Source organism: Dermacentor albipictus, chromosome 3 (genome assembly GCF_038994185.2).
Source record: "Dermacentor albipictus isolate Rhodes 1998 colony chromosome 3, USDA_Dalb.pri_finalv2, whole genome shotgun sequence".
In the NCBI taxonomy this organism is placed as follows: domain Eukaryota; kingdom Metazoa; phylum Arthropoda; class Arachnida; order Ixodida; family Ixodidae; genus Dermacentor; species Dermacentor albipictus.
The window spans coordinates 9,029,435-9,317,792 of record NC_091823.1 but is presented as its reverse complement, the minus strand read 5'-3'; the positions used below and the strand labels follow the sequence as shown (position 1 = coordinate 9,317,792).

Below are 288,358 nucleotides of genomic sequence, written 5' to 3'. Positions count from 1 at the left end.
AAGCATTGCATGAGCAGAGGTTCGTCTGCCGCAGCTGCTGTGAAAAGCACCCATGCATCACCCAAGCACTGCCTCTGGCGATCTCCCAATTAGCGAAGCAGTTGCCCCACACTTCGTTTCATTAGCAGCGTGCCGTATGAGAGAGATTGTCCACGCCAACCAATATATTGCGAAACAAAAACGTGTAGAGGTGCGCTCAAATTTCACATTATTGAATATTGTGATCGTCGCTGAATTCTTTTTTCTTTCAAATTTCCTCAATTGCCCGATAAGTTGGAAAAAGTTGTGGCTCCTTCCGTGTAAGAAAAATACATTAGTGACTCTACTGTTTTGCATAAAAGGTCAAATTTAGATATAACGAAGTGAATTGCTGATTTTATTGTCTTCATTATATATTGAGGTTTAACTGTAATATTGTTAACCAAGTCACTTTGCAGAACAGAGGGCCTTTTGATAATAAATGTTTGTTTTGTTTGACAACCATAATGGAGAAATGGCTGCATTAGGGAAGCTCAACTAACATGGTTCGTGATATTGTTTTCTTCGTAGAGTCATCAAGAAGAAGAGCAAATCAAACGACTTCAAGCTGTAAGTCTCGTTTTCCAGTTCCACAGGTAACCCTAAGATTGAAATAGCGAACTAAGAACATGTTTCTTTTTTTTTTCTCCTACATCGGTTCACAGACCTCCAAACAAGTATCTCCGGTTGTCACACGATGAGTTCTTTTCCAACGAGCTCCACGTGCTGACCAACGTCAGTGCTTTGGCTGAAAAGACCTGCCGCTACGACTTGGACTCCTTAGATCAGCAGTGGTTGCGAGTCTTCAATGAGGAGCGCAAATCTCTTGGTCAGTAATCTTGCTTCATTCGGGGATTAAACCACAGTAGTTATGTTTCATTACTGTGCTTCATTATGGTACACTTGGTCTCTGGTGCACTGTTCCTTATCAGGTGTGCAGCTGTACAGTGCAGAGTTGTTAGTTTAAAGTGAAATTATGTTGAAATTGCATGGAAATAAATGTCAATTTGAACAAAAGGATGCATGTGACTGTTATATTGTGGTGCATGTTGCTGTGTGCTGGTGTGCTGGTCAACCACTGTTGAACCGCGCGATGTGGCCAGTATTCGGCAGCATTCAAGCTTTTGCTGGCCCAGTGTCTTTTGACAAAGGCTGCATACTTGCTCCCTAATTTGGAAATGAGAACAAACTGAAAAAGCCCTGATCTTTCATAAGTAGGGGAGTGCAAATACTCTAATATCACCGAATCAAATCAAATGTTGGAACATTCGAATGATTCAATTCGTGAAACAAATATCTACTATTCGATTTTTCGACTATTCAGTATGTTTGGTGTAAAGACCAGCGTATTGCAACATGTTGCATGGGCCGTGGAGCCCCTCATGCTCCATGCCATAAACACCGTGCAAACTTGCTGTGACCATCCACATTTCAGAATGTTTGACTGGTGGCAAATCATGCAGAACCTGACAATGTAACGGCCCCGATGCCGTTTGCTCTTTACCGTTGGCGCCAGCTAACCACGGAATGGTGATTGAGTCATGTCATGTGCGGCTCTTTCGTCTGTTTCACAGATTGGCCTCGTGATAACCCAACTGCCGTAAAGTTGGCTTAGCCCTTCTGTATTTTAAAAACTGGAAAGAAAACCTTTCTGTGCAATAAGTAAAAGATTGCTGCAATACACAGGTCCACTATTAAACTGATAACCTCGTTGGTATTCAGTTCAAGGTAATGTCACTAATTAATTAGCTTAGGGAAAAAAAAGGACTTGATTATATTCAACAGAAATTTTATTGATGAAAATATATTTTCTAGACCTTCATATGCAGAACTGAGCTGTAATCAGTGCTGGCTTACTAATTTGGTGTTCCGTTCAATAAGAGTAGTCCATACTGTATATCTTAGTTTCTATGTACTACCTAAGTGTCTGATAGCCATAGAGTTAGTACATTTACTGTAGAAGAAAAGCTGGGGTGAAAAAAATTTACTGACTGTTACGATACTTCTTAATGAGAAATTTGAGCGCAGCTCTATACATGTTTTCATTCCGCGATATATTGAGGCAAAGAATTTGAGAAAGACAGGTAGCAGAGCTGGAAATCGTTGAAAATCTGATCTGCTGTTCAAGCGCATCAGCTTTTATACATGACTTGTGAAACATTCCAGTGTAATTGCTGGTTCCGCATGGCTTCCTGAAAGTACTACTCAATTTGCGTTGCGCATACAATCAGATTAGAATATAATCGCGAAATGAGCGCACATGAGACAAGACCAGACAAAGCAAACAAGTGCAAGCGAGTACTGACGCGAGCAGATGATAGTACAATACGAGCAGTCTGGCTGAAACCAAATATGAGTACACATTGAGCAGTCAGGCGGGTCCGCGTAAAACTAGTTTCCACGGGAATGTCACTGCAGGGGCCGCTCTCATCGGTCTCCGTTGTTCACGGCTTGCGTCTTTCATCTGCTGCGCCATGTTCGCTCTTTCATCTTTCGTTGTGCTCGTTCGCTCGGTTACGCCTCTGCAGAAATGGGTCTTTAAGAGCTGCGCTCTAAAAGTGGCAACCGCAAGAGCACTGCCATATTGCTATCCCTCATTTTTCTAGTACTAGACATATTCAAAATATGATGCAAAAAGAAGCATTTAGAGCGTATGTATAGATGTGTGTGTGTGTGTGTGTGTGTGTGAGAGTGAGTGAGTGAGTGACTACGAAAGCATCTCCATGCACATGCCAAGTTTTGTTTCTCTTTGGAGCTCAATGTTCAGCAGAAGCCTTTTGATGGCCTGCTTGTAGTACACACACCTGACGCTGTTTATTATTCCCCGGTCGAGTTGTATCAGGGAGGTGCAGTTTGATGGGAAGCATTTCAGCTCAACGTTGCAGAGCACACAATCCTGAACAGGGTGAGCTGAGTAATTGTCCAAAAGGAGGCAGATATTTTGTTCCACCGTGCGCATCTCAGCATCCAGGTCCTTCAGCCAGTTGCTGAACAAATTTGGTGTCATCCTCGCCTTCTTGTGTGACGAGCATTTCACTGGCATGCTCTTGTTCCCGCTGAAACAACACGACTTCTCACTTGTTTCAATAACAAATGGCACATGTTTATCACTGCCGTCCATGTTCACGCACAACAAAACAGTTAGATGCTGCTTACTATGTTTCCCACCACGGCACTTTACATTTTTCAAAGCCAACGTCTTCCTTGGCAAAGACACAAAGAAACAAATCCCACAGACAAGCACTGAACCCGCTTGTCTGTGGTATTTGTTTCTACGTGTTCTTGTTTAATTTGCGCTGTTCAACCTCAGTACAATATATGAACCAGCTAGTCCACATCAAAGTCTTACAAATGTGTTGGAGACGTCTTAATGTGCCAAAATGTTGGGGACACGATCACGCAGCCAGTCTTCTGCTCCAATTGCATTCGCCTCTGCCGACTCGCCGCTGACCACCTTGCCTACAATACCATACCGTTCCTTAAATCGTTGCAGCCAACCGCTGCTGGCCTTGAGGTCATTGCACCCAAGAATGTTTGCGAAGTTAAGGGCCTTTTGCTGGAGAATGGCTCCCCCCAATGGCATGTTTTTTGCTCGCATGTCGAGTAACCACGAGTACAGGGTTTTTTCTGCATTGACGTAAGCCATTTCCTTTAGTTTTTTTCTTTTTTGGCCTGAACCACCAGGACTGACGGAACTTGTGATGCTGTCTTTCAAATTCAAAATGGTTGAAAGTGAGCTCAATGAAATCTCGTACCTTTCAGTAACAGTTGCCTTCCTTTCGCCACTCATAACTTTGGCAGTGATTTTGCCATTTACATCATGGCACTTTTTTCTTGCGAGGTGCACCGCTCATTGTGAACAGAAAAAAAAAAAAAAGCCTACACATGAGATCAGACCACTACTGGTCAAAGAAAACGTGCTCAGCGAACCAGCCTATCCACAATGAAATCAAACCACCAACTGTGTTTCATACGTATGCTACAGATGGTGCAGCGGTACATTCTGCTTCATGGATTGAAGGCCGCTGGTAAAATTTGTCTATTAAAGGACGCATGTAAAGTGCTGTTTGCCCTGCCTAGAAGGCTCTGATAGGCCTGTCAAGGAGGCTCTGATAGGTGCATACGACGCACGAGAACTTCGCTAAATCGGGGTTGCATTATAAAATGACCTCGTTAAATTGTGAAAAATAAATAAATGAATAAATAAAAGGATTTCTATGGGACAGAGATTGGGAAATTTTTAAAAATTGTTACTTCGATAATTTTTTTAAATTGAGGTTCGTTATTTCCAGGTTCGACTGTATTCAGTATTTGCACACTCCTGATGAGATGGTTTGCGTGCACATATTGGCTCCATAGCTTATATGGTCACCCTGTTTGCATGTACGCTCTTGTATGTAGCATGTCGATTCCTATGGTTTTGTCATCCTGTCAGTTTCTTTCAAATTTTCGGAAGCGAATGACGTTGGCCAAATGAAGTACATGTTTCAGCACAACATATGGTAACGTTTATTGACGAAGTTTGTGATGATGAGAAAAAGAACAAAGGATAGATGCATACAATATGCAAGCATATTAATTCATATTTTCTTTTGTGGTGGGCTGCAGTTGGTCAAGTATTTCGATGTGGAAACATTGTCTGCTTTGTTAAAGATGTCTTTTTCTTTTTTGAAAAAATGTCCTTCTGTCATACAGGCCTGGAACCCTTGCCTGAGCTGACCATGGAGATGATCTTGGAAGACTTTGAGACTCAGGTGAGGCATGTATCTTTGTTATTGGTGCAAATATGTGCTGTGAGTGTCTACTCTCACCTCTGGGTGTTTGTGCTCAAGTTCTGCCCAATCTTGTAGCTACTGTTGTAGCTTAGAAGACAACTGAGATAAATGGTTTAAAGGCTGTAGTAGGTGGTGCCCAAATCCTGCCTCTGTGACCACTGCTTTGCAGTAACAGAAACCGACCTCAAAGGCGATGCTTTTGCCTGCTGTATACATACTGAAAGAAATTGCAGGGCAGGAAACATGTCATAGCTGCCATGTTTTGTTCATTTAAATGTCTGTAGAGTGTCCCCCCAGAGGAGGGTAGCCAACCAGATGCATTTCTGATTAACATCCCTGCCTTCTCTTTTTATTTTCTCCTCCTCCTCCTCGTGGAGAGAGTGTACTGTCTGATTAGGTCTGGTATCATAATCAGGTCTCATTAGGTCTGGCCTGCCTTGGTATCAGGTCTGACATGTGCATACATGAAGGAAAAAAACCAGCCAAAAACACAGGACAAGAGGAGGGGTTCACACCACGACGACAAAAACGACTGTTTTTGACTGTTTTTTTCCTTCAAGTATGTACCAACTGGCCCAGATTTCAACCCTTCTGCAAAGCATGTGCATACAGTTTTGTCTTAGTCTTTGTCTCCTGATGTTTTTTCTTTCTTTATTGTTGAAAGTTGATGTCACCTTGCATGGTTTTGCTATTACAATTTCATGCAGTCATCCCATTCTCTGTGTGTTGATTTCCTAATTTTGTATTACAGTGTTATGAAAAGCTTCAGAGAGAGATCCGGACTGAGCAAGGGTTGGGCATTGAGTATGATGAGGACGTGGTCTGTGATGTCTGCCGTTCAGTAAGTAGTTTTCCTGCTTTTGTGTCCACTGCAGCACCTAGATGCTGGTGCAAAACAAGCTTTTGCTTCCCACGAATTAAGTTTCACACATAGGGTTAATTAAAAAGTTTTGTGCATTGTAGTTGTGCATGGTACAAATTCCTAAGCATTCATCAACAATGTTTCATTGCATTATTTCCTATTGGGACCTAGTTTTAAAGGGACACTAAAGTTAAAAATTGTTTGAGCTGTGTGGGCAGTGCTGCCACTCCTGCACTATATTGCACCAATCGAGATTTCCTGCGAAATCCTGGTAAAAGACAACAACACGATTTTGTGCTGAAGCGTGCCTGTGTGGCCGCAGTGGCTTGCCGGTGTGCGCGCATGACTAAAGTAGCTTGATAAATCAAACTTCCCGATAACTGTGCATCGCTGGCTCAATGGGGACCGCCTAAAAGTCCAAATAATCAGGAGTTCGAAATATCCCAATTCGTTGGAAAACGAGTGACTTTATTCCATGTGGCTAAAAAAATGTGCTGTATCCTTGAATGGACACTTTTAGGGATACTTTCACTTCCACGGGATTTTGGGTGACTAGCGTCAGACACCTCAGCATGTACGATCGATGGCATTCTTTGCACTATGCCAGGTCTGATGATGTGTCCGGTGCTAGTCACGCGAAATGTCAGGAAAGTCAAAATATTCCCAAAAGGTATCATCCAAAATAAGGCTGAAGTTTGTCAATGCATGGTTTGTGCACATATGTTGCTTACCTACAATCTGGTCAGTCTGTATCTCTACCGTTGTCATGCTGTCACCACAGATGGACGAAAGTACAGTCAAGGGGTGCGTCAAACTACCGCAATTTCTAGGGATGACTTTTCGAGTGCCACTCTTTTCCACACTTCATCAGTGGTAATAGCAGCGCTCTGCCTAGGTTATCGGTGGTTATCAATGGCATGAGCCGGCCGTGAGCCATGGATGATAAGGGCGGCATGTAGGATCGAGCGGAATGCATTGCTGTAATATCGCAACCCTGAAGTCTACTGCACTACAATAGCTGAATGATGCCCCCTCCCCCTTTTTTTAGCAATAGTTATTGTTTTCATTGGTGCGGACATCGAAGGTGCAGTTGGCACTGCTTAAACAACTTGGTCGCCGGGACCGTGTCACTAACACGTGAATGAACAAAACATTGGACAAGCCACACCAACACGGTGGGACTCGCACAGGAATGCAGCTTTAGAGTGGCTTGCCGGGGTTCGCTTGTCCTACCACATTCGTGGGGTTTGGGCGCGGTCAGTTCTGGTTTAACTAGGCTCTGCTAGTTTTAGTTGCGAGGTGTCGGCCACATTGCCGACACCCGTTCTGCGGGGATGCCAGTGACGTATCAAAGGCAAATATCACTACAGTCAAATCTCAATATAATGAATCACACAGGATCGCCAAAAATTGTTCGTTATTCTGAAAGGTCGTTATGGTGAAAGCCCCAAAACTAATCATTCCACCCATCAACCCATCAGTTCATAAGTTGTCACCATTTGAGCTACCCACAAAAACATTGCTGTTGGCTCTCGGCCGGTGCTGTTGCTATATTCCATAGGTTCCGCTGCCATGCACCGCCGAAGCACCGTATAGTAAGAGTGATGCGCGCAAAGCAGAAGCGGGGGCGCTGAGAAAATACTGACAAAAGGGAAGCTCCATGTCGCTTCTAAAGTGCAATGTTTCTTGTTTGTTTGTTTTCACATTTATTGCTGTGGACACGGCAACTGTCTCACTCGAGGTGGATACCTGAACTATTCCAAAGTGCAAGTGCATGTAAACCACACTGTCGGAAAGTGCTAAGTGGGACTGTGTGAACTCCCCATGAATACGGAGGTTACGTTTGCCAGCACGCATTGCTATTACGGCTGCAGAAAGAAGGGTGAAAGAAGGAAGAGACGAGCCTTCATTGCTGAGCCATGCTTGCTTGGGCGAAGCAAGTGCTCGCGAAACCCGATGCGTCGTCGAGTTTGGAATATCTAAAATTTTCTCTTTTTTTTTTCGCGGTTCTTTGAACTGGTGCGTTGTGGTGTCCGCTTTCTGAGTCTGGGCATCTGCTAGCCTACTGTTTCGGCTGCCGTGAAAGATACACAGAAGTCTAAGAATCTCCAGATTTCAGAATATTAGTTCGTAGTACTGCGGTGTTGTTAATATGACATGGAAACTGAGTGCCAGTCGTTATTCTGAAAAGTTCAGTATTAGGAAGTTTTTAATACTGAAATATTTTTGCATTGCTACTTACATTACATTTTTACATTACTACTACCCACTGAACATCGCAGCCCCAACGCTGTAGCAGAAATCTTCCTTGCGGCAGTGCTTGCTTCACACCTAAGTTGTAGCCGACGGCTGCTTGCCAGTTCTATGTTTCATGGTCCAAGCTTCATGCAGCTTCTTGTCATGTGTGTAGGTGTGAAGGCTGACACCGAGTTTTTTTGCGTGTGGCCGGCACTGTGGCACCAAGCGGTAACCTACCATGTTGGACTCCTTCATAGGCAGCCACTACCTATTATAGTGCTTTCAAGTGTTGACCAGCAGACACCCGAAGCGAGAAAACCTCCCCAGTTAGACCTGCAGTGCAGGTGGGACTTCAAACTTTCGTTTTCAGCTTGCTTCGGCGCTTCCGAAGCAGCCAACGCGGCTGCTGTGCCCATGCGATCCGTCATACCATGTCACGCCAACGGCAGTGCCAGCATTTCTAGTGGTGGAGCTCGCTCCCAGTATAGCCACCTGCAGCGGCAGCTTCACCACAATACTTGCCCGCCCGTCATATGTGAAAATGCTGGTGGTACTCTGCTTGTTATTCTGTTACCAGCAAATGTTCTCTGGTGTCATCGCACACTGCATGCATATTCACCTGTCTTTGCCTATTACAGTGCGCGTGGTGTAGTGCAGTTTGTAGCGTACTGGGCACATTTAGTAGGCGATAATCAAAACGCGTCATATTTCGCTTTGGTGCCATCCAGTGTCGCCCACCAGCTCATATTCGTTTCGGTTTCCCGTTCGTTATCTTAGAACGCTACGCGATAGCAAAACAACAAAACATGCCTTGGGCCGCTGAAGCCCCACCAGCTAGACGTGCATTGGCATCTCATGCCTTGTGCTCAGTGATTCACGCAACGCTTCACATCTAGTAGATGTCAACTACAGTTGAGTTTCGAGTCACTTTGGATTGTATGTTTTCTCGATTACTACAATTTTTCTTGTATTTTTTTCCAAGACGTATGAACAAGGCTCTACTGTATCTTGTCGCAAAAGTCTAGAAATCTAACTTTGACCTTCATTTTATTCTTTAATAATCGGCCTTTTACCATAAATTAACATAAGTGTAATTGTGAATCTACACCTACTAGTCTAGAGTGATTTAGTGTTTATATTTAGTGTCTACAGGCACCGCCTTGCCGGCCTCTTGAGGTCAGGCCAGTGAGCGCTGTTCCTGTCCTGAACTGCTTGCGTATTGCTCTCTTCCAGCCGGACTCGGAGGAAGGCAACGAAATGGTTTTCTGCGACCAGTGTGACCTGTGTGTGCACCAAGCCTGCTATGGCATCCAGCGGATCCCGGAAGGTTCGTGGGTGTGCCGGACCTGTGCCCTGGGCATACGGCCACCCTGCGTGCTGTGCCCCACCAGAGGTGGTGCCATGAAGAGCACACGGTCAGTGAAGTGGGGCTAAGTGTGCCATAAATGTGCATGCTTTTAAATGATTACTATTTAACCTCGCCAGCAGGTTCTTTGTGAATGGCTTTTCTTGGTTGTGAGTGATTTGTGAATGATCACCACCACTTTTCGTATCTACTCCTACACAGTTATGATAATAAACAAAAGCAGCCATTGGCTATATTTCTCTGAACATCACGACTAAGCAGTGCCTCCGCCTAGAAGCGAATATTGAAGAATCTCATCGCTGATGGGGCAGTCGGGCCATCTAATGGCAGAAAAACTATACTAATGCTCTGTATTAACCCTTTCAGGTGTTACTTTATCCTGTTGATTGAAAACTTACTCTTACTGCATTTCTTGCATATTCAGTATCATGGAAAGTGTACAACTGTAGAAAAGATGAAGAATTTTCAATTCTTTAGTGAGTTTTGTCAAGTGTGCAGAATGTGGACTCCCCATGAAAACTCACTACAGGAATATCAAATCAGGAATCACATCAAAAGGAATCAAAACAGGAGTCAAATCAAAGCTGGAAAAGCACTTATTCAGACACTTGAAGATTATGCCTGGGGCATGACGGGAAAATGAATGAAAGAAGTGAACCTGCTACATATGTCATAATGACACAGTAAAATAACACCCAACCATCTACCTTCCCAGTCATTTTGCTAAAACATTTTGCACGTTATTTAAAATTGCATCACAATTCCAATCATAATTGTTTCAAGATGTATGCAACACATTTTAAATATTGTTACTTTTATCAATGCTTTTGCTGTTGATGCACTATCTTGGTTACAGTTGCACGTTGGGCTTGTTGGTATATCATGATGGAGGCAAAAGGCATAGCATGTCAGAAACAGGACAAAAGAAGAACACAGGCAACACATAGGTTTGACACTGCAGTCAAATCTCGATACAACGAATCTTAAGGGACCGCTAAAGATCTTTTATTTTGAAAAATCATAATATTGAAATAATCTGATTCTCATGCAAAATTGTAAATGCAACAAAAGCAGTCGCCTACTTTTGCTGAGAACACATCTACCAACGCGTTAATGTGTAAAAGCACGGAAAAGAGCACTGAGTATTCGGAAATGAATGCATGTTTATTTGAAGAAATGTTTCAATCCCCCACACCTTTGCAATGTCGATTGGCTTTCTTCCAGCGTCCACTTGAGAAAGAATATCCACCTTTTCTTGCAAAGAGAATTGCCTCCGCTTTTTTTTTTTTCGTGCTGCTTCCAGAGCTCATCGCAAAAGTAGAAACGAATGTGTAATGTTTAAAGCGAGCCAAACAGCCCTCTGACAAACCGGCCGAGCTACCCGGTAGGCGGAACAAAGACAGCGAGGGCCGGCGAGGCGCAGGCAATGCCAATAGGGCAAACGCGGGTTTAAACAAGGGCAGAAGCATAGAGAAATATAGGCAAGCATACTGATGATGATGGTAGTGGCACATACGGAGCATTTGTTATCGTTTGTGGCATTGCGAACAGATTCTTGCCTTCGAAATTTGTTATTGTGAAGTGTTATTAAGGTACGATGACGATGAAATTCAGTGCGTTATTCTGAAAAACTTGGTATTCTGAAATTCGTTGTAGTGGAAGATTTTTTCATTCAACCAATGGGCAATTAGGGGGGGGGGGGGTGATTTTCGAAAAGTTCGTTAATTTTAAAAAATCGTTAATCTGAGATTCGCTCTACTGGGATTTCACTGTATTCACACGTTCTGACACGAGAGACGCTATCAGGTTGCTCGGAGCACATGTTCTTTTGCAGGAGTGAGAAGGGTGTATATGTATGCTGTGGTCCCAAATTAAATACTTGTTGAAAGTAGCACCAAACATATGTGTCGTCTGTGTTCTTCTTTTGTCCTGTTTCTGAAAGTGTTAAAACAGCTGTTGCTACCGCATTCTTCCCAATCATTGTGTTTTTGATTTTGTGAACTACGGGTCACTGCATCAGATTCATTTCAGATTTTATCCTTGTCATTCTCATGAGAAAGAGATGGGTTGACAGAGAAGAGTAGAAATTGGGCCTTATTGATATGACGTAGCTGCAAGTGAAGCACAAAAACGTGGATGGAAGGGAGGGGTATGTGTTGTACCTTCCTTCTGTCCTTGTTTCTTGCACTTCACTTACAGTTCAGTAACGTCTGCTGCCAGGGTAGTTGGTACATGGCTTTTAGAAATGGTTTTTACGAATGGCTTTGATACATTGTTTTTTAGAAATACTTGCAATATTGAGTGACAGATAAGCGGAAAGCCTGCTGCACTTACTGTAATTGTCTAGCCCTTGACGCCTGAATATTGATCAGCAGCATAAGGAAGGAGGAGAAGGGACGGAAAGATGACGGCGATAGGGAGGAAGAGAGTGTTCAGACCTGATAGCTTTGTTGACGTAAGCTACTGTGTCAACTGTAAACACACTAAGCAGGAACATTCATTCCCCTCAGGAGTGGCCAGAAGTGGGCTCATGTGAGCTGTGCATTGTGGATTCCTGAAGTTAGTATCGGGTGTGTTGAGAAGATGGAGCCCATTATGAAAATCTCTCAGATCCCGGTGAGTCTTAGCCGACATTTGCTTACTTGTTTATTTTGTTTGTTTATTTAAATTTGTCTTACATCTGTTCTGCTGTTCACAATCATGTTTTCCAGCCTAGTCGTTGGGCCCTGACCTGTTGCCTTTGTCGAGAGCGGATTGGCGCCTGCATTCAGTGTTCCGTAAGTGAGGCTTTCTTTGTTCTCTTTTCCTTCTATTTTTTTTTCTCTCATCAATTAGAGAGTTTGATAGCTCTAAACTTCGTGCACGTTGTGCCTTCGAGGGACACTTAAGTCAAACACTAAATCATTTTGAACTGATAAAGCATTCTTTCAAGTCTATTTTCATAAATTTCCTACTTAGAGGTTGATTACCATAAGTGAACGTGAAGGCTAATCTAATCTTTTGAATTTTATGCTGAAACTCAAGCTTAGGCTCTCAGCATAAGTGCTGCTTTTTTCTCAGCAGGTTGCAATTGCCTTCTGCGTCTTTTGTCCTGCTTGTGCCATCACACTTGCAAAAATGACCAGTTCTTTAACTGTTTTCTCAGCTGCAGTGGTACGCTGCATGTGAAAAGCATCTCTTGAGGGGGGACACTCCTATTGAAGTAATGTTCATCATTTCTTTCGTCAATATTAATGAAACTTTACAGCCTTATTGAGATTTCTGTGCCGATTTCAAATGTCTGATTCTTTGTCCAATAGGACATTTAGTTCTGAAAAGAAATGAAATTCATTGTTCATCATTAGCAGAAACAGTAGAAAAATAACCGCATTATAAAATTCATATGGGCACGTGCCTAAGTACTAGAAAACATAAACACAATGGTAGGAATACGTTTTTTGTATGACAAGTTTTAGTATTTCTATAACAATTCAATCTTTACTGTTCCAAATGCGGGTGCCCGACTGTCTGATCTAAAACAGAACTGAAAAATTTTAAAGCACAAATTCTGAAACCTGTTCTAACCATTGTGTGCTTTGCACACTCAGCTACGAGCCACAACAAAAATTATGGCTCTGCCTGCCTCTAAGGCAAAGATATCGTGCCTGCAAATCAGCAAAAGGTCTTTAAAAATCGGGTGTCCTGAGAAAAAAAAAAAAATTCACTTTTAATCAAAAATGCAAAAAAAATTTCGATATTTTGCAGTGAAAGCTAAAAGCCACCAGGAATGTAGTCACTGTGACTATGGCCACCCAAATGTGGCAAAAACAATAGTTTAATGCCATTCGTCGATACCCGATGGCTCGCATCACATGCGTTGCAAGATCGTTCACAACGAACGGTTTGCACTTCTGGTTGCCCCTTCACGGGGAGTGAGCTCCATGCCGACACGACATCACCGCAGCATGCTCACATGATATTGATCTTTATGACGAGGCCACATTCTCGTTAGCTTTTGCCTACCGTGACGCTACCGCCGTACACCTTGCACTTGACAAACGACATCAGTGCGTTCACGGAGTCCAAACTGACGATAGCAAAGCTTGCCTCGCTGTCGACTGGTGCGGCCGCAGCGTCGTCGGTGTGAGAGGAAATCCAACTTTTGCTTTGTTGCTCTCGTTGAAGCAAGAACTTGAAGCTTTTTTGGGGCATTCATCTCCCTCTGCAGCAAATGTGCATGCCGCAGCACCGCAGTGTCGCGCTGAACGCAGCCACTGTCTGGAACACTTTTACTCGTTGGTAAGCTGTCTAGGCCTACTTCAGCCTGTCTGGGACTTTGGCATCACTTGCGACTGGCGGCGGACTATTATTGATGTCTTCCTGAAGGAATGGAACGCTTTTAAATGTTATAAGCTGATCACTTCTCTTTGCCGAACTTGTGCCTCTTGGCAAACTTCTCTGGTGGATCGGACATTGTTGCGCACTTGTCACAAACCTACGAAACGCGCCATCACATCGCCTGCAGAGTAGAGCAGATGACAGGAACCTCGCGCAGCCAATCACAGCACGCGTCTCTGGTCACGTGTGCTAGTCGATGAATGGGATTACACATTTGGACTTTTTTTTTTCCCCCCGGGATTTCAACGTCACTGGCGAGCCGGCAGAGCCACTTTTGACGGGAAATCCAAGTATGAAAGCTCCTATTTCCAACAAGAACAAGGTAGCTGCGATCACGTGCGTAGAAAAAGACCAACGCGCCGCGGTAAAAAGAGTTGTCTTTGCGCGGAATGCAGCTCACAGTGATCTTATCATTTGATATTGTGGGCAAATTGCTCTTCTGTGACACGGGAAACATGGCGAAGTAAAGGAATAGTAGCTGTAGGTATTGAAAATGTCATTTTCAAAAAACTTTTTTTTTTCGAGATTTTTTTTCACCTCAAAGAGCTGTATCCCTCCTTAACTATTCTTGCAGGTGAAGGCTTGCAAGCGGGCTTACCACGTCACTTGTGCATTTGAGAACGGCCTTGAAATGAAAGCCATCATTGATGACAACCCTGATGATGAGGTTAAGCTCAAGGTAAGTTTTCTCTTTGTGAAACTATGCACTTGTGACCCTAACTAAAGGGAGAAGTTATGGTGCTTGTCTCTTACTGGGAAAAGGAGGAGGGCACCAAACACTTTCTTTCAGTGGCAGGATTTCTATAGCACCCTTTCTCTCATGTAACCAACACGAAAAATTAAGATGTCTATGTGCAAAGTAAAAGCGCAGGGGAAAGCAGAGGTCCTGTCAAACTGGCACATGAACAACTTTTTATCGCGGGTGCCTGCTTGTTTTTAATTCTGTAAAAAATTCTAATAAATATACCGTATTTACCTGATTCTAACGCTCCCCTGAACCTAATGCGCACCCAATATTTATGGGTTTAAAGTAAGAAAATAAAAGTGCACCTGGAAGGCACCCTTGAACCACCCCTCGGGCTTCCTGAAAAAACACAGGCCGCAGATAGCACACGCTGCTGTGAACATCTTGGCCAAATCTTGCAATCGTGCGTAACGTGTGAATCTCGCAAGTGAATCTCGCAAGTGAATCTCGCAAGTGAAGCGCGAAGTCACCTTTTCTCAAGCTGCTCTTTTCAATAGAAGCCTGCTCCTCACTCTTTCCTGGATGCTTTATTTCATAATACAGTTAAACCCACTTATAACAATCTATCGGTTATAATGACCGCATTTCAGTGCATTTACGATTTTTCAACCCTACCTGCGGAACCTGCTTTTAGATATAACAAACATTTTTTTAAATCGCCACACCGCTACAACGAACGCTTCCTACCCTGTCACGGTAAAAAGAGGGCACATACGAAGAAGTGCCAAAAGACGGAAATGCAACAAAACTGGGTTCACAGCAGCGCATGCACAGTCCAACCGCAATGACGATATGGCCTTCGAGATAAGCGAGCGACTGTCTCGTGCGGTTTTAAAAAGCAGCGTAGATGGTCACTCGTGTTTACCCATTTTCAAGGCACGCTTCCAGGGCGGATACGTGCCGCGTATGTACAGCATAAACAGCATGGTGTGGGGCGAGCGCCGGTGTGATATTGGGTGCCACATTGGGTGCCACGACTGAAATACTGAATGGAATACTGAAATGAAATAAGTAAATAAATAAATAAAGGAAAGAAGAAGAAAGAAAGAAAAAAAAACTCTAAGAAACCAAACTAAGTGTTGTTGCCTATAGCTTGAAATTTAGCATAGGGAATATATTCCAGAGCTCTCTTTGAAACGTTTATGCCTATTGGTTGCAACGTCTTGAAATTATGGATAAGGTATAATTCTCTGTATTTTCTTTCTCGTTCAGAATGGAAATTTGACTGTAAGATGCAGAGTTTAAGTTCATCAAAATTATGACTTGGTTGGTTGAAATGCTTGGCGATGGCTTTGGGAAGCTTTTTAGCGAGTCTAAAGTCTAACGAGTCGTCTAGATGTTGTGTTATTACAGTCGACTCCCGATAATTCGAAGCGGCTTAATTGGAATTTTCAGTTAATTAGAAGTGAAGTGCTGGTCCCGTCAGTTTTGCGTGTAATCCTATAGAAGAAATCGCTTGATAATTCGAAGTCCTCATCCAGTAATATTGCTTAATTGGAAGTTAATTTTCAGCCGGTATCCTCGAGGTGACCGTCATTCTTTGGTAGAATGTGCAATTTTTCAAGTGTTGCAACAGTTCCGTGCTCCGCGTTGGTGTCATCGCCACCGCAGCCGCCCGCAACGCCATCTTTCTTGGAGCGGCGCGATTATTCATTGCTACGGTTGCCGTGGCCTCCGCGATCAACTCCGGCGGGAGGCAAAGCCGCGCGTAGCCGGAGCTGATCGCGGAGTCCGCGTGGGTGCCATAGGTGCACGCAGCACTGCATACTGGCAGTGGCGAGATTGTGCGAGATTAGTCTTGCAGCATGCGCAGCGTATGTCGAGGCGTGTGTTGGTCGAGCGCCTTTGTGCGGGTAGCTCGTAGGCTAGGTTGTTCCACTGGTGATTCGGAATTGACTGTACCTAGTCGCGCAGTTTATAGCCATGGCAAACCGTGGCTCTTATCGCATGCTCGACCTGGCAACGAAAGTCGAGGTTTTGAAGGAAGTTGAGAAGGGAGGTGCCGCCAAACAAGACATAGCGCGGAAGTATGGGATCAAGCCGAACACGCTCTCAAACTACATCAAGAACAAGCGCACAATAATGGATGCATTTGAGAACGACAAGTTCAAGACTTCTCGGAAGCGAATGCGCACCGGCGCTTACCCAGAGTTGGAGAAGGCTCTGCTGGTTTGGATTAGGGAGGCCAGCAGCAACAAACTTCCTCTCACCGGAGACATCGTTGCGATGAAAGCCTGAACGCTTGCAGCAATGTTGGGGATCGATGACTTCGTTTCGTCAGATGGATGGCTGACGCGCTTTAAAGATCGCCATGACCTGGTTTTCAAGAGCGTGTGTGGTGAAAAGGCGTCTGTTAACCAGGAAACATGTGCCACGTGGAAGGACGGAAAGCTGCGTGAATATCTCGCCAAATACAGACCGGAAGACATCTTCAATGCAGATGAGACTGCACTCTTCTATCGGCTTCTACCAAAGAAGACCCTGACATTCAAGGACGACGACTGTGCTGGGGGCAAATGCAGCAAGGAGAGAGTGTCGGTGCTGATCGCGGCAAACATGACTGGCACGGAACGATGTCGGTTACCGTGTTTACACGATTGTAAGTCGACCCCTTTTTTTAAATTTGAAAGTCTGAAGTTGGGGGGTCGACTTACAATCGAAACCAAAACATGGCCCCGCCAATAAAGGCGATACTAACGGGAGCTACAATGTAGTTACAATTTTATGTTTGCTCTATGGCCCTACCCGTATCTTTTCGCTATCCTGCGTGTTTGTTTGCTTTTCGGAAGGGTTTTTCAACATTTTTGAGAGTTTTACAGTGCATGCAACAATCATGGGGGAGGGGGTGTCGATAGTTGATGGAAGCGCCGCTGTTCCCATTTGCAGCGGCACCCTCAGAACGGCGGCGCTTGCGGGGAGTATCAGTAGCTCATGGAAGAGCAGACACCGCTCGCGGGTTTCTCTTTCTCTGTTTAAAGGCTAGACGCATTCCACTTGACTGCCGGCTGCGTGCTACTTCTATGCTTCCCCAATAATCATGAGTGCTCCAGGCCCACGAATCGTTCGGGACTCGTTCACAGCAGCGTTCAAGAGGGCTGCCATCCTTTACGCCGAAGAAACAAATCGCTGCGCAGCGGGCCGCAATTTCAATGTTTCTAAACGGGTGGTGCGAGAGTGGCGACTGCAGCGAAGCGAAATTTTCACCTGTGACGGCAAGTGAGAAATTTCCCACGTGCCGAAGTCTGGACGCTTTCCGGAGCTGTAGGCTAAGCTTGCGGCGTACGTCGCTGAAATGCGTGATCGGTCCCTGCCAGTGAAGTGCGACGTGGTCATGAAACAAGCCCGGACCTTCGCCTTAATTTTAAGGTTTTGCTCCGCCGTGAGTACAACGAGTGGCTGGCGGCAGAAGACTGCGAAATTACGTCAACCGGACCTGTCAATAAAGCCTCCCTGACGGCTGCCTGTGGTTGGGTGCATTTGGCGTGGGCTGCTGTTCTGCAAAATGTTTGCCAAATTTGAAATTTCGCTGGACCACGACGCGCTGTGGGACCGCAGCAACGATGACGATGGCAGCACTAGTGAAGACGAGTAGTCCAGTGACCATGTCAGCTACTAATAAATTTTCGTTATCGAATGCGCCCTCGGGTATGCTCTCTCATTTCCCTTTTTTTTTTCGGTCACGCGATATGGGGGGGGTCGACTTACATTCGAGTCGACTTACAATCGTGTAAATACGGTACTTGCGATCAGGAAAGCCGCGAAGCCGAGATGTTTTAAAGGCGTGAAAATGCTGCCTGTGGACTATGAGGCGAACAAAAAAGCGTGGATGACGGCCGAAATCTTCAAGAGCTGGATAAGCAAATTGGACCGCAAGTTTGCTGCTTCGAACCGCAAGGTGTTTTTCCTTGTCGACCTTGTCGAAGAAGCAAAGCAAGATGACCGACTATTTTTCTTAGAGAAAATACTCGATTTCGCCACATATAAAGTGCTGTTTTTGTGTTTTGTGCTTAATTGGAAGTTCGTTTAATTCGAAGTTTTTTGCGGCCCCCTTGAACTTCGTATTAACGGGAGTCGACTGTACAATAATGTGCATGACACTGCCAGCCAGAAACAATACCAGCCTTAAATACACGCATGGTTAAATTCAGCAGTGCGACCAGCTATTACGGGCAGCAAATTCTGAGATCGTGATACAAATGCCAACAAAAGTTATGTTATTTCGAATGTATGCAGTTTGCGATTATGTTGGCACTTGGGGTTATGCAAACAAAATGCCAACAGCACACATACTAAACTTTGTGACACTTATCACTACGAGCGCGTGAAAGAAATGGGCAACTGAGGAAAGGTTTCACTGTTACATACTAAAAAATACAACCACATTGCGAACAAGCAAGTCGGCACAAACATTTTGTTCGTCACAAACAGCTGAGGAGTAAACTTCCCTTGATGTCACCACCATACTCGCATCCGATCACGTGTAAGTAAGCAGAAGTCTAACAAGTCATCCAAAAGTTTCGTTGTCCCAAGAAACGTGCGTGGCACTATTTGGCAAGAACAATGTAGCAGCACTAAAGACAGGCATGTTAACATTCAGCAGCATTGCCACCCATAATGTGCGTTAAGTGTCCCGACCGTGATACAAATGCGTACAAAATTTCAGCTAGTTCAACCTTGCGCAGTTGTACGATTGCTCTTGCAATTACGGTTTTGCGATGAAAACGCAAAGGAAGCTTAAGCAAGGCTATTTCGGACAGTGTGTATCAGAATGGTTCATTTTTATTGTTAATTTTGTCATTATTCACCACTGTTCAGGAAAAGACAAAAAATAACTCTCGCAGAACCATTCTGTGGGCTACATGGGAGGAGTTAAACGAGAAGAAAAGGTGTTAACAGAGGGTCCTGATTTTTATTAGTCATATCATAAAACACCAACACACACTGACACCATGGACAACATAGGGGAAATTCCTTGTGCCTAATAAATGAAATAAAGAAACAATAAATTAATGGAAATGGAAGTGGATGAAAAAACAACTTGCCGCTGGTGGGGACCGAACCCACAATCTTTGCATTTCGTGTGATGCTCTAGAGCATCCCACGCGAATGCGTTGTCATTGTTTGTAGGGCTGTAATCAGTACGTATGGTGCGTGAGTTATAGAAACTTATGCATGTACCCAGCCTGTCATTTGCCAATGCTGTTGTTTGTCTAACCACCAGCATCCGTCCTTGGCTTGAGCGGCGGCAAGGGTAGGTGGGACTAAAGACCCTTAAACTTCGTGAAGTAGCTACACTCTCCTCCACTTTCACTCCTCCTCGTTTTTCCTCTCTTTCACGCTCCCTCCTCGACCGTAGCACCGCCTACACCGCTCAAACGTAGCAGCGGCGCCAACATGCACTCCTCACCACTCCGTAGACGCTTCTCGAGCGAAAATGGCGCTGAAGCGCGGCACGAGGGCCCAAATGATGCTATTAGGCCAATAGTGGCGCGACGTCGGCCTCGGCCAGACCGTGCAAGGGGGGAGGCGGCAGTCTTCAAAGCGTGGCGCTACTTTACGAAGTTTAAAGGGCTTTAGGTGGGACGTGTTGGGCTTGGCTGTCATGGGAAAGTGGCTAATGAAGCAGTGCACAATGGCACGGGGTGGTCGAGCTTTGAAGCGCGGGAGGCGACGAGTAAGCTGGACATTTTGCGGGTGCCTGCTCTTCATGAACTGAGATCGATGGGCACAATATGTGTTTGAATATCTGATGGTCACTTGCCTTCGTACAGCGTCGGTGAGGTGTGTCTACCAATTGGAGAAGCTGTTTGGTTTTTTCACAGAACCGCTGAATGCGGAGGGCGGACAGGCTTATGCACACGAGGTGTGCCGACAAGTGACTGAATAGGAGGGATGCATGTGGCAACTATGACAAGATGACAGGTCAACACAAACGCAAAATCACCGCCATGCGTTTGTACGACTACAGCTTGGGAAGCGTGCTGCTGTTCGAAGCGAGGGCGGGAGCCCTTCAGACACTTGTGCACATAAAAATGTATGACAGTGCTGCGACCAGTGCATGGTTCTGCGCATGCAGAAGTGCAGACTAAATGATTGAACACGTGGTGTTGAACTGCAACCAACTAGGCGGTCCTGTAATATTGAACACAAGCCTCGAAGTTGCATTGGGTTTCGGGGACACAAATGGGGCAGTCGACACCAGTGCTGCAATGCTGACCAAGTGGTGCCTTGAGTGTTGGCGAAGAGCAACGCTCAAGTGTTCGTGGTTGTGTGCACCACTGTGGCCCTTCGTTTCCTTCCCCCCATACTTGCGGGTCATGTACGTTTACTGTCCTGTTTATTTAGGTTTTGTTTAATTATTTAATTTTAAAAAATTTAATTCTTTTCATGGCTAGGGTGTGCAATTGACATGCCTGTCAGTTGCTAAGGGTGAAGCCGCATTACATTATCATCATCATCACCCACAATCGATATACGCATGAGGAGAGGGGGAAAATGCGAGGAGCAAAGCGCCACTTGCCATTTGCCCCTTCTCAGCAAGTGCGGAAATGCACCGCGGAAGAAGCAGAGGATAGCCAAATTGATAGAAGACAGCACTGACAAAACTCAGTGTTGTATCGCTTGAGATGAAGCTGCCAATTTTACGGGCTCGCGCAGGGGTGTTGCAATCATGACAGCTAGAACCAGGGGTCATGCTGATCAATGGAAAAGGCGGGCTTTGTGTGTTGGAACGTAACCCCCTCTCCCCCGCTCCCCGTGACAGTGAAACCAATACGGTGGAAGCAGCTGACATTACTGAGCTCTGGGAGCACTGCTGACGATGGAAGAGTTCCTCAGTGCAGATAGTGCTGCCTCATTATGTAAAGAGATCTCCAATGGAGCGATCATTGTTGCTACAGATAGCAGCATTGTGCGACGCTGGCGATGAGATTGACAATGACCAGTTTTTGGTACCGACCCTGATGTTAACGTGAAGTGCACTGTCACTCATTGATTTTATGCATGCTAAATTATTGCTGCTAGTGTCCGCGCAGCATCTGGACACCGCAGTTGTGAATCTGAAACTCCCACGAAAGCAAGTCTGGATTTCCGACTATTTCAGTGCATCTAACGCTTGATGTGCTGTTTAGAGGTATAAATAAACTTTTTATTTTTCACAGCCTACTTTATACACTGTCTATCTTTTAGCTCAAGTGCCAAATTTAGTTTCGGAGCTACAAAGGTATGTTCAGCTGCTTTCCTTATGGCAATCCAGATATAGCGATGATCGGCTATAACGATCAGATTTTTCGTTCTTCTTGATATCATTATAAGTGGACTGCACTGTAGTACGTATATTTGTAATGACTTGTTTGTACCTTATTTTGGATAATAAAAAATAGGGGCGAAGACTTTCTGATTTACCCTAATAAGTTATTCAGATGATGCCTATCATTTTAAAATTTAGATTATGATTGAATAATAATCAAAACCCGCTAGTATTTGTAAGAAAACATTTTTTATGCAACTATCATTAGAATCCAGACGCCGCTAGTGTTGCCTACGAAAACTGGCCCCATTGTCTCTATGGAAATCTCACCGACTTGGCAAGTTCCTCAGTTATGTGCCCCTCTTGTTCTGCCGCAGTCGTACTGCCCCAAGCACAGCAAGAAGAAAGAGGTGCACCGAAAGGAGGCGTCGTCGGATGACTCGGACAAGAAGGCAAGCCCCGTTTCCCGGGAAGGCCACCACCAACGTGATGCTGAGGTCAGCAACGAGGAGAAGGAGAGCGCCCGACTGGCCAAGTATGACTTCCTGCATCTATGTGCTTACAGAGCTGAGAGAAATCTGCAGTGAAAAGTAGGGCAAGGTGTCTTCAATTAAAATTTTGAGCCGAATGACTAGATGTTCATTAAATATTTATTTCTTGGTCTGTTATTGAGGTATTCATTTCTTGTAGGCGTACATTATTGAACTAGAAAGAGATAAATATTGTCTACATCAAATAAATAGAAATGTCTCGGTACCCTCAGTTTCTCGTTATTTCTGTGTGAACGGGCACTCCACCAGCTGTATTGTTCTAAGCAGTGTTCTTGCACTGCGCTGCCAGATTCTGTTAAAGCAAACAATGGGATGTCCAACACCCATAGTGTTTATTTCGCATTGTCTTCCATCTTTAGTGCTGCATATATGCTATGTAATTCAAGCAGTTGACTAGCACACAGCTTCTACTGTTCCTTTAGTGGCTAATCTGTAAGCATCTCTGGCTGTGCAGCAGAACTGCAGCTGCTGGCGCTACTATCTCGAGACCCCCCTTACTCACTATTGTTTCCGTTGGAAACCACAGATGGAGCACTTTTAATGCACAAGCCACACAGCCACACATTTGTTTCAAAAGTGGACTGTCTAAACAGTACAATAGCCAGGAACAGAAACCAAGCAGAGTAAGTCTTTTATTAGGCTGTCAGAAGCTTGTGGCAAAGGTAGGATTTATCCCACAGCTGTTGGGTATGTCTTTTTGTGCTATCACATCAAGCTCGGTGCTTTCTGCACTGCATTTTGAATGCAAGAACTAAAGTCATGCTGACAAATTCTTACTTGCCTCATTTGTACTGTTTCTACTAATCAACTTGAAACTTCATAACACATATTGTTGGTTAAGCTGGATAAATGTCTATCGATTGCCCAGGCCTAGGGGAAGCCATTACTGTTTCATTAAAGGTTGCCAATGACCCTGACAGTACACAGTCTTCAAATGCTGCAATGAGCAATGATCGCTTCATGAACACACAATACTTGCACGAATATACGTCGAACACGAATATCGGTTGACCCCTACATATATTGAACTCATGAGAAACAAAAAATAATGATTTGAATATAGGAGGACCCATACCTTCTCAGAAAAGTGGAAAACTTTGAACATGACACCACCTATACTTGCTGTAATCTCTGCTGATAAACCTCGATAGCCGATGCAACAAGCTGTATCCTTGTTAGATGCTTCGCGGGCATCCTCGGCAGCCGAAACAACGTCATCCCTTGGTGCCGTTGAGTGTGTTGCATATGCAGCATTTCTTAAAGCCAGTCTCAATAATCTCCTGACTGGCTTTATGGCGTGTGCAACAAAGGAACTCTCTTAGTTCGGTACTATTACCAGCTTTGTTCAAGAATATAGGTTGATTCTCTAGTCAAGAATATAGGTTCATAGCTCATTTTGGGTAACGTTTCTGAAAAAAAGATAGGTCGACTTATATTTGAATAAATATGGTAGTGCAATTTCCTCAGTGCTTCAACCACATGGTGTATAATAATGTCTTCACTGCTCCTGTTTCTTCTTTTCAGGATTCAGGCTATTGAGGCTGAGTTCTACAAGCATGTGAGCCTGAAGGAGACTGCCGAAGCCATGTCCACTGACCCTGTAGTTGTCGACTTCGTCTTCAATTTCTGGAAGCTGAAGCGCAAAGTATGTCTCCTTTCCTCTCTTTGATTCTTCTTGGTGCTCTTTATGAGTGCCCTGCTATGAACAGCTGGCATGCTTTCGATTGAATTGATGGCCACTTACCTTTTTCGGCGCTGTTTTTGACAGCTGTCTTGTTCCATGTGGTGTGCCGCACATGGTTTACTCTGTCTTTACATTATGCACTGTGGGACAAGACTACCTTATTAACAGCGAAACCTCGTTACTACGAACATCACATTAACAAACTTTTCAGATTAATGAACTTTCCAGAAATCCCCTGCTGGCTTATGGTTTCAACGTACAAATATTTCAGTACCACGAACTTCACAATAATGTTTGTTATTCAGTTTCTCTGTCATGTTAACAACGCCTCAGTACTACTAATATTGTGAAATCTGGGGATTCTTAGATTTCCGTGTATCCTTAACAGCAGTCAAAACAGTAGGCTAGCAGATGACAAGGCACAGAAGGTGGATGCCACAGTATACGGGTTTGGAAAACCTGAGATGGCACTCAATAAAAAACACGGGAGATAATTTTTTTCATCTATTGTTGAGGCAACGAAAATTGGGTTTTGCGAGCGTCTGCTCCGCACAGGCAAGTTTCACCTAGCAACGGAGATGCATTTCTTCCATTTTTCGCCCTTCTTGCTGTGCATGCCTTTTTCTTTCGCGCTTCTTACTGTGGCCCTACCAGCTACGTGCGTGGAGAAATGTAACCTTTGTACTCGCGGGGATGCCACACGGTTGCACCCTCCAGATGGTGCTGTTTATGCACGCTTGCGCTTTGGAATAGTTCAAGTGTCCGCCTCGAGTGAGACAATTGGGGTGTCCATGGTAAGGACTGTGAAAAACAAACAAACAAGAAACATTGCACTTTGGAGGTGTCATGGAACTTCCTTTTTGTCAGTAGTTTTCTCAGCGTCAGCTTCTACTTTGTGTACATCATTCTTACTATACGGTGCTTTGGTAGTGCGTGGTGGCGGAATCTATGAAAAGTAGCAACAGTGCGGGCCGAGAGCCAACAGCGATGTTTTCGTGGATAGCTCAAATGGTGACAACTTATGAACTGATGGGTTGATGGGCGGAATAGTTAATTTTGGGTCTTTCACTATGATGACCCTCTAGAATAACATGATTTTTGGTGGTCCTGTGTGATTCTATATATCGAGATTTGACTGCACTTGATATTAACACAAGTTTTATTCATGAATTTCGTTGCTTGAATTCTACCCTCATGTCACATTCGAATAAGGGCAAAATTGACCACTTTAGAACTGATATTCTAAATCCTGTGGTTTTTAGCATTAGATTGGCAACCTGTACCTTTACGTCTTCATTTAATCCATAAATAAATTGACCGAAGTCAAAACTGGTTTTTTTGTTCGAATCTGTCATATTTTCCATGCTTGGGACGGCTCTTACGGTTACGGCACTGCAGTACCCTGCTGCCTTTCACACTTTGACTCCATTATCATTCACGACGTTATGGCAATGCAGTGCATTCAATATGACACTCGCTTTAACCCTTTGAATGTTTTTGCCATACGGGTACGGTTTCGACCCTCCGTTTGAAATTTCACGCCCTAATGACGATGCGTGCTAACTGCGAGGTGCTGCCACCTCTTAGGACTTACAAGAAGCATTTGAAATTTGTGCTACCTTCTTGGGGAGATAAGCAAAACTGATTTATAGCTTCAGCGCGTCGCGCAGACTGCGGCAACACCCCTTTTGCGGTTTCGGTTTCGCCGCGTGGTCGCAACAGAGGTGCCCGAAACGTCATTTTTCTCTTTGTCGGCACTCTCTTGCAGGGCGGTGGAAGTTGATTTCTATCTTGATTGGCGCTGCTATTAGCTTGTTTATCGCCGCCGCTCGCAAGGTATTCTTGCTCTCAGCGGCAACGCGGTTTCGGTCCCGCCGTGTGATCGCAACAGAGGCACGTGAAACGTGATTTTTCTCTTTGTCGGCATGTTCTCGCAGGGGCGGCGGAAGTTGACTTATATCTTAATTGGCGCTGCTCTTAGCTTGTTTATCACCACCGCTCACGCGGTATTCTCGCTCTCTGCGGCAACGCGCTTACGCGAGAGGGTGCCTCGGACCTGTGCCCAAGGCAGCCGCACGCAGAGAAGGTGCCATGTGTGCACCAACACAACTCTTCGCTCCAAGAGGAGAACAGGCACGCATTTTAGGTGTGCAGGCTGCGATAAGGCGCTGTGCGTAGACCCGTGTTTCAAAAGTGTGCGTAGACCCGTGCTCTGAAATACTATTGAACATATTGCAGTTCTGAGTGATGCCGACATCAAAATACTGTTCCTAATTTTTTTTTTACTATTTATTCCCGACTTTATACATTTTGTACATTCAAGATCGGCAATAAAGTAATTTGACCACCTGGGAAAGTTTTTTTCAAAATAAATCGACCCTCAAGGGGTTAAGCAAGTTCCACGTTTTCCCAGTGTGCATCTGGCTGTCGGCGGCGTTGCAAATCTCGTTCCACTGTTGCACGCATAGTGCATAGCATAGCACGCATAGTTGGCTGTAAGCGCGGCTGAGTGCATATGCAGCCGCGCATCCTGCTTTAGAGGTTATCTGCCACGTGTGCAAAGAGTGGGCATGCTAAGACGGCGTGGCGTCATGCAAGCTGTCTTCCCGTGCGTTTAGTATTGAAGGTTGTATAATCTCGACTTTCAGTGACCCGATGGAACGAGAGGCAGACAAAAAATTTGTTCCCCGCTGCCAGAGCTTTTCATGATAGCATCACGCATTGCGGGCGACGCTATCAGCTGTGGGGGCAGAGTGCACGCCAAAGCGTGGCTGGCTTCGCTTAATTCGTACCACCTATGTTAAGGTATCATCGACGTGGCATAAAACCGTATCATTCGTCGCCAATTCCCAAATTCATCAAAATTACTTGTTTTCTCATTCAAATTTGCTTTTTTCGATTGCCCGATGATTCGAAAATTCTGCGACACTTTTCCGTGCAAGAAAAATTGATCAGTGACTGTACTTATTTGCATAAAAGGTTGAATTTCAATACAACGAAATTTCAATATAATGAAGCAAATTGCTAATTTTACCTACTTTGTTATACTATCCTGGTTTAACTGTATCACTCTCAGCGCATGCTGCTTTGTCAAGCCATTTATAAGACACCCGTTGTCCCAGTGAAACAGCCTGGAAAGGGATCGACTGAGAATACGAGCCATGCTCTCTCTCACATGCGAGGGTCATTTCGCAGTAACTTGCTCAACTGATTGTGTTTCATTGTACTCCTAACAGGCAAACCATGACAAGCCTTTGCTGATGCCATTGAAGGAAGAGACGGATGGCTTGGATAAGCTAGAAGAGAACAGCCTTTACTCACGTGTCAAAATGTTTGTCCATCTGCGGCAAGATCTGGAAAGGGTACGGTGTCCGTCGTCGAGTCTTCGAAATCTTTTGCATCTTGGCACAACCTCCTGCTCTGTTGCTGCTTCCGCACCTTCGCTTTAGCCTTGTTGCTTGGAATAAATGTTTAGCTTTTGGAGTTGGGTTCTTCCTTCTTTGTTTCTGCTGATTTGTGACTCTTTGGTTGCTGCACTGCCTTCATCCCGCATGGTTTCCCAATTACATTCTCTCTTTATGACCTTGTTGGCTTTGCTCTCTTTGGTAGTAGAATTCGCATGTTGCTGGATCTTTTTTTTCCCTATTAGTTGTCTTTTCGTGGCTCTGATGTAATCGAACACCTTGCTACTTCGTTAGTTGAGTCTGTCCAATGTAAAAGAATCACAGAGGCAATTGAAGTCACGTTGCATATCACTGTGAATGAAGTTGAAATTGTGCAGATTGCTACGACATAGATTAAAGCAGTAGGCAAAGCATTTCTGACATCAGAAATAAGCCCAGTTCAACGGTGTGATTTAGGAAGTCAGCATGTTGCAAATTTGTGTCATTGAGTGTAGCAGGTCATGGCGTCTACAATTGAACCAATGGTCACAAACTAAATTTTGGGTATAGTAAGCATCGTGAAATACATGTAATGTTTAAATAATGGAGCATAATGAAAAATGAAATTTAAGAATGTTGGAGGGATGCTGCCCCCTCTACTATAAAGTTTCATATAAGAACACTGGAAGTTAGGGGGAAGGGTATTGTGGTGCTTGTAGGTAGTTTAAGTATAGTGTAAAATGGTTGCATTAGCATTGGTCGATAATCCAATTATACTATAATGTGCTACAGAGCATGGTACAAACTAGTCTTCTAGAATAGGGAAACTGAATGGAACACTAACGCAAACACAAACAGTTGCGACACCACCTAGATGTAAAAGTTCGCAATGTGCAAGTAAACCAAGTGTACACCAAATACAAACCTAATCCTATGCTGTATCCGTATACATTAAAACCTTGTTCATACAATCCTGCTATGTACAATTTCCCGGTGCCAACGTTCACAGTCAAGAACGCCAAAATGACCCAATAGAGAGACATATTCTGGGACGATCACTTTCGGTGATACTGTTGCCTCGGCCATCATTTGTGCGCTGATTGGCTGGTAGAGCAAAACTGGATGAACTAATTGGCTGGTTGAGCACTATGTCGCGCTAAGGCAATAGTATCTCCGAAAGTAATAGTCCGAGAATACATCCCAGAGTTATGCTTATATTTTACTGATTCATACGTCCCCCCGTCCCCGTCCCCCCCCCCCCCCCGCCCCCCCCAAAAAAATTTTTGTCGCGATTGTATGATATGTTTTCCGACCGCTAGATCCCACATAAACAAGAACAGTAGCTGCCTGCCGCATCAGCATCCACGCAATATTCTCCCATCCATCTCACGTGAAAACGCTGGAGTGCACTCAAGTTTCTTATTCTGGTACCAGCAAATCTCCTCCTGGGTCATCGCACGCGGCGCTCGCAGCTATCACCACCAACCTTATTGCGATAAGCATCTTCACGTATCTGTTTGAGCGCACGTAGTGCCGTTAGAAGTGTTCTGTACGTCTTCAATAGGCGATAACCTAGACACGCTGCTGTTCCCTGCTTATGTCTGAGATCGTATACATTTTCTAGGTGATAGAGGCCACGTAAACAAGAAAAATTTGGAGGATGCTTAAGCTTCACCTTTAACCCTTTCAGGGTCGATTTGTTTTGCCATACGGGTCGATTTCTTGATTGCAGACTCCAATTCTTCTTAGGCACTTATTTCGAAAAACATTTACCGTAATTTTTTTTAAGGTGACCGTAAAGCAAGAAAAAAATATATTGCGTTGGTATATATGTACTCATCATTCATTAATAACAACAATAAAAAAGGAAATAAACTTGTAAGAATAAAAAGTTTGATGCATTGTTATAGTTCAAGGCCTTGAATATGCGCACACGAGAACATTTCGCAAGACTCGAATGTTCCTCTTCTTACACTAATATGTACATCCATAGCCTAATCGAACTGCGTAGGTACGCGCAGTCAAGAAAACTGCGGTTGTGGGCCCGTCATAAAAGCAAAACGTGTGACAAAGTTCCACTAATCTTCATCTTATCGCCAACCAGAGGCAATTAGTTCTTGCGAGTCTAAAAAAAGAAAAGCAACGGAAACTCATGCACAGCGGCATCCTTTCTATGCGCACCTCCATGAGCACTAAGCGAGCGAGAAACATGCGGTCGCCCTTTGAGCGATTAGTAACTAGTAGATTAGTAGATTAAAAAATTCCCTATATTCCCACATAGTGGCATCACATGTCAGAAAAGAAAAAGTTAGGGAATTGGCTTGTGTATTAAACATACAGACGGTGCCGTAAATGTATGGCATGACCATTTTTGGTCTTGTTTGTGGCGCCGTATATTTACTTCATTGACCCTCTAAGGGTTAATAGGCACAATAGCATTCAAAGATCCCTGACTGCTTCTCACTAAAGTCCCTCAATCATTTAAAAGTACCGCCAGGCTTTGATCCAGCCGACAACGCCTGCGATAGGCTGATCGGTGACATGTGACCTTGCTCCGCCCCTTTGCCGCCATGAAAGTTCCTGCGCGCCGGGCGAAAAGTGCGCGTTTAGCCTGTTGTGCTTTGCACATCGCTGCGATAATTTTGTTCCGGGAGGTCTGAAATACGTTGTTGCTGTGCGGTTGGGTGCCGAAACCAGACGAGGGATGGCAAGAAGTTATTTTGCATCGCGCGCGGCAACGAGAACCTAACCAGACGAAAAGTATGGTTACAGAGTACTGCACGGACGGACTTTGAACCGTCGGTAACAGCACGACTATGCGAGGCAAGTAACATACAACGATACAAAGGTGCGATAGAAAGTATACACGTTCGTGTGCCGAGCGGTGATAGTATTTCACTCGCGTGCATGAATGTTGAGGGCCGAGGTTTGTGGATATTATTTATTTTAGTTCGCTGTGAGCCCGCTGAGTAGATCGGTATGACCTAGGATGCGAAGGACCGAAATGCCTCGTTGCTGTGCGGATGGGTGCCAAGATCAGATGGAGGACGACAAGAAGTTATTTTGCAAATCACGCAGCAAACAAAACCTAACCAGAAAGTAATTCTAGTTGCATAGAAATGGACGGAAAGACTGAACCATCGGTAACTGCACGACTATGCGTGGAAAGTAACGTAGAGCGATACGAAGGTGCGAGAGAAAGTATACACCTGTGTGTGCAGAGCTGCAGTATTATTTCATTCGCGCGCATGAATGTTGACGGCCGAAGTTTGTGGAGATACTGATTTTAGTGCATTACGAGCCCTTTGACTTAGCAAGTGCAGTATGACCTAGCATGCAAGTAAATAGTTGGGCAGAAACGCATTAACTCGCTGACAAATATCCGCATTGCGTTACGTGCGATAAAAAATAAAATTCAGCAGCGAATTGTACTTTTACACTTTCCTCTGTTTGTGCGCGCGTTGTTAACTGCGCTTTACAACATGTCCAAAATGTAATTTCCAATATCCTAATCGTATTTTGTGCATTGCATATGTGAATAAATATATCGCGAAGTGCCTGCATTACTCTGTTTTTAAAAACGAATACTGCATAGCCACAGCTACTGGCCGTCAAATAATAAAGCGTAATACAGTATATCAACGTACATTACATACAGCTGCGAGCTCGTTCTTTCCAAGTTTCCCTTACACTCGAAGATGTTTCAGTAATCGGCAATGCCATTTTACTGATGAAAAACAGACAACTGCAAATGAACATAACAAAAACGCCACAAGCGATACGCGGATTGCCAGCAAAACACAGTGCAGTAATAGCTGGGTCAATCCGCGTGCGTTTCGTATAAGGGCCCTCTAATTCTTACGGGGATTTAGCGGTGCACGGAGGCGAAAAGGGATAAACACAACAATGCGCGTCATGATTCGAGTTTACGCGGCGACGTCGCATGGTTCACGAGAACAGTCAACCACATTCACACACGCGCACACACTACGCTCGATGTTGGGGTGCCGCGAGATCAGATCGCGCTGGCAGCCCGAACGCGATCGAGGAGACACGCTGACACGATCCATACCACCTCTTCATCATGTCACGACAGTTGCACTGGCTCGTAGCATTGAACCACAAGACACAGCAGTCGTCATGTAATCGCTACAACACAGACACACTCAGCGACAAGAAGACTGTTGGCGCACTCGTTTCCACAAACACACAGGATGTTGTTTAGTTGCCGTGAGGGTCGCGCGCTTTGAGAATCGCACGTTTGAGCGACGTTATGTCGAAAGTTTTCCGGTCCAAGCGACTGTCAGCCTTCATTTTTACACGACTTCTTCGTTCGATGCAACCGCTATGTGTACGCAGCACACTTACATGCAAAAGATTTCACAGAGCCTACGGGATTAAGCGTAATCAATCACCAAGGCTCGCGCGGTGATTGAGCGCAAACGAACGAAATGTAAACACGCGGAATCGAGGCGATCAAGCCCTCATTACGCTCTCTTGAGCTATTTTCTTGGAGCACTCATTTGAAATTAAAGGACTAAATTTAGCAGTTCGGGACCTTGTTTCGTTTTTCGCCACAGTCAGGCACCAGTAGCTTTTATTTCCGCGCGTATGCAGATATTTTTTCACCTCATGAATGCCGCGGCACCGCGGTTTAGCGTGGGCGCCGTCTGCTACAGGAACTTCCTAGGTGGCGCGCGCGGCAGATGTCGCTACCTTGGAAATTATAGAGGGACCTTACTTCTCACGCTTCCTGGCAACTTCAGCTTATGTAAACGTAATGTTTACCGGGAAACACTGGCGGCGAATGCTATGTATGAAGGCGAGCTTTCCGGTAGAAATGCAGCCTCTTGTGTGGGCTGCGATGCACGGAGGCGAGTGCTATCTGGAGGTGTTGGAAGGAACCAGGCTCGCCACTCATTGAAAGGTAAAAATGCTGGAAAAGGGATTTGCAGGGTTCATGGGGGTCCTTGAAACCCTTGAAAACCCTTGAATTTGAAAAGGTTATTTTCAAGGCCTTGAAAGTCCTGGAATTTTCGCAGATCCTTGAACATCCTTCAATTTCCCAAATTTTTATTTTTAATGAACTTCCAGTGACTGTGTTTGAGAAAATTGCAACCCTCCTGAATTGTTACTGCGATTTTGTTAAAAATATGGTGCAAGTTACGTACAAAGTCAAGTAAGCACGTGCTTAGCGGACGCTCGTGAACGTCTGGCCGCAGTGACACCGGCTTGCCCACCGATTCCTCTCATCCATTTCCTTTGCTACTTTCCACTTGAGTAGAGAAATGGCGGCCACTGTGTGTGCAGTTTGCGCGGTCAGTGCCTCCTTTGGCGTGGTCGAATGGGGACATTTTGTGCGTATTTAGCGCTTGCGTGTGCGTTTGTATCGTCACGTTTTGTGCATGTGTAACACACTTATGCATGCGTGTGCGGTTCCATCATGCCATTTTGTGTGCGTGTAGCGCTCATCAGTGTATGTGCGGTTGTATCATGAGATTTAGTGCACATGTAGCGCTTGGGTGTGCGTGTACAGCGGTATCATGACATTTTGTGCACCTGCAGCGTAGTGTGCGCCAGTAAACGTGCATGCCAACAATGCCCGGAAAATGCAAATTTCAGCGGTCATGGCTGAACAACGACAACTACTGAGAGTGGCTTGCACCGTATATGTAAAATCCACACAAGGCAAAATACAAAGTTTGCTGTAAATGTTTTGACATCACTGCCATGGGCGGGAGTCGGCACTAAAAAGCCACCTAAGATGTGCAAAGCGTAGAGAGCACATGCAAGCAACTGGGAGTAGCTGCATGATAAGGAGCTTCCTGACGATCTCTGAATGTCAAGCGAATTAACCACAGCCAGGGCCATCACAGTCGTCAAACTTTATGGATGCATGCAAGAAGCATGAACTTGTGATTGACGCAGAAATTTTTGTGGACATTGAAGGTTATAACATCGCACTATTCATATCACTCATCATCACAGGTGAATGAATTGTTTCAGAGGATGTTTCGAGACAGTGAGGTGGCACAATCTTTCACATGCGGAGAGCAGAAGTGCTCGTATATCGCATGCCATGGTTTGAGGCCATTCTTTCTTTCCTCTCTGTGGCGGGAGATAGAGAAAAGCGACTACTATAGTGTCTTGTTCGATGAATCTCTGAATGAGAATTGCCAGAAAAAGCAAATGGATGTTCATTAAGGTACTGGGATGCATCACAGTCGGTCACCGTACGCTACTTCACATCTGTGTTTATGGGCCATGCCAGGGCTGAAGATCTGCAAGAAAAACGACTTGGTGGCTTAGAACCACTTCCGTTACATAAAATAGTGCAAGTATCAATGGACTGACCCAATGTGAATTCCAAGGCATTCGAAGGCCTGCAGGAGCACGTACAGAAGAACAATCGGGGGAGGTGCTTAGACTTGGGCAGCTCTAGCTTGCACACTGTGCATAATGCCTACAAGGCAGGTCTAGTAAGCAAATGGAGCTTGGACATCTTGCTGTCAAGTATGAGCAGGCTGTTTTTTAATGCACCTGCCCGGAGAGAAGACTTTGTAGCTGTCACTGGACCAATTCTGTTTCCTCTCAAGTTCTGTGCACATCGGTGGATTGAGAATGTCCCGGTGATAGAGCGGGTTTTGCTTCTCTGGCCTAACGTCAAAGAGTATGCGGAAGTGGCAAGAAGCAAGGAAGTGAACCTTCCCAAGTGTGCTTCTTTTCAGAATGTTTGTGACTTTCACTGTGACCCACTAGTGGTAGCAAACCTCAAGTTTGCACTTCCTATTGCGATGACCTTCCAGCCATTTTTGACACACTTTCTGACAGATAAGCCAGTTATGTTCTTTTTGGCAAAGGACCTTGAGAATATTGTCAGAAAACTGCGAACAAAGTTTCTCAAGTCTTCTGTTCTCTGTTCGTCAGTGGAAATCACTGGCCTCCTGAAGATTGACTTTGAAGATTTAAACAACCATGTGCCACTCAAGAAGATAGATGTTGGTCACACAGCCGAGTAGCTTCTTAAAAGCCGCCCAGTAAGTGTGAAAGCCGCATTAGCATTTCGCATGCAGTGCAAAGAGTTTCTTCTAAGTGTCACAACAAAGATCCTAGAGAAGAGTGCCTTGCGAAATCCCATTGTGAGAGGCCTCTCTTTACTAGACCCCAGGCAGATGTCATTGAAGCCGGATGAGTGTCTGGAAGGCTTAAAGAGAGTTCTGGAAGCACTCATTTCAGCACAGAGAATCCATGAGCATTCGAGGGATACTGTGCTTGCACAGTTAATTGAGCTGCTACAGGAGCGCAAACATGAGTTGCAGCTATTTGAAAGGAGCTTGCATACACTTGACAAAATTTTCTATGAACTTTTAAAGGTTGATTCAGCATATGACAAGCTTTGGAGGGGTTGGAAAACTGCTGCTTGCACTTAGTCATGGCCAAGCAAGTGTAGAGAGAGAATTCAGCGTGAATCGCCAGGTTTCAGTAGAGGACATGAAAGAAGTGTCTCACATTTCACAGCGCATTATCTGTGATGCTGTATGCGTAGCAGGTGGCATTTTCAATGTGTCCATCACCAAGGAATTGAGAGCATCTGTGGCTTCTGTGAGGAACCAATACCAGGCCTTTTTGGAAAAACAGAACAAGCAGGAGCGTGAAGGTGGGAAACAGAGAAAGAAAGGCTGCATTGATGAAGAGATTGAAACTCTCAGAAGGAAGAAAAAAAAACTAGGAGCCTCTGTTGCAGAATTGACAGCTTCAGCAGACTCATGCAGAAAAAGCGGAGACAACCAGTGACCTGACTTGCATAATGAAGTTAAACAGCCTAAGGAAGACTGCCAAGAGAAAGCAGCAGGAGATCTTGGACATTGACGTAAAAATTCTGGAGAAGCAAAATGAGGCCACCTAAGGACTGAGCGAGTGTTTGTTGCTTGGTTGATCTGCTTTAGCAAATAAATGTTTGCATCTTCTAACACACTGGAAGTGGTCATGCGTATAACTCTGATAAACAGTGATGAGTAATGGTAAAAAAAAAATGAAAGTGTCACTGGAGCCATAGTTTTGTCTGAAGACAAGTTTCTTTGTTAAAACGTTGGCTGCAGCGACAATCCCCCTTTTCAGCGAATTCTCATCATTTTGAGCCTCTGTCTAACCCTGAACATCTATTTCGATTTTTAACAGAATGTGGTCCTTGAAAATCCACACACAGGGCCTTGAAAGTCCTTTAAAACCCTTGAATTTTTGTCTATACACCAGCATGAACCCTGGATTTGTGTTTGAGTTTCCGCGTAACTGAACAAGGTTTTCTTGTATATTCAAATTACAATTCGGTGCTATCGTGTCTGTAGGTTGAGTGCCAGTTGTACTTTACTTACGCATTTTACTTTGGGAAATTCAATTAGTTCAGTAACTTCTCTGTGCTACATGGAGGTCCGGCATGGTGGAGTATGCGTGTTTTGGAATGATTTTTCACGAAAAGACTGTTAATGCTGGATGCCGCATTTTCTGTGATATGGGGCCCTTAACACTCTCGTGTTAAAAGATGTGAGGTGCGCATGATTGAAAATAGTAGCCGCATCAGTTTCCATGCAATACTCGCTCACCTGTCTCACGTGAAAACGCCGGCGCGCACTCAGTTTCTTATTCGGTTACCAGCAAATTTCCTCCCGAGTCGTCGGCCGCTGCATTCACAGCTATCGCCGCCAGACCTATTGTAATAAGCATTTTCACCTATCGGTTTTACAGCGCATGAGGCCTAATGCTGTTGGTAGCATACTGCCCTTTTTTAGTTGGTGATCATCCAAATGTGCCGCCGTTCACTGCTGCAGGCAGCGTGATGTGAGCGTCACACATTTTCCTTCGGCAGCATCCGGTGTCACCCACCAGCTCGATTTCAATTTTGTTTCTCATTGCCATCTTGAAGCACTAGGCGATAGGAAAACAACAAGACGTGTGTCGGGCAGCCGAAGCCCCACTAGCTTGACGCACGTCGGCCTCTCTCGTGTCTCATGCGCTACGATTCACGCAGCACTTCATATTACATAGATGTCAACTACATTTGTGTCTGTCGAATTTTTAGTCACTTCAGATAGCATTCTTTTTTTTTTTTTTTGGCTTAGTATGCTTGTCTTGAGTTTTCTTCCAAAGCCTATGAACGAGGTGCTACTGTATTCCACACAGCACCAATGAGGCGAATACTGATCACATCATAAATTTTAAAATTTATGTTGTGCCATCAAAACGGAACTACTTAAAAAATTCATAATATATGGCCTCTGAGATAGAGCAATATGGCGTGCAACAACAAATCTAGGAGGCAATGTACAGCTGGTCCAACTTTTCTCATTAATCCTAGAGCGCTAAAGGATTTAGAAGAAATCTCGGACACAGCACCCAGCTGTTACTAATACTTTGTTCACTAAGCATCATGACAAGAATGTAAAGTTGGAATGAATGAATTAGTTGGAAACAATTTGGCCAAACAGTGCACTTGGTACATCGTGATAGATGGTGACAACTTGATAAATGTGACGCAGGCAATGCCGGCTTTGACGATTGCCACCATGTTATTCAATGCTAGGTTCCGCTTATATACATTAGCATTGAACACTCAATACATAAAATAGCATAAGCTTGAAAGAGCCGCAGTGTCACTTGCATACTAGGCAAGCAGTGTGGATCACACATCTAACGCTAAATTCTTGTGTTTGCCGCTTTGCGCTATACTGAAAGTGTGTGGTGTCCGCGTGCTGCCAGCACTCTGATTCAGCCAGCATATTTACTCAAATCTAGGCCGGCCCCGATTCTAAGCTGACCCCCGAATGTCCAAAGCCAGAAAAAAAATTTTAAAACTTGCCTCAAATGTAGGCCGAACAAAAAAAGTGAGGACAGAGTTCACAAAATGATAACAGCATTTATTTAATATGAACATGCCGAGCTCACTCTACGTCGCCACCACCGTGATACTTGTTATAAGCATACAGAAGCATGTCCACAAAAGATATACAGGGTGTTTCAGTGAAAACTTTCAAAAATCTTTGTAGCAGATATCACAATTCTAGTTCATGAGCTGGTCTACTTGAAGCGGCGAACAAGACTTGCACAAAAAATTGAGATGCAAACTCGACTAATTAATAAAAAATCACTATTTTAGGGTTTAACTAATTACATTACGGCCCATATTTCAATTTACGAATTCTAGCCAGACGGATCCACTTGGAACGAATTTTCAAGATCAGACCAAAGACCAGTCTTGAGATATAAATTCCCGAACTTTGCGGAGAAATGCATTGGCATTCCAGTTAATTTTGTTAACAAAACGTCGTTTCATGAACTGAAGCACACAAGTAACTGGAACGCTAATGCATTTCTCTGCAAAGTTCGGGAATTTATATCTCAAAACTGGTGTCGTCCTGAGAATTCATTCCAAGTGGATCCGCCTTGTGAAGTCCACTGCTAGAATTTGTAAATTGCAATATGGATCATAAGATAATTAGCTGATTTTGCATTTCAGTTTTCTGTGCAAGTAGTGTCCGCTGCTTTGAGTAGACCGGTTCATAAACTAGAACTGTGCTATCTGCCACAGGCAACCTTGAAAAAATTTTGGAAGGTGTTCGCTGAAACACCCTGTGTAGAATTTTAGACTTACAGTGTATACTTGAACCTACTAGGCTGGCCCGCGCGCCCATGCATGTGCAGACAGTGAGGCATCGCACGTGTCGAAACGTGGCACGATTTTTGTGAACAGCTCCTCTCTGTTATTGCGCTCATATCTTATCTCTGTTATCTCCTCGTTGGGGCACACGCAAAGGCGTCTCCCGTTGCCCCTTCCAGTGACAGATGTTTTTCTCATCGATGCTGAAGTCCCACCTGGCTTGCTACGCTTCTGCGGCTAGCACAACTTTTCGTTTGAAAGCGGCACTATAGTGTGCCATTACGATAATGCCACGCCGCATGCTGATACCATAGAACCAACTCCAATACGACACAGGTCAAAGCAGCATTGCTCGTGTACTTCAGCTGGCTACTGGTTTGGCTAGTAGCGGCTGTGATACTGACTTTTCTAGATGGCACTAGCTGTGGACCGTATTTATCATTTTCAGTTACAAACTGCCGCGTTTTTAAAAAAAATCCTCGAATCTAAGCCGATACTAGAGTTTTGTATATGATTATTTGGAAAAAACTATCGGCCTAGATTTGAATAAATACGGTACTTTAATATATCCAGTAGTTCATTATGTCTGTGTTGGTTATATTGAGGATTGAATGTATATGTGAATTTGTCTAAGCTTTGCTACGTTAGCTTCAAACAGCCTTATGGTTTCTTATTTTGTGCTGAATGGGCCCTGAAACACCTTTTAAACATACCAAGAAAACGTTGCTGATCTGTTGTAGAGGCTGCTGTGAACATGTGAACCAAATATTACTGCATTACATGTACCAGGAAATGTACAGCCTACTGTCAAACTCTGCAAAAAATAGCTTGCTCTTGCTTCTGCAATGTCGTCGTGCAGCATACATCGAAAGCAGCTGGCCCACCAACACCATTGGCTCATTTCGTGATCATGAGGGCATTCTCAGAAATACATTATTGCCTTTTTTGAGTTAACTAAATGAAAAATATATACGTCTGTGATCTCAAAAAGACAGAAAAATCTTTGCAATGTGGGCAGCTGCGTCTGCTTCATGCGGCCGCCACGGGTTGCCACGATGAGCCGTTTCGTCACCACGACACTCAATATTTGGCTAGGGTTTTACCCTCTTGGCTTCTGTGTAGCTTCCAGCATACACACCAGTGGAGATGAAAGGAGAGAGAAAGCTTAGCTATCAGTGCTATAGCTTCAGTTATAGTTGAAGGGTTCAAAAAATTTTTGCGACATGACATTTGTCCTTTATTAGTGAGGCCATTCTGTGATTAGTTACAAAGTGCTTCGGGGTCCCCTTAATTGGTCTACCTGTATTGTATAGCTATGATGTATTAGCCTCACTTAGCCTCTGATTTCTACTGAAATACCGTTTTCAGAATGTTTTTGTAACATGCAGCAAGTGTTCTCAGAACATTGCATATAAAAAGAACTCTTTATCAGAAATAGTTATTTATGGTGAGTTAATGCCATAATCCAGGGTAATTGTGTTTTCCCTTTATTATGGTAACAAGGTAAAAGCGAGAGCGAACGTTTTGACAAGTCCACTTGTCGAAACATTGGCTGCCGCTTTTACCTCGTTCTTGTTTTGCTCATCGTCTTACTGCCATAATGTCACATAGATCTAGCAGTATGCATATGAACAGCTGCGGAGACGCTTATGCACTGGAAATTATGTGGTAGAATGGATTATTTGTTGATGTCAAACACTTACCTGCTCTGTATAAACATCTTGCAGCAAGTACGTGAAACATTAGAAAGACAAGAAACAAAGAAAAATATGATGGGATTTAATGTCCCGAAACTGCAAAATGGATTATGAGGGACACTGTACTGTAGGGCTTCGGAATAATTTTGACCACTTGAGGTTCTTTAATGTGCACCCAAAGCACAATACACAAGTGTCTTGCATTACACTCCCATCGGAATGTGGCTGCCGTGGCTGGGAATTGCACCCACGACCTCGTACTCAACACAACACCAGAGCCACAGATCCACCACTGTTGGTAAACGATAAAGGACGAGCCACAGTGTGCCTTCTCAAAGAATCATAGAATATCATAGGAAAATGCACTGCTACCCTATTATTGCAGCACCATATATCGCTCTAGTAATCTTAATGTGAAGCTTTCTACTGTTAGTGGTGGAGCGTTCATGGATGTGGTCTTGCTGAGGCTTCTCCTTCTGTGCATTTCACATTCGCCCGATGCATGGTTCAGTGTACTGTTGTGATGTACGGACATGCAGAGGTTGCATGTGAACCAACAGCACCTAGCAAGGGGACCTGCCTACTGGAGCATTTTTGGAAACGCATGGGCATTTTCTATTCTGTCTTGTCTTACAAATGCACAAATTAACTTCAACATCAGGCACTAAAGCTTGTCCCCTGGTCACCCTCGGAGCAGCACCGCACGAATATGCTAGCTACTGTCACTTAAGCTTGTGTACATAGTCTCCAGGTCAATCACTATTGACTAGCGTCAATCTAACGCGACTTTTTTTTTTTTTCTTTTTGACAAAATAGGTTCGAAAATTGCCTGCATGTTAAAATAGGATATGAAACCAAAACCGCATTCGCGGCATTGGCAATGGCCTACCATTGTAGCTGTCACACGCAGCGTCATCACCATCACAAAATAGTGACCGAGCAAGTAGTAGTAGTAGTAGTAGTAGTAGTAGTATAAACTTTTTTGGTTGTATGGTTTCTGGGCAAGTGGGTGGGCTCATCAGTTCAGGGCTCCACTGGCCTTTGCGGCTCGCTGTGCTTGGTTGATCAGAGCCAGCTGGCTGCCCCGATCCCTGCTAACGAGCCAGGTCTCCCACTGCTATCTTCCAAATGTCCCCAAAAGGGGAGAATTCATTTCCTAGGGCTACGGTTCGTATTCCCATGTAATGTGGGTGAGGGTTGGCTGCTTCCTGCACCACAGAAAAGTGCCTGCGTACTTTAGTAGGACATTCTGGCGGGCTAGTTGGTTTATAGCTTTAGAGTTTTCTAACAACTTACACATTTCTTCAGCGTTAAACGTTTCTTACAAACACACACCACACGACGAGTGCAGACTGCCAATTGAGGTGGCAGTCTGCGTTTGTGGTGTGGTGTGTGTTTGTTTCTTGTGTCCTCGTTTTTTCGCGCACTTATAAGAAACGTCTAAATGTCTACTTACATTGTGGGGTTTATGTGGTGTTTTCTTTGTAGGTTAGTGGACATGTTGGTTTGATTAACGTAGAAAGTTGGGCTAGTTGGTGTTGATGCAGTTGCTGTGACATACTAGTTACTAGCGTGAACAAGACTAACTGAAAAAAAGATGGGACAGGACAGAATGCTAGACTTCAACTGACAAGCTTTATTCCGAAAAACATGCAAAGAGCTCACCACCGTATGCTCAAATAAATGCGCAGACAGAATGTGCCACATAAGAGACTACCAAATGCACAATGAAGGCGATAAGCATCCACAACACGCCATTACGAAGCATTCAGCAGGTTCTTTTCAAGATACACTTCTTTATCAGTGAGTGCCCGTGACGGAGCACTTAAGCATTCATCAGCAGCTTTCGAAATGCAAAACGCCTCAAATATTTCCCTATCTAACTGCCTGGTGAACTGTTCAAGCACTTGCGTGTTATGAAAACACGGAGAATTTACAAGTACATATTCAGCAGTGGTCAGCCAATTGGCCAGTGCCTGCTAGAGCACTTACAGCGTTCCAGTGCTTCCTAAGCTGGTCATTCAGGCACCTGCCTGTTTGTCAAATATAGAACTTTCCTGGAAACTGAGGTGTGGGGGTGGTATACAAGTTTCCACTTCCCTGTGGAAGTGGAGCTTTTTTCCTTCACCAGGTCTGGCCATTTTGAGCTGACAAGTGCAATGCATACAATGCATGCATATGATCGTGTCTGCTAAGAATTGTCGCTATGCGCCATAGAAAGAACTGAAATTTCAAACTAAATGCCGTTTGCCCTTCTCGTGGGCATAATGCTCCAGGACAAAGGGATGACGTATATCAGCAAGTGCGCCTACGTACTACATGTCTATGCTGTGACATCGCTCATAGTGACATGTGACACTTGAGAATTATTCAAGGCAACATTTGTCATTTGTGTAATCTGTTGCTTCAATAGACGAATTAAAACTTAGAGAAATAATAAAACACACAAACCAACCTGCTGGAGAGCTCTGCCTTGCTTCGTTGAATTTAATCTTTCCCTCTGTGATATTAGCATTGCAGACACGAGTTCTTCGTAGCTGTTGTACAGTCCTAGCAGCTCAACTCTTATTTCCTAGCATTGGTGGGTAGTCCAATTGCCACTTTGTACATTGCTTTTATCATTGCGTTGATTTAGACTGTTTTGGTATTCGTTAGTCTTTGGGATGGGAGACTAAATTATTCTGCTGATCACAAAAGCCTGTAGAAGGTGTAGGGTCTCTTCCTCTCTGAAGCTTTGCCTTTTTCGCATGACTCTATGTATCGCACTACTTTCGTGGTCGTCTTTTCGAGTGTTCCAATTGTGAGGTCTACTGTGCTGTTGTTTTGTATCCACAGGCCTAGGATTCTTAACTGTCCCACTTCACTGATGGGTTGGCCATGGAGTTTGAGCACAGTATTGTGACGGTTGCTGTCAGTTCATATTGTGCTCAACTTCGATGTTGAGCAGTGTTTTCGGCTGATATCTTTCGGTTTTACACGACTTGGCACCGGATGCAACAGTATAATCGGCTGCCAGGGTTTCTGGCGCTGTGCCAAACTCGCTATCTGTGCACAGTGCGAGGAATGCTGTCAGACGCATACTTTGACAAGTTTGATGCCGAGTCTTGCGAAAGTGATAGCAGTATTGGTAAAAGTGATCGCTTGAGAGTACAGTTCCTGTATGCTTAGTATCTGTAGCCAGTTCGCAACAGCATAGTTGGCAACAACGACATGCCAATTTCATTTGAAACCTCATTAAAAGAAAGATGTCCTATTCTGTGAAGGCAAATTCTGCATGTCCTGTTTTTTTCTGATCTAGAACATAGGGATATGTTGTATACTTACTTTATAATTGGCCGCGTGTTACATCCAGGTGCGTTTTCAGTTTCTTACTTCAAGGCCATGAAAATTTGGTGTGCATTAGAATTGAGTAAATACCAGAGATAAAGCACTTGTTACTGCCAAGATGATGCTTGAGTTGGTGTACTATGTTATTTTTTTATGGTTGATGTGATCACTGTGGACAAACGGAGCAGTAGAAAGAGGCAAGCGCTTGTTTTGGGCTCCTGTCACTTGCCCACCTTTCCTGTAATTTCTTGCATGTTGTTGATAGAACACCTAAAGCAGTAATATTCAGCTAACTGTTAACTGCTGTAAGTGCCGACAGTCTGGTGCTGCAAGGATTGGCTGCACCTGCGCTCAGGCCCTCAGGATCGACTCAGGTGTAGGCCTGGGAGTGTTGGCAATGCATGCTGCAAACCTAACCGCGGCCAAAAGAAAAACTCATGTCCGAGTGCATCTTTGCATCTTCCTTCCAATTTTTTTTTCCTGATTAGGTTTTGTGCAGCTGTAACTGTAAGATTTTTTGAACTCCCAAAGTGCACTCTTGGGAACCTTTAGCTCGGGGCCAACTTCAGTTTCCCTTTTCAAGTACATGTAAAATGCAGAACAGTTGTTATGAAACAACCACTAGATCTATGTGAATCGTTTGTGGCACTTGAGAGAGAAAGTTAAGTTTTAGCAACTCTGGGAGGCAAAATTTTTGTCTGGGAGCTTGAGTTTTGTAAAAAAAAATTTGTACAAAAAGCATGAAGTTCAGTATTCGTAGCTATGCACCAATAATAGATATCACAGTTCTGTAAAATGTATCTTTAGAGCATCTATAGTGGACAAATTTGAAGTGGGAATTTAAAACTTACATGAAATTGCTACAATGTTTACGAGGGTCTTGCAAAAAGTTTTACTTGCAAATACGTCAAGTTTGTCCTCTTTAGATGTATTATTAGACTCAATTTACAGAATTGTGATAGCGCTTCTTACTGCTTATTGCAACACTGCACCATGCTCCAGTCACCGACACTCGTCTCTCCTTACGAGTACTGCAGTCCTTGTATAAATGCATGCTGGTAGAAGCTTGAACTTCCGTTTATGCCTGTCTGAGAAGCCCACAAAAGGGACACTTAAAAGAAAATTTATTTTAGTTGTTGTAGAAAGGTAAAAGGTAAAAAAGGCTACTGTTAGCTTGAGAAAAAGACAATACAAAAGATATGTTGCAATGCCATTTTGAATTTCCTGCACTTGCTTGACAAGGATTTCGACAGCGCCTACTCTTGCCTAGTTAATTATTTATCAGTTAAACTACATTGTGTTAGGAAAAGCAGCTAATGACGGAACTGAGCAGGCCTCAAGAACCTTTACTCAGCCACAGTGGCCTAAATACTAAAGAAAAGCACTTCGACATTCATGACATCACATAGATGTACCAGCGTTGTGGTATGGGCTCGAAATTCAAGAAATTTCACTTTGATCTTCATTTCTTCTTGTAATAACTAAAAAAGTAACAATGACATTAACAGAAATGAGTTTTAAGAGAAAACTTTAGCTCGGGTGCTCCTATCCAAGTACATGTAAAACGAGAATTCGTTTTTTCGGCAGCCACTACACCAAATTTGATTAGGTTTGTTGCACTTAAAAGAAAAACTTAAAATCTAGTGACTGTTAGTTTCGAATATTTTATTTAGGTCATCAATTTTTTATTAAAAAGTGGCACAAATAAACAAATTTCAGCAAACGAAACTATCAAGTTTACAACTCTGGTAGCCCAGCAAGGAAAAATGATATCACTATTCTGTGAATTGTATGTGATGGTACATCTAAAGTGGACAAAATTGATATCTTACACATGAATCTAAAAAAATCCAATAATACTATGGAAATGCAGCTTTTGCAGAACCCTTCTACACAACGTAACTAATTCATGTAAGATATGAATTCATATATCAAGTTTGTCCGCTTTGAATGTTCTAATAGATGCCGTTTACTGCCGCAATATCTGTTGATGAAGAGCTATTAATTTGTAAACTTCGTGCGTCTATTTTTTCGAACTTTCGAATTCTTTGAAAAAATTTTAACAGAGTTCATGCCTTAAATTTAAATTCCGTTTCCATCAGTCTCTAGAACTTGCCTTTCTTTCTCAGATGCAACAAATTTCATTAAAATCGTCTTATCTCAGAAGAGCGGTTTTGCGTTTTACATGTATTTGAATAGGCCGCATCGAAGTTGGGCCTGAGCTAAAGCTTCCTTTTAAAAGATTCCGTTATCAGTCTAAATTGATTTAGTGTTTCTCTTCAGTGTCCCTTGAAGGGCCTTTGATGGTCGTTTCCAGGGATAGCAGCTTCAGCTATGAGCATGTATTATGAGCAAGCCAGTGGGTGCATGTGCCTGCACTCTGTTATTAAAACTTCAGTACAGGCTAGTGTTGCTTATTATCAACTGCTAGCAGTGTTTTTCAAAACCACAATAAATATATAAACAACCCTTTAACTAGTCTTTAGTTACTCGCCTTGCAGTTTGAGTGAGTGCCGTCAGTCTGGATGAGGTTTTTTGTATGCAGTGGCTCTTAAACTTCACATGCAACAAAAGAACTTCTGTGTTATGCGTGATACCAGATGATGCAAATTTTTACCAGGTGATTGAATGTCTAGCCTACAAATTTTGCTAAGGTACCTAGATTCTTCAGTTATCAATACATTTGTTTCTTAGCTCATGGCAACATGGCTACAATAGTGATGAGAAAAAGAAAGGAAAAAAAAAACACCTGGGAGTGCATTTAAGATCCAAATGGCACTTTGTTTTGCAAAATTGTTTTTTTGAACGTGCAGGCATTGCTGGTCAGTCTTTGCTGCAGATATCAGTCTTGGAAAATTAATTGCAGAATGCTCACTTTGAAGGCACATGGTGACAAAGAGAAATCACAAATGAAAATGTTGTCAAGATTAACATAAAAAACATACCCAATGCACACAAATGCGCATAGTGAAGTAAAAAAAAATGAAAAAAGTGTGAGCAAACACTGATAGCAAAGTAGCACCGTCCAAACAGATAAAATAGCTCATCGCTAAAAGAGTAGTTTCAATGGCACTTATCAATTCACACTTCAAGTGGATCGGACAAATTTTGGATGCACCAACAAGGACAAGTTAAAATAAATTGGTTGTATCAGCTTGTTTGGCTGAACATGTGGGCTTATAATTATGTCAGGGCTTTTGCATTTGGTTACTTTGTGTCAAAGTAATTACTTTTGAGTCCTTTTAGCTGTGAAACATTTGGCTCCACATTGGCTTGTCTACTGTTTGTTACTTTTGAGGTCAACATTGGGTAATGCTGCAGTGGCATTATATTGTAGTTATGGTTGGATATTGCATACTTGGCCAGGTGTTGTGCATGCACTTGCTGAAGTCCTGCTTTTTTATCTTTCGTGTTGTCAAATTGTAGTATTAAGTTTTCATTTAAATGTGTCTCGTATATACCTTTAATGAAGTTCAGTATTGGTACAAAAGGTGGCTATTTAGTTTGTTTGGTTACTGTATTACTTTCTGTTGCCTTGGTTGGCTTGCTTTCTGCTTGTTCTTTTTCTACAGTTCGGAAATTTTTTTTTTTCCTTTTTTAAGTGTGTTGTGAAGAGAGAGTGGCCTGTCGTAATCGTGACAGTGTGTACGAGAGCTGGCAACCCTTGTTTGCAGCCTGCATATGTTAGACAAGCATGTAAGAAGTGGCATTGTACTCATCATTCGACTTACCAGCTGATAAGCCATCTCAGCCAATATGCATAGATGTTCCTTTTTTGATGAAGAGCAGTGCACAAGCACAGGCCAGCCAAATCACCCATGCCTGCAGTGCAGCAGCTGAGCTAGCTGGATAGCCAGTGCTTGATGCGAGTGTGAGGCACTTGGGCTTCTAGCTCCTTGCTCAGCATCACTTTACTGCTGGTTTGCACTGTCTGCCAAATACATCTGTTTGCACTTTGAATTTGTGTCATTGTAAAAGTATAGTAACAAGGGGTTGATGATGCACAGCCTAAAAGGCAGCCAAGATGTGTCAAACTTACTGAGGGAAATGCACAGAATTGTGCTCAGCAGAATTAAGAAGAAGCCTGCAGCACTGATAGTGACAAGCATGTTTAATTTCTATTGTAGGATGTCTGTAGTTCAGGTGAACTGACAGTTATCACGACGGGAACTTATTAAAAACACCAGATTGTATGTTAGTACTGGACTGTATTCTGGATATTGACTGCTGGAGTACTCTCTCAATGCGACTGCAGCTGAGAAGAGATTTCGGAGAGGAAGAGGTGCTATTTTCTGGAGCCGTTTAGGGAGGATGCCTCAACGCATATATTCTAGGAGAATGAGATAGCCAGTGCGTCTTAGCGCAAGAGTGAAAGCAACAGTAAAAACAAAGGTCAGGTACAAAACAAATTAACGCACACTTTGCATTATACTTAGAAGCAGCATGTATCATCCCCACGCAGAGGGATCAGTAGCTTTATTCATGGTGGTCAGATTAACTAGGCCAATAAGTTAGTGTTGTTCTAAAAATTAAGCCCAAATAAGTGGCTCTGCATAAAGGCCCAACCACATGCAGCTAGTTGTACACGCCTGGCTACGTGTCATGCATCTGCAAGGCCGTACACGTTTGTCCTACACGTCTAGAGAGGGGAGAGGTGCAGGCCACGTGTGCATCAGGCACTGCTTCATTTTGAGCGTCATTTTGAGCGTACGCGGTTGAAGTGGTGCGCCATTGTCGTGGTCGGCATGTAAACTTCCGGCGCAGTTTTGGAAACAGGTGGTTATTGTTTCGAAGTCGTTCTGGCACGCAGAGAGTCACCACTGATTCTTTGCCGCACAAAGACGATGGACGCTATCAATAATTAACTGCCGGTTGCCTGCATTTGGGTTCGGCCTTTACTTTGGCTGGCGAAGCACAAGTACCATAAGAATCAGCACGTGATGAGGTGATTGTGGGCCGAGATGGCAAGACATGTTATGCCTAACGCTGCCGTAACAGGCAAGTGATAAAAATTTTATGCAGGTGTTGTATACTGTGATCGAGCCTGATCGAGATCAGATATCTCTATCACAATTGCCTCTTTTGCAAAAGTTATGAATAAACTTTCCCCAAACCCAAGCATTTGCCCAAAAGGTGATCTAGCAGCACTGTGGTATGCGCACTGAAGCGCTCACTTGTGCGAGTATTGTGTGGGTGCTTGCCCTCCCCTTCTTCACACGCGTACAGGATCAGAGACACGTGCACACACACATGCGATTAGTAAGACACATATCCCACGCTCTGTGTGGTTTGGCTTTAATAATGGTGGCGCTGCAAAGCAGCTTGCAAATAAGCCCAAGACAAGAAGTGTATTTCATCTGAAGAATCTCTTTACATTTTGATTAAAGGCACCCATTGTACTAGTGACGTTGGCAAACCAAAAAAAACCTTGCTTGTGAGAGGAGAATATACAAGTTAATTGGTGACGATGCTTGTAATTCGTGTGAATAGTCCACTTATAACAAGCGCGGGATGCTTTCCTTTGCAACACTTCTGATGCTCTTGAGATGACTAACCTTTCGCTGTACTGTGGATCTTGCAGGTGCGGAACCTTTGCTACATGGTGTCAAGGCGAGAAAAGATAGCGAAGTCTCTGCTCAGAATAAGGGAAGAGATCTTTGAGCACCAGGTGGCAATGCTGAAGCCGGGAGGACCCAAGATGAGCGAGCGTGAGCGGGAGGCTGTTATTCTGTCTGGCCAGAGCGAACATGTTTACGACCGGCTGGTGTCTCAAGACCCGTCGAGCCCCAAGCCGTGCCTGCGACTCCTTTTGGATGCACTTGAAGGCCGGGAGGTGCCAAACCTGTATGGCCTTACAAAGAAACCACCTAGCACGCCTACTAGGCTCCCAAACCCTTACGCCAAACAGTACGTCAACGGGCTTCGGTCACGGAGACTGTCCATGATGGGTGGGGCTGGGGAGTCCGAAGGCTGTGTTGCGCAAGACGAAGACAGCCAAGGTACTGCTGACTCTGCAACAACAGTTTCTGGCAGAGGGTACACTGCTGCTGATCAGTTGTCGACAAGGCCAGTGCAGAAAGCAGCTGCGCTGGAAACACTCTCTGAGGAACAGCTTGAGGCTGGTGAAGAGGAATGTGGTCAGTCAGTAGGCGAGGAAAACAATCTGAGCAGAGGGATTGCAGAGGCACAGCTGAAAGCTAATCGAAGTCATAGGCTGGAAAGTGCAGAAGACACCTTGAGTACTTCATCTAGGAATGAAATCAGAAAAGAGGACCTCAGTGACGCTGAAGGCAGGATGTCTACTCGAAACCGAAACCCTGACACTGTGAATGAAATTGGCGACGCCGAAGGCAGGATGTCTACTCGAAGCCGAAATGCTGATTCTGTGAATGAAATCAGCGACACTGAAGGCAGGATGTTTACTCGAAGCCGAAACCCTGACACTATGAATGAAATTAGCAACACTGAAAGCAGGATGTTTACTCGAAGCCGAAACCCTGACACTGTGATTGAAATTAGCGACACTGAAGGCGGGATGTTCGCTCGAAGCCAAAACGCTGACACCGTGACTGAAATTAGTGATACTGAAGGCAGGATGTCCACACGAAGCCAAAATGCTGATACTGTGAATGAAATTAGCGACACTGAAAGCAGGATGTCTACTCGTAGCCGAAACGCTGATACTGTGAATGAAATGAGGAAGGAGGACCTCAATGACACTGAAGCCAGGATGTCCACACGAAGCCGAAATGCTGACACTGTCAGAAACCCCATTAAGGAAGAGATCGGGACAGAAGATCATGCCGAGGTTGAGTGCAAAGCACAAACAAAGAGTCGAAGGCTCGGGTCTGTTGATTATGTGAGAAGTGCATCAAAAGGCGAAACAAGGAAGGATGAAATGGGTCTTGTAAATAACAGGACACCAATGCGAAGCCGAAGGCCCGAAATGGATCAGTTCGCAAGGAGTCCATCTTCAACTGAAAAGAAAGACGACCTCTTTGACATTGGCAACAGAACACCAACGCGTAGTAGAAGGCTGGAAGCTAGTGATGGTATGCTGAAAGGTTCACTCAGAGGTGACACAAAGGAAAATGAACAAGAAGACGCAGGAAGCAAAACTCCAACAAGAAGCCGGCGATGTGAGATTTTAGATAATAGTGTGCGTAGCTTACTTAAAAGTGAAATGCAGCAAAAAGGGCCGATGGAATTGGAATGTAAGGTGCCTTACCGAAGTCGAAGGCATGAGCAGAAAACTGGATTTGATGAGCAGAAAACATGTCTGTTCCGAAATGAAGGCAAGAGAGGAGAGTCAACAGACATAGGGAGCAGAAGTTCAAGTAGAAGTCGAAGATGTGATACAAAACTTGAAGTTGCCCAGGAAGTGATCGGAGCATCTAGGACAGTGGAGGGTCAAGCTGGTGAAATTGGGAAAGTAGAATGCAAGCCTCCTATTCGGAGTCGGAGGCTGGAGGTCAAAAATGAGGTGGCTGATGAAGGGGTAAGAAGTGTGTCCAGACATGAGGCAAAAAGAGGTGAAACTGATGGCAGAGTGAGCATGCGAAGTCGGCGGGCCGAAGCAGTTGAAGCAAGTGATGACCTTTGCAAAGTTGTGCTGAGCAAAGAAGCTAAAAAGGATGACGCCGTAGAGCAGGAAAACAGATCGAACTTTGGTCGCACTACCCGGCTCTCTGAAGCAAAGATTGAGCTAGGGTTGCATGAAGCTAGAGAGGTCTTAGAGAATCGAGATGCAGGAGATGAGATCGGAGCAAAAGACAGCTGCAGAAGTCGGCGGTTGAGGAAACGAGTGACAGCTTGCTCAGAGGAAGGAGAGCACCCACAGTTGGCCACCTTGGCCTCCCTTTGCGAGTTTCCTGAAGAACTCAACGACGTGGGACGCTGCACGCGCAGCAGCACCATGCAGAAGCAGGAGAATGCTCAGAGTCTCGAGGAGGCCAGCTCGCGCGAGCCTGCTGAAGGCAGGCAAGGCGTGGCCACTGCAAACAGCTATGTGAAGCACACATCAGACGAGAACATGCCCAAGAGGCCCGAGCGACGTGATAGACGTGACACTGTCGCATGCAGTGTGCTGCTTCCCGAGGCCCTGTCGCAGCCTCGTGCATCGCTGAGTGGCTACAGGATTCCGAAGAAGGCCAAGGCTCCCAATGGGGTGCTGGAGGACCGACGTGGAAGCTCTCCAGTGTCTCCTCTGCACGAGGTGCCCAGCCACTGCTATGTGGGCAGTGACGGCTACACTAGAGGGCGATCGCATGTGGCCAACGTTAGGCGGCCCGTGTTGGGACACCACTGTGAGGGCAGAGGGGGAGCATACGTTGAACGATGGAAGCATGACTTGGACTACGGTGGTCCCACAGGCAACTCAGCAACGTCCGAGTGGGCAGGAAAGTTGGAGGTGAAGGAGAACGGGAGTCGTTACTCCATGCGCTATCGGCCCAAGTTTGGCGGCAAGGACAGTTAGCCTCTTCTTCGTGTAACCTGCAGATTCCGCATGTATGATAACATTGTCGTATAATGTACATACTCATTGCTCATATGTTCCTTTCCTGCATTCCGCCTCTGACTCCACACCAATATCTTCTTTTTTTCATCTCTGTAGTTAGAGTTCAAAGTGCTGAATAGAGTCCGTGTTCTATTTTGCTTTTAATTTTTGTTCCCACCTTTTCCCAACTACCTTATTCTTTTGTTTTTATCTTATAAAGAAAGAAAAGGCAAATTATCTGAATGCTCTGCCCACCTGTGGTGACATTAATGAAAATGTATTTTTACAGTGACACTTGATTGGTACTGCTCAGATTTGGCAGCAATTTGCACTGTCAAAATATAACGACTGTACAGTTTAAACTGCAGTGAATTTTAGCATTTGTAAATATGCCAAGTGTACAGTGTTTTAGTGTTGTTTAAAAATAAACTGGGCTCTTTTACTCCTTTGCAGGGAGCAAGGAGCTTTGGTTCATGACTTGTCATTTTTGCACTTTTTGTGGCTCATCTTTGACAGTGAACTTCATCTTACTTAGTTATGTATGCATGTGCACACAAAAAATAATTGTGTAAAATTTCCATACTTCAAGTTCCAAGTTCACAACATTGCAATTTCACTTAACTGAAAATTCATGTGAAGCTTTAATTTTTTGCTGCAGCGTGGCAAGGCATCTGCACTCTAAAAGGTGATGAGGCATGCAAGATGCTCATCTTCTGCCATATGTCTAAGAGATGTGAAAAACTGACTACCTTGTTGACACAATGTTTATGATAAGAGAACAATTAAGTCATTGGAGAATGAGGTCAGTCTTGATAGCATTGTTGCTTTTGCCATGATAGTTTGTAGGGTAGTCTGACCTTCAGCTGCAATTTTTCTCAATCAATGAGCACTAATAAAAAGTTCCGAACACACAAGGCTACTATACATACATGCCATTCTTTTGAGGCCATATTCAATAGTCTGTATTGATAAAGCATATTGCCAGTGAAGTTAAACAGTACAGTTTTGTTTCACTATATGAATCAGTACAATAAACTGCATGTACCGAAAGCCACATGCTTGGCTCTGTTTTCAGTTATGCTTAAGTGTGCACTTTTGTGGTCACTCTGTAACCTCATCGCTTTAGCAGCTCATCACAAAGGTAAAGAAGCAACTTTATTGCCAGACACCGTGTGTGGAGAGTCCAAGCATATCTTTTCATGTTCTGGAAATATTGCTCAAGATTTCAACAGAAAAGAAAAAATACTAGAATTCCATAAAATTGCTGAAAATTTTCAGAATTGTGAAGGAAATCGCAGTAATGAAGGTGAAGTCCCAGTTCGTTTTCTTCTTGCTGTGGCTGTGCATTAGAGGACTTTATGTTACTGTTGAGCAGGCAACCAGACTGGTGTTGCCATCTACTAACATGCGATATGCAAAGCAGCTAACATGGAGAGTAACCCACCTAGTGGAGATGCCCTTGTCCGGTTTTATTTCTTTTACTGGTAGCCAGGCACTTCAACGACAGCAACTTTCTTGTATGTGTACTAGGAAAGTACAGAAGCCTTGTTTTACAACACATGAAAACACTATGCGATGTGTAACTGTAAACTTGCAACTCGCATTTTCTAAGGGCAGGCAGCTTGCATGCGAGTTCACCTATCCATGCTTTGTCTGAAACTCTCGCAGGACAGTGTCCAGAAAAAATTGTTAGCCACACAAATATGCTTGCAAGTACGACAAGATGGAAGAATGGCTTTAAGCTGCAAAGTAGTATACTCCTCCCTGGCCTTGTATGTGGTGGGGAACAAAGTGGTCTACAAGAACACACAATTCTATGGGCAGTAACTCGTTAGCAGAGGCATGCCACAGGGTGCTGCACGCTTGACACTAGATAATTCGCTACATTCATGTACTCTAAATCCAGTGCCTGTTCTGCTATATGTCAGACAAACATTCACCTGCCCTCCATGTCAGCTTTGCTACACATTGCTTTCAGTTTCATATGGTAGTTTGGCGACCTGTTTATGCCAGGTGAGTTGGTGACATCACATTACTTAGATGATTCCATCACAATGTATGATAGCTAAAGCATCGACTTGCAATATGAATATGTACGAGCAAAGGCAGAAATGAGGGAAACCACAATGTGCTGCCTAATGTACTGGTGGCATTGTGGAGCACTGCATTGATTTTGAAGGTGTTCTATTGTGTAGGACAGTGTGCCACTTTTAAGGCCTGCTGAAATGAGGCAAAAGTTTCCAATTTTGTTATGTTCTGGCGTTTGGCGACACATTTGAAAGAGACATTCAAAAAGACAACCTTGGGCTTTCATTTTGTGAGTTAATGAACTTTCCTTTTCTGCCAAAGATGCAAAAGATAGCTTTTAATCAATACCAGTTAAAGTGATTTGTTGTTTCTTCTTGTTTGGGAAGGCTTCAGTGAGCTGTTTTACAGCTGAAAGCCTATGTATAGGAATGTCGATAAACAGGTATCGGTGTGCAACGCAATAGTAGTTGGCTGCATAGTGTGGTTAGAAAAATAAAAGCCAAATAAGAGATGGAGGAAGCGGAAATTGAGCTGGACAGCTGGGAGTGCATTAATTGTGATCTGAACATGCTGTGGCCCTTTCCAATGAAAGCTCTGGGCATCACCATAATGCCCTGTGGACTGCAGGGAACCCTTGTGAACCTCATTCAAAAGCTCTACAAATGCGGCAGCACATGCACTTGTGCTTGCGTGGAACAGTCTCCCCTCGATAGGAAGGGAAGAGGTAAGTGCTGTTTCCAAGGCTCCTGACTATAGTGCTTCTGAGAACAGCAGAGCAAGAACTTGCAACATCAGTGGTTAGACTGCTTGCATTCAAGCACTCAAAGCAAACTAGCCAACGACAGGTAGGAAAACGTAATTAGTACGCTAAAATCTTGTAATGAAAAGCAAAGGAATGCTTGCATGCAAATTAGCCAGCTCGTCAAGCACAGCACGAACAAGCACAAACTGTTTCCTGCAATCCAGCACATACCAAGAGAGAGAGAGAGTAAACATTTACTATTGAACAAGCAAAGTGTTCATTGGCCCTGGTGGGCAGTTTCCTCATTTCAGAAAACCGTGGGCCCTGGCCATCTAGGCTTGGTTCACCAGTGCTAGCTGGTCCTCAAGATCTGGACTTAACAGCTGGGCCTCCTACTGCCCTTAGGTGGTTACGTGCTCTGGCTTGGCTCTTGTTGCTCCTCCATATTCCCATACCATGTTGCGTAAGGTGTCGTGGAGATCGCAGAATTTGCAGAAGTACGAAAACTGGCTGGGTGCCAATCCGTGCAGTAAGATTTCGTGGATGCAGGAGTTAGTTTATAGCCTTCCGAGTGTTAGTGCCTACTCCCTGCTTAGCTTGGGGTGTGGTGTACGTTCTTCGGTCTAGTTGGCAGTGTTGTAGGATACTGGTGCATTTCGTGGGGACATCGTCTCTCCTTGGCACGTTTGGCAGGGACGTCTGGCAAGTATGACCTCTGGCTGCAGTGTCTGCCACTGTGTTTCCTGCCAGGCTTTCATGTGCCGGAGTTCAGACGATATGTGTTTCAGGTAGTTTCTTCACACTTTTTGTGATGCATAGAGCTTTCTCAGAGATTATGCCTTTCTAGTAATTTCTGCACAGCACTTGGGAGTCAGTGAGGACTAAGGCATTTTCTTTGCATGTTGTGATGGCCAAGGCTATGGCTACTTCTTTAAATGTGTCCACTTCCCTTGTGAGGGTTGTGGCTGCTGTTCTTTCCATTCCCGTGCTGTTGTTGACACTGACAGCGTGAGCTGGGATTCTCGGGTATTTCGCCACGTCCATGTATCTTGTGTCTGGGTTTCTTATATAGCTCTTGTGTAAGGCTTCAATTCTTGCGTTCCTTCTTTCTCGGTGGTGTACTGGATTCATGTTTCTCAGCATCAGTGCCACTGTGATATTTTGTTCCAGTGGTGTCAGAATTGTTCTCTTCTCGTCCCGTGTTTCTAGCCCTTCCATGACATACGAGGAGTTGAGCTTTTAATCCAAAGCATACCGGGCTCTTTGCAGAAGGTAAGAAGGAAGGTCACAGTTTCTATCTTGCCCCATTTCAGGTTTCATCAAAAATGGGATTTGTGTGTCTGATGGTGGGCGTTGAACTATGGTCTCTCCCAAGAGCACGTGCACAAATGCCAGTTTCTATTGGGCCACAGATGTAGGCATGGAACAGGTGAATCATTGTCAACCTTGCCACTGTCCTTCGTGTCATATAGCAGTAAGTTCCTTATAAAAGCAATAGCTTGCAAGCTTGCCCCAATTCTTGTCTTCTTACCTCAATCCTTGTTTCGTGGCAGCTACAAAGATGCTATGTGACATCACATTGTCTTGATTGGTCTGGGACATAATAGAACAGGTTGTAACATCTCTTCGCCAGAATGCATTAAATCAGTCATGCCGTCACCATCACCTCACTGCTGTCATCACACATAACTGCTTGACTTGCACAAACACAGTCCATTTGGTGACATTGCAAAACGCCAAACGAAGGTGGATAACCAGCTGCTTGCAAAGTACTAAACATAACGTAGGTTCCCACAGTGTGCGGTATCTTCATAATTTTATTTCAATAGAAATTGTACGGACGCTTGAGGTCCATTTGTCAGTATCAACATGTATGCGTGGCACACGCATGAAGGGTTAGATCTCCGTAGACGTGCAGTGTGTTTTGCTGCAAAGGCAACGAAGCCAAGTAGATACACAGTCACACTGCAATCAGTTGGGTCTGATGGAACTAGGGCAGCACTCTAGCTTTCGCAGGGCATGAGCACTGTGCACATACATTAGCGTTCCTGCTGAGTAGCTGTGTGCTTCACCTTCGGGCCATTTTTTAAACTGGCCATTTTTTAAGAAGGAATATTACTGCAAAACAATCATGTTGCAAGCTGTGCTTATTGATTTCATGCTTTAGGGAGCAGCAGCACACTGAATTTATTACTACCAGAATTCACTGGGGCATAAAGGAAATGTCCAAATCCGACTTCACCAGTAATTAACATCGAAACTGCGCATTTGCATGGCGGAAAAGACTGCTTATTGGTTGTGGGATCGTTCCCCACCTGCGGTAAGTTGTTTTTTCATTCGCTTTCATTTCCCTTAATTTATCATTTCTTTATTTCATTTATTAAGCACAAGTAATTTCACCTATGTTATCCTTGGTGTCAGTGTTTGTTGGCTTCTTACTATATAAAAATCGGGCCCGTCAGTTAACCCCCTTTCTTCTCGTTGCATATTAAACAAGAAAGAACTGTGAACATGAACTTTCCATCTGTGAAGTTTCTTGTCTGTGCAACACTTTAGTGTGCGTTAGAGCAATGAAGTAAGAAAAAAAAAACTGCAAATGAACTGTTACAAAGTGCAGCCACTAGCTTTCATAAGACCACCAAAGCTAAGCGGCGTTGTGCTTAGTATTTGGGTAAAAATTTAAAGGGGCCCTGAAACACTTTTCTAAATTATCGTAGAATGGCCTCATTATTAAAGTACACGTCCCACGAATCTCATGCCGCAAAAACATTTTGAATGCTTCAACTATAAGTGGAGTTATTGCACCGATACCCTGCTTTCTCTTGCCTTTCATCTCTGATAATGTGCTGGAAAGTACACAGTGGTGAAGCCAAGAGAACAAAGCCCTGGCCAAAAGTTGTGTTGCGGCGATGAACGGGCTCACTGCGGCACCCTGTGGCGGCTGCCGCTGCCATCTCGGAGGCCATGCACAGTGCAAGGATGACATCATTAAGGTGAAAGCCTTAAGTGCCTCGTGGGTAAAAGAATCTGTTGTCTGGCGTTATTGAAAAATTGACCGTCCAGCGTTATGGCACCAAAATTGATGGTGCCACCATGACCATTGGTGTTAATTAAGGCAAATTTAATTAAGCCACTCGAACTTAAGGCCCTTCGTGGGAGTAAAACCCTCGACCTTTGCTGGAACCAAAATTAAATGGCACCAAAATTGATGGTGCCACCATTGATGGTCAAACCCACGACCACTGGTGAAAGTCGAACCCATCACCGTTGGTGTTAATTAAGGCAAATTGAACTAAGGCACAGTTAACTAAGACTTAGTTACTTAAGGCACTCGAACCCACAACTATTGGTAGGAGTTGAACCCTCGACCTTTGGTGGGAGTCAAACCCTCTTGGAGATGGGGGCAAACCGGCCATATCTCCAAGTCGGATTCCAATTGATATCGTGAAGGTCGAACCCACAACGTTTGGTGGGAGCCGAACCCACGACCTTTGATGTTGATTAAGGTGAAGTTAATTAAGGCACTCAAACCAACGTTCCAACATGGAGATACGGGTGAACTGGCCATATGTCCAAGTTGGATTCCAATAGACATTGTAAAGGTTGAGAGTCTAACGCACTACATTTCGAGTTAATTAAGGCACAGTTAATTAAACAGAGTTAATTAGGGTGCTTGAACCCACGAGCTTTGGTGAGAGGTGAACCGTCGACTTTTGGTTTTAATTGGGGTGAAGTTAATTAAGGCACTCATACTCACGACCTTTAGTGGGAGAAAACAATAGGAGGTAAATGCACTCGAATGTAAATGTCAAGTAATGTAATGAATGTCTCGTGAGCGAGGAGGCTTTCGCCTTCATCCTCTTTAGCATAAGATAGTGTGACTGCCAATTTTTTTCCCTGTCGTTTTGAAATCGCAGAAATATATATTTTTCATTTATTTAACTCAAAATTAGCAATTATGTATTACTGAGAATGCTCTTGTGATTGCCAAATTTCCAATAGCATTGGTGGGCCAGCTGCTTTCGATGATGCTGCATGACGACATAGTGGAAGCGAGAGTGATCAATTTTTCGCTGTGTTTGACAGTAGATTGTGAATTCACTGCTGCATGCTGTGAAGCAATATTTGGCTTACATGTTGACAGCAGCCTCTTCGATGGATCGGCAATGTTGTCTTACTATGTATGTTTAAAAAGGGTTTCAGGGCCCCTTTGCGAATGCCAAGTGTCGATGACATTTCGCATCTGCCATGGTATATCTCCACTGTCCATGTACAGCGGACATTCCATTCGTACCACCATAACATGCAACACCAAATCAGTTTAGAAAGGTATAAGCATTTTGTTGTTTGTTATTAGGATCTCTGCTCTGGCCCATCTGATCTCCAATGTGGCGCCAGCCTCTGCTCCCAAGCAGTTTTGGGGTACATGCTCCTCAGTGAACAAAAATATCATCTTCCTTCTGTGCCTCAGTATGGCTCCCGCCTCTGACTGCGCTCAACACAACAAAGAAGCTTTCACCCTTTCCAGGCCGTCTATGCCTTTTTAGACTACCGCAAGTTACTTGTGCATTTATATGCTAATGACATACATGGACGTAACATATTTAAGTTCATTTTCATTTATTTGGCAGGAATATTTTGATTGCTTGTCCTAAAAATGAAAGCTACACTTCCTTTTGAATTTCACACAAAAATCTCGGCACTCGCACATCACTTTGACATCACAGACCTACAAATATTTTGTCGTATACGGGCCTTTTTGGTGCAAGAAAGGTTCGTGAGATTTGATAGATTCAGTTCTTGGTTACTTTAGCATGCTATGTGGTCATTATAGCGAACGGAAACCTAGCTTAGGAATGCAGTTGGCAAATACCACAACTTATGTTTGCTTATTTCCCCGACGTCACGGTGGAGACTGACTTCTCTCAATATCACTGTCTCTTGAGAACTATGTCTTGAAGTGTGGAGGCACAGAGCATAAATGCAGTGCAGTTTTGTGGGCGATGTTTGTACTAAATGTTTTTGTCGATCGTCATGAAGATGCTGTAAAAATCTATAATGTCACAGCAAGATGGTGTGGGAACTTCCTGGCAGCATCACCACCTGGCATTTCATTTTTGTGTCTTCTCTGGCTTACTAAGCTTGCTCTCGCTGTAAGAACTATTATTTTGTTTTTGCAGAATAGTGTACTAATTCAGCTCAAGTTCTTGTAGAGGCATAATTTACTAATTCAGCTCAACATTTTACTGCTTTTCCTCATCTTACCTGGATTGGTATGCCATGTCTCTTGCTAGGCTAACCTCTCCAGACACCATTAAACTTTTTCTCTCCTTCTCAGAGTTTCCTTAATGAGCTCTGCCTCCACACAGCATGTTGGCCATTTTCACCTTGTAGCTTCTTGCAAGTTGGCTAGAGTGAAACAATAGAGCTCAAAAGTAATATTCATATATCTCTGTGTAGCAAAGCTGCTGAATTACAGTAGAGCCCATGCCACAGGTACATTTGACATTGTGTGTGTTCGACAGAGAGTTTTAGCAGGTCCGATATTTTGGTATTTTCAAGCGGATTAGTGGATGGAGGCGTAAAAATGAGTGGTGGGAGTGATCGCACAGAGCTCATCTCAACAAACAGAGCTAACATTGCACTAACCAAGTGTATTCTTCGCTGCAGGTCAAGTAGAATAGTGGCACATCACTGCTCCAGCCGCTCACATTTATGTCTCTGCTCACCTGGCAATTTGCCTGAACCGGCTGCTTTTGCTGGAATGCCACCAGACATGCTAAAACTCTCTAGTTTTGTGTTTTCACTGTGGATGTGTCTGGAGATAGTTTGGTTTGCATTTATAATTATTTCACCGTTACGCTAAAGTAATGGAGAGCTTTACCATAATAGCATACACGTAAGCTGGAGTGCATAAATGACAGCAGTGTTGCGCCGCTCCTCTTTGAACAGAAAATGTACAAAACTACCTTTGTGATGATGATGTTGGTGCCATTTGTTTAGACCAGTAAATAAGTGGAATACATTTCGTCATTGCAATAAAAATAAATATGAGAATGAAAGAAAAAAATTGCGGCAGGAACCATCTCACAATTACTGTTGACGGTGGTGCGTTGTTAGCAGTGAATCAATATAGCAACACAACATACTGCCACTGTCAAAACGAGGTATATATGAGGCGTTTACTGCAGCGGGATTCCTCTTTCGTGCTTCTCCAAGAGCACTTGGCTCTATCTAGCGCCATCATCGCGAAGACTCTGCATAGCCTCCAAAATGCATGTTGCCTGAGAAATGTGTCATGTAACAATCGGGCTCCTCTACTGCGCTTCTTTCTGGACGTGCTGTGCCATCTAATGGCACTGCCATCAAGTCTGTGCGTGGCCTTCGAGATGAGAAATGTGGTGCGCTGGTGCCTGCGAACGCCAATTGTTCCCTTGCTTTTTAGAAAAAAAGAAGTGCTCCGGGCTATGGAAATGAGGATCACACAGACACTTGTTGCTAAACTCTTGACCTTTTTCTGTTTTTCCTATTCAACGAAGTAAATAAGTTTTGTTCAAGTGCCAGTAAACCTGTTGGTTGTCATTTTCCCAACTTACAAGCTTCTGCCTTCAACCGGAAGCTTCCGCATTACTAATATATGGAGCCGGGTTTGAAATAACCTAGAGCCACAACATTATACACACATACATACATACGTACACACGTACATACATACATACATGCATGCATACATACATACATACATACATACATACATACATACATACATACATACATACATACATACATACATAATCTCTGGAAAGTGTGTGCACTACCCAAAGAATGCTCACACATTAAAAATTATTTCACAGATGTATGCCGCTGTGACAACTGATACATCAGAGAGACAGTAAAGCTCTATAAGCAAGGCCTCATAGCCTTTAGAAGTACTATACATCTGTTTGCTGGTTCACAGCTTCACTTGAACACAGCAGCAGTTGCTGCTTCATTTGGGCGCAGTCATGGCTGGTTGCTCTTATTGACGGCTCCCACAAAGGCTCCATTGCAACACCACGGTGTTGACTTTCATCACTGCAGCTGTACAAACTCCTAGCTGACCTCCACCATGGAGCCAGTATAACACAACACAATGGGAAAAAGATTGTGGATTACTGCTTAATGAAATTGCACATATGAGTGTTGTATTTGAATGACATATGCTAGATAATCTTTATTTATAATCATTGGTCATTAAGTTTAAGAGCAAAGTCGAGTCTTCGGCACACATTGCATTGCATTTACATATGAAATCAACCATGCTGCCGCATGACGACCTTCACCACATAAAAACTGTTGCAGAACTCTAAACAGCTTCACTGTAAAATTCTGCTTAATTTAGTTAAACAGTGAAACAGTGTCACACAGTGTCACCACCTGCACTATTACTTGCATATTCGTTTTTAACAACGCAGCTGTTCTAAGTCGAGCCTTCGCTGTCCGTTGTCAGGTATCATGCAGGGGGGCAGGTTTGGAAGCTCACCACCAGAGGGCACGGCAAGGGTTTTGGAAATGCGGTTGTTTGCTTTAAATCGGGGGTACAATCAGGACTCGATGGGAACCAAAGGTCAGTGGGTCGCCTCGCATTGGGCGCTCACGGGAAGACTACAAATGAAGCTGTGCAGAGTGATATGGGCTGGACTAGTTTTGAAGTGAGGGAAGCTCACAGTAAAATTGAGTATGAAGAACGACTGAGGAATATGGAAGAAAGTAAATGGGCTGGGAGAGTGTTGAGGTATCTGTACAGGAAAAACATTGATTCACAGTGGAGGAAAAGAACTAGGAAGCTTACCAGCAAGTATGCGGCCTGTAGGGTGGGCAACACAGCAACAAAGAAGGTCAAACGGAAAGTCAGAGAGGCTGAAATAATCTCATGGGTGGCGGCAATGGAAAAGAAACCTGCCATGAGTAACTACTTAAAAGGAAAAAACGAAATCAGGAAATAAACAATTTATGATAACTCAAAGGGAAGCTCATTACTTTTCAAAGCGAGATCGGGGTGCCTTAGAACACGCACCTATAAAGCGAGATATAAGAAGGAAGAAGAAGCATGTGCTTGCTGCGGTAAAGCTAGAGAAACGACGGAGCATATTTTATTAGAATGTGAAGACGTCTACCCAGCGGTCGATTTAGGCACCACTGGCCTCCTTGAAGCCCTTGGGTTCAGCGAGAGCAGTGGGAAAGTAAACATGTCTGCAATAGGGATTAGTAAGAGGCGACTGGAGGATTGGTGGAAGAAAAGTAGGGAAACTACAAAAAACGGAGACGTACAAAAGCACAGTTCGCAATAGGGGATTGGAAAATTTGGTTGTGGGAGTTCATAGTGTTTATGTTTTCTTTTTTAACCTAGGTAGAACATTAGTCAGTATAATAGCAAGAGCTTGGTGGTGCAACCCACCGCCTCATTCCAAAGGGGACACCCCATAACATCCATCCATGCTATACAGCAACTCTAAGAAACGGTAAAGCCTCTGGAAAAAAACTAAAGTAGTGCCATTCATGTCAGTGTGCAGGCACCTCCTCTCTCGTGCGTTTTGTAGATTGCAAATCAAGTTAGTTGAGGTGTCTGTCAACGCCTGTCAAGCAAGGCCCTCGGCCAGAGAGATAGATTTGTGCAATTATCCCACTAGGGAACAGCAGGGTGGTGCGGTTCAGAGCAGTGTAGTGGGAGAGGTTCGAAAGAAGTAAAAATGCGAAAAGGCAATGGAATGTATGTAGATGCAAGTGGCGTGATTTTTGTCACATCTGAAAGCATAAAAATGTGCGGTATTCCATCAGTCAGTTTACAGAAGTGCTCGCACTGTGTTTAGATGCACAACATAAATCCTCTAAAAAAGAATCCTATTTTTTTTTTTCAGGGGCTTCAAACTCGCAGGTCTGTGCTGATGGTGCGGTTACCACTTGTTTGCTATTTTAGGTGTGCACTGTGTCATGGAAGTTATGTATAGAAGATTTAAGTCAGCGAAACGCTTGTATTGGAAAATACCACCCCCGCAAGCAAGCAGGGTCAGGCGCGAGTGCGTTTGCACGCAGACGTGCTCAGCGTTGGCGCTCGTGAATGCAGCGCCAAGCGCTCGAAATGAACATCTGGGTAAGCTCAGCGGTGACACTGAGAAATTGCACGGTTTCAAGTGTTACGCACTATGCTTTTAGAAGGTCAAGCAAGTGCCATCTTGAATTTCCACTGACAACACAGCACACACGCTGAGGTAACGACAGCGAAGCCCTGGGTCGAGGGACGCCAAAGACACAGCTCCCGCGCTAGCGAGTGCATGCCAGTTGAGCCCGGCCGTGCTTGTGGCTCTCGCATCCGTAGCTTCCTCGTGGACACCATTGAGGCGCTGCTGAAGCTCCTAGGAAAGGAGGCAGAGGCAAAGGGGTGCAGTTGACGCTACTTTAGTTTTTTTCCAGGAGCTTTAAGGCGCAGGGTCCCACCTGGATGGGAGCAGACCAATCAGAGCATGCACTGGGGGAGGGGTATAGGAGCAGGTGTTTTGCTGGCGCGCTCCCTTTTGCCCCATGGATTTCACTCGGTACGAGCGGCAGCGCTGACGTTGTGCAAATCCTGAGCTTTGAGAGCAAGGAAAGCGCCAGCAGAGGGAAGCTACCGCCGCCAAGGATCAAGAATGGGGAAGCAGAAGCCAAGTGCTGGTGGAGGCAAGCCGACCCCCAGTTATCAGTTTGGCCACAGACAATGGCATCGAGAATGTCAATGTTTGCAGTGATGATGTAAGGCTTCCCTATCACCTAGTTCTTTGGATTTTTCTTGGAAACTGAAGCCTAAATCTAGCAAAATACCGAGACAAAAGACTTTCATGAAAATCGCGATAAATACGAGTTCCAACTTAAGAAAACGACCACCAGCTTTGCTGTTTTGACAGCTGTCACTGCGTGGAACTGGCATTACCTTTTTTTTGGTATAGATTTACAACAGCACATGTTCGTTGTTAGGGCTATCTAAAGGTGCCCAATTATATCCCAGTTTTCAGCATTAAAAATATAATAAGCGAAGGCCCATGGCCTAAGCTCTCGAGCATGTCTTTACTAGGCAAGAGCTAGCTCCTTTTACGACATCCTGAAAGAAACATTTTTATGAACTTTACAAAGCACTAACCCCACTTCATCCCTCCCTGATCCTAGCCAAAAACATACTTGTATCTCCAGACAATATTTTTATGTTTCTAGAAAAAACAGGTTTCTTAAACAAACTCTAACATAATAATTTTTGTTGCTTGCAGCTCTTTCATCAAATTATATATTCTCATTTTGTGCATGGCACACCATAGCTGTAGTTGCTTTTGCGCCATAAAATCCTACATACTAGCTACTTCATCCTCTTCCGTCTTGCACTTCCCCCAAACCTGTGGACCATTTCTTTATTTTCAACATTCATAATGCAAAGCTATTATCAACCTTGTGCTTAGCTAGAAAAGCTTTTTTTCGCTGTATTTTGACACTGTGGCTTCCGCTATATATACGTGCCTTCCACAAACTTTTAATCTCGTACCTTTAACAGTTATCATTTTAGTGATAATGAATGCGCTAAAGACACGGCATGCATGCAAAGTTTGTAGCTGTTCTCTCATCCAAGATGAAAAGAAAATGGCGATAATTAAAAAGGCACACAAGTATGCAATGTCTTCTGTGAAGATAAGGCAGGCTTCACTTTTATTTTGAAAATTGCATAATTGACTGCAAGGCTGCGTAGCTCTCACAGGATTTGGCAACAACTTTTGTTTCTGATGTATAAAAACAAGAACACAAGTATATATATATATAATATATATAGATGTACATATATATAATTATACTACAGTAGAAACCCATTATTTACAGGCAGTAATGCGGTGCATAAAAGAGACACCAGTGGAATAAAACCAAGGGTGCAGCTTATGCCCTTGTTGAAAAAACAGCTCACTCTTGCTCAATGTTGTGTAAACGAATGCCTTCAGTTAACACAATGTGCTGTTATTCATACAATGTTGAGAATATGTGGAATAAGTAATATCATTTGAGTTGTTTACAAAGTCATGCAAAATGTGCAGTGTACACTGTATGTATAAAAAACAAAGAAAATGAGTCAATGTCCACGGAACTCGCACACGCTTTTCACTTGCCTCCAAGCACATCATCGAGTATTCCAAAGTTTGAGTTGACAGGGTCGAAGTTCAGCAGATCCGAATCACTATTCTCGATGCTCTCCAGAAACTCAAGGTTAAAGTCTGCAATGCTTGATGTGAATGATGGTGAGAAGGTGCTTGTCTGCGATGCTGTGCTACGTGGAGGAATCTGCAACTGAGGGAGTGGTGGCAGTGTTGTCGTCATGGCTTGCTGTTGCTGCACACTCATCTGCGGTAGCTGGAATGGTGGTGGTCGAGGTGATGAACCTGGCTGCATTGTGCTGAAGACAACCCTGTTCTGCGCCTGTGATGTCTGTGGCTGGAAGCACACCCGTTGCTGAGACTGTGTTTGCTGCATTGCCTGGCCTTGGCCCATTGCACATTGCCATTCACGCTGTGAAGCAGCAAAGTCTGCTGGTAGTTGCGGCCTCATGGCAGCATTCGTGTACAAGGGTTTCTGGGTCACAGTGACAGAGGCTGCTGACAGTGGATGCCTGACAGGCCCCGAAATTTGTTGCGGAGATGAAGCTCTCACCGGCAGAGGCATTCTAGATGTGTTGAAGCCCAGTGAACCAGGATTTTGGAATGGGACAGAGCTCATGTTGGCGGGCTGCCTGGCTGCCATGCGTTGCACATATTGTTGGGGATGAGAAGGAAGCTGGCTGCTGGCTACAGACACGGCGGGCCGAGCCACACGCAGTGGTCCCTGTTGTGGCAGTCCTTGCAAGCCCATTGGATTTTGGACCCGAGCTGTGTATTGTTGCAGGTGGTGTTGTGCAACAATTGAGCTTTTGTTCTGGCTGTAATGGAGTCGGTGGATTTTAACGTCTGTTGGTGATGAAGATGGTGGCTGAGTAAGCTGGTTTGCTTCTATGAACTGCACCTGTGAGAAGCCCTGCTTATCCCTGTGCTGTTGCATTTGTGCTTGTTGCTGTTGTTGCGGTGCCTGGAAATGAGCTGCAGGCGCGATACTGCTCCGGTTCATGCCTCTCACATTCCCGCTTGAAAATGCTAGTGCATCTGCATATGATGGATTTGATGATATATTCAGTGGTGAGATGTCTTTTTTGTTCTTCATGTCTTGCTGCTGCTGCATTGCATTTGCCTGCATTTATGAAATGAAGAAAAAGATACAATGCTCTCAGTACACTTTCTTATGGAATGTTACTGGTAAAATAACGCAAATAAAAACTCACCTGAATAGTGCTGTGGTTAGATGGGCCGATCAACCTGCATGTTTGTGAAGCTATGGGAGATATTTGTTTTGGAAACTGCGATGGGCTCTTGACGAGGGGAGGTGATGGTGCACTGTTGGCATCATTGAACTGTGCCAAGCTTGCTTTAAAATTGTTCATGAAAACCGTCTTCTCATCAGTGCTGCTATTGGCATACTGCACTCCTTTAGGTGAACACTTCTGCTGTTCTTGCAGTTGCAATGGCATTTGAGAGAGAGCTTGGCATCTGGCTGCATCAAGAGGATTACTAGATACCACATAGGGACTTTGAGCACCATTAGGTTTGCCAAAAGCAACACCTGACAAGGAATTCGCAGCCCTCACTGCATTGTCAGCTCGAAAATTGGACTGAATCGTTGTCGTCAAGGCTTGGTTTCCAAAGCCCACATTGGGAAACATGCTTGACGTCTGCATCACCTTGGAAGAGTTAAGAGAGTTATCTGTAGTGCTAAAGATTGCATTGCGTGATGCTGCTAGCGAAACATCAAAACCGTCACCGGGGGAAAAGTTTGGTCGAGGTACACCCAGGCCAATTGAGTGCTTGTCATGACCTTGCTTGTGCTGCTGGTGCTGCTCTGCCATTTGTTTTAATGTCTGTGCTGCAGGGCTTGGTTCCGAAAGCTTGAAGTCCAGGCTGCCCATATTTGATGCTGAGAACTGGCCAGGACGTGCATTGCTTGAGGAGAAGCTCTGCTGAGGCAAACATGGAGCATTTGCAGCAAGGCTGTCCATTGCAGCTGAAGACCGTTGCTCATACGGTGGTGATACCAGCACCTGCTGCGATGCTTGACTTGTAGCTATGAATGACTCGCTGCCACTAAATACTGTGTGTTGCTGCCTGCTTTTCTTTTCATTTAAAGAAGTGTTGCTCATACCTTCAATTTTGACTGTTTCTTCAGTATTTTTTATGCCCTCCATACTATAGTTGAAATTGAAATCAGTCATCAAATCTGATGGATTTGTTATGTCATCAATGAGGTGCCGCAGAATCTCAGGGTTGTCTACCCAAACTTCAGAAGAATCTTCTGGCAGGCCCAGATTAGGAAATCCATCAAGAAACTTTTCTCCAGTATCTGCACTCTCATCTTGAGCTGCTGCAGCTGAAGTAGTGGCTTCCTGGGAACGTGCACAGTCATTGGTTTGACTACAATATCCAAGGCTATCACATTCTTGCTTCACATTACATAGCAGTGCAGATGGGTTGTGGCTGGTCCCTGCTGAAACTGGAGACTTGGGGGTAATGGAAGGTCCAACAGATTGCTGTTTGATGCATTCAAAGCCAGGAATCTGCATTTGTTGAGAGTCCAAGCTCATCTGCTTCTGTTGCTGAAGCACTTGTTTATCTGAAGTGGAGCTGCTCATCCGAGCCACCTTGGTAAGCCTGTGGTCCTTGTCATCGGACTGCCCTGTGTCAGTAGCTGGATCATGGGATGCTTCAATGTTCACAGCCGGCCTCTTGTTGGACTTCTGCAAGAATAACAGGCTCTTGAAAGCACTAGTTGCAGGCACTTAGTGAAACACAGATGAGAAAAAAAGAACGATTTCTCTTATTTGTGGTTTTACAAGGGCAACAAAGCCCCCATGAGTGAGATGAGCACTTGGCACTGCTGCCTAGATGTTTCAGTAGACTTTACGGTTGAAACAAAAAATGAGATTAGCATTAGTGCTTGCCAAACTGTGTTGAAATTTTGGCTGATGCATAGGTTCACAACCATGAGTTCCCTGAGTGAACATGCCTGACTTTTTGTGGTCACGCCAGCTTGAAAACTTGGACAGACTACGGCGACCCGATACGAAGGGCACGATCACTATCACCACCACCATGCAGCTACATCAGCCCAAACCGAGATCGCCCTAGGTGTAACGCCGTTCGAAAGTTAAAACAGATATTTGAAGTCTAAACTGCATTCTAAACGCGCACGGCAAGTGCTCACCTGGAGGAGGTTCTTGTGGGAATCCGCGGATGATGTAGCTGCCGATCCGGATGACTTGCTTTCGCTCTTTTTAGTTTTTTTCACCTTGGATTCCAAATAGCGCTGCTTCAGCAATAGTGTTTCCTGTCGCTGGTCCTCGTAGACAGCATTGGCGGCCTGCTCGAAACGCGGCAGTGTGGCGTTGTGGTGTCGGCGGTAAAGTTCGATTCGTCGCCGTAATCGGTCGACGACAGCCTGCCGCTTGGGCGGTAGCACGTCGCCCCTCATATTCGCTCCGCGCAGCCTAAGTACGTTCACACCAAGCTGTCGTCTTGGCACGGTGGCACCAACCGTGCCATCGTCTGCATGCGCCTCTGCTCGCGCTCCACAGGGAGAGCGGCCGTGAGTCATACACAGGATGTTCGCCACTGGTGAGGCCTGTGCAGCGCTCCCAAGAGTCCGAGATCAGAAACTCAGCCAGCGCCACAAACTATCGGAATCGTACAAACCACGGTTCCACTTTTTGCAACCCTCGACTCACTCCACAAGGGACAGCGCGTTTTACGAACGCTAGCCTCCCCCTGCTTGCGTTCCTCGCTACGGCGATCTTCGACCACAACGGTCCACATCACCCACAGAACTGTCGTGTACGAAGCTCGAGCTCATCCCGCGATCAGAGTTCGTTCAAGTCATTTCGCGTCGGCCCAGATCACAAAGGAACATCTCTGTTCTGACCTCCTCAGCACCTCCGCCAACGGGACGGCACGGCCATGTTTTGCTTTTGTTTTTGACTGCGCGCACACACACTTATACACACACACACACAAACACCGCCGCCTGGTAGCTTTGTCGCGCTGTCGAAACGCAGAAAACGCACTGCTGACTATCCGACTGATCTACACTTATCGTCCCGAAGATACTGCGCAAGGGCTTGCCTCTAAGGAACTTCGCGGAAATGGACCCTTTCGCGTTTCGCAAACAAGCTGGACCTCGGCTACAAAACTTGAAATCTGCCCGTCTGCCCGTCGAAACGAAAAGAAAACGAGAGCATGAAGCTTCGCCAAGCAACGTCTAGAGGGCAGGCAAGTAATAGGCGACCTCCGTGATCACAGTGCCATTATTTTTTTTTTTTCGCTTATAGTGGCGGCCATGACGCTGCGCAAAAGCATAACTTTCGAGATTTGTTACCCAGATAAAAACGTCAATGGATTGTAAAATTAATATGCAGCGAGCTAATCAGCAAACCATCAGCTTACACAAAAACTTTTTCATTCTTCGGGAGCTCCATGCACATTTAGGGCACTGTCTGTCAGTGTCTCAAACATGGAGGAAGGAAAACCATTTCGCATGACCTGCTGGGCTGAGGGAAAGGTTCAAAACCATAGAGTTTCATATTAATTATTTAGGAACTCTATGGTTCAAAACCAACCTTCGGGTCAACTTGGGTTACTGCCTTACTGGGTATGCTTCACTCTAGGTCCATTCGATCAGCGACTGGTTCGATTTGCCTTCACTGCTGGGAACTAAGCCATATGCTAAAAGCCATGTGAACCAGTTCACGAGAAGTTCAGGAATTGTACAGCTCGATTTCTTCGGTGCAGGCACAGTGCGACACTCGAAAACGCTCGAAAAGAAAGCAAGGTGCAGACGTGGTGCAGGCGTTTTTTCCGACTTGTGTGCACAGAGTGCGTAAGCTTGATAAGTCCTGAGGAGGGGCCCTGACGTCACTCTTTGTGAAGCCAATGAAGCTAATAAGTGAAGCCGGAAGTTGTCATCATATCGCCATCATATCGGGCCTGTTCTCCTCTCTTGTTTACATTTCTCGCGAAACCATGCCGCGCTGCGCGCAACCGGGCTGCTCGGACACGCGCGATCCGCAGAAATACTAAACAAAAGGATGTAATCGCGATGTCTCATTGCATTACCGCTGCCGAAGTCATGTTGAAATAAGTTCATACTGAACTTCGCAAATTGGGCCGTGAGGTCGTATCGGCTGCTTCTATCGGCTTTTATGAAAATAAACATGCCTTATAAGGTCAGCCAACTGAACTGTTTTCTCATCAACCGCAGGTACCAGCCGTTGCCCAGTTCTTGCAATGAGTGTTAAAAAAAAAAGAAAGGTCACCTTTATCGCTGCCTTCTACTTTCTTTTCTCTGCTTGGGCTTCCTGGGGCTCTCACACGGACTTGCGAGCTAAACGTCTGGAGATACGAAAAAAATGTACGCACTCTGACTGCACTGCAAGAACGCATGGAGACACGTACAGCACACAGACCAATTTGCGATCCATTTGGAGTTTATGAGCGCAAACACATATTCTTGCTGTGGCTTGACGTATCATCGTGCTTTATTGAGCCAACTTCGGGTGGTCGCGCATCACGTACTACGACAGCGCGCCGGCGAGGAGACAGAATGTCATTTCCGACTCTGCGTTTAGATTCATCGACTGCGGCCTGAGGTGTCTTAATTTCTTCCCACGGTAAGTGAAGCTTCACGGAACCAAAAGTTTTGCGATAGCCGGCGCACGGTGCACAACAGTACGCGCGTAGAACTGCTGGCCTACGTACGTGCGACTATGGAACAGCCGTTGTTCGCAGGCGTAAGTACGTTCTGTGGAGCCCTCACTCTTGCAGCGCATCCGCTAACCTTCATTTCCCTGCGCTTCTCGCGCTCACAGTAAGATACGCCTGCGGTAGGGAGGATGCATTCCTTAATTAAGCGAAAGCAGCCGCTTCTTTTTGCCGTCTTAATTCCCGGATGAAGCGTTGACTGGCCGGCGCATGGTGCCTAGGGCAGCAAAATGCACATATTCTGAGTAACCCTCTATTACCACGTGTATTACACCTTTGCGGGTGTGCATGAACCTCCTACGTGCTCCTGCTTAAAAGACTTCGTGCTGTCGCGAGTACTGCGAGAAACAAGCAACAGTTAAGCAACATGTGTTTTAATATGCACAAAAGCAAGTTGTTACTGTACACGAATGTTCTAAAACCAGGACTATGTATTCTTGGATAACGTGCATTCTACGTGCCGCTGCACAATGCGCTGTCAAAAGCAGGAATCACTGACCTACAAGGCGTTCATTGTACACATTCTGAAACGCATCGGTTTCGGCCTGCGATGGCACGTTAGCATGATTAGTTCGAAGAGGGCAAAATTTCCCGCGGATATTCCTTCCTTCGTTGCCATTGCCGCGGCGAGGTACATTGCGTACAGCGTTGCATGCGCGTTCATTTCACGAAGTCTAGTTCATTCTGTCCCACCCATGGCCACGAGACATCCGGGAGAGCACGGTGCAGATAACACAGCGCAACAAAACACGGAGACTGCCGACACGGCGCCTTCGCCACGGTACGAAACCTACGGAGCAACACAGAGCAACACGTGTGAGCGCACACAAAACATAACAAAGTCGCCATTGTGGCCCGAAAACATGGCCGCTTCAACAAAAAAAAAGAAAGAAAGAAAAAAAGAGAAAAACCTTGCTACGTCATTTCCTTCACACTTTTCTCCTAGCGCGTTTTTTGCTCAGTTTTTGCTCAGTTTTGCTCAGTTTTTCTTCCTCCATGATAAGTCCTGAACTGCTGGTATGATAGGCTCCTAAAGCATAAGGGCACAAGTACACCCACACAGCAGACGCACGTAAGCGGGGTTTTGTGCGCTGTGTCGTCTGCTGTGGCGCTGTTTCGCACCTGAGGCCCTAGGGTTCAGAGATAATGATAGTCATGTAAATAAATGTGCGGTGGAAATTAGCAAAAGGCGATTGGAGGATTGGTGGCTCAAAAGCAGAGAGGTGACATAAGGTTAAAAGGGTAGGAAGACGTATTTAAAGAAAATCGAGAATTTTAATAACACACAGCACAGATAAAAATAAAAGGCAAAATAAAAATCTGAGCATGGTGGCAACTGCCATCGCCCCGTTTCAAAGGCGACGCTCCTACCTTCCATCCATCCTTGTACGTACAGCATGACGTAGAGCTGCCAATTTTATCGACTAATACATTTTTTGAGTCCCTGGCAGCTATATTGCGACGTTAGCGCTTCAAAAAAGAAAGTGAGCGGTAATTATCGTGAATCAGCGCTGCACCTTTCCTGCACCTTTTGAAACGAACGGAGGGGATGATGGAAGGTAGGAGCGTCCCCTCTGAAACGGAGTGATGGCAGTTGCCACCATGCTCAGCTTTTTATTTTTGTTTAACTGTGTTGTAAATTATTGAAATTCGCCGTTTTCTTTAAATACGTCTTCCTACACTTCTCTGCTTTTGAGCCAGCAATCGGGATGGGTACCATCACCATGCCATCACATTTTAGGTGTTCTATCAATTGTTTCTACATATTTACCACACATAGTACATGTGTCTTCGTTATATTTCTTTTTATAGCTCCGCGTTCTAAGACATCCTGACCTAGCTTCAAATAGTAGGGCGCACGTAGGGCACTACCTCTTGAGTTATCATAAAACGCTTCCTTCCCGATATTTCTTTTCCATTGAATTTATCCAATTTTTACCTTCCGCGTTTTTAACCTGTCGTTTAATGTTCTGTCTTTCTCCGTCCTCGTACGTACGTGTCTGGCATACTTACTGGTTAGCTTCCTAGTTCTTTTCCGCCATTTTTAGTCAACGCTCATTCTGTATGTGTATTTAAATACCTTAGCTGCCCACCTGTTATCGTTCAATTTCCTCAGGCGTTTTTCGTATAGGGTTTTACTCTGAGCTTCCCGTACATCGAACAATGCTCAGCCCATGTCCCCCTGTACTGCTTCGTTTGTGGTTTTCCCGTGGGCACCTAGTGCTAATCTTCCGACAGCTCTCTGATTTACTACTAGTCTCGACTGAACTTCTGCCCTCAAGCACAGGACCACATTCCCGAAAGTAAGCCCCGGCACCATTACTCCCTTCCTTGGCACTGAGCCGTGCTCCCGCATGGGTTGCAGAAAATAGCGCTAGCCTTTTTCCTTCCCCTCAAGAACCACTTCTCCACTCCCTTCCAAATACCTCTCAGCACCTCACACCTGTTGTACCCCACAATGCCCTATGTCTCATTATCCCGGCATCTCCTCGCTCTTTTGCTATGAGAGTTTGTTCGTGCTTTTCCATGTACCTCCGTCCTTTGTTTACCCATACCCCGAGATATTTGTTTTCGACCACTCGGGGTATTTCATGGCCTTGTATTGTAAGCCCCTGATCAGTTGTATCGTTGAAAAACATCCCACCGGAATTAGCTGCACTAAATCTGAAACCTAGACCGTCTCCTTCGTCTCCACACAACGCCTCCTATAATATACAATGCCTGGAACGTGTGCCGCAAACGCGCTGCCCTGCCCTCGACTGTACTCTCCTCCTTTTGGTACGGTGGCGAGCGCCTCTTGCGGCCAGCCCTTGTAAACCATAGAGTTAGTAGAACAACTCTAGAGGAAAAGCTGGGCCGGAAAAGTGGGAACCTCTAGGGCGCCGCCCTGTTGCTACTGGTCAATGTGGCCAGCGCAATTACTATTGAAAGAGCTGAGAACAAGTACAGGTCACCTTATGCTTTGTCACCTAAAAACGCATACCTGATGGCTTTATGAAGGTGGTACGTTAATATTAAGTTTACAGAAAGCGATCGCTAAGTCCGTGACTTATGTAAATCACGATGTACGCATTCATGCAATAAAGGATGACGCGAATTTCGGTTTCGAATCTGTTTTTTGGATGCGTAGTAGATTCGTTTGACATGCGATCGCGCGTCGACATCGGACGCTATGACACACTCGTGCCTTATGTGCCACCGAAGCCCCGAAGTGGTCTGGCATATACCTTCACATGTAAGTAAACGAATTTATATCTCCTTGTTGAGAATATCACGCGAGTAGGCAGCTCTTGTGGTACATCACAATCGTTCGAGAAGCGTCACAGTAGAGCATTTTTCTGCATGCGGAGCGGTGTTTTTATTTGCAGGTTTCCCTTCAGTAGGAAATTGCTGGACAGGCGGACCAGCGCACCGGAATTGTACTGGCGAAGCCACAAGCAACTCAAAGAATCTGTTTAATTGTTGCACTTTGAACAATCATGCTTCTACAAAGGCCACAGCAGAAAAACAGCCTGATGACCGAGTATTTCTGTGCCACGAAGTAATCAAGAGGCGAGTGCCTAATGCGGACGAAATAGAGTGCATCGAGACTTAGAACGACAGAAAGCTGAGCTAGTTCGTAAGGATTCATTATGCAAAACAGAGGTGAGGCGTGCAGACAGGACACAAGAGTAGAGAAGTGGGCGGCGCGCGTGTTGTTTGCTTGTAAATACTCTACTCTTGTTTCCTGTATGCACGCCTCACCTCCGTTTTGCATAACGAGTGCATCAAGCCACATATTAATAGCTTAGGCGTTTTATTAACTGTGCAATATTTTCAACACTTCCTTGCATGCCATTTCATGTGGCATATCTTTTCTGGTCACAAATTTGTGCAGCGAATCTATTTGCATGATCGACTCCGGGCCTGTGGGACCGTTCACTTGCACTTGATGCTGAGTCTTTTACATGTACCCATAAACTGCAGATATGCACATCAGATCCCTGCAAGCACTTTCAAAATTCAATTATTTTCGACAACAGGCACATATGCAATACTGACATAATCCAGAATACCACTAAGCAGCTGGGACACATTTTTGTTGACCATACTCGCAGGTAAAATAAGTATACATCATGTGGACAGCTCCAGCTCATTTTCCTTAAGTCAGTGTGTACAAGGGTTATGCAAAAATAATTTTTTTCTCGCGCACCGATTATTTTGCTTTATAAGCAAGAGAACCCACCACGTTAGTGTAACGTATCTTGTGCATCACACTAATATGTGCTTTCATTTACCAAGTGAGATGAGTTACTTTTATGGATCATTCAGTCATATCACACTGCAAGCTGCATTCATCAATCTTCAATGGGATTTTGCAAATGTTTAATGAAACATGTTTCCCTTTTATGCAGATATGCAATGGCAAGCCCTTCCGTGTGTTCCAAAGGTAAAATTTAAGCTCTAAATTAAAGAAGACATTTCTAGTCAGAAACAAGCAAAAATAGTGAATGCAGAGTATCAGAAGCCCAAGGTACAGAAATTATGAGAAGTGTCGAATGATTTTAAGGAAAGAGTCGTATTTAAAAATGCAAGACCCTTTAGTGGAGGTCAAGCAAGTCAATATAGGTAGAATACTCTGCAAAATTATGCGAGTGAGGGGATGTCAAACAATGGGTCAGGAAATGCATTGTTTTTGTGCAAAACAAAAGCTGATTGCCATTACATAAGTCACTTTAGCATCATGATAAATTCAGAAATAAACCAAAAAACAAGACACGCAAAAATAAACAAAACATTTAATGATATTTCAGCAGAACTTTTTGTTGGGCTAGTTGGTGCATATTACTGAAGTAGTATTACGCCAAACAGACGACACAAGAAGAAGAGACACGGACATAAGCGCTCGTCCGTGTCTCTTCTTGTGTCGTCTGTTTGGCGCTATAGTACTTCAGCCATTTAATGATGCTCTCTCCATACTGGGATAAATAAAAACAAACACATCACATCTAATGTGGACATATCAGATGCCTTGTGAAACATAAAGGAACAATTCAGTTTCGAGCTATGGCACTTGCCGCATAGATGTGGGGGGGCCTTGCACCAATAGTGATAGTTACCACTGCATTTAGAAATTGAAAGCATTCGTGCAGACAAGGATGATTCTTTATATTTTTGGCTACCACTTCAAATGCCTCCACCAAGTGTTACAATGCTGCACGCAGCCATACTAAGGATCTCGCAACAACACCTACAGGTAAAAAGCAGAAGCAGTCAAAGTGCTGGTGTGTTCTGGACACTATGTTTGAAAACTTTTAGGCAAGAAGAGTGCAAGAAGCAGACATAACTGCATTTATTTCCATAATTCCCCATTTAAATGGCCTTTTCTTTTTGCTTAGACAATGCCTACGCCTAGCCACAGCAGCTCCCTCATACAGACTCCGCAAACCAAGAGGCCGTGGAGGCAAATGCAGGTAAGAGGCAATAAGCAATAGCACTGGTATCGACATTCATCTAATTTCTTTTTATTTCGTTTAGGCAGCCAGCACACCTCGAACAGCCATCTTGACTGCGGGTGTGTCACCCTAGTCGCCAAGGAAACATTTGAGGGAAAGTGACAGGCAATGTGAACAGCCACTCCTCCATGTAAACAATACTCTTTCTCTCGGATGACTCCTACGCCTCACCACGCCAGCACACTTGTGCACAAAGATGCCGCAGAGGCACGTGCAGGTCAGAGGCAAGAAGCAGTGGCACTGGTGTCGACATTTACCCAATTTCTTTTTCTTACACTGAGGCAGCCAGCACACCTCGAACAGCCACCTCGACTGCGGGTGTGTTAGTTGATCCCTGTTGTACATATGCTCATAATAAACTTCAGTAAACTTGAACTTCATAATAAACTTGAAGGCAAATGGTACATTGATGCATTGTATTTTCGAACATTTATTGTACACATACAATATATGTTATACTTTGCAGTGCTACAGAGCGTATTTTGAAGCTTCCCCCTATATTTTGCACCTTTAATTACGTATGTGTTGTGTGGCCCTCAATGCAGTTCATGTTGTAGCAGCTGCTTTGTCTGTGTATCGCACATTGGCTTAAGCTCGTGATATCCACATACTTCTCTCACATATACAAAATAAAGTTCTATGTAGTCCTTAGTGTTACAACAAAAAATGAAAGTAAACAATCCGATCGTGGAATTATGTTTATTACAGTGATTCCTACGACAGTTACTGACAAGTTTACAACTTGAACTGGTCAATCGGTCCATAGCCTCCTCTATTTTTCAAAAATAAAGGAGGCTATGATCCGTCATGGCAAGGAATTGTATGTATACATAAAAAAAGGGGTATGTGTGTGTTTGTAGTGGGGGTATAGGATTAGGGCGGTACGAAAAAATGTACCAACACCGTCCTCTAGACCCATTCCGTTAAGTTACCGTAACAAAACGTATTATGCATAAAGTTCATACAACCAACTCTGATATTACTACAGACGCCAGGCGACGCGAGCTACATTTGTCATGATGCATTCGCGACTGCACCGGATGCCCTCCACATTATTCTCGTTAATCGTGCTCACTGCGCCGAGGCAAAAGAAAGACCATGGGCGCAGGTGCCTTTAAAGTATCTCGACCTTGCGAGGCACGGCTGCGCGTGCCAGGGGAGCTGTCCGTGCGAACACTCCCTGGCACACACCTGCCTCGGCGGCCCCAACCTACGTACCGTTCTGCTTCGAGCTTTGATCCCCCCACTGTCCCTCGGGTGCCCTGGAGTTCCTGCGCCGCCTGCTCTACTACCATCTCAGGTGCTCTCCTGAGACTTCCGTTTGTCGGTTACATGTGCCCTACAGCTGGATCATTACTTATAATAATAAAAAACCCGATCTATCGTCACGACGATAGATCGCGAAAGCGGCTTTTGCAACATACCGCGCCCGTGCGAAGACAATTACGGAACGCCAACGAGGAATCTGACCACAGCTTCGAGCTCGTAACGTCGTCGAGTGACACTCCTGCAACAGGCGTGACCGCTGAAAACCGCATACCGCCAGAAGCTTGAACAGGATCATCCCTCGGTTGCATAACTGCCAGCTCTACGGCCAACATGGACCACACCCACACCATCCCGCAACATAGAATAAAGAACCGACTTATGAAGCCCAAACACACGGCTGCACGCACACATCACAACACTACAAGCGAGACGCCATGCTGCTACGCTGCTACTGTTGCCGGATTAAAACTGACTACTGTCACCAAGTCTAGCAAGCGTCTCAGGAGCTGGCAACCTCGGCGCGTAGCAACATGGCGGCGCTCTTGAGGTTCCCGATTTTAATGCATGGGCCCTACGGGTAGCTTGTCCTCTAGAGTCAGTATAGTAACTCTATGTTGTAAACACGCCGGTGGCACGGCTACCGGGAGCCAGCCGGGAGCGACGTCGGCAGCCAAGTGGCTGGCGCGTCGTGAGCTTTCGGCGGCGGCGGCAGTGGTTGCCATGGGGACCGGTACGGTGGCGCGCGCCGTCCTGCGGCGCATGGTCGCAAAACTCGGCAGAGAGCTCCCTATGGAAAAGAGAGCGACGTTCCAGGCATATAGCTATAGGAGGCGTTGCTCCACATTAATTAACCAAAGTTTGCAGATCTTCCTGGCTATCTGCTAACAGGACAATATCGTCCGCATACATTAAACCCGGCAGTTGTTGCTCAAAAACCTTTCCGCCTTATCTGTACGACAGATTGTACCCTAGATTGCTTCCTTGTAGCCTTCTTTCCATACTTATCATATTAAAGCATGAACAGCAACGGTGATATAGCAGACAACCTTGTTAATCCTTTGTGTACCTCGACAGTTGTCGTACTCTTTAATTCCTTCCCATGTTATTTCAACATTACTTTGTCGATATATTTCCTGTAGAAAATAAATTACATCATGACCGATACCTTCTTCTTTTATTATGTTCCACAGGAGTTCCCTGTTCACGTTGTCATATGCACCGCTTATGTCCAGGAACGGCGCGGTTCAGAGGGCGCCATTGCTGCACCGCTGAAAAAAACGAATGGGAGTGTGCGAACCTCGCAAACTGGTTCGGGTGATACAACTTGGGTCATTGGGTCTGTGCCGCCCTTCAGAGAACCTCTTTGACGCCAACTCGAGTTGACGACGCACACAACTTGAATTTCGGTGCTGTGCGGAATCGAACCCATCAATCTTGCCTGATTACCGTGCTGATTACACTGGCGCCGCGCGCGGACTTAGCGGCGGCGGCGCTATATTGCGCAGCGTGTTCAGTGGGAATATTTATCTAGGCACCCTGCCGCATATACGCCTAATATACGAGTTTTGGTGGTGGAAACGCGATGTGCCGCAATTTGTCCCTCCAGGTAGGTTCTTACCAGCAGAGGTGAAGCCAGGGTTTGCCCACCATTTGCCTCTCAAAAGAGCGCCTTGACAACTGCAGTCTGCTCACAGCTCAAGCACAAATTTTGCTGTGTTAACATAAATGAAAGGCTCACTGGGAAATAAAAGCTTGTCATTTCTGGCTAAAGTACTAACTTTGGCTGAGGGCTGATAATATATGATCAACCATAAAATTTGACAAGATACTCCGGCTTCATCCTAAAACCAGTGACATAGATTGATATACACGGATCTAGCTGTTCTGTAATATTTCTTTGTCCTCCTTGGTCGCTATATTTCTTCAATACTAATTGCATTAGCATTGACATTCATCGTGAGACTTCTCCCAACACTTCAGCTTCTATTGTCTAATCCAACTACAAGTTTTGTACATTTGACTTCAGCTCAAAATACAATCCATTCAAATCAAGTTTGGCAGATGTGACAGGCTTAATAGTACTGTGTATACTGTGTATATGTATATGTGTATATGTGGGCAGATGTGACAGGCCTAATAGTACTGTGTATATTTATGGAATAAAGAAAAACGGAACATTTAGAAGAGAGAGAGATAAAACTTTGTTATGTCCTTGATGGGGTTCAGGGGTGGCGGGGGTCGAGAGACATGAATCATGTGCTTCTGCTGTAGGTGGTGCAACCACTAACCAGCGAAAACACTTTGTCCGTGGGACATTTGAAACAGGTCCTGATGCCCATGCACTATTTCCGAGACAAATAGGAGACATGCCGGACGACCAGTTTCAGATATCCTACCACATGTCGCGAGGACGTCGCACATGGACCTGTTTCAGGCATCCTACTGCGGATGTCCCAATGTTATCCCATACGGACCTTTCTTGGCGTACGCATTAAAACTTGGCGTACAATTGAGACTTCTTTAGTTTCCTGGTAACAGAATGTTTTCCTGCATATTTAAATTACACTCCGAAGCTACCATGTCTGCAGCTTGTGTGTACATTGTACTTTACGAATTTTCTGATGCAACCTTGAAAATTGCAATTATTACAATAAGGGACTTGCACTTGGCCGAAGGCCTAGAAGAATGAGGAGTTCGCTGCCCTTCCGCACACGTGTGTACGCAACGCATCTAGCAGTTCTTGATACGTAGGCGCTCTGCCCGTTTCATATCTGTACACAGCGTGTGCTGCGACTGAAATATACATTATATAGCAAACAATGTGCAGAAGACAATGGCATATGGCTGTAAAATGTACACAGCACGTCCCCATTATGTCCCCTCGCAGACATGCAAGGGATGCTGCAGGATGAGTGCAGCCAAACAATCATGTGAAGGAAGTCTGACAGGCATATTCAACACACCCTAGGACATCCACGTTCCGGCAGTGAATGCCCATGGGATATCCATAGGATGTCATTTTGTCACTGGGAAGGCACACTATTATTGAAGAGAATGACGAAATTAGGTTGTGGGGAGGAGTATACAGCAAGAAGTTCTATGGTTCGGACCAAATGTTGATGTAGTGGACAATCATACGTCTTTATCCATTCCTTTCAACACCTTGGATGAATTAAAGTAGAAGGATGAAATGAATTGAGGACTTTTTTTTAATGCAGAGAAAATAGTAAGGCTCCCTCAAGGTGATCTTGAGAGCTCACATACAAACTTTGTACTCTCTAAAGAGCAATGTTGGACACCATCAGCTTTCCTATCTGAATTCATAAAAAAATATGCTTTCAGTCTATTGTTCACTGATCTTAATTAACATTGCTGTTTGAAAAATAAAAATAAAATAAAGGTCACATATTTAAAAGATAGTCTCTGTGGAATGCAGGATCTTTTAGAACATCTAAAGATAGAATTGCTATAAATAAAACAATTTGGAAATTGAACTGCCATAATACTTGACAAATTTAAGTAACAATTTTCTTGTAAAATTGTCATTTGTAAATTGTCATTGTTAGTTCACAGCTCCAACACATGGAGGGGGAAAATGTGACAATGCAAGGAAATCTTACTAGACACAACAGCGGTTGTGGACAAACAGGATAAATTTAAGTTCAAGGTACGGTATGGTACGTTGGTGCCACTACTAAAAAATAAACACCATGTACATTTGTCAAGTGGACAACTCTCGCAGGGTGTGCAGGTATGAGGCCGCAGTAAAGCACTGCAGCATCTCAGCAATGCTATGGAAGCGGGCACACATCAAATCAACACTTTGGTGCCCGCAGCATTAGCTTTGCAGCAATGGCGTTACTTGAACCCGCAGGTTCCATCCCAACCGTGGATGCCGCATTTCGACGAGGCCAAAATACAAAAGCCTGTGTACTTAGATTTAGGTGCACGTTCAAGAACCACAGGGATTCAAAATTAATGCTGAGTCCACCACTAGCAGTAGTTATCCGATGGCAATTAAGTCAATCAAGTATGACTCGTCTGCCATGATGCAATGTGCCATGCGAAGTAATGATGATGCTAACCTTCTCAGAGGTTAGAAATAAGTGTGCACGTCTACAAGAAACACATCTCGCTGTGCATTCTGTGTACTACGCAAACAGCAGTGGTGCACTCAAGGCAGTGTTTGACACAAACCCCCATCACTAGTATTGCACTCAACGCTTAAAAGGTTAAACATTAGTCATCAGCATCACCACTAATTATCGTCGATCAAAGGAAACAGCCCAGAAAGCTTCGCATATACGATTCCCATGGTGTATGGGATCTGTACGATTTTCAACTAGTATTTGTGTGAAACACCTCGACGCCAAAGGTCTGAGCATAGGCCCCTCGACTAGAAAGACACTTCAGGCATCGCTGTGAGCATTTATTGCAAGTGACTGAAGTGCAGCCGGTCTTGCTGCATTTGCTATTGCCCTTTGCTGTAGTGCCATTTGGGCACTGCAGTTAAATTTCTTCATTGCCTCAGCCTTCCCGGTAAATATCATGGCATTTCCTACTGGTTGACCAGGAGCAGTCACCGAAATCCTGGAGCGAGCACTCAGCTTTCATCAATCGATCTGCCAGGGGAGAGCAGAAACGCTCCACGGGGGATCATACGAGACGTTGTTACAGGTCACAAATTGGCTCCAGAAATACTGTACAACTTGCACTCTGTTTTCATGACAACACGTCCTCCATGGCAGACAAAGTAGCCATCCCATAGCTGCCGCAATGTTCTGTACAGATTATACATGAATACGGAAGTGACGTAACCTCCTTGTCACATTTCCGTCCAAATCAGAGTTGGCAGTGGAGCAAGTTAAAGAGATCTGGCACAGAACAACTTCTGAAAGTGGCCTTGTGCATGCATCCCATAAAACCAAAGTAAGAAGGATTGCCTTGATTTTGAACAAAAAAAAAGCTTTATTCTTCAGAAAAAGAAATAGAGTAACCGCAAAGTATGTATATGACACATATATACATACATACACATACACCACTACTATATTACAGGGAATTGAACCCACTTCATACCACCTGCAAACAGAGAACATTTTGGAGAAAAAAAAACACGAAATGAATCAACTTCCAAAACAGTCACGTCAACAGATGTGTAGCTAATGCAGGACAATACCTAGATGAAAATTTCTGTTTACAGCTCGGTTAAACATACATGCGCTCACCAGATCACAGTACTACCAATGTATTTACACAGAAAAACTGGTTACAGTCGTAATGCAGACATCTATATTTCAAAAGCATGTGTGGGTAGTGCCATGTTTTCTTTTTTCTTCCAGTGTTAACATGCTGGCACTTTGTGTTTTCAGCACTGTCGCAGCAGCACCCATGGCAGCAGAGAAACAACAGGAGGGCGCATGCTTGTTTAGTAGGACATAAGTAGAGGCTCGGTCCAACAATGCTAGCGCACAACAACTTACTAAAACCTCACATTTGCAATCTAGTGGCAGTCGATATTGAAAGAATCCTACACATGTGAACAGGTATGGATGCCCCCATGTCGGCCACGTATACATAGAGTGCAACCTGCATTTTATAACCTTCACTCGAAAACTCATCTGGGCATAAAGGCAGTGGGTCCCCAGTGGGCCGCCTGTAGAGAGCTTGCAGATAAAACATGTCTAACGCCATTTCTGATTGCTGCACTCAGCCAAGTGCACTTCTGCAAATCCATCAGTTAAAAGACAGCCTGCAACTTGCTCAAGCACACTGCACGATAAGTGGCAGGAAAGAGTGCACTATATTCCCTTTGAGGACATTTTTCCAGATAGCATTTGTAAATGTGCACCATCCATTTCATTTTAGTGAATTTGTGTTGCTACACACACATCTTACATGCCCTTAAATTTACTAACTGCCTTTTCCTGCTGTAAGCTAACATCTGGTTGAGTGCTTTTGGCTGGAAGTTTGAAGTTGCAGGCTGGCTGCAGAATGCTGCATTGCCTAACCATGCCACAGTTTCTCCCCCTAACACTGACCAGCACATGTTGCTTCAGCTATTACATCTAGTGAATGCCGACGGCTCACGGCATGACAGTTGGCAATTTTTTGTTGCAGCCAGCTTTAAAAGATTGTTCTGTAAAGCAGCACAATTAAAAAGATTGAACAGGTAACAGGGTGAGCCAACTACATGTAGTATCACCATTTGTTAACAAGTAAAACAAATGGGGGAGGGGGGAGGAGGCATCAAATGGATCCACAGGGCATAATTGGGCTAGCTCTCTTTGGAATGTCTGCAACCCGACAGCCAGACGCAGTAGATGGTTGCCAAATTAAAACTGGCAGCGCAAAGTTCCCACACATTGGAGCAACAGACAATGACTGGCCAGCGATCCACAAGTGAGCTCTGCACATCCATTTGCTCAACGTCTAGTAGGTGCAAGCAGAGAGGTGTAGGAGAAAGAAAAAGGCGCTCTCAGAATGCAGATACGACACCAGCAAGCACAGCAACTGTGACACGAGCGAGAAAACGAATACGTGCATGCAGGAAGCATTCAAATCAGAAATGGTGCCTGTAAAGGACTTAATGAAACGAAACAAAAGTTTCGTAAACTTAAATAAATACACCGACACGCGCACGCCACCTGCAGTGAAACATTACAGGGCAATGTGCAAAAAACAGATGGTGGACAAGGCTCTGCCATACATGCTCGGACAGTGGGATTCAGGGCTGCAAGAACTGTCACACTGGAGGGAGGGAAATAAAGACGGTCTACACCTCTTTTCTTGCTTAGCCAAGTGGAGCTCTAGGGACTGGGTGTGGTACCATTTTAAGACATGCGACATCGGGCACGATGCTGGCACTGGAGGGGAGCGAGGCTTGATGGCAGGCAGGGATGGGAGGGGCGATGGTGTTGGTTTGTAGAGGGGGTGTGGGCGGGGGCTGGCATCGCGAAGTAGTGCTCAACCGCGGGAGTACATGATCAGAGCCACGATGAGACCGTACAACCCGAGCACTTCGGCGAAAATGAGGATCAGAATCATGCCCACGAACAGCCGGGGCTGCTGCGCCGTACCACGAACGCCGGCATCCCCAACGATGCCAATAGCAAAGCCGGCCGCCAATCCGCTCAGCCCTACACTCAGTCCAGCTCCCAGGTGCAGGAACGCACTGCGACGCAAGAAAGGGAGGCGTTAACAGGTTGAGGAACAGCACACATTCACTTGCAGCACTATAAAAGGTTGCGATTGGCAACATTTCCACATTCAGATTTATGTATTTCTAATGCTTTGGATACACGATCAATATGACCAACAAACACTGCCTTTGACGGGAGCCACAACCTCCCTTGAACTACTGTCAACAGCAGTAACAAGCCTATAGATGCATCATAAACGTAATGATAGCACATAAGCATCAAAAGATACAAGGAAAACATTTCAACATATGAAACAAGCTCAGTCGGCATGAGTTCAAAAACGAGGGGCTAACTTGCTCAGCATTACTGCTCACCGAAGCTGGCACCCACAATTCAACCTCTGTGCAAGCACGTAGCAGTAATGCACAGCTTTGATGGTCAGTGAAGTGTACCACTACTTTATCACAGCCTATACAGGTGCATTTGGCCTCGCATGCTGCATAGCACTGCTGCCTTTTGAGTGCTGTGTGACACTGACGTTTCTTTACAGCCCTACATATGATAAAGACAGTACTCCAATAACAAGAGGCTGCAATGTTAGAAATCTGTCTGTGCAAATAGTGGAGGAACTTTTCCACAGGCTGCGATGTTAGCAACTTCCCGAAAAGCACACATAGTCCAAGAGCAGGCCTTTCATGCAACTTGCACTCAGTTACAATGCAGTCGAACCTCATCGTAACAAAGTTGCATCCAACACAATTGGTACTCTCGTTACGTCTGATATTCACAATAATCATTTGTTACACACCGATATCAGCTAGGAAATATTTAGATTCACTTTGTTATAAGAAGAGTAAGGGCTCATTTATACCAGCAACTTGAGGAGGTCATGCGACGGGACCGCCACCGCACTGATATGTCTCTTGATTGATGCTGTGCACATCTGCTCGCATTGTCGCGTAAAATAAGCATCAGCGTATACAAGACATCCTGGTTCTGCACACGCGATTCAGATGATTCACATTTTTATTTTTTACAAAAACGATTGGCATGGGTTTAAGTGATGCGACTCTGCGGCATCACTAAAGGCATTCAATAAGACATCCCCTGTATGAAAAGCCTAGATATCCGTAAAAGGATGGATAGGCACACTAGTTGGTAATGAATTATAATAAAGACTGGCGCGTGTGGTGTCCTGTGTTTTTTTAGTTGATAATGAATTATAGTAAAGACTGGTGCGTGTGGTGTCCTGTGTTTTTAGCGCTCTAGGTTTTTATTAGATATCCGAGTTGCTGAGCTCGTTAATACAAATTTTAACAAATCATTTCCATTTGTTACGACTTTTGGGGCAATTAATGCTTCATGGTGGCTTTCAGGTAGGTAAAGGGCAGAATCACAGTATTTGACCCATATGAAGCTCAGTTAATTGTCATCATGTGGTCATATATGCTCCATAGAATTCAGTTCTATCACGAACATCGAGAACCATAAAATTGAGGATAACAGATTAAGTGCCTTGTGCTAGGAAAACTTGGTTATTTGCATTTTGTTGAATCCTGCTGTATATGAAACTTTTGAATTTGAAGGTAAACAGAATTTAAGCTGTCATCTATTACGAAAATATATTAGAGCTATAAAAGCCCACCACACCCTGCTTGTAAAATTACTGTTTATTCGTCACTTTCATATACATTAAGCAAACAAAAGGTCTAGGTAAGAGATTCACTTGCTGTTAGCTTATATTAGAGTAACCCAAAATTCCTACATTATTTCAAATCTGTTGGACAGTTTTAGTGAGAATTTCAGGGAATTTTATCTGATATCAGTGTCACACTTTCGAAAATTTTGACAACCCTGGACTATAATTATGTGTGATGATAATCATGCCTGTCAATGAGATAAATAACTCACTGCTGCATTTTTCAGCCTTTTAACGCAATGATAATCCACAAATCTGACACACACACACACACTAATTGCAATGAGAAAGAAGAGCACAAGAACAAGGCCAGCCAGATCGTCTCTACCATGCCTGCTGTGCAACCAGTGGGCCAGCCGGATTGCCGGTGCTTAGCACGAGTGTGAGCCGTTCAGGCAACCAGCTATTCCTGCTCTGCATCACCTGCCTTCTCAGCTACGAACAGACATTACCCTCGGAACTGTTCAGTACACCCATTACAATTGGTGGAGGTGCGGGGTATTCAAGAACATCTACACCCTGGAACTCCAGTCTCGGACTCTGCCTCCCGTCATGCCTGACTATCCCCAGCTGACGTCGGCGCCACCCCCCCATTGCCTGCTCTGGCGCTGTCCCGCAATGCGATCGAGCGGTTTTCAGCGGTACGGATGAACAGGACGTCAATCACTGGTTGTCTACGTACAAACAGGTGAGCTTGCACAATCGATGGGATGATACCGCCAAGTTAAATGCCGTCACATTTTACTTTGCGGGAGTGGCTCACATGTGGTTTAAAAATCACGAAGCTGACTTTCAGTCCAGGTCCGCATTCAAGACTAGTTGTAATGGGTGTACTGAACAGTTCCAAGGGTAACGTCTGTTCGTAACTGAAAAGGCAGGTGACGCAGAGCAGGAACAGCTGGTTGCCCAAACGGCTCACACTCGGGCTAAGCACTGGCGATCCGGCTGGCCTTGTTCTTGTGCTCGTCTTCATTATAATTAATATACATAAAGAGGGGGCAGCTTGCGTATTATACTCGCAATTTATGCTGAACTAAATACCCATGCCACATGGGCACAGAAAATGGTACTTAGTAAAGGCCTTCAGTTCCTGAATGAAATTTCTTTCAGCGAAGCTGTCACACATCCAAATTTAATGACATTTGACCCGATGGCATTGTGGCACAGGTATTATACCGGTACCACACAGACAGAGAAAATGGCATGAAATTTCTAATGCCTTAAGATTTAATGTCATTTGCATGGTGCCACACAGGCAAGTCAAATGACATTTGCCTTAATGCCGTCCGTCACCGAAGGCATTCGCCAGAACTCATTCGACTGAGAACTGCATACTCTTGGTGCCATAGCTTGCTCAGTGTAGTTCACTTAAATTATTTGAAATGACATCCTATTTAGCTGGAAACAAGTTTTTCAGGTGTTTAAGCTATACAGAAAACAAAGCGCATGATGGTTTATATAATGAAAAGAAAAAAGAAACAGAAGATGCTACTACAAAAGGAGTAGTGTTAAATGTTGGCAACAAGCATACAAGGAGGATTTCATCGTCATGGTGCTTTGTCGGTTGCAACATTGTAAAAGACAGCGGCAAAGTAAAGCAAGCGGCACCATTGTATGCTTATTTCTACATGTCACTAGCCTTGAAGGCAGGTTAAACTTGCCAATGCATGTTTATCTTTTTGTTATTACCCTAAAATTACTTCGGAAGAAGCTGTTATTGGCATTATGGGTCGAATGTTGTCAAATTTGGATGTGTGGCTGCTCCTACTAAAGGAATGTAATTAAGGAAATTATGGCCTTAACTATTGAATACCATTTTCTGTGCTTGTGTGGCACAGGTATAAATCCAATTTGGCGTTAATGAATATAGCCTCAAAGACACTCACGAAAATAATTTGTAGTCTGGCTTGATGGTACTGGAGATAAGCACAGCAACGACGAGGCCGTAGATAGCAATTATACCCGCCATGACCACTGGAATGATGGATTTCATGATGAGCTCTGGCCGCATCACAGACATGGCTGCAATGCCTGTGCCAGACTTGGCTGTACCATAGGCAGCTCCCAGTGCTGAAAAGAAAGTAAATCCATCATTTAGAGAAAAACCGCCGGCCTTACACGAAAATATCTGTACATCAGCGTAAAAGAGGCGAGGAGCGTGTGCATGACTTTGCGTTTACACTTTACACGACCTTATTATTGCGCGTTTTTAACAGCAGGTACAATGCAGTAGGAGTTATAGCATTATATACGCAGAAGAATCTTGTAGAGTTATCGAAGTACCGCGACATAAGACCAGGACACCCGCCACGTAGGAAAATAACATTCAACTTCAGAAGTTAACCCATTGCGAATGAACAAGAGCACAATAAATTACAGTGGCGGTTGGCTCAGGGCAGATAAGTGCTTTGCCCGATATTATAAAAACCCTTTATAGCTCGTTTTGCGCCACGCTACGAATGAGCGAACAGAAGCGGTTGATTGCTTTGGCCAATTCACTTTCCGAAGGCCGCGCAGCAGGTGAACGCCGCCGGAGCCGGCATCTCACGTGACTGAATGAACTCGGTTTGCGCGAGGTACAGCGCAGCCAGCCTATTTCCAGGCCGTTTCCGACACAGCTGCGTGTTACCTCGTGCAGAGCAGGCCAAAATGGGCATTCTGCCTGGTTTTTGCCAACAGGAAACGCTGCCGAGGCGTGGAGAATCGAAATCCCAGCCCGAATCGCCTTCGCGGCGTCGAGCGCGTGACTTTTGGAGGTAACGCCCCCCTTTCGCGCCGTTAAAAGCTATCAGAAACGCCACGAATGGAGAGCAGTTCTACAGCCCACATCAAATTTTTTTTTCCGCCCCATAAGCTGGCCTGCGATGCCGCTACTAAGCAGCAGTTACAAAATTTTACGGCGGCCCGTTATCAGCCTGCCATGAACTCTCGGCATGCGCAGTCACGAGACCAAGCCGGGCACGGCACCGCTCTTGCAGTAGCAGGCGAAAATGGTGGAAAAATCGGATCAGCTCAATCGAAATTTAGGCTCTTCGATACGCCCTTGAAATCCCCGAATATAGCCGAAACACGGGGGCACTCTACAATGCCCCTCCCTTTTGACGATTAGTCAGTGCTGGAGTCATTGAGCCCAGCGCCGCTATAACAAGCTCATATGCCGGTGGTGTGCAGGCAGAGGACCCATCTACATGCGATCTCAGCAACTTGCGCGGAACAAGGCGAACGTATGCAAGGTGCGTGGCCGTGATGCGAACGAATACCGCAAAAGGCATTAAACTTTGGCCATATTTGTCGTACGCTAAATCAGCAGTATAAAAAGAAGCGTCCAAATCTACGGTGAAAATTTATTCTCGGTCCACCGAGATGCCGCGGAGACGCAAATACACGTTAGGTGTGGCAGTAGCTACACCTTAACCTCGAGCGAGAGCCGAGGACACTGAAGCTCCGATTATGTGGCCCCGGCCGGCTTAAAAATCCCCTACTCCAATGACTTAGGCCTAGGGGCACTGGCCGATCGTACAAATCGACTGCACCAGCAGCGAAAGCAGCAAGGAAGGAGGTTGTACTTTACCGCTAAACGCCATAGCTGCAACGGCTCCCATGACGCCGAAGAAGGGAGTGTACAGAGGTTCCTTGTCGGCCATTGCTGCTTCCCTGGGAAATTTTTGGGCGAGAGCTTGCTAGCGGCACCAATCTTGATCGTACACCACCTAATGCCAGCTGCAAGCTTACGTCTCGCCGAATAATGGCCGATAGCTCTTCTTTTTATCACGTGACAGAAATTTTGCGCCGGAACCGGAAACAAGGCATATCTCGATGCCATGATTGGTGGCAATGTACGCAATGCGTTGACGTCACTCTTGACGTCAATTGATGGTTGTCGCACTTGGACTGCCAAAAACAATGACATCAAAAACAGAACCGAAATCTAGGGCACAAGTATGGCAATTTAGGCGAATAGGTTGTTTCCAAAACTTTACTGACTTCTATAACGTGTGTTCGGCTCATGAAATTGCTTTCGCTGCATTCAACCGGCAAAAGTATAGCCTTAAATATCCACTTTTTAAACCCAGAAGCGGTTACTCTATGGGTCGTCGATTTGGAACACACTGTTGGTACATCTTGATTTTGTATGCGTTACAACATTTTGATTCCTAATCATTCAATATAACACTTAGCACTGTTACTTGCGGAGTATGTCGAGAAAATACTGCGAGTTTGCCTTCGTCTGCGCCCATGTATGTGCCCCTCTACCCCCGAGCGATTATTAATAGTGGATCTCGAAGGCCGTGCTTTGCCGCTCTGCAGACGCCAACAATGACATAGTAGCTCTGTTAAAAATATCACTTGCTGCGAGGGGTGCAGACGAAGGCAAATTCACAGTTTCTTGCACAATAAACTTGGCGCGTAACAATTTGGGTTATAGTATGCAATCTTCTCACAAAATTTGAGCAACAACTGAGCAGTAATGCGCGCAAAACATTTTTCTACGATTTTAAAAGAAAAACGCACGTCCTTGTAGCTGATGTTCAAAACATGGCAACCATGACGTCCTTCTTGTTCCTGCAGTTGTTTCCGACGCTCGCAGAGCAGGAAAGCATATCTTTCGAGATCCGGTTTAGTTACCTGTGTAGAGCCGTTAATTAAACGAAGTTTGCGGACCTCCAGGCTTGAAGTGGCGCGTAACACCGATTACAACGAAGGCGCCAAATAAAACAACGGACGAAGGAACGCGACACGGGACAACCTACATGGTTGTTCCGTGTCGCCTTCTTTCGTCCGTTGTTTTATTTGGCGCCTTCGTAGTAATCATGTATGATCAACTCGCCCACCAGCACGTGCTCAGTGCCTAACACTGGCAAACGATGCCGAGAGCCAGTGGGGCTGTACTAATCCAGGTACAACCAAATTAGGAGGACCCACTAAGCTTCAACAAAAGACACTTCCTCACCAGAACAGGAATTGGCCTCCCTAGTGCAGTAATCGGGCACTCCCTCCCTAATGTCTCATTCGATCAACCAATGGCCCTCAGTCTCCAGCAGCTGCGAAACACTTAACCAAGGCGGCGGTCAGACCTGTAACGCAGCAGAGGGTGCTAAGAATCTCTGGACCCGGACAGGCCGCCAATGGAAACTAACTCTGGCAACTTTTAACAACCGAACTCTCTCGAGTGAGGCTAGCTTAGCAGGACTCTTTGAGGAACTGTCAAGTATTGTTTGGGATATCATTGGCCTTAGTGAGGTTAGAAGAACTGGTGAGGTTTATACAGTGCTGACTAACGGTCATGTCCTCTGTTATAGAGGTCTCCCAGATAAGAAGCAATATGGAGTAGGATTCTTAATCCATAATGACATAGCGGGCAACAATGACGAATTCTACAGCATTAAAATGAAACTTAAAGAGGTATAGATAAAAAGTAGTACAAGCCTAAGCTCCAACATGTAGTCATGATGATGATGAAGTAGATCAGTTTTATAAAGACGTTGAATAAGCGATGAGAAAAATGCAAACTCAGTATGACGTAGCAATGGGCGGCTTCAATGCAAAAGTGGGGAAAAAACAGACAGGTGAATAAGCAATTGGCAACTACGGCGTCGATTCTGGGAACGCTAGAGGAGATATGCTGGTAGAATTCGCGGAAAGGAATAAGCTGCAAATAATGAACACCTTCTTCAGGAAGCGTAGCAACAGAAGGTAGACCTGGAAATGACCTAATGGTGAAACAAGAAATGAAATAGATTTCATACTTTTTACCAATCCCAGCATAGTGCAGTATGTAGAAATGTTAGGTAGGGTAAAGGGGTACAGTTATCATAGCTTAGTGAGGCCTAGGATTCACCTCACTATGAAAAGAGAAACAGTAAAATTGATGAAGAGGAGACAGGCCATCCTAGACGTATTAAGGGTAAAAGCAGACCAATTCAGGCTGGTACTTGCAAACAAATATTCAGCCTTAAAACAGAGGGATGAAGATGGCACAGAGGTAATGAACGAAACCACAACTAGACTAGTTTCAGAAGCAGCTATTGTGGTAGGAGATCAGGCACCAAGGCAACCATTAGGTAAGCTCTCGCAAATAACGAAGGACCTCATAAAGAAACGACAAAGAATGAAAGCATCCAACTCAAGAGATCAGATAGAATTCGTGGAACTGTCAAAACTGATCAACAAGGAAAAAATAAGGGATATTCGAAATTATAACGTGAGAAAGACTGAGAAAGACGTAAAAAATGGACGCAGCATGAAATCAATGAGAAGGAAGCTTGGCATAGGACAAACCAAGATGTATGCACTGAAAGATAAGCAGGGTAATATCATCAGCAATCTCGAAGATATACTAAAAGCAGCGGAAGAATTCTATACTGACCTGTACAGTACCCAGAGGAGTCAGGATACCTCAGTTAGGAACAGTAATGAACAGGATACAGGAACTCCTCCTGTAACTAGAGATGAGGTCAGAAGGGCCTTGCAAGACATGAAACGAGGAAGAGCGGCAGGAGAAGATGGAATAACAACCGATTTAATCAAAGATGGAGGAGACATAATGCTTGAAAAACTGGTGGCTCTTTATATGAAGAGCCTATCGACTGCAAGAGTCCCAGAAAACTGGAAGAATGCAAACGTTATACTAATCCACAAAAAGGGAGACGTTAAAGAACTGAAAAATTATAGGCCCATTAGCTTACTCCCAGTATTAAACAAAATATTCACCAAGATAATTTCCAACAGAATAAAGGAAACACTGGACTTCAGTCAACCAAGGGAACAGGCTGGCTCTACAATGGATCACATCCATTTCATTATCCAGGTAATTGAGTAATCCGCAGAATACAATAAGCCTCTCTATATATGGCTTCCATATATTATGAAAAGACATTTGATTCGATAGAGATACCAAGATTCTTAGAGGCATTACCTAATCAAGGAGTACAGGATGATTACGTAACTATCTTAGAAAATATCTAGAGAGATTAAGTAGCTACCTCAATTCTCCACAAGAAAAGTAAGAAGTTATAGGTATACGTATAAAGAAAGGGGTCAGACAAAGAGACCCAATCACTCCCATGCTATTCACTGCGTGCTTGGAAGAAGTACATTCAAGCTATTAAACTGGGAACGCTTAGGAATGAGCATCAACGGCGAATGTCTCAGCAGCCTTCGGTTTACAGATGACATCTTCCTGTTCAGTAACACAGGAGACGAGTTACAACAAATGATTGAGGACCTTAACAGAGTGTAAGAGTGGGGTGAAGATTAATATTGTTACGTAGGAATACGCAGACGAAAATCTATATACAAGTATATATTACAAGGAAATACGCCGCACTTGGCCAAGAGGCAACAGTCCGCGCTAGCCTCCAATCGTCGTCGTCGTCTTCACACTGCTCGCCTCTTCGTCATCGCAAATACTGTTCCGTAGAACTACCCCCGGCGGCAAAAGCGCCGTCCCGGAGCGACTAAAGCCCGGATTCAGAAGCAGTGTAGTAGGCCTTGAGCCTACTGACGTGCATGACATCACTAGATGCCAGAGTAGAGGACGAGGTTGAACTCACAGGAGCAATTTCGTACGTCACAGGCGTCACCTGGCGCAGCACGCGGTAGGGCCCCGTGTATCCCGAAAGGAGCTTTTCTGAAAGTCCGACGTGACGAGAGGGGGTGGTGGTGGAAATCATTTATTAAGAAAGAGAGGCGTGGACTCGCGCAGGAACCCTACATACTAGGTGGAGTCCCTAGTCCAGGACCCCATTGGTCGAAGCCGCCAGCCTGGCCCTCTTGATCAAGGCCTTTTGGGCCTGAAGGTCTGAGCAACTAAGCAGGCCCGCCTCCCAGCCCTCTCGGGTATGGTTGGGGTGGGGGGTGAGAGCCGAATTTCGCTGGCAGGCCCACACCATGTGATAAGTGTCAGCCACCTCACCACAGTGTTGGCACCTGCCAGTGATCGCAGGATCAAAATGTTTCATTACTGCCGGGCACAGCACTGTGTTGGTGTATAAGCGAAGTAGAACGCGTTCGTTCGCTATCCCCCGTCCCTTAGCTGGGGCTGGGTACCGGCGATGGCTATCCTTATAATAGGTAGAAATGTCTTTGAAAGTTAAGAGAATTCCGCCTTCTTGTTCCAGGACCTCAGGGGCCAAAGGGGACGCCCGGTGAGTGAGTGCTCGGGCTGCCGCATCAGCAGCTTCATTCCCTTGAAGGCCCTGATGGCCAGGAGTCCAAACTATACAGCAGGGGGTGGGATCGACATCCTTTCTGCAGTTTCTCAGTATTCGCTCGGCCAATAGGGTGACCCAACCAGCCTCGTAATTACGGCACGCGCCACGCGAATCCGTAATGATATATTTAGAATTAGAGTCCGAGGCAGCTAGGGCGATCGCTACCTCCTTTGTATTGTACCTGGTGCACAAAAGTGAGCCCATCCACCTGTGTTCCTTAATGTATGACTGCTGCTGTATACCATCCCCCGTGGCTTGGCCCAGCGACATCTACATAGTAAACTCCATGTCTGTTGCCATGGTGACGCTCCAAAGCTTCAGTCCTAGCTTGGCGGCGTCCAATATGGTCGTCTCTATCCATCTTGCTTGGAAGAGGTCGAACTCGGATGGCGCGTCTCAATAGTTCTGGCACTCTGACTCTTCCTCGTATGTGGAAATCGTGTTGGATGTGTAGTCGAGCCAGAAGTAGTTGGCCCGATCGTGTTTGGGCTAACCTTGTGTATTGATTTGTTAGATGAGCTTCTTTGAGCTCCTGGTTGACCATTCCGAGATCGAGAAGTCGTCCGTTGGAAGTGGATACCGGGAGAATAAGAGCCCTTTTCATCATGTTGCGGAGGATAACCTCTACCCTGTCTTCATCGTGCTTCGGCAAGTGGAGGTAGGGTACTGAATACAGGATGCGGCTAGTTACGAAAGCGTGAGCGAGCCGCACCGCATCCTTGCTTCGTAACCCCCCTCTCTTATTGGAGACCCGGCGGATGATTCGACCCACCTGGTGTCCAATCTTCCGGAGCTTTTCAAGTGTTGTGTCGACCTTTCGCTGATGGTGTACGAAGAGTCCCAGAATTCTAATCGCCTTAGACTCGTGGATAGGGCCACTGCCGAGGGATAAGTGGATGTTTGTATTATCCTTAGGGGAAGCCCTAAAGTGAACAAATTCTGACTTTGCTGGTGCACATTGGAGGCCGCAGTGCGCCGCGTAGCGATCCACTACCCGTGCTGCTGCTTGCAGGCTCTCCTCCATGTGCCCTAAGTTGCCTTCGGTGGCCCAGATCATGATATCATCAGCATACAGCGCATGCCGTATGCCTTCAATATCATTGAACTGTGCCGGAAGGTGTAGCATAGCTAAATTGAAGAGCAGTGGGGACAACACCGCGCCTTGTGGCGTGCCCCACGTGCCCATTTGATAGGGTCCATGTTCGGTGTCTTGAATACGGATCAGTGCAGCCCGATCTGTCAAGAAATCTTTTATGTAATTGTAAGTGTTGCGGCCGCAGTGTGTCTCCCTGAGGTGACTCAGTATGACGCTGTGTTTAACGTTATCGAAAGCACCCTTCAAGTCCAAGGCTAAGATAAACTTGTCATTATGAGGGTGCTCGATAGGCTGTATTACATTTCTGTTAAGTTGGAGCAGGATGTCCTGCGCTGACTTCTAGGGTCGAAAGCCGAACATCGTGTCCGAGAAAGTGTTATGGTGTTCCAAATATTCTGAGAGTCTATCGCGCACCATCGTTTCCATCAGTTTGCCCACACACGATGTGAGCGAGATAGGTCTTAAGTTGTCTGTGTTTATTGCCTTGACTGATTTAGGAATGAATGTAACCTAAATCAGGCAAGGCAATAAACACAGGCGACCACAGGAGCACGAGCGCACCAGGCGAAAACTGTACGCCGTGGTGGCGGGCGTTGTACTGACGCTGCTGAGTGGTTTGCGAGGCCGTCAGTCGAGCACGGGCAAGCTGGCGTGCATGGTCGGCGAGGGTGATGGCGTCGCGCGCATACTCGCTTGTTGAGATCGCAGCAGGAGGAAGTGCCGAATCAAGGGGCAAGGTCGGTTCGCGACCGTACAGTCGACGAAATGGAGGAAATCCGACGGTGTCGTGCCGCGAAGAATTATACGCAAACGTGACTTAAGGAAGGGCAATGTTCCTGTTGTGGTGGCCCTTGGAAACGTACTTGGACAGCATATCGGTAAGAGTACGGTTTAACCGATCTGTCAGGCCATTGGTTTGAGGATGGTATGAGGTAGTCAGCTTGTGTTGAGTGGAGCAGGAACGCACAATGTCGGCGATAACTTTCGAGAGGAAGTATACGACCACGGTCAGTAAGCAGCTGTCGCGGGGCGCCATGAAGCAAGATAATGTCACGCAAGAGAAAGTCCACGACGTCAGTGGCGCAACTGGTCGGGAGAGCCAGCGTGATAGCGTATCGGGTGGCGTAATCAGTTGCGACGGCTACCCATTTGTTACCAGAGGACGACGTGGGAAAGGGACCGAGGAGGTCTAATCCAACATGAAAGAACGGTTCCACAGGGACGGTGATCGGCTGGAGATGACCGGCAGGTAGCACCTGAGGTGCTTTCCGACGCTGCCAGGGATCACAGGCAGCAACATAGCGTCGGACGGAGCGAGCGAGACCAGGCCAATAGAAGCGGCGGCGGACGCGGTCGTACGTGCGGGTTACCCCAAGATGTCCTGCAGTGGGTGCGTCATGCATCTCAAAGAGCACAGTCTGTCGTAGATGTTTTGGCACGACAAGAAGAAGATCAGATCCGTCAGGGAGGAAGTTCCTTCGGTACAGAATGCCGCCCTGGAGGACATATATCGGCGAACGGATGCGTCGGTAGGTGTAGAGCTTGATGAGCGATCGCAGCGATAGGTCTAGGTACTGCTCATCGGCGATGTTAGTGAAGGCAGATACAGAGAAAATGCCGTTGGCAGTACTACTGTCGGCGTCGTCAGGCTCGTCTACCGGGTAGCGAGACAGGCAGTCAGCGTCCTTGTGTAGTCGGCCAGATTTGTAGGTGACAGAATACGAATATTCTTGGAGGCGTAAGGCCCAGCGACCAAGTCTTCTTGTAGGATCTTTCAGTGAGCACAACCAGGAAAGCGCGTGATGGTCTGTGACAACGGAAAAGGGTCGGCCATATTAGTATGGGCGGAACTTCGCAACCGCCCAAACTAGGGCCAGACGCTCACGCTCAGTGATGGAATAGTTGCGCTCCGAGGGTGAGAGGAGCCTGCTGGCGTAAGCGGTAACACGGTCGTGGCCGCGCTGGCGTTGTGCCAGTACTGCGCCGATTCCTTGACCGCTGGCATCAGTACGGACTTCGGTAGGCGCAGAAGGATCGGAATGGGCCAGAACGGGAGGCGTTGGGAGAAGGTCGATTAGATGCGAGAATGCAGAGGCCTCGTTATCACCCCACTGGAAAGGGGCGTCTTGTTTCAAAAGCTCGGTTAGTGGTCGTGCTATGGCCGCGAAATTTTTCACGAAATGGCGGAAGTACGAACAAAGGCCGATGAAGCTGCGCACATCCTTGACGCACTTTGGAACAGGGAAGTGCGTAACAGCATGGATCTTGCCTGGGTCCGGTTGCACTCCGTTCGCGTCAACGAGATGCCCAAGGAGGGTAATCTGGCGACGGCCGAATTGGCACTTCGATGCATTGAGTTGCAGACCAGCTCACCGAAAAACGTCCAGGACTGCTGAGAGGCGCTCGAGGTACGTAGCGAACGTTGGGGAGAATACTATAACGTCGTCCAAGTAGCACAGGCACGCGAACCATTTGAAACCGTGAAGAAGGGAATGCATCATGCGTTCAAAAGTGCCAGGAGCATTACATAGACCGAACGGCATCACTTTGAATTGATAAAGACCGCCGGGTGTTAGAAAGGCAGTCTTCTCGCGGTCGAGATCGTCCACGGCAATCTGCCAGTAGCCCGAGCGAAAGTCAATAGAGGAAAAATAGCGAGCACCGTGGAGGCAGTCAAGGGCGTCATTAATCGGAGGTAGGGGATACACGTCCTTTTAGGTAACCCTGTTAAGGTGCCGATAATCCACGCAAAAGCGCCATGAGCCATCCTTATTTTTTACCAGTACAACACGTGACGCCCATGGACTACATGACGGCTCAATAATGTTCTTGGCAAGCATTTTGCGAACTTCCGCGTGAATAACTTCTGCGGCGATGAATCAGAGGGGCATCGCCTGACGTAGGGCTCTGTACCTGACGTAGGGCTCTGTTGACGTATGCACACCGCCGGATAACGCCTTCTGCGCGGCAAGTTGGTGACCGTAGGGGTTGCCGAACAAGTTTTGGAGCTTTTGCTTGAGCGAATCCCAACTGGTGAGCTCATCTTTGTGCGTCCGAAACCAAACACGAGGTGTGTCACCGAGGTAAATGACTACGTTGGCGAGCATGATAGTAGGGTCCCACCGGTTATTGCGGCTGAGTGTGTTCGTACAGGCTGATCTAGTCCTCGACGCCTTCCCCATCTTTGCCCGAGAATACGCCAGGATCACGGGGAGCGGGTATAGGCATGTAGGTCGTCGAAGTGGCAGCAGGCGTCGGAGGCAGCTGAGTCGAGTTGTCGTCGCCGCGAGCCATGAGGGAAGGCTCGACGTACCGTCCACTGCGAAGCTCCGTGACGAGGTACAGGGAACGTCCACCTCCACCAGATATGTTACGTAGCAGTACGCAGACGAAAAGCTATATACAAGCATATTTACAAGGAAATAAACCGCACTTGGCCAAGAGGAAACAGCTCGCTTTGGTTTGGTTTGGTTTGGTGCATGTAGATTTAGCACAACCCACTACGGGGGATTGGCCATGAATCGGGTGGTAGTGGGTCAAAAAAGAATAAATACCTACCGAGAATGAGATATTAAATGAATTCTAATCGTTAACAATAATTTTCATGCTATTGTTTCTTACAATTAGAAGTTAATATTTTTGGTTTCTTGTTGTCGAAAATAAAACAGTAAAATTAGCATGGAAGTCTCCTTGTTTCCATTACAAAATTATACATGACATCACATACGTTCCTGTTACAGTGTCCTAGTGGCGACGCCCCCAGAGACAGAATGATAGGTAGCGTAATGGTTAATCCAAGTGGGCGGAAGGTACCTTCTAGAAGTCGTTTTCTATGCACGTTGAACCTACGACACTCTATAAAGAAATGATCCAAAGTTTCGGGTTCATTGCAGTAGAAACATTTAGAAGAAGGTGCCAAACCAGACCTATGGTACTAGAAATTAAGCCTTGGTATTCGGCATCGCATAGGCGTAAATGAAACTTCAAATTTTCTTGTTGCACACCATCCGCTGTGCCAAGGAAATCTAAGGTGCGTAAAATCGGCGTTATCCAATACACATGATTTGGCATGTTCCTCTTGAATGGAAAATTTTTAAAATCTTGCAGAAGTGACGTATGCCGAAGGTTTTAGGATCCTCAGTACCGGGCCTTTAAGAGATGCCGCTGCTAGTGCGTCTGCTGACTCGTTTAAAGTGAGCCCCACGTGCCCTGGCAACCATACCAGGTGGATGAGGCGTAAATGTTGGGGAATGAATGAATGAAATTCTCTGAGAATGATACTTGAATTGGGCACAGATAAAGCAGAGCAAACAGACAAGGAGTCGGTTAAGATTACGGCTGAAGGAATAGATGTGGGAAGTTTCCGTAGAGCAAGGATGATCGCCAATAACTCTGCTTGAAATATTGGCGTAAAGTCGGGTAGTCGAAGAGAGAAAGACACCGCTAGCCTCCAATCGTCGTCGTCGTCTTCACACTGCTCGCCTCTTCGTCATCGCAAATACTGTTCCGTAGCAATATGCAGAATACGAAGATAATGATGAATAGCCGGGCAAAGGAACAAGAGTTCAGGATCGCCAGTCAGCTTCTATAGAGTCTGTAAAGGAGTACGCTTGCCTAGGTCAGTTACTCACAGGGAACCCTGATCATGAGAAGGAAATTTACAAAAGAATAAAAATGGGTTGGAGCGCATACGGCAGACACTGTCAGCCCCTGACTGGAAACTTACCATTATCGTTAAGAAGAAAGGTGTACAATCAGTGCATTTTACCGGTGCTTACATATGGAGCAGAAACTTGGAGGCTAACAAAGGAACTTGAGAACAAGTTAAGGCCTGCGCAAAGAGCGATGGAACAAAGAATGTTAGGCGCAACGTTAAGAGACTGAAAGAGAGCGGCTTGAATCAGAGAGGGAACGGGGATAGCCGATATTCTTGACATTAAAAGAAAACAATGGAGCTGGGCAGGTCATGTAATGCGTAGGTTAGATAACCGGTGGACCATTAGGGTTACAGAATGGGTGCCAAGAGAAGGGAAGCGCTGTCGAGGACGGCAGAAGACTAGGTGGGGCGATGAAATTAGGAAATTCGCGGGCGCTAGTTGGGAATCGGTTGGCGCAGGACAGGAGTAATCGGAGATCGCAGGGAGAGGCGTCGTCCTGCAGTGGACATAAAGTAGGCTGCTGCTGCTGTTGCTGCTGATGATGATGATGTCCCCCCCCCGCCCCTGCCCCTAGAAAAAAAAAAAAACACTGGCAAGCCTCAGAACACCATATATACAAGGTGTTTCAGCGAACACTTTCAAAATTCTTTAAAGGTTGCCTGTAGCAGATAGCTCAATTGTAGTTTATGAGCTGGTCTGCTCGAAGCGGCGGACACTGCTTGCAAAAAAAATAAATAAATAAAAATAAAAAAGAGATGCAAAATCGTCTAGTTAACAAGAATTAACTAATTAACTTCTATAATAATAATAATCCTATGACCCATATTGCAATTTACAAATTCTAGCAGTGGACATCGCAAGGCGGATCCACTTAGAACGAATTCTCAGGACGACACCAGTTTCGCGATATAAATTCCGGAACTTTGCGGAAAAATTCATTTGCGTTCCAGTTGTGTGCGTTGGTGCATGAAACGACGTTTTGTTAACAAATTAACTGGAACGCCAATGCATTTCTCCGCAAAGTTCGGAAATTTATATCTCGAAACTGGTTTCATCTTGAAAATTCGTTCCAAGTCGACCCACCGTGCGAACTTTTCGGCTAGAATTTGTATATTGCAATATGGGCCATAATGTAATTAGCTAAAATCTTAATTAGTGAATTTTTATTAATTAGTCGATTCATCCCAATTTTTTTTGCAAGTATTACCCACCGCTTCGAGTAGACCAGCTCATGAACTAGAATTGTCATATCTGCCACAGGCAACTTTAAAAAATTTTCGAAAGTGCTCGCTGAAACACCCTGTATATATGTACAGTACATTCTTTACAGGAAAGGGACGCCACTCCTTTTAACTCCTGGGTATGGTGAGAGTCACTCCTTGAGTGGCTGAGCAGATTCATTCCTTTCCTCAAATTACAGTAAATCAAATGCTTTCTCTATAATTGGTTGCTACCTGCGTACCCCTTTTGCGTGCGTAATAGCTAAGCACATATTTTTGATGTCGTGACAATGTGACAAAAGATGGAACGTACAGATTTTTCGCACAACGAACATGTTTGTGCCACGTTTTGTCTGCAGCGCGTTATTGCCCGTGATCTCTCTAAGGTCTACTATTTTAAAGCGAAGCATTAATTGCGAGGAATCCCGGACTATTGATCGTGGCTGGGTGCTGCTGTATTGCCAAATAGTTCATAACTTAAAAAAAAACAAGAAAAATAAATAAATAAAAAGGAACGGTCCTCTGGCACAGCAGCCCGACACCCCCACCCGCTTTTGTTTTCTTTCTTTCTTACATTGTATTTGTTACAATAAATAGTATTATATATATAATTCTCTGCTCACTCTTTTTTTCTTTTTCTTGATTTTGTAAACCCCACCCTTACACAATGCCCCCATAGGGCCTGTAAGGTATTGTAAATAATATATATATATATATATATATATATATAGAGTACGACGTACCGTTCACGAAGAACAGTATATTTGACTGACGCTTCGGCTGGTGGACCAGCCTTTGTCAAACTAACATGTACATGCATTTGGGCTTCCTTATAAGCCCGCGATACATTAGCTAAAGTTGTGCCCCATAATAACAACAAGAAAAAACAACATAAATGTAGCGATACCACTGGCGATAGCGATACCACACACGTGGCGCACAGTGCAGAAATGAATCGTTCGTTTACTCAATATTACAATGCAAACCACTTGAAATCAACAATAAAAAAATAATACAATAAGAAGAAACATGGCGATGATAAGGCACACCGCGTGATAGTACATTCAGGGTGCGGGTGAAGTGCACTGCTCATGAGCAGTAGTCGTCGTAGCGAGCAGGATGAATGACCAGGGCTTTTCTTGGCATGCGTACGGTGGAATACAGTGTCGTGTGCAGACTATGGACATTATGCGAAACAGTGTGTGCAACAGCGAAAAAAGACAATAATAATAGAGGGTTCTTGAAAGAAAGCTGCGTCTCATGGCATACATAAGGCGTCACGGCTAATGTCAAGGATGCTTAGTAGGCACGCTGGTTAGTGTGCCTGTGCTTTCATTAATGCCAGATGACATGGTGTTAAACTTATAGATTAGGGTAAGACTCGCGGACTTCGCGATCGTGATGGGAATGAAAGCCTGATTCAAGTATAGTGACCCTGAGGTTTTTGAAAGAATGGCCTGGTATGCGAATATGTCTTTATAATGGTAGGTGAGGAAGTGCATTAGCATGCGATCTGTGGTTATTAAAACGTATTCGAAACGAGGTTTCTGTTTGGCCAATATACTGTTTTATGCAGACTGCACTCAAGCATGTATACAACATTCGAGGTATCGTAATTGAAAGATCCGCGAAGTTTTAGGGTGAAGTCTGAGGACGTACTAATCACTCTCTCTGTGGTTTGCATGTGCATACATGCCTTGCAGCGCGCTTTGTTGCATGGGGCGCAGCCAGACGTCTTGTTGTGCTCATTTAATTTTGAGGATATTAACATATCGCGGAGGTTCTTAGACCGTTGGTACACGACGCGAGGCGGTTCAGGAAAAATATAGAGAAGATGTTCACTATGGGAAAGAATATTGTGGTGGCGTTTCAATATAGAAAAGACTTTTGGCGCTGATGCCGAGAATGTTAGTACAAGATGGGTGCTTAATGAAGGGAAAATCAGACATCCACCCGTTCGTAGCAATTGCTACAAAGGAAAGCCATATGGGTTCCTCGAAAGAAAAGCCTCAGAGTTGAAGAAAAATTCGTCCTGGTCCGGGACTCGAGACCACCGCCTTTCCGGGGCAGCCGCTCTACCATCTGAGCTAAGAAGGCAGCTAGTAGATGGCAGGGTGAAGTCGAATTTGTCGACAACACACGAAGCAGCATACACACGAAGCAGCATGAACTGCAGCATAGCACTCGCCGTCGTATTGCTGCAGGTATGCCGGAGGTTGGGCCTTCACCGACCGTCTCCACATGACGCGGCTGCTCCTCTTGTGGTCAAATTGGTCACAATGCCAAGGATTTGCTTCAGCCGCCAAATAACCGGATACATTACTGGACCTGCCAATTTCCCATATTACCGGTCTTTGCGGAGGGGTTGGGTGACCTGTTAGTCCTTATGGATACGGGCCCTGAGAGGAAGGCTTTACACCAACGTCGTGCTCCTGACACAATCCGCCCATGGACGCAACCCCCGCCCTACGGACTAGGATGCAGCGATATGCCAGTGCCATGGACATGCTCGACATTCATGTCCGGACATAGGCCGAGACAAAATTCATCCTAGCTGTTTCCGTCTTAGAAGGCCTCCCTGCCGACATGATTCTGTGGAAGGATTTATTTCTGTCCGACGGCATTCGAATTACCATCGACCACCGTCGTGTTGAGCTCCGCCCAATCCTGACCCAGAGTACCACGGTCACATCCACGCCAATTCCGATACCGACAGGTGAGCCTGCAAATTCGCCTATCTTGTCCTCGGTACTCGCTCGCCACGCTGCATTGTTCGCCCATAGTACGGCCGACCTCCCAGGCACTAATTTGCTGGCACATCATATACCTGAGGATGTACGCCGAACGGGAGCGTACCGTGATCGCGGAACACATGCGTGAAATGCTCGATGTGGGCATCACTCGGCCCTGTTCAAGCTCGTTGGCAGCGCCTGCAGTGCTTGTTCGGAAACAGATATGGTTCTTTGAGATTTTACTTTCACTACAGGCAGCTAAACAAGTGTACGACGCCCGATGTGTACCCACTACCTCGATTGACGACGTCAGTAATACGGTCCGCCATTCCAAGTTCTTTTCATCGCATGATTCACGCCCGGGATACTGGCAGATCAACGTCGCGGAAGAAGACAAGCGCGATACAGCCTTTCGGACTCCTTCAGGCTTCTACGAATTTAACCGCATGCCGTTTGGTTTGCGCACGGCTTGTAGAGTACCTTTCAGCGTGCCATGAATTGTGTGCTAGGACCTCTGAAAAACCAAGCTTGTGTAGTGTATCTGGACGACATCCTGGTCGTTGGCGCAACGGAAGAACACCACCTGCGCAATTTGGACAAAGTGCTACACAAGCTCTATGAGGCTGGGTTTAGGTTGAACCGAGAGAATTTCCAGTTTGGTCTCTCCAAGATTTCATACCTGGGACATGCTATTTCTCCAAACGGCATACAGCTACTCGAGGAGCGCATTGCTGCTGTGGCGGAATATCCCACCCCAACTTCTCGAAACAAGTTCAGTTGTTTGTGGGTATGGCTTCGTACTTACGCAGATTTATTCCCCACTTTGCATCGACCGCCGCTCCCCTGACCAACTTACTTAAAAAGGGAGTTTGTTTTCAGTGGAGCGCTTCATAAGAAATCTCTTTTCGAACATTAAAGTGGATGAAGAAACAACTTGCCGCAGGTGGGAACCGAACCCACAACCTTCGCATTTCGCGTGCGATGCTCTACAACTTGAGCTACCGCGGCGCTGTTTCCCCATCCACTTTCTTGGGTATTTATGTGTCCTAGTAGAACCCTGGAAGTGTTAGCCAGCGCCACCACTCACAGACCTTGGCGGCGGACGTGGAACGTCCTTTTTGCCACAGGCGTCACGAGAATGTGATCTTTTTGGGTGAAGGCTCAATAAACCCACACATGCTACCTGAAGACATCAGTGTTGCCGGATCCGAGACCATCGAAATGCGAAGGTTGTGGGTTCGGTTCCCACCTGCGGCAAGTTGTTGTTTCATCCACTGTAATTTCCATTACTTTATTGTTTCTTTATTTCATTTATTAAGCGCAAGTAATTTCCCCTATATTGTCCTTGGTGACAGTGTTTGTTGGCTGCTTATGATATGACTAATAAATATCGGGCCCCTCGGTTAACCCCCTTTCTTATCATATTTCTTATATATATATATATATATATATATATATATATATATATATATAACACAATAATATGTGTTTATAGCACAATAACGACATGTGGCATGAAAAATGTGTGTTGCCGCGCGCTCACATTGCACTGTGGCAGAACATAGTACATGTAGCGCACTTATTCTGTAAACAACAACAACAAAAAAGGCTTAGCACAGCATAGGTGCAAATCTGACACGACTTATTGGATAAATATTACCTTTTTGATGTATATATGTTGTAAGCCTCGATGTTTGCCTGGCCTGTTCAGCGAAGCGCAGCTGACCTGGCCAATATGTAAAAGTGTGCGTGTGTCACAATATTTTCCTTGCACTTGCTCTTCGTCAAGTTTCGTTTTCGGCGACAGTTCGGTAATACCGTTTGAAGCCGTGCAGCTTGGCCGCACCCAGAGGATGACTTGCAGTGCACTTCACAAGTCAACAGCAGCAGCATCCTCAACGTGTTTGCTGGAGGTGCGTTCCCTGCTGCGCTACTTCTTGTCACACGCTCATTTGATCTTAATTTTTAAACTTCCATGACAATTCCGCATTAATCATTTTTCATTTCTAGCTTTCTCCCTTTGAAATTTCTATTTATAAATTAGTGAAATTATCTGTCGTGTGCCAGACCTCCCTCGTGGGTACACATATATGTGCCATGATTTAAGGGACCAACGAACTCAATGAAACAAAACGATCTCCATTTTCGCCTATATGCAATTAACACACAGCGAGAGAAGGGGGCAGGAGAAAAAGCTGCTCTATCGCAGCTTGATCGAGTTCCTGCCACAGGTTCAGTACCTGGCCAGAGAGTAAATGGCAGCACATGACCAGAGGGATGGCTGAGGGAGGAGTGTTTTCGCCAAGCAGTGTGGGTCTCTCGTCGACTATAGACCAGAACACGCTAGTCTCTCACCCAGACTAACCGAACGCATACTCTCGCACCCGGGTTGCCCGGTCGACCGGCGCTATTTTGTACTGGGCTGCCAAAGTCTGTTCGCCGGCGACCAGTAGACATGGCAAGTGCCAGCTCTAGGGCTCCAAAGTGCGGAAATGTGCCCGTTCACACGGATCCAAAGTAGAAGTCATCTGGGCATCATTGCGTCGTGTTTGGATGCCAAAACAACCAGCGGAAAAGGAGCAGGTTGCTTAGCGCTGTTTGCGAAGAGCACAACACACGTAGGGAATCGTGCCGGTGCGGTGTTTTCAGCCTGCGCCGATTTCTATCCGCAACGAAGAATGCCAAGCTGCGCCACCGGTGGATAGCTGCAGTGAATAGGAAGAACTACCAACCCAGTGAAAATGCACGAGTGAGTATTCGATCTGTGTATATTTTGGTGCCACGTTCAACTTTGCGCCCTACAAACGTAATACGCAGGTTTGCTCCGAGCACTTTCTGGGCAACAAGCCTACAGAGCAGAATCCCGCGCCGGTGCTTCGCCTTGGCTATAACAAAAAGGCAAGCCTTTTCGTGTTTTCATTCAGGCAGAGCTCCCGACGGTTAAGCGGAACAGTTGAGTTTGCGGTTAGCGATACTTGCAGCTGGTGCACGGAATGACCATTAAGCGTGAACGACAAGTTGTAGGCCTTGCTGGTGAGCGTTATTGCTAATGAAAGTAAACCGAAGTCTGCTCGTCACGTAGCATGCGTCCGCAAAAACGTAAACGACGACTACTCGTCGCCGAAGGTGTTCTTGCAGCGCACCTACCTTTACGAGCTGGTGTTGCAGGTGTCATTCGTAACGAATTCATTTGAGCCTCCTGAGCTCTAAACTGCGTGCGGGCTGTTATGCGGGGCAAAGCGCAAAATATTTCCCTTCATATGGCGAGGAAAATAAGGTGCTTAATTATTCTTGTATTTTGTAACAAAATTTTGATCGTTCTCACTAGTTTTTTTTTACTGTTTTCTTTTCTAAGGGAGCGCCAACAATCCGATGGCCTCGCACAAGCGAAACAGGTCTGGTACCAGGTAGCTGCAGTTGGTGGGGCTAATTTCTTGGAATGCAGGTGCGGTTGTTGTCTTGTACCAAAGGGGTCCTGATGATGCAGCTTTAAGTAGGGATGGTAATTTTACGTGCCCTGTCATGGTTTGTGCAACTGTACAACACCTGCATCTGTCATGCTCGCCCTGTTATACGGGCTTTCACTGCACATGTAGTTGAACATTACAACTACTGTAGTACCTCATTTTCCAATGAGTGCAGGTTTAGCATCATATGCTGCTTGTTCGAGTGCTGTAGGCCTTTGTTCTGAATGTTGTACTCTTAAGTGGTTGCACGATACAATTGGCCTGGTGTATTTTCTATTTCATTTTGAGAGGACTTTATATCTTCGCAAAAGTGATGGCATGGGAAAGAACTACAGCCTTTCTTACTATAACATCTATTTTGTTTTCAGTGTGCAGGTGGTGAAGGGCAGGCGTCTGCTAACCAGGCAGTCAAACGACCTCGCCAGTTGGTTGCCAAGCGCGGCCAACCCAGTAGAGACCATTACAAACAAGACCAAACTGAAAGTGCAGATGACAGTGTTCTGTGTGCTTTAATAATATATGGCACCAACACAGTGCTGTAAATTCCTTCACAGGTTACGTGCCAAAAAGCTCACAGGTGTTCTAGCATATAGCGCGCGGTTTGTACAAACGTAATAGCGTACCTACCCGATGTATTCGCTTCTGCAGTCTGCACAGCACTCAGTGTGTCCATTGTGGACTTGCACGAGGTCTTGAAGTTTGATTGAATCCAGACAGCGAAAATGACAGGTTAGAAAAAACGTGAAACACGCCTTCCGCCCAGCGAACAAGCCCAAGTTTCGCTTTCGCGCCGGGTCGCATCTCCCGGCGTGGCAGCCCAGGCCTGCTACTTCGCGGCGCTTGGGATAGATGGCGCGACCGGCGCTCATCAATATGGCGGCGCCCATTGAATTTACGGTGTTCTGGTGTATAGGCGGAGAGATCGGTGTCCTGCGCAACGTGTAGGAGTGCTTGGAGTGCGCAGTACCCGTGAGCGCGCAGGGAACGTCAGCGCCTGAACGCTCGCTGTCCAGAGGTGCCAGAAGGCAGACACCATGCGGCGCCTCGGTGCTATGAGCTGGGCAGTGCAGGAGAATGTAGGCCAGGATCTCGTATGGTTTGCCTCGAACCCCTCTCCAGTCAATTTGACAGTGACTCTAAACCTTGCTCAACAGCCAGGGCCGGATAAAGGATTATCGCCCAAGGGCCGCTCACTCCTGGATCTGAGAACCAGGGCCCGTATTCACAAAGCTTTAAGCTCGTAAGTTCCCTCTGCCCCTGGTCGTCCGCATTTGCCAGTGATATGTCTAGCACCAGGATCGGCTAGAGTTTTCTTTTGCGAACGATTATAAGAGGTTTTAAAGGGACGCTACATAGAAAAAATGTTTTTTTTTTCTAAATCAGTAAATTACCCTCCAACCATATCAAAAACACCACCCTTGCAACGATAAGATGCTTGGTAGGCCAGAAAAAGCGCAATAACAAAAGGCGGGTGTCCTCGAAGTTCCAGCACCTCGTTGAGACCTCATGGATTTTGACAGCTTTGTCAAGGCTAGCCTTAGGGGTATACACTACGATGTGTTCTAAAAGGAGCCACACATTTAACGTGGCGAGTTTTGAGAACTTTTGCAGAGCCAACGAGGCATAAGTAAGGAAAAAAAGCTACAGAGGCACTTAAGTCTGCTTACGTTCGTTGAATGCGAAAGCATTCCGAGTCTTCCGCGCGATATACTTTTCACTTTGTTTTGTACACGAATTGGGAAAAGTCAATTTTGAGGGTAGGCCACCAAAATTTTGGCAGTGGGCCAGGTGAGTTTGAATGTGGGTCAACTCAATTTTCGAGTTGGTTGAAGTCAACTTATTGGGTACGGGCCACGGCATCCGTCCGATGCCGTGGTTGTTCACCGTGGGATTTCCCAGTGCGAACCGCAGCAGGTCCAGCGCTGGGAACGTGACGTTGCCACTTGGTCACGTGGGCTTTTTTACCATCGGATGTTATCGCCGGACGCTCACAGGATTTTCCGCATCATGGAGCATATAATGCTCTCGCACTAAATTAGATTGAAATCCGTGGCCTTATAGCGAAGTACAGGCGTTGGGGTTTCGGCACAATATTCAGAAACTGAAACGTCGACCTTCATTTTGTCCTTTTAAAGTATCTTCAATGTCCTTTTAAAGCATGTAGCTTTCTTTGGGAAATAAGTTACCGCGATTTCCTGTGCTTAACTGTTTTCGTGGGCCGATCCTGAAGCTTGTGTGGTCTAACACAGCCGTAATATCGTCGCGGTGGTACGGTAGCACCGTCTAAAGCGTGGCAGTTTGGGCGAGTTGGTATGTCATGACTTTTTTTAGGCTTGTAGCGCAGCTCAGAACGAGCAAGAAAGGAAGGTGGAAGGGGTAATGAAAAGGAACGGAGAGCAGGGTGAGCGCTAACTTCCAACTCATGGTTTATTTCGCGACTCAGAAGGCTACTTATACACTCAGCGAACCATGCGACATGAAGAGACAACAACACAAAACCAAGCAACAAAAGCAAAAGTAACTATGTGAAAAAAAAAACATATTCAGACAGCCTGTGGCGGCAGTTCGAGATACGCCAATTCATTGCTTGATAACGATAATGAAAGTGAGTTTAGACATGCATCGCCAAGACCTACGATAGCTTTTGTTTCAATGACTTCACTTGTAAGCTGATTATGACTACGACCTATAGTCGGATACAACTTTAGAAAAAAGGGGGCGTTTACACCTCCGAGGCGGGTGCACACGAGCATCCACCAATGGACGCGCACTCTGGACCGACGTCATGCGCCGGACAGCCGGTGACTTCGCCGCTTCGGTCATCTGGGCGGGGCCTCCCCTTTTTTCTAAAGTTGTATCCGACTATAGAATGACGCATTCTTCTAAAACAAGTTCCCAACCACACGTTTTGCAGTGCTGCGCTGGAAACCCCCCAGCTGTAGTACAATTCTTAGCATTGTAAAAATGTTCGCGCAGCCTATCATTCAGACATCGGCCAATGTGATCGACGTAACGTTTTCCGCACTTGAGTCGAAAACTATAAACAACACACTGTGTGCTATTGACAAACTTCTTCTTATGGTTCTTATCACAGCTAGGAGGTGCCTCCTTATTCGTATTAGTGAGCTTGCAAATCCTCATAAGCTTGTTAGGGGCAGGAAACACCACACTAATATTCGCTCGCTTGGCGAGTTTCTTCAGATTATGTGAGACGGTGTGGATATACGGGATAATGCTTCTCCTACTCCGAGTAGTTGAAGGATTATCTTCGTGCCGGTTGTCTTTTCTAAACTCTCTTAGAATCCGTTCAGCCACTGACACTTGTAGGGACACGGGAAAACCAGCCTGCGAAAGCCGTTCGCACTGAGAAGCAAAGCTACACAAAACGGAATGGTGGCACGATTTTTGCAAAGCACTATTTAGGCAAAGGTTAGCAATGCCTCTCTTGACCAACTTAGAATGAGCAGAATGAAACGGAAGAAGTGGTTTGTTGGCACGAGGTTCATAGTACCAACACGTGTGAATATCGGTACAAGCGCAGATCCAAAAACCGGATCGTGTCATTCTGTGGGAGCTCGTGGGTAATATCAAGGGAGGCAAGTTATTCTTATTTTAGAATGCCTTGCCTTGCTTTAGAATGTTCACCGTGGGAAATCCCACGGTGAACCGCGGCGGCATTAGATGGATGCCGTGGCCCATACCCAATAAGTTGACTTTGCACAATTGGAAAATTGAGTTGACCCACATTCAAGACCCACCTGGCCCACTCCCAAAATTTTGATGGCCTACCCTCAAAATTGACTTTTCCCAATTCGAACACAAAACCAAGTGAAAAGTATATCGCACCACCATGGCACCACCATGGCAACACCAGTTTCAAGGTCAGCCGGAGAACACTGAATACAAAACAAATAATCGTCCACATAACTAAATATTTTAAAAACATTAGTCTGATTAAGGTTCACTGACATGGCGACATCTAGGCGAGCTAAAAATAAATCACTGAGGAGCGAGGCAATGCAAGAACCGATGCACACTCCGTTTTTCTGCAAATAGATGGTATCATTCCATGTAATGAACGTTGATGACAAATAGAAGCTAAAAAGTTCTAAAGGTTGGTTACTTGACAGCCCAGTATTATTCTGAAAACGAGTGGCACCAAATTCATCAATCGTATGCCAAATAGCTGACAGCCGGTCATTGTGAGGAATTGAATAGTATAGGTATTTAACATCGACGGAGAAGACTTGGAAACCTCGATCGGAGTCGTCCTTCAAAAAGTCAATCACTTCGTCGGAGTTACGTATTAAAAACGGGCCATTCACGGGTAGAACGGCTAGCTTGGCTTGCAGAAACAGCGCGACAGACTTCTGCCACGTGTCCTTTTCTGAAACAGTAGCCCTCAACGGCATGTCAATTTGCGAAGAGGAGACCACATATAGGACGTGCTGTTTGCGAAGAGGACACCATATAGATTTCTTCACACATAAGAGCTATTCACATAATGTAACTGCATCACCACTGTTGTCGTTGTCCCGTTTTCCTGACACAGTGTGGCACATATGCGACGCTCCGCCGTCAGCCAGCCGCGTATACGTCAATTCTCCACATTGTTAACGAAACGGGCGCCGTCCGATAAAGTGTACGTGAGTACGACACAACGTACAGCGTCTTTTAAAGCTATTGAAGCACGCAGTGAACGATTTCACTGCGTCGTCGAATGTGCCTTTTACATGGATGGCGTTTCTTGTTCAGTATTCCAGCATAGCCGTTGTAGCACTTGTAGCGAAGTGTACATTGAAGTGCATAAGAAGCATCGAGCTGGGGCCTCCGTGACGTGGTGCATGCGGCTACGTTTGCACACGGAGCTAAACTCGTTAGAGAAACTATCGTGCGCTAACTTCGAACGTAAACTGTATAGCCTTGTCCATTTTCTCTTTCACATGAGGCGCCGTGCTTCCGAATGAAAAGTGCCAAGCACTAACCGATGTTTAGCCTGGTGATTGACTACACGTATCCGTTTATATATATTTAAACGACAATATTTCTTGCTATCGTGCTCTCAGTTAAATGCTCTCCTTGCATCTGTGCCGCAGCAAAGCTGACATTGCGCTGCCAATCAGTTACGACGCGATGCATGGTCGGGCGAAGGAAAGAAATGGAACTCGTGAAAACAACCACGTCCGTTTCAGGGGACCGACTTGCTTTAGCAGGCTCTGCTTTTTTTTGTTCACTTTGCTTTGGTATAAGCCACGTCGGAAATTCAACGCGCAACTGCACCCCGTCCCCCCTTCCCCTATTCATACCCACTGTCCATCATTTTCTTTGTATTGTTGTTTTCAATGCGATAGTTCTGGCTTACGCAGGCTCTTGTGGTTAGGCTTTTGAATGCTTCACGCAGTTTTCTATATTGAACTATTAGACGCACACACACGAGCAATCGCTTGCGCGACGAACTATATACTGGTGTCCCGAGGACAACCTCAGAGGCAGCTGAACCCCACATTTCACCTTTCACATCACCGACGTCCGTTTGCGCGGGTAACGAGCCCACCACTTCCGCGCAAGTTACATGCCTCGCAATGCACACAGTGAAACCTTCAGTGACACTATCAAGCAACTGTAGGCTTCGACAAGCCAGTACGGGCAATGACGACAGACTGTGCTCAACGAGCGCCGAGCGTGGCCGCGTGACAATGAAGACACGAGACGCTGTTCGTTCTCCACTTTTCTTCTCTTTCCTTTCTATCCTCGCACGTGCACAGCTAACTATATCCCACGCGTGTCTGTGCTTAGAGGAACTTCTCGGGGAAGTGCGGGTCATTGATGGTGACGCTGGCGTTCCCGTCCACCTGCTGCTCCTCGTCGTGCTGTATGCTCAGCTTGCGGCTCATGGCACTTGTCAGCTTCGGTATGCACGAGCGCGGGATCAGGAACGTGGACATGTTGAACAGGTCCAGGAACACCTTGTACCGGTCGCTGCGGCGCCAGAGAAGCAGAAAGAGTGAACATCGCGAACAGGCGCTGTCGGCGATTTGCGGGACAAAGGAATGATGCGATATGCCAGTTAAATTGTCGAGAATGAAATTGTCAATGAAAAACTAGACGAATATATGTAGAACAACATACAAAAACAGGCTCGTGTATATATATATATATATATATATATATATATATATATATATATATATATATATATATATATATATATATATATATATATATATATATATATATATACTCTCACTCCGTGAGAAAAAAATGGCTGTGGCTTAGGTAAGGTTAAGCCCAGGATGCGAAGCATACTAGCCTTTATTTTAGTTGTTGAACCACTGTTTAGCCTGGTGAACTGCTGTTGCTTGGCTATATTTGGTTCGGCTAGACGAAGAAACAACTCATGCATTACTTCTTCGCCTTCAAGAGTGGAACGCGACAGCGTTCCCGTCGACCCGCCAAGGGGTGTAAGACAATGGGCTACAGGGCAGCGACTACGCGCCCCGCATTGGACGCGGTGAGCGTCGAGCAAAGCAGCGTTCGGCGCGGCAACGAAATGTTTCGCCTGAGCAAGAGACGCACGCCTTAGAAACAGCACGTTTCTAAGGCAACACCGCATTCACTAGAGGCGCTTTTGTACCGCTTTGAAGCGTTGTACTCGTGGCTCAGTGGTAGCGTCTCCGTCCCACACTCCGGAGACCCTGGTTCGATTCCCACCCAGCCCGTCTTGCAAGAGTTGAGCCAAAGCCACTTCTCCTCTGTCGTGACGTCACGGTGTCACGTGATTTCATGGTCACCGCCGCGCCTGAGGAGCTGGGTTGAGCCCTCGTAATATGCTTCGCATAATATCTGTACCGATTCTTTACAACACTGTACGAGACAAGAGACGTATGACGAATGCTCTGATCACTCATGGTCGGGTCACACCGGTATAAGCCTATTCGCAGCTGCAGTGGCTCCTGAAGCACAATTCTTTGGGAAAATTGAGGTCTCACGGATCTGTTTCTTCATGTATGTTCCAATAACAATTATGTCCCTTTTATTCGACAATAAACGAATAATCGTAAATTTATAATATTTTATTTTCGAATCTAATACGAGCCAATAAACAAATATTCTTTGATTGTGGCACTCGAAACGCTGAGTATTCGCGCACCTCTATTTCCGAGAATAGATGCAGTTGCTGATTTCGCCAGCCGGGAATCATTATAACACTTACACTGTAGAGTAATTTACACCCATAAAAATGAAAAAAGGGTGTAGATATGCTTATAACCCGCACCCTTACACCCCGTAGTGGGCGAATTATAGACAGATTTACACGCTTTGTCACATTTAAAGGTGTAAATTATTCGACCTTCCTGATCTCTCGTTTACGTTCGGCACTCCCTTGACGTACATTCGCGTCTCCCGCCTGGGCCGCCAACACGTGAAGGGACCGCGCTCTGCCGCCCGCGACTCGGCGTCGGATCCAATACCCGTGTCACATGGCCACTTCCGTTCGCGATGGAGCTCGATCCGGGTCGGAATTCTCGACCGCGATTGGCTCCCGATCCCTCAGCTTGCGCGATAACGCCAATCCTGAGCGCACGTTACGATTAAGGCCAAACTACAGGTACGCTTACCGGCGCGTGTGTAAGCTCGCGCCCATGCGTTTGCCGCGTTTCACGAGTAAAGTATCTTGCACGCGACAGCGACAAGCGACGCGATGGAGACGGCTGTCGCGTTCGCTCGTCGCCTGCAAGTTGCACCCCATGCGAGCGACGACTTCGAGCGACGTCTCCCCAGTGTTGCCGGTATGAGAGCAGCAATATAGGCGCCGAAACTAGCGTGACGCGTGCTTTATTAACTTAAGTTGATGTATTTTACTGTAAAAAGCAGCATAAAATATTTCCGAAAGTCTTGCAGTAGGTTCTTATCCTTGCACCTATAAAAATTCAATCGTTTGCTCGTTCCGTGCGACAATCGGAAGTACTGGAGTTTTGTACATGCAGTTCCGGCTTTGCGCTATTGGTTAGTCGCTCATAGGGCTTCCGGGCGACGAGCGACGAATTCTAGATTTGCAAAACCGAGCGATCGCGCGACAAGACCGAGCGATCTGTTCAAGCGACGGCCCGATCCGTCGCGCGAACCCGTCGCTCGTCGCTGTCGCGCACAAAATCGCGCTGATGGGGTTTAGCCTTAATGGCGGTTTGAACCTCGAAGACGCGCGCCGGCGAGCGCCCGCATGGACAACTATCTTCGGCTTAGTATACTAGACATCCGTTAGTTAGCCTTAGTATAATAGACATCCGTTTCGTAGAGCACCGACATTTACTATTTGTCTGGAGAAGATACCAGCCGTGGTTGCTCAGTGGCTATGGTGTTGGGCTGCTGAGCACGAGGTCGCGGGATCGAATCCCGGCCACGGCAGCCGCTTTCCGATGGGGGCGAAATGCGAAAACACCCGTGTGCTTAGATTTAGGTGCACGTTAAAGAACCTCAGCCGGTCGAAATTTCCGGAGTCCTCCACTACGGCGTGCCTCATAATCGGAAAGTGGTTTTGGCGCGTAAAACCCCATGATTTAATTTTTAAGATGTCGGGGCCGCACCATGGCCGCACTTCGACGCGAACGATCTGTCCTGCCCCATCGCGCGCCGGAAAGTGCAGTTTGGCCTTACATTGTAGAATATGTTGGTGCGATCGACAAGTGGATTATGGATTTAAACATCAGTAAGTGCAAACTAATGCGTGTTCCTCGCACAAACGACCACCTCCCAGTTTATAAACTTAAGAGTACTTACTACACTTGAACAAGTTTCGTGCAATCAATATCTTGTAACCAATATAACGCCTGATCTAACATAGAAAGCTCACGTCACCGTAAAAACTAATAACGCGAACCGAATGTTATGATAGTTACGTTGAAATTTCAGTCTCCAACTTTACTAATATTGCTTCTTTATGTAACATTGGCACGCCCCAAATTAGAATATACCTCTGCTGTTTGGAATCCTGATCGTGATAACCTTATTAATGCACTTGAACTGGTTGAGAACAACGCAACTCGTTTCATACTAGCCAATTATCCTCGTACGTACAGGCGCCCAAATTACATCCAGGGTAGCGGCAATGAGAGCCGGTTTATCACTGTCCCATTTATCGCTACGCAGAGAAGTTTTTCACTTATGCTTATTTTACAAAGTTTACTATCATGATCATATACATGCTGAGCTCATCTCTGTGCCTACGCACCTTTCATCGCGGGTTAACCACATTAGCAAAGTTGGGTGTACATCCTTTCGCACGAACACATTTCTACACTCTTTCATCCCGAACACTTCACGTGACTGGAACCACCTTCGATCCCGCCAATCTTGTTTCTATCGCGGAGCATGCTTTGTTCAGACAATGTTTATTTGCATTTTTTTCATTTTAGCTAGCTGTGCCATATAGCGGGTCATTTTGTTTGCATCACGCGGTTTTTGTTTCATTGTTGTAATTTCTGGTTGTATTCTGCCTCTATAGTTTCTGCATTACCGTTTTTTGTTTGTATAACGTTGTATAACTTACCGTTCCTTTGTAACCTATTCCTCTCTACAATGCATTTGCGTTTGAGGGTACAATAAATAAATAAATAAATAAATAAATAAATAAATAAATAAATAAATAAATAAATAAATAAATAAATAAATAAATAAATAAATAAATAAATAAATAAATAAATAAATAAGTAAATCGTGGCCGCGAAATTTGATCCCCATTCGGGCTCGATCGCGACCGAATGTGCACCGTGTGACACCCGTAGTTATGAGCTCCCACTGGCATCAGAGTGGAATGACTCGCAACCCAACCACGTGACAAGCTCGGCTGTCACGGCGTGTCCTTTGAGCGCCTTCTCTCTCTGTTTCGAGTGTTGCACATCGTGTTTGACAGACTGGACGCCCGCTATTGGAAACAGAGGATTCTGGCTCAGTGTAGTCACAGCGGTCAGGGCAACGAAGGCACCGTTTCTCCGGTTCCCGAAGTCTACAGACATGCACGACAGACTTCGGCAATATTCTGTGTAATCTCAGGACAGTACGCGAACGTTACAATTCTCTTCGATTCTCTCAATTCTTTTTCTGTAACGTTACCTCCTCCCTCTGGGTATAACGTAAATTTCAATGTCGCCCTCTCTTAACGGAAATACATAACTAGTACTACAGTAGCTGTAGCCGCTAAGTTTAATAGCTTAATACAAAATCCTGCAGGTTTGAGTACTACGCTGTATCTGCGTTATAGGTATCACATCATCCGGTACAGTAGCCTTCCAAAAGCTCAGAAGCGCTCTCTTGGCTCTTTGCATGCAGGCCTTCCGAGACCAGGATTCCAAGGTCTTCTGTACGCCACCTATACCCCATCACTCTCACTCTCTTTCTGCTGCTGTTGTATGCTGGCCAAACACTTGCACTGTGTCGGCGCGCGCACTCGCGTCGCAGATAGTGTGTCTGTTTTTTTTTTTCGTCGGGGAAATTTTCACGACGTCATTGAATGCAATTGTAGTAAAGCTCGACACCTGAGCGTAGACCGGAGGTACTGGTAGCCAGAAGAACCGCCCGTGCCGAACTGCTGCGATCCGATCATTCGCTGAACCATCTGCACGTGGTTGTCTGGAGAGGGGAGGGTCAGAAAAGAGGCGAGTACAGAGGTGATTACAGTTGCACTCTCAAGGCGTTCTGCCAAGTTTTCGCGCACTAACCGCATGTAAAACGGATCACAACAATTACGCTGATATAATTAACAGCGTGAAACAGGCGCGCGGGAAACGTGAAAGCAGTACACGGAACACAGCGCCTCTCACAGCTCGAAGACATTTAGTACACATTCATCGACTAAATAACGAGACTAAGGAAAGGGTGAATCAAAAGCCGAAAAGCGCACTTGACACGTGTGGGCCACCAAGAGTAGTCAACTATCACGCCCAGGATACACCGAACACATTCCTGCGAACATTCGCTGAGTCACTAGCCCTTTAGATAAGAAGTAGATAAGAAATCAATGTCTTTGTCCGCTAGAGAAGGGAAGGATAACCATTTCGACCCTTCTCTTTCCAGGTCTCCAAGAAGAACGTGTTTTACTTCATGGCAGCTTGACCATGACAGCGGGAAATACTCGATGTTTCCTGTCTCGTTGCGACAAATATTTTGATTGTGTAGTTGGGGTCGCAAACGTCATGCTTGATATTTTTTTTTCTATATTTCTATGTCGGACATTTTCTTTAAAAGCGAAAGAAAAGACAAAGGTAAAGTAGATATCTACATTTAACTGCTGGCCGAGAATCGACATCTTATTTAGCTTCACCGAGATTATTTACATTCGTTCGACTGTAGCCAAATGGTAGCGCGTGTGAGCATTTATTTGGCATAGGTGTACTCAGAGGCAAAGCGACGCCTGAGTTAATCGTTTATATTGAATTTTACAGCGACTTGACGCGTGCTATTTGCGTCTCCCATCACTAAGTGAATGCCCCTCCTCTTGAAACGCCGAGGCAGATTGTAGTGCACGCGATTCCTCCGGTACACGCACGAGCGCAGCACTTACAGCGCCACTTGGTCAAGAGCGAGTCGGTGTCCATGAGAAGCGTGAGCAGATAGTAGGGCTGGTGGAAGCGCGGCTGGTCGCGGTACAGGAAGATCATCATGGCGCCCTTCATGGCTTGGTGGCTCAGACGACGCTCGCCTGCGCACGCACGCATTCATCCTTATAAGGACGTTGGCGGAGTGAGAGAGAGGGCACACGGTCGCTGTTGTGGATAACCTTCGTGTTTGTCATAAAACGGGCTCTCTAACGAGTACACAAAACGGGATATAGTTAGGTTATAGCGTATGTTATGGGGGTATTGCAGGTACCGGTGTATGGATGCCGAGTGAGTGAGTGAGTGAGTGAGTGAGTGAGTGAGTGAGTGAGTGAGTGAGTGAGTGAGTGAAAGCAGATGAGTGAATAGGTGAGTAATTGGGTGAGTAGGTGAGTGAACAGGTGATGAATAAGTGGGTGAGTGAGCTAGTGAGCGAGTGAGTGACACTAATTTGTTTTTTTTTAGTGCTCATGCGGTGTACTACTGCAGTGGGTATATATACCTGCATATCGGCGAAAAAAAAATTGGAGGACGCTTAAGCTTCGCCTTCAAGAGTGGGACGCGACAGCGTTCCCGTCGACCCGCCAAGGGGTATAAGACAATGCGCTACGGCACAGCAATCACTTACGATGCGCCCACCTATCACGCGGTGAACGTCGAGCAACGCAGCGTTCGGCGCGACAACGAAACGTGCGCCTGAGCGAACGAAACGAACCAAAGAACTCGGTGTCTCGGAGGGAAAACGATCTACGCCGTGATCGGCACGGGCAGAGAGATAGATAGTAATCTAAACCGGAAGCACGGCGAAGCGTCGTCAGGGGAAAGGGAGTCCCGCGACGCGCCTGGCAGCGGTCCCAATGCGCGCGCGGCGCGCCTCCTGTCGGGGCAGCGCCGTACATTGAGAGGAGGGGGTCTTCTGTGTTTGCCGCAAGATGGCTCTGCGTGTGCGGAAAGCGCAAAAGAAATGCAGCGGAAACGCACTTCGCAACTCGTGTAATTGTGACTTCTGTACGTTACATGTTCATAATTACCGATATACACCGCAGTATAACTTTCCACGGCTGGTTTCGAAGGCAACACCGCATTCACTAGAGGCGCGTTTGCACCGCTTGGAAGCATCGAACTCGTGGCTGAGTGGTAGCGTCTCTGTCTCACACTCCGGAGACCTGGGTTCGATTCCCACCGGGCCAATCTTGGAAGTTGCTTTTTATTTATGAAGAGCGTGCCGTGATTTATCGCTCACGGTCAACGCCGCCGACGCCGACACCCGACGCCGACGACACCGGCTTTTCTGCGACACGAGCTCCTTAACGCTATCGCGTTAAAAAAAGCAGACGATAAGCTGTCTTTCCACTTGATGTTCTCTATCCACAACATTGAACAATAATATTCAGTGAGAAATATTCAGAAACTTGCCTCTAATTATTAATGTGTTTTGTCAAAAGTATATGCAGTGGAATTTGCTTTAATTGCTGTAATTGATGTATGCACAAGCACAGCTTCTTTCCGAGAACCATGGAAGAGTGGAATTGCCTGCCGGACAGCATCAGTGGTTCCGATAACTTTGCAAAAGAGCTGGAACGTACTTTCACATGATTATTCCATTTCCAAAGTTTTTATTGTTTTTGGTTCTGTATTGTCACGATCTTTCATTTGTCATACAATGTCTGTAATCCGCTTGTCAATTAGTGTACAACCCCTCCTGCTTGGGCCAGAACAATGGCCTGCAGTATGTGTAAACAAATAAAAGCAAATAAAAATATGATACGATATAATATGTACCAGACGTCACGCTTTGCACCTTGCTTATAGACAAAGGGCGCGGCGACATGTCACGGAGATGCGATGGCACTGCTGTGTCTGACAACGCTCACAGCACGTGGCGTCGCATCTCCGTGACGTCTATATAAGCAAGGTGCAGAGCGTGACGTCACGAAAAATGCTGCCGATTTCGGCGCACAAGTGGCAATGCATGACATGTACGTGTGAGTTCGCGGTTCCACCATCGGAAAAGCTCTCACTGGCGTCACTTTCGTCGACAGCGGGGCAAGTTTTCAAAGTTCTTTTTCGTCAATGCTTATTGTTGATCGCTGACAGCTAGGAAGACGTGGAGAGTCGTTGCACGCATTTTTCATTTCACTTATACGCCAAGTGAACAGTTTATGTTGTCCCTTTCATCCTTTTTGCCTGTGTTTCTAAGCTTGCTTTTAGAAGGGATGAACCATGCGTCACAGCGAAATTTTCTGGCTACATAGATGTTCCTTTTGAAAGACAGATTCTCTACTTATCAAGAATGATTTTGCTGTGTGAAATTTATTGCGAACATATTGAGCTGGTGGCTGGCTCGAATCACAGTAAGGAAATCACAGTCTGTAACTGTTCTGAAATCCCCTGCCTAAGAGTGCTTAAGGAAATGCTCTCGCGACAGTGTCAGCGAGAACGAAGCATGTGCTGTCGACCCATATAAAACAGTAATGTTAAGGGAGGCGCCGTCGGTATCTCTTCCAGGCTGACCTAAATTGAACGAATTAAAAGTAAAGCAGCGCCAACAAGCGACTATGACCTAACATCTCCCAGGAAGTACACAAAAAAGAGTCTGCTTAAGCTTAAAGACGAGAGCATCGGGGTCTTGTGAAACCCTCTGTTTGCGAGACTCGTCTGGAGCATCAGACTTCTTGCGCGCATACAGGAAGAAATGTGAACGGATCACCTCTAGAAAGCAGGGCGTTGTGCTTGTTAACGTCGAAGAGACTGTCGAAGGTCTCCTGTAAAGGCAGAAATGAAGGCAGAGAATGTATTAGAGTGGGCACTGGCTGTCACATTGCGAGAACAAAACACAACATTAGTGAGGGACGGAGGGATTAGGTCGTTTAGACGACACGACAAAAATCCCACAAAAAGAGAAGAGCGGAGTGCGAGCGACGACTACATTTCTTTTGCTCACTTATTTATTTTGAACTGGTTAAACTGCGAAGTTTCTCGCGCGGCAGATGGTGGGACATTTCGCAACAAACAGGCAGGAGAACGCGTCCCAGACAAATGAATTGTTGATCCGATCCTCTGAAACCCACGCGAACCCCTGCTTGGCCTTTATGCAGAGTGATACATGCCTAACAGTGCAAGGAACATTTCACTGTTTTTTCTTGGAGCTTAGCTTCCAAAGGCAAACCTTAAAACGTCTTAAAGTTGTACATGTCGTTTAAACTACACGTCCGCTTAGTTTGTCTAAAGACGAAATTAGGTAAGTTGGTCTGCCTTGGATATGCAGTGAGTGTCATAAGTTTGGTAGCCATTGCATGCGTAAACGGGCCTGTAGAGTCATCAATAAATGTGAATTTAGGTAGCATAACTTGTCAATAGAATATTTTCGCAGACCGCTTCGCTTTCCTACCGACTTATAATTTCGGCTGTGTGAAGCCTATTCGCAGTCAATAAACAAAGTTCGTTGAGAAATCTGTACTTTTCCAGGTCTTTCAGGTTGTTTGCGGTAATTGCGCAAATGTTTGTCGGCAAAATGTGCATAGCCACAATTCAACAAGCAATTTATAGACAACCTAGAGACATAAGAGGAAAAACATGCGTAGTATTTCAATTATAGGACGCGTAAATAAACTTTTACGATTGGCATCGTCACGTCCTTGAGCACCTACAGAGCTGCCGTTGTCGCAAAAATCCAAAGCTTTCGAGCTTTTAAGACGCACTTCCGTTTCCTCACATTATTTTGCCCTTCTACTATTAGAAGGGCAAAATGTTTTCAATATTTTGCCCATTATTGCCCATTTTGCCCATTTTGTCGTGCAGGGAAGAGAACGATGAAGGTGCCTCGGGAGAAGAAGGATGAAGACTGGCTGCTGCTTGGACGTCATTTCTATCTCCTTTTTATGCACCTAATTGAACCATCCGATTCTTGGCCAATCCCCCACTGTGGGTATGTGCCACGGCCACTCAGGACAACAACAACAACTCCTGTAAGTACACACTCGTTTGCATCTGTGCGCCTGCCGCTTTCCTGTATCATTTTGGTGGAAGTATTTGTTATCTTGACGGCGTGAATGTATTTTCGCCGACCTTTAAGAGTCACCTTCAGCGCCTCGATACTGTCCTCTCTGTCTTTCGCGGTGCTGGCCTTCAGATGAAGTCATCGAAGTGCCATTTTGGCTGCCGCGACATCATTGTGCTCGGACATCTCGTGAACGCTGCAGGAATACAACCTGACACGGAGAAAGTACGCGCTGTGCGCAACTTTCCCGTTCCATGTTCAGCAAAAGATGTCCAAATGTTTATGGAATTATATTCATATTTCCCTGCTTTGTGAAAGGATTTTCTGATATCGCTCGTCCGCTCACCGACATTGTCAAGAAGTATGCGCCCTTTTCTTGGGGACTACAGCAAGCGCAAGCCTTTGCTACCCTTATTGAGTGGCTAACAACGATTCTGTCTCATTTTGACCCCTCGGCTCCCACTGAAGTACGCACAGACGCGAGTGGTCATGGCATCGGCGCCGCGCTCGGCCAGCGTCAACGGGGTCAAGAGTGCGTCATCGTTTACGCCAGCCGTCTTCTTCCTCGCCCAACCGAAATCACTCAATCGCAGAACGTGAATGTTCAGCGCTCGTATGGGCGGTCGCCAAATTTCGACCCTACCTGTTCGGTCGCAGTTTCTGCGCCGTAACTGATCACCACGACTTTTTGTGCCTCTCCTCTCTGAAGGATCCAACAGGACGCCTCGCTCGTTGGGCCCTACGCCTGCAAGAATACACCTTCTCCATCGCGTGTAAATCAGGACGCCTGCATGAAGAGGTCGACTGCCTGTCCCGCGATCCTGTGGATCCACCGGACGTCGCAGATGCTGGATCGGACATTTGGATTCTTTACATCTCCGACTTGCTCCGTATCGGTGCCGAACAATGCCGCGATCCCGTCCTTCGCATGGACCGCCTCGCCGGCCTTTCCCTCCGTATGTTCACCCTCCACGATGAGACTTTATATCGTCGCTGCGTCCGCCCTGACGGTCCCGAGCTCCTGCTAGTCGTTCCAAGGCACCTCCGACCCCCCATGCTCCAGCAGCTACACGACGCTCCTACAGCCGTTATGTTGCTACTTGCGATCTGTGTCAGCGCCGGAAGACGCCTGCATTACCTCCTGCATGCTGGTTTCCTTCAACCTATTGACGTCCCCATGGAGCCATTTTTTTCGTGTGGGGCTCGACCTACTTGGCCCTTTTCCTATTCCTACCAGAGGAAACAAGTGGATTGCAGTGGCAACAGATTATGCTACAAGATATGCCATTACGCAAGCAATTCCAACCAGCTGCGCGACAGATGTCGCCGACTTTCTGCTACACGACGTAGTCCTACGCCACGGTGCCCGTCGCCAGCCACTTACGGATCGTGGCCGTTACTTCCTATCGGAGGTCGTCGATGATCTGCTCCGCTCATGTGCTACCGAGCACAAAGTTGCTACCGCGTACCACGCTCAGACGAATGGCTTCACCGAATGCCTTAACAGCACGCCAACTAAAATGCTTGCGATGTACGTTTTTCACGATGACCGTGACTGGGACGTCGCTCTGCCATACATCACTTTTGCTTATAACTCGTCTCATCATGACACCGCCGATTTTCACCGTTCTGCCTTTTGTTTGGGCGCGGCCATGCATTACCCATAGACACGTTACTTCCCAACAAATTACAGACCCTAACTGCTAACACCCGTGATGCTATTGCCCTGGCCGCCCAGTCCCGACAAATCGCTCGTGATCGCCTTACTGCCTTGCAAGGTTCCCAAAAGTGCCGTTAAGACCGTCGACACCGAGAAGCCCATTTTCCCCTTGGTAATCTTGGGCTTCTCTGGACACCATCGCGTCGTGTCGGATTGTCCGAAAAATTCATTTGACGTTGCTCTGGTCCGTACAAGATCTTGTGCCAAATCTCTGACGTGGCATTCAAGAGTGCACTGGCAGGCGAGTCTTCGATGCCTCCCGACATAAGCAGCGATGTTGTTTACGTTGCTAGACTCAAGCCCTATGTACCCGCCTTACTTGATGCTCCATAGCCTGCACCTGGACGGAACTGCCGCCTGGGAGAGTGATATTGCGGGGAAGAGAATGATGAAGGTGTATTGAGAGAACAAGGACGGAAGACTGTGGCTGCTGCTTGGGCGCCATTTCTATCTCCTGTAAATACACACCCGTTTGCATGTGTGCGCCATGCCTCTTTCATGTATCAATATATTTCTTCTTTCTGTAGTCGTTTTATGTCTGCAAACATAATAATAATCCCAATCATAATTATTTCCCGAAAATCGGAGCACCAGACAAGACACAGGAGCCCTGAATCAAGCCCTGGTGACATGAGGTGTCATTTGCAGAGTAACTTTGCACTTTTGACGGAGAGTAGACATTGTGCCTGAGCGAATTTCTCATGCTGTAAATTAGCAGACCGTGCGGGCTGTCAACGTGCTAGCGTTACAAATCATCTTGAACGCATGCGGACGTCTCCAATGCTCCAGCACCACGTTACATGAGCAAAAGAATGGAAGGTACGCATAACGCACAATTACTGCGTTCTTGAAGTTGCCGCTACTTACAAGCGTTGCCTAACACGTCGATTTTGACGGTATAGGACACAGGCACGCGCTGAATTACTACCACGCATTATTTTTTTAATTTTCTACTTGCGCGTGTTGAACAGTAAGCAAAAAAAAAAAGTTGACCTCGCCTAGAACCAATTATGGTGAGATAAACTTGCAATACACCTCGCTAATCTAACTATTCGTTGCGCGCATGTGTGAAATAAAGATCAGTTGGAAGTGATTCGGCGCTTATATCTGCCCCATCCTATTTGCTACGATGATACACCGTCAAATTGCAGTATACCAGCACAATGAAACCGCCACCTTGTCGTCCCTAACCGAGCAGGAACGCAAAAACATTGCTCTGTTTACATTGCACAGCGCCGCTCAAAGACAGGAAACAAGGATGCATAGAAAGGCAGGGAGGTTAACCAGAGGTAATTCCGGTAGGCTCCCTGCACGGGGGGAAGGTTTAAGGGGGATAAAAAGAGAAACAGTGGAAGGGGGGAGAGAGAGAGCACAAGCAAATAGCGCACACTTGAGTGCGGTAGTGAGCAGTGCTCTTACATCTATCACGAAGGCCTGTAGACTATGCGTAGACCGTTTACATAGCACCTGGGTGGCGCGAATACAGCCTTCTGTGCGGGTTTTCTTTGGGAGCCCTGTATAGAGCACTCTCAAACGCTCTATGTGGTGTCCCAGCTAACGCTAGTCAAGCTGTTAAAAAACGACTAAAAGAACATGGTGGAATATACACTCTTAAAGACATACGATGATTGGTCGTCACAAGTCTGACGACCGCACACCGCGGGTGTTAAGATTGTATATTGAACCGTGTTTTTTAAATCTTTTTCTTTTCGTTGAACAGCTTGGCTAACGTTAGCTGGGACACACGGTATATCAGAGAGGCGTGTGGACGTATGTGCACGGGAAAAAGAAAAGTGATGGGTGAGCATGGTGACTCGGCCTTGTTCTCTGTAGCATCGCTACATATCGTGCTGCGAATCACCACGGTCATGGTTGTCATCATCGCCCCATTTGATAAGTGACGCTCTAAATGGAACTGTCAGCAAAATCGTACCCGTTTCTTCGCCACACTGCTTAGAACAGCGTCGTTGTTGTCAGCCTGTAGAAAAAAAGAAGAAAACAAACTATAATCAACAGAAAACGTGTCTGTCAGATAGTGTTCAATCAAACAGCTAGGCACAACATGAACGAGAAGTGAGAAGGAAGGCCATTGCTAGACAGACTATACTTAGAAATGAGGTGAGAGAGGCAGTGAGGTTAACTGGAAGAGAAAGATACTGCTTGCTACCCTACACTCAGGAGTGTTCATCTTCATCATCATGAACCACAATAACAACAACCACATAATTATAATAATAATAATAATAATAATAATAATAATAATAATAATAATAATAATAATAATAATAATAATAATAATAATAATAATCCCAGTAATAGCTACGGCGTCTTCGCACTGGTGCATTTAAAAACTAATACGCACGACAAGATGCACAGAGAAGACAAATGTGGCACAAAAAAAGATACGCGGTGATAGACACCAATTTTATTGCGATTGCAATTATATGGACACCCCAGGCATATATATGCCGTCGCCGTCGCCGTGATGTTCTGTGTAAAATCCAAGAGAGATAAAATCGTCGCCGCGCGCCGTATGGTGCATGTGCGATTGAAAGCGTGTGAGGGTGGGCCGACGATTGTGGCTCAGTCTTGCACGTGCAAGGGAGGAAAGCCGGAAGTGCGCCGTCTTCTGTCGTGCGCAAGCCAGCGCGGAGAGGGATGGAAAGGGGGGGGGGGGGTGGCCTTCTCCCCGGCGGCGGCGGCGGCGGCTGTGTTTGGCGCGGCCGTGTGGACCCTATCTTGAAAGCGATCGGCGATGGGCACAGCGTGCGCCGAGTGCAGATAGATTCGCGTGCGCTGTGTTCTCGTCGCTTAGTTCGCGTTGAAGCGAGAGGCAGCACGAAGGTCAATTCGCTCGCTGCTGCTGCCGCGCTTCCTCACTCCAGCGTATTGACAGCGAGTGTGCGCGGTCATCTATTGAGATGTGTTGATGTTTGCTTGAACACGCGTGACGCCATGCTTGTTAATTTAGCTAATAAGCAAACGCTTACCAGTTTACACGACCGATAACTATACCATCGTTACTTCGTATAGCTGTCTACTAATTTGCTATCGCAATCGGAGATCGCAAGAGGCGGCGCGTAGTTGCAGGCGTCACCCACGCGCTGCGTCATCGCGATCTCCCGATTAGCGAGGCAGTCGCGTCACACAATGTACAATGTGCCGCACTTGCAATGTGCCGCACGACAGATTGTCCGCGCCAGCCACGCTACTCACAGCATTCTCTTCCTAATATAAACCGTGTACCTATATAACCATATTATATTGACACGCATACGTCTTTCACGTGTAGAGCTGCGCTCACATTTCGAATGAGGAAGTATCGTAATCAACGGTGATCTTTTTTTTTGTCGTTGGGTAAGCATAGAAATGCTTATATATTTAATAACTTTATGGGACGTCCGCACTTAACGGGGACAACACGTGTGGCATGCCGCCGGTGGCAGAACGCGCAACTACTCGCATGGCCCGCCCCGGCAGGCAAGCTATTCGTTCTCAGCTGCAATCATTGCGGCAGACTTCAGCCGCAATGTGCCTCGAGCGGCCTATCGCGCAGCAATGTTGCGTGCATTTGCGGGCCTCTTTCCCGCTCGGAAAAAACTGTAGCATGTAGCACGTATTGAGCTACAGAAAGCCGTATCGGGAGTTTTTCATGTCGCTCTGCAATTTTCTCCTTCACACTTTTAATGTAATTATAATATCTGAGAAGCTGATTAATTAATAAGAATGAAATGAAATGAAATGAAAGTTTATTTTCCATCTTGTAATGTACAGATCTTGTAAGATACAGATGGAGGGGTGGAGGAAAAAAAGCTGTCCATTGAACAGCTTGACAAGTCCCCCATCCCTCATTTGGGCAGAGGCAGCATCACATTCTTTCATTCAAATATACGCATTTACACCGTACATACATAATTTTGCACATCATATACATTACTCAAGAAGTCACGAAGATCATCAAAGAAAAATATACATATAATGGTCATAGAAGTATTACAAATCAATCGCGTACATCAGCCGGAGCTCATTGAGAGAGGAAGAGAACAGATTGAAACCAACCGAATTGTAATAGTTTAGGAGTGTGGGTAATGTATATCTCAGACACTGTTTCCCATAGTTTGACCGTGGTGTCGGTACTGCCCAGTCTTCGAAGTGTCTTGTGCTATATAGTGGTGGTCTAGTTTGTAATTGGGCGAGTTTATGTAGATTAAAAATATTCTTATAGACTTCTGCCTTATAGACACGACTTAATCGATATTTGTACAATAATTATCTAATTAGGACGAATGAAAGAACAATGAGTTGAGTATCTCCAAGCTACGGCAAACAACATTACCTTGGTTCTGTCCATCTACGTGGCATTCGCATATTTTAAAACTCTGGCTAAAGTTATCGCCTCTGGACTTTATACGCGTAACATCATGCCGACGGCGACGGCAATCAGCCTGAACTCTCCATATAAGTTCTATCGCAATAAAGAGAACTGAGGAGCCGTTCCACCCTGTGAAGTTGATTGACCAGCGAAGCTGCTATGGTGGCATAAATCATATTGGTGTAAAGTTTTCTTGGTATGCAACTATACATATGATGTATGTATATGTAATTTATGCGAAATACAAAGAAATATCAGGCACGCACTACGTCATGCTCTACGTCATACGTACACAGAGCTACTTCCGAAGGGCTTTTACGACGCCGCTCTAAAGACGCAAACGTTGTAGACGCAGCTTCGACGCGCGCAACGATATGCGTTGACAGGGGCACAGTCCAAAGGAGTTCACGAAAAAATGCACGTTTGTTTGTCATTTGAGATTGAGCATACTTTCTAGTTAATTAGCTGACTAGAGTTTTATTCTAGCGTACAAACATGGGGCTGCCCGTTTCCCTCCCGCAGAAGCCCATGTAGTGGCAGCAGACGGGAATTTCACAATATTTACAACTTCACTGTGAACTACGCAATTACGAAAAGTAAATGAAACTTGACGTAACGTTACAGTCGTCCTAGCGGCTAATTGTGATATAATTTGTTTCGGGATAGTTTCGATAAAGGAAGAGTTACAGCCCAGCCGCTTTCTGCAACCATAATCCCTCCGTAGATGCCCATGTATTGGCAGCAGACGGGAATTCTGTAACGCTTACAACTTCGCTGTGAACTAACTAACTATTACAAGTAAATGAAACTCGCTGTAATGATACAGTCGTCTTAGCGGCCAATTTCAGTACGATATTTTCCAAGATATTTACATCAGATTGAGAGCTACAGAGCAGTCGCGAGAAAGTTGGCTTTGTCGCAAGGCTTGTGTGTGCACTCGTGTTTCGACTCTTTGTGCGTTCACACAGTGCTTCGCTGTATACACGGGCTCCAACTCGTTGGATCTGCTGCAAATTTTTTTGGCCACAATTTCCAGCGCACTCTCTCTATTTCGCTTTAAGACAGGAGGGAATGCTGTTTATCACAACGTGTTTTGACCAGAGTTTCGCACAGTTGCTAGAGGGAACTGTGGCGCTAGTGTCTACGAGATTTGCAAGCAGGGCGGTTGAACCAGCACGGGAATAATGGGTAGTACATGGATTTGCCCAAACCTCCTCTTCTCGCTTGTAATGGCTTCGTGAGTTTGCAATGTGATCATTTTAAGGAAAGTACTGAGTTATAAATTATTAAATCAACATTATTACATTAGTCTGACAGCAGGATACGAGCACAAGACCTCTAGAACAGAAGCCCGATATTGCAACTATTATGCCACGGACGCATGGACAAGCGGAACCACGGCAATTAGCAGGAATTATGCTTGTTTCCAGAGTATTACTACCTTCTGCATTTAAGAAGTATCAATTGCTTTGAAATTTAGGCCAATTTAGGCCCACATAATGCGTATACACGAAATCACAACAACGTCTGAAGCCAAGCACGAAGAACAGATAAATCTATGTACTTCCATCATTCTCATGGTGGTTTAACAATTGCAGCGCCAGAATTTCCTCTAGTAACTGTAGGAAACTGTCTAGTTTCGAAAGGATGCGTCTATTACAGCATATGCACCGCATTATCCCGTTTTTCACAATGACAGGAGAAAGCAAGCTTACAGGAAACGTTTTCAGTATGTCATCTGCTACCCATTATCATGAAGCAAGAGTCTCCACGTTCAGCAAAGATATACGGACATGCTTGCCCTCAATGACAAGCGTAGAGACACGAGATGTCGTAATTGAGGATTTATCTCGCTCGATTTCATTCCTTCCTTATCGTCCAACGCCGGCGATGCACCGCTATAGCCTATGAAGAAGAGCAAAAATTGAAAGAATTGCAGTAGAATCTCTCCATTGTCGTGATCGCGAAAGCTCGTGCATCGTGTAAGTTATATCGCTGCCGTGAATCGAGAAAGGCTTTGATTGATCAGATGCCGTATTCTCAAAACGGTTCATCTTCCGTTGTGTCATTCAGGCGTGAGCAATTCGTCCTGCACATGTCTGCGTAATATCGCAGTCCGCAATCTCAAGTATTGCGCTAAATATCGGTGTGCAGGCGATGGGATAACTACTTATCGTGTATAACGCATTTCCGGGGGAGTACGTGGTGGGGGCGGCTTTGCGGCATACGCGCACGCGGTATTTTAAGTCATGCGACAATGTGAGCAGCATATCTGTGCAATGATAATAATCCACTGTCAAGCTTGTGGTGGTGAAACAATGGCGGGCTTTGTTGCAATCGCAGAGCGAACGCGACGAAGTGCACAAGAGAGAAACACAAAGCGCCAATGTCCAGATTGGCGAACAGAATCGCTGTTTGCCGAAAACAGTGAGCTATTTTACTTTAAAATTGGACATTGTTGCAGAAGCCTATAAGCTGCCTTCCGGTAGGCAACATTGCCCTTTAGGCACATAGATGTCGCAGAAGCTAGCTCGACGTATTTACCAGCTGTTACCCATCCTCTCCGAACTTCCTTTCTGGGTAATATCTTGTTCAACCATACAGCAGTTTATCGTTGAGGAGATTACCGCACGTTGAAATCAATCAATCAATCAATCAATCAATCAATCAATCAATCAATCAATCAATCAATCAATCAATCAATCAATCAATCAATCAATCAATCAATCAATCAGTTCGGACCAGTTGGTGCACGCACCTTGGCGTCCTCCTCCATTTGGTCGAGCATGCGAGTCACGACGTTTTGATACTTTTCCCAAAAGTTGAAGCCATGCGCTTCCAGGCCGGGCGTCCGTTCCAGCCACCGCTGTGGCCCGACAGCGTCAATGCGGAACCAGGAACGAACGAAAAAAAAAAAACATACTGTTCAGTTAGCTCTTCTGAGTTTCGTTGTGCTTTCTATGTATTAAGTTGACCATCCGTGTTAATGTTTATATGCTTGTTCACATGTCTGTATATTGATTACTGCGCAGTATTGCCAACATTAGTGTACGAACTGAGTTATATTTTTTGTATATCTAATCTACTTCTTATGTTATCGGTACGCTTGTTCACATGTGCACACTTTTATTACTGCATGCTCCTTTTCTTGTCATTACCTTACTTGTGTGTAGGTCACCCTGCCATTTCTTTCGAAACTTTGAGAACCCCTGCTGTAATATGTTTCTACTATGCAAAATCTCTCAATGTATCATGACTTTCGCAGTGTAATAGCAGAGTCTTAAAATATTTCCTTGGTAACATACAGTTACCACGTTCATTTAGTTGAAGGGCTATAACGGAATATTGTATTGGCACAGTAAAGTAAAATATAGCCGGCGCGTGGATGCAGAAAAGAAAGCGCATGCACCTCTACGAGTTGCAGTAACGTGAGCTCCTTCTCGGACTCCTGTATCTTGCGGATGGCGGAGGGATCTTCGAACACCTTCTGGTAGTGCTGCTTGCCGTAGTTGACTCGCAGCTCCTGCGGTTGAGATAAGCGCACGTTCTCAAAGTGGCACTAATTGAAAATTTTACCTCGAGCTATATCGAAGAATAGGGTTCTGAAAAAAAAGTAATTATGGGGTTTTACGTGCCAAAACCACTTTCTGATTTTGAGGCACGCAGTAGTGGAGTACTCCGGAAATGTTGACCACCTGGGGTTCTTTAACGTGCACCTAAATCTAAGTACGCGGGTGTTTTCGAATTTCGCCCCCATCGAAATGCAGCAGCGGCGTCACCTCCGGTGGCAACTTCCTACGCAACAACGCCATATATTGGCACACAAAAAACGATGGTCGACTTCTAGACGAATAATATATCGATATAACTCGACTTAATAGTTTCCTTTAGTGTCCCCTTAAACTGTTCCGCAAACCACAGAGAAAAAAAAAATTATGCAGATCCTATGCACTGTGGGAATCGATGTAAGCGAAGCTTTCTGTGCTGGTTGCTTTGATTGACGATAATTAGCGGTGATATTGACGACGAAAGTTTAATTTTTTCAACGTTTAGTCTAACACAAGAGTGGTGAGTTGACGTTAAATGTTACCTTGCTTGCACAACATCTGTTTGTCTGCTGGTACACAGAACACAGAGGGAGAGGTGTTTGCTTGAGGCATTGAGAAGAAGAAGACGACGAATCTGCTGCTAGCCTGTCTGAGTAGCTCTGCCTACATTTATCGTTATTTTCTGGTAATATTACTGGTCAGAACGGTTCAAGACGTCTGTCGACTCGAAAAGGTACCTTCCGTATCGGAGACCGACGGGTGCTGCCCCACCCGCCGCCTCACAAGGTGCTAGAAGGAACCAAGCTGGCACCGACGAGCACCCCGCCATGACCTCCCAAGAGCTGACACCGGGTCAGAAACGTCAGCTGGTTTGTACAAGCCAGCCTGACTGCAAGCGACAAGACACTGGTGAATCTGAAGACGAGTCAACTATCATCGACGACGACAACGTGGCAAACCCTTCGGACCTGGACATGGACGAGGGTGGTTTCCGAATTGTGCGCCATCGTAAAGACAGGGCGGAGGGCATTCCAGTGTTAATCACTGCAGCATCCGAAAGAGATGATTTAAGGCAAGTAAACCCTATTGTCCTGTATTCTGAGCTTGAAAGGATTCTCGGTGGAGCACCAGTGAAGAGCCACTTCACAGCACAGGGTGCATTGCTCTTAGATGTAGAGACAGAAGGACAAGCCAACCTCCTTCTAGAGACCAAGAAAATCGGCGGCATAGTCATATCTGCCCGTGTCCCACACAGTTACATGAAAAATACGTGCATTGTTAGAGGAGTCCCTAAATGGTACTCGGATGAAGAGCTACTCACCTACCTGAGACCTCAGGGCGTGTTCCATGCAAGAAGAATCATCCGTCGGGTCCAAACCTCGTCATGTGAGTGGGAGTCAAGACGCACTAACACGGTGGTTCTCACATTTGCTCCAAATTCTGAACGCCCGGAGAAGATCAACCTTGGTTTCACAAGACACGAGCTTGTCGACTACGTGGAGACACCACCTCGCTGTTTTAAGTGTCAGCGCTTCGGACATATCGCTAAGTACTGTCGTGGGGAACAGAGGTGCAAGCGCTGTGGGGGACCTCATGACTTTAAGACGTGTGCTAGTAAAGACAACTTTGTGTGTGCAAATTGCGGCGGTGATCATCCTGCTAGCTACGGTCGATGCCCTGCGCGGACAGCTGCTCAGCGAAGAAATAAGTTGTTTGTTCTGGGTCCAAAGAGTGCAAGCGCACCATCGAACACGAAGAAGACATCCAGAGCGCCACAACTGCCTGGTTTGGAAACAGAATACGCATCCCACTTCCCGCGTCTCACACCGATAAATGAAGTTACTGAGCCAACGCAAACGGTCTCAGCGGCTGAGAAACCTGTTCGACAAGAGCCCGAACAACGCACCTATGCGGCTGCAGTAAACCGACCTCAAGTACCACTTGGCAACAGTCAGCAGGAAAACTGCCAGCATGTGATACGCGCTTTGTTCACGGCACTACGTTCCCACGTTGCGAAGATGCCTGCTAGTTCGACGAAGGATATGCTGGAAGCAGTGCTGGCTCTTGAGTCAGTAATACTCTGCTCTACTTCCACATACACTCAGTAGCATAATGGCAATGTCTCGCCCACTTGGTCCATTCCGTCGTCCAAAAGTGCCCTTAATAACCCAGGCGGCACGTCAGGTTGGGCCAACGTTGGAAACATATTGGCACTTCTTGGCCCAATGACGGCCTAAGATTAACAGCGTGGTTCCAATATTGGCAGTGCCATTCTGATTCCTGGCCCAATTATGGCCCAAGGTTAACAGCGTGGCGCCAATATTGGCTGTGCCATTCTGATAGAGATCCAGTGTTGGCCCAGTTTACACTGTCAGTAAACAATATTGGCTGTGCCATTCTGATAGAGATCCAATGTTGGCCCAGTTTACACAGTCAGTAAACAATATTGGCTGTGCCATTCTGATAGAGATCCAATGTTGGCCCAGTTTACACAGTCAATAAACAATATTGGCACTGCCGTTCAACAAGGCGGGAATTATTGGACCGACTTTCGTATGGATTTGCCAATATTGGTTACTAGTTGGCTTTCTTTGGAGGACATTGGCCCGTAATAAGCCAATTTTCGCCTTGTCGGCTTTTAGTGCTCTACGACTTGCTGAGATTGAACAACGTGTTTTGAAAACTAACGCACTGATCACAGACACACTGTGCAGGAACCAGGAATATGTTCTCCCATGTCAACTCCATGAATGGTACACCGCCATTATTGCACTTCTAATTTACCGAAATGCGTCCCCTAAAGAGATAAGCCATTGTACCACGTAGCAAGCAGGGGAAGTCGCATAAATTTAGCCGCTGCTTTATTGATCGTGAATAAGAACTTGAGCTTTCCATAAGAAGCAACGGTATTGAGAATTTGCCTGCGCATTGTATATTTTGCATGTACGCTCGTGGGCTTTAGTGGGTCAGGATTCTGAGGAGAATCGAGAATTATAGTGCCTCAGAGCTGATGGAACCATTTTATATTGCATCGAGATGGAGCGCATATGTATACTATTTGTTTGTTTAGCATGCATGGCATGTTGCGGCGACATAATCATCATGCTCCTGTTATAATATATTTGTTTGTTCGTGCATGTGCAGTAAGCTCCTTGTATGAATGCCCCTGACAGAAAAAAAAAAATTAATTGCATGTTTTGGCATTTGCGTGTCAACAACCTCTTGTCTTTGCCTTTAGTAGGCACGACGCATTCCGGATTTCTTTTTTCGTCCTAGCTTTCCGTCCTTCAGCCGCCCCTTGCTGGCCCCCACACACCCAGGTGAGCCTGGTCAATGCTATGAGTCAAGCGTTCAGACAGCCATAAGCTGCTGTGTCGAATTGGGTCCTCTCGGAAGCATGGGGGAAAGCGGCGGGGTCACTATTGTCCTCCTTGTCGCCCTCCCTCGCCGTCCCCCCAAAATGCGGTCGGGCTAGGTTCAGCGGGGGAAAGTGGCGTTTACGCCGTATTCTTTGTTCACCCTTTCCTTTCGCTCTTTCCTTCTATGCGTCGCTAGCCAACACCTTCCTGCCGGACTGCTCATCCGCTGCCATGGCGACCCTTTAACCCTCTACTCTCCTATCTCCTTTGCTCCCACTATCCCCCCCCCCCCCACCCCCGTTGACGCTGAGCCGTGCTCCCGCAAGGGCTGCAGAAAACAGCGTCAACCTTTCCTTACCCCTTCAAGAACCACTTCTCTCTCACTGGGTGCAACACGGCCTGAGTGCTTGCCGTCTTGTCCGTTCTTGCCAGCGCACTCCTCTCGTGAAAAATGCTCTGCTTGCGCTCGTCATTCCTACTGAGAAGCCTACATGTTGAAATACGCAGCAATGTGGCCACGAATTTTTCTGAGTGTTATAATTAATATAGACGAAACAACAATTAGAAAAAAGTCGGCGCCCGTGGCCACCGTCTTCGATGTGGAATGAACTCGGATACAAAGAAGCATGGATCTTACAATGGTGAGTGCTTTTGTTTTGAGCATGTTATAAGTTTTATAAGGAGCAATATCACCCAAGCTATATCACCCAAGCAATATCACGCGTTATATATATTACTGAAACAGGCCTGGCTAATGTAGAGTGTCTGTAATTAAATATCTCTTTTTATTTGCAGCCTTTGAATAGTGCCTGGAGTAGAACCACGTGTAAATCTCTGTGAATTTCACCCAAATTCCAGGACTGTGATTTTATCAAGCCACGCGCGCGGCCTGATCCTGCTAGTGATACCGAGGAACCACGCTTCTTCTCACTGTTATAGGTCAAGCATCATTTCCAGCTGACAGTATTTCTTTCTTTTCGTATAATAAATGCCTCTTTTACTAGTGGTTCCTGACGGAACTTCTCGGTTTCCACATTAAAAATTTCGCACGAAGGCCGCATTGTGTCTACACAGTCTGAAACTAGGCTTTTTGTGCTGCAGCAGGTTTTGCTGCGATTATTTAATTATATAGTGCTACGCTGACTAGGTGTGGGCTGTAAAGAAACGGACGGATCCTGCGCATTTTATGTCTGTTTTAAATATTACGTTACACCTTGTACAAGGTATGCCATATATGCCGAAATATTAAGAAGTGTTACGTGACAAATCTCTTGCAAGAAAGTTTCTTGATTCACCCCTTCGAACTCTCTGCTCAGACTTGTAATATTGTTTCAGTATGGCGATTTTTCAAATGAAAACGCTCCCACATACATTTTTCATACCAACATCTCTGATAATGTTTCTTTCTCTTTTACAGTGCAAGCATTTCCTCCAACTAATGGTGAAGTCGCTATGGGATATGGTAGCAATATCAACGAAGCCACCATGCTATCGTGGTCCTCGGGGGCCTGATAAGCCCGCTGTCATCCAAGCACTGACAAACCTGCCTACCGACGTCAGCTCCCTGCCCTGAAGCCCCTGGCCAGCCCACCGTCCTCGGCACCTTGCCCAATTCCTATCATGAGGGCAGTGCCTGTAAATAAACTGTTTGAAGATAACCGAGCGTCACCCATCTAGGTCCACGGAAAATGCCTGTTTGTGTAAATTTATTCGCAAATAAACTGTCATAAATGTCAATTTCAGTATTCTTTTATTATTATTTGCAAGCATATATGGCTTCTGCTTCTTGACATCTTTTTGTCGAGCTTTCCTAGCTACTATTGAGGAAGACGGTAAGGGGACAATTGCTACAAAAAATGCCGCTAGCAAAACGTTTGCGGTAAGAATGTGTGCGTGCTCTAAAGCCAGCATAGCTAGAATATTCGTCATGCAAAGGGCATTGGCTCAAAGCTGTCATTAATAATGGCAAGGATATGGCTCAACACTGGTTCTACGCTGGCAGCACGATGGCTGCTGCATTGGCATAACATTGGTCCAATCTTGGCTTTAACGCTGGTCCTACGATGGCTGCTGCATTGGCATAACATTGGTCCAATCTTGGCTTTAACGCTGGTCCTACGCTGGCAGCACAATGGCTGCTGCATTGGCATAACATTGGTCCAATCTTGGCTTTAACGCTGGGCCAGCATTGGATTGGGTTGCACTTTGCCAATATGCCAACATTGGTCCAACATTGGTACCGATTTCTGCCAGCATTGGGCCATGGTTGGACCAATGCTGGTGTGCTGCCTGGGAATGCAATGGAACTGCGCCGGTATTCTACAGCGTCTTTCTGAACTCAGCCTTTTCCTTCGAGACATACCTATACCAATTCTAGCACTCTCGGAGGCCGGTCTCCCAAATGGAAGGACGATCCCAGGGTACATCAGTCATGGCAATCCGAGTATACCATCATTTGCGAATGGAAGTGCGATGATATACATCAGGCGAGAAATACCTCACGTCACCTTACCAGTGCAAGACCTTTGTTCTACCTTCTTGGAAGTCGCCGCTGTGCAAGTGTGCCTAGGAAAACGACAACTCAGTGTGGTGTCGGTGTACATAAGTCCGCGCAAGAAGGTCTCCATGGAGGCGTTCATAAAGGACCTTTGCATTCGTTGCCCCTCTCCTATAATAATCTGTGGCGACTTTAACGCACATCATTCGCTTTGGGGAGATAAGACTGCAGATTCCCGAGGCAAGGAACTTGTCACAGCCGCGGATGCTGCTGACTTATGTATCGCGAACGATGGCAAACCGACTTTCTTCAGGCCACCAGATTCCTGGAGTGCCATAGACCTCGTTATCCATTCTCCAGACCTTGTCGTATCATCAACAACGGCCCCAGACAGGATCGGCAGTGACCACTTTCCGATCTTCACGAACATCACCGGATTTCACACTGCTGGACGACAATTCTGTGCTGTGACCCACTGGGACACATACAGAGAAGCATTGGACGAATCCCCTGGTGAGCTGTTCGCCGATATGCTGCGGAGCAAAAGAGTGGCTACCTCAATGTTGAAACTGCCAGATCATTTCCCTACTCCTGATTTGAAACTAAAGAACCTCTGCGCAGCGCGTAGGAGAGCGGAGCGGAAACTAATGAGAAAAACGGGCAATCCATCTGCGAAAACTGAATTCAACAGGATAAACGCTGTCATCCGTCGTCACACAAAAAGGTTAAGACGAGTTCAATGGGCTGCTTTCTGTGAGAGTTTATCGGCGTTTACTCCCATGACAAGGATATGGGGAGTAATGAATAGCCTATCCGGAAAGATTCGCTTGCCCAGGCCATTCGAAGCACTGGCTTTAAAGCAAGGAAAAGATTTGCAAACCCTTGCAGAAGATTTTGCAGACGTCTACACATCTGGCAGATCAGCAGGAGTATCGAACCCTCTATTGTCTGAAGCATCGCATACCATGGATACGCCGTTCACCTTTCGCGAGTTGGATTTGGCGCTTAGCAAATTAAGAAGACGCTGTGCTATGGGTCCCGATTCGATCAGCAATCAGATGCTGACAAATCTGCCATATGAGCGAAAACAAGCACTTCTCGACATATTTAATCACGTCTGGAGCACAGGAGAGATCCCAGAAGCATGGAAGACAGCATGGGTGGTGCCAGTGCTCAAGTCGGGAAAGGATCCTGCAAACCTCACCTCATACCGGCCAGTATCGCTAACATCATGCGCATCAAAGTTGATGGAAAGACTAATATGTACGAGGTTAACATGGTATCTCGAGCAAGGAAATAGACTGCCATCATGTATGATTGGATTTCGTCCACGGTTGAGTGCCCAGGACAGTGTCTTGGATCTACTGAGCCACATCGAGCACCATCGCGCAGACGGCCTTTCCACACTCGCCATCTTTATGGACGTTGCCAAGGCATACGACTGTGTGCTTCATACAGGCATCTTCAACGGACTCCGAGCCATGGGAGTCTCGGGAAATGCTCTTCGATTCGTCCATGAATTTCTCAGGGATCGATGTGTCCAAGTTAAGCTCGGAAGTATACTGAGTGACAAGCGACGAATTTCCCTCGGCGTCCCACAAGGAAGTGTCCTATCCCCCTTGCTTTTTAACGTTGCCATGGCCAGCCTTCCAAATGCCCTGAAAGTAGGTCGGACGGCAGTTAAAATGTCCATCTACGCAGATGACATCTGCATTTGGATCTCGGGGTACCAGCACAAACGTTTGGCCCGAATAGCCCAGGCCGCAATCTCCACTATCGATCGCCACTTATCGACGCTTGGCCTATCTTTATCAGCAGAAAAATCGGCCTTCATGCTTTTCCCGGGAGTGAGCCGCAAGTCTACACGTCTGACGCTGAATATTAGAGGGCATTCAATTCTTCGTGCAACTCATGTTCGATTCCTGGGCGTCACCATCGACAACAAGCTGCTATGGCGTGGTGCGGTCGAAAGTGTTGTGGCTGCATCAGTGCAAAGAATCAACGCACTTCGTCGATTGGCAGGTATACGTTGGGGTAACAATCCTATATCCATGCTTAAACTGAACGCTGCACTGATAACAAGCCGCATTCTCTATCAGCTCCCTCTGATATCACCGTCATCGAGTCAATTCGAGCGCTTGGAGGCAATGCACAGAAAGGGACTTCGCTTGGCGATGGGAGTTCCAACGGCGGCTTCAAACAAGAAAGTCACTAATGAGGCAGAGTCTCTTCCACTCCGCCTCTTGGCATCTCAGGCCTTGCTGACGCAGCTCTTAAAGGGAAGCTGAAACACTTCTCGAAAAAAATGAGTTCTCTGCGGCATTCTACAACTTTGAGTCCCCTGAACACGAATATCTCGTTCAAAAAGGGCGGAAACAAGCGCAAGCGGCTGTTTTTTCATGAAAACGCGCACCAGCGCCTCAGGGTATCGCGCGAACGCCGCTGTTGCCCGTGATTGGTCGGAGCCGCTGTGACGTCAGTGGCGGCAGTCGCCGGTCGGCGCCGCCGTTTGAGAGCGTAGCACGCTGTGCTGTTCTGGCTGCATAGCCGAGTTGTAAGCATTATGGAACGTTCTCGCTCTCTCGGACAGCTTGTATTTTCGCCGTACATGTTCGAACCGACAGCCGATACGGAAAACGATGGCGGCAACGACGATGTTGAGTGTGCCAAAAGCGAGAGCCATGTGTACACCTTCTCGCGCGCTGGAAATCTTAGCTGTTACGTATGCTTTTTTTTTTCATGTAGCTGCACGTTCCAATGACGGGAGAAAAAATGCGCTAAAGTGTCACTGGGAACTTGCTGCTGGAAGAATGCCGAAGCACTAACTTCTCATTAGATTGTAAACACGGGTACAATTCCGCGATGTCAAGCACCTTGCCGCTGCTTGTCTGAAGTCCCGTGGTTTTCTGAGCGTTGATACACGATCGCGAACATAAGTGCCGCGTTTCAAAGCGCGCACATGCAGTGCTGCGAGGTACAGTCATGGAAGTTGCTTATCATACACATCCAGATCGAGATGGTCAGGGAGATTATATGTGCAATATTCAGAATATGGTTCGACGACTTTGCGATTGTGGCTCGATCAAGAATCGGTATGCGCGCTCCATGCTAGTGTTGACATAAAGATATTAGGCAGTTTTAGCACCGCCGTGTGGTAAACATGATAACTGCAACCGTACGTCGAATGTCACTAGGCAAGCCTATACTCCAATTTATACCTCAGGTGCAACGCTGTGGAAGCTACGCACGAAGTCCGGTTGCCAAAATTTATTACTGCGCGCGTTTCCGTCTATGGTTCGCAGCGTGCCAGCGGCATTTGCTCGCGCGAGCATGCACGTGAAGCTGCCGCGACGGGCTGCAATTAAAGAATGCCGAAAAGAAAATTGATTTAAAAGAACGTGTTAGCAGCCGTATAAGTACACGGATTGTTTCTATGGGTAAATTCTTTTTTTTCATTCAGAACTGAGCTTATATATGAAAAGTTTTCTCAAAAATCGGGTCAAGAAACACCGAACTTTTTCTAAGTGCGAACGCAGCCACTGCAAGAAGTATCTCAAGCATCCACAGCGTTGCACCTGATGTATGAAACGGAGTATAGCAACGCTAGCAACAACGCGTTTCCGCATTTGTCGTAAGGCTATCCGGCTATCGCGGAAATGGTCCGAGCACAGCACAGTTGATTTCGTCGACACGAACTTATCTCTCCTCACCGCACTGCGCTGCAAGTTTCTTGTGCTTCGGGAACCTGTGAAACACCACATCGTCTCTCCCGCGTGTGTTCGCGCAGCCGATTGCTGCACAGAACGAGGGCATGTTGGGCGCCCTTGGCTGTAGGCACTCACGCAGCACAGAAGGAAAGAACAGTTTACAAAAATCGCAAAACAAACGTGAGCGGCGGCGGCGGCAGCAAATCTCTCGTAGCGTCGTTCAGTAAAGCCATAGTAAAGCGCAGGACGGAAAGAGGCATGCCAGCGCATGCCAGCACGCCGGTCCGGCAGCTCGGTCCCCGCCAGTGACGTCACTCTCGCCGGTTCTCTCCTCTGGTAACCTCCTCACCCGGCGCTCCGGGAAGCGATGGGGGCGTGTCCGCGGGGGTGATTTAGAAAGCGATTTCCGCCCCTTATATTAACAAAACGAAGAAAAAAATTTCGGAACCGTAAATTATTAGGTCTGTTCTTCCCAATCCCAGCAATTCATGGAAATTGAAAACCGCTTCAGCTTCCCTTTAAGGCTGGGCGAGTCACGGGCAGGCACGGCGCTTCTCCGGCGGCTCAGAGCAAGAACTCGCTCACATTTCCATGCGGCGCTGAACACCTTCCGATTTTTAGGATTGGAATGGCCTAAACGAAGTCGCCTTGACCCGCCATGGTCTTTTCCGGACGTTACCTGCAGCCTCAATGTACCCCACCTACCGACGAAACGCACCATTTCAACTGCCGAAGCCAAGTTCATTGTGCTGGACCACTTGAGCACTGTGTTTCAAAGCCATCTACAAGTGTACACAGGCGGTTCGGTGTGCGCACAAACAGATAGCTGTGCAGCGGCATTCTGCATACCATCCCTTGATGTGTCATGGTCTGGCCGACTGGATCACGTAGTTTCCTCTACAACAGTCGAAAGTGCCGCAATCACCGCGGCTTTGCGGAAACTACGGGCCTTTTCTGCACGAGATGTCGTGGTGCTGACGGATTCCAAGTCAGCATTGCAGAGATTACATCGGGGCCTACCTCTAGAGAAATTTACAAGGCAGTCTCTGGCACTGATCGACGACCTAACGAGCAAAGGATTTAACATAAGGTTTCAGTGGATTCCATCACACGTAGGAATTGATGGGAACGAGGAAGCTGACGCTCTGGCACGCCTAGCGCTGACATGTGTCCCAAAAGTGAAAGCTCCAAAAGCTTTTCGAAACCCTAAGGGTGCAATCCGCCTTCACTTTAGAGAGATGTTAAAGAATCCACACGAATCCTGTGTGACTCATGGATTTACACGTGAACAAGCGACGCTTTTATACCGCATCAGGACCGACTCCGCGTACACCCCAGCTTGGTTATTCAAGACTGGGCTTCGCGCTTCCCCACTCTGTGTTTTCTGAGGTGACATTGGCGACATCGAACATTTCATTTGGCTGTGCCCTCAGTTTGACGCGGAACGAAAAGTAATGGTCGACAGCCTAGAAAAAAGCGGTCTCACGCACAGGACCTTTGAAGATGTTGTTTTCCCCGGAGGGCCCGCGGCATTGAGGAAGAGAGGGCAACGACTTCTGATAGCCTTCCTGCGAGACACGGGGCTCATCGACACCTGGTGACACACCACTGTTCTGAACTCGAAGGAGGATCAGGCGGAACAATTGCCGGCTATGTATGCCAGGCTAACCCCGCCTGCTTCAACATCACCACCACCACCACCACCACCACCTGAGGCATTGTTGTGCGCAACATTTCATAACCTCTGAGAGGGCTGAGCATTGTCATTGCCTCACATGGCACATCGCATCGTGGCAGAAGTAATAAACTTGAATTGGATTATGGAGCTGTACATGCCAAAACCACAATCGAATTGTGAGGCAAGCCGTAATGGCGGAATCCGCAGCATCTAGCAATTCAGTAGCCGCAAAGCTACCGCGGCGGACACAGAAGTGTTGATTTGATGGTCGACCGCTTCCGTGGTGTCGCCTGGAACCTGCGGTGCGCTTTTATTAATGCGGCTCTGCTTCTGCACGCCCTGCGCAATTTGTGCGCTTGACATATTTGCATGGTGTTTATTTTTCAGAAATAGCAGGACGTACACGTGTACACGTGTACGTCTTTATCACACGTGACACGTGTACTTATCTTTATCGGGCAACCACGTTTCGCCGCTTAACAACTGTAATCGCACAGCGAGGGACGCGCCTGCATGTATCCGACGTTTCTGGAAAGTTATCGACGCTTCTATCCGCGTGTCTGTTGTCGCCGAACCTTGTGTTATCAGATTTCATCTCGTGACACGAATGGTGTAGAACTTTGTGGAAGACACGCGGGTCCCATCAGTTAATCTGGAACATTCGACGACTGATCTATAAAAGCCGACGCGCTTGACCCGCTGATCACTTTTTTCCGACGATCGCCGACCGTGTTCGCCGCTATCGTTGTGCTTTAAGTGTAGCCTGTTTTGTGGGCACAGGTTCGCCCAATAAAAGCTAGTTTTGTCTTTCACAGTACTGCTACTGTTTTCTTTCTTCACCGTCACTACCACGTGACAATACCGTACCTTTAACTTAAGCTTATCCAATTTCCCCGCAACTGCTGTCTTATAGCAGTAGGGCTTCCTTGCCTTCTCACCTGACCCCCCCCCCCCCCACCGCCCTTGTATGGGAACTGCCTCTTCTTCTCCCTCCTCTCTATAGTTCTATCTACTTCCTCTCTGGGCTCGCACGTTAGTAGAAAGGGAAGTACTGCAGTTTCTGCAATGCTTTTGAGGGAGGTCACGAATAATTACAGCTGTCGAGAGGCTAATGTGGCGACACCCAGGGAGCTCCACTGCAGAGGGCATTGTGCACATTCGAAGTGGTGGGATCCAAACAAGTTTCTCGCGTCGCCGTTCCTGTCTGACTCGCTCCTGTCATGTGAACATACGCTCCGAACCAGCCTCCGACGCGATGTGCCAGGTAGCAGCAGCCACAGCAGCAGCAGCAGCAGTGGGAAAGTCGAAGGAAGAGGCAAAGAAAGCTTCGCTTTAAAGCAGATAGATAAACGAGTCAGTGGGAATTCACATCCGATGCATAGCTGCCCTGTCTGATACGTGATTTGTCGCGCAGTTTAACTGAGCCATGTTCCGTAAACAATTTCCCATACTAATAACAGCACAAAGTGCTGTTTCGTATTCTATGTGTATGCGCGGGTGCCCTTAAATTGTTCGCAGTGTAACAGGCAGTGCTTACAACGAATCAGTTGGGTTGGATGAATTTCGGCAATGTCGAATGCAGTGGCAGCTGGAAAATGATTCAATGCTTCTTCCGTGCTTTTTCTATGCTCTCTTCCGGGAAAAAATGTGCAAGTGCGTGTTCGCGTCGGACCGCGTCACTATAGACTGTCATACTGCGAGAAACTGTTTTCATTGCCTAGCCTTCAAATAATGTCGGTATTGTTCTAAAAATAGTTATTGGCATGGTGTGTTACAACTTTTGCGTAATTACTGTACAGCCTCTTGTAAGAAAGCAAAGGCCAGAGGACGTTCTCGGCAATGGGGTTTACTTTTTTTCCCGTTACGGTGTAAACACAATATTCGCTGCTGTTTCTATGGCTCCCAAGTTTTCTCAGGTTGTCTGTGACAACTTCTGTTGCCTGGGGTACTCCCAACCCAAGTTGTGCGCTGGAAATAAGGTATGGTAGCTTGCTCGACCAGCTTGAACTTTCTGCCCGTTCTCAGATGGAGGAAATGTAGCCGCATGTAGCTTCCCGGTTGAATGACGTGCCAGTGCGCTAGTGCACCACTGTGTGATGGTTTTAAATAGCTGGCTTGCCACGCAGGGGGACCGACCCACTTGAAGTTATGAAGGCCACCAACATTGAGCTGAACAATCTAAATAAATGGCAAAGCTGCCTCACGAAAACTTGAGTTGGTGACCCTCATCGGGTGGATGATTTACGGACAGCCCATTTACGTGAATGATTTACGGACAGCACCGGCTGTGGCATCGGCTGTGACACCAGCTGTGGCTTCGGCTGTGGCACCAGCTGTGGCTTCAACTGTGGCTACAGCTGTGCCATCGGCTGTGGCCCCGGCGGTTGCTTCGGCTGTGGCTTCAGCTGTGGCTGTGGTGAGGGCTGTCGCTCTGGTACCGCGGGCCAAGCTTCAGTATTGGTGTTGCGCGGCACGACGTTGGACTCGACTCCGCTAGGCGTAGGGGGCAGAGGAGGAGGAATTGTCGGATGTGCTCTTCACGGAGGCATCTGCGTTCGTTGAAGTCCGACGGCGTCGGGAGCGTCGCTTTCTAAAGGCCGCAACAGCTTCCCGACGAGACGAACGGTCTCTCGCCCTTTGCTTTAAGACCTCCCTTTCCTTCTTCATTTTGGGAGAGTTCTTTCAGGTAGCATCATGGGATCCAATGCAATTTGGGCATTTAAGAACCTTGGATACACAGGAATCTGCAGCGTGGGGCTCTGCGCAGCGCGAGAAAACTCTCGTGTTCTCGCACACGGCGCTCACGTGTCCCGCTCACTTGTCCTTGGAACAAATGGTCGCACAGGTTGTCTAAAGTGGTCCACCTTGACGCGTGAGGGAAGAGATTCGCCCTTGAAAATTACCTTCACACAGTGGGATGTGCTGAGTCGAGACACCTGAGTTATGACAAAGCGACCAACGGCTGGCTTCACTAGTATAGGCAAGATAGCGCTGGAGATGGAGACGTCCACGTTGTACATGACACCAGAAGTGGTGACACTGTCCAGAGGAACATACGAGCGAACCTTCATGCCGCGAAGTTCCGTAAGTTTGCTCAAAGTTCGCAGCGCAATCTTGATTTGGCGTCACTGCTTCAAGGAGCTCCGAGACAGACTGTCTGTTGAGTCGCCTCAAGTTCTTGTACAAATAGAATCGTACTGATGGAAGTGTTCCGAGTTTATCCTACAGTCGACGTGCTTGAAGACAGGAAGGCCATGGTGTTTCTTCGTTTCGCCTTGCGGCTCCTCACAATCTGAAAGTCGTCATCGGATAAGCCCTCACTGCTAAACGAGTAGACACTGGTATCGTCGCAATCGGTGTCGCTCTGGAGGCCAGTCCGCTTTTTAGACGCAGCCACCACTGAAGTCGCCATCCTCAGAAGAGGCGTGAGGTCGTCGAGTCGCATCAGTGCCACAACCCATATCGGCTCCCCCGTGATATACACAGAAATAAGGCGAAAATAGTTGATCTAGAAAAATAGCGTTCTGGCTCGCAGTCACTTTTTCCATTAAACTGCCTCATCGGAAGGGCGACCGTGAGACTCGAGTGCATCTCCCTCGAGATAAAGACAACGGAGTTAAGAGGAGTTTACGGGTGCTCGTGTGACAGGCGTATAAGAAGGCAGGTAAAAAAAAAGTTTACGCCTAGTCTATATATCTGATCTGTATGACGAATGAGGTAAATTAAAAAAAATTACCCCCTGTTAAACGATAAACGCGAATGTTTCTAACAGTTTTCGTGCTTATATTGACTGAAAAAGGCGCAGAAATAAAAATCACCAACCTGGCGATTTCAACGCTTTGTCGCAGCGGCAAGATATTGGCTTGTCGGTAAAGCACCTTTGGAGCGCTGCATCTTAGCGCCTTCTTTTCCTTTTGCATTCATTTTTCTCTAATCTTTCGCAGCCCTTACCCCCTCGCCGGTACAGGGTAGCCAACCGGAGGCATTCTTGATTAACCTCCCTACATGTATTTCGCTTGCTTCTCTCTCTCTCTCTTGCGCTCTAAAGAGGGCGTTCGTTTTCGAAATAAAGCGTTGCTAAATATCCCCGCACTGTGTGTCTCGTCATTCTACTTTCCTCTTTAAGCTTTGCGCGTTTCACTTTGCGCGCCCGGAGGGGACGTGCTGATTTCTAAGTTTTACGGGGAATGTTTAAATATTGCCTGCTGCAGATAACATAGTTCTATTCATTGAGCTGGATTGTTCAGAGAGGCGGACATTACTTGCATGGGAAATCGAAACACATCTTCAACAAATCAACAAATTTTTTTAATTAACTTCTTAATTACTTTCCGGCACATGTTGCAATTTGCCAATTGTAGCCGGTGTGGTTGCAAGGCGCGTGCACTTCGAATGAATTTCCAGAATGATACCTTCTTGGAGTTACGCGCCATCGAATCCACCGTAAAATTGCACGGCTGTTCCACTTACCTTTTTAACATAGCACTCTTTTATGCAATGAAGCACAAACGTAATTGGAATGTCCATGTATTTCGTCGCACACTTTGGGAATTAATATCTCGAGACTGGTGTCATCCTGGAAGCTCAGTTCAAGTCGGGACACTAGGACAGAAACGCAGCAACAACTATGAATCACAGTGGTCGTGGGACGATCGACCTGACCACGTTCAGAGACTTCGCCCAACACTACAGGCTCGAAAGACGCACGTTCCCGCCACCGCACGACCAATTAAACAGGAACGAGGGCGTAACCTTACGATTACTGCCAACACACACCTACCCTAGCCCGGCCGTGTTACACCACTGTTACCTACCCAACCAATGCGTGTAACACATCGTCGCTTCTTGAGTCCTGGTCTTCTGCGCCTTGCTTTTATTAATTCAAGCATGAACCAACTAGCCCAAGCAAGAGTCTTACTTGAGCGTGTAACGCGTGCGGACACAAAGCAACGCTACTACCGATGCTCTGAGAAATGTACCGGCAGCAACGTTATACGGAAACCGCCGCCGTTCGCGACGCGTCCATAACCGCGGCCGTCGCCAGCGTACAGGAAGCCTCGAGCTCGCTTCTTTCCGACGCCGCCGCGGCTATACGGGGGCCGCCGGGGAACGTCTCCGTCGGCGTCGCCGCCGCTGGGAGACGGCTCTCAAAAGTTCGGAGCTGAAAGAGCAGCTCTGGGCCGTTCGGCAAGCCGAAGATGCCGCCCGAGTCTAATGACTTTGAGCAGCCACCTGAGGCCACCACAACCAAAACTGCCGGACCATCTTTTCATAAAAAATTTTCTTCTTCCGGAACGCTTCTCGCTACACCATATTTTACTTGTTCGAGCATTATAACCCTAGCGCGAGTGATTAACGTGTACTTGGAGATCTTTCATTTGGGTCGTTCGAGCTTCCGTCGAACGCGCAACTTCAACTCAATGATTATGTTTGTCGGTCTTTAAAATACGAGCCATAAGTGCTGTCGCATCACCAACTTTGCGAGAATGCTAAATGGTTTCTGTAATTTATCCCGCAATATTCAAGCCGAATATTTGTTGGTGGTTGTGAGACACTCTCTAGAGATAAGTTGAGTAATTGCGTTTATTACTATAAGGAATGCAAACGTAGAACGATGAAAAATAAAAAAAGAAATAAATGAGCTGGCTTGCAACCTGTCACTTGGAAGAGCGCACATCTCGTCTGATTTGGGAAGAAAAGGAAGCAGACGCAGTAAAGACAGCAAGTGAAGAAGAAGCTCAACGATACATAAAACTAGCACGGGCAATAATTTGAGCACGATATGGCAGATGCACTACACTCAAGAGCGCGACGCATCTGGGGTGTCTGCGCATGAACCACTGAATGTGCCGCTGCAGACCTGTGAGCTTTACTGCAGCAGTGCCTCTTGCAATACTTTCCTCCCAGAAAGCACAGCCTACGGTCCGAGCGCGCACCGTCCAAAAGTGCCCGGGCGTAATCTGAGGATGCGAATGTTTGATCCTCAACTGCTGCCATATAGCTGAAACTTGAAGCGCACCAAGCTCTGCACATTGAGACTGCACACAGACGCTGCAAGGCAGGCAGGCAGACAGGCAGACAGGCAGGCAGGCAGGCAGACAGACAGACAGACAGACAGACAGACAGACAGACAGACAGACAGACAGACAGACAGACAGACAGACAGACAGACAGACAGACAGACGGACAGACAGACAGACAGACAGACAGACAGACAGACAGATGGACGGACGGATAGATAGATAGATAGATAGATAGATAGATAGATAGATAGATAGATAGATAGATAGATAGATAGATAGATAGATAGATAGATAGATAGATAGTGAAACGAGAGGGCTTCACATGGCTTACATTCTTAACTCCCAGCTTGTTTTCGATGAGGCGGAACTGGAGGCTTTGGAACCCAGATGCTGGCGCCAAGTAACCTCTGCGTGACAGGAGAGAGGTTTGGAATGAAAACACATCCTTTCAAAACCATACTGCTTGCGACGTTTCGTGTAGGCCATATGCCACTGTTACACCTCCCTCCTCTCGCGTCTTTCCTTCTCTCTTATAGCGCGTACTCAAACACTCAAAAGAGATAAAAATAATGGGAATACAGCACAAGAATACAACGCACTTTGATTGGGGAAAGAGTGCGCAACAATTGCCGCGGAACTTTAAAAAAAAGAAAAAAAGGAGAAGAAAACATTTGACAATACTCGGGAGATTTAGAAATAGCGTCCCGAAGCAGCCCTGAGTACACGAAAACCCAAAATCATTTGTATTCTTTTTGGCGTTCTTTTGCGCGCCTGGCAGAGCATCCTCTAGCTTTCGGTCGCCTATTTCTAGAACTCCCTAATGGTACAGGATATACAGGGACAGCAGAATAATCACGCGCAGCACACAGAAAATGCATCGGTTAGAGCTTGCATGAATTCAGTCGAAAAACAAGAAACTACACAGAAAAAATATTGAGAACTATGTATCGAAATAAAAGTTGAATATTACAAAAACGATTACATTCTGAAACTATGTTTAGCGTTCCAGTTAATGTGAGCTATTATAGAATTTTAGTGCGTCCGGTATTCCGGCAAACGCGGGCGGTTTGTCGGTTGAGCGAAGGCGTAAACGTGAGCGGCCAGAATGGTGGCGCCACCTGGTGGTGCAAAGCTCAACCACACAAACAAAAAGCCAATTATATTCTGCTTAGCTGCTGGTGTAAATTTTGAACAGCGGCGTAATCGTGCTCGCCATTACGCCACTGCCGAAAATTTACACCAGCAGCGAAGCCGGATATAGTGGGTTACTGCACTTTCAGCTCTGTGAACTCTACGCCACCACGTGGCTGCACCGCTCTGGCTGCTTCGGCCGCTCGCGTTTATTTGTTCATTTGTTTATTTGTTTCCACAAGCAAGGAGGCACATGGTTGTGGCGGAAAAAAACAAGGGGAAGAAAGCTGCAGAGAAAGCAGGTTGAATGGACCACCCCCGTTTGCCGGAATAGCGGACAGGCTAAAAGTCCCTATTGTTTTCAGCAGAACCTAGATATAGATTACCGCCTGTCGCGCGTTGCATGTGTCTTCGTCGGCAGCTTTGATATTGCACTTTCGAATGTAATATAGGGTACATTGCACCTCACAGAAGTCATGGGCTACTTAATTCGTCATAGAAATACGGGCCTGGGTGCTTCGTATTCACAGGTTCTCAAAAGCCAGCTAGGTACTGAATAAGGTTCACAGGAGATGGCTAGATTTTGGGGCGGTTCTTCGCAAGTGAGTGAATAGACTAATACGGCAAAAAACAAAATAAAGCAATAGAACTATTGGCACCGGTAAAGGAAAACCAAACCAAACCTGACAGGAGCTGCCGTCCTCTCGGGAGCGGAGGTTTGTACGTACTTGCCGTGGTGCGTGCGTGGGTCGTCGTCATCGTCCTGTTCACTTTTCGTTAGAATTCAAACGCAAGGACACGAAGCATGCGATTTCAAGGTTGGCCGCACTTAAGTGGTACGAGATTAGAGCGGGAGGAACACCACCGTTCCTTTAGGTGTATGGAAATGAAATACAGAGGTCGCTACGAGCAACCTTGAAGCGCCGATACGTACATTCAAGTGTGCAGTTCGCAGCTTGATAACTACTTGCCTTAAGGTCCGTTAAACATGAAGGCGCTTCTGTTGAGTGGTAAAACTAAATAGGCTCGATAGTGGTGGATGCATCTGTAAGCTCGGAAGTCGCATCTAGACATTAATTAAATTGTGGGGTCTAACGTCATGAAACTGGCACAGTGTATAGTGAGTGACGCCACAATGACGCCACAATGAGTGACGCCTCTACCACCAGGTCAGGGTTCCTCACCGTGCGATAAAATCCAATACAATGGCCCTGCGTTGGAATGTGGCCTCCGTGGCCTGTGACCTTGTCAGCAGAACGCCATAGCCATGGCGTCATCGCCGTCACCATTATCACCGCCCTCGTCGTCTAATACAGAACACACAGCTGCAGAGAGACTGCCTCGCTTGAACTTTACTTACCCCTCACAATATGTGCAATGCCTTTATTACAGGTATGGGATTGCTTGACAGTGATACGCTTTCTTATGGAGACCAATTTCTGAGCAGCCTGATGCCTACCTGTGTGTTTCTTAGTGTTGCGGGTATTGCATGACATATTTAAGCCTTCAAAATGAAATAAATGCATTACTTATGATGCCATCAAGACAAACCGTACCCTATTTGCTCCTCTGACTTCGTGTTTCGTCTTTTTCGAGCAGCGTTTCTTCTGGAAAGGTCAACAAACCCAGACAATTCACCACATTTCCTTCAGAAGCTCTCTAAGTGAGCTGTGTGCAACGTGTAGCTATCGACATACGCACAGCGCGCCAATCGTATGCAATGTGATCACGCAGCCTTTCGGCGAAATACCAGTACGTCTCCGCGAGCCACCGTAGATGCTTCGCACGCGGGAGCCTCACCTGAATTCCATGAAATCCAGGGGAGTCATGGTTTCCAGGATCTCGACCTGTTCTTGCAGCAGCTGTTAGCGGAAGAAAATGGGGGGAGGGGGAGGGGACATGCGCGGTTAAGCTAAAAATCGTTCCCCCAAACGCACCAAACATAGACGGCCAATGCTTTCAGATCAGGAGAACACTCGCCACGGTCGGTTATGATCTCGTACTTATGAGAATATACTTCTTTTAAAGAATACAGGAAGATCGTTACGGAGCGGCTTCTGCTTAACAGAAATTAGCATATTTATAGAGTGTGAGTGCTGTTAGACGGTGTCACTGAATCTGCCCTCTGTATCATGTTAGATCATGTTGGCACTGTTGTGAAGTGGCGTTACTGCCGACTATTAAAAAAAGAGAGAGGAAAGGGATAAATGGAAGGCAGGCAGGTTAACCAGAACTGAGCCCGGTCAGCTACTCTGCACCGGGGAAAATGGAAACGGAAGGTAATAAAGATCAAGAAAAGAAGAGAAAGTCCGCTGCTGATATCACCGACGTATAGTACTGACTGTCAGATGTTATGACTGTTTGCAAAGCGACGGAATCAGTCAGGAACTTTACCTTTTCCTCTCCTCCTATGAGTGTGCGTGTATGCAATATCAGAATGCACATTAACGTTGAAGCAATGCGTGTGCACATAAGACACTTCGCCCAGACGCCCCCCCCCCCCCCCCCCCCAAGTCTCCCTGTAGAAAGGCCCCACACGGCATTCAGCGCAAGTGTCTTCGCGCATCGTGCCTTCTTTACTTCAGTGTACGCACCTGCTGCAAGACCTTCGATTCCTTCCTGCTGTGTGAGCCGTAGTCAAGTAAACATTACAATCCCAGGACTTCGGAAAAAGTCGGACTTGCCGTCATCAGGACTCAAGCAACTTACTTTGCTCCTCTTGTTCAACCAGTTCCGGTGGCGCTGTAGTTATACCAACAAGGAGAATAACCCGACGGTTTAAGACTTCCCATGTCACTACGTCAAAAGCTGCATGCAGAGCTCGCGGCTCTCCGCGGTGCGCTTCATGTGATCAACACAGAGAGTCCTGAAAAATGGGCAGTCTTCTGCAATTCAAGGTCGGCCTTACAATGTGTACAATCGTTTCTCCGACATAGAACTTACGATCAACTGACGTGCGGAATCGTGGAAATCATCCGTCACTTGTGAGAAAAAGGTCATGATATCACTTTTCGATGGATACCAGACCATTGCGGCATCATAGGAAATGATGACGCAGATGAGGCAGCTCGGACGTCAAATCAAGAAGACCGCTGCCTCCCCATTCCTCTCTCAAGAACAGACGCTGCGAGACAGCTTTGTGTTCTAGCATGCACAATCTCATTAGCTGAGTGGAACACCGCATATACAAGGTGCACCAGACTGCACAGACTCAACCCTTCGCTGCAATTCAGACCTCCGACGGGACTGCACCGACGCGAAGCGTCTCTTCTGTGTCTGTTGTGGTTGGGAGTTGCATTCACGAAAGCTTATTCAGCAGTAATTGGAGTGCCTGACAGTCCTGCATGTGATCTCTGCGCCTGCGATGATAATATTGACCACCTATTGTGCCACTGCCCTCAGTTTGAAGCACAATCTATGACCAACGCATTCAGGAAACTAGATGATCATCTCCTGAGTGAACAGACAATACTAGAACACCGCCTCCACCGATCATCAGCTCAGAAGGCAGTAAAGGCCCTTTTGTGCTTTCTGAGAACGTCTGGCTTGGGCGAGCGCCTCGGACTCTGTAGTGCTTTTCGTGCAAGTCTCTCTACCCCATCTCGCTTCCCCCAGCGCAGGGTAGCCAACCAGGTTCTTGACTGGTTCACATCCCTGCCTTCCTTTTATCTCTCTCTCTCTTCTTTCGCACTTTAAATAAACTTCACTTTACTTAACTCCACTATCTGCGCCTATCTTGCTCAGTACATTGAAGCGTAATGCACCTTCCTCCACAGGCTTTCACGTGCCTATGAAACGTTTCTTTAAAAGGGTTCTTGATTGCATTTTCGAAGTTGTAGAAATTCTACCGCGCGTCTTTCGCACTTTCAAGTATCGCTTACCAAACACAAAGGTTGCAAAATATTAATATTTTAATTTTACACTGAAGTTGTGTCGAAATGCCGTACCTGGCGCATTCGATATTATGGTGACGTCACAATATAGAGCAAAAGTGGTTGACGTCGTGTAGCAGTAAAGCTAGGTAGGATCACGTTGCTCACACTGAACAACAGTGCTGCGCCCGTTTCTCCTGGCTGCACTCCCATGTAGTCACTGCCTGTAGTGTATCGTGACGTCATGAGTGACGCATCCGTCTCCTGGTATACCCGGACTGGCTCGTAAAAATGAGTATTGTAGCAAAAAGATATTTCAGTGTTGTAGTGAATGGTGCTCTGCCACTTTCTAGTATTCTGTCTCAGCTTTAGAGCGCTTGCACTTTAACTTAACGTAACAAAAAGGGCAAGTATAAAATATCGCCTCAGTGGTTCTTTAACGCGACATGCTACATCACTTGCATGATGAGGAGCAAATGCGGGAAGATGATGGTCTTATCGTTGAGATTAAAAGGAAAGGTGGAGTTGGGTAGGTCGTCCCATGCGTACGAAAGGTAACTAGTGGTCTATCACAGAAACTGAGCGGGTGCCAAGGGAAGAAAAAAAAAAACGCATTTATTCGATGGCGACACATGAGGAAGCGGGGTGATTAAATGAGACAATTTGTATACGCATTGGACGGTTCGTATGACGCAGACCAGATTTAGGCGGAGGCTTTATGGAAAATGGAGGCCTTTTAGTGGCAGTGAACAATGAACGAGGCGGATGATGGTGGCGATGATAATGACAACGACATATGTTTTAGACGCTTTTGACGCCAGTTAATGGTAAGACACATGCTGCCTTTTGCTTATGCGTCCTTCAGGCGTCGACGACGTTTCCGTAGGCCTTTATGACACTCGGCAACAGAAATAGCCGATTCGTGAAAGTACGTGTGCGGCTTCCTCGAAGGGTCTGAAAATATTGTTTTCAACTGTAAATATAGTCCTGCCTAATCGCCGCCTTCCTGCCAAGAAAAAATCGCTGGAACAATACCTACAATACCTTCTTAGGCAACAGATCGAACAAAGTCTTGGATGTTTAAGTGTCAGCTACCTCAACCAGGCCTAGAAATTATGCAGCACCGACAGCGTCGAAGGCGGGAGGGGATCCGACGCCTTCGGCGCTCCTGGTCCGAAGTGAACGTGGCATTGCCTCAAGCCTATTGCTGTCTTGGTCGCGGCTTACCGCACTTGTTGTGTACGAACGATACGCGCACGGCACAAATGAATTCCCGACTCAGCTGTCTGTATTTCACATGGTTGGCGAAAACGTGGCGCTGACTAAAGATGCGGCTCCATCGCGGATGATCTGCACACGCCCGACGGAGGCGACGCGACAGCCGTGGGCCTCGCCTGCGTCCATATGGCTTCGATGTGCGCAGGCCCCTTGTTGGACTGGCGCCTACACGTCCTGCCTTGAAGCAAGGCTGCTGAGCAAGGTATATGTGATATCTTCAGCAAACGCATTGCGGCCGTCAACTTTAAGTGTGACCGCGCTGAAGCGAGAACGCTTCGCTCTGTTTCGTGGAGACCTTTACGGCGTGCTTTCGTGAAATAAGTAGAGAGTTATTTTTCAGTCGCAGTGACACCATTGCTTTTTTACCTCCGCTAATAAAAATGCAGTGACAGAAAGAAAAAGAAAATCGAATGTTCATTTCTATTTTCAGTACATAACAGGGGTTCGTGAAAGTGTCGTGAAACCCTGGCGCATTCTAACGCTAAAAAAAAAAGAGAATTGACTTATCTTGTCCCCAAATAATAATAATAATAATAATAATAATAATAATAATAATAATAATAATAATAATAATAATAATAATAATAATAATAATAATAATAATAATAATAATAATAATAATAATAATAATAATAATAATTTAAGCAACATCAACTTTTTTTAATTGTAAGAATGCGGTATTTCTACGTCGTTCGTGAAACCGATCATAATGTATTTATTTATTTTTTATTTATTTAAAAATGCCTTACAGGCTTCTAGAGGCATTGTGTAAGGGGGGAGAGTACACTCAAAGGTTATACATAATTATAATACATATGTCAATACATATACACGAAATACCGCGTAAGAAATGCGCTAACATGCAGTAATGTAGTGTTAAAAATTGTGCAAAAGACAAACCGAATGCTTTAGAATGCGGGAGGTCAGTGAACAAGAAATTTTCACAAAGTAAAATATAACCAATAGAATTACAGAGCAAGCGGGACAATATTAGGCTATAATAAAGCAGTGTTTAAGGGGTAGTTCCACAATAATAACAGGAATCTCAGAAACATCGTTAAAAAGAAGAAAGAACCGTGCTGCGGCTGGCTTCTTGTACTACTGGATTCAAAATTGAGCACTATAGGTTGCTTTTTTCACACGTGGCGGCGTACCGCCGCAATTACATACTACACCTGACACTGTAATTCAATAGGTACCCCCTTACTAAGTATACATAGAAAAAGTTCATTTTAGGGGTTCTAAAAGATTGCCCGAAAGGCAGGCGACAGCTCTTTCCCTCTACCCACTTCCCCGCACAGGCCTATAGACATCGTTTAGGTAATTTATTCTCTCTATTCTCCTTAAATATAGACAATAACTTATGTATGGTCTGAAGACTTACCTTGAGAATGAGCACGACGCGGTTCATCCGAGACGTGATTTGGAACATATTAGGTTCGTTCATATCCTGCAAATAACCAGACAAATGAAGTTGCGGGTCAAAGAGTCTTGCTTAAAAGCAATAACCGTGCAATGCAGCACTAAGCACATAAGAATACACAGCGCACATTTATCGATTGAAAACCTGTATAACGCTAAATAGTATTACGCTTTGCGAAGATCTTCGTTATGGTTAGAGGCACTGATGCCGCATATTGTAGCGAATTCGCTCATTTAGAGCTATAATAATAATAATAATAATAATAATAATAATAATAATAATAATAATAATAATAATAATAATAATAATAATAATAATAATAATAATAATAATAATAACTTCGATCAATAGTGTAAATTATGCATACCTGCCGTGATCTTTACAATTCGTAAAATCCTGCAGAAAACAGGCGGGGGGGGGGTGCAGGCAGCAAGACCTTTTTCGCCTCCTATACGCACCCGTCTTTTAAGAGATATATGTACGCAGTACGGTAACGAGGGTTCGGCAACTTGAGTACGCCGCACACCGAGCAGCAGCAATCTTAGAACAGCCAACACTGACAAGCAACAAACTGTTTCTAAATCACAGTGTTTTTTTTCATCAGTTGTTAGTTTCACCTGCTTCAAGCATTTGTTTGTATGAATTTGCTCGGTGCAACTATCTATCTTGCACTCGTTCACTATCAGAAGACTTGAAATGAAAGGTAGGTACTGAGACCGACGTGCGAATATATTGCGAACGAAATTACTTTTTTCATAAAACTTGACGACAAATTCGTCAAATCTTAAAACGGGCCGAAACTTGTAAACTTTATAAAAAAATTCGGGAGAGTTGGCAGGCATAATTACGTTCCCGTTTTCGCACAAAAGCGGCGTTCTCTTTGATAAACAGGAAGCTGAAAATGCACATTGCTTTCACCGTTTGTATAAGATGTTTAATAAAAGCCGGTATGCCAGCTGTCACGGTGTGTGTGTTTTCTTTCTTTTTTTTTTCTTTTTCGAAAGTCCTACATTGAAATACCCATGCCAAATTTTACGTTTTCAGCAATTATTACAATTATATTTTCATTAATTAAATGTGTTGGCTGCATGACTAGCATTTACGTTGAATTTTAGATGTATTCTTGGTTGCCACTGACGCGCAAATAAAAACATTTCAATTTCGAGAGCGATGCCATAGCGATGCCTTCAATCGGTGGTGGTATACGAAACACAAGTATGCGCGAGTTTTAGCAGCGCCCCACTAATTAGTCGACTTAAATGTCTGCGATGCTTTTTACATAATTACCATTGCAAATCTGCAGTATGACGCTGGATGTGCTGCAGCGATGCATGACATATTATAAGTTGCCTGCATCCATGTGCAATGTTCGAAACGATTTGCTTTCTAACAGGACAAGACAATGAGACTGCGCTTGAAGTGTTAGCCTACAATGATGGATTTACCTTACTATGCAATAAGATTGTATGAGGGGAGCTCTGAAATACATGTTACGGTGTAAATATTGAACACGGTCCTGATATTAAGTTTTCTTTTTCTTTTTTGTTAGCCCCGATGGGGTTCGTGATATTGAAGAAGCTCCTCGCTTAACAACCCATGAACAATCCGCAAAACTGTGAAGTAGTGCAACCGCGGACGTCATAGACAAACGATTGAACGCGGTTACCCTGTTTACAAATAAAACTTCAAAAACCTTAACTTACTTTACAGCCTAGAAGCGGCTTTATGGAGTCCAGCTCGAAGATGATTTGTTTGAACCATAGTTCATAAGCTGTGGCAGAAAAGAAAAAAGACAGAAAAGAATTCAACTGACGTAAAAGTCGAAAACCCCGGAGCATACATTTCGGAAATTGCACCATGAACACTTTTAGTATATTTGTACCTTGACTGCTCCACGATCAGAAGCTACAGTATTAGGTTAGGCTTTTGGAACAACAAGTAATGCGATCGTGATCGAAGGCTTTGTCAGTCAGAATAAATGAAATAGCAAAATACGAGTGGCGACACCCCCTTGGAATCGCTCCCATATTTTTGTGACGTCATAGATTTTGACAGCACCTGCTAAAGGCTATAGTCAGTTGGCTAGTTAACAAAGAATGGTTACATTGCACTCTAAGGAAACCAGATTCACAACTTACTGAGAGCCGAAAACTCATTATGAAAAAGAACGGCTCAAATTGCGGGAATATTCTTTCGAATTTTTTTACGTCACTCTGAGAAGTCCACGCTGCTAATTGGTCGCGAAATTTTAAAAAGGAAGGAGGCGTAACATCGGCCTTATTAATTGATTTCTTGCACTAGTAATGAAATCCATGACGTCACGCGGCGCTGTTGCGGGAAGTCCAAGGCAGTGTCGCCACCCGTCTCTTCCGACTTATGCCCTCTAGCGGTAATAGTGGGTTCTGTTTGGTAGTGTAGAAGTTTGATTTACCAGTGTAGCTGAAATTATTTTTCTCTTTAGTTTGGTAAACTGGTAAAAGAACTGGTTAAACTGGTAAAAGAAAAACTCGTAAGAAAGGCGGAATCTTTTTTTGCGTGCAAATCAGTGATGATCGTATAAAGCGAAACCATGTGAATAATTGGTGTAAAAAAGGTGAATTTTATTACGAATTTTTTTTTACACTTACAATAGTGGGATTCACTGCACACAAATTAGTGTATGTTCTCAACATCACGTGCAAACGATTTTGATGATCGCATGAAGAAAGACCATGCAAAAGAAAGTTCTGTCAGAAAGGTGAAGCATAGTAAGAGAAAATGAATGTTACACTGCAGCGAATGTGGCCTTCACTGCAAGCAAGTTTATGCTTCCAATGTCACTCTTTAACAGCTCCTTGCGCCTAATGACGTGATTAATAACGTGACGCGCCTAATGACGTGATTTTCAACAAGCACAAAATAAAGCACGCAATCTGGAAGAAACGCGGAGCAGCACAGGAGCTCAAATCATCTTAACACCTGCACAAAAAATAATAAATAAAAAAGCGCTGGATGAGCAGGTCTCGTCGTTTGTCTTTTTGGCAAGTTTTTGCTTGTTAAGCTGAGCTCGTCTTCTGTCCTTAAAGCGTTAACTTCCTGTATTCACACATTCACACTCTCAGAGGGTTCGGAAGTGCTAAATTATCATCGCGTAATCAACAGCTGCAGAACGAGAAAGTCAACGTTTCCAGAAGATGACTTGTCCTCGTCGAAACTTCTGGCTCCGGCCAAGGCCTCCGAGACTGGGCAGCGCGCGCTGCACAGTGCACACCGCTCGATCTCGGAGGCTATACTCCAGCTTAAAACATCCCTTGTTCGACCGCTGTTGATCACTTCGAGTCTTCATCTTCCTGTGAATCTCTGTATTGTTCGGATCGGGGCAGCGTAGAAACGCAGACATGGATTTCGCATTGAAAAAAGAACAGACACTAGAGCACCATTGACGGCTTTAGCGCACGAGTGCACGCTTATAACATTTAGCAATCCGCGCATGTAAGAAAGCTTTCCTTCCTCACAGCCTACGGCAACTTTTTCCTCTCGCAATGTAGAACGTTAGATGCATGGTTTCTATATACCCTATGCTGATTCTGTCGCCAACTCACCTTGATGCGTGATGATGAAAAGGTGCTCGTCGTGGACTCTCTCTTCGCATTGCTGTTCCGTCACCATCTTCTGGCAGTCGAGGAGCTTGTCTAGCTACCGTGAATGAAATAGCCAGTGTCAGTTTGAATTGCAACATCGAAAGGCGAGCTAACTCGAGCGGCCAACCAGACCAAGTGCGCTTCCGACGCGTTCTTAGAGCGTCGTCGCCCAGCGTTACGCCAGTCGTTTATTTTAGGGCAACACAACAACGCTGCCGATTAAAACGGCGCTGTCACCACAACCGAAATGCGACGCCGCATATTATCTGATTACGTTGGAAGGCTACACAGAACGCATTTCGCTCGGAGAAGCATACAGCTGCGTGCCACGCGCAGTAACGCCAAGGTGTGCGAGCACCTGCTGCTTAATTAAGGCCGCGTGGCACATGACCCATCGCTTCACGCCATAGAACCCTATTTACTATTTAGGCATTCAACACTACAGCTACAATGCTACGCGAATTCGGCGGAACGCTACTGCACAGTCAGAGGTATCTGTTTTGCATTTCCGTAGTCCACTGAAGTGCGATCATCCTTGCCACGTGAAATAGTAGAGGGTAGCGCACGGCGAGCACCAGAAAATAATCTGCTAAATTTAGCGCAAAGTTTGCTGAAATGGCAACACTGAAATTGAGAAGGCACACAAGGACGCAAGCATCACGTACCTGCAGGTAGTCTCCGTACAGCAGCTTCCCTTGGCGCGGCACCCCATCCTTGGAGTTGTCGTTGCTGGAATTAACAGAAAACGGAAGTCAGGGTTTCATCGCACCAGAGTCAGCATCATCCTATACGGCGGCATCATAAAACAATATTGTTTGGAGACTAAACAGATGAAAAAAAATATTGGAAAATAAATATGAAAATAAACATTTGAAAATGATGAAAATAAATGAAAAGATGAAGATGAAAATAAATATTTGGTAGCAATTGGCTTTCAGTGCAACATGAAAAATGAAGGCGCGTTTTGGATAATGTCAATATAAGGTTAACATTGCTGCAAGAACACCTTTCGTGATACTTAAGGGCTACATCTTATACATTTAAGAATATGCATGTGCTGGATAACGTTGATGTGAACGCAACCTGTGAATCTCTTTTGTACAGCCTTACATTCACACATGTTCGCATATTCTTCGTTGATATAACTGCTGCACATATAAACATTGTCAAATAGTATACTGCGAAGAGAGGTCCAAAACACAGAGATAAAAAGAGAGTTTACTCAGAGGGAGGCTTGCCTAGGCTAATGCTTTCTACTAGTGTACTACTCCACGTAAACTGGCACATACGGCAAGGCATTGGACGCACAAAAGTACAGAAGTGGACAGGTCATTTCGATTACTCTCAGTGTTTGACATACAAAAGCTTACGGTTGTATATATTATCTGGACTTAAATTCAAACCATCGGGAAAATATCAACGAACAGAAACAAACTAAGATGCAGTTACACAAATACGCATTTGTAAACATTAATAAAATGGTTGAATATTTAGATAAACGAAATAATTCACCGACGATTACGAGTCTCCCTAATGCAAAATTTGAGCGCAGCTCTATAGCGCTTTTATTTCCTGATATATTGGCTGGTGCGGGCAATCTGTCTCCCGTGGCACACTGCAAACGGAACGAAGAATGGCACGATTGCCTCGTTAATAGGGAGACCGCGAGAGGCAGGGCGTGGGGTACGCGTTGGAACGATTTACCGCAGCCGCCGCAGACAGACCTGAGCTCCCGGAGCGCTTTGTTTTCATACAGGCGACGCACGCGCTACTCTAGCGCCGTCTCGTAGCCATCGTCGCCGCAGAGCCCGTCTTGCGTGGCACTACGCTCTTCTTCTCACGATTTCTACATACCCTCCCCCTCCGCTTTCCACTTTACGGTTGTTCCTCTGCACCCTCCTTCTGCGCTTTCCTTCTCACGCTCTCTTCGCTATCACTGTCTGCCCTCCCCTGCTGCACTCCGCTCTCGCTCTTTCATCCTTCGCTGCTCGTTCGCTCGGTTACGATGGGCGCCGACGCTCGCCGCAGGAACGGGCGCCAAAGAGCTGCGCTATATAGTATCTCAAAAATGCCAGACGCTAGAGTGTATCGCCTTCTTTTAAATGCAGCGTACGTAAGCAAAATTTGCCCATCAGCTAGAGCAACTGTGCGCTTCACGCGCATTTCAAGCACCCATTGCGCGGAGTCGGTCCCTGTTATTTGGAGAAGATCCTGGGCCGAGCGAAAACAATGTAAAGAATTACCCATGATGCGTAGTCTTCGCATTCTGGATATCATGACTCGCCTCGCTGGCTCTGTGGCTGTAGCGTTCTAATACCTAAGCAGGAGGTGAGTGGCTCGATTCCCGACCACGGCCCCCGCGTTTTGATGAGTGAACAATAAAGAATAACAGTCGGTCATAATTATTCCGGATAATTCAATACTTTTATCATACCCCTTTAGTTGCTTTAGGACGACCCAGCCATCCACCTATAAATTCGTCCATCCATTCACCCATAAATCTATCTATCTATCTATCTATCTATCTATCTATCTATCTATCTATCTATCTATCTATCTATCTATCTATCTATCTATCTATCTATCTATCTATCTATCTATCTATCTATCTATCTATCTATCTATCTATCTATCTATCTATCTATCTATCTATCTATCTATCTATCTATCTATCTATCTATCTATCTATCTATCTATCTATCTATCTATCTATCTATCTATCTATCTATCTATCTATCTATCTATCTATCTATCTATCTATCTATCTATCTATCTATCTATCTATCTATCTATCTATCTATCTATCTATCTATCTATCTATCTATCTATCTATCTATCTATCTATCTATCTATCTATCCATCTATCTATCTATCTATCTATCTATCTATCTATCTATCTATCTATCTATCTATCTATTATTCTGGCCATCGTTAACCGAGGTTAACCAAACTAGGAAAATAACGCAATGAAAAAAAAAGGGTGAACTGTGTACATACTTATACTGATATTTCGCTTTCTGTGCTAGAGAAAATTTGTTTGTGTGACCTATTGCGGTCTATGCGGAAAGTACTATGTCTCTATTTCTCCCATTCTTTTTCTTTACATCGTAATCTGTACTAGATTATGCTGAGTAATTTGGGACCTTCACCAGCAGCATACCTCATCGATAGATTAGAAAAACTGGAACATCAAAAATTAATATTTGTATGTAATAAGTATGATTATTCCGCGATAATTTCTGAAACAAAAAGAGCAGTGAGATAGGAGCAGCATGCTAACAATAAGACGGCAAGAACTACAGCTGATATTTATTCATTGTATCCATAACAACCAGACAGCCATTAGTCGCCTTCGACAAGTACTTCTTAGGGCCGATGTACACCTGGCTTCGTCGAGATAATTCAGAAAAATATTGGGACACCTGTATAAAATGCAACATTTGGTAATTTGTTCTTCTGAAGAACAATAAGGGAATGAAACCGAATACCGGACGATGCAGTTTCCGTAAATGACATTGATATTTCCCTCGTTTTGTGTGTGATAATGTGGACGCCGGTAAAGTTGTTTCTGTCGATGTGTATCGACTCTTCGCGTTCCTCTATGGCATTTCGCCGTAGAGGAACGAGATGGCACTTTCTGCGGCGCTCTGCACGTTGCCTCAGCGAAAGCGCACGAATGCGAAACCATTATCGCTTCTTCCCTGATACTGTGCAGTCAGCAGTCGGAAATGCAATACATACACATTGCGCCCTTCATGCTGCGAAAGCTTGAGTGGTAGAGGGAGGACGCGAGCACTAATTGGCTGCAATAATAGTGGCTGGTATAGTAAGGGATGGAATGAACCTGTGTGACCAAGTCCACGGGGCACTATTACATAAAGACTGCCTGTGCTGGCGGCCGCCCTTCACGATCCACTAGCGTTCTATCGCTAACCTCTAAAGAAAGGATTTCAAATCCGGAATGTTGTCAAGAGTGAGTACTGCTCGTTACATACTGACAAAGGTAGTAGCGTCACTTCCTGGCATAGTAAGTTTCTCCCACGTCATCTACACACATCGATCCCAACTCAACGCCATCTTGGCCCACTCTAAAGCCCACGTACCACAAGTAAGTGAATCAATGCGCCGAAACATGGGTGACGACAACTACACCGACAGAAAAAAAAAAGAAGCTGAATGTTGCGACACGGTTCACGGTGTTCACAGAGTTCACGGAGTTCACAGAGTTCACGAGTGACTAGCAATAATACGTCTTTGCTACGAGCTATTATAAAGTATAGAACATTTACGTTCCAAGCGCTCTTGTGCTCAGCAAGAACGAATGTATCGCAACTGAGCGCATCCGCGGGTAAATAGGCAGAAAACAAGCAACACATCATGACCACATTGAGGAACTTCACTGAGTCGGAACCATGACAAGCCGTTACTTCAAAGCCTTTGCCAAATGGAGAATGAAAGCCAAAACGCACTGACCTTAATTGACTTAATTTATAAGTGGAAAGTTTTGATAGCCCGGGATGCACTCGTTGCCCCGCTTTTAGCACAAACCCCGTTCGCGCCGTTTGGACAATGTGCAACGAGCTCCGAAAGCGCTTATATGTCCTTTGAAGCTGTGCCGAAAGCGTCCACCCAATCCACGACGTCGACCAAAGTCAAGGTTCGCCGAGCGGCACCAGGCTTCGCACACGTCAATTGTCAACACGGAGCCAGCGAAGGGAGCCGTAACAAGCAACGGAAGCGTCATCACGTGATCAAACATGGCGGGGGACACGCGATCACCGTGAAAATGGTCTGCACAGTTTATTGTGCCAAGCGCAAGTTTTGTACAACTTTTGTACATTCTTTTAAAAGTGTTGTTTGTGCTGTTCGGGTATATTGTTTTATCTGTATCTACATGCATGCGCAAGCAATTCTGTCACGTTTAATTCTATCACAGGAAAATACTTATATATATGAATGTAATCCCAGCGTACGGGACAATGTCGCTAAACCTTGCCTGCATCCGCTGGTTAACGTTGTCGGAATCCACTACACGTGCATCGCCTGCGGCAGCATGGCGACGTAGTCAACACTTTGGCTTAATCCGCCGCAGACAACCAGACTCCCTGATAAAATCATGCGTGTCGTGGTTATAGATCAAGCGACGACCATGAATTTCTGATCTGTAATGTTACCGGAAACCTGCCTAATTCAATAATCGAGAACCGAAAAAAGAACCAAAGGAAAAAAAAAAGAAAAAAAAACGCGCGTGAGGATAAAAAATTGGGAGAGAATTCAACCTGTAGTTGAAGTCGATGTAAGAGCGTCTTCCTGGGCGAGATGGGGCGTGGTCAGTCATCATCATCACCAGCATTGTCGGAGTCGCGATCATCACCATCATATCCATCATCATTAATATCACCATCGTCGTCACAAATATCATCACAAATATCCTCATTTTAATTGTCTTCATCAGCCGCGACTAAGAACAAATTCTATAGTTCATCATCATCATCGTCATGTCTGTCCCATTTTTAGACTGCACAATCTCCGGGATCTGCCCACGAAAGAGGCTAGAAACGGAGGTTAGAAACATACACCCTAACTTTTCAACTACAATAACAAAAAGGCGAAAAAAGTAGAAGCAGAGGAGCACCATTCGATACACTGCTTTGGAATGGTTCAATTAAATTTTCTTGTTTTTTTTTCTCTTCTCCTTTTATTCCCTTTACCCCTTTCCCCAGCCAGGGTAGCCAGCCAGTACTTACACTTGCTAACCTCCCTGTTTTTCTGTCCCTTTTTTTTCTCTCTCTCTCCCTTTCTCTCTCTCTCTCTAAATTAACTTTTTAATAAGTGACAGCTACTTGTCGAATTGGAGGAGCCGGCAAGACAGCGCGCTGTCTTTGTATATAGCCTAATCATGGCCGCTTCATGACTTGCATAGGGAGCCCTTCGTGTGCAGCGCAAGAGAAGGAAGAGTCAGCAGTTTCAGCCGCATTGATCGCCAGTGCTGTCCCCTTGCCGTCCGAGGTCCAAAATGATTCAGTCCCTAGTTTACTACATGCAAACAAATAAGTGCAGCATAACCCTCGCCCCTCGTCCCATCACGCTGAATGAAAAGCCTGTATTTTCTTTGCCGAAAACATCCTTGTTGTACACCATCAAAGTTGCTTAAGTTGCTCGCATCACGACGAATATTTCTGTTGGCTACGGCTTCTCTAACCTTGTTTATCCTGTCTTTTTCTTTCTCAATGCGAAAAGCATTCTTGGCATTGTCAGGTGAGTTTTATTTCCTTGCGTCTAACCGTTTGCGCGAAGCGTCTGCAGAACTGACGGGAGCGTCGGCGTTGTGCAAAACTACGCGCCGACACCTGGGGCTGCGTTTACATGAACTCAACGCAAGCGGGTCGAGTAAGAAATTGGGCTGGCGAACCCGACGTGACCGTATCTACACGAGCTCGCTTCTGACGTGTCTGGACTGCACGCAGCGTCGAGCCGAGACTTCAACGCTTTCGAACGGGGTTGTTGCGAAGTCGGGGGCCCGTGCGGCCACGAATGTATGGCCCCGTGCCGGGTGCAGGGAGGAAGAAAGGTCCCGGGCGACGTCTAAGAGACGAGAAAGAAGTTTATATTCAATTGTACATGACTGAGTTTTACAAACACGGCTCCGGCTCTCGGAGCTCACTACATGCTAAAATCTTTGCATGTCCGAACCTCGCTCTTCTCAAAGCAGTCCAGATCCGCTTTTTATGCCGTTTATTTCCCACTTTCAATCATTGAGGGAATTCACTGGCCAATCACAAACGCCGAACCGGTCAAACTATATCGCGGCCTCAACGACTCTCCTTTTTGCCGCACTCCCACCCTTTTGCCGGCCCCCTGGTCTCTAATGTTGCACAATATGAGGCAAACACGTGGCAAACTGTGATCCCACCGTTGACGCCGTTCTCCGGCAGTCCTCGACAGTGGCCCTTTCACCAATCAGTGGCCACCAATCAGTAGCCTCTTCTCGTGACGTTCAATCTGTCGGGATAGGGAGAGATCGCGGCAGTCGGAGGGCGGCGCTGTCGTCTTGAGCTGTCATTGCTTACGCGTCACCGTCGGCGCCAGGTCTCTAGCGCCGAAGACATGGAACATGACTGCTTGTTCGTATGTCTCAGGTGACGCTGATTTAGTCGCCTTGAGCAAACGACGAAGCGTGAATGGCACCCCAGACAGCTGCACGTCTGCCGGTGAAGCCTGCTTTGTTCCGAGCCATCGCCAGGCACAACAGGGGCTTCCGGTTCTCTCCAGCCGTCCTTTAACAGCTCTATTTCATGGCTCTTATTTGTATAATAAAATTGCGCGGCACAGTGCTTGTTTTTGCCTTGTTTCGAAATAATTTCTGCTGCCTGCGTATAAAACGCTGACATCTCAGTGGTCACGCGTTAGTCTCGGTGCTGACTGGCCCGACCGCGTTTACACGCGCACGGCGAACTGGTCGGAATGGCTCAAACCGCGCCGTACAGTCGGGCTGACTCTGCCCTATCCGACGCTCGTTCAGCCCGACCAGCTAGCATTTACATAAACTCGACAGGCCGATTCGAGTCAGAAAAGCCGACTTGGCCCGTTTCTGCCGGGTTCAAGTAAACGCCTAGCGCTCAAAAAAAGAAAAGAAAGAAAAATGACCCATAATCAGAAATCGTTTCTGTGGCGCAGCTGAAAACGTCATTTTAGCATACATAATGAGTGATCTACGGCGGGGCAAAAAGAAAAAAAAAACAACAACTTATGTAGATCTAACACACATGTTGGAATCTATGCGATGCGAAGCTTGGTTAAAGGGGCTAATTAAATGCTTTACAGCGAAACGCGATCTATATAATTGGATGATGACAGGTGCATGCACAGAATGGGCATGTCCCAGTATGTATACGATTCCCACATAAAACATTATGATACAACGTAGGCTTACAACCTCTGAAGCATACCCATCTGTTAGTAGAATGTTTATTATATTTCACGAATTCCTTGATTTACTTTACTTTAATTGATTTAGCCATTAGGTATGTGCCACTGGGTGTGCGCCTCCTTCTTGGCCAGTTGTGCAGAATGGGTATGTCCCACTGCGACACAAGACTTAGAGAATACCTAAATGCTGCTTCATACGTGTCGTACTTTTCGGTTCATGCACCTGTCATCACCAAATTTTACGTATCGCCGTTAGCTCTAGAAGATTTAATCTGCCACTTTAGTTAAGATTCACTTAGCATAGATTCGAAAATGTGCGTTGGACCTACAAAAGCTCATTTATAAATGTTTTTTATTCCTTCATTTTTCATCGCTCTAGTACACGATTTGGGAAAGCTAAACGAGTCCTTGAGTGTGTTGCTGCCGTGATGCGTTGTACATCCTTGGCACGCACAACGTGCAATTGTGAGCTCGGCAGCTACATTGATTCACACCTCTCCATTATGTGCCTTCTTGCTTTCCTAACAGCCTATATATAGAATCAGTCACGCGATGCCACTTATTTACACCGTCGACATTGGTAGCACGTGTACAGCCTGCGGCAACTTTTGCGACGTAGGCGCTTGTTACATTGCTCAATCCGTTGCAAACAACAAGAGCCATTGCCACATGCAGGCGTGTCGAGATCGGTGAGGGATCTCCATCGAGTACTGCAGCGTAACGACACCACAGACGAGGACAGTCGATAACATTTCCTTCACCAAAAACAAACAAACAAACAAACAAACAAACAAACAAACAAACAAACAAACAAACAAACACAGACAGACAGACAGACAGACAGACGGACGGACGGACGGACGGACGGACGGACGGACGGACGGACGGACGGATAGATACATAGATACCTTGTAGGCAGAATGCGGAACTTTGTAAATGAAGTTCAGCCTTTGACCAGACGTTGTCTCGATTTGTCGCGGTGTTGTTTGTCGCTATAAATCGCTTATTTGCGTTGTCGCCGTTCGCTGCACCTATATGCCGCCGGTAGAACCTGTGGTGCTGGCGTATTTGCATGTTATTACAGGTGGTTATAGGACGTATAGCGATCACCGTTTCTGCCACGTATTGCCTTCGAAACCGTAATTGTCCGTCCTACCACCAAAAGTTGAGAAAGTAACAGAATACTTAATCTCCCGTAAAGTGCAAGCTATAGTCTGCACCAGCGGGTCTTGAAGCGAGAAAAACACACCATCAGACAACACAGAAAAATTAGGGATACCGAAGGGGCATATTTTATGTCATCAACAAGCACTGCGAAATTGTTTGTTTTTTGGCATTATCATTGCCAGACAACCATCGTCAAACGACAAAGAGGTGTCATATATGTACAGTACATTTGATGTATATTTTACCTGTACGAGAATGTGTGAAAAACATAATAAGACAATTGGAAAAGCCCGCGCCGCAATCGTGAGCCAATGTCTCTTTGTAAAGTCTCTTTGCGTTGAGTAAATAATAATTACATGTTACCGTTCTGCACACGGCTAAAGTCACAAATGTTCTGCCAATTCTTTTTGTGTAACAGTTTCATGTATTCTTATCGCAAGCATGTATGTGTGCGGGCTGCCGTGGGAAAGAGGCCATGGGTCTTGCCTCGGGTACGTGCTGCCTCACTGGTGGTGTGGGGCTCCTGTCGTGGGTGACACTTAGCAGTTTGGACAGAAACTAAGCCTTTGCGCTTCTGGGTGCCGATGGCTGTGTCCTAGGCATGCGAAGAATGGCGCGCGCCCGAGCCGGCGGGGGCCGTGGCTTTTTCCCTCCTGCGGTGGTCTGCACCTTCGTTTATTGGTTTTTGTTTGGTTGCATTCCTTTCTTTGTTTTTCTTTGTTTTTTTGTTTGTTTGATCCAAAACAAATGATTGTGCTCGTGTCTGAATCGTTTACTTTTCTTTGTATAACTGCATGGATCCATAACTAGCCTATGGCTAAGGATCCAGACGTTGTCGCATACCAGTTTTGATTATTTGAATAAAATTACTGTTGTTGTTGTTGTTGTTGTTGTTATGTTCATAATAAAAAAGTCATGAAAAACATAAGAAAATTAACTGCTTTTAATTAAATGTAGATGAAATGTAGGGAAAGGAAATACAATGCAAGTTCACAACGCACCGCTTTCCTCTTAGCGAGCAAACAAAAGACTTGGGACAACTACGCGGCGCAAAACAAACGAGGATTGTAAACTAAGTGAATCAGCAACAAGTTTCAATAGACATTGTTACAAATACCTTCAACTAATAAGATCATCTTACTTGGCTTCATTTTCCTCTTGAACTAAACCATGCTCTGCCTTCTTGTTGACTCGTAAATATCAAACTCATAATCAAATGATGCATAATGCTTCGCTCGTCCGTTGTTATATCGCCTTTATTTTTGCCTTCGCACCACAAGCGAATGGAATACGCTGCCTGGAACTGTCATTTACGTTGCTGATTCTTTCTTTTAGGTAGCGCTTAGACACCACCTACAGCAATAAAGAACACATAGAATGTCCCCTAAGATGCTTCTCCTTCACTTTGCTGTTCTTACTGTCAGCAGTGTGAAAGCATCAATGTGTTTTATTTTTCGAGCCCTATTTTTCATATTTCGATTGTCCTTATGCCGCTGGTATTTGTTTTGACATAGCCGTTCGACGTACATAGCATAACCGTTCGACGTATGCTAGATGGCAAGCGCATGCACATGCTGCGCGTTCCGGCTAAGAGCGAGCGAAGCTGGGTCGCTCGCTTATCGCTTTCGTGGCCGCGTGATGTCTCGCGGTCGAACAAGGCCGCTCCCTGTTGACACTCGGGCGAGACTTGGGGCGCCGTCGGTGAGCGCAGTTCTGATCTCAATTGTACGAGCGCAATTGCTTTACTGGAATACGACCCTCAGGCGACGTCGCGCCCGTCGTATAGATACGACGTGGCGGCCTGTTATGGCTTTCCCCTTTGGCACGCCTGCGGGGTCCACATTCAAGGAGTCCACACTTTGTTATCTCCCGAGCTGACACGGTGCTAGGAAACGGCTGTCGGAGACGGTCGAACTAAAGGACGGCCTGCTTAACCGTCCGGCGCGCGTCAACTTTCGGAGATATGTATATAAACCAATAAAATTGTCGGAGGGCCGGATTAAAACAAAGGGCTGCACGCACAAGAGTCTCATACTTTAAGCATTAGGGCCACCCATGGTTTGGCTCAGCAGGCAGCATATAGAATGCCCCTAAGAATTTTCTGCGCGACGCTTCGCAGCAGCCAGGCCGCTGTTTCATATTTGGCCCAGCAGGACTCGCCCCGCGTCGCGCCATAAATATGTGTCGCACCCGTGTATAGGTTCATTGAACGTCGTTCGAGGAGCAGTGGTTGCCCATTTGACTAGTCTATGGCTAGTACCCACTATGGGGCATTGGCCATGAAATGGGTGATTATTCCAAGTTATAACCGCAGATAAGCTTCCAGGACTGCTGTAGAGTAAGTGCTGCTGTAAATTTAAATTATGCATTAAAATGGGAGCAATAATAGTAAGACGAATCAATAATCATTAATTGAAAAGTATAAAGAAGGAAAGGGAAAGACAGAAATTTAAGGGGTTGGACTCATAGAGGCTCCTGCAGACTGCGGCGTTGCAAGCATCCCCGTGGCGAATCACTCCTCGGCGGAGGCCCCAAACGAAAGGATGCAAGCGAAACGCTGAACCTTGCCATCGCTGTCAGTGCTTCACGCTTCAGGAGAAACTACCACTGTGATTTTTGTCCCGTTCTTGCAGTCCTCCAGAGCGTTCCTGAATTTGCTTCTGTCTGTCTAACATAACCTGATCCAATACGCTCTTGCAAACAGTGCAGCACTGCATGTCTCAGCCATGAACCTGTTAGGGCCTTCCGACGCTTCTACTCGAAACGTCGCAAAGTGCAAGACGGCTGATAACGTTCTGTTTTTGTCGGCAAGCACTGAGGACGCTGTGCCTTAATCACCCAGTTGAGATACATATACGCTTTTATTTCTGCATCTGCAGTGCTCGGTTGTTCCTCAACACGATGCGCCAGGAGCAGTTGAACGACGAGCAAAAGAAAATATGGGCCCAAAGTTGAATGGCAGCGAGTAATGTGTATATAACAACCGCTATAGTGCTAGGTGTTGCTCCCAGTAAATTACTTCTCATTTCTCTTGTTCCGCGTCAAAGTGAGATGTTTGTCTCTCGCTCCCTGGTCTTCGTTTACCCTGCACGCCTTTTTTCTTCATTAATTTTTTTCCTTTTCGTTTACTGAGCGCTATTTTCATAACTTGTCACATGGTGTACTGAGCGAAGCGGTGTGCGCAATGCACACAACGCGTGAACGCTCATTTAAGGACTACGCACGGACCTTTTGCCGATTCGTCCGAACATACGCTGTCTATTTTTTTTCTAATAAGTCTGTTTCGCACGTTCCACTAAGGAGTTGCTGTATTGCCCACAACACGTAGGGACTTCCTCGGTAATACGTACTGCACCTGTGTGTACAAACCATATATCCTAGTGCGTTATGTGTCAGATATAGTCATCGGAAAGCCAGAGGCGACTGTTTAAGTATGTAGTTCCCAGTAGAGCTTCCGTGAACAAAACTGACCAGCTACTGCTGCTACTAGCCTAACGCTTTGGCATAGAAGCAAACGCTCCTAGAAATATCGACAACGAATACCCCACCCGCCTTTCCAAGCCATACTTGCACACAGTAAATAAATAAATAAATAAATAAATAAATAAATAAATAAATAAATAAATCGCACACATGTCGGCATAGTCCTGAAGTGAGAGACGTAGAGAAACGGTGCTACAGACCGATAGTCAACCTTGCTTGGGGAACAGGACGTACTGCATGCGTTTTAGCTCTTACTGAGCAAGGTTCAGGAGAAGGCAAAGCGAAGGCCCAGAGTGGTGAAATACTCGAGCCCCGTTTCTGCGTGGTCAGCAAGGCCGCGCGCATGTCTTCCACGAAGGACAACGTCGAGAGAAGCAAAACGAGGAAATCGATATCCTGCGATACTATCGCGAGCCGAGAAACTCAGCGTGGCCGAAATTAATGCGCCGCGTCTCACGCAACCAGTCTACCCGCGAATCGTTTTCGTCAAGCTTTAGGTCGCGTTGTGATATTAGATTTTCGCACGAGATTTCATTTTCCCGCTGCTGCTTTCGACCCGTCAAATACGAAACGGCCTGCTGTGCGACTGCAATGAAATGAAACCATCTGATCAATATCAAATTGGCGTCGCTGTAGCTTTCTTGTACCTTACGCACCCCCCCCCCCCCCCCCCCTCGTATGTATAGTGCACGAGTAAGAGGAAGTATAACATTTGAAATACCGCCCGGAAAAGGCCCGCACGTGCGGCTACTTCGGTGCGGGTGGAGGCCGCTTGTGGCCTTTCCAGCAGATTCCTCGATAGTTTTCATTTTCTCTAGCAATGCTTCTAGAGGCTTCGTTCAGCTACGCTGTCGTGGGAAAATGAAGAGTGGAACGGATTACCTCTTTCAAAACTGTCAATTTTGTCTGGTGCCCGAATTATGGCGGCCACGCGCATAATTAAAATGGCAAGCTACGTGCTAAAGTACACACTGCCTACAGCACTCAAAACAATTTCACGTAGCTTAGCTGATTACGAGGAGTCCGTATGTATATATTACGTTATCCTCATCTTCTGCCCAAATTATTTTCATCAAGCCGACTGGACGACAGAATTGTCACGGAACAAAAAAATAAACATTACGACAATGGACTCGACCTTCGTTCGCTCGGAAAGCCGCCGGAGCAGTGCTGTATACGGCTTGACTTGCCTGCGTGCGACCGCCTTGAATGGTTACGTGTGCGTGCGCGTAACCCTTTAAAGCCTTGGCATTACGTGATTGCCAAAGCGGGGAAAAAACGTGTGGGAAGCCGGTCACGCGGTGGTAGAGAGGGGAGAGCTTGCGGAAAACCTGTATGGGAACCGCTGTGGAAATTAGCTGTGGTTGAAATTGAAATGTAGAAAATATTAAAGGGGGGGGGGAATATATATCATAAAAGCCAACAAACACTGACACCAAGAACAACATAGGGGAAATTACTTGTGCTTAATAAATGAAATAAAGAAACGATAAATTAATGGAAATGAAATTTAGTAAAGCAATGAAGGGGGCCGGTTGGTGAACGTTCATGGCTATATTGCGCTCAGTTTTACACAGACGATAATAAGTGAAGGACAGGACGTGGATGTTGGTAGTTGGTAGTGGTAGTGGTGGACGTTGGACGTGGACGTTGGTGGACGGAAACAGTTGGTAGTTTGCGCTACGTCCGTCGACTTCCTGTCCTTCAATTAATATCCTCTGTGTAAAACTGAGCGCAATATAACCATGAATGGAAATGAAAGTGGGTGAAAAAACAACTTGCCGCAGGTGGACGTAATGCTAACACATTTCTCTCGCATTTACCCCTACCGCGCCACTGAAATTTTCCGTTTTCTGTTTCCTTGACATTTTCCTTGTCTCCCCGCTTCCCCAGTGCAGAGTAGCAAACCGGATGCCACCTGGCTAACCTCCTTGCCTTTTCCTTTATCTCTCTGCGAGCACTTTTCCAACACGTTAGACACAAGCTTACAAGTCCCGTTCCCCTGCATAGAACTACGCACAGCGTGTCGTAGCTTCGATCAAACACACCGAGGTGTCCTCTACTTCCGGCACGAGCTTCCAGTCTGCAGTCCTTGCTTAGATTTCACTTTTCGGTTGTCGCTCGTCCAAGCGACAGCGGACACTCTCCTGCGACCAACCTGACGCGTACAGCAGAGGCCGCATGCAACGCACTTTCGATGCGTTTACGGCGTGGCGCCTGAGTAAGAAAAACAAACATTGTGATTTTTTTCTAAGTGAGCCCGATAAAGCACCTGAAGCAAACTATTTTTACGTATTACACATACGGTCTCGAGATATACTGATATTCTGTGAACGAAGCACCTAACGCAAGATGCGGACTTTTTGCGTTTTAAGGTTTTTAATCAGTGGCACGTTACAAAATTAAGGCAGCTGTTTTTCTTGCAGAGTTACGAAGTCACCAACTTGAGGCTTAGTTTTGCCATTCTCCTTGAGGTTCACAAAAGAAAAATAAAAAAAAATTAGCGAGCCTAAATGAGAACCTGCGTCAGTGACGAGAAATCTTATTTTTCTCTCAGCTGCAACAAATTTGATTAAGAGGGGTCAGGTGGTCGCATATAACGTGAGCATATAATTGTGTTGTTCATATGCGTTTAAACAGGAAAATATAATAATTGCTTTATTTATTTACTTACTTATTTATTGCATGGTTCCTCACAATACAAATATATAATGAATTAGGTCTTTCTCGATTGTATATTGTCAGGTTTTGTTGGAGTGGCACCACTTAAGCTTCGCTTATAGATGTCAATCTTCATGCCTGCCTCCTACACCGCCTTATCCCACCTCCCTATCCCTTCCCCCAGCTCCTTTGTGTGTGTGTGTGTGTGTGTGTGTGTGTGTGTGTGTGTGTGTGTGTGTGTGTGTGTGTGTGTGTGTGTGTGTGTGTGTGTGTGTGTGTGTGTGTGTGTGTGTGTGTGTGTGTGTGTGTGTGTGTGTGTGTGTGTGTGCGTGCGTGCGTGCGTGCGTGCGTGCGTGCGTGCGTGCGTGCGTGCGTGCGTGCGTGCGTGCGTGCGTGCGTGCGTGCGTGTGTGCGTGTGTGCGTGTGTGTGTGTGCGCGTGTGTGCGTGTGTGTGTGTGTGTGTGTGTGTGTGTGTGTGTGTGTGTGTGTGTGTGTGTGTGTGTGTGTGTGTGTGTGTGTGTGTGTGTGTGTGTGTGTGTGTGTGTGTGTGTGTGTGTGTGTGTGTGTGTGTGTGTGTGTGTGTGTGTGTGTGTGTGTGTGTGTGTGTGTGTGTGTGTGTGTGTGTGTGTGTGTGTGTGTGTGTGTGTGTGTGTGTGTGTGTGTGTGTTTTATGCGCAACTCTGTTCCCGCAGGGAGCAGAGTTGCGCGTGACGTTTCCGGTGCCGCTCGCACCGCTATTCGCCGAGCGCTATCACGTGGTGCAAAATGACGTTAAATAATCAACTGCGCCGCTGCGAAGTCAACTTTACGGACTCGACACCGACTCGTTACCGTCAATGCCATCGACATTACAATCAGCGGACCGTCGAGCGTACGTTGCATTCATCGCCTCCGGGCTGTAGGCACGGTATTCGACGATATAAGTCAAGGACCTTGTTGAACTGACACGAAACACGTCGCATTGACACTTGTGTACCAGTATGACGCGGTGCACCCGTAGCAAAGCGCACACGCCCGTGTGGTTGCTCAAGGGCTTACGTGTTGGGCTGCTGAGCACCAGGTCGCGGGATCGAATCCCGGCCACGGCGGCCGCATTTCGATGGGGGCGAAAACACCCGTGTACTTCGATTTAGGTGCACGTTAAAGAACCCCAGGGGGTCGAAATTTCCGGAGTCCTCCAGTACGGCGTGCCTCATAATCAGAAAGTGGTTTTGGCACGTAAAACCCCATAATTGTGTTTTTTTTAAAGCGCACAAACCGCACGGAAGTGGCAAAGCTTTTTACGCGGCGCTGTGCGATAGACAGACGTGCGCCGGCGACTGGCATGGCTACATCGTATATGGGTGGAGAAAGGCCGGCTCCTAAAGGGACCAGGTTATGCGTTCGCCGAGGTGCGCGTTCGGCTTCTTTACAGAGGTGAGTTTGCCTTGTTTACACTAAAGCAACATTTATATCGGGTAGCACCTCTGTTAACCCTGAGATGAGTTCGCCTGGCATGACAAGTTGTTGTACAATTCAGACGCGGGTCAAAGAATGAACGACACGTTGGAATATGTGTAAACTACCAATCCACCCAATTCGCTATGTGCTGCTTGTACAGGTGTTCTGACTATGCGAGTCTAGAACAGTGTCTTCAAAACTTAGTAAATACGAGCAGATACAATTTGCCTCTTGCACCCTGGTTTTTATCTCCTCCGTTTTCTTTACTTTATTTTTTGTTGGCGTTCTAATTTTCATGAAACGTGTATGTGCTAGTGTTCATTTTTTTGTAGTAAGCGAAAACCTACCGTGCTGCCTCTTATGAGACAGCTGTGATTGCGTCAGCATTTACTGCCCGCAATATCTTTCTCGTTATATCGGCCTTAGTCGACATGAGGAATGTAAAATTCTGCGTGTATGCTGCATAAACGCTGTGTTATAGTAAATTGACCTGAGTGGCATGAAGAGGTCAAGAAAAATGTGTTCTCGTATTACAGTCTGCAATGTGTGAATAATTCCTTTGGAAGTGTGCCATCTTGATGTGATTAGTGCAATAAAAATTACCTCTTGTTACTGTTAATAGCCTGTTGTCTTTCCAGTTGCCTTGATTTCTGCGCAGGAGACATAAATGGGCAGCGTAGCGTAAGGCACACAAATGCTACACAAGGCGAAACATGACTGTTTATGCGACGTCCAGTATTTTTAACAATATTGGGCCTGATGTAGAAAACAAAGAAGAAAAAGAAATAAAAGAAAGAAAAAAAACAGCAGTCAAGTGACAGAGAAAAAAAAATTTGTAGCCAGGATTGTCATAAAGTATAGGCAAATTCACGCAAGACAGTCAAGCGTGGCAACCCTGGCAGTGTTAATTTTAAGCAACAGACACTGCAATAATATCAACGGAAGCTTAAAATGACATGTTATTGCGACAGCAACTATATGGGCGCTCCAGGCGCTTTTCTGCCGCTGGCGTCTGCGTGACGTTGCGTATGAAGTCCAAACGCGAAAACACCGTCGCCGCGTGCCCCGCGATGTATGTGCGAGTTCAAGCTTGCGAGCGGAGACGACGATCGAGGCTCAATCTCGCCCGCGCGCGAAAGGGACGAGAGCGGGGAGGAAGCGCGCCGTCTTCCGTCAAGGCGCCCAACGCTGCGAGGCACCGGGGGGAGAGGAGGGAGAGGCCGGTGAGGGCGGCGTTCCACTCCGGCTGCAACTGCGGCTGCGTGCGGTCGCGCGTCCCTATCTTGAGGACGACGCGCGTTGGGGGCAGAGTCTAAGCTCGTCGACGGCTCGTAGCTTTGCGCGTGCTGTGTGTTCTCGGCGCTGAGTTTGCGTTGAAGCGATAGACTGCACGAAGGCCACTTCGCTCGCTGCAGCTGCCGCGGGCGCTTGCTCACGCTAGCGTTTCGATAGCGAGCGTCCGCGGCCATCGTTAGCACGTCCTGCCGACGTCACATCACCATGGGATATTCGCTGTGTTGCTCGCGTGGGTGCCGTGATGAAAAGCAAGCTCTTTTTTCTCGACCCCAGTGGAGCACATTGCTGGTCGGCCAAGTCCTTCATCGAGAGAGACCAGTGATAAAGAATTTGCGTTACGAACTACACAGTCCCCGCGTGCTTCACGAAGGTCCTATATAAGGTCAGCAATGGCAGCCTTTGCTAAGAGGAAGAACGGTATTTTCCACGCTGTGGCTATCGGTTAAAACACTCCATCTCGTCTAACTTTATCGATCAAGCCCCCTTACAGCCATTCGTTTAGCATACGTCACGCATCTTATCTGTCAACGCCTAATAGATGCAGCCTTCACGTGGGCTTGTGTTTACAGACGCTGCTTCAGATTACACCCACATTTACATTTAAATAACCATTGCCGCCATTGCCATGAACAAGGTGCATAGATGAGTTTATTTAGACCACGAACCGACAACTGGAGGCTAAATGCAGGATACCTCGCCTTTTGCTATAGACTAGTGACGTCTACGCCAAGCCCTCCGTGACGGTCGCCGATAAAGGTCTCTGTAGGAGTAACGCCGTTATGCGTAGTAGTATTATCCAGCGCAATGCCATTCTACCCGTTCGAGGAAAGCTCCCACTATATATGCGACAAGGTGAACATAATTAAAACACCGAGATACTGTCACTCTTTCTACAGGATGCTAAATGGGTTGCTGAGTGGACGCTATCGTTACGATATTATCGCATAGCATACTATCTCAAAGTTTGGACAGGCTGATGTCCTTGCGTTAGCTCGTCAGTCGAACAAAACAAATCTACGATCTTGGATTTTTCGGATCAAGCGCAACGTACAAACTGCGGCCGCAAGGCTAACGCCGAAACATTAAAGAAGCAAATTATTTTCAAAGCGTTACAGTCATAACTGTTGAAAGAACTTTTGAGCTGCCACTACACAGTGGCGTCACCGCAGGTCGAAGTTGCACGTTAAATAAAATTACATTTCGGGGTTTCACGTGCCAAAAACACGATGTGATTATGGGGCCCGCCGGAGCGGAGGACTCCGGATTAATTTTGACCCCCTGTGGTTCTTTAACGTGCACACACTGCACGGTACACGGGCAGTTTTGCATTTCGCTGCCGTCGAAATGCGGCCAACGCAGCCGGGATTTGAACCCGCGACCTGATGTTATAGGGCGTTGTCGTTTAATCGTCGCTGCATAAGCTTCCCGGCAATCATCAGCACGTCGTCATGACGAAGAGAAAAATAAACTACACGTGAAAATGCAACGAAAGGAGAAATTTTGCGCCGTTTTTAAACTCGGGACATTCACTATATATGGCCACAAGCCACAAGGGCGCACAACAGTTTCTGAAGTCGGGTTGCGCCAAGTGGCCGTTGTTACGATTGGCATTGTTAGCATTGTTATAGCATTGTTTAGCATGGTTATACCCGGCATAAATTCTCGATGACTAATGCTCCACCAGCAAGAGTTCAGCTATGAGAGGCATCGTCGTTTTCCGAGGGCCAGGGAGCAGGCGACTAAATGAGCGTAACCAAAGCTTACGGGGGATTACGGGGGAGATGCGCGGCCGCCTGGACTAGGCGGTACCAGACATGGACCGTGACGCGCAAACGAAAGAGCTCACCAGAGGCGACAATGGCCGCCGCCCTTGGTGGAAGCAACTACTACCGTGAATACCACTCTACCGGAACCTGACAAGCGAACCGTCGCGAACGGCCCACTAATTGATAAAAGGGACCAACGTCGAGGACTTCAGTGAGAAAGACTTCGACATCGGGTGCCCAGCTTGCCTCGTCGTTGCCTCGTATGCGGGGGCGTCCATGCAACATTGGAGGCGGATCCCGGCGGGACGATGCGACGTCGTGGTCGGGCTTTTGCGAACGGTTCAACGATTGTGGTTGGCGGAGAAGAAGAGCAGTGAATTTCCCGACGAGAGAAAGCGGAAAAAGAAGTGCATAAAAACTGGATCTTGAGCGATGTGGGAGGGTGCTCCGACTCGTACGGGTGCTCCTACTCATGCTCGTTCTAGTACTCGTACTCGTGCTAGTGCGTGTAAACTCTCATCGTGTAAATTTGTAAATAAACCGTTTTTGTCATCTCTTGGACGTGGCCCCGGGTCTCTCGATCGCCCGGCACCTGGCACATCATCAGCCACGTCATCAACTGCATGACAGCGGTGAGATACGCTACCCTGGGTCGCAACACCCATTATTTTTCTCTTCGTCATGACGACGTGCTGATGAGGCCGTTCTGAGACATACCAGTTCGCCTGTGTTTCCAGCATGACTGATTTCAGTCCTACATCTGTCCTCTTCATATTTTTCTCCTCACCCTACACAGGGGAAAATGCGTTAAGATATGAAGAGAGAGAGAGAGAGAGAGAGAGAGAGCACTAACTGCGTGCACATGTATGTAGAGCTGCGCGTCAAACCGAGGCGAACACTGATGCCAGTTGACTTCAGGAACTGCAACGGTGCCCTCGTCGCTTTCTGAGCTACGCAGTGGCGCACCAATATAACTAGAAGGCTCTATAGTAACGTTGCGGCGCATGCGTGTGCTTTCGTCACCGACAATGTCTCCGAGCCCAAATGATGTAACGAGTCGAAGGCGTTGGTCGTACTGTCATTGACAGACGCAGAGGAGACGCACACGACTCATTTCTTGTACCAGCAGCTGCCGTGTGAGGGCATGTGTTTACGAGCTCCAATGGAGATATGGCACAAAAGCACGAAGAAGAGTGGTACTGCTTTTGGACGAGTATATACGGTATTTAGGAATAGAATTTTCTTGCAGGGCACGTACAGATATATAGAGCGGGGTAGGCAGCCGTGAGGGAGAATGGTGAAAAGCAGTTGAAAGCATTACAAGATAATAGCGATGAGAACAAAAACACAAGACGAATACGACAAGGACACTTACTACGAACTAATGGTTTTTTAATTGAAAGGCTAAGGATGTGCATTAAATATGAGAGAGCGTAAACTTTTATTTCAAATCAACAAGATTTGAGTCCGGCGTCTTTTTAGTGGGTCTGGGCACCCGCCGCGGACGCGGTTCCGAGACCTTGTCTCGAAGCGGCTTCCTCGGCTCGCTGGACGGCCCAGAGTTGTGATGTCAGGTCAGAGCTGAGCAGTGCGGCCATCCAGCGTGACTGGAGGCTGGCGGTGAAAGAGACGGAGGGGTCGGCACTGCCCGACTTGTTTGTTAGGTCCCGACACTCCCATAACATGTGATTTAGTGTGGCAACCTCGCCACACGATGTGCATCTGTTTGTAGTGTACATTTCTGGATACATGGCGTGCATGAGTCTGGGGTTTCTGTAAGAGTCTGTTTGTAATTGTCTGAAGTGTACTGCCTGCGCCCTGTCTAACCTAGCGTGAGGGAATGGGTATATGCATCTTTGTAATTGGTAGTGTGCCGTGATGTCGTGAAAACGGGTCATACTATACTCCCATGCCCAGACGTTTGCAGTACCCCGCGGGGGCTCTTCCTCCGATCTGCTCGGTGAGTCAGGCCTCGAGCAACGCCGTGAGCCGCTTCGTTAGGGGTGCTCGTTCCAGTGTGTGCCGGGATCCATAGCAAATGCCTTCGGTTACCAACGTCGGCCTCTCCCTGGTGTATGGGATGTCGCTGGAGTATCTGATACGCCTCTTGCGAGATGCGCCCATTTGCAAAATTGCGAATTGCGGTTTGCGAGTCGCAGATCACGTATGTAGCTTTGGTTTGTGTGAGGGCCAGTGCTATGGCCGCTTCCTCTGCCGCTTCGGCATGTGCCGTGTTCACGGTGACGCTCGTGAGGTGGTTGCCTCGGTGGCTAGTAACTGCCGCCACGAAACTCTTCCTGTCTTGATAGCGGGCTGCGTCAGTGAAGACCGCCTCCTTGTCGTTAGAGTAACTTTTGTTCATTTGTTGTGCCCTGGCTTTACGCCTCCCCGTGTGGTGTTGGGGGTGCATGTTGCGAGGCAATGGGGGTACGTATAGTTGCTCGCGTATGGGTCTTGGAATGTCTGCTTTGACGCCGTGTTGCGAGTGGTATGTGATGCCGAGATTTTCAAGTACGTGTCTGCCCGGGCGGGTCTTGGATAGGCGTTCAAGTTGGGACACTTGTTGCGCCTCCGCGAGTTCTTCGAGCGTATTGTGTAGGCCTAGTTGTAAGAGCTTGGTGGTGCTAACTCCAGGCGCAAGTCCCAACGCACATTTGTACGCCTTGCGTATGAGCGCGTTGAGCTTGTTTTTTTCCGCAACCGTCCAGTTGTGAAACGCTGCCATGTACCTTATCTGAGAAATGACGAAGGCTTGTATGAGTCGGATGACGCTGCCTTCGCGCATGCCCGCGTGTTTGTTGGTGATGCGTCGAATGAGCTGCATCGTGCTGGTGGCCTTTGCCGTTATCTTGCGAAGTGCTTCGCCATTGCCACCCTTATGCTCTATCACCATTCCTAGTACCCGGATTTTCTCTACTATCGGGATGGGTAGGCCATTTGATGCCGTTAATTGGATCTTTTGCTTTTCCAGAGGGGTGTAGCATTTAGGTGGGCGCCCCTTTCTGACTGGAAGGACGGCATAAAAAAAATATCAGAAAACGAAAAAAAAAGAAAATCAAAGCGACTACCGTATTTCAGTGTTTCGTCCCATTTATTACTTCTTAGTTTGTTTGTGCACTTTTTTTTCGGTGCTTTGTATTATACGTTCATACCAACTCGCCGAGCACGCCCAACATTTTGTCAGGGACAAAATTTATCCCGAACGCGCGAAGGAGATCGAAAATTAATGTCCTGTCGGCACGCCGCGCTGATACAACTGCACTTAGTGGCGTCGCATTCCCGATACGTTCTCTGTAGTTGCGTGCTGCTGAAATTGTGTGGTCAGAGGGGGGTGCAGCTGCCGACATGAGCGCGCAGCATCTCCGCACGAGCAGCTGTTACGAGACTACAGACGCACTGAATGGCGCGTTGCGTGAACATTCTGTACATTACAAGCGTGCGAAGCCGGGCTAGTTCGTTGAGCAACATTCTGAAAAACGATATTCCTGTTCTCATTTATGACGATAGTCTCAAGGCTGAATTTTTGTTTTATTCATATCAATTTAAGAGGAAAGCTTGGCGCCGGCTACCCCTCGTCACAGGGCGAACGAAAAATTATTTTCATACAACTGCGTAATTCATACGAATCATTGCGCATAAGAACACTGAAGGCTGCAGAGCGCTTATAGCGTACACGAAGTCCAAGTCGGCGAATCTAAACGAACCATCAGCGGTATCACCATAATTTTAATGTGCAGCTTCCTTTGCCTCTTACCTGCGATCTTGCATGAGTGGTCGGTTTGGTGACCGGATGTATGTGTGGATAAAGAGAAGCTAAATAGACCCAACAGAACTTAACAAAATAATAGAAGTCGACAAGTCGTGATATTGACGGGACAAGAGACGTGAAGACAAAGAGCCGTCAGAAGCTACAGACGGAAATGAACATACGACCGAAGGCCCATATTCCACACCAACAAAAATTTGAAGGAAAGACCAGAAGAAATCAGCCACTGTAATGTAACCAAGCAGGCGCTCTTCTGGTTAACAAGCCTGCTTTCTATTCCTTTCCTCTTCCGGTCTTGTTTGAATTCCAGAATGGGATGGTGCCACTACGACACAAGTGGTATGTGAGATCCTTAAGTGTGTTTACATGTATGTGCGAATGTGACACAAAATATATATAAGTTGCGACCTTTGCTGAGCATAATCATAACGATCGCATGAAATTACACGTTGCATATATAGGATGAAAATGAACACGATCGCGCGCATCACAGTTAGTAGTATAGCATTTACTCTCGAGGACAACGTCGTCTACACTCCAGGCTGCCTACATTCGAAACTCGACGGATGTGGTTGCATAACTATTAGAGAAACGAGAAAAGCCGGCCCCCCGAGAAACACTTTAGTGGCGACAGTGAAAGAGAACAAGATAATGTTCGACGCGCGTCTACGTAAGAAACAAAATAGAAGCACAATGGCGGGTAGCGTGACTGGTTCTTACGCAAGCCAACGCATACTCTGGAAGAGCGTAAAACGACGTTCCGCGAGATGATTATCCGCTCCCGTGTACGGTGCCCCACAAAACGCCCTTCACAACATAGAGCGAGAATAAGGGACACGGTTCTTCGTTAGTTGCAACCACTAACCCAAACAATGAATCCAAAGAAAGCACAGGCGAAAGTAACTGCTTATTCAGTTAAAACGCGAAAAATCGTAATGTATTGAAGGCAAATGAAAGTGAACGAAAAAAAGTCACAGGCCTGCGCCGCACACGCGGCACAGTCACAGAATGAGCTGGAAGAGCAGTTCCGCAGGAACTCCATTTTCCGCAGTACGCACTGGAGGCTCTTCGCGGGGAAGGCTCTTCGCGTCGTTTACACGAGAAAGAACCGAACTGTTCACCCGCCGCCGACGGCGAGCCGGGGGTTGCGCTGCTCCCTGCACAGCGGTGTGCCGAGACTGGCGTTGCCTGGTTGCAGCCGCGCGTGTTCCGGTACGATCCGGTACTTCAGCAGCCGTTCGTACTTGGCGAGGAGGCGCCGTAACGTGTACCGAAGAGTGAGCACAGGTATCGAGACTACGCGACGCACATGTCACAAACCTTAACGCGTGGCACGACACGATGCAACTGCTACATGCCGTGACACCTGGTGGAATACGATGCAACTGCGACGCAAAGTTTGCACGTATAACCGCTACACGGCGCTCATCTCGGATCACGTGAGACCAAAATAAATGGGCAGCTAAAGTGCACAAGTATCTGCACTTCGAAAGCGGGGACACAGAGTGGAGGAAGAAGTCAAGAAAGTTGGCAACCAAGTATAGGGTAACTGAAACTGTAAGTAGACAACCAGGAGTCATTAGAGAGACAGAGAAACAGATACAGTTATTTGGATGCAAAGAATGGGAACAAAAAGGAGCATGGAAATTTACAAGAATGAGAAGAAAGAAATTAGAAAGGAAAATCTGTACGATAACAGATATAGGGCAGTGCCTTGCTAATTGAGGCTCGAGCCGGTTGCCTAAAGACAAAAACATACCGGAGAAAATAATGGCACGTGTACTTGTCTTTTCCGGGTGACCGCTTTTCACCGTCTAACAAATGCTACTGCGCAGCGCAGGACGCGCCTGCATGTATCGGAAGTTTCTCGAATGTTAGCGATGGTTCTTTTTGCTGTCTGGTGTCACCGAACCTTGTGTAATCTGACATGATGTATGCGCGACGCGAATGGTGTAGAACTCTCTGGAAGACGCGCGGGCGCCAGCGATTACTCTGGAACCTTCGATGACTGATCTATAAAAGCCGACGCTCTTGACCCGCTGAGCAGATTTTTGACGATCGCCGACTGTGTTCGTCGTTGTTGCCGTTCTTGAATTGTAGCCTGTTTTTGAGGGCACAAGTTCGCCCAATAAAACGCCAGTTTCGTGACTCCCAGTTCTGCTGCTTTCTTCGCCGCCACTACCACGTGACAATAATCGGAACGAGATGAGGCATGTGTATGCCGCAGCAAGAAATCCAGAGACCAATCAGCACATCCCAATTGAATGCGAAGGCATTCACGCCGTGGGACCAGGAGGTAACGAACACCTTCCAGAAGCGTTTGGGTTTACAGTGGACGGAAGCGTCAACTGGTCGGCAAAAAAAAAAGAAAAGCAGGGAAGATAATGTTACAACTGGATCTCTGACAATCATAGCTAGCGCTACAAGGTAGATATTGAGGGTGGGGGAGGAAAAATTAAGATTTATATAGAAATGATCAGATAAAGAGCATGTATAGCATACCGGATTAAATCAAGCACGCTAGGTGACTATTTGTCACCGCCCCGTTTCACAGAGTACACCATTAAATCATCATCATCATCATCCTTTATTGGCATCTCCTTTGAAACAGGGCGGTGACAAATAGTCACCTAGCCTGCTTGATTTCATCAGGTAGCTATGCATGTTGTTCATCCTAGCATCGTTGTATATATCTGTTTATTCTTCTTTTTCTTTCTAAAAGCTTCTTTATCTACGCTGTACCGCTACCTATGCAACTGCTACATGCCGTGCCACTTGGTGCAATATTATGCAACTGCAATGCAAAATGTGCACGTATAGAAGCTGCGCGGCGCGCATCTCACATCGCACGACTCCTCGCGCGCTAGAACGCTCGTATAGGGCATGTTTCCGCAGCAGCCAGCAAGCGCTGGCGTTTCCTCAAGATCGCATTTCGCTCAAATGATTACGCAATTTAAGGACACATACGACTAAGAAGAATGTCAGCCCGATTGATAGCAACTTTTTAACTTCTCCTTTCAAGTTTTTGTTGTGATGGAATGTGTTGCTTTGTGTGACGTTTTCTTTGTATGTAACACTATTCGACCTGTGATCGCGTATTACCACCTGGTGCTCATACTGTTAATCATAGTTCCTGTACATACATCATTGCATTCATTGTAAGAAACACTATGTTAAAGATAATCGCTGGCTTGACGCAATGGTAGAGTAGCTGAACGCCGCGTAGAGTGCCCGGGTTCAATCCCGGAAGGAAATAGGTTTTTTTTTTTTGCTTCTCATTCCTGGCGATAACTGCGATGGACACCACCGCCAATCGAAACGGCCATTGAAACGAACCAATAACAGCTTACGCTGTAAAACGACGTGTCGCAGGTGGGAGATGAACCTCGGTCTTTCGCACTACGCGTGCGATCATGCAGTGGTTTTATTGCCTGTTGACTCCATGTGATTGTAATACACACTATCGCGTCACCTACTAAAATCAGTGCAGGGAGGTCTGGGGCTTCGATCGTTCGATACTAGAGGTAGTAAACGGATTTGTTTAATATTCGTTCTTGTAGTTTAAGTTGTTTCTTTGACGGCCATTTTTTACGATATATCTTTAAATTTCTGAGAACTCGTTTTTCTAAACAAGGCAAGGTTAACGCGAAAATATTATTGCGATTAAGTGGTGTCCACGGCCCAGCGATGGCTTTCTCTGGGTGACAGAGACGCATTTCGAAGGCTGCTGCATGCGCCGGTAGCCATTCGAGAGCCGGACACAGATCATAGAGGCTATGTCTTACATATTGCTGCTGCATTTCATAACGCGATATTTTGCTGAAAGTTATCGCTGTGCAAAGCCACAAATACATTTTAATCCAGAATCACCTAGTTTAGGTACATACAAGCACTGCCCATGACTGAACATCACTATCGTGCAGTGATTGACTGTCACACTTGCTGCTCCGTATAGAAACTAGCGCCAGAGTTCCCTCTGGTGATTTTAGTTGGAAACTGCGCGGGTCACATTTCCCCCACTATGTGTGCATCTAAATCACGCATCTAAATCACGCGATCATGTGTCGAATAGGACGCCAGCACGTCGAATAGGACGCCAGCGAGCCACCAGCTATGCTTTCTACGCTTACTTGAAAGGCCTGCATGGCAACGAATGAGGCATGCTGGAACGGCGCGGATGGTACTTCCTTTATAGAGTCAGCTGCTATGGTGGGTTCTTACCTTCTTATGGATCTCGATGTGTTCTAACGCAAACCTGGACCTCTCCTCCTACTCCCAATAAAAGAAAGACAGAAAAAGAAAAGAAACCACAACAACGTCGTCATTGCAACCGTAAAACGCCATAAACGTAGCCCGTGTTTTCTGCGATAACTGCGTCAGATTGTTCGTAAAAGGGAATTTGAAGCAAAATGAGTATTTGCTAATAAATATTCGTGTAAGTACTGGAATTCTGGGTGAGTTCGTATTCTGTACTGACGTAAAATAGCGCGAAAAAACAAAAGAGGAGAAACCCGACACAAGTGCAGATTCACAGCATCGGCGTCTATCAGAGCTTACGCGATAGTTCTCAGTACAATTATTATACTAAAAAAAATTCACTAGTAAACTTTCTTTTCTGTTACTGACTTTATCGGGCATGTTTATTAGCAGAATTGAAGTTAAGCGATACTAAAAGCAGATATCGACTCTTTCATATCGACTTAGTGTTTCTTTAGTTTTGCTGTTCTTATTTTCTCTTTGCCTTCCCTGTAATTGCCTGAAGTAGAGCGTTGACAGTATTCAAAAAACAAATAAAAATAGATAGCTTGGAAGGTAAATATGTGTTATGATAGATATGATGTGATATGCTATGATATATGACGAATAGGCGTGCGTATGACCGGCGACGCCTTACCATAGGGTGGGGGAAGGAGATTAAAAGGTTTCAGAGGGTAGTCATCTGGCGTCAAAGGCATTGCTGCTGCGGTTAGCAGTTTCCCGTGCTGCACTTTGTCGCAGTACGAAAATTACATTAACTGGAACAGCGCGACGCATTTCGTTAGAAATTTTGCGCCCGTATTTCTCTAAACTGGTGCTATATGTACATAATTTCTAGCAAAAGGTTATGCCATGGGTGCCGGCTGACTTCAGTTATGCAATTACAAAATGGCTCTTATAAGGTAAATAATTTTTAAAAAAATGTTATTACCCATTAAAAAAATTATCGCTCAATTGGCGACATTTTCTAGTGCTCTGAAACTTATTCGTAAACATTAAATTTTTTCGTGAAAACCCTATTTTTAATAATCTGATGCAGTTGTCCTAAAGGAGATGGCACTGCACAGGTTGACAGCAGTGGGCCGTCGCATACTGTTCTGTTTTGAATGGCACTGAAGGAACCCGTCGTATGGCTTAGATTCTTCTTCTTCTTCTTGTTCTTCTTCTTTTTCTTCTTCTTCGTATTATTATATTATTGTTTTTGTTGCTGTTGTTATTGTTGTTGACGTCGTCGTCGTCGTCGACTTATTTCGTATTACAATGTAGTTACGATGCTATTAAACCTGAACACGAAATTTTCTAGAGGTCCTGGTGGTTTACCAAATATTTTTCTTTGCCGTTATACCAAAAACTATTGCTAGGCTTCTTGTGATAGTGCTCCGATGTTCATTAGTAACTGCGAGACTACCTGATCAATGGTAGACAGCTGAAATTATACCCGTCGTTTAAAAGAAGGGTGACCGTTTGTTACTACAAAATTACGGCCCAATATTCTTAACATCTTGCTGTAAATTATTGTAACATGTTATTGCTAAACGCATAATGGAATTTTTTGTTGCAAAACTCTATACTAAAAGCTTACAACGCGAATTTAGAAGAAATCGTTTTACAGTTACACTATTGGTTACGGTAGTTCATTAATTTGCCGCATGTCTTGATAATAATGAACAAACTGGCGCAATATATTTAGACTTTAGCAATGCCTTTGAGAGAGTTATTAATGAAAAAAAAATGCTCAATAAGCTCACAAAAAAGCCGCCCTTTCACCTGAAAGGTGAAGCATCGAGTGCGATAGCAAATTATTAGACAGCTATACGAAGTAAGGATAGTAGCTTTAAAACGTATTCTTTCACAGAGTCTAGAGGCTGACTGGCGATCCTGAACTCTTGTTTCCTTACCAGGCTATTGATCATTATCTTTGTTTTCTGCATATTAATCTTCAACTCCACTCTTACACTCTCTCTGTTAAGGCCCTTAATAATTTGTTGTAACTCGTCCGCAGTGTTCTTGAACAGGACAATCCTCACTCCTAAGAATCCTTACTCCTAAGCCTTCCCAGATTAATAGCTTGAATACTTCTTCCAAGCAGGCAGCGAATAGCATTGGAGAGATTATGCCTCCTTGTCTGACACCCTTTTTTACAGGTATCTTTCTACTTTTCTTGTAGATGATTAATATAACTGTGTGATCTCTGTATATATTTGCCAAGATATTTACGTAACCCTCCTGTATTTCTTGATTACGTAATGCTTCTGTGACTGCTGGTATCCTTATCGGCCGTGTAAACGTGTAAACATAGGCATGCTAACTAAATTAACACGCACGGTGTCACGCGCACAAGCCAACACGAACGCATCTCACTCGATGACCACGGAAACTCGCTGTCAAAACGCTGCAGTGAGAAAATGCGGCAGCAGCAGCGAGCGAATTGACCTTCGTGCAGCCGCTTGCATCAACGCGAAGTACGCCTCGAAAAGACAAGAGCAGCGCGGACTCTACCCGTCGCAGATGGCTTTCAAGATGCAGTGGCCCGGCCGGGCGCGTGCGCCCGCCCGGGCCGTTCGAAGCGGAACGCGACCCCCTCCCCCCGAAGCCTTGCGCGCGACGGAAGGCGGCGCGCTTCCTCCGCGCTCTCCGCCGTTGCGTGCGCGAGATTATTGAGGCGCGATCGCCGGCTCACCCTCGCGCGCTTTCACTCACACCTACAGCATAAAGCAGGAGACACACGGTACGATTCGGCGTCCGATCCGACGTGCGGCGCCGCATGCTCCGGCATGCGGCATACGATGATTCGGGACACACGGTGCGTGCATCCGAAAGATTGAGCGGCGCGTAAGCTCCGCCCAGATCCAGTACTCCAGCTTGACTTCAGAGCCACGTCGAGAAACGCAATATAAACAACTTTCCACAACACTGCGTCGCTTTACGCGAACACTGCGAATAACGCTATGCCCCTGCGAGTGACAGAACACTTCACGACAGCGCGTCGTCCACTGACGACTCCGCTAACAGCCAGTGATAGGGCCGGTAGGCCTAGCTAGGCAGACGCCGCGGCCGACGGCGCTTACGATCCAACCCGAGCTCGTCGAAGAGCGCTTATGTTTGCCAAAACAATTAACACGGTACACTTAGGTCACCCGTAATTAAATACAATTGGTTTACTCGACGCAGTCGTTGCGAAGGGCAAACGTGCAAGCGAAGCGAGCAGCCTCGCTCAGACGGTTGGTGGGTGCTGTCTGCCCGCGAAATGCCCTCGCGTCGCGGCTCATCTCGCCAGTAGCTTAGTCCTAGTGTACTAGGCGTTGCTTTGAATAACAGGCACACGTTCGAGATAATTTTACTGAACTGGTAACTATTTCGTGTCGGAAACAAACTGCAGCAGGCAAGGAAAAAAAAAAAACACTGCGAGAAACCGGCCAGCCAGCGCCGCCTCCGCGGAGGGAACGTCACATGCCAGCCGCGCTGTCATTGGCTGCGGCCAGACGACGGTGCGGTTGTCGGACGCGTCGGACGATGAAAATCTGCCCGGTTTGTCGCACGCCGGACGTCCGATCCGGCGCTTCGGCACGGCAAAACACCTCGATTCCGGCTGCCGTTCCGGCGCGTCGGACGCCGGATCGGACACCGAATCGGACCGTGTGTCTCCCGCTTAAGGCGCGAGGCGACGATTTTATCACCCGTGGATTTTATACAGAACCTCACGGCGACGGCGACGCCAACGGCATATAATTGCTATGGCAACAATATTAATCTTCGTGACAGTTCATTTTTCTGAGTTTCTGATTATCTGCATAATCGAACACAGTTTTCTTCTTTTTAACTTTTCCTTGAATACCCCTGATTGGAGAGCTATTAGATAAGTGGTGAGGTGAGATAACTGGTGAGATAAGAGGTGAGTGGTATGCCTATAGACAGTGGCGTAGCTAGGTTGTCTGGTACCCGGGGCCCTTAGGTCTTCCGTCACCCCCCCCCCCCCCCCCACTGGTGTAGCCGGCGGAAAAAGGGTGCCTTCAGACGTATAAGACACCCCCCCCCCTCGACTGGCCCCTTGCACCCGGGGCCCACGGCCCCCCGGCCCCCCCTGTTGCTACGCCACTGCCTATAGAAAGGACATAAAAACACGCAGAAAAAAGATGCATGAAAATATAAGCTTGCACGAATACAAGTATATGCATGTAGCCTTTGTTTATATGCATGTAGCCTTTGTAGCCTTTGGTAGGCAATGAATATCCAAGGCGTCAGCAAACGCGCACGGGCAGATGATTTGCGCAATGTGATGCTGCAGGCTGTTCAAGTTTGTAGCCGTTCGAAAAAAATAAAGAGCCAGAAAAAGCGACAGAATGACAGCGCTTGCGGGTGACTTGTAAAGGGTGTCTTGTGCGGCGGGAAAAGTGTGCAGGTGAAGGCGAGATGTATGGGGAGCGGCGAAGTTGACTGTAATAAAACTTATGGAACGGGAACAAGCTAGTGATTCGGCGCCGAGACGACAGCCTGTGTAGAACGGGATTGTGCTTCTAAAGATGAAACACTGGCACTGTGCAAATATAAGGAATGAATTAATCTGATTGCACGGTCTTGAACAGATTCATGTATCGTTATTTGATATGTGTGGTGCGGGTTCCAGATAGCTGATCCATACTAAAATTTGGGATGTAGAGTGTTTTGTAGGCAAGCGGTTTAACGTGTTCTGCTGCGTGTCGAAAATGTTTCAAAAATCCCAGTGTTTTGTTAGCGGCGGATACCATGTTTGTGATATGTGCTCGCCAGTTTAGTTCTCTGGAGAGGATGATGCCTAAATGTTTAGATGACTGATTCAAGGGATGTGTTTGTAATACAGTAGGGAACTGATAATGAATTCTGGCCGTGAGATAAATTGTTGTACATTTAGTAAGGTTAAAGCTCATAAGCCATTCGTCACACCAGTTTTGTGGCGATTAAGGCCGAGCTGACAGAACTATTGTGGATTATTCGGTAAATGACGCAGTCGTTTGCGAACATTCGTATTTGTGAAGACATCTGTAGTGGAAGGTCATCAAAATAAATTAGGAAGAGTAATGGGCCGAGAAGGTAGTGTAGTGATTCCTGCAGTCTTTCTGTGACAATGAAGTGTACTGGGATGCTTATTGTTTCTACTATATATAAATGATATTGTTACTGTAATTACCCCTGGAACTGAACCTAAATTATTCGCAGATGATGTTGTCTTATTTCGTGGAATTACAAGTGTTCGTGTTCAAGTTGAGTTGAATTCTAATCTAGCTAATGTAAATAGGTGATACACAGATTTTGGTATGACTATTAACACCAATAAAGCTGATTATCTTTGTGTAAACTCCAGGAAATCGTTTTTTAAGTATACTTATTACTGACACATATTTCTTTGAAACATGTTAATAGTTACAAGCGCCTGGGAGGGACAATAACGAATGACTTCTCTTGGAATCAGCACATTGTGAACACTTGCTCCTCAGCTTTCCACAAGCTTTGTCATCTAAACCTAAACTTCTGAACTCTACTCCTAACGTTAATCTTCTTGGATATTTCACTTTCATACGACCTAAGCTTGTATATCCTTCGCTTGCTTGGGGCCCCTATACTAACTTTAACCTTAAAAAACTAGGAAGAATTGAGTGAAACGCTGTCCAGCTTATTTATTCCTGATTTAACACTGATTCTCCAACTTAACTCATGAATACTGACAACATTGAACTGCTTGAATCGAGAAGATATGTCGCTTGAACTTTTTGAGCTCATTTGAACTCACGCAGTGCCTTTCGCCATTGTCTGCAAGACCTACACGACATTATTATCAAATACACTTTATTATTTTGCCAGAACTAATATTTCTAAGTTTTTTTCTATAGGAACATCCCGCCGGAACCTTACGGCCCTCTGTATGAGCAGATGCTGATCGTTTTCGTCTTGTTTTTTTTTTCTTACTGTCATGTTTTATTTGTAACCCACTTACTGTGTTACTTGTGCTGCCCGTTCTACTTGACCCGTTTGGTCTGGAGCATATGTAGCAAAAATGATTATAATATCTATATAAATATTCATATTCATATTCAGCGATCTCGTAACAGCCTATGAGCGAAAGTGAGAGCTGCTTATACAGCCTGAGAGTCGCAGTCAGTTAGCGTTTCTTCTTTTTCTAATGCGTCCCACTGTAGTTGTAACGTCTGTCGCGGTGACGCAGGTGACACTGAATTAGAGCGGGCTAGGGCACTGGCACTTGTTTAAAGATCGCAAAGGCCACCGACGCGTTGCTTGCGAAGAATACGAAAGAACGGCGCTTGAAGGGAAAAACGTGAGTTTCGTATAACTGTTAAACACAACGATGTTACGCAAACTGAATTAATCCTTTGAACAGAAAACTTGCTACCTGAGCAAGCATTCAATGTTTCTCGGAGAGCATGCAAGACAGCGAGGCAAGCAGCAGGACTTAGCGCGAGGCCAGATCGATCCACGGCTTGGGGCCAGTTAGAAAAGCTTTGAAAGTATTCCCTTTGGCGTTCTGCTACTATTAGGCGTCATTTGCGGCCTGCATCGAAATGCTTGAATGACCTAGTTGCAAAAGAAAGTTTCCAAAACCAGAATGCTGAGCACGAAATGAGCTCAGCTTCATCGAAACGCGAAACTCGTATTGTCGAGAAAAGACCGGCTTGAAGAGGCAAACATTCCCAGACTGCTTTTTCTCTTCTTTTTTTTTTGGAAAGACTGTCAACTTTGCGAGTACCTGGAAAGCTCGTATGGTAGTAGTCAAAGTAACTGCGATACGACGAGTATGCTTCGACATATTGGACCCAATCTGAGGGAGGCACGTGTGTACACCACCTGACTAAGGCATGCCCTTTTCTGACCTTCTTTAATTTAAGTTGAGGTGCACCGTCCCAAGGCAGCTAGCGGCGTATACACGAGAGGCGCCTTAAGTGGAGGGCGCCGGATTACTTTCGACCACCTGCGGTTCTTTAACTTGCAACGCGGTACACACACGCACACACAAGCTTTCTCGCGTCCAACGCGGCCGGCAATCGTACCCGCGACCTCGTGCTCTACAGCCACCGCGGCAGCGGCCAGTCGAACAGCTTTTTTGAATCGACGTGGCTTAAAGCTATACCTTTTCTTTTGTCCCTTTCGGAGGTCAAGAGTGCGCGGAATAATTGTGGGGCGATCGCAATCATTACTTTACCTTGCAGCCGTTGCGTTGTTTGCGGAGTCCATGCCTGGAGGCGGCGGTGAAAGGAAATGTCCGTAAGCAGCGGCGGCGACGCTACACTCCGGCACGTACAATCGCTACCGGTCCAAGCACCGGTCTGCGTACAGGGAGAGCGGAGACGAAGAAAAACAGTCAGCTGTGCCGCGGCTTTCGGTCCGCACCAGAATCTCTCTCCGTCTCGTACAAATCGAGAGAGAGAGAGAAAAAAGAGCAAAGCAAAGGGGTCTTTTTTGTCTTAGCTCGCAGTCACTTTTCACATTTTCCCGTATCGTATTTTTTGTTTGCTTGCTTTCTTGCGTTCACCTCCTCGCCGCTCATTCGCCGACGCAGCGTGACCTTGCTTCCCCACCGGCGGGGAGAGAGAGAGACTGCGCCGCGCTCTCCGGTGGTCATCGTTTCCTCAGCGCGAAGTCGAGAAGTACGGAAGAGACGGCGCGGATTCCGAACGAAGAACGTCAATCTTCGTCCCCATTTTTGCGAAGGAGGAAATTGATCGCGGGCGAAAAACTACAGCAATGAAGCCCGATGTTGAGAGAGAAGGTCAAGATGAAGATTATGCAAGGAGGCTAACCAGAAGTTCAGTATAGGGTTGCTGGCTGGACCTGTTCGCACATATTTTCTTGACGAGACAATAACGCTTTCTATAATCTATTCCATAATGCGTGAAAAATACCGGGACAAATTTAACGCAGTCGTGTAACCGTCGTAGTCCTAATCACGGACTCGACCGAGGCATGCGACGGAGGTCAGCACCAACCATTGATAGAAGTCACGCAGGCTTGATGCACAGGTTACGACTATAGGAGTGGCGTTGACTCGGTGCTACGTACTCTTTATCAGCCGTGCAGACGTATCCGGGTGTTCAATAAACTGCATTATAGGCCATTTACAGAAGCAAAGGCCTCGGGAGCCTGACCTCAAAGCTCATCAGCCCAAAAAGCCACTCGAGCTCTTCTATACACGCCCAGACTTGACTTTGGATACGCTGACGACTTTGGATACGCTGCACCTGGCTTAGTTCATGTGAAAGTGCGATCAATACTCCTATGCCTCCCTCTCTCTTTCACTTCCCCTTCCTTACGTGTGGGGTGGCAAGGAGGACAAAGTCTAGCTAAACTCCCTGCATCTCTCTCTCTCTCTCTCTCTTGAGGAATGCGATATACATGAGACTATAGAACACATCGTTGTGCATCTGCCCGCGGTATATGCTGCGGAAAGGCAATCGCTACCAGAGCGTTTTCGAAATTGCAACAATGGACCGTTGTCAGAAGAGGTTTTCCTGAGACCTCGGCGGGACCATCTTAGTTTGCGAGGCGTCCTGAAAACTCAACACATTTCTGCACAAGAATTGTCTCGATTCCAGACCGAGATCTTGATTTGAGACTACGCTGTTCATGTACGTACATTCAAACCAACACTTTCGTCTTCATTATCAAACGGAGTGAAGTGAGTGAAGTGAAATGAGTGAAGGCGCCGTCACCTGTGGCAGTACGCAAAATCTGTAAGGAAAGACGGGGACCGGATTCGCCTGCTCTTTAATAAGTTTCACATTAATAATGATGCCTATGTGTGGGACAGTGAGACTGGACGCGTAAATTGTGTAACTCAGCGATTCACAGACAAATTACGTGCTCCTGTTTCTATCTCAGATCAGACCCCAGCTTCCCATCCTTCTCAAATATCAATGTATAATATCGATAAAATATTTTTTTTCCTTCCTACACTAACAGCAGAAGTGTCGTAACAAAGGGTGTCGAAATATCTTCAATAATCGACTCATGTTCCGCATTATTAATAGCAGTAACTGAAACATGGCTAACTGATGTTATAACAGGTAACACAATTTTTTTTTCAGCGAAACACGTTTCAATATGTTTTGATGTGATAGATGAAACCATAGAGGAGGTGCTGCACTCTTGGGAATAAAAGATGATTTGCTGACTGTGCCGGTAATGATTAGTGCATTTCTCGAATGTGTATGAGTTTCTTTAAAGTGTTGTTCTATAGATATCATTATTGGTGCTATCTACCGCCCTCCTAATGTGAATGATTACTTTTCTTCCGAATATTATCGAGTTCTATATGAAGCATGTACACGTTTCTCAATCTCTACTCTACTCATATTCGGTGATTTCAATTTCCCTAGTTTAAACTGGTTCACACCATTCGTCACAGCGAGTGGAAGCGAAGCACATATGTTTCTTCAATCATGCCTTGATTTCTCACTATCGGAACTTATTACTGATCGCACGCGTCGCACATCGAGCACTGTGAACATTACAGACCTAATATTAACAAATAATCCTGACATTTGTTCAGACATAATTAATTTAGAGCGCATTTCGGATCATGAAGCAATAACAGGACGCATTGCAGGTTCCTTTAACGAAAGAAAACTACTATTAAACAAACCAGAGAGAGAGAGAGAGAGAGAGAGAGAGAGAGAGAGAAATGCTAAATGAAAGGTAGGGAGGTTAACCAGGACTGAGCCTGGTTGGCTACCCTACACTGGAGAATGGGAAAAGGGGACGGTTAAGATTAAAAGAAGAGAAAGTCCACTGGGTATATCGTTTGGTCATTCAGTACGGATTATAGACGCTGACTGAATCCGGTAGCTTTAAAATGTCGCAGCAGCACTTTTGTGGTCTTTTATAGCTGCGATATCCGAGGTCATGGTCCCAAGATCATTAAACAAATCATCTGATTTAAACAAATCACATGTTACAACAGAGCTAACTATGATAAAATTAACTCTGAATTGGATTGTTTCTCTGCTGAGTTCTTGAATCAGTATTCCTTGCGAACCGTTGAGCAAAGTTGGGATTTGTTTGAAAATATTTTTGTTGGCCTTATCGATGAATTTGTGCTTCTCATGCCGGTCAAATGTAACAGCAGAGCACCGTGGTTTAACCAGAAGTTGCGGTGCATGCACAGTCAGAAGAAGAAGTGATTTTTTCAGCAGGCAGTAAAAATGTTCGTTTGAGCGCGTGGGAAAAGTACAAGAAACGTGATAAGAAGTACCAGTCGCTCCTAAAATCCACTCGACGTCTGTTTTTAAATCATGACTTGGTATCTCTGTTAACCAACAACCCTAGTAAATTCTGGCGCAACATAAACCCTACTTTTCATCTCGACATTTTGCTTACCGACAGTAACGGCGTCGTTACTGATGAATCTGAATGTGCTCAGATTTTTGACGAAACCTTCTCATTAGTTTTTACCAACGAAGATATTAGTTCATCTCCCGAATTAAATATATTTGATGACATTCGCATGTCTGAAAACGTTTTTAATGAACTCAGTTTACCTCTGTTAAGAACTCAGTTCTTAACAGAGGTGAACAGTTCACCTCTGTCGTCAAGAACTCAGTTCAACTCTGTTAAAAATTCTAACACATCTTCTGCTCATGTGACATCTGGTCCACCCCAAGGAAGCGTGCTCAGTCCTCTAATGTTTCTAATTTACATTAATGATTTGCCTGCCTGTGTAGGGTCCAGAGCTCGGCTCTTTGCTGATGATTGCGTAATTTACCGCAACTTTACTAATGACATTGACCACAAATCCCTACAAACTGGCCTCAATGCAGTAAGCACATGGTGCTCATCCTGGTTAATGACCCTTTATGTTTCTAAAACAAAACATATGTGTTTCACTCATCGTACATCTCGTATTCGAACCACTTAAACCCTTAATAGCAATACTGTAGAACTAACAACAACTTATAAGTACCTTGGAGCGTACCTTCAGTGTGACTTAACATGACATCACCATATCGACCTCAACCTTGCGTCTGCTAACCGCTCACTTGGTCTTCTTAAACGTAACCTCAAACATGCTCATATCCACGTAAAAAAGCTTGCTTATGATACTCTAATACGCCCTAACATTGAATATGCTGCGTCGATTTTGGACCCAGATCAGGTCTGCGTTATCTCTAACATCGAATCCTTGCACAGCCTTGCTGTTCGTTTTATTTTTTAAGACTTTTAGTCCGATACAAGCGTTTCAGGACTAAAAAAGCGTGCCTAAATGGAAGACCTATCGTATCGCCGCAGACTTGCTCGTTTAACACTTTTCCATAAGCTTTATTACCACCCATCCCTTCACAACGATTTCTTTCAGTCACCCCATGCCATCTTTCAACGTCATGATCATTCTTTCAAAGCTAAACGCCTAAAGTGCCGTTCATCCTCTCATGCCGACTCATTTATTCCTCGCACGATCATTCAGCAGAGCAGAACAATTTGCCATCGCACATCGCCAAAGAAACTGACACAAAAAACTTCCGAGATTTACTACGCTGTGATAAAAATGTGTAATAATATTTTGTTCATTGTTCTTTTGTTCACCCTTTCCTTTCGTATTATGCTTTATGTTTTCATTGCTATTTTTTATTGTTGCTCTATGTATTGTTGTTGCTTTTTCTAATATGCACAGCGTTATTAATGATCGCATACCCCCCCCCCCCCCCCCCTATGTGAAACCTTCCCGTGAGGGCCTTTAGGGGTAACATGAATGAATGAATGAATGAATGAAATGAAAATGAAAGCTTTTCTCTTTTTATTCCCCTTTACCAATGCTTAATAGTTGGTCAGAAATTCAACTCAGGCAAACCTGTCCGTTTTCTCTCCTTAATGAAAGTCTGTCTCTGTTGGTATATACTGAGCACGAAGGGAACCAGCGAAGAAACATATCTACATCTTCTCGTTGTTTATATATCTCTGCCTTATGTAAACGGGCACGCTAACTTCGGGAGACGTCTACTAGCGCTGAAGGTCTCGGAGGCCATGATGTGCCGCACCGCGTGCCTATCGTCGAGGCACGAAAGATGTCAGAAATGTGTTCCATCTTGTTTGCGCCCTTATAAGCGAGCGGTCATGTGTTTCCACGAGTTTAAACAATCGCCACCGGGCATTTGTGCATCAACGAATACCCAATGTACGCTACAAGACAGACAACAGCTATATCGTTGCGTTAAAGCTGTGAACCCAGCTGTGCATACTTATGTGCATGTGTGAAAAGCTGTGCATACTTATTTTGCGCTTTTCTCCAGGTCTCGTTCAGGGAATTCCATCCTGCGAGTTCTCCTTTAACCCCTTCAAACCCAACCTGTGCCATCTGCGCTCCCTTATATGCGCACGATGGCATTCGAGCAATCACACATTAAATCCACAGATGTCCCTACAAAAACTATTAGGTGAAAATCTGGCCCTAACGTCTACAGGAGCTATAAATGTGGCCGTTCATCCAGCATAGTATAGTTGGTCAGTGCGCGGCTGTGCCTGAAATTCTTCCTTGTAGCTTCGACCGACTTCGTGACATTGAAAATTTGCCATTTGCAACGAGATATTTCGTGATTATAAGTGCAACACTTTGCAATGGATATTCAGGTGCGCAGATGCTTACCGATTTTGCACGTTTAAAAAAAAATATTGCTCGGGAATTGAGAAAAATGAAGCGCCGTAAATAACGCGAAAACAACACGTAGTAAGCACGCCACAATTATGCAAATCCACGCATTACCGGTAATTCTCGTGGTATATCTGAACGATCGCAGCGCCAGAATTCCCTCGCACGTGAGAGCACGTGCTACGAGACGTGGCGCGTCACCTCAAAACACTGGCCCGAGTGACGTATGCGCGCGCGGCTGTGGCGCGATGGTTAGAGTGGTTAGAGTGGTTACGTTGGAGTCGTAATTATTTTATTCTCTGCGCGCGAGCAAATCGGCAGCCCCGACCAGCCACGGTCAGCAAGCAAAGTCCGGGAGGTTTCGCTAAGAAAGCTTCGCTTTAATAAAGCGGAATAAATAACGTGACAAGAATGCCTGAAGCAACGCAGATTAGGCAAACTCACGTTCTACCCATCATTTCACGGAGCAAGTAAAGGTTTAGGAGAGAGCATCGTGCAACACGAATGACGTCAAACGTATCGGTCGAACACGTGATCATACGACATTGCGCGATGTAGGCTTTCGTGTTCCCGCTCCGCAGGCCGAGTTATAACGGCAAGGCAGCAGAACAAGTGGCGCATTGATTAAAAACTACCAGGAACCAAACATTCGGCCAATACGGCGAGTTTCAGAGGTCACGTGGTGGGCCAATACGGCGAGGGAAGAAAGCGAAGGGAATTAATGTCCTCATTCGCTTGTCAAGGCCGGCTTCGTGACACAATGCCAGTTTATTTCCTTCCTCCATCCATCATTCCCGTGATGGATGGACAATCACACCGCCAGAGTTCCCTCAAGTAATTTTAGTTGGAAACTGATTGCAACCAACACGAATGACGTCGAACGTATCGGTCGAACATGTGATCATACGACATTGCGCGATGTAGGTTTTCGTGTTCCCGCTCCGCAGGCCGAGTTATAACGGCAAGGCAGCAGAACAAGTGGCGCATTGATTAAAAACTACCAGGAACCAAACATTCGGCCAATACGGCGAGTTTCAGAGGTCACGTGGTGGGCCAATACGGCGAGGGAAGAAAGCGAAGGGAATTAATGTCCTCATTCGCTTGTCAAGGCCGGCTTCGTGACACAATGCCAGTTTATTTCCTTCCTCCATCCATCATTCCCGTGATGGATGGACAATCACACCGCCAGAGTCCCCTCAAGTAATTTTAGTTGGAAACTGATTGCAACCATTGCGTACACGCGTTGCCCATGAAAGAACCGTCGGGTTACGTGATGCCGGCTTGACACGGCAATATGACGCTGCGCGCGACCGTCGCTTTTACGTCATGCACAAATCTCGTCACAGTATATCTGCTCCGTCTGTGACTTTCTGAGACCGCCATGCGCTAGATAATCGCGATGCGACAGCTTGAACAAACGTCAACTTACTTATGTGCATTGATTGTAAACGAAGAGCCGCACAATCAAGTCCAATGGTGCACACTGCAGCCTTTCAGAAATATGTCAGCGTGGCGTCTCGACGAGGTCTTGCGCTCTCAAATAACTACCTGTTGCAGCGAGTTCTTGTAGGCGCAATTTGGCCGAGGACAGAACGTGTGAGCTGGCGCCGCTTGCTAAGAAACACACTGCCGTTACTAACAACACAACAGGAAAAGAGCGCTGACCAGCCTCGCGAAGCGCTGTCTTCCGTCCTATCCTATGTGCGTGTCTATAGAGTGACAGCTCGAGAGGGAAGAGGCAGCCGACAAGAAAAGTGCGCAAGAAATTAAACAAATCCGATGGGCGAAGTCGTCAACGTACAACCGGTTGGTTGAAGTGAAGAGAACCTTGATGCGAACATGCGTATAACGCGAAGGAGTGAGTATAGTGGTAAACAAGAGGGGACGAACGAGAAGAACAAGGGGAACCGAATGCTTCTTACTTTAGTAACGAGCTTATGAAACCGGCAGACAATGAAATACAAACAATGCATGGAGCAAGTTAACGGACTGCTTAATTGAAATCAGAATTAATTATGGATAAGAGTTGTATTTACAACAAACGCCATAGTCTTCACATTGCCACGGACCAGTATTTGCGACGGCGAAGAGGCCAGTAGTGGGGGCGGCGACGACGATTAGAGGCTAGCGCGGGCTGTTGCCTCTTGGCCAAGTGCGGCGTAATTGTTTGTACATATATCTGAGTACAGCTTTTTCGTCGGCGTCTTCCTATGTAACATATTTTACGCAACAAGAAGAAAGTGGAAGAAAAGACAGTTTTCCGTCGACGGGAACCGAGCTCACAACCTCCGCATGAGGCGTGCGATGCCATATACCCAGAAATTTTGCACATTTCCCCTTCAGCAATCTGTTGAACTTCGCAACAACACTTCTGCGTAAGTCAATGGGCAGCACTTTAAATAAATACGTATTTAAAAAGATTGGCCGACTTTCAACAAGTTTCCAATGGCGGCAACTTAAGTCAAGGCACCTAAGTCAAAGACTAGGGTCGCCTACCATTTTTTTATTACGAAATAATGATTTCCGTGAAATTTGAAATATCGGCAGCTGTTGTGCTAATCGACTGACTAATTAACGGCGGCAAGATAAGAAACTGCATTTATAGAGAAAGGAGGGAACTTCTGTCCGTTCGTTGCGAAGCCATTTCCAGTTCACTGACATTTCCAGTTCACTGACAATGTTGGTCTCGCGACGCGGATGTCCCAAACAAGCTATTGCAGTTATATACAATTGCGACGTGCGCGGGTTCATGTTGCTGGACGCTCCGTGCTGGCTTATAACTCGGGCTTTAGAATAGACAAGTTCATGGCAGTAGGATTTTCTTGCTTCGTCAGGCACTGAACAACAGATAATAAATTATTGCTTTTTTGCCGAGGTTACTGTGTGCTTCACATCCGCCGCAATGGTAGCGAGTGCACACGAATATCCAAGAAGGTGTAAGGGAGTACAATCGCCATCAGATCCATCGTATCGTTCACCTTATTTAAGTCGGCGATATCTATCAGGATGTGCTTAGATGGATCCGTATAATGCGACTACTTCCTAATTCGAGGTGCTGCTATGTGCTGTGGTCAACGAACTGTTTCTCCGTACATGTGCCGAGACCATAGATCAGTGTTTTATAGGCTGCACTATATTTGTGTGACATTCTCCACCGGATGCTTAGAAAGCATACAGACATCACGCCTTGCTCAATTACGTTTCTATTTTTCGAGAATACCAGCAGTCCTCCCTTATGGCATGTTTCTGCTATTGGGTATAGAAGTCTGAAGGGATCCAGTCTGTCTGATCGCCATGCCGAGAGCCCGCGTCCTACGCGATCCTTTTTATGCGAAGCATATTACGAGGGCTCAACCCAGCTCCTCAGGCGCGGCGGTGACCATGAAATCACGTGACACCGTGACGTCACGACAGAGGAGAAGTGGCTTTGGCTCAACTCTTGCAAGACGGGCTGGGTGGGAATCGAACCAGGGTCTCCGGAGTGTGGGACGGAGACGCTACCACTGAGCCACGAGTACAACGCTTCAAAGCGGTACAAAAGCGCCTCTAGTGAATGCGGTGTTGCCTTAGAAACGCGCTGTTTCTAAGGCGTGCGTCTCTTGCTCAGGCGCACATTTCGTTGCCGCGCCGAACGCTGCTTTGCTCGACGCTCACCGCGTCCAATGCGGGGCGCGTAGTCGCTGCCCTGTAGCCCATTGTCTTACACCCCTTGGCGGGTCGACGGGAACGCTGTCGCGTTCCACTCTTGAAGGCGAAGAAGTAATGCATGAGTTGTTTCTTCGTCTAGCCGAACCAAATATAGCCAAGCAACAGCAGTTCACCAGGCTAAACAGTGGTTCAACAACTAAAATAAAGGCTAGTATGCTTCGCATCCTGGGCTTAACCTTACCTAAGCCACAGCCATTTTTTTTTTCGTGAAAATGCACCATATGCAAGACGTGTGCACGCTACGCCGGAACTTTTGCCCGCCTGAATGCACTTGTTGGACGCATGCACATGTTTACTCGAGTTCGAGTGCGTAGCGATGTTCTCCGTGTAATATATTTTCAGTTCTGTTTTCCATTTATCAAGGGAAAAAAAAATTACCGACGATTACGCTACTTCCTAATGCGAAATTTGAGCGCAGCAAATAAGCTGTTTCACCTTTTCGATAGATTGAGGCAAAGAAATCGAGCAACACATGTATGCGCTATCACAGAATTTTTTTTTTATTTTTCACACGTATTCCTTTAACAAAGACTCCATTAACAGTTCTTGACAGTCATGAAGGAAGCTTTGTGGTCGGAGAAATAGACTGATATATGTTCGACTTGGTACACCAATGCTTGATTCTCAAAGACGAGATCTATACAAGTGCCTCGCGAGGTTGTCACAGCCGTGGGACGCGTTACGAGCGAGAGGAACGGGATGTTCTCCCGCATAAGTGTTAGGAAATTGCTGTTTGTCTTTATGTCAACATTAAAGTCCCCCACTACTAACATCAGTGTGGATCGATGGACGGTTAATGCGAGTTGCAGGAAGTGCACGACGTCTTTCGTGAGTGCGGTAGCGGACTCACGAAAGCGGTATCAGTCGGTCGCTGCTAGCGCTGGGGGGATGAAAGGGGGGCGGAGCTGGTTATGAGGCCGACGACAACGCGAAACCCAGGAACGGACGCCAAAGAGCCATTTGTGTAGCCAGCCCTCCTCCACAGTCTCTCCTCCTCCCTTCCATCATCCTCCCTCGCCCGGAGAGCCGACAGCGCGCATGCGCGGCGGCGGAGCAGCGGCGCATGCGCGGCGGCGGAGCGCGGCGGCGGAGGCGAGCTGGTTACGAGGCCGACGACAACGCCGACAACGCCGACGCCGACGACGACGACGACGACGACGACGCCGACGACGACGCGAAACCCAGGAACGGACGCCAAAGAGCTGCGCTCTAAAAGGCATCGTCTAGCTTAGTCAGCAGACATGTCCAGGAATCTTGGGAATTTCCCCTTCGGCAATCAGTTCAACTTCAATGCAATGTATTAGCTTAACTCCATGGGCAACATTTAAAAAAAATTACATTTCAGAAGTATGGTGGAGTTTCATCAAGCTTGAAATAGCAATGTCGAGAGGGTGCTTCCTTTTATTAACATACGCGTTTATGACACTCAATCGGCAATTAGTGCTGCGTTATAGCAGTGCATGGTCAGGACCGAAACCGTTTCAGGAGGTGAACCAGGTGTGCTGCGCAAGAAACAAGTATGTCACTCGGTGCTCGGGCCACTAAAATACTCAGAGCCCAGGAGAAACCAGGAGTTATCGGCTACATAATATGTAGGCTATCTTCACGTTTGCTTTACAGGCGAGTTCAAAGAAAGCGTTGATCGTGTGTCCTCAGACGTCCACACGGAAGGAAGACGCACGCGACATTTGTATTTAAATGATTCGCGGTAAAGAGGCTTGGTATATTTCTTTTTAATTAGCAAATATGAGGTAACTGACTTCGTTAAACTGTTAACGTAGTAGGCTGTTAAGAGAGAGAGAGAGAGCCTAGTCATAGTAATCCAAGTCGCAGATATCAGTTCTGGAGCAACTTGCAAGTCTTGCAACTTAACATTAGCATCACTTCGCAATTAACCACTTCACGAGGCCATCGAAACCCTTTTACTAGAGACTTCAATCCCGTCTTTTAAGGGCAGGCAGCTTGGCGACATGGCGACATAACGATATCCGGTATGACCACAACGGGATAACGTGAGCTTGACTACGCTGGCACGACAACGGCTGGGCACCTGCGCTTTCCTCTCCGATCGTTTACTTCACGGAGGCAAGATATTCCTCCAATTGTTTTGAATGATCCTGTATATCCGAAAAGACTGCTGGGATAGGTCTGAGCGAAGCTGCGGTGATCCGGCACGATGAAACGGCGCGTGCCGGCACGAAACGCGCAGCGCAGTTCGGCGACGAGCGCAACTCGAGGGTACGCGCCCTTTGCATTGGCGGAGTAACTCCGGCCGCCAACCACTTTGGAAACGGGAGAAATAGCCGAAGAAAGCTGTTCGCTTTGAAGAGAATGTGAGCAAGACTCCTACCTTGAAGTGCTAGTCCCGGTGCTGTTCCTGCTAGGGCGATATAAACCGGGTCTTCGTTAAAGAGGTGTACAACACATGCATATCATAGGCTGGACTGCACCATCGGTTGTGGACTCAAGCAACGACACCTTCAAAATGGCGTACTGCAATGTCTGCATGTCTGCAACACTACACCTCCTCCCTGAAGGAAAACAAAACGTATAGTTATAGTGAGTGGATTTTTCAATGGGCCTAGCGTACTTAGACATATGAGAAGCACATTATCGCGGTTGTCTTCGGTTTATTTGCCCAACAGTTTCGGTCGGCGGACCGATCTTTTTCAAGGGCTACAGTAAATTCTCACGGAAGGAAAGTGCGGGAGAGAGCCGGGTGCTAAAGAGATTATTCGTTGGTAAGAGGGGTATTCACCGCGCATTCGCGAAGTCACGACCTTAATCATTGCTAGTTCTTTCGATCGTCGACACCATAGGCGTATGTACCCTGGGGGGGGGGGGGGGGGGGGGGCTAGGGGGCACTTGCTGCCCCACTGTCAAAAATGGGGGGGGGTGCAGTGGCAAACATATGCACACCTGACACTGGATGACCGTGGACACTCGCTGCCAAAACGCTGGCGTGAGGAACCGCGGAAGCAGCAGCGAGTGAAGTGACCTTCCTGCTGTCTATCGCTTCAACGCAAAGTGAGCGGCGAAAACACAGCACACCAAAAGTTACGAGCCGTCGGCCCACCTAGACTGTGCCCCAAAGCTTTCAAGGCTGTCGTGCTGGTGCCCTCGAGTAACGGCTCTATCAGGCTGAATAAAATAATTTAAGAGAAACTTCATGCCGTGACTCCTCACTGCCAGGGTGTCACTGACGTCCGGCAGTTCGGTCGCGGTAACATAGTGCGCAGATAGCTAGACCAGGCTTGCGTAGCGGACCTACTAAATAGCTCGTCAGTTGCCTCTGTCCCGGTGAGTTCGTTTATGCCACCACATCTTGCGTGCACCGAGGGACTCGTGCGCGGAGTTGACTCTCAACTAGCCCCATCTGAAACCCAGGAGAAGCTCGCCATGGCCGGAGGTGTAGCAGTTTATGGCTGTAACGGCATCGTGGAAAACATAAGATACCCTCCACTGAGTGCGTTATTACCCCTTTTGCTGGTACATCGTGCCCTTCAGAAATCAAAACAGGACCTTTTGTCTTCAGGGTTGAACCTCTTTCTTCACGTCCCCTTCAATGCCGTAATTGCTGGAGATTTGGTCATAGTGCTGTTAGGCTCGAATTTGCACTGCGCTGTTGCACATGGGGAGAGGGCCACTCTTATACCAGCTGCATTGCCCAAGATGAGGAATGTCGCCTCTGTGAACGTGCACACACAGCGGATTGTGCAACCAGCCCCGTTCATGTGCAAGAAATGCGAGTGCTCAAACTTATTGATCAGAGGAGGTGATCTAGGGGAGACGCTATGACGATTACCAAGGAGAGGGCACACGGATACACTGGAGTTACCGCACGTCAACCTTCTTTCACAGATGTGACCTTCGCGCAGACAGTTGAACCCGCAGTTGAAAAGGCAACGACAAAAGTGGTGGATCGATTAGTCGCCAGCCTCTCAGAATGCTTAGTCCAGGTGATCAGTACTCAGATGGCTAACCTGGTAAATATAACTCCATCTCTTTCTATTGTAACTTCTAAGCTGCCAACTTCAGAAGAGCTAAGTAATATAAACAGAGTGAGTTCGCTTCCCTCAGGTGACAGCCGTGAGGTATCTAAATGTTTGGCGAGTTCTAATCAGAATCACACGTTGGACTTGCACATCTCTACTGAAGTTGAACGAGATGCTCGAGCTCAAAAACGTTTATGGTTCCAAAACGAGAACAAAAGGTCTCCGTCTAATAAGATGCTCAAGGAGCGTATTTTGGAGAAGCTTGTTACTAGTGCATTACTATCTGCACCATAGTATGTTTAAAAATATTACAGTGGAAATATCGGTAAATTTTTACAGTTTCCATAGATTTGTCGTGTATCACTGCTCGATTAGATCCAGATATAATCATTTTAAAAGAAACTTGGCTAGTCCCAGAAAAAAAAATATCTCAGAAATTATCGCTCTTTTCGTTGGGACCGGTCCACAAGAGGTGGTGGACTACTTTCATTAGTATCAACAAGAATTTGCCACAAAGCAAAGCTAGCATTGAAACTTCTGTCCCCTGAATTGGAAATGCTAGTAATAGCCTTATGTCTACCTTTATGCCGTTCATTTTTCATCGCGAATGTATATATCCTTCAAGGGTTCCCGATACACGGTCTCTGGATAGTGTAATCTCTACTAGCGGTAATGTTGCTATATTGGAGGGTGACTTCAACTCTCATCATGGGGTTTAAAAACAGATCCGTGTGGTACTCGACTGTGGCATTGGTCACACGACAGTAGTCTCATGTAAAAATTGAGGACATCCTACTTTTCTTAGAGGTTTCGCTGCTTCTACTCTGGATTTGTCATTCTCAGGGTCAGGTCTTTGCGTATCCGCTTGGTCGACTGTTCACTATGCCACAAACAGTCACCACGACCACATTCCAGTGATCTTTGAGGTTATGTGTGCGGTGACATAGTGTCTCAGCCGCGAACATACAATAATTAAAGTTTTCCTCTCATGGCTCTCGCATCTAACGTAATCCGGCTAAACGCCGGGGGTGGTCGGTGTGCTTGCAACATATTAATAGCGTCCTCGATCACCTTGCCCCGGGGTTGCCCCGAAACCAGAATGGTGCGCTTTGCACCGCGGTGGTGGCGCACTGCGGAGGGTCAACATCGAGGACAAAACTGCACCCCGTGCAAGGTGCTTGCATGCAGCGCCACTTTGCCCCTGCCGCGAAACGTGCGAGGACACGCGCGCGCGCATATTTTATTGTTTGCAGGTGTTGAGCATCCGCGGCAAGCGCTCGAACCTTGTCAAGCTGCGTACTCCGACATACCTGCATGGTTGCAAAACACCAATGGATTTTATCATTAATGGCAAGAGACATCATGTGGCGATGTCTGTGGACGAAATGAACGATGTTATGGCGCCTAAGTATTCGTTTTTAGCAACGTACGCGCGGGCATTCGAGCGTATTGTCAGCAACACCCAAAAGATCCACCCAAAAGATCCACCCAAAAGATCCACCCAAAAGATCAAAATGAAGCATCCCGGAAACGATGTGCTTCCGCGGCCCGTTCCCAGCAAGTTCTAGTAGCACAAAGACGGGGAGCCAAATAATTATACTAAATCATTTTTTACGCTTTACAGATCCGACAAAGCTGCATGCGTTGGTGGAGTCGATCACCGGCAGTGCGAACAGCAATGCGAAAGTCGATGGTCCGAGTGCAGTCGCAGGACCATCAGGAATTGCGAGCAGCAACTTGTCTACCAGCCCTGGCAAGTAATGCATTTCTTGGAGTTTTTTCTAGACGTTGAAGTACGTCGCCCCCCGAGCAGACTATAGTGTAGGAGAAACTGGGCTCGTTACGAGATACGTATAATTGGCCCCCTGAGACCATGCATGTCCACTAAAAGAAGGTCTAATTGGACAATTTCAAACTGAAATAACTGGTCAAACACCAGCTGTGTTTTCGCCACCCATTGGGCTCAATCATTCGAGGCCAATCGGTGCTCCCAATTGGAAATAACTTCACCCAATAAGACCAATAAATGGCGCACCATCCTACTGGGCCCAAGGGAATACGCAATTGGATTCATGAGCCCAATCAGTTGACCTATTGGGTTCAACTGGTGCCAATAGGGCTCATTTTTTTGGACTGGTTATTATCAGTCGACAGTTAGCTTTCTTTCACGTGTATCGCCCTTGCCATTGTCACTTCTGTGGCTGTTATTTCTTGGATGGTATTGACAGAGCTGGTTGTACATTAATTGACGTGCATGAATTTGTTTTCTCATTACCAGACGCTGATGAAAAAAATAATCAGGGCACGAAGGTTCCTCAACCAAGTGAATGGAGTGAAGGGGACACAAGGGCTCTTTTGGACAAATGTTATGAAAAATTGAGCCACGTGGGTCCGATGAAAGGATTTAAAAACAAGAAGGCCATGTGGGTCGCAATTGCTTTAGATATAGAAGATGAAACAGGGCACTGCAAAACTGCAGAGCAGAACAGATTTAAGACCATAAAGAAAAAGCACTCTGAAGCAAAAAAAAATATAAAAGACACAATGCAACGTCAGGTGCCGAGCCCACAGGAATTCTCTTTGACGACGAATTGGCCATGATTAAATCTATAGACGACTGTTTTGAACGTGAGCTTTGCGAGGACCAGGAAGGGTTGAGTATAGATCAGAGAAGCAAAATGACACAGGTCCACCCAAAAGATCAAAATTAAGCATCCCGGAAATGATGTGGAAAACTCATGAAGATAGAGAACAGCAGCGAGAGCGACGACACAATAGAAGGTGCAGCGGTTGAAACATCTCCTGGGGGCACCAAATCAGCCTACAGTAGCAGCGTCTTCCTGGAGTCCATAATGTGCGACATCTGTAATTGATCCTTGGCTAAAAAAAACATAAAACTTCCCTAAGGATGGGATACAGAGGAGAAGAGGACAAGATGAGTGTGCATTTAGTCTACCTCTTATCTTCGAAGCACGTCATTATGCATTTTCCTAACCGCCACTTAGGCCAAAGTGACAACGCTGGGCAATATGTTGCTGTGATTATCATGTTTTAAATCATATTGTATCCTCCATTTCATTTCTGTTCATAATATTTAAAAAATATATTGAAAGATACACCTTGTGAGTATTCATGATATTTTATTACAGTTCACTGCGTCTGGCTCAAGACAGATGACAGAGAACCTAGATAAGGTAAAGAATATTTATTTGTGGATCACTTGTACAAAACAAGCTGTGAGAACAAGGCATGGTAAGGGTATCTAACGAAGTGTGGCTTACCAGATAGAGAATATGAATGTGCAGCACATAACCATGCGACTCTTGGCACTGATGCATGGAAGTGCAGTGTACAGGTGACCCTCTCTCAGCCATGCTTGGTCAACAGCAGCAAGTGCAGCTAGCATTAAAATGCAGCGTACACTCTCTCTTACCTCCCACACTTCTGTGTTATTCTACATGGTAATTCCAAGCAGACATTTTGTCGTAGCCTACTACTTACAAAAAACCTGCCGGCACAATATCTTTAAAATGATAAAATTCCTTAAATGCTCTAAATATCTGTTTTGTCAGCTTCCTTCATTCATTTGTTGACTAAGCAGGACTACTGTCACCAATATGAAAAGTCATGATGCTGTAATAAGATATTATATTCGATTGCCTGCATTATTCTCATGCTGCATGCTAATATCAATAATGTAAAATTGCCACTAGAAAATCATAACGTGAACCTGCAATGAAGCCTTATATTTATTACGGCCAGGAAAGAGGTATGGAAGACATTTGAAGCTAAACCGAAAAAATAGATGAACAGCCAGATTCAGTACTAAATAGTCGTGGCTCACTGAATGGTCTGAAGGTACCGTACAATTTGCTACCGTTTTTTTTCTCTCCTAGCTGCTTCAGCACTTTTTCTGTTTTTGAGTCTACAGAAGCTAGCATTTCAATCGAATTTGGCCTGCTGGGATTTCTGGTACCCACATCCCCATAGTCAAGGCCATTGTCCTCTCCTTCAAGGCACATGTTGTGGAGTACGCAGCATGCAAGAATGAACAATGCGGCCTTCTTTACCGTCCAGAATCTCAAGTACAAAATTTGCCTGAAACGTCCTTTCAGCAGGTCCAAAACATTTTCAATGCGTACCCGTGTTTGGCTCATGCGCAAGTTATATTTTTCAGATTCAGGGGTCAGGGAACCATAGTCCCTGAATGGTGTCAGGAGATATTCTCGGAGGGGATAGGCAGCATCACCAAGCAGATGATTCTTGCCTTCACAAACTCCTGGCAGTTTATCTGAAGCAAAACTGCGCTTGAATGTGTCAGCGTCGTGCATCTTGCCTGTGGGGCCAAGGAACACATCCACAAACTTGCGATCAACAGTGCAAATTGCCTGAACGCTGTATCACTTCTTGTCGTGCCTGTTTGTATATGTTGAGGCAATCTTCCGGGCTGGGCACCTCGTTTCTATGTATGTACCGTCAACACATCCCAAGACATTTGGAAAACCTGAAATCTGAAGCCAGTGACACATTAATGGATTTTGAATTTACCTTCACAGTAACTTTCTCTAGCATGCTGAAATACCAGTAATAACTATGTTTAAATACACAATATGCAGAAAGTAGCTGCGAAAATGTGTGTGAAGAACCACAATATGGCCAGTCATACAAGTAGAGAAAATTAACGCTGGGTAAATGCCTTACCTGTGATTACCCTATGCAAAGGTAGTGCTCACCAGAAAACAAAAGCACTGGGTGACTAAAAAGCAAACCACGACGAGACTGTTGCCATAAAACTCGTTAGCCTGAGGATGGATTAGAATTCAAAGCATGCAAGGCAAAGGAGGGATTAAACCTATCACTTAAAATGCAATTCCTTCCATATTATTCCTTTTTCATATATTTTCAATTCGACTTCATATGCAGTCTCCAAAAGACATGTAGAGCATTTGTCAAAAGTTAACAGCCCAAGGCATGGTTTGTTTTTAAGCCATCTTCTTAATCGTAGCGCATTTGCGAAACTCATCTTTGAAGAGGAGAGAACCAGGGCCTCTCTTACCGAGATTTCGAATGCTGCAGGAAGCATAACAAGCAGCAAACAGCGGTCCAGAAACAAACTACTCTGGATTCTAATATTGAAAAAAAATGTTTAAGTAAACAACTGCCCCATAAAAGCATTTGTGACAACACCGTCGCCTTACTTCTTGGAACTTGGCGCAGGCTGCTCTTTGTTTTTTCAGGCGTGTCTGGGAAGCATCCGCGCTGATGCTGTCCAAGAAGCCCGCCACACGTTCGATGATTCCATTCACTGTGATGTCCGCCATTCCAAACATGACGGCGACGGCTCGCTCGATAGTTTATTTCCTGCAAACCTGACGAAGTAAACAACTTGTCACGCATGCAGGTGCCTGACTAGAATTATTTAGAAACAAACGGGGACAAACAACTCACCAAAGAAACGAAAGAACGTGCTCTTCAGCCGATTTCAGCGGATGCGGGCCTCCATAACTCTATGGATAAAAACTGGAGTTCTCGTAATCCGCAATCAGCCGGCAGCAAACGCTCCTGCTTATCCGGAAATGCTTCCGGAACTGCAAGTAAATGACACAACACCTCACATGGCAGTGGCCTTACACAATGCTTTGGCAGCAGTAAACAATTGCAAATAGACAGGCTCCTTACTCCGGTATCGTCGAGGCGCCTGACGACCCGGTCAACGAACCTGTCCACTTTCGGCCGCTCTTCACCATATTGTTTTTGGACGAGGTCGAGAAGCATGTCGTCCTCGCTGTCAGACGAACTTAAAGAAGTTCACCGATTGCGGTAACTAGCAGCGCTTCCTTTCTCATTGCCGACATATCCACTAGCTAACTCCGTCAACTCCGTTGCAACCGCAGCTATCGGGACAGAGCGTCCGCGGTTCTGCAGTGGGCGTCGCGCGTCCCGCAGTGCTTGCTGGGATTGCACCCCGACGCACCGTCGATTTTCTTGGTGCGAGACGGGGCAACGAAAAACTGCTCCAACAGGGTGCGCTTCCGGTGATCGAGTATGGTCGGTGCACACCGGTGCGGTTGATCGAGGATGAAAGTGCGCACCAAGGCGCCCCGGTGTGGGTGATCGAGGACGCTATAAGAGAGACGGTGCGAGTGTGGCGCTGCTAACGCCGCCTAACGGCGGGGTTAGTCTGGCGCGATAGGGAGTACGCTCTTCCTCTTTGGCTTGGACTCGACAAGCGGGGTGGACGTTCCGCGCATGCGCCGATGCATGCTTCTGCGAGACCGTCTCGCGAGGCCTAGGAGGAGCACACCGGAATGGACGAACACGATCGTACGAGCGCGCCACCGTTCGCATGACCGTAGGCGCGAACGACCAGGAGTTTGGTGTCCAGCGTTGGGCGAACATATTCGTTCGATATCCAGTCACGGTGAGTTGGACTTCTTAGATATGTCGTGCGCCCATCGGCATGTTCTATGGATAGCAATTCGGCTAGCAGGCATTAGTGTATGAAATGTGCCATAAATGCCCTTGCGATTCTTTGCACTACTGTGCTGTTGTTCCCTTGTCCCAAGAGTATGGGTGAGACTCCACACAGTATATTTCAAAGTAATCTGCGGTCATCATTGCCTACCCTATCTAAAGAGAATTCTAAGCGAAAAGCATTAAGAGGAAGCTTTAGCTCGGGTGCTCCTATCTAAATACATGTAAAAGGAGAATTCGTTTTTCTCGGCGACCACTGCACCAAATTTGACGATGCCTGTCGCCAATAAAAGAAAAACTTAAAATCTAGGGACTGTTGGTTTCGAATTTTCGATTTAGGTCCTTAATTTTTTATTAAAAATTGACGAATATCGCAAATTTTTAAAAAAAGAAACTATCAAGTTTACAACTCTGTAACTCTAAAACGAAAAATGATAATACAATTCTTTGAATTGCGTTCTAATAGTACATCTAAAGCGGACAAAATTGATATGCTATGCATGAATCTAAAAAAATTTAGTAATATGGAAATATAGCTTTTGCAAAACCTTTGTAAGCAACGTAACAAATTCACGTAAGATATAAAATGACATATCAGAATTGTCCGCTTTCAATGGCCTAATGGATACCGTTTACAAAACCGCGATAGCTGTTTTTGATGCAGAGTTATGAATTCGTAAACTTCGTTCTTCTATTTTTTTCGAACTTCCGAATTTTTTAAAATTCTTTTAACAAGATCCAGGACCTAAATCGAAATTCCGTTTCCAACAGTCACTAGAATTTAACTTTCTCTCTCAAATGCAACAAACTTCATTAAAATCGGTCCAGGGGTTATCTCAGAAAAACGTGTTTGCGTTTTACATGTATTTGAATAGGCCGCGTCGGAGTTGGGCCCGAGCTAAAGCTTCCTCTTAAGCACTTGCTGAACGAGTTCCACAGGAAAGCTGAATTTGAGGTCCACGCAGTGAAAGATGAATCCTCTTTGCGCTGGTGCAATGATGACTGCTCGTGGGATTATAGGAGAGAAAAGTCGCCTGTAAGAAATTATTACATAACCAATGCCCTAAAATTTGGCCCGACCATAAATTCGTTGTAGGTACGTTTAAACGTTCTGGGTCGAAAGCAAAAGATGCATATATTACATAAAACATTTTCATTTTTTTGCCGAACCCAATAACAGACGCGCCCTATTCGGCTTTCTTAGATTTCGTAGTCCGTGAACGTATAATCTAACAGGTTTAGCCGCACAAGACTCGATGGAGTCATTGGAGGTTATTGGCAAAGGGTTGGAGCATGCCTTTTGTTCTAGTGTTCCTCCCGCTATGTTGATTTTCCCTATTGAGGAGGATTTTACGGAGATATCTGTGGATGAATTGTCCAATCTATTACGGAAGATTCCGAATGCGGCTCCAGGCCTTAATGGAGTCACTTGGCCCAAGTAAAATATCTTATTTAACGAGTCACAAGAAGGTCTATTAAACATTATTAATTATTCTTTCAGAGGGGCTTGGATTCCACATGAATGGAAGATTGCAAAGATTATACCATTGCCTAAAAATACGGGAAAGGGTTACACCTTAGACAACATCAGACCAATTACCGTAACGTCAAATTTTGTAAAGTTGACAGAAAGAGCCTTACATGTTCGCGTTATGAATATTATAATAAGAGAATGCTTCTTAGCCCATGCCAAATTGGATTCAGGCCGGGCTGCTCAATATGGCAGGCGCATATTGACCTGGAAAGTCGTATACAACTTGCACGGCGCCGAGGTCATTATGCGGCATTGGTTACGCTTGATATCACCAATACATACGATAACGTTGAACACGGGAACACGGGACAAACACTGAAACTAGAAAACCTTTGTGTAAAAAAAAATTGCTCTATAAATATTTATCAGAAAGAGGCACGCCTGTGTCGTGTGCCTCTTTCTGTGTCCCGTTATTCGCGCTGTTTGCAAAAGAATGAATTGATCTATCGACACCGGAATTCACATAGATGGCGTATTCCTAGATTCGTCAAAAGCATTTGACTGTGTCCCTCATCGTCGACTTATCCACCGGCTTACACAGCTGAACATCGACTCTACTGTTGTCACATGGATAAAAGACTTCCTTCTTAACAGGATGCAGTTTATATCGGATAACAATCACAACTCATCTCTAGTCCCCGTAACATCTGGTGTACCACAGGGAAGTGTGCTTGGGCCTCTACTTTTCCTAATTTATATTAATGATCTACCTGACGGCATCAAATCCAATATCAGACTATTTGCTGATGACTGCGTCATATATCGTAATATACACACTCATTGTGATCATGACATTCTTCAATCTGACCTAAACACCATAAACGCACGGTGTTCAATTGACCTGGCTAATGCATCTAAATCTTGCTAAAGCTAAATTCATGTCTTTTAGTGATCAGACACTCCGAACTTCAACATCTTACATCTTAAACGACAGCCTTGTTGAATAAGTTTCCAGGTACAAATATCTTGGCGTACACCTAAACCCTAACTTGACGTGGAATAATCACATTAACCATATTATCGCATCTGCAAACCGTTCGCTTGGGTTCCTTAAACGTAACCTCAAACATGCTCCCACACCCTTACGCAAATTGCCATACACAACACTTATACGCCCTAAAATAGAGTACGCTTCAGCCATATGGGATGCCCATCAGACGTATCTAATAAGTGACTTTGAAGCCCTGCAGAACCGTGCTGCACGCTTGATCTTTTCAGATTATTCACGAGAAACCAGTGTAACAGCATTAAACAATCGCGCCGAGCTTGAAGCCTCAACACTTCGTCGTAATATATCTCGTTTAACACTATTTCATAAGCTTTACTATCACGTGTCTCTTCACAACGAGTTCATGTGTGAACCCTCCGCCATTTTTGCACGTCGTGATCATTCTTGCAAAGTCAAATGCATCATGTGTCGTTCCCTCGCATTTGGTCAGTCATTTATACCTCGCACCGCGATAGAGTGCCACCGCACATTGTCCCGGAAACGCATCGAAATTTCCAGACGCTCTGCGCAGTAACATGCATGCCCAATAAATAACGTTTCACTCTCTGATTTGTAAACTGATTTTTCTTTTTTGCGCCGATAACCAATGTCTCTGAGACGTTGTCATCGCTTGTGCAAATCATTCAAAGTTGCTGTACAGATAAGTATGCTTTATTTGGCTTCGTCTGTGTTTCTACGTTGATGCACTGTAACTAATTTTATCCCAATTTTGTTTTTGTGTTGTATTTACACTTATGCGCTGTTCTTTGCCTCATCGATGTAACCTTTACTCTATGTCATACCCTCCCTAGAGGGCCTTTAGGGTTATTGTGAAACAAACAAACAAACAAACAAACAAACAAACAAACAAACAAACAAACAAACAAACAAACAAACAAACAAAATGTTCGTTCTTTCTTGGCGACCCCTATCAACCAGTGAGTCTGGCGCAAGACTTGGCAAGGCTGTGCAAGCCAGCTATTATGTCGTGAGGAATGGCCTTGCTCTCTTTGCCGCGGCGGTTTCATGCGTGTTTATTTTTCATTTACTTGCGTGTTTGTTCAAAGTGTGGCGTGCGCTTCCCTTCAAAATTTACGTGATCGAGCGCACTGCATTCGTTGGCGGAAGGTGTGAGTGCAGGTTTTTTGTTATCGTTCAAGTTCACGCTGCGGCATCCGACGCACTTGTCTCGCCGTGACGATAAATGAGGGACGCCCCGCGAAGAACCTTCGCGCTAAGTTTGTTTACTCTCCGTAACACAGGCTCTGATTGTCCGACGGGCAGAAAAATTAGTAAGTGGAATGTTTTCTAAATGATGACGTGGGGCACTGTTGTTTGATAATTGTTCGATATGAATGCATGGTGTTGCAAGGAATTACGAATGGTTTTGTGCAAAGGATTCGGGTAGGTTGCTATGCCTCACGACTGTGTGCTGGCCATAGTACTTCTCATCATTGAAACATGTTTTGTTTCGTCAGTTATGTTGGTTGCATTATTCAAGACAAATAAAAGAGAAGTTGATTTTGAAGGCTCTTTACCCGCCGTGGTTGCTCAGTGGCTATGGTGTTAGGCTGCTGAGCACGAGGTCGCGGGATCGAATCCCGGCCACGGCGGCCGCATTTCGATGGGGGCGAAATGCGAAAACACCCGTGTACTTAGATTTAGGTGCACGTTAAAGAACCCCAGGTGGTCAAAATTTCCGCAGTCCCCCACTACGGCGTGCCTCATAATCAGAAAGTGGTTTTGGCACGTAAAACCCCATATATTATATTGAAGGCTCTTTGGCAGTCATTTATTTCCATCCTATTCGCTCACCTACCCAAGGAAGCTACTGGAGCAATTGCCGTCGTTAACACCCTAATTACGTTCACATTAAGACATAAGCCACTCCTAATTGCTGAAGGACACACTGGCGTTTCAGCTGAGGCGAGTCGCAAGCGTGCCTCAGCCTCGAAAGAAAGATAACTGCTGTCGTAGCGGCCGTAATGCTGGACGCTAAAGGAATGCAAACATTCGCGCCAAGCAGCGTAAGACCTTGACGTCACTGCCATTTCCGTTTGTGACGTCACTTTCTATATTTTTGTTTTCCCATTTTATCGACGTGTGTGCTTCTACGGAAGCTTCGCTGTATACAGTTTACATCCGGCGAACAACGGTACCCAACGCACGCAGCTGCTGGGATGGTGGTGGTGGTGATAACTTTATTGCACACAGGGGAGTTGCGGAAACGCAGGTCCTTGGGCCTCCGCACGGCCCCACTGCATTCAAACGTTCATGTCCCGGAGGCTCATGACGCTGGCAGCCCGGCCTGTGGCGATGGCTTGCTTGGCCGGGTCCTCGGAGCGCAGTAGGGTCTCCCAAGCCTCCCAAGTAGTAAGGTGCTCCAGGCCCCGCGGGGGAGGATCCGCCGGGCAGAGGAAAAGAATGTGATCGAGAGTGGCTTTGGGGTGGTGGCAGAGGGTACAGGAGGGGTCGGTGTGGACGTGGTGATAGCGTGAGCGTATATAAGGGGAGGGTAGAGCCGACGCTCGGCTTTGCAGGCTTGCGTCAGTTCAGTAAATGAATGCATGCGCTCCTGTGAGAACCCTGCACCGGAGGCCGCCGGTGCCCGGTTGAGAAAACCTCGGGCTAAGGCGTTGGCAGCCTCGTTTCCAGGATTCCCGGAGTGGGCAGGCACCCATATGAGCTCCATGTGGCGGGGCGGGTGTGCAGCGAGAGAGTTCAGTATGCGAAATGCAGGGACGTGAACTCTCCCGCGAGCAAAATTTAGTATCGCAGTTTTAGAGTCCGATAATATATACCGGGCCTCCGTGCGCGTAATAGCTAGGGCAATGGCAGCCTCTTCAGCCTCCTCCGAAGTGGCAGTTGGGGATATGTGAAGGGTGGTAATCTGTTGTAGGGAGGGGTTCGTGATGGCAACAACCGCGTCCTCACCTGTACATGCGGCATCCACCCACACAGCATCCGGTTCCGTGCCATAGTGTTTGTGGAGCGCCCGTGCGCGAGCTCTGTGGCGGGGTTCGTGGTAGGTGGGGTGCATGTTTTTAGGGAGAGGTTTAATAAGAAGTTCGCGGTGAATGTGGTGGGGGACCTGGAGCTGTGTGGGATCCGTGGCTGGTATCCTGATGCCGAGGGTGTGTAGGATGTGTCTGCCGGTGGTGGTTCTCGCGAGACGTATGTATTGTGTCTGTCTGTGGGCCTCAATAAGCTCACCTATCGTGTTATGTAGGCCTAGCTGGAGGAGTTTTTCGGTGGAGGTATTTAGGGGTAGGTGTAGTGCTGTCTTAAATGCTGTTCGGATCATGGCATCGAGGGTGGAGATTTCTCTGCCCTGGAGTTTAAGGTAGGGGGGCGTAAAGAGAAAGCGGCTGAGGACGAAGGCATGAATGAGACGACATAAGTCATGCTCCTTCATACCCCGGTGGTGTGCAGAAACTCGGCGGATTAGGTGGGATATCGACACCGCCGTCCACTTGAGTTTGTGGATGGTGAGAGTGTTTTTCCCGTCATTTGGATGTGGAGGCCCAGTACCCGGAGAGTATGTACCTCAGGGATGTACCGGTTTTCCAGTGTCACGGTTATAGGGGTGATGGGGCAGTTTCGGGTTGTGGGGCGGAGTATGAGGAGCTCCGACTTCTCCGGAGAGCATGAGAGTCCGATACTCCGCGCATGTGTTTGGGTGAGGGTAGCTGCCGACTGCAGAGTATTCTCTATGTCTCCATCACTGCCATGGGTGGTCCATAGAGTGATATCATCAGCATAGATTGTGTGCCGAAGGTGAGGGATGTTTTGTAGTTTGCGGGCAAGGGGAATGAGAGTGACATTGAAGAGAAAAGGTGAGAGGACAGATCCCTGGGGGGTGCCAATACCACTAAGGGTGTATGGGCGGGATGTGCGGGGACCGAAGTGAATTTCGGCTGTGCGGTTAGTAAGGAACGCTTGAATATAGGTGTACATACGTTCACCTATGTTCAAGGGGGAGAGCGCCGCCATTATCGGTTGATGATCTGGGCGATCGAAGGCCTTGGAGAGATCCAAGGCGAGGACGGCTTTTGTGTGGCCCGGTATGAGGGGGTCGAAAATATCCTGTGTGAGCTGGAGCATGGCGTCCTGTGCCGACAGGTGGGGACGGAAGCCCACCATGCTGTGCGGGTAGAGGTCTTGCTCCGCCATGTGTTGTGTGAGTCGGGCGAGCGCGACATGCTCCAAAAGCTTGCCCAGGCTTGAGGTTAGGAAGATGGGGCGAAGATTTGCAGGTGTAAGGGGTTTGTGGGGCTTGGGTATGAATAAGATTTTGGCTTGACGCCAGGATTGCGGAAGGGTGCCCTCCTGCCAGCATGTGTTGAAGTACTCCGTGAGCTGGGCAATCGACTGATCGTCTAAATTGCGGAGCATGCTATTGGAGATACGGTCAACTCCTGGAGTGGAATTAGAGCGGAGAGTCAGGAGGGCCGCTCTGACTTCTGCTTCCGTAATCTCCGCGTCGAGATTGGCATTCGGGGTGCCTGCATATGGGGGCAGGGGGTTTGAGGTACCGGGAGTTGTGTGTGTGTTCTTAAGTATGTCGATGAGTGCGTCGGGAGAAAGGTTGGTCTTGTGCATAAGGCGTGTGACGTGGTGTTGTGTAGCTGTTTTAGATTGTGTGGGGTCAATTAAGTCAAAACGCACCGGCCCGCAGCGGAAGCCAAACGACGCGCCGACTGAGCAGCGCGGTATACGGTGCGTCCACTTCGTGGCGTTTGCAGCCACATGCACTGTGCTTCTCTATAGTGAATGCCTCTACATAGAGAAAGCCTCTAGATGTAGAGTCTTCTTTAAGGCCTCTACATAGAGAATGCCTCTACGTGTGGAGGCCATGTTTTTTAAAGTCGCTGCATGGAGAATGCCTCTACACGTAGAGGCCTTCCAATCCTCCACGTGCTCTCGCGCATGCAGCGTCGATAGTCGGACAACACGGCGGCGCCAGCGGCGCGCCTCGAGTGCTAGTGTAATTACTGTCATAATAAAGAACAGTTATTGAAGGACTTGGATCATAATGAATGTATACACTAATTGGGCCCAAGTGTATGTATACACTTGGGCCCAAGTTATGTATACACTTTGGGCCCAAGTGTATACTTGGGCCCAAAGTATACCCAAAGTATACCTTTGGGCCCAAGGTATGTATACACTGTTGGGCCCAAGTGTATACACACTTGGGCCTGTTGTAAAAGTTATTTTCGCTTTCTCTCGCTCTTCACCATCGACCCGTCGTGCGACTCCAGCGCCCCCATGAACGGAACAGGCAAGCTGGTGGCGTCAGTCAACCTATGACGCCCGATATCGCAGACAATGTTCTATCTTGGAAACCGGAGGTTTTTGTCCGAAATCATGCAGGTGCTTTCACCACTTTGGACGAGGTACAAGCCCCCAGAGGACGCTGATTACGTGTTGTGTTTCTGCCGGTAACTCACGACAGCGCGACTAGGCAGCTAAGACATTGCTTGGTATCTGCACAGAAATTGACATAAAGGTTTCTAGGACCTTGGGACAGAAATGCCGGCACTATTCGAGCAACAAAGGCCCTGCCGCTTTATTCACGCACCACGGAAGTTATACTCTTTTCAATTTACTTATCTCGGGTTTGGTTTATCATATTTCGCCCTATCTCTGATCTTGTTTTTGTTTTAAGCGCTTCCTTGTTATCTTTGTCGCCTGCATACGAAATTGCGTGTCGGAAGCTAAACATCGTACGTGATCGGACCCACTGGTGGTCACAGTTTCTCGACTAAGTAGCATTAAATGGAGTGCCAACTAGCGGCCCATTATTGACTAGCAATTTCGCTCATTCAGTCGTGTAACTAAAATGCAGTTCCTCCCACGTACTTTCCATCGAATGTATTTCATAAAGAAACAATGAAAGTGTTTTTTTTTGCCTTGTGTGTGTGTTTGCGTTTTTCAAGGTTGACTTATTCCACGTCCCCAGCCTTTCTCCGCGACTACTCAGTTCATGCCGCGAGAATAATGAATTGCAAATTCAGCTAGTCAAATATCAATCACATATTATCCTTCATGTCCTTGCTCGCATATACTGTAACCTTGGCGCTCTCCAGGAAGGATAGAGCTAAGAAAATTTATGCTCTGCCTAAAGGTCTAGATAGAGAAAATAAATACTGGGCATTTATGTAGATTGTCGTCGCCTTCCCGAAAGCACCTTGAAGATTGCGAAATGAGAGAATACGTTTTCATTGGCGTCAGTGGCGTAGCTAGGTCGTCTGGCACCCGGGGCCCATAGGTCTTCTGTCCCCCCCCGCCCCGGGTGTAGTCGAGGAAGGCGAGGATATCGACAATTTCCGGGTTTCAGCACCAGTACAGCCGCCTTGGACACCGCGCACGTCCCCCTGGTCCCCCTCTCCTTCGCTTTCTTTCCCAGAGGTCGCGAATGCAGCAGGTATTGGCGGCGAGAAGTTACGGAGTCGCCATTTATCGGAAGGGCCTCGCTGGCGTAGTATGAAGGATCACGCGGCGCGCTCCTCATAGGTTTTGCTGTCAGCGGTCACTGAAAACACGACCCGGGTGCTCTCCCAGAAATTTCTGTACGTACTTTCAAAACGAGAGAAGTTTTTTACTGTCTAAATAATAATCTTGGGCAAACTGAAAGCACAGAATCGTTTACAGACGCTATCTCTTTACCGAATACGTGCAGTGAACGCCACTGTGCGCGGTCGCCGCGATTTAGTCTCCCGAACCGGCTTCTTGCGTGAAAGGTAGGCAAACGCCGAGAGCAAACTGGGTCTTATAGTGTTTGTATATCTAAATGGAGCGTAATAGAATGAAGCCTCAATGCAGCGATCGCACAGCTTCGCAGCGACCGACTGCGCGCGTCTGCATGCTAGTCCGCGCACTGTTTCGCTTTCGCCGCGTGCGCGCTTTCGCACCGTGCCATGAGCTTTAGGCTGCAGAATATGAGCATTTGACAGTATACAAGCAACCAATGTTGCGTGGGCGCTATCAGGGCTGTTCAAAAATAATTTCATTCTAGAGACTTCGACGCCTACGGGGACTGATGTGCCGGACGTCGCGACGATTCAATCTTCTTTCTTTTCTAAATTCTTGGACCTTTCAATATTATTTCTCGAGTTGCGTCGCACTATATGTTTATCGGTGTTCTCAGCGTGCGATTTCCCGCTGCTTCTTTTTTTGCAATCCAGTGCATCAATTCATAACACAAACATGACCATTTGCCATGCGTTTTTTTTTGTGCTTCTTACCACTCCCTATCCACTCCAGTGAACTAGCCAGTATCTATAGCATCGACAAGTTCATAGACCAAACCGTCATAACATTAGTCGGGCAGCGAACTCGGGCGAGTGTCTCAGTGCGCGTTTTTCGAACATTGCAGACCCGGCGCCGAAGCAGAAGTCTTTCTTGCGTCTGTGCTTGCTGCATACCCGAGTTGTAGCCGATGACTGTTTGCCGGTTTTATGTTTCGCGAGCCAAGCTTCACGCAGCTTCTTGTCCTGCGGCTACGTATGAATAAGGCTGACACCGGGCTCCGTTGCGTACGTCCGGCACTGCGGCACCGAGCAGTAGCTTACCATGTAGCGAACCTTCAAAGGCAGCCACTACCTATTCTAGTGCTTTCAATCGTTGTAAAAGAGACACTCGAAGCGGGAAAATCCCGCCAATAAATGAGGACCGCAGCGTACGAGGGAACTTAAACTTTCCTTTTCAGCTCGCTTCGGCGCTCCCGAAGCAGCCGACGAGGTCGCTATGTCCACGTGACCCCTAATAGCACGTCACGCCAACGGTGGCGCCAGCTTTTCCAGTGGTGGAACTCGAGGCCAATACACGCTGTTTTTTTTTCTTCGCCAAATAACACAGCACTGATAACTTGTGATAAGCGCATGTGCACATCTTCTGTCAGACTGTAAGGCTTGGCAACCAATACAAATGCGGTGGCAAATACGACTCACGTCACAAGTAAAAAAAGAACTTTTATAAAGTTTTAATTACCAATTTTAGCGGCAACATTGCATTTCCAAAATTGAAGGCCGACATTCATATCTTGCCCAACAACAACTTCACAGAAATCGTCGTAGGTACTATGGCCCGCAGTATTTTGGCTGTGGACAGCACTGAACGAAAACGAAAATTAAATTGTGTCGCAGTGACGCTGAGCTCCCCACCATATTAGAAAAACGGAAAACGCCACCTGCCTCCCTGCTGCGCAGGCGCCAATGTTATGACAATTACGACTTCTCGTTATTGTGATCAATAAAGCCTTGTTTTTATTTGCTGCTATACGGACGAACGTGATTATCCTAGCTGCGGTACCACCAAAAGATTGGGAACAGAATAGAGCACACTTCGCGTCGATTCTTGGCGTCACCATAAAAAAAAAAAGGACCTCGATGAAGCCCTTGCCAGCGAAACCTGTTGGTCTGCACTCGCATTGGAGAGGGTTGAGGGATCAACCTCACTAGTCCCCTATTTCACATTTCTTTCGCTACTGCCATACTGGGCGCCGCCCGCAGTGCGAAAGTACTGTAGGTTGTAGCACCCAAAACCATTTTGTTTAAGAAGTTTTTGTTGAGTTAATAATATGACTTTGAATCCTCAATTCTGAAATTGAAGTGCTTCCTCTATAAGTAATAATTAGGGGATTATTAAGGATATGGTAATTACTTACCTGCCATATTTTCCACGCTACCGAGTTCCTAGTAATCACAGACACATAACTTCATAGAATATCCGGAAATATCCTTACAAAATTCACGTTTTTCTTTAATTCTGTGCAGCTGACACAGACACTGTACTTATGACATGAAGTCACACAATAGCAACAGTTTTCTGAAACTTTCGAGGGTAAGAAGGAAAGCGTGAAACATAACGGCAGGTTTCGCAGCGGCTTCTCGGAGCGAGCGGGAGAGGTGAAGTAAAAGCGAGCCGAACATCGCGGCGCCCGCGGCCATATACAGCCTGTCGAGTCATACGCCACCAAACTCTTCGGCCGCACCGAGTCTGAAGACGATCCAGAGAATCCCATACGCGACTTTTCACGGCCCCACTTATGCAACGTCGCTCTCAACGAACGCGTCGCCGTAAACGAGAGCGCCGGGCGCGCTCGTTAAACGCCCTCTTACTGCTGTCTTTGTTCGTCTTCGCTGCGCGTTCTGAACGGAAGAGGGACCCGAGAGCCTCAACGCCTTACTGCATGTTTAGCGACTCCTGCTCCCAGCATGCAAGCACGGCACACCCCACATGGAACATTCCGCTAAGGCGAATAGTTTAGCGACCATTTTGGGAATTAAATTTTTTTAGCCCGCACATTCGTGCAATTATTTCATGGGGTGTTGATAGAGCTGCAGCCGACAATTGTCCTCCGCAATGCATCGGGTACGTGAGCTCGGGCTACTGGATACCGGAGCATGCTACTGGATACCGGAGCAAGCCGGCGGAAAAAGGGGTGTCTTCAGGCGTATGACACCCCTCCCCCCTCCCTCTGGCCCCTTGCACCCGGGGCCCACGGCCCCCTGCCCCCCCCCCCCCCCCCCTGTTGCTACGCCACTGATTGGCGTTCATATAGATCGTTTTTCCTGGTGTGTAGGGTGGATGTTAATGTTATGGATGTGATGTACGTGTGCGCATGCTGCGTCTTGCAATGTACATGGTCGAAGTATAAGCGCGACTTTCCTGTGAACAAGTGTGCACTTTTGTTGATGCAAAACGTACGCGCTCGATCTACAGCACGTCCAACCTGGACATGGTGCGTTGCCCCTGTGCTCTCCAACCTGCACAATTACTGATTTCTATGCAAGAGCGCTTCTGCATGCTTCCGCCAACAGGACAGCGGCCGCCGAGAATCGAACCTGTGACTTTGTCCTCAGCAGAAGAACGCCACAGACACTTGGTCACCGCGGCGGACTGCACAATCTTCGCAGAGGACGCCGGATACGTATTGTGTGTAGATCCGAAGTTACGCAATGCGAATAGTAGGCGCGCTACAAATCAAATTGCACCCATTGAGGGTATGTATCTTTATGCGTTCTTAAGAATGCACAAGAATGCCCCCAAGAAATTACGCCTTTTCGGGTGCGACATTGCAGCACAAGACAGTCGTAAAATACGGGTAGCGCGTTTTATAATAGTGTAAACGAATTTCGAGAGAAACAAAGAGGGAAACAGAAAACGAGGAGGCAGGCGTAAAAGGGAGCTAATCACGCAACATGATTATCTACATATATACAGAACAAAGGAAATGAACACTGAAGAATGTCAGTGCAGGCACAATAATTAGGTGTCCTTTCTTTCTTTCTTTTTTTTTTGAGTCGAGCCCTAGGACAGTCTTTAATGCAACAAGGCCACGCAGAAAACGCGGAACGTTGCCTTGTACTTTTGCGGCACGGAAAATTGCACATTATCAATAAGCTTTGGGCAATCTAAGCTTTGGGTGTCTTTACAAGTGCTACCATCGCTGCTGCTGAGAGGAGAAGCTAAGAAATTCACCTTAGAGTAAGATGAGCAGCTGAAAAAAAATGGCGTTTTGAGATTAGCTAAACAAATAATGTAATGAAAAATGATATGAGTTACGATGAGAGCATTTTAGGTCGACAATCCATTTTAATAATGGAGCACTTAACTAATAATGGAACGCTTCCCCGTCACATGGAACAGGCTTGACTTTCCCTATATTATCGCGCATGCTGTATTCCTGTCGGAAATTTCAACAGTTTGGCACCCGTTCTTCTCTTCATTTTTTTATGGCCGCTTGCCGTAGTTCGTTCAATTTCCTTGATATTTCATTTGCTTAGCAACTTGATATTAGATTGAACGTGTCAACGTAACAGATTGTATTACCATTCTGCCGGATCCGTCTTAGTTTTTCTTATTTAATACCTATATTTCTGCACCGGCGTAGATGTCTTGATCGTCCTATAATAGTGTCAGCGATGTCCTTTCATAATTGGTTTCGTGTCAGCTCGGCGTTTACCTTTGTTAACTTACCGTTTAAGAATATGTAGTTTTTTCTTTGTACCGCTATTGATCTCTTTTCCGGTTGAAGTACATCATTTGCTTTAGAGCTTTCACCTCTCTTTTGATGTCTATATGTGCAAATAAGTACTAAAACAGTTAGCATTTTTTAGTGGAATAAGATAATTTTAAACAAACAAGAAAAAAGGATGTTCTCAAGGGTGGCGGAACGAGTATGTCGTTAATGTTGCACGTTTGGTTAGCAGGGCGATGATCAACATGATGAGTAAGAGGAGCGACCGGAAGGATCGCTGACTTCGAACAGTTACTAATGCGCATATAAATCATGCCTCAATACTACGCTATGGCAAAACAGAAAATTGAGGTATTTGACAGGTGTTCAGACCTTTGCTTGCAACAAACGAAACAGAGATCATGTGTCTAAATGTTACTCTTAGTTACGACACACGCACGCACGCACACGCACGCGCACGCACGCGCACGCAACGCACACACCCGCACACACACAAAACGTATAATTTAATGGGGTACCATATAGAAACACAGAAGGTCTGATTTAATACGTTTTGAGTTTAGAGCTGTGAGTTCAGGTTCATTTGAGAGGGCTAGACTATGGTCGCCAGAACTTAAAAAGTGGTGCTTGAAAATACATATCGATTTATCCGAGACGCGCACAATGAGGTTATAATTAGATTTGCAGAGATACACAGAGGCATACTATAGTAGTGGAAGGTACATGTTCGATTACAATTTCAGAAAGGCCACAGGGAAGTGGAAGCCATGCGATATACCACAGACAATTCGAAGAGCGCGAAGGGCACGTTGTTTCGCATATTTAGCGTGTGAAGAGAACCTTAGCATTTTGTAGATGTAGACTCCAAGATTTTTCATTTCATCGACCCTAGGCAGTGGAGCATCCTGAAGAGTAAGAAAATTGCACATGGTATTCTGCGTATAACTTAATACCATAGTTTTGGGAGCATTAAAGAGTAGCTCATGCATCAGTTTGAAAGTGAGAAAATCTCTTTTTGGAGATCAGTGTAGTCGTGAACACTGTTGACACTCTTAAGTAGCTAGAAATCGTCAGCATATAAAACGAATCAAGACCACTTTATTGCTGACAAAATGACATTATGAACAAGTAGCAAGAAAAGAGGGCCAAGAACAGATACTTGAGGAACTGCGCTATATTGTGACTTCATAGCTAAAAGATCTCCGTCCAATAATGCAAATGAAGCAGGGTATATTGCTCAGGTAGTTAGATATCCCGATAGTGATGAAGAGGGTATGTCCAATCGCGTGAGCTTTGTAATGAAGAACTCATTACAAACTACATCAAATGCTTTACTTAGGTCAAAAATAAAGATCGTGTAAATGGCCCTTACTATGTACCACACTGGAAGTATGTGTCATAATGGTGAGCAAGTTTGTTGTTTTGGAGCACCCTGATATAAAGCTATGGTGTTCATCTATAAAATGTTCTTAGCACTAACAGAAAGCTGGGAATGCAATACAGATTCCAGCACTTTTGATGCAGCCCAGAGGATTGATATAGGCCGGTAGTTAGTAACTGCACATTTAGCACCCTATTTGTGTACAGGCACTACATCCGCTACTTTCAAAGCGCATGGAGAGGTAGTAGACTTTAGGGAACTGTTCAAGATTCTTGTGCGAAAAGGGACAAATATGATTCCATACATGTTTTAAGTTATGCGGGAGAGAAACGATCAGTGCCACAAGAAAGGGAAGGTCTGAGGCGCTTCATACACTTGAAAACAAGGTCTTCATTGACTGAGTGACACCGTACCAGACTGAGAATGAAGGTTACTTGAGTTCGAAGCACCTCTTACACCGAATACAGGACAGAAATGTTCTGCAGAGGTATCAGCAGTGTTCGAGGCAAGATCGACATTTTCATCACAAGACATACATCTTCGACGTTCTTATAACATAGCGAGAGCCCACGTAGATCCAGAACTATTGTGAATTACGTGTTATACTGGCTTCAACACGTTCAATGTGGTCGCAGTGATCAATTTTATAATAAAATTTGCAGACCGCGACCGACAACTTCAAACGGGGTCGTTATTCACCCCGGTGCTGATGAGGCACGTGTGTCCAAGTGTTTATGAAAGTGATCTGTGTTGTGTGTGCCGAAAGGAAAGAGCCACTGCAGCTCACATCCTTTGGGACTGTGCTAGGAATCCGCATGAAGCTGCAACACTAACAACGATCCCGCCGCGGCTCGAGGCCGCAACGAGATGCTATGACCAAGATGTTCAAACCGAGGCCGTCCAGCAGATCTCGGCGGCCCTCGAAAGGCAACGACCGAGCGAAACCGGAGGGAGGCTGCCACCCCAAAGGAGGGGCAGGCGCGGTCGACCAAAGGGAATAGTGCGGCCACGGCCGAAGTAGAGGCGCCACACGCCGCGAAGACGTCATGGCCGCGTCACGGTAACGCCTCCCTAACAGGGGAAGGCTAACCGTTCTGCAGGCGTTCAGAACAAAGTTTCGTCACGGCAGCATTCATCGAATGACCACCCGTGCGTCTTGAAGTGAGGGACGGAGCGACAACCGTATTCAAGTTATCACCGTCACCAAGATTGCACTATCATCAGGCCGTTGCTGTTCACCGCTTCATACCAGGGGAACCACGCGAGCAAAGGACAAGAAAGTTCCCACCGGGAGGCGCTACTGGAGCCGGCAGCAGCTACAAAAGGCTACGCGAGCCACTGCAACCCTGCAGTCAGCGGCAATCTGTTGCAGTGCTCTGAATGTTACTCTGTTTGTTGGCAGGTGAGCTGCATATATATATACATACATATAGATTTTTTTCCGCCGCTGACTGCAAAGCGTTTTTTCGTACAGTGTTTGATCCGGTACTATGACTGATAGCAGTGCAGAGTGTGGTTTATGCAATGCGATTTTTGAAGATGAATGTAGCGTTACTTGTGCGGAATGCAGTTTGTCTTATCATTTTGGGCAGCACTGTTCTGGTATTGCTGAGTCGACATACACGTCAATGGGGTCTGCGAAACGTGAGAAATGGCGTTGTCGTACATGTCGCGGAGACTCTAGAGCCACTGCCGCTTCTGGGAAGCTGTCGCAGGACAGCTCTTCAGGCATATTGGCAAGGTTATCTTCCCTCGAAGACAAGCTGACAGCTATCCTTGGTCTAAAAGACGTAATTGACAGTCTTGCACTGATACCAATACACGTTGATAAGCTGACGCTCACTTGTCAGTCTCTGCAGACCACAACTGTTGAGTTAAAAACATCAGTCACGTTCATGTCGTCACAATACGACAAGCTTCTTGAACAGTGCAATAGCAACTCGCAAGCAACGATGAGACTTGATCAGAAAGTGGTTTGCCTTGAGGAAACTGTATCTGAGCAGGCAAAACAGATCAGTCACTTACAATCGCAACTAAATGACAGTGAACAGTATACTCGCAGAGCTAACCTGGAAATAAGCGGATTACCGGTCACGGCAAATGAGGACTTGCCGGCAGTCTTGTCGGACCTGGCTGTGAAGCTTAATCTGCATGACCATACGGCGGAACAGGTATGTGCTGTTCACCGCTTATCAGGAGGCCAGGGAAAAATACCGGTGATATTGGCTAGATTCACGTCACCAGACTTGCGAGATAAATGGCTGCAGGCAAGGGCTCGACTCAGGGCGTTGGCCGAAAACAAACAGATTCCTGACATTTTTTTCAGTGAGAACCTGACTCGTGCGAACAGTGAACTTTTTTGGAGGGCTAGGGTTCAAGGCAAAGCAAGGGGATTTAAATTTGTCTGGGTGCGAAATGGGAAAATATTTGCGAGGAAGACCGAGGGTGCTACTGCTCTAAAAATCTCGTCTGTAAGCGACCTTGATAAGATGGCCTAAGATTTGTAGTTCCTCGCAAAAGAGTATGTCGTTTCCAGATTTCGACTCCTTTGTTAAGACCTTTCAGCCAGCGTTGGGTTGTTCTTGTACCATTCTTCACATTAATATTCGGAGCATCAGGAAACACTGGGATCAATTTGCGGTTACGGCCTGTGCTCTCAGTGACTTTGTTGACGTGTTTGTATTAACGGAAATTAACATTACCGACACTCTAACCGATGTATTTAGGCTCCCTGGTTACCATGCCTATTTCATTACACGCAACAACAGCAGGGGTGGTGGCATTGCGGTATACTTCAAGGAATCATTGATGATCTCCGAGGTTACCGTTTCCTTCGGCACAGCGGAGGTCATGGCCTTTGAAGTATCCTGTCGTGGTATTTCATTTTATCTTCTTGCTATGTACCGACCTCCTAGTCAAAATGTGTTGGGATTTATTGAAGAATTACAAACTATACTGAAAACCAACTTTGTTGCTAAAAACGTGTGCATGATAGGGGACATCAATATCGATTTGATGAAGGGTGATCGCCATGGCACTGAAAGTTACTTAACAGTACTCGCAGAATTTGGCATTGAACCACATATCGCCGATCCTACTAGAGAAGAATTTCTTAATAATCGCCTTACTACTACTTGCATTGACCACGCTAACGTGCGTGCGTCGGACATTTCTTCAGTGACCGGAGCTGTAATCAGACAGAAACTGGCAGATCACTATTACATTGCGTGTCGCCTTATGAAAACAGACTCTATGCAGCCCGCTAACTCTACCAGGTGTGTTGTGACGATTCTAGACCAAAAAAAGTTCGATAATCATGTCACTGAATATGATTGGGATTCATTTACTCATCATAACAGTAACGACACTGCGTACGATAGCTTGGTCACGATATTAGGCGAAATAAAGAAAGTGTGCAAAAAAACCTTGGTTGTGAAGAAACGTAAACCTGACTGCCAGTGGCTGACTGCGGAAATCCTGGCTGCTATCAAAGAAAAGGACACTTTCTGGTCTCGATGTCGCAGGGCGCCAAAAAATGACAAACTTCGAGCAGAATATCGTTGCATCAGAAATAAGGTAACTGCGCTTATCCGCTTATCAAAGAGGAAGTTCTTTGCACAGCAGTTTCACAACACTCGTCGCGACGTAAGGAACACCTGGTCTCTGATAAACCAGTTACGTGGTAACATACGCTTGTCCGTCCAAGAAACGGTGGAGCATAATTTCGGCGTAGTGTCGCCTATTTTGGCTAATGAGTTCAATAACGTATTTTCGGCTGAGCAACGGGTCGCAGTCCAAAGTTTGAGCTCGACAAAGATTAAAAACAGTGTATCGCCATCAGCCTTCCTTCCTCTTATGACAGAATCTGATCTTTTCAGCATTTTGTCTAGTCTGAAACGTAATAAATCCGCCGGACTTGACAACATTTTCATAGCTGATCTGATAAGAAACATTACAGCTCTGAAACATGTTCTGCTATTTATTTTAAACGGCATAATTGCAACTGGTACATGGCCAGATTCACTGAAGAGTGCTCGCGTTATTCCTCTGTACAAAAGTGGGAAAAAGAATGATATTGCCAACTACCGCCCTATTTCTGTTCTTTCCTGCATATCCCAGATTTTAGAAAAACACGTACTTTCTGTGATGAATTCATTTGTTGCTAAACATGACCTAATGAGTGTGAATCAGTACGGATTTGTTAGTGGGTCTGGAACACAGGTGCTATTAGAAAATCTCTCTGATTTACTGCACCAAAGCCTGGAAAACAATGAGGTGGCATTTGGGCTTTTTTTGGACGTAAAAAAAGCTTTCAACACAGTAAATCATCAAATTTTAATCTCTAAACTGTATTCATATGGATTTAGGGGTCCTTTTTTGTCACTAATTAAAAACTATCTTCACAATCGCTCACAAGTAGTCATGTTTGGGCCTATCTGCAGTGACGCGGTAAGTCTGGTGTGCGGTGTCCCGCAAGGGTCTATCTTATCTCCTTTGTTGTTCAACTTATATGTGAATGATATATGTGACCACGTGAAAGCATCCGCCGTATTCCTTTATGCCGATGACACTTTACTAGTGTCAAGCAACCCTGAGTTTTCATGTGCCCTGGCTAACCTTCAAGAGGACGCTATTAAAGTTAGTGATTGGTTTGCCTCAAACTTAATACAAATAAATAGCACCAAATCCAGACTTGTCTGTTTTCGTAACCCGCACAAAGATGTACCAAGCGTCGCTTCCATATATTTACACCCTTCATATTGCTCTTTTTGCTCTTGTCAACCTATAGCTAGCGTCCAGTCGGTTAAGTATCTTGGTGTGCACATAGACAGTGATCTGACGTGGAATACTCATTTGAGCCACATTTGTAAGAAACTTAGAAGTGTTGCATGTTTGTTGTTTAATTTAAAAACCATGATGCCTTTTTCTATCAGAAAACTAATCGCCCAGGCTCTGGGGTATAGTGTTTTAAGATACGGTATGTGTTGTTTTTTTAACTGCTCTTTCACATGGAAATGTCGAGTTAATAGGATTTTGAAAAACATTGCTACAAGCGTCCTACACATGCCACAGAAGAATTTGCCCAGCAGTGTCTTTAGAACAGCCGGTTTGCCTTCTTTCGAGAATCTTTTTAAACAAATCGTAGTACTTAAATATTTTTGGAGCAGTGCATACAGGCACATAAATACGAAACCGGTACCGTTGAGACATGTTCCTCGTTATCTTAAACCGAGAGTGCGCACTCGTTACGGTAAAGCAACAAGACGCTATTATGTTCCTGCTATCTTCAATGAACTACCGGACGATGTACTTTCTTTGTCCACCCGCAAAACACTGAGAGTTGCTGTACAAGCGTTAGAGAACCTTTAATATGTACTGATGTTATCAGTGTATCTTTGATAATGTGTGATGGTTGTGCCAAATGCACAACCAGCTTCTGATGGAGTTCTGGTGTGTCGCGTAGATTGCCGCGGCTGCCGGTTGTCGCCGCACAAGCCCTCTTGTGGCTTCGGCGCTTCCGTTTTTTGTATACTGTTTTAACTATGCTGAATAAAGATTATTATTATTATTATTACTCACTCACTCAGACCGCGACAGCGTCTGAATTCAGGTTTCCACTTATCTAGGCCTGTCTGACCCTCCTTTCTGTGTCCACGGTACTATTACCGTTTTTAGTTCTTTAGAAGACCAATGAGGAAACTTTGACTTAATGAGAGTTCTTGTAGGGTATAACAAAAAATTTGCAGTTCTACCCGAAAGGCGAAGCACCGATTGCGATAGCAAATTAGTAGATAGCTGTACGAAGTAAGGATAGTAGTTTTAGCGGCTGTATAAGCTTGTAAACATTTACTTAGTAATTAAATTAACAATGACAGAATGTGTAATCGTGACTCAACGAGAAAGTAGAAAGAAACACTCTCAGAGATAGGAATGTCTTTGCATGTATGCTTCTTTCTACGTCCTTGTTCAGTTGTGCTTACCCATTCTATCATGGATTCAAACCAACTAGCCCGTCAACGTGTTTTAACTAAATTAGCCAGCACGGTGTCACGGACGTACAGGTAAACACGAACACACATCGCTCGATGACAGCGGATACTGTCTGTGAAAACGCTGGAGGTAGGAACAGTCGCGAACCAATTGAGCTCCGTGCATCTGTCACGTCAACGCGAACGAAACGCCGAATAGACATGGCATACTAAGCTACCGGCCCTATGCGCAAACATCGCAGATCGCTTTGAAGATGAGCCCCGCGCGGGCGCGTACTTTGGCCACGTCACAGCTTGTTTTCAAGGAGCGCCGGCAACGTGTCCCTGCGGCGTCCGCCAAAGGCGTCTACACTACGGCGTCCGCGATTCGCGTGGCCAACGCCGTAGAAGACGCCGCAATGTCTCCACTCTGTACAGACAACACCCCCTTGAGAGGGTGTTGGTCAACACCTTCTAGAGAAATCGGTGTTGTGTTGGTACGGAGCGGCGGGCGAGGAGGACATCGAACACCCTGGCAGCCGCCGGAGAACGCCCCTCCTTCCTCGCCTGACCCCCTTGCCTCGTTCGCCACAGGGGAGGGCACGCATCCGTGCCGCGTTCCTCGATCGCGCACGCAAGATTGAACTGCGCTCGCCGGCTCACCCTCACACGCTTTCACTCGTACGGCGGCGACGGCGAAGCCGACGGCAGAAATTCGCCTGGAGTGGACACATAACTGCTATCGCAATAAAAAAAAATGGCTGTGGCTTAGCTAAGGTTAAGCCCAGGATGCGAAGCATACTAGCCTTTATTTTAGTTGTTGAACCACTGTTTAGCCTGGTGAACTGCTGTTGCTTGGCTATATTTGGTTCGGCTAGACGACGAAACAACTCATGCAGGCGAGCGCACGAGCTGAGACCCGGCTATGTAGCTACGCGGCCGCAAGCGAGCGCACGAGTTGAGCCAGCAAGGAAGAGCGTGGTTGAGCGCAGCAAGGAAGAGCGTGGTTGTGCGGCTAGTATGCTTCGCATAATAGAAGCAACTTAATAACAAACATAGCAAACTTAAAAGAGAATAGACGCACATATGAGACGCGCAGCAATGAACAATGGCTCATACCCTCAATGGTAGCTACGCGGCCGTGCGCGGCGCAGCAAGGAAGAGCGTGGTTGTGCGGCTAGTATGCTTCGCATAAAAAAATGAAAACCCTTCCCCTATGGGAACAGGGGTGCGCGCGAAGCTCGGGATACGCGTCTCTTCGTTGTCGTTACGCCTTGGCTTCGGGCTCCCTCACGGCGAAGTCGGCACGTTGACGACGAGCCCTTTCTCGAGCGAGTTCCCGGCGGCGTTCATGAAACGCTGCCTGTTCTTCGGCCGAACCCACGACGCGCGGCCCGCTCCCGCTACCATTCCTTCAACGCAGCCTGCTCTTCGGCAGAACGAATCAAACGCGGCCTCTTCATCTGACCGCGGGTCTGAACTGGCAGGAAACGGCGGGCGTGAGGCGAGCGAACACGCGATCACACCCTTTGCCTCCTCCGGAGGGATGGGACGCCTGTGATTGGCTTGCGCCTTGCGGCCCGTTTACTTCTTCATGCATATTTTTATATGCACGAAGAAACACTTAAACCCCGCTTTAAAGGGCGCGTATGATGAACCGACGGCTGTGCTCGAAAATTCTCTCTGCTGGAAACAGCGTATCGGCCACAGGCCGAGGATCGTCGACCCCGTTTCTGATTGAAGATGCTATTTACAAAGTTGTCCTCCCGCGTCTACCAACCAGAAACAATGTTTTGAATTCCATTTTTCTTCATGCGGACTTGAGTGGCAGACCATACAGGGCTACTGACTTTCGAGACGCTCTTCTAGTGAAGTAGTTAATACTGCAGATATTATAGGTGTCAGACCGTATCAAATGAGCCCTTTATGTATGGTTACTTACGCTAGTAGTGCGGCGAAACTGACTCTCGTGGCCTGTGGTGAGCTCCGGGTCAAAGGGCAGAAGCACATGGTGATAGATCCGGAGACTAAAAACATCAAGCTCAAGTTACTATGGCTTCCACTTCACCTTGAAGCTTGACACGGGTTGAAGAGACGTTCCAGGCATATGGTCAGATGAAGTCGGTGGAGAGGGAAGTATGGAGGTGTTTTGAGGTGAAATATGGAACAGTGGGCGACAACAAGCCGGGAAGTTTCCTTGGTGCTCAAGGATATTATACGAAGCATATTACGAGAGCTCAACCCAGCTCCTCAGGCGCGGCGGTGTCGCCTTCAATACCACGTGACACCGTGACGTCACGACAGAGGAGAAACGGGGCTCCAACTCGCGCCGTCGCTCGCGGCGTCGCGGCGGTATATAAGCAGCTGCGCTTGCCTCTGCTAGACACTCACGAGGTGAGATGCCTCCTGGAGACAGAGCTGCTCGTTGCAATGAGAAGTGAAGGTTGCGGCGTGCTACAGAGACTGATTTTCTAGGTGGCTTTGGCTCAACTCTTGCAAGATGGGCTGGGTGGGAATCGAACCAGGGTCTCCGGAGTGCGAGATGGAGACGCTACCACTGAGCCACGAGTACGATGCTTCAAAGCGGTACAAAAGCGCCTCTAGTGAATGCGGTGTTACCTTAGAAACGAGCTGTTTCTAATGCTCAGGCGTGCGTCGCTTGCTCAGGCGCACATTTCGTTGCCGCACCGAACGCTGCGTTGCTCGACGCTCACCGCGTCCAATGCGGGGCGCGTAGTCGCTGCGCCGTAGCCCATTGTCTTACACCCCTTGGCGGGTCGACGGGAACGCTGTCGCGTTCCACTCTTGAAGGCGAAGCAGAGTAACGCATGAGTTGTTTCTTCGTCTAGCCGAACCAAATATAGCCAAGCAACAGCAGTTCACCAGGCTAAACAGTGGTTCAACAACTAAAATAAAGGCTAGTATGCTTCGCATCCTGGGCTTAACCTTAGCTAAGCCACAGCCATTTTTTTTTTGTCACCGTAAGCTCAATACGGCACAATATGTCCATTTATGGACTCCAGTGCCTGGTACTCATCCCCACTAAGCCTCCGCTGTGCCTCCGTTGCAAGCGTGTGGGACACGTCCATCAACAATGCAGAACACCGAGATGCTTGCAATGCCACCGATTTGGTCACTCGGCGGACGCCTGCGTGTCGACCTACGCCAATAAGCTTCGTTCTGGGCAATATAGCGTAGACGAGCCTTAACTGGACCATCTCAAGGATTCTACGGAGGTAGTAGAATACGGAGTAGTTTTACGGAGTAGTAGAATAGTGCCAATGGAAGGACTACAGTAGGGCATTAAGGACGAAGAACAGGAGTCCCCAAAGCCAATGCAAAACAGCCACCGCAGCTCCAATAACACTAACGAAGCTACAGGTGGAGATAACTCGGTTTACCCACATGGCCTAGCAAAACCTTAAAGAAAAGCCCTCTAATGACAAGGAAGAAGAAGGGGCGATGGACAGCAGTCAGGCAAGGAAACGTCCGGCACCGTGCAACGACGAAGCAACAGAAAGTGCAGTATAGGCGCCCGAGAAAGTGTCTTCTATTGCTCAACGAACTCTCTCTCCTGGTGATGATGTGCACGCCAGTTTTATCAGCGTAGTCAGGAGAGTGCCACAAAGAAGTCCAAAGTGAGCAAGACCACAGATTTACCTGTGGCCAATTGGCGATGAAAAACAAAAGCTTTAGGTGAGCAAAGTGGCTATACCGCCTCCACCCTCCCGTTAGGTGTAGCGACACTCAACGTGCGTGGGCTACGGAGTATAAGGCGTCAGCAGCAGTTACTTCACGTGCTTAGGAGGCACGAAATAGATGTTGGTGCAGTGCAACAGGCCAAGGTTTCGTCTGTGATGTCAGCCTTGCGCTGGCATCATTACGAGGTTTGTATTAGCCAAGCATGTGGTTCTACCGCTGGATGCCTTTTGTTAGTTAGAAAGCGGTTAAATCACTTTTCGTTGTTACTAGGTGTTGACGAGGAAGGCCGCCTTATATGCTGTGACCTCTTTTTTCATTTCCGTAAATGACGGTTTATTTGCGTTTATGCTCCGTCAAAAGTGAGTGACAGGAAGGCTTTCTTCCTCTCTCTTGCCCCACTCCTAGATACTGACAGCGATTTGGTAGCGTTGGGAGACTTCAGCTGTGTTTGTCATTCCAGAGATCACTCATACGTAACGAATCGTTATGATGCACGTGCTGCTTTCCCACATCAGTTAACGGAAGATCACAATCTAATGGACCTGGGAGCCTACACACCTTCTAGGGTGCGGTTTACGTACTTTCAAGGCGTCTGTCATGTTCGACTTGACAGTGTGTACTTTTCGACGAATCTCTGGTCTTACATTCGCAACTACGCCGTGAAGCCCGTATTTTTCAGACCACTGTTTAGTAGCTATTTCATGGAGTCCCCGAAATTTTAGCAAGTTGTCTCCAAACTGGGAACTGTGGAAACTTAATACACAACTTTTATGAGAGGAAAGTTTTGTAAACAAAGTGAAATAATTATTGCTAGAGATAACACAAAGCAAGCACACACACAGTTCGCGCACAAATACACAAATACGAGACGGAAGTGTACAAAGGAGCAATGGTGCGTTCACGCACAACTCGCTTCACGGATGAGCAGTCCACAAAAAGGGCTCTCGGCGATGAAAAGCAATACGGGCCTTCCAAGCAAATATTACAAATTGAGTCTGGTGGTTCCATATACACTGACACGTCGCAAATAATAACCGCATTTCAACCTCATTATAAATATCTTTTCACTGCAGTTAGGCCTCAGAATGGTTACGAAGAAAAAGCTGAACAGTTGATTTCCCTTACGCCACACTTACAAGAAGATGATTGATTCAGCGTTGATGGGACAATAACTCGAGAAGAAATTAAGTTTGCCGTCGAAACTCTACAGAAAAACAAGACGCCTGGCCTTGATGGCCTTAGTGCTGAATTTTATATTAAATTTCAGGAATTCCTGTGTCCGAGATCACCACGCACTACTATCTGTCAAGACGGGTCTTCCCCCTCCCGCACCCCGCCTTATGTAGGGCGCGGGCGGTTACCCTTCGACTTTTACAAGCCCGTGCGTACCCTAACCTCGCGGTTTTTCATGCCATATACCCCGAAAGATACCCCAGTGCGGACTGCCCTGCCTGTGGACTAAGGGCAACATTGGACCATGTGTTGTGGGGGTGTGAAGCCATCGGCTCCTCCTTCAGCGAGGATAGGTGGTCTGCGCTCTTGGGCAGCCCCGAACTCAGCGACCAAACCCTGGCCGTCCAGAGTGCCCGCGACCGGGCCGTCAAGCTCGGCTTGGCGGTCCCTACGTGGGACTAGCCGGGTGGCGCGGGGTCTCCCCTGCGTCTTCTCTGGACCAAAATAAAGTTACTTCACTCACTCACTCACTCCTGTGTCCTTTCCTTGACCAGTTTTTCGAGGAAGCCTATAAACATGGTGAGCTTCCTCCGTCTTCCTATCAAAGCCACGGAACCTTAATACCAAAGAGCACTGACAATGAAGTAATAAAGAGTGTAAACGGATATAGGCTGAAACGGATATAGAGGCCCATTCAGAACCGGGCAGCCCGCTTCATAACTTCCCAGTACTCACCCTGGCACAGCGTTACCGACATAAAATTGACTCTCGCACTCGAACCTCTAGCACTCCGCCGAAAACTGGCAATGCTCTGTCTTTTTCATAAACTATACTTTAACTTTCCTGCACTGCGCGAGAACTTATTACATGCTCCGATACGCTCATCTCGCCGTTTGTTTAACTCCCTTAGTATACAGCGTTTGCATGGTTCTTCCAACGCCTTCAACAAATCCTTCCTCCCCATCGCCATAAAAGAATGGAACAATCTTCCCGAAACCGTGGTTTTAGAGTCCAATCCCTCCAAATTTAGACAGTTACTATCAGACCATTTCAACCCAAAATAGCCACTTTTCCTCGCGTTTCCTCTCCCGGCAATCCGTCTTGCTTGTCATCGCCTATTTTTCCTTTTCTTATTTCTTGCCACTTATGTTTAGCATGTTCCACATTTACGTGTATTTTTTTATTTATCTATTGCTACTCAGTTTTGAGATATTTTCATTGCTCTGTTTATACCTGATGTATTCTACAGTTTATTATTTACTTTTCTATTGCCTTTGTTTGCATTTTTTTTTGAGCTGATGTATGGCACTTTCACATCGATGTTTCCCCCCCCCCTTATGTAATGTCCCCGAAGGGACCCTTAAGGGAATAATAAATGATGAATGATGATGATATCGTTATATAACGTCGATTACAAAATATTTGCGAAAGTACTGACAAATAGGTTGCAGACAGTCATTACTAGATTAGTAGGTGACCATCGAACATTCGGAATTCGAGGACGCTCTATACAGAGAAATGTTCATATCGCAGGTTCAGTCCCTGAGTGCATACAGAGTACTACGGATCAAGTAGCTCTTCTCCAGATTGACTTCGCCAAAGCCTTTGATAAAGCTCAGCACGATTTCTGTTCCAACTGCTGTGACATCTTCAGTTAGGGGATGTATTATACAATGTATAACACGTTGTTATAAACATTGTACTACAAAGTTAGTTGTCAACCGTACCTTCTCAGATATAATGCAGGTACAGTCATCGTCAGAGTTGTCCGTTGTGGCCTTTACTCTTCGCTATATACTTGGAACTGATTTCTTAAGCGGGCTTTGCGACTCAATCATTAAAGGACACAGGTATGTAGATGAGGAAAATAAAGTGCTAGCTTATGGAGATGACATTGCCTTCTTTTGCGTCGTTAAGCCAAGCATTACCAAGGCGACAAACGCTACCCTGTGTTTCTGTGAGACTGCAGGAGCTACTGTAAATTTTGACAAAAATAGGGGCTTTTCGCTGGGCATGTGGGCGCTCACTCCCTCTGTATTCGCGAATATTCATTGGAATCAGTCTCCGTTGCGATGTCTTGGTGTGCCTCTCGATAACTTCCGTAATAGTGGACCTCATTGGTCGTCCGCGATTATCACTATTCGTCGAAAAGTGACAACCTGGCAGGGGCCTGACCTCTCCATTTGTGCTAGAGCTAAGGCATGTAACATACTTCTTGCTTCTGCACTTCTTTATGTTTTGCAGGTCTTGTACTGCTCACGTATTTATGTTCAGGCATTTCATAGACTATCTGCATGTCTTATTTGGCGTTCATTATGGGAAGCCACGAGAAGGGACAACCTTTTTCTTCCGCTTGAGAAGGGAGGCCCGAGTCTTGTGCATTTGTTTGTGCGACAATTGGTCACGCAATTATTTTACTTTAAAAACGTCCATCATCCAATCGTTCTCCCAGTTAATAGAACACGTCTTGCTTCACACCTGCCTTTTTTTTTTCTGTCACGACAAACTTTGCTCGAGAACTGCCATTAGGAGGCTTCCTACAGGAACTTGTCGACACTATTTCATTCTTAAAAGCCAGATTCACTCTAGAATATTTGTTTACCGTTGATCGCACGTCGCTAAATATAGCACTTATACATGACCTTTACCCTGAACCTATGTACTGAAAGCCGTACCTGTCTCTATTTGGTCAGGATGCTCTTTTCCGTGTCCGCAGAATGTGCATTATGCCAGCAGCTAAAACATTTTTCTTTACGCTGCACACCTCCATCCTTCCAGTTAAAACGTGGCTTCAGGAAAAAGGACTCTATGTACCCTGGAATAAAAATTGTAGACTTTGCAATCAACCCGAGGCAATAGAACATTGCTTTATACTTTGCCGTGACGTATTTCATTTTTGGCACATTTTACAAAGAACTATCAAAAAAGACCTTCCTCTCACATCTTGTCCGGTTCCTTCCTTTCAAAAGACAGCCAATAATACGCCATATGATTTATTCATGTTATTAGGACTTCATTTATTATGGAGAAGCCTAATGATCAACAGGCATGCCGAGCCACCTCACGCGACAAAGTCTATCTTTCGGAAGGAGGCTGTTCTCAAGTGCGTAGTGCGGTTGCTACCTTCGATTCCGTACCTGAATGGGTTTCGCGTCTGGAGGCTTGTGTTTGTTTGCCCGAATTTCGAACTTTCATTGGGCTACGTACCATGTGTGCATTTGTTTCTCATGTATGTTCAAATGTAATGTAACAGTTTTGAAATGACACCATTCATAATTCCATGCGATAAAGAAAAAATGGCTGTGGCTTAGGTAAGGTTAAGCCCAGGATGCGAAGCATACTAGCCTTTATTTTAGTTGTTGAACCACTGTTTAGCCTGGTGAACTGCTGTTGCTTGGCTATATTTGGTTCGGCTAGACGAAGAAACAACTCATGCATTACTTCTTCGCCTTCAAGAGTGGAACGCGACAGCGTTCCCGTCGACCCGCCAAGGGGTGTAAGACAATGGGCTACAGGGCAGCGACTACGCGCCCCGCATTGGACGCGGTGAGCGTCGAGCAAAGCAGCGTTCGGCGCGGCAACGAAATGTGCGCCTGAGCAAGAGACGCACGCCTTAGAAACAGCGCGTTTCTAAGGCAACACCGCATTCACTAGAGGCGCTTTTGTACCGCTTTGAAGCGTTGTACTCGTGGCTCAGTGGTAGCGTCTCCGTCCCACACTCCGGAGACCCTGGTTCGATTCCCACCCAGCCCGTCTTGCAAGAGTTGAGCCAATGCCACTTCTCCTCTGTCGTGACGTCACGGTGTCACGTGATTTCATGGTCACCGCCGCGCCTGAGGAGCTGGGTTGAGCCCTCGTAATATGCTTCGCATAAAAAAGAACGACAGTGACTGAATCAGTTAACGGTGGTGGTCTCGCAACCCGGAGGTCGGTGGCTCGAATCCGCAGCCCGACAAGCAATTTTTATTTTCGCGCGGCTTGGGTTTTTTCGTACGGCAACACCAACGCCTGCATGAGAGAGGCAATACAAGCTTCGCTTGAATATTCGCAAGCCAATTTCAATGACTTTCGTAAACAAATTAACCTGTTCATCAACATCAGTTGTCCCATCTACGAACTACCAGTCAGCGTTTTCAAGATCGACTTAAGCGGAGTAGAAGTCCAAGTAGTCGAGGACTGTTTTGCTGCATGTTTCTCCTCCTTATAATAAAGTTCCAAATTTCAACGCTGGTATCAGTCAGCAGCACACGACGGTTCCCTCCGCAGCTTTGCATCTGATTCAAATAGATCGCATGCCCGCGGTTTCCTTTTGGATAACGGGTGTTCATCGATTGCTAAATGATATAATAATTTCGTTATAATAATCCGTTCATTCCACGAGGTGAAAGTTGATCTCAAATAGAAGGTTGGTAATTCAAGAAAGCCGCTAACAGAAAACCATTTGCAATCAACTTTCACCTCATAGAATGAACGAAATTACATACAAAGGAATGGTGTTTGTATAGGATCATGCATGGTGCCGGCACTAAGTGATATTTATCTAGCTCATCATGATTGCAATATTCAAGGTCACCTAGACGCGTCTCCTGTTGTCAAAGTGTGCAGGTTTGTGGACAACTACCTGGTATTTATTGATTGCACTGATGACGCTTTCGAACCTGTTGCTTCGGGAGTCTTAGCGATCTTTAAGAAAGAGCTGCAGCCTCTAGAACTTACGCATGAGGTCCCCATTGATAATTCCTTGCGCTTTCTAGATCTCAGGCTGTACCTTGCTAACAAACATGTGTGCTGGTGCTTCGAACCGAGAAGTAATAAGCCACTCTTGCCCTTTAACTCAGGACACTCAAAGCTAGTTAAACGAGGTAATATAAAGTTATGCCTCGTTAACAGCCTCAACAAATCTTGCTCACACGAGATGCAGCATAGTCTTGCTGCACAGGTTGATCGCCTTTCCTGGGCTGGATACCCTTTCGCCTTAATTTCAGCCATAGCGGAACAACTTCTGAGGCGCAGAAAACGGGGTGAGCCCGCTCAGTCAAGGAATCAGCCTGTTGAAAGACGCATGTCTGCAGTGCTACCGTATGTGCATGATGTCTCCCACAGGCTAAAAAAGATTGGGCAGCGTGCAGGAATCACAGTCGTTTTCTCAGCACCGGAAAAGCTGCAGGGCTCTGTAAACGTGTAAACGCGCCTAAATCGCGTCAGAGTTGTTGCTCTGTGGGGCACAGAAAACGTTGTGTGACATGCGCAACGAATGCGGTTTACCAGATTCCACTGTTTTGCGGCAGTAAATATGATGGAGAGACAGGCAGGTACTTAAACGATCGTTTAAGAGAGCACTATAACAGCGTCCATAGCACTGTTCAAGGCCGATTGGGCATCCATTGCCGGGGCTGTGGCTGCGTGCCCTTCTTTTTGAAGATACGGAAGCTTTAGCGAGACACAGCTCGCAGCTCACGCGGGAAATTATAGAAGCTGATTTCGTCAGAGAACTGCGTAGTGTGTGCGTTAGTGCCCTCTCTATCGCGCTGACCCCTAGTGAAGTCATGTATCTCAACAGATAGATATATAGTAATGTTCGTCTTTTTCAAGTGACCATGTTCTTAGTAAAATGACTTGCTGTTAGAACACCCCTCGTGACTGCCTTTCATTTTTTGCGCATGCCCCCTGTTGCATACATACATATGATGTTGCAACGCAATAAAATATTGTTGGAAGTCAGCGCAGTGTATGCCGTCTCTCGCAGTCCTTGTCCTTCGTGCTGTACGTCATTTTTTACCATGAATTACCGACTGGCCCAAGCAACCACCCGGTGCGAGTGGGCGCGTGGGAGGGCGCGGACATGCGCACATCGGCGACGAACCGGCGTCCATTCGCGGAACAGTTCAGACAATAGCAACAGAGGAAGTCATAGTTCGGCTTTCGGCTATCGCAGTTTAGCTCAGCAAAGTGCCCATTGATTGTTTTTTTGGACAGAAATCTGCGTTTACTACCCAGTTTTTATGCGTGTATAGCCATAACAAACCCTCTGCTACAATTTCTCACGGGAAATCCCGAATTGTTGGGTGACCGTGTCATGCCCCCTTTAAGAAAATGCGGCCTCCGGCCCCCAACCCTTTGTACAGGACCGCCTTACATACACTAGTTACTGCCCAAACAAGTTACAAAAAATTATCGCGTCATAGTTTTTATTAATGTTTGTTCAAAATATCACTCAAGCTGTAACTTCTAGTACGCTGAAGTTTTATTTGTCATTTCTAATAGTGACGTTCAAAAGGTAGATACAGGGCACCATACACTTCACTTTCATCTTTTGGTGCTGAGACAGGGTTGCCTTTGCTCGTTTGAACACCAGCTGTCCGTGAGTTCCGCGGCGCGGGTTTTGCGTCGTCTCGAGAGATGGCGCCACGCTGCGTGGTGCCTCCAGAGATCAGAGAGGCTGAAATAATCTCATGGGTGGCGGCAGTGGAAAAGCAACCTGCCATGAGTAACTACTTAAGAGGAAAAAACGAAATCAGGAAAGAAACCATTTATGATAACTCAAAGGGAAGCTCATTACCTTTCGAAGCGAGATCGGGATGCCTTAGAACACGCACTTATAAAGCGAGATCTAAGAAGGAAGAAGAAGCATGTGCTTGCTGCGGTAAAGCTAGGGAAACTATGGAGTATGTTTAATTAAAATGTGAAGACGCCTACCCAGCGGTTGATTTAGGCACCACTGGCCTCCTTGAAGCCCTTGGGTTCAGCGGGAGGAGTGGTAAATTAAACATGTCCGCAATAGGCATTAGTAAGAGGCGATTGGAGGACTGGTGGAAGAAAAGTAGGCAAACGACAAAAGACGGAGACGTACAAAAGCACAGTTCGCAATAGGGGATCAGAAAATTTGGATGTGGTAGTTCATAGTGATTTTTTTCTTTCTTTATTGTTTGACCTAGGCAGGACATTAGACTGTATAATAGCAAGAGCTTGGTGGTGCAACCCACCGCCCCGTTCCAAAGGGGATGCTCATTGAATTGAACTGAATTGAATTGAATTTTTATTCTCCTTGAACAAAATGCGTAACATACATACATCAATCCTCCTTCAGGCGCTTCTACCCGCCGCGGTGACTTAGCGGCTATGGTGCTGCGCTGCTAAGCACGACGTCACGGAATGAAATCCTGGCCCTAGCGGCCGCTTTTCAATGGAGGCGAAATGGAAAAACGCCAGTGTCCCGTGCATTGAGGGCCCGTTAAAGATTCTCTGGTGGTCAAAATTAATCCGGAGTCCCCCAATACGGCGTGCCTCATAATCAAATCGTGGTTTTCGCTCGTAAAACTCCAGAATTCAAATCATTCTTCTTAGAGCTGAGCAGTACACTCTGTTTTCCTGGCACCTTTCACTGCCTCTCGTGTCGCGTTCAGCCGGTTTTGTTGTTCTAGTTGAGCAGTGTCCAGTGCGGCACACCGCACCACAGTATGGCGTGGTGCGGTGTGCCGCTGTGAACATGCACTACACCTATTTTAATATTGTGGCCACTATCCTGTCCAACCAATGTGCTTTGCCGGTACCCATTTCATGCTTACATTTACTCTAGATTACGGGAGAGCCAGCAGTTTTTTTTTTATATTTTTATGATTGACGTTTTTTCCCGCCCTATTCAGAAATTTTCTTTCCTTCTATACACCGCTTTTTCATGGGCGCCACTATATTGCTACGCAGTGACACCATTTATGGGCAGTCGACATGCTGGCTTGGGCGTCTTGCATGGCAGCTGTACGCTCGGCGGTAGTCTGTGGCGTTTGTTTTCGCACTCGTGCGGTCTATTTAGTATGACGCGGCGTCTTCTAGTGGGAAACAGTTCTGTGGGACGCACCGAAGTGGTTTAAGTCGGCATGGCCGGAATTTCTGCTGGCGTTGAGGCGGACGGAGCACGCAGCGCGATGCCTGCGCGCTTGTTTGAGCCTACAATCATACTCTGAGATCAATTGTGTATTTCTGAAAACTCCCTTCACTAATGTAACGTTATTGCAGTATTCTCCTTTAGTTCTAAGCTGCGATTTGGGAGCAATGAAACATACGCGACGATCGTAACAGCGTGGGTACCGTTCTGCTACGGTAAAAGTTGTGTTGTTATACTTTGAGAAGCGTTCAAACTGTTAGCTGCATATAAAATTGCGTGACTGCTTGGTTCGGTGGACGAGATTTCCAGCCTTGGATAAAATAGTTTTGGTTAGTAATAGCAGCATACATTACAGTCAGAATTATACTCGTCCAGCAAAGCGACCGTTTACGAACTGCACGAGCGGCCTAAGCAGTGGTAGATGCTGGATTGCAGATATATTTCTTCTGCATGGCCCAAGCATGTGACATCAACGCTTACAGATCTGTAAACGTTGTGCGGCGTGACTATGAGAGGTTGTATTGCGGCGTTAGCCCGTTTTCTTTTTTCTTTTTTTTTTCGAGACAAAGGATCACAATCGATTTTTTATTTCGGTTGTGTTCGTCCCGTTCTCTACGGCGCACACACTCCTATTACAGAAATTCTGTCCTCAAAAGTAGCTGTCAGAATCTTTTTATGCGATCCCTCTCGGATATTACGGCTTTACAGGGCAAAGAAAAAAATGGAAAGCAATGCCGAAGCACATAGCTTATATATTTATCATGTTGGCTCACCAACTGCAGTGACCATTGTGTTGAGCAGCGCCATCGGCCTCATGCAGGAAGCTAGCGTAGACATTTAGTGATTTCAAGTCTACTAGACTTAATATGCGGGAGACCGATGACGGCGCGTCCAAAATATTTGATAACGCCTGCCCCTTGGATTTTTCGTTGTTGCTTAGGTTGCCCATACACGAGCATGCACTCTTATTTTCTAGTTCCTACGCCAAGCGATCAGATAGCGAGCAGATTTACTATTTCATGTCGGCAATACAGAGACGCCGGTTCTCTTCCTTGAATTAAAACCGATACACGCAAAATAGTTCACAGCACATATTGCGCGTCACATGTTTGCGCCCCCAAGAGATATTTCCGCGTACTGTAGTTACCGATGCACCGAAAGGCTTCCCTGGCGAGCTTATAAGAACGGACATTGCGTAAATTTGACAAAGTACGATCTAAAACATCTCGAAATCGTTCCGCATCATGCGGAAAGCAATGCTTCCAAGCAGCGCCGCGCCGGATCGCACAAGCCAGAGAGGAGGAAAAGCTCGCCGCGCGCTCTTTCCTCCTCGCCCGATTAAAACGTCTATATAACGATGACATCAATATTTTAAAGCAAATTCAAAGTGTTTATGGCTGTGCATCCTGCAGTATGAGCTGTTTTATTTATTCTAAATGTTGCTAAGATAACCTCACCCTGAATGCTGCTAAGACCGGAGTCATGACTTTCACTCACAAAACAGCAACTATTTCTTATTCTGTAGATTCTGTATGACTTTGCGTAAGGGCTGTGAGATCAATGATCTCGGCGTACTCTTTGAGAGAACCTTGCACTTTTCTGCTCACAATCAACGCGTTGCAATGCAAGGTTTGCGCTCTGCGCGCGCTCTGTTCACCGACTATCAAGGGAATTCCATTCCCATACAGATTTCAGCAAGCTGTGCAGAAGAATGTGTCTTCTTCCTGAACTATTTACTCAACTCGAAAACATGTCGGCTGTCTGGAATGGCATTTCTAGATGCCAGTGACATTGACATTGTCACAGTGACATTCTAGATAGCGCCCAGAAAAAAGTTCGTAAGCCTATATCATCACCGTCTTGTTAGCACCGACACTGTTCTAGCAATGTTGCATTTTATTACCTTTATTTAACAGCAGTCGTAAATGCGCTCACCTTATGTTTCTTTTCAAACTCTTTCACGGTGACCTCACCTTCCCCGAATTCCTCAGTTGTATCATATTTTGTATTGCGCGCAGGATCGCCAAAAAATATAGATCATTGCATGTTCCTGCCGGTCGTCACCAACACTCAGCCGCCTACAGAATGCTGAGTCTTTATAACAATTATTTTAATGATCTCGATATTTTTCATAACTGCTTGCCAGCGTTCTTTCGCGAGCTTTGCGTTGTTGTTACGTCGTTTCACACATTATTCAACTGCCTTCTCTTCCTTTTCCTTTTGTATTCACCTTGCGCTTTGTTATGTATATATTGTTAGGTGTAGCTGATGCCCAATGCTTCTTACAATTTATTTACAGAGGAGCTAACGGAGGCCAAAATGGCGACGCTATATCAAACGGGGCGCCCGCGTGGTCTTATTCCTCCTCAATGCAGCCACACTGTGGCTGCTGTTCCGTATCATAACCCCCGGCAGTAGAAACACCGTCCCGGTGCCTAACCTACACATCCGCGATAAAAGGTGTATGGTATGGCTTCAGTCTCGCCACGTGAACGATGTCACTTGCAGCTGACAATGACGCTGAGAGGTCGGCGGGGATGATTTCATACGTGACATCGGTCACTTGTCGCACCACTACATATGGGCCAGTGTGGCGCTACAGCAGCTTTTCGGAAAGGCCCACACGTCGAAAGGGGGACCAGAGAAGCACCAAAGAACCCGGAGAAAAGTGCACGTCGCGGTGGTGGCAATCATAGAGGCGTCTCTGATGCTCCTGTGCGGCCTCGAGACGGGTGCGGGCGAGCTGGCGTGCGTGGTCGGCGTGTGCGATCGCGTCGCGGGCGTATTCAGTGGATGAACGTGTGGCCGAGGGCAGCAAAATGTCCAAGGGCAATGCGGGTTCTCGGTCATATAGGAGACACAATGGTGAATAGCCGGCGGTGTCATGACGCGATGAATTATACGCGAACGTCACATATGGTAAGTGAAGATCCCAGTCGCGGTGGTCGGTCGCAACGTACTTCTAAAGCATGTCGGTGATGGTACGGCTGAGGCGCTCCGTGAGGCCGTTGGTCTTCGGGTGGTAGGACGTGCTGAACTTGTGCTTTGTCGAGCAGGAGCGGAGGATGTCCTCGACGACTGCTGAGAGAAATCTGCGGCTAGGTCAGTGAGTAATTGGCGCTGAGCACCGTGCACTAAAATGATGTCATAGAGAAGAAAGTCAGCAACGTCAGTAGCACAACTTCTCGGGAGGGCTCTGGTGATTGCGTACCGCGTAGCATAATCAGTAGCGACGGCGACCCATTTATTTCCGGAGCCCGAGAGAGAAAATGGTCCAAGAAGGTCCAGACCAACGCGGAAAAAGGGTTCGGGTGGGATGTCGATCGTCTGGAGACATCCAGCTGGAAGTGTGGAGGGCTTCTTCCGGCGCTGACAGGGCTCACAAGCGGCAACGTAGCGCCACACGGAGTGGGCAAGACCCGGCCAAAAGAATCGACGGCGTACACGGTCGTATATGCTCGAGACGCCCAAGTGTCCAGCCAAGGGAGCGTCGGGAAGGTGCTGGAGGACAGTCGAACGCAGGTGCGATGGAATGACGAGCAGAAGGTCAAGGCCGTGTGGATCGAGATTGCGGCGGTATAATGTCCCCTCCATGAGGAGAAACATCCGGAGAGAGGCGTCGCCAGGCATTGACTCCAGACGGTCGATGAGGGCTCGTAATGAAGGATCGCGGCGTTGCTCGTTGCCGATTTGAAGCAACTGGGGCACAGAAAACGCAAGCGATGGCGTCCGCATCAGCCGGTTCGTCGACGGCGTAGCGGGACAAACAATCGGCATCCTGGTGCAAGCGTCCCGTCTTAAATACCACGGAGAAGGTATATTCTTGCAGGCGTAACGCCCAGCGAGCGAGTCGTCCTGTGGGTGTCCTTGAGCGAGGATAGCCAGCAGAGACCGTGGTGATCAGTGATGACACAGAAGGGGCGTCCGTACAAGTATGAACGAAACTTCGCAACAGCCCACACAAGAGCGAGCCACTCGCGCTGTGTGATTGAATAATTGCGCTCGGCGGGTGATAGAAGTCGGCTGGCAAAGGCTATAACGCGATCACGTCAACGCTGGCGTTGTACTAACACTGCTCCTATGCCGTGGCCACTGGCATCAGTTCGAATTTCCGTTGAGGAAGACGGGTCAATGTGGGCCAGAATTGGAGGCGTAGTAAGGAAAGTAGTGAGCTGCAAAAAAGATGCGGCATGGTCAGGACCCCAAGAAAAAGGGGCATTTTTCTTCAAGAGGCCGGTAAGGGGACGTGCGATGGTCGCAACATCCTTCACAAAGCGTCGGAAATAAGAGCACAGCCATACGAAACTACGAACGTCTTTGGTAGACTTCGAGACAGGAAAGTTCGCAACAGCGCGAATTTTTTCCGCATCAGGTCACACGCCTCTGGCATCCACGACGTGTCCAAGGACGGTGATTTGGCGGCGAGCGAAGTTACATTTTGACGAGTTCAACTGGAGACCGGCGCGACGGAACACGTCAAGAATCGCTGAAAGACGATCTAGATGCGTGTCCAATGTGGGCGAATAAAGGATGACGTTGTCCAGATAGCACAAACAGTTGGACCACTTGAACCCTTGAAGCAAAGAGCCCATCATTCGTTCGAAGGTGGCGGGCACGTTACACAACCCGAAAGGCTTCACCTTGAACTGAACTGATAAAGGCCGGCAGGGGTAACAAATGCAGTCTTCTCTCGGTTCTTGTCGTCGACGGATATCTGCCGATAGCCGGACCGTAAGTCGTTAGAATAAAAAGAAATGGCGCCGTACAGGCAGTCTAGAGAGTCATCAATACGTGGCAAAGGGTACACGTCTTTTTTGTGATTTCGTTCAGGTGGCGATAATCTACGCAAAAGCGCCACGTTCCATCCTTCTTTTTGACAAGTACGACGGGAGAAGCACAGGGACTACAGAAAGGCTCGATAATGTCCTTTTCAAGCATCTTTTTTTACTTCCTGTTGGATAACAGCTCGTCCCGACGCAGAAACACTATATGGGCGTCGGTGAATAGGGTTCGCATCGCCAGTATTTATGGGATGGGTCCCAACGGACGTTTGACCTAAGGGTCGATTGTCAAAGTAAAAAATGTCGCGATAGCCTTCAAGAACGCGGCAAAGGGCTTCAGCTTGAGCAGGTGTAAGGTCAGAGTAAACCATCCTCTTAATGTCGACATCAGTACCGTGCGATGACGTCACGGTATGGGCTGAGCAGTAACAATCTTCCACTGGGAACGGCTCGACCTCATCATCCTGTAAAGCGCTAATTATAGCCAGTGAGATCCCCTGTGGCAGAACTTGCGCGGTTAGCGCGAAATTGACAAGGGGAAGGCAGGTGCGGTTGCCAGTAATTGTCAGCACAGTGTGCGGCACGGTAACACCATGTATGAGTATAAGAGCTGGAATTGGTGCGACCACGTAATTGCCGTCAGGTACAGCTGGTGAGGACAACAAGTCGACGTGTGTCAGAGTGAGGCGGTAGGCGAATAAAATCCATGCAGCTCAAACGGCTTGGACGCGAGTCCACAGGGTCGGCAAGAAGAGGCAAGTCAAGGCGAAGTGTGCCGGCCGATCAGTCAATGAAGGCAGAATGATTGGCAATGAAGTCCAGACCGAGAATGAGTTCGTGAGGGCAATGCTCGATGACGATGAAGAGGAGGACGGCGTGTCTCTCAGCAATGGTGAGTCGGGCAGTCCACATGCCGACAATAGTGACAGTCCCTCCGTCGGCGACTTGTACAACTCGGTTCGGGGCAGGCGTCAGAACTTTCTTGAGTCGACGGCGAAGAGCAGCACTCATAATGGACACATGGCGCCCCCTGTGTCAATCAACGCGCACACAGGAACATTGTCGACGAGAACGTCCAAAAGATTCTTGTTCGTGGGTAAGGCGAAGAGAGGATTTCGTGCCAATGTCGTCCTTGCAGCTTCACCTCCAGAAGCTGCACTGTCTAGTTTTCCGCTCGGAGGTGCGTCGAGTATATGTTTGAGAAGGAGCTGAGGGACACACAAGCGAAACGTCAGAGGAGAGCAGCTATACACATATAAAAACAGTTGCACACTTTGGGGTGTATATTTGCCACACAACGATAATTGTCATTTGTCTTGCCCGCATTTCCTTTCTTTAACGCTGCGAGCGCGGTACTTCCAAGTCACGAACGGCATGCGCGTTATCAGCATGACAGAGCATTCTCGACAGGAAAGTAACGAGCGCAGCGTTTTGAAGAAAGGAAATGCGGGCAAGACATATGATGATTCTCGTTGTGGGACAAGATAAGCCTTAAAGGGTGTAATTTTTTATACACTGTTGGAAGTACACTCTTAAGCAAAATCACACCCTTTGGGGCTTATCTTGTCCCACAATAATAATCGTCATCTGTCCTCCCACGTTTCCTTTCTTTAACGCTGCGAGCCCAGCACTTCCCAGTAACGAACGCATGCGCGTTATCAGCATGACATAGCATTCCCGACAGGAAATTAGCGGGCGCGGCGTTTTCAAGATAGGATATATATATATGCACACACACACACACACACACACACACACACACACACACACACACACACACACACACACACACACACACACACACACACACACACACACACACACACACACACACACACACACACACACACACACACACACACACACGCACACGCACACACACTTAGGAATGCACTGAAATTTTATTTCAGTGTGTAGCGTTCACAAAGGCTGCTCCACCAGCCGAAACCTCCGCAATATACTTTGCAATACCAATGTTTGTTGTACTATTTTCTTTATTGAAGTTATTCTTATGGAGCCAGCGGGATTACTTAGCGTCTATGGCGTTGCGCTGCTAAGCATGACGTCGTCGTCGCGGTATCGAATCCCGGCCGCGGCGGCCGCATTTCGGTGGTGCGAAATGCAAGAGCGCCCGTGTCACGTGCGCTCCCCGATGAGCGAATTGGATAAGAAACTTCGCATTGGTAATAGGTGACGACTCATACTATTGGGGGCAAGGACTTTCGGAGTCGCCATCTGTCGGAAATGCCTCCCTTGCGTAATATATCAAGGATAACGCGGCGCGTTCCTCATAGGTTTGGCTTACGGCGCCCAATAAAAACACCACGCGGCAGCCCCTCCTGGAGATTTCTGTAAGAATTTTCAAAACGAGGGAAGTTTTTATTGTCAAAATAATAATCTTGGGCAAACTGAAAGCACAGAATCGTTTATAGACGCTATCTCTTTACCGCATACCTACAGTGAACGCCACTGCGCGCGGTCGCCGCGATGGAATCTCCCGAACCGGCTTCTTGCGTGAAAGGTAGGCGAACGCTCTGAGCAAACTATGTGAAATATATTTTTATAGTGGGCTGTCTGTAATGGAGCATATAACCACGTGCCATGTCTTTTCTTAGTGTACATCTTACCGCTCCCTTTCTATTCCAGTGAACTTGCCAGTGTCTAGCATCAACAAGTTCATAGACCAAATAAAGCGTCATGACACTAGCCATGCAGCGGGCGCGGGCGAGCGTCTCAGTGCAGGTTTTCTGCTACTCACTGAACATCGCAGTCCCGACGCCGTAGCAGTAATATTCCTCGGGTCTGTGCTTGCTGCATACCCGAGTTGTGGCCGATGGCCGTCTGTCGGTTCTAAGTTTCGCGAGCCAAGCTTCACGCAGCTTCTTGTCTTGCGGCTACATGTGACTAAGGCTCAATCACACCGGCGACTTGAGGAGGTATCGCGACCGTTTGCGACTCGTGACTAAAAAGCGACTGAACGCGACCGAGGCTCACACCGTCAAGCCCGGCTGACCGCGACCCGCAAGTCGCAATCCCGGAGATCATCGTTCTCAGCGAGAACTCTCGGAACATATGGTGGCGTGCACTTTGTTTTTGCAGCTACGCGGGAGGAGGCCGGGTGTAGACACATGAAAGATCACTTCCGGCGCGCCGCTGATTGGTTTATCAGCTTCGCGACCACGATCGCGCGGCTGAAAAATCGAGCAGCGAGCGACTGGCCGAAAACATTCCCTTTTCGAGAAAAGCGACCATTTGCGACCATTTGCGACTGGTCGCTTTGCGACCAACTTGGTCGCGCGACCACTGTCAGTCGCCGGTGTGAATGAGCCTTAAGACTGACAGCAGGCTCCGTTGCCTACGTCCGGCATGTCATGTAGCCTGCCATGTTGCACGCCTCCAAAAGCAGCCACTACCTATTATAGTGCTTTCCAATGCTGTCAAACAGATACCCACGGCGGGAGAACCTCACCCCTAATCAGAACCGCAGCGCAGGTGGGACTCTAAACTTTCGTTTTCAGTTCGCTTCGGCGCTTCCGAAGCAGTCGACGCGGCCGCTATGTCCACGTGATCACTCATGCGACGTCACACCGATGGTGGCGCCAGCTTTTCCAGTGGTCGAGCTCGCCCCCAATACCGGTTTGTGCAAAAGAATTCACTCGGGATTTCTTTCTTCCCGTCGAGCAGAACAATGCATTCAATTAAAGTGATGTACGTTTAAGCTTCATTTCGTTTTGATCATTCATAGCTTTCTGCCAAAGCATTAGTGTTACTAATGCTTTAAGCAGCGGGAATATTCTCGCTAATATGCTTTTGTTTGCAGGCACGGTAGCAGGAATGATAACTGCCTCGGAATGTCTGAAGTTGATCATGACGCATGTTATGCCGTGAGGCGACATATCGCTTTCATAGCGTCCTTCGATTCAGCGTAGCAGGAAGAATAAGCTGTTTTCTCATTGAACGCCTTCAGTTATCAGTTTATTTTCTCGCAAGAAACCTGGAAGCAATGCAAACAGCGCTCGTTCCAGCTTCTAATTTTGGAACGTTCGATCTGCGCACAGCGCCGTTAGTTTGTTTTCCGACACTGTGCACTCAGCTAAATTCCATTACAACTGGTTCAGTTACTTTCCATATCATGCATTTGCACTAGTACAAGTGACTTTGCCCAAAAGAAAAATTAATTAAATTATGGGGTTTTACGTGCCAAAACCACTTTCTGATTATGAGGCACGCCGTAGTGGAGGACTCCGGAAATTTCGACCACCTGGGGTTCTTTAACGTGCACCTAAATCTAAGTACACGGGTGTTTTCGCATTTCGCCCCCATCGAAATGCGGCCGCCGTGGCCGGGATTCGATCCCGCGACCTCGTGCTCAGCAGCCTAACACCATAGCCACTGAGCAACCGCGGCGGGTTTTGCCCAAAAGAAAACCTTCGCTAAATTTTAGAAACCTGTTGGAAGAAACTCAACTTGGTCCGATTGGTTGTTATCCACTTTTGGCATTTCACTAGGGTCAGAGAATTTCTACGAGCGGCCGGTGGCTGCTGTGTTGGTAAGCCCAGGCCTTACCTCGAACACTGCGTACTGCAAGCATGAACAGACAGCAGTCATCGGATGCAGACGACCTTATCACACGTATCAGCTAACTATAGAAAGAAAGGTGCGGGCCCGACTCACAAAAGGAACTCTCATTTGTTTTTATCGCAAGACACACTGACCAGATAACGTTGCAAATTTTAGCCTCAGTGCAGAATATCCGTATTTAGCTTCCCAAAAGCAAGACGGACGTTACTGCATATATATATATATATATATTGTCAGCTGCTATATGTGATAGACCACAACACGCGTCACAGTCGTCTATAGGTTGAGAACACTTGAGTATCGTACCTGTACCAGAGGAGAACAGACGCCGCGGTTCTCACATTTGCGCCAAATTATGAACGCCCGGAGAAGATTAACCTCGATTTTACCAGACCCGAGCCTGTCGACCACGTGGAGACACCACCCCGCTGTTTTACGTCCCAGCGCTTCGGACATGTAGCAAAGTATACTGTCGTGGGGAGCAGAGATGTAAGCGCGGTGGAGAGTCCTCACGACTTTAAGACATGTGGTGTCGGTGTATATAAATCCTCGAAAGAAGGTCTCCATGGAGACGTTTCTAAAGGACATATCTGCGAACAGCTCACCAAGGGATTCATACAACGCTAACGAGAGGGGCAACGCATTCGTTGCGCTTCTCCTAGAGTAATCTGTGGTGACTTTAACAGACATCATTCACTTTGGGTGGGGAGATAAGATTGTTGATCATTGAGGGAAGGAACTTGTCGCAGCCGCGGCTGCTGCTGACTTATGTATCGCGAACGATGGCAAACCAACTTTCTTCAGACCACCAGATTCATGGAGTGCCATAGACCTCGTGATCCATTCTACAGACCTTGTCGTATCGTCAACAACGGCCCCAGACAGGATGGGCAGTGACCACTTTCCAATCTTCACCACCATCACCGGATTTCACACTGCTGGGCGACAATTCTGTGCTGTGACCCGCTGGGACACATACAGAGAAGCGTCGGATGAATCCCCTGGTGAGCTGTTCGCAGATATGCTGCGGAGCAAAAGAGTGGCTACCTCAATGTTGAAACTGCCAGACCATTTCCCTACTCCTGATTTGAAACTAAAGAACCTCTGCGCAGCGCGTAGGAGAGCGGAACGAAAACTAATGAGAAAAACGGGAAATCCATCTGCGAAAACTGAATGCAACAGGATAAACGCTGTCATCCGTCGTCACACAAAAAGATTAAGACGAGTTCAATGGGCTGCTTTCTGTGAGAGCTTACCGGCGTTTACTCCCATGACAAGTATATGGGGAGTAATCAATAGCCTATCCGGAAAGAGTCGCCCACACAAACCATTCGAAGCACTTGCTTTAAAGCAAAGAAAGTATTTACAAACCCTTGCAGAAGATTTTGCATGTGTATACACATCTGGCAGATCAGCAGGAGTGGCGAATCCTCTGTCACCTAAATCATTCCACATAAACGGTAGATACGCTATTCACCTTTCGTGAATTGGATTTGGCGCTTAGCAAATTATGAAGACGCTGTGCTGTGGGTCTCGATTTTATCAGCAATCAGATATTGACAACTTTGCCATACGGGAGAAGACGAGCCCTCCTGGACATTTTTAATCGCGTTTGGGGCACAGGCGAGATCCCAGAAATGTGGGAGACAGCATGGGTGATGCCAGTGCTCAAGTCCGGAAAGGATCCTGCGAACCTTGCCTCATATCGGCCAGTATCGCTAACACCGTGTGTATCAAAGTTCATGGAAATACTAATATGTACGAGGTTAACTTGGTATCTTGGGCCGGATTTTGTGCACGATTGGAGTGCCAAGGACAGTGTCTTGGGCTTACTAAGCCACATCAAGCACCATCGCCTCGGCGGTTTTTCGACACTCGCCATCTTTATGGACGTTGCCAAAGCATACGACGGTGTGCTTCATACAGGCATCATCAACGGACTCCAAGCCATGGGTGTCTCAGGAAATGCTCTTCGATTCGTCCATGAATTTCTTAGAGATCAACGTGTCCAGGCTACGCTCGGAAATATAATGAGCGAAAAGCGACGCATTTCTCTCGGCGTCGCACAAGGAAGTGTCCTAGCTCCCTTACTTTTTACGGCGAAGCTGTATGTGGTAAGCCGATTCGTCCGTCCGTCCGTCTGTCGGTCACGCCGATAACTTCTCCGGCGCAACCCCACGCTTATGCGTGAAATTAAACAAAATAAAGGGGGAGAGAGAGAGAGAGAGAGAGAGAGAGAGAGAGAGAGAGAGGCGCACGATTTGCCATCGTCTGATCGGAGATCGTTGTTCGGCGGTTTCATTCGGTTAACGGCGCGCGCGATTACCCTACTCCGCGCCGACGTCGCCCGCTGCGGGGCGCGGCCACGTTTTTGGTGACGTTAAAATGTCTACACGCTCCTGTCAATCATCTTGCAACCGAGCACGTCGTCTGCTAGGCGCTGAACGCGACGGGAGGTGGCAAGTTTAGAGGTGCGATCATACGCTCGTACGAGACCGACTTCGCATGGCGCGTCTCGTGGATTGGATTGGATCCAAAAGGCGGCTTCGGCAGCGGAATGGTACGTTCGGATCCAATCCATACTTTAATTCTAGAAAATAGCGCTTGCGATGGGAGCTTCTGTTGTTGCATTGGCGTTGTTTGAGGAGGAACGAGAGCAGTGGAGGTGCGAAACGAGTTTGAAGAAATGGTAGAAAGCGAATTCCGGCGTCGCTTTCGTTTTTTGAAACAAATAGTGCGTTGGTTGCGAGGCGAACTCGACCCAATTCATCGGGTGTCAGCGAGCCGCTAGAATGTTGTTGCCTCTTGAAAAGTGCGCCACTGTTCCCGTCGTTTATTTTTTACTTTTTTTCCTCGCTTTGCGTGACACCACCTAGGGACGACGCTGAACAATTAATAAGCACCAATCGAAATAGCCGCCGGGAACCTGGATGTCGTAGCCATCTTTGTTTATTTGGGCAGTTTTGTCGGAACAAGGGACGGATTCTGGAGTTTCGAACATATGTCAACTAATTTGCTAAAACAATCGATGCTTCGCTTATGGGGTGAAACTGCGCTTTTTTGCTTGAGCTGACGAGTGAGAATATCGAGGCCATCGTGAAATCGTCGGCAGGCTTGCAGAGCAAAGCAAGCCCTATAAAATGAAGATCTATGAAAGCTGCAATCCGAAGTAGGTTCAGTATGAGCAAGTAGTCGGCTATGGGAGCAGCATAGTAGAAAGTCGAGCAGCTGTAGGGGCTGCTCGATATAGCGACGTCGAACTATATATGCGCACAACCAACTGCCAGCTGCCGTCGCTTTAGCAACTGACCTATCGCCGCGATACGCACCGCGCGCAGGTCAGGTGGCGTTGCGGCTTTTTCAGCTTCCTGCAAGTGCTTCCAACGCCAGCTGTTTGGACTACAACGGAAATGAGGCCACAGCAAGGTCGATACATATCGGTCACGAAACTTGGAACAAAAAACGGTCGCGAACCCTCTTGCGAAAGACATCAGGAGCGAAGCACGATTGAAGCGCGACTAGGTGCCGATGGGACAAACAATGAAACAAGAAAAATCTGCGAGAACAAAATTAAAAATGGTTAATTTAAATATTTCCAAAGAAAGCAATAATTAAGTTTTAAATAGTTCTAGCGCATTACGAGCAGAAAAGTACGCTGTCTGCTTTACTTAACAGCATATAAGCTTGTTTTTGGCGACGTCTACAGAACAATGTTTTTGCCACATGAAATAGCGGACCTGTGCAAACTTACGCGCAGCGAGCTTCTATGAGCGAGGTGGACCCGCCGTGGTAGCTTAGCAGCTATCGTGTCGCGCTGCTAAGCAGTTAAGAACAGCGGCTTGATAAACAAAACAAATATTTTATCACTGCTACAGCCGCATTTGTCGTCTGCCTCCCACCAATGCTGGCGTATAATCGCAATCGTGCTCACCTATCATTGTCTTCAGCATGCTTCCAATGAACAACCACATCCTCACTGCAGATCGAATCACTCCGATATAAAACGTTCCATTGCGTTTGCCGCGTTACCACTTCGTGATTAGACACTCCAACCGGTAAGCTTTCGACTGTACGAAAAAAACAATGGGTGCCATGAAAATTGGTTCTCAGTCCCTTTAAGGAAAGCACTGAAGCAAGCTCGAGGACACGTTCGCGCGCAAGCTGAGATGAGGTGGAAGCTCAGAGTAGCAAAATAACCCTTTGTGTAACGGTGTTATTATGCTTCTTTGACATTTTGAAATGCCAGAGCTTAGAGAAATTTACACATTCGCGCCGAGGAAGGTAAGATGAGGACGCAACTTCCGCTTCCGGCCGAGTGTGACGTCATACATGTTTTGTTTATTTTTTGCTTGACAGAACTCCACCGCCGCGATACTCTGATGGCGACGGTTGCAACACACCAACGTTTAGTTCAAGAGATTGAGGCAGCCCTGGAAGCTTCGCTACCAGTTTGCGCATACTTTGGCGACGCTCCGAACAGCAGCATACGCGCGCACGCATGCACGCACACTCGTAACCTGCATGCTTCAACTTGACAAGCGAAGCCTTGCCCGATTCACGGCAGCGTTAGAATAGTCATAGAACGCGTAGTTTATGGGCATTCGCCACCATGTCCTATAGTCATGCGCGGTTGTGCCGTAGCACTAACTCTGAAAGACCTGGAGACTCTTGTGTCGAGCTGAGCGATGGCTGGATGTGAACTTTTTAAGCTCGCTGCAGTATGGCGCTGCTATCAGCATAGAAAGCTTGAGCGCGGGTTGATAATAGGTCACCATCGGGGAGCATGCATAGACCATCAATCGGCGAAAGCAGCTAACGACACGTATCGTTCCTGCTCACTTCATGCCCTGCTACGTGAACGATTCAAGGAAGTGCGGCAAATGCTGCAGGCGCTTTACGACTCTTGTGCGGAAGTATCAGAGTGCAGCCATGTTCAGCGTTTAGCACAATCACTCTTCCAGCCGATGCGCGATTCTGTATATACAATCGATTCTTAGGCATGAAAATGGTTGCGTAAATGCGCTCACTGTTTCACGAACCGCGTCAAATTGACGTCCCTGCGCACGAAACTGAAGAAAAGATCCAGATCGCGGCGTCCACGAAAGTGCAAAATAAGTATCGCCGGTACCTACGTGCACCGGGGACCTTCGAAGGTGCCGTCGTCCATCACTCATTCCATCGGAGGCGTCGACTCGCGCTCCGACGTCGCCAGGTGCCGATATCCGAGTGCAGCACTCGAGTAACGAACGTGCGCGGAGTCGAGAAGACAGGCCGACATCGCGTCGACAGACCTCGCTCGATGTGCACACCACCGCCGCTGAGCAGCTTTCGCAGATTTGCGAGACGATAGAAGAGGCGCACAGGGCTCTCGACGCGCAATCTGGGCCACCGATCTGCACAGAACACTCGCGCGACGGACTTGACCGGAACGAGTCGTCAGGCGGGAGCGCTTGTCGTCGGAGCACTTAACAGGGTCGGTCGCAGTATAGGGGCGAGGGAGGTTTAGAGAGAGAGAGAGAGAAAAACGAAAAAGAAGTTACAAAAATGAAACTGAAGGGGAGAAAACGAAGCTATCGGCGCGTGGAGAAAAGACGCGGTGCGTACGAAAAGCCGCGCGTCGTTGGTGCACCGTTTCGGAGAATACGGTGCAGTGTTGTATAGAAGCTCGGTCTACTTGATAACGCAACCCCAGAGAGTGAAAGAATGTAGATAAACAAATTATTCGGATCTAACGCACATGTTTTGAAACGGTTAACCAAACGCTAGAAATTTGCTCATGTCATTCATTCTTCTGAATGGCCTGCTCTGTTCGGGTATTACTGCGCTTTCGGCCGCTTGAAACAAATTGTGTGCGAGAGAAAGTGGAAATGAGGGTAAGCTTTTCTTAAGCGGATACCGGACGGCGGAAGTCGGGGTGCGTACGCCTGGTGCTGCCTCCGAAATACGTGTATTAAAGAGGCTACCTCTCTCGTGGTCTGTGTGGAGCGCAAAACCTTGCACGTGTTACCCATTGTGAGTGCTCTCAGCGAGAATAAGAGGAATCGAAGGGCTCAGTTCTTTGTTAATGCTACAACCACGTGAACCCGACAAATAATGAAGTCAAGGAAAGCATATGGGCAATGAACTCTCTTTCTTTCTTCAATTAAACTGTAGAAACGGTAAATTAAAGGGCAATGAAAATGGACGAAAAGAAACTGGGTAGTTTCACCCGAACGGCGAAGCAGTGACAACGGTAACAAAGTTTAGCTTTGAGTTTGGACTGCCCTGACGGTGTGAGTGCGACTATATACGCGCATGCGACGTAAGTGGCTGCGCCGAAATTTCTGTCGCCCTAGAAACTTTAACACGCCGTGTAAGGCGAGTAATGGCATCGCACAGGCGCTACTGCGCTGCCCGTAAGGAACGGAGCAAGTGAAATTACACCACTTTCAGATTTTGAGCACTAAGATTGTTTTGCACTTTTTAAAAGTCTGAGAAAATTTAAAATAAAAAAGCATGTGCTGTGAATTAAGCGTTTCATGACTTTTGTTTGCGCTGTGCAACTAAATCTTTCTGAGATTAATTTAGTCAAGAACTTAAGACTTGGTTTCAACAACTTTTGCGGTTGAATAGCATAGCATGCATACCTTGTAAATACTGCATGCATGGACAAACATATAACGCACATAAATATATACAGCACTTCATCACGGCGACGGCGGAAGTTCGCTTGGAGGGTCCATATAATTGCTATCACAATAAAATAAATCCGAGGACACCTAATCCACTTCTTACGAGTTGTGAACGCAAAAGCATTAATGTCCAATTGATCGCCGCTGAGCGGCCCTTCAAGTTATGAACTCCTCGCAGGCAAGCGTTCGCGCTGAGCTTCTTGGCGACCTTTTGATTTGGCCTCACCGGGGCGAAGTTATAACGAAGGCGAGAGCTTGCCGCGGGCGAGGAACGCGCTGATAACACAGGCTTCCGAGAGCGAGGGTGACGTGACGTAGCACTATAAACTGATTAAACAGCTAGATGTGTTTGCGCTGCCCTAGAGTGCGTACGTGTATATCTGCGTGTACCCAACCGGCTGCGGTGTCTCGAGCTTGTGCAGCTGGACAATTTAATTGTGCTAGCACCGCGATGACCGAGCCTAAGGCACGTGACATATTCGCCTGAATAACGCGAGCGTCATGTAGAAATGTGCGCGACCAACGCGGAACATCTCAACTATTTTCGTCGTTTCAAGACGCTGTCATCGCTGCATGCAGTGAAAATGGTCCTACGCCTTTATAACAAACTGGTTCTGCTGGCTCTCAAGCGCAAGCATCGCAGTGGTACATGAACTTTATTTGTGAACAAAGCGTTTGCAAGGACGAAAGATACACATAAAAATGGCTTCCACCAATGATCACCTTACAAATTTTGAACTTTTAGCTGCAACGCGAGTGTAAAACGCGTTCATTGGTTCTCCCTCTTGCGGGATATATTTGCAGCGCCTAACAAAAGCATGGACTGACAGAGCTACTCATTCTCAGTAGCACAATAACAACGCGTGCTACGTCGTTAGCATGATATATGACATCACACAGCCTACGCACTCCATAGACTTGTTGATGATAGCGCAATCAGGAAAAAAAGTGATCGAGCACTGAGTATAGCCCCCGTGCATATGCTTACCTACGCCCGAGTTCGGTACCCCGTGAACAAAAAAGAAAGAACGCTCTGTTCGTACACTTTTGCAGCTACAATACGCTTAAAACCAATCCCTAACATAAAACAAAAACAGAGTTCCTCAATGAAGCCCGTAGCCACGAAAATTAGCCAAAACATGTAAAATCCCTTGCGAATTCCTCACCGCAGCAAATCGACGCCCAGAGGTCATGGTGGCGAGTGCGCCCAGACGCCAAAAAGAAGGAAAAAAAAAGAGAGAAAGGGCGCGAAAAATACCACGTGACGGCGCTCAACCAATTGGGAGATGCAGACCTCTCCATGCCTCCTTGCACGCTCCTCGCAGCAGTTGCGGCGGCAAGGTAAAAGTATGTCGCTACCTTTAGTTTTCTTATTAGTTATGAATGGATGGATGTTATGAGCATCCCTTTTGGAACAGGGCGGTGGGTTGCGCCATCAAGCTCTTGCTATTATACTGCCTAATGTTCTACCTAGGTTAAACAATAAAAAAAAACAAAACAAAAAGAAAAACACTATGAACTCCCACAACCAAATTTTATGATCCCCTATTGCGAACTGTGCCTTTGTACGTCTCCGTTTTTTGTCGATTCCCTACTTTTATTCGACCGATCCTCCAATCGCCTTTTACTAATCCCTAATGCGCTCATGTTTACTTCTCCACTGCTCTCGCTGAGCCCAAGGGCTTCAAGGAGGCCAGTGGTGCCAAATAGACATTCTAATAAAACATGCTCCATAGGCGCTTTATAGGTGCGTGTTCTAAGGGCCCGTACATGGTCGATCCGTCCGTCCGTTCCGCCCTAGCCCGCCCGCGTGCAGAGACCCAAAAGGCGGAAGGTGTCGCAAAATTCGATGCACGCTCAATCCGCACGAGCGGATCACACGCGCACTCCTATTGGGCGACGCGGCCTGTTGACAGCTGGCAACCGTTCGGCGGAGCAAAGGTGTTCAAGGTTGGCAACGACCTTTGACAGCAGACGACACTGGCATATTTTTGCAGATGTGATTTCAAGTTTCCACGTTCCGGTGAAAATGCGACTCTAGGCTGCCACATTCTGTTCTGCAGCCGTATGTGTTGCATTGGCACCGTCATCCTTCTTCGAAACATTGCACAGTCGTCTTATCTGCGCCCCCTTTTACAGATGTATTGCAATCGCATCACGTCGCAGCACGCGACGTATTCTCGGATGATTACTTTCAGTGCGCGCTGCCTTGGCTGGCTGAACAAAACCTCCCTAATTATCCTGTTTCTGACTGTTTCTGACGCGGCCGTAGCTTAGGCCTTACGTCCCCGCTTCGCTTCGCTTCGAGCACGCGCCATGTTTGCGGTGACGACAGCCGAACCATCCGCCTCGGACCAGCCAATGAGAGACGAGCAGGCGTGCGGACGGGAAAGTTGTGACCGCTCCTCGCTCACCAGTAGAGAGCCATCAGCACGCGGGCGGATGAGAGCGGAACGGACGGGCGGACTGACCATGTACGGGCCCTAAGGAATCCCGATCTCGCTTCGAAAAGTAATGAGCTTCCCTTAGAGTTATCATAAATTGTTTCTTTCCTGATTTCGTTTTTTCCTCTGAAGTAGTTATTCATGGCTGGTTTCTTTTCCATTGCCCCCACCGATGAGATTATTTCGGCCTCTCTGACTTTCCGCTTGACGTTCTTTGTTGCTGTGTTGCCCACCCTACAGGCCGCATACTTGCTGGTAAGCTTCCTGGTCCTTTTCCTCCCCAGTGAATCAATGTTTTTCCTGTACAGATACCGCAACACTCTCAGCCCATTTACTTTCTTCCATATTCCTCAGTCGTTCTTCATACTCAATTTTACTGCGAGCTTCTCTCACTTCAAAACTAGTCCAGCCCATATCACCCTGCACAGCTTCATTTGTAGTCTTCCCGTGAGCACGCAAAGCGAGGCGACTCACTGACCTTTGGTTCCCATCGAGTCCTGATTGTACCCCTGATTTAAAGCAAACAACTGCATTTCCTTAAAGTAAGTCCTGGAACCATTACACCTTTCCACATACCTCAGAGCACCCCGTACCTATTGTATCCCCATAGCGCTCTGTGCTTCATTATGGCTGCATTTCTCTTCCCATTCACTGTTCACTCCCTTTTGGCTCGGTGTTCCATCTAGCGGCGCTGCCAAGAAGTCTGCGTGTGGCCTCCGACATGCGTGGTGCATCGGTGCGTGCGAACGCTCGTTCCCTCGCCGGCCGCATACGCAGTGGCAGACACCCAGAGACACAAGTTGACGGGGAAGGGGTTAATTGAAGAGCGGCACATGCCCAGTACATACATGGCGACGCTTGCTAAAGCGGGCTGCGCTTGAGGAACCCATGTGACCAGAATTGTGCTCCACCGAGCACGGGAGTAATTTTAAAGGATTTAGTGCGGTGAGCGTTCTCAGGAAACTCCACGCACCTTTATCTGTCCAGATTTTATTTATTATCTGCCCGTCTATCAGCTGGGCCGGGTCTCTAATCGTCTACCCGCCAAGTTGGGTCACCGGGTGGTCCATGGTCTAATGGGTAGAACGTTGTGCTGGTGTGCTGACGGGACTCGGTTCTAAACCAACCGTCAGAGCAACTTTGGTCACTAGGTACGTGCCGCATGGTATGCACCGCTCTTCAATAAGCCTGTTTGATGCCGCCTTAGATCACGTGCCTCTTCAATGAACCCCTTTAACGCCAACTTCGTTCTACGATGCTGGGCGGATTCACCAATGCTGGGCGAAATGAAACCCACGTTACACATATTGAGACAACCTTGTCTGTATATGTAGTCAAACACGCGCCGCACCCGGAAGTTCGCGGCGCCGCCGCTAGATATGGCGCAGCGTATTGTTGTGGCTCGAGGTAGCGTGGTGCCACGAATCCCCCAAGCACGCTGATGAGTGCGTCCGATAGTAGGAATGAAGAAAAAAGGGTTTATTTTACCATTTTTACACTGCCTCTCGTTTCGGAAGCCCACTGTAAGGTCGTTGTGAATGTTCGGCTTGGTGAAGCTCATATATGTGCATTATTTTCGTTGCTTAAGTGCGTGCTTCCCCGACTTCTCTGAGGGCCACTCTGTTTTTGTGCATGTGTTGTATGGCAATGTTGTGCTGGTGGCTCGCATCCTGGCCGTTTCCAGAGAGCGCCTGCTTTGGGAAGGCGGTGGCCGGACGCTGTTCGGCGAAAAAGGGAGCGGCAGGGGTTCTCGCGCACTGGTTCTGGCGAGGGCCATAAATCGCGCAGTGAGCCGCTGTAGCGGCATCTGGAGAAGGGAGTAATTGGGGAGTGTTTTGCGTAGGGCCGAGGCGCCGCGGGGAGCTCGAGCGGCGGCCACCGCCGGTGCGAGTTACGCAGCCCGGGGACATGGTCCCGCGGCTGGCTGGGGGGTGTTGATAATGGGCGCGGCTGAGCGGGCAGTGTGAGCTGAGGCCTGAGAGACGACGGACCGTTCTCGTCAGGTGCCCGATCGGAGCGACGGACTGCTCCGAGGCCTTGCGCAGCCGCATTCGTAATTGTGAAGTCGTTTTCCTTGTTTGCTTGTAACCCCTTGTACACCATATACTCCTTGTAATCGTTACTATCTGCCTATAAATAAATCAGTTCGAATGATTGACAGCAAGCATCGTTAGTGCCGAGACACCGAAGCAGAGAGCTGGGCAACGGCTCAGGAAGAGCCGAGAGCGAACAACAACCACAAAGAAGGAAGAACCCGGCGGAAGAAGAAGAGAAGAAAAACTTCACTCCCACTCCATGTAGGACCATATAAAACGCCTGAGTTAGGATCAGCACACGTCAGCCCTCCGCCTCACTGCGCCAAAGGTATCCGCTTTTAACACCATCATCTTCCCTAGGAGACTAAACTATAGGGAATCTGACTACTGTATCGCAACCAATCACAATCGTCCAATCGGTCACAAAATGCCTACCGAGTTGCACCGTTCCGTCGGGAATCCGCCTCCTATCGTGCCCCTTCGCACCCGCATATGGCACAAACATATGTAGCATTCTGGGAATCCAGGGGGCGACGCTGTTCCCACGGTAGCCTTCGACGCTGGCCCCTCTCATCCATTAGTTCAGCTTGTCAGGTTCAGGTATAGAGTGATCTACGCGGTAATCACCGCTTCTACGGAGTGCGGCGGTTGTTGTCGCCTCGAAGTGAGCCCCTTTGTTTGCGCGTCACAGTCAATGTCGAGCCCGTGGTCGTCTGCGCGCGCGCTGATGACAGGACCGCCTCGTGGGAAACGTCCAAGGAATGCTCGTCGCCGTATTGAGACGTTTCAGTATGCAGAAAGAAACGCGAGAGTGGTCGGCTGGCATATACACCTCATACAGGACGCGTCTCAGCGGTGGCAATACGGTCTGCCGCTACATTGCTTGAATACTAATCGCATTAAGGTTACATTTATCTTGAGATCGGTTCTCTGGAAATTTTTCCGTTGAAGAGGTCGGGGAAAACTTTTAGGTAGCCAGATGGTCGTAGAACAAGAACTGCGTGAAACAGCATTAGAATGACAATCAGAAGCTCTTATGATAATCAGAAGTTCTTAAACATTATATGAATAAAGTTTAGGAACAGGTATAACATTAAACTGCTTGAAAAATTGCTCTGTATGTGCATTGAAGGGCACGCCAGCTATATGTCTAAGAACTTTTTGTTGAAGTACACTCAATGAGAGGTAAATTGGACGGCGCAGTTTTGCCCCATATAAGTAAGCAGTAGCTTAAGTTGGGTAAAAATAACGCGTTGTAAACCAATTTAATATTGGGTGTAGAAAAAGTGTAATCTAACCGAAATTCCGACAATCTTCGAACATTTGGTGATAATGTGTTGAATATGCATGTCCCGGGAAATAAGTATAGACCAAGTGTTTTGGAGGAGTCAACAACTTCTAAAAGCGCTTGTTCAAGATCAAGATTTTCTGTGAGAACTACCAGCGACTGTTAAGGAATAAAAACGATTGCTTTAGTTTTGCTTGTATTGATTTTTAATGAATTTATTTTACTCCATGTCAGCAGGCCTTGGAGAAAATCACTGATGTGTAACTGAAGTGTTTTAATGTTGGACCCGCGAAATAGAAGAGTCATGTCGTCCGCGTAGATTATATATGTTGGTGTTTTATTGATGTTAGTGACATCGGTGACATATAAATTTAACAAGAGCGGTCTAAGAATACTGTCTTGAGGAACACCAGCATTTATCGATTTCAGAGGGGATAGGTTGTCGTTGATAGAAATGGACTGTTTCCGGTATTTAAAATACGATCTTAAAGTTTTAAAGATACTCTTCTTATCCCGCAAAGTTCAAGTTTTAGTAATAAGGTGTCATGGTTTAAACTGTCGAATGCTTTTGAAAGATCTACACATATTCCAATAACAAACTGTTTTTCCTCAAATGCTCTTAAAATAATCTCTTTTTGTGTTAACAAAACATGCTCCGTTGATCAACCTTTGAGAAAACCGAAGACATTCATTCATCAAATTGAATTTATCTATGAAAGAAGAAATCCTAGAATGTAACAGTTTCTCCAGACCTTTAGAGAACACCGGTAGAAGGAAAATTGGTCGGTAATTGGCGATATTGTTTTTACCTCCGCTTTTAAAAATTACAATAACTTTTGAAATTTGCATTTTTTGTGGAAAAGTTTCGGTTAAGAGGGCTAGATTGTAGATATGAATGAGTACTCGTGCAATTAAATCGGCTACATATTGTACTGGTTTTATTTGTAAATTATCTATTTCCAGAGCTGCACTGTTTCTTAATGAACCAAGTCTGACGAAAGTTTCAGATTCGCTCGTCGGGTTTAGAAAAAGGATATTAGGTTTTTTTTCAACCATATTGGTTGCATCGAAATGATGGAAGCTTTTCCCGGTATTCAGTAAAAAGTCATTAAAAGTTTGTGCCATATTAGTACCATGCACTGATTGATCATTTGATGTTAATTTGGTGACATTTTGGTTTGCATTGGAACGGTTCAAAAGGTCATTATTTTTTTCCGCACGGCTTTAGGCTTATAACTATCTTCTAGAGAAAAACGATTGTGCAGGCATTCGCGTTTCGCATACGCAGGAACGTATTAGTTGTATTTATATGTTTTGGAATTAGTTACAAATCCTCAGGACTTCGCGCGGACAAATTTTTTTGAAATACTTATTCTTATTCTTGATTAGTTTGAGGCAGGAGTCAGTTATCCAAGGTGTACGTGATCGCGCTGATTTCCTAATAAGTGGAAATTATTGGAAACACGCTTTGTTAAACAGGCACCAAAAATTATAGTGTTCATCGCATGTTTTCGAGTCATAGACGACTTCCCAGGCAATATTTATCAGCTTATCTCGAAAATTATCGAGTGCATGGTAATTAATGTTTTGTAGTTTTCAATCTACGCAATGTATTTTTCTAGTGTGCTAATAGGGGATCTTTACAAACAAAAAAATTTGGCAACTTGTGAAGCAAGAACGCCACCCACAGTGTCGCTAGGAGCCAGGTTTGTTATTAAAAGGTGATTTAAAGTGGCATTGCTACTATTAGCGGTAATACGGGTAGGACTATCAGTTAGAATCCATTCGACACCGAGCAAAGATGTTGTGGTAGGGACGAATTCAGCATATCAACATTGAAGTCACCGCAATTACACAATAAATGAATGTTTCAAGATAATCAATGAAATTTGACAAGCTCCCGCCAGGAGGACGGTACATTTTAGCAATGGCATAATTTTTAGATTTTACCACAAAACTTTGGATATCTCTCGATAAAAAGAACTTATCAAGTATGTTACATTCGAAGCTTTTTTTTTACATGTATAAACAGTTCACCAATAGATCTGCAAGTTCTGTTTATAAAAAAAAAAACATGTTGAATAACCTAAATCTCTCATAACGTCTAGGTCTTATGTGAACCATGTCTCCATGAGCATTGCAATGACAAAAGCAAAATTAAAGCTTTCTAAGAGAATCGATAGTTGGCCTGTCTTATTACGTGCTGATTGCACGTTAAGATGAAAACAGTCCTTTTATGGGTTCAGTGCTGTATATCGCATTGACATTATTTCTGTGTAGTGCCATTTTCCGATGTATCTGCTTCAATCATCTTACGTGTTCTAGCCCTACACAATCTTGTCAAGATCATGAGAGCTGTGAACATGAATTACTCGAGAGTTTCACTAGAATTACTTCCAGCTACAGACTCACTTCTTCTCTATTCTTTTTCCCAGAAGCTGTTTCAGAGGGGGACACAGATGTTCATTTATAAATACTGGGGAGCCCGGTGAACAGCCGAGGTCAGACGCTGGCACGCGTGTCTTTTACGAAGAAGAAAGTCGCGTTTTGGAAGGCTCCAAAACTGAGCAATAATACTAGGTCATGATTGATCTTTTCGCGGTTTGACTTATAGTATGCACAACTTCAATGTCATCCGGGATCACATGTTCATTGATATGTGTTCCTATTTAGCTGAGAACTTTCTTGAGGTCTTCATTTTCCTGTTTATCCACTACGTTAATCTCAATGTTGCGCCTTTGTGAATACTGCTCACTAGCAGTCCTCCTTAGCTCGTGCTGTTCAAGCTCCCGTTTCATACATGTCTAAGCATTCATGAACGATTCATTGGCCTTTATTAAAAGTTCATTGTCCTTTTCAAGGGTAGTGTTTTTTTTTCATTATCTGTTCAAACCTCGTATTGAAATGCTCGAGACTTTCTACAAGGTCTTTTAGTTCCTTTCTGACATCTCGTTCAAGTTTAGATTTGAATTCTTTAAATTCGTTCCTGAGCACTTCCTTGAACTCCTCGATGCAAGGTGACATATCGCAATGTCACAAAAACGATTCACACAAACAGATCACACTTGCTGCCGGCAGCGAGGCAAGAAAACATAAGCGAAAAAAAAATGAAAGGTTGAAAAGCAACCAACCTGCATGAAATTGAAAGCAGATGCGATTTGAAGATGCGTCCTTCCTGGTTGCCTCGCTGCTGCCAAGTGGCCGATCCAGACGAAATCCCTCAGGTTTTATAACATGTAGGTAGTCCCGGCAAGGCTTTGGTCCCGGCGTTTGGGCAGCTGGGGTACGTCACGACACTTTCCTTTCCAATGATGACGTTGAGGGCACGTGACTTTGGTTTTCACGTGCTTGCCAAAGTTCCGCGATGCGATATCTGACAGCGTAGATCCAGCAGCCGACGCTGACAGCAGGCTGCGTGATATTGAAAGCAGATGCGATTTGAAGATGCGTCCTTTCTGGTTGCTTCGCTGCTGCAAAGTGGTCCATCCAAACGACATCACTCAGGTTTTATAGCATGTAGGTAATCCCGGCAAGGCCTTGGTCCCGCGTTTGGGCAGCTGGGGTACGTCACTACACATCCTTTCCAATGATGACGAAGTCGAGGGCACGTGGCTTCGGTTTTCACGCGTTTGCCGAAATTGCGCGATTAGATATCGGGCAGCGTAGGTCCAGCAGCCGGCGCTGACAGCAGGCTGCGTGAAATTGAAAGCAGATGCGACTGGAAGGTGCGTCCTTCCTGGTTGCTTCGCTGCTGCCTGAAGACGTACGCGCCGACCAAATGGTAAAGAAAAATTTCACCGAAGATTACGATACTCCCCAATGCGAATTTCGAGCGCAGTTCCTTAGGTGTTTTGAATTCGCGATATATTATAGCAGAGAATTTGGTTCTGAAGGACAAGGTGCTCTTGGCGGCGGCGGTGCTGAGCCTCTGCTCGGGCAGCTCGTTTAGCAGTAGCAGTAGACGAAGCATTACCACGGGTTGCGTTGCTCATTGTTCAGAAAGAAAGCGTAAACACGTGGACGCGTGGCTTGCGCGGAGCGCATTCTATAGCCGCAACGGCGCCGCAGGCGTAGTTGCGCATGCGCAGTGGGTCGGAAGCCCACGCCAGCGCTTTGTTTCTGCGCTGGCCGCGTGCCTGATCGTTCCGGCACTCCGCTTTCCTCCTCACCCTTTTCGCCACACCCTCCTCCGCTTTCCGCCTCATGCTTGCGCTGCACCCTCCTCTCCACTTTCCTCCTCGCGTCTTTCATCCCCCCGCTGGGCACCATGTCGGCTTTCATCTCTTGCTGTGCTCGTTCGCTTGATTACACCAACGCTTGCCATAAGAACGGGTGCCTAAAAGCTGCGCTCTAAAAAAAGCGAGAAGTCATTTAACTAGCATTATTCCTACTATTCTTATTTCTCAAAATATTTCCAGTCAAGGTGAGTTCCCGTCCAAGTGACTGTAAACTTTTTCAACTGATTGCTGAGCCGGTATAATGTATCGATTACTTTTGCGAGATTCTATTCCTTTATTGTAATCAAGGCTTATAAAGTTTGATTTGATTTGCTTTGATGTCTTATCGTCCACAGCTCACGACAGGCCGATGCTGCTGATAACGTAAGCTATTACCAGCATCGTTGATGATGCTTCTGATAACTGCTTCGCCCACTGACGAATTGCGAAAAAAAAATAATTGGAACAGAATTGTGACATTGCGCCGACCCCGTCATCCCCTTTGTATAACCGTTCGCCGAGTGCTTCTGACATGCCTGCGCTTGCTTCTGACCGTCGGTGGTTGGCGGGACTTTGTCGGCAGCCGAACGGCTCTTTCGCTTAGCTAGTGCGATCTCTAACTTCCGCACAGCTGCACGCATTAAGCGGACAAAGCGTACACCTGCTGCCGCATGGCAGCTCCTCACGTTTCCGGCGGGCGAGCAATGACGTAACCGTCGTTGCTCGCTTGCACGTGCGCGTAGTGGCCCAGTTTCCGCACGGATGCTCCTCGGCCGCGCGCGAAAGTGGCAGCCGGCGAAGTGCCTGCGTTCGGTACTACAGCGTGTGCTAACGCGAGCACGCCAGTGATTGCGGAGCTCTATGGCACATGCATAGACACACTAAACACACCGCAGGCGATACGCCATCGTCTTGGGCGTGGCGTTACAGCTCCTGTGAGGGCGGCGTTGTTGTTAAGGCACAGATAACGAAAGAACACGGCTGCCCTTGAACCAAGTCTTCCACCCACTAGGCAATAAGTGCTGCTTAGGAGAGGTGGGACAAGGAGACAGTAAAATTAATGGAACTGGAGCATTTGCATCTCTTTTATGTGCGCCTTGTCCTTGCGTTGCATACATGCAAGATGAATGCGAATTAACTCGCGAAGGCCCCTCTTCTGCTTGACTTGATTGGAAGCAAATATGTGTGTATACTTTGAGTACAATAGGAATGCAGATATTTTAAAGCGAAGCTTTCATTGCCTCAATTTTTTTATTTTGCTTTTCCACTGATGCTGTCGCTATCTTGCACGCCAGGTGGGGCGATGGCAGGGGACGACAGAGGAGAAAGGCGATGCGAGAAACTTGCTTGGACCTTTCCATCGTGTCGCTACAATGCCCTCTGAAGGTCCCTGGGCATCGCCGCAATGGCCTCTCGGCTGCTGTAATTATCCGTGACTCCTCACAAAAGCATTGCAGAAACTGCAGCGCTCACCTTTGTACTAACGCGCAGCAGTCCAGAGGGAAGTAGATAGATTGGTGGAGAGGAGGCATAAAATGGGTAGAACCGACGTAGTCACGAAACTAGTGAAAACAGCCTTGTGACTCTGCGCTCACAGCTCGCATACATGGGGGAGGGTGAGAGAGGGAAAGGGCGACGTAAGAACACTGGTATCCACTAGAGGGAGCTATATGGCTCGAAGCGCGATCCAGCTCTATTATCGTGCTTCGAGCGATCCAGCTCATTACTTTTCGAAGCGAGATCAAGATGCTTTAGAACACGCACTTATAAAGTGAGATATCAGAAGGAAGGAGAAGCATGTACTTGCTGCGGTAAAGCTAGGGAAACGATGCAGCATGTTTTATTAGAATGTGAGGATATCTGCCCGCGGTCGATTTAGGCACCACTGGCCTCCTTGGAGCCCTTGGGTTCAGCGAGAGCAGGGGGAAAATAAGCATGCCCCCAATAGAGATTAATAAGAGACGAATGGACGATTGGTTGATGAAAAGTAGGGAAACGACAAGCAAAGGAGGCATAGAAAGACAAAGTTCAGAATCGGGGTTCAGAAACTTTGGTTATGGGAATTCATCGTGGGTTTTTTTGTTTCCTTTCTTTCTTTTTTCTTTTTTACGTACGTAGGGCATTAGGCAATATAATAACAAAAGCTTGGTGGAGCAACCCACAGCCCCGTTCAAAAGGGGCCGTTCATAAGATCTATCCATGCATCCATTAAGCGCGTGGGCGTGAAGCTGCCGAAGTCGTCAGCCTTGTCCCGGCAGCAAGCGCCAGCGGCCACTCTGTTACCGCCTGCGGGCCAGCGTTTCTTTTCTATTTGTTGCGATAGCAGTTATGTGGACACACCAGGTGAATTTCTGCCGTTGGCATCGGCATCGGCGTGATGTTCCGTACAAAGTCCAAGGGCTGTAACACCGTATGTACCATGTTGTACCATGTCCACTAATTTGCTATCGCATCGATGCTTCGCCAATCGGGCGAAACTACGACATTTTTTGAAACAGCGCCTGCCTGTTACGCAGTTAAGTGGACAAGCCGACCAGATAAGTCTTCAGGGAATACGTTTTGCGCCCAAGTACCCCGAAATTGTATTAATCATGCCACATTTTATTAGGAAATAGATGTGAGATCGATCGTCTTCCCTAGTGAGGCGTGTTAAAGCTGTTTGGGCTTTGCTACGCAGGTTTACGCGCTCTCAGCCACAACTGTTCCAGAAATGCTCATTAACCTTAAATGTGACAAGGGGAAACCGCCTCCAGGCATACTGTGTAGTGATCATTTTACCGGGCCGTGTTTTGACCGCTCCTGTGCAAGAACCCGTCTTCGGAATGATTCCATCCCAACTCTGTTTTCTTTCGCAGAGCACTTGCAGGAGGTGAGGCCTTCGCGACCTTAGAGCTATTCTATGTACAGGTGTCCATGATTAGCAGAGGAGATGTCTTCCAGTCATTGCACCTCACTTGGGGCGTTAGAAAAAATAAAACACTTGTGTTTCGCACTTCCGCAACACCACATCCACTAACTCAGCTAGATCTCATGGCTTGGCATGCCCCAGAATAATCTCAGGTTGTTAATAGCACTGCGAAAAATAGGCGCGCACGTTGCACTCATTGCAACCTACCTAGTCAAAGAAAAGTTTTCTTCTATCTCGGTGCATCCGTTGACGCTGCGACGAGTTGTGCATTCGAGACGAAAGCTGTTGCTTGCTGACTGTCTCCTTACAGCATTGGTAGCGTAAAGTGAAATGCGGAGCAGTATTGCACGAGCAAATAACGAACGTCTTAACTGAACTGAAGCCCTAAACCTATGGTGTTGTCGTCGAGAATATATTATCTCGAATTTGATATTGGCAGATCGCAGACTTCCGAGCACAAAGGGGGCATGATTTTATCTAGAGGTACTTTTATATCTGCTATACGCGGATGCTACCTTGTTTATTGATGAAAATGAATTGTGCTTTCATGTACCATGTACACGGTTAACTTGTGCGTACATTATATCTGCATGTAAATGAATTGTTTTTATCATGCATTAGATATAGAAATAATGTGTGCATATATTGTTCATACTTTATAAGTTCATGTGCAGGCGAGGGGTAGTGCCATTCCTATGCAAAACCTGCCTTTTTCAGAGAGACAGAGAGAGAGAGAGAGAGAAAGCAAAGAGAAGAAAGATAGGGTGGTAACGAGATGAGCGAAACTACTAGTGAAACTCCAAAAAGGAAGCCACTTTAGGAGACAGCCCAAATCCATCGCCCGAGCAGGCGAAGTGCCCAGAAGCCCACAGGCACCGTCTGCTGAGGGTTCAGACAAGGTAAGCTTTTTTATTCCACCATACGAATGTGAAGCAAACTAAGTCACGGAAAACAAAGTGACCTAGAAGAGCATTTTTTTAACCTTCGACGCTATCGACACGAGTTACCAGTCGGGAAGCTTGACAATTATTTGCATGTAGAGTATTATTAGGATTTGGGAAAACGAAACAAAAATTAGAGATGGCTGAGTATATACTTTTGTAATGAGCCGTGAACTATTTTAATTTCATACAATGAAACGTGTAAGCGTAAGTGAGCGCGCACAGCAGTGCTGTGCATCTTCATGGCCTAGCTGCTCTGCATGCTGAACGGGACGTGTACTTCTAGCGGGAAATGTTCACTAGCCTGGTATCTCGTGCAGATGTTTACATGCTTATTGTTGAGCTCACAATATATATGATTTACAGCTATATGACCATGCCTTTGCCGTCTTGGACACTCTGAAGACTCTAAGAAGGAGGCTTGGTCGCTGCACAGAAGCCGTAGAAGGCGTCAAGAGGAAGCTGAAACTTAGCCAGCAGCGAGATCAAGGTCCCATTACTAAGTGAAATTGAGCCTGGCCTCACAGTTCATTAGCCCAGAAAGCAGTTTGAGCGCTTCTTCACTACCTGAAGGCAGACTTGAGTGCCCGACTATATACATCCTGCGTCTAACTTAGTGCATTTGAAAGTGCGATAGGCTCATGTTTCTTTTCTCTCTCTCTCTCTCTTTCACTCCCAATCCACTTACCCCGTGTAGGGTAACTAAATAGACTCAGTCTGGTTAGCCTCACTGCCTTTCCTTCCTCCCTTCTCTCTCTCTCTCTGTCGATGACCTAAAGAACAAGCGTCTTGTTTCAGACGATACGTGCACCATGCTTGAGAAGCGCTTTCCAAGAGTGCCTTTGGAAGTTATACAACGTCTCTTGTAGCAATCGAAGTGACGAACCTGCAATGCCGAGCTGGGAGAAGTACTCATCTACATTGCGCATGTTTGCCCTTGCACTTAAGTTTTATTTGACAAAAACGTAGAAATACACGAGGGAAACTTTTTATTGTGCCTTGTCGCACTCGTCCACAATCGCAAAGTGATATAGCTCTGTAAATGTGGAACCCGGTTTTACAGGTGAAGCCATGAACGCCATTCAGGCGAAGGCTAGTGAAGCCAGAAAGAACAAAAAAGACCTAGCATGCAGCCTCATGGTATAAGAGATGGCCATATGAAAGCACGTAGAGTGGGATGCATGGACAGAAGTTTAGAGGTTATGTAGATATCGGAAATGGGATGGACGATGACAGCAACGATGTTGCAACTTAAGCCGTGGTTGTCATGCTTATGTCCCTCGACTCTCATTGGAAGATCCCCTTTTTGCGGCAATTTTCTCATCTGTTGCATGCTTGGAAAAGAAAGAGCGAACGTTGTAAAACTATGCTTGAAAAAATTGCATGATGCAGGAGTTCGCGTAATGTCACTGACCGGTGATGGGCTCAGCTCCAACTTTCTGATGTTTGACTACCTTGGGGCTTCATTAGTGGATGATCGTGCGATGGTGGCATCATTGAACACCTTGTCACAAATTAGAAGGTGTATTGTTTCCTCGACGTATGCCACATGCTAAAGCTGGTACATGATGCCGTTGCTTCACTCTGCTGTCTCAAGAATGCATCGGCATCATGTACACAATGGCAGTACATTCGAGAGCTCCAGCAGCTCTAAAAGAAAGAAGGCTTTTGTGCCGCAACGAAGCTTCAGGCGCGCACATTGAATGGCAGAAGCAAAAATTAAAGTAAATCTGGCTGCACAAACTTTGAGTTCCAGTGTCACTCATAGTACTGACTTCTGCGATGAAAATCTGAAGCTCCATATGTTCAAGGGTTCAGACGCCACTGGAAAGTTCACTCGGCTCTTCAACCGGCTTTTAGACTGCCTCAACTAGCGTAACACTGTGACAAAGGGATTTAAAGCACCACTCCGGCCTGACACCAAAGGTGCCTGGACGAATTTTCCAGAGGAGGCCAAAGAGTAAATTAGAGGTCTCACTGGCTCGACAGGGACAGCCATTTGCAGAATCCAGTGGAAGGCTGCTTTTCTTGGTTTTCTTGTTGCACTGAAAGCACCATCCGTCTGGAATCTTCTTCCTTGCTACTTGGTGAAGCTCCCCCATTACTTTATTTACTGATCGACAAGTTCGCACAAGACCACAGTGCGCTCTTTCTTGCTCCATACGCTCCCAAAGAGGAGGGAATAACAACCACATAGCCTCACAGTTTGTCGCAGCTTACGAACGTCTTGTCGTGCTCAGTGAGATTGAAGGAGGACGAGGAAATTGTATGGCTCTTGACGACACCTGGATCTTGTATGTGAGCAGTCGGACTGGTGCTCATGATGAGCTGGACATGACTGTGTTGAAGCAAAATGGTAATGAATATCTCCTGCATATCAGTGAGCTCTCCGAAGAAATTGAACTCGAAAGGGAGTATGGGCGTTTTCCATCGCTGTCACCATATCTTGGCAACGTGACTTGCTACATTTCAGGCTAATGGTGGCGGATCCATTGAGTGACGTGACACTCAGTGACTGTGGTAGAACTTCGTTAGCATTTCTCAAGCGGAAAAACTGTGGCGGTCTACAGACGACATCATCTTCTACAGTATACATCTGTCAGACAAAAGAGAAAGTAATCTGGCAGCAAGACAAACTTCATGGCACCAGGCTTTCAAAGAAGGGAAATGTCACCGATTTCTTGATGTTGTCAATTATCACTGAGCGTTCTCGAGACCTTCAAAAACTATACCCAGAGCTACATGAGCGCATGCTTGAGTCAGCCGCTGAGTCAAACCACTTCGCGCGTCTTGTGAAAGGGAGAAAGGATGCAAAGAAAGGCAGGGAGGTTAACCAGAGGCAGTTCCGGTTGGCTACCCTGAAAGGAGGGAGGAAGTAGAGGAATTGTAAGGGAAAAAGCAAAGAGGAGAATCGTCACTGTTTCTTCGTCTTCAACAAGGACGACGAAGATGGCAAAGAACACTGACATGGCCCATAGCATCCTATTCTTGTCCGGGCAGCCAACCGGCGACCTTAATCGGCTGAACAGGCAGGCCTTATATGTCTCACTAGAGGCTCTTGTTCCGAATGAGATTACGGATGTTAGAATAACACACGTAGAAATATCCTCGTAGTCGATGTCAAAAACAGAGCAGAGTTGGATATCTTGAGAAACGCGAAAGTGCTGGGCGCCATGAATATCCGCAGCGTAATACCACAGGACAGCGCCTCATGGAGTGGGTAAGTGCATTGTATGTCAACATTAGGATGCTTCACACTGCAAAGGCTGCCGGTGCAAAAATTACTGGATCAAACATCCGCAGCATATTGACGAAGCTGATCCTTTTCAGTCATCTGTAAATAATTCATGCGTCCTCACATGGCTACCACACAAATAAACGAGCTGTTCTGTTGTGTAATTTGTTTTTCAGTTTCATGCGCAGGCCTAGCATACTTCGATGGCTTAACTTCTACGCATCTCATAATCAGCAGAAAGTGAACAGTAATTTCTATCGGGCACTAAAGGCACTTAATTGTTCTTAGCCATAGGCAAATTTGGCGCTCAGGTTCCAATTTAGCCATTATTACATATTACTAATTGAACGACTTACTTTTCACATTCTAGTTTGGTGAACGCTGAAGGCAATCATAAATCGAGATATATTGATCAGTGCTACGATAACGATAACCACAACGAGACGGCACACGCAGTGGCGCGAGCGCTAACCAACCGCGCCGCTGCAACCGACCGTCCAACGTGGTGTTGTGACAAGGACCGCATGACGACGCTCAACGAACTTACACAATTCCACCGCCTGGCTCGAAGGACTTTCCCACCCCCGCACCCGGGGCTGAGCCGAGTGGAGGCGGTGCTGTTCAGACAATTGCAAACTGGTTCTTTACCCACCCCAGTGTTAATGACTCATCTATACCCGAAATTATATGTGAGTGATGTGTGCCGCGTGTGCCAGCGGGAGAGGGCCATCCTGACGCACATCCTATGGGATTGCACCAAGTTCCCCGATGAAGCTTCGACAAGTACAACGATTCCGCCGCGACTCGTGGCTGCGGTGGAATGCTACGACCACGAAAGCCGAACCTGGGCCGTCCAGCAGGTATCGGCGGCTCTTGAAAGACAAAGGCCGAGCGAGACCGACGGAACGTTGCCCCTCAGGGCGACCGCCCGCGGGAGTAACACGCGCTGGAGTTGAGTAGAGACCACCCGCTGAGAAGACGTCAGGGCCCGCGTCACGGCGCCATTTAGTCATGGTGTCGTTATGCAGGCGACTACATGAAGTTGTTTCTCTCTCTATCAGTGCTCATAAAGTCATCATAGTCCTCACCGTAGTCATAGAGCTCAAAGTTTTGGTGTTTGCCTAGTTTACTGTAGATTGTTCTCATCAAACCCTTTATTATGGAATAGTGCATTTTTATAACACTCATTGGCAGTGCCACAAATCTCCACTAAGATCAGTGGGCAGCGCCAGTAACTGCAACGAGATAGTTCTTTTAAAGGAAGCTCTTTGTACACTTATTTAGCTGCCCTCGGCTTTATAGAAATGAAGTGTAGCCAGTTTCTTTTTTTGTTTTCGTGTTAAAATATTGCTGCTTATTATTAATTTTATGCGCTGTAATTCTAAAGGGCCCGGAAATGGAAACATTTTTTAAATCTGTACCACTGGTAAAACCACTCTATTTCTTGCTTTACGCAGGCATGTGCACTTGGGGACAGACAAGGTGGCATGTCACAAACTTTTCCACCGTAAGCAAAAATTAAATGGCACACAGTGCCCCACAAGCAAAATAACAGCAATAGGAAAATTTAGCCATCGTAAACGTGCGAAGACTGCTCATATTGTAAAGAAGAAGAAAAAAGACAATCACAGCACAAAACCGCGATGACAAGCCTAAACGTCTCTGGCAGAAAGACACCCTTCGAGAAGGACGTGATGCTTGTGTGGACATATTTTCTTCTTCAAAGGTGAATTTACCCAAAATTCATGCGGATCTGTAGCTGCGTTATGCTCTCTTGTCTTGCTCTAGCGACTACGAGCAAGCGACATTAAAGAAACGCATAAAAATTATATCACAATAAATTGGCATCCGATTGCACTTCTCAGTAATTCGATCTTTTTGCGCAGCCTGCTGCCGTATTTCAACAACTCTCCCTTCATCCTCATACCCCCTTCCCCCCAGTACAGGGTAGCAAACCGGACGTGCGTCTGGTTAACCTCCCTGCCTTTCCTGTCTTCTATTTCTTTCTCTCTCCCACACAGAACACGCAGTGCCGAACGGAGGCAGTTCTGCGTTTCCGATTGGACACCGCGATCCGCCGCTATCGAGCCGGCGTTCCGATGGCGCGCCATCGTGCCACATTATAGTGGGTCAACGGAGCGGAGAGGGGGGGGGGGGGCGAGATTAGCAATTATTATTTAATGTTTCTTCTGAGGTGGGATGAGGAAACGGATAGAGAACAGGGGTATCGAGTTGAGGTCAACACGACAGGGACCTCAGGGACACCTCAGGGACACAGACCTCAGGGACACAGACCTAGTCAAGCCGATTTTATGGCTTTTTGTCAGTGCCCCTGTCATCAGTACGTTGTATGGATACAAATAAAGTTCACGTTCATGTTCAGGTGAGACACTCATTCACTCACAGACAGGCCTCAATGTGGCCGCGCAAAGTCGGGGTGAGGAGTAGAAGTAAGGAGACGAAACGCTATAACTGTCTTTCGAGTCACCGCAACGACATTGCGCTAGGTAAGGGGAGGTATATAGGGCAACAGTGGAGGCGGGAGAAGGACAGCCAGGAACAAGCACTGCCAGACGCGACAAATGCCACTGAGGAACGCGCCTCGCAAACGGTAAGCGAGAGACACAGCTGAGAGCCGTACAGCCACTCGACGCTGAGACGGAAGAGCGGAAAGCCGTGGATCACTCGCGAGGCGGCAAGGAGCGCCCGCCGCCGGCACCGCGGCAGAGCCGCGACAGCGGGAGAAGGAACAGCGAAGGCGGAGTGGACGGTAGCGGCGAGAGTCACCGCAACGGCGCTGCGCGGAGGAAGGGGGCGAGAGGATAGGCTAGAACACGTGATCCGGCTTTGGAGAACAAGGGAGAGCAAGACTCGCGCCACGCGCGAAATATGGCAGCAGGAGCGCGCGCAGATGATGACCTGGATTACGGCGAGGCCGACGGCGTCTCGAAACGCTGGAACGGGCGCCAAAGAGCTGCACTCTAAAACAGCTGCAACGCGACAACATTCCATTTGCGCACATTGAGAAGCGCAGTAGACCCCAGATTCCGGGACCAGCATCGAATTTCTGGGTGGCTTCACAAGCACGGGCCTCGGGTAGCGCCGATGCGCCAGCCAGCAATTTTAGTGGATGTCAGTGCGTAAGAAGACAAGAAAACGCTATTACTAGACACGGCGGTGGCATCAGCCGTGCAAAAATAGAAGGAAGAGGTAAAGAAATGCTAATCCCACGCCCTGTGGAAAACGAAGTACGTGGATCTTCTCGATGGTGTTCATCACAATCTCAATACCGAGACGTTGTTCGTCTCATGGTGCAGGCAGATTGCAAGTACAGGGGTAGGTACTGAAAAGTACGAAAAGTAAAGCTTCACGTCTATCTACATCTCCTGCGATAACATGATCAAGTTGCACATTCCAATTGAATGTTCTTTAGGGAGTACAGAAACAAGCGTCACCACGCAAGTCTTTCCTCTTCGAACTCCTGCATGCTATGGGCACAGCTGTTCTTCGTACTCCCCCACTCAGTGCCTCAGCTGTTTAAGAGACCCTCACAGCTACGTCTACTTGGCGAGACACCGACGCCAAACCCGGAAAAAGACACAAAGTTAGGTCCATGGTGGTCTCCGATATCCCATCGGTGCACCGTAGCTCCGCAGCCATCTCGGAGGCCACGGGTACACGTGCTGCACCTGAGCGACTAAGATGTGACAGCGTTATGAGGACCGGCTCTTCCATGCTTTCATGACAAGAAAGACGTACACCGACCAAGTAATACTTCAAAAAAAAAACAAGAAGCTTTCGCTTTCCTGCGGAAGCTTTATTCACAATGGGGCGGTAAAGGTTGAAGTGCCTGTTTAAATAGGTTTTAGCATGTGGCGCAAGCGTCGCGCGTAAGACGAGGGCAGGCTTCCTTCGTTTCGACTGAGCGTGTGTCGTATTAATTGTATCTCGAGGGACTCCAGGGACAGGCGTGACTTCCGGTTCTTTTCCTAGGCAATTCGACTAGACTTCATCCAGTTAATATTGTGGTTAATCGTTGCTGCGTGCTCTGCCAAAGCATTTCAAGCCACTCTTATCCATATCGTTCTCATGTTGGCGCAGTCGCTGTTTAAAGTTGCCCTTCTCCCCGTTGTAGATGGAATCGCAATCCGCACAGAGGATTTTGTACACAACGCCAGGAAAGGCTTTCTCCGGCAGCTTCTCCTTCCCACTAACGAGTGCGTGTCTCCGTTTGCGAACAGGAGCGTGAGCCACTTCAACGCCATATTGACGCAGCCCGCGTGATAAGCTCTCCCTTAATTCGGGCACGTAAGGAATGGGAATGCGGTTCTTCGGACAGTATTGCAGCTCGGGGTCGAAGACGGGTACGACCAGTTCTGCCTTTAATCCCTTTGGCAGGAACCAGGAGAGCCGGGTGCTGACTTCAGCCGCGTGGCCTTCCTCTTTTGTTGCGGGAGAAGTTCAAGCTGCATACCACCGGCCTCCCTGGCAAGGGGTCAGCAGTTCTGTGGAATTCTGAAGGCTGTCAGTGGATTCGTCGTGGTGATCTGTGCCCCGGGCTCCTCAGTTCGACTCGCGGTAACGGTTCGGCAGTTTCTTGGAACTCTGAAGATCGTCAGTGGATGTTTGAAGCCCAGCACAAGGGAAATTAATTCAAAAGAACGAGGGGAAGGGGAAAGTGCCCGTTGCCTCGATGAAAGGCACGCAGTGTGGCACAACGGACGCGCACTGGAAGTTGGCACAGCATTCATGAACGCAGGGGGGTAACCGCTCGTCTAAAGATCTTTCCGGATTGTCTGCCCATCGCAATTTAGGTTTTCAGGTGTCGTGCAAATACGGCTTGCACAGCCCAACAAAAAGACAACTAGTGATGACCTCTTGTGGGCGTCAGGATGAACAGACAAGAAATTCAGTTACCTGCCAGCATGTGTACTCTCTGAAAACGTTGAAAGAAAGCGCGTCATTCCTCCTTTTTACCACCACACCCAAAGAAAGGCAGTTTCTGGTCTGCCTCCATGTCCAATGCAATCTGGTCGATTGCTTAGATGCGTGGTGAAAGCTTCCAAAGCACAGCGCTTGCTGACGCAAAAACAATCGTCGACGAAGCGTACAAAAAATTCGCAGTACCACCGGAAAGGCGAAGCACCGATTGTGATAACAAATTAGTAGATAGTTGTACGAAATAAGGATAGTAGT

At 46.4% G+C, this 288,358-nt stretch overlaps 4 protein-coding genes, 1 long non-coding RNA gene and 1 pseudogene across 15 annotated transcripts in view; 2 read left to right on the top strand and 4 right to left on the bottom strand.

Moving 5' to 3' along the window:
* rno (PHD finger protein rhinoceros) overlaps positions 1-51,904 on the top strand; it is a 75,174-nt gene extending 23,270 nt beyond the window's left edge. For 2 of the 3 annotated variants that reach the window (XM_070535064.1, XM_070535062.1), the window contains exons 6-17: positions 550-588; positions 684-847; positions 4,714-4,772; positions 5,545-5,634; positions 9,127-9,308; positions 11,770-11,875; positions 11,971-12,036; positions 14,211-14,315; positions 22,008-22,165; positions 23,706-23,826; positions 27,102-27,227; positions 48,505-51,904. In XM_070535064.1, the coding sequence (XP_070391165.1) occupies positions 550-588; positions 684-847; positions 4,714-4,772; positions 5,545-5,634; positions 9,127-9,308; positions 11,770-11,875; positions 11,971-12,036; positions 14,211-14,315; positions 22,008-22,165; positions 23,706-23,826; positions 27,102-27,227; positions 48,505-51,399 (4,111 nt within the window). In that variant the 3' untranslated portion in view covers positions 51,400-51,904. The remainder of the gene's footprint in view (positions 1-549; positions 589-683; positions 848-4,713; positions 4,773-5,544; positions 5,635-9,126; positions 9,309-11,769; positions 11,876-11,970; positions 12,037-14,210; positions 14,316-22,007; positions 22,166-23,705; positions 23,827-27,101; positions 27,228-48,504) is intronic. The other variant, XM_070535063.1, reaches the window with a different exon arrangement.
* Positions 51,905-64,869: 12,965 nt separating this feature from the next.
* LOC139057217 (mastermind-like protein 3) lies at positions 64,870-69,538 on the bottom strand. The gene is made up of 3 exons (XM_070535061.1): positions 68,519-69,538; positions 66,546-68,051; positions 64,870-66,454 (listed from the first exon to the last, which is right to left on the bottom strand). Exons 1-3 carry the CDS (start codon positions 68,906-68,908, stop codon positions 65,339-65,341), a joined length of 3,012 nt encoding a protein of 1,003 aa, XP_070391162.1. The 5' UTR covers positions 68,909-69,538; the 3' UTR covers positions 64,870-65,338.
* A 4,788-nt stretch (positions 69,539-74,326) lies between these two features.
* Positions 74,327-76,966, top strand: LOC139057805 (uncharacterized). 2 transcript variants are annotated; one of them, XR_011513006.1, is made up of 3 exons: positions 74,327-75,496; positions 76,446-76,520; positions 76,585-76,966. It is a non-coding gene; the product is annotated as an uncharacterized lncRNA (long non-coding RNA). The 2 variants fall into 2 exon arrangements; XR_011513005.1 differs by lacking the exon at positions 74,327-75,496 and having other exon boundaries at positions 76,032-76,520.
* Positions 76,967-82,779: 5,813 nt separating this feature from the next.
* On the bottom strand, positions 82,780-90,434 carry LOC139057216 (V-type proton ATPase 16 kDa proteolipid subunit c-like). Its single transcript, XM_070535060.1, has 3 exons — positions 90,244-90,434; positions 88,559-88,742; positions 82,780-85,005 (listed from the first exon to the last, which is right to left on the bottom strand). Exons 1-3 carry the CDS (start codon positions 90,314-90,316, stop codon positions 84,798-84,800), a joined length of 465 nt encoding a protein of 154 aa, XP_070391161.1. The 5' UTR covers positions 90,317-90,434; the 3' UTR covers positions 82,780-84,797.
* A 20,026-nt stretch (positions 90,435-110,460) lies between these two features.
* On the bottom strand, positions 110,461-275,474 carry v (Tryptophan 2,3-dioxygenase vermilion). 8 transcript variants are annotated; one of them, XM_070535051.1, is made up of 15 exons: positions 274,993-275,388; positions 196,832-196,955; positions 162,543-162,606; positions 161,839-161,932; positions 159,961-160,028; positions 158,219-158,284; positions 153,485-153,546; positions 150,885-150,960; positions 133,151-133,264; positions 132,500-132,607; positions 127,303-127,347; positions 122,360-122,414; positions 119,616-119,753; positions 118,591-118,684; positions 110,461-114,037 (listed from the first exon to the last, which is right to left on the bottom strand). In XM_070535051.1, exons 2-15 carry the CDS (start codon positions 196,861-196,863, stop codon positions 113,851-113,853), a joined length of 1,203 nt encoding a protein of 400 aa, XP_070391152.1. In that variant the 5' UTR covers positions 196,864-196,955; positions 274,993-275,388; the 3' UTR covers positions 110,461-113,850. The 8 variants fall into 8 exon arrangements, with proteins under 8 accessions (XP_070391152.1, XP_070391154.1, XP_070391153.1 ...); XM_070535053.1 differs by lacking the exon at positions 274,993-275,388 and adding an exon at positions 264,551-264,854; XM_070535052.1 differs by lacking the exon at positions 274,993-275,388 and adding an exon at positions 264,555-264,854.
* LOC139057069 (uncharacterized) lies at positions 211,258-223,139 on the bottom strand (annotated as a pseudogene).
* Positions 275,475-288,358: the final 12,884 nt, after the last annotated feature.

Bases quoted from the DNA above. Each gene is read 5' to 3' on its own strand.
- LOC139057217 (XM_070535061.1), bottom strand. From the start codon at position 68,908: ATGACTCACGGCCGCTCTCCCTGTGGAGCGCGAGCAGAGGCGCATGCA. The intron at 68,052-68,518 runs GTGAGCACTTGC...TTATTCTTGCAG, and splicing joins CCCACAAGAACCTCCTCCAG to AAGTCCAACAAGAGGCCGGC. The intron at 66,455-66,545 runs GTGAGTTTTTAT...TCATAAATGCAG, and splicing joins CTAACCACAGCACTATTCAG to GCAAATGCAATGCAGCAGCA.
- LOC139057216 (XM_070535060.1), bottom strand. From the start codon at position 90,316: ATGGCCGACAAGGAACCTCTGTACACTCCCTTCTTCGGCGTCATGGGA. The intron at 88,743-90,243 runs GTAAAGTACAAC...CTTTCTTTTCAG, and splicing joins TGCAGCTATGGCGTTTAGCG to CACTGGGAGCTGCCTATGGT. The intron at 85,006-88,558 runs GTGAGTGTCTTT...CTTGCGTCGCAG, and splicing joins CCAGACTACAAATTATTTTC to TGCGTTCCTGCACCTGGGAG.
- v (XM_070535049.1), bottom strand. From the start codon at position 264,596: ATGAGTGATGGACGACGGCACCTTCGAAGGTCCCCGGTGCAC. The intron at 162,607-264,554 runs GTAGGTACCGGC...TGTTAATTCCAG, and splicing joins TTCGAAGGTCCCCGGTGCAC to CAACGACAACTCCAAGGATG. The intron at 161,929-162,542 runs GTACGTGATGCT...CACGGTAGCTAG, and splicing joins TGTACGGAGACTACCTGCAG to ACAAGCTCCTCGACTGCCAG.